This window comes from Elephas maximus, chromosome 7, assembly GCF_024166365.1.
Source record: "Elephas maximus indicus isolate mEleMax1 chromosome 7, mEleMax1 primary haplotype, whole genome shotgun sequence".
NCBI classification, from domain to species: Eukaryota; Metazoa; Chordata; class Mammalia; order Proboscidea; family Elephantidae; genus Elephas; species Elephas maximus.
In genome coordinates, this window is record NC_064825.1 from 89,379,987 (window position 1) to 89,639,599 (window position 259,613).

Here is a 259,613-nt window from a genome sequence, read left to right on the forward strand (position 1 = left end):
GGAATGAAGGTCAGACCTCGGTGGGACTCTGGCACCCTCCACACCTGGAGAGGACTCCTGGAGACGAAGGCCCAGGCACCGGCTGTGGAAACGCTGGCTTGTCATTGCCTGTGGAGCAGCTGGAGGAGGATGGAATCCCTCATATATAACTGATGTTTTCAGCCCCTATTACCCAAGGGCTCCTCTGTGATCCGCCCCCCTCAAAAAAAAAAAAAAATTCTGGAGGCCAGACTGTAACTCTATCTTGCATTTTTGTTTGGGTACTTAACTGGGGGAGGGGCTTGTGGGGAGGTTGGAACTGAACCCCAAAAGGCAGCTGGTCCAGAACGTGAGTGCTGGGTGAGGGACAACTCCCTCGGCCTCCTCAACAGGGATCCTGCACTGGAAGATGGGGGCCGAGGCACGTGGCATCCTCCCTGCGGCCCCAAGAGGGCGCTGCTGGCCCACGCAGCTCCACATCCTGCCTGTGCACGGCCCCAGGCCGGGTCTTCAGGCAGCCTTGGTTGGGTCCGACCCCAGCAAAGCCTGGAAATGAGGCTTTTCCTGGGACTAACTCCATGAGGTCTTCACGTCGCCCCCAACTCCTGAGTCCTGGCCTGCTGCTGAACCACAGCCATTCAGGGTCAGTGATCCCAGTGACCTCAGGGATTTCTCTTCCTGCCTTAGGCAGGAACATTTCTAAGACCTCCACATCTACCTGGATTTTGCGCCTAAAACAGACTACAACCAGGTCTCAGAAAACCCTTGGGCCTTGCACCACCTTCATTCCTCAATGTCCTCTGCCAGTGTCCCCATGGTGGTGCCCTGGGCTGAGCAAGGCCTGGGGCAGCAGGCCCATAGGGACAGGTGCCCCTCCTCAGCCAGGCCCTGCCCCCATCTCAGTGAGGTGCAAACCCTGGGTCAAGGGTTTGCAAACATCTCCCAAGACAACACCAACAGCAACACAGCTCCCTGGTCAGTGGCTGTGGTGGGCTTGGGGCTTGGGAAAGCCAGCTTGACTCGTCTCCTCCCTGTCATCTGCCCGTCTGCCACACAAACACCCTTCTGTCTAGCTCAGTTAAGCACATAAGTGCTTACAAAATGTGAGTGACTTTAAGTCATTATCATGTACTTCATTTCACCGAAGAGGGAAACTAAGGCCCAGCGAGGGAAACACTGCTCCCTGCCACCTAGTTGGTGAGGGCTAGCCCAGGGTGGAAGGCTGGTGTGGGAGGCCACTGTACACCTGAGGCAGGGGGTCCTTTGATGGTAACCTTGGAACAGGGCTTCGAACCAGTTCTTCAGGTTCAGTCATGCCCAAGGAAGCGAGACTGGAACAGACCTAAACTATTAAAAATTGGATGAACCAGAATAGTAACCCAAATGGGAAAAATTGTGGTGAAAGTCCCGCTAGAAACCTAACGTCCCTCTTAGAAAACAAGGGCAATGTGTGCGTTGCATAGCAACCAAATCTCTGGCCCATTGGATTTTGAACAGGGTCGGAAACAATGGTGCCCCTCAAAGATGGTGGCCGACCGCCCCCTTTGAATGCATGTCAGTAATCCAATCTCGAGCAGCAGGCTCCTGAAAAGGCTCACTACACCTCTTCCAAGTCTCCCATTCCAGGGCTTCAGAGCATAATTTTTCTCCTGGTTACTGTTCTGGAGTACCCAAATTGTAAAAGTTCTGTCTGTTCCAGTTTTGCTTCATCGGCCACGACTGAACCGGTTCAAACCAGTTTAAAGCCCTGCCCTGGAATCGCCTCTGGGTTCTCGACCCTAAATGTACTCCTCTCCCCAGCTCTGAAGTCTGGGCAACTTTCTCCCAGGAGCACTGAGGCTGAGGTCATTGTTAATGAGTGTTTATTGTTAATAAAACCATGGTACATTTTACAATAAGTGGCAACAGTAATGTACAGTTACAGTATCATACAATATTACAGCAATAAAATAATGCCTGTTCCTTTGTACACCCAGCTCAAGCAGCTAGTTGAAAATATTTTCCAGGACTTCAAGCCTCCAGGGGCTTTTCAAGGTGATGGAAGTGACACCTCCTGAAATGCCCAGGGCTTTAAGTGAATAAATAATTTCTAAGGTGTGGCCAGACAGCAGCAGAAGGCTACACCAGGACAAGCTGTCCGTAACTCTCCCCGGTGTCTGGCCCATAAATAGGACAAGTGTCCACCCAGGCTGGACAATGCATCTCCATCCTGGAAGGGCCCAGAGCCTACAGAAAGGGAGGGGCAACGAAGGGGGACAAGCAGAAGGCCCTTTCCTCCCAGCCCTTCTCTTACGCCAACTCCCTGTTCTTAGACCCCCCAAGACCCATAGCTCCCAGCGAGAAGTGTTTACCCCACTTAGCTCTGTTTCGCTTGAGAGACTCAACCAGGGAAGATGTTTAGGGCTCAGTCTAGGCCTGAGGTTTCAGAACCCACCTCTTTATTTTGGCCACTAAAAACAGCAGCGACAACAAAAGCTGAGGCTGAGTCCCCTGTGCCGCGCCTTCTGTTGCCCACTCCTTGGTTCAGGCAGAAAGCTGTGGAGCTACCGCTGGGCAAGGTGAGGGTCCCTGTGGGATGGTCACCACAGGCCCAGACCCCAGAGAAAGTGGGGTACTCAAAGTAACCCTCGGCGTGGGGACCCCCGGACCCTTAGAGGTTCATCTCCAGCCTTCGGAGGCAGCCCTTAGAAATGAGACCAAGGATTTGGGCAGCCTTTCCTATATGACGTTTAGAAAAATATCAGCTTTTGAATTAAATGGCCTGGAGCCTACACAGAACGTACGTTCTTAAGGATGCCCATACCCCCAAGAGCCAGTTGGGACCAGTCTGAGCTTGTGGGGGGCCTGGTGTGGGTAGAGCTTGCAGAGCAGGCTCAGAAGCAATTTAGAGCAGAGTCAGATCAGGATTGCTGCCTGCCTCCCGGAGGGGAGGAGGGCACCCAGGGTGAGAGCATGGCAGCCCTCCAGGGGCACCCAGGGTGAGACAGCACGGCAGCCCTCCAGGTGCACCCAGGGTCAGACAGCGTGGCAGCCCTCCAGGTGCACACGGGAGGTGGGAGGAGAGGGGGGAGGGAGGGAACGACCACCTTTGGCCATATCCCCTCTGTACCCATCCCTGGGGGAGCAAACAATTAGCTCTGGGGCAGAGGGGTTGAGGGTGGGCTGCCTGGTGACGGGCGGGTTCAGGGCACATCTGCCTACTCAAGGTCAAACCAACCATCAGAGGAGCGAGTATCTGGGGAAGGAGGGTGAGCTGAGCCCTGTAAGTCTGGCTCCCAGAAGGCCTCACAACCATCCTGGGTATGTCCACTGGCCCTATCTGTACTGCTCCTGCCTGGTACCCTTTCCCAACTCCTGGCCGCCCAGAGACAGAGCCACAGCCGGGGGCCGAGGGGTGTGCGCCTGCCGCACCCTCACACGCGGGAGGTGATGTAGACAGAGTGCACGCGCTCGGCCAGGGTGTTCTGCAGGTCGTGCAGTGGGTCCAGGCCCTGTACTTTGCTGCTGCGCCCATAGATGAGCTGCCGGAAGGAGTCCTGCTCCAGCAGGGCCTTCATGTGCTTGAGGAAGAAGCCCTCGCAGAAGAGGGCCAGTTCTGGGGCGTTGTGGATCTGCGGGGCAGGGAGAGGTGCCGTGAGGCCAGCGGCCTTAGCGCAGACCCACCTGAAACTGCCCGGCCCACCCTCTCCCCCAGATATTACCCATGGGCCAAGGCCTGGCTTAAGCCTCACCCTGCAGGAGGCGTTCCCTCGTCTTTGCATCTTGAGCCAACTTCCCCTTATCTGAATCCCTCTACCAAGATTGCCTTGCAGTTAAATGGAATCCGGGGTCAAATCCCAGCTGTGCCACCAGAAACGTTACTGAAGTCTTGTCCTTGGCCCACACCATTTTGCTTACATCATACTGGTGAGGGCTTTATCGAGTTACTGTCCTCCTCCCTGGATTGGGAGCTCCGTCACTAAGGGGCTGACCACTGCTGGGTGGCCAGGGTCCACACAAGGCCCAGCACCCATGTGCTCTTGTGGCAGTCACTTTTAACTCGACTAACACTGAGTGCCCCTCTGTGCCAGGTTCTGAGGTCAAGGTCTCCGCAGTGCTCGCCTGGAGCTGATGTTCCAGGACAGGGAGGCAGACGGAACCCAAGGAGCCACATAACCAAGGTGACAGCAGCCTGGGATCAACGCTGGGAAGGAAAAAGTGTGGGATGTGGTAGAGTGACAGGGTGACATCCAGTGGGCAGGGGGCCCGGTGAAACTGCACTGAGACTGGGCCAACACAAGGAGCTAGTCTTGTGAAGAGGTCAGGACAGAGCTTTGCAGGAAGAGGGAGTGGTTTTCATCAGAGTCCTGGGGTGGAAACCAGCTGGGCGTGCAGAGCACCTAGGACACAGGCCGGCGTGGTGAGGGAAGGGAAAGGTAGGCAGGGAAGAGGGGGTGCAGCAGGACCCCGGGCCTGGAAGCATGACAAGGGGCTGGGTTTTCCTTAGTTTGCATGCAGAGACAACCTTTGGAGGGTTTATGGAGGGGAGGGACATGGTCTTTTGCACTTTTAAAAGAACATTCTGGATTGCAGGGCCAAAGCTGGGAAGTGGGAGGCCAGGCTAACACAGTCATCTAAGGGATGAGGGCAGCCTGGAGAAGGATGGGGTGGTGGAGATGGCAGGCAGGGGACGGACTGATGAAACACTGCATGGGTGGAGGGCCTAGATGTGGAAGATTAAAAATAAAGTCAAATACGACGCCTAAGTTTTGAGTTTGAGCAACTGGGCAGATGACAAAGCCAGTGCGTGAGATGGAGAAGACTGGGCAGGGCAGCGTGGGGAGAAAATCAAGCGTTTGTGGTTGTGGAAGTGATTTGACTCAGGGAGGCTCGAGTGGCCACCCAAGGTCCCAAGGCTGAGGTGGCAGAGCTGAAATATGACCCGGGATCTACCCAGTTCGAGAGCTCTATTCTCGAACTGCTACGGGAGCTCCTAGCCTCTGGAAGCTCCCAGCCCTGCCTCAGCGCCTCACACTTCTCTTTAAAGCCAGTCAGCCTTCAGTTTCCCAGCTCCCCAGAGCACCCCCGAGGGGGCCCAGGCCCAGTGGGAAATGCCCGTGGCCTCACCTTGGCGTACTTGTAGGTGCTCACGGCGCTCTCCACACTGATGGTCTGGGAGCAGAGAATCTCACAGTGCCGCTGCAGCGCATCGAGCTGGAACAGGTTGGCTGCGGACAGCAGCTGCGGGAGGGAGGCAAAGGACCTTGGGTGCTGGGCATCGTGGAAGAGAACACCTCAGGGGGCCTCTGGCCCTGCTTCCTCCCAGCCACCAGGAGCCAGCCCACTTGGTGGTCAAACCCAGGAGGGTGAAACACTGGCTCATTTCCTTTTGCTCTAGGTATGTGGGGCATTTGAGTGGACACAGGATAGTGACAGATGCTGGCTGGGATTTCCTGCCATCAGTCAACTCTAAGATGTAAGCTTCATCTATATGGCCAGGTGAGAGAGTCACCTGGATGGATGTGGGTCCATGCTTTATACGGGGGAGAGGGGAGCCCAGCCACCTTCTGATCCTCTTGGGCCTGGCCATCCCCATTGGGGCATCTCTCTCTGAAACCCTGGACACGGTCCAGGAGGCTGCAGCTCACTGGTGCACATCATGCCCCTGTCTCTCAGCACTGCCCTTCCTGCCAGACACAGAGAAAGGCCCTGATTGGGAGCCAGGAGCCCCTGCAGAGGCCACGCTTCTGCCGGCCCTTGTCCCTCCAAACACTGCATTTCTGAGGGGGCCAGGCCTGGGAGGTGTCTAGGGCTGGAGAGGCGTGGGTGCAGAGTGAAGGGGGATGTGGGCATCTGAGGGGGGTGTTTTCTGCTCCTCTCCCTTTGCAGTGCCGAGCGAGCCCTGAGCCAGACCTCACCTCCAGGACGTCAGCCGTGGGGATGTCCATGGACTCCGTGCCCCCGTAGTACAGGTACTGCATCATCATCTGCAGCAGGGAGAGGCCCGTGAGTGCCAGGTAGACCCCAGCACAGAGCCCTCACCTTGTCCTCCCACCCCTCAGCATGCTGACATCTACAGGCCCCCCACCTCGACACTGGCCAGCACCCTCACTCTCCCCTGCTCAGGCTGAGACTTTCCTCTGAACACCACCTCTGGAAGTCAGCTCCAGGATCGCCTTTCCCAACTCCCTGCGTCTACAGCACATGTCGAACTTCCTCCCAGAGGGCTTTCATTTTTATCCTCCTAACAATCCCAGAGACCTCTCGGTGGTGCAGATGGTTTGTTCTTGTCTGCTAATCTAAAGGTTGGCAGTTTGAACCCACCCAGCAGTGCTGTGGAAGAAAGGCCTGGTAATGTGCTTCAGTAAAGATTACAGCCAAGAAAACCCTCTGGAGCAGTTCTAATCTGTCACACATGGGGTCACCATGAGTCAGAATCAATAACAGCGATGGGTTTGGTTTTGTTTTTAACAATCCCCATGAGCCCAGGAGAAAAGACTATTCACAGATGGGGAAACTGAGGCTGGGGAGGGAAGACCACTTGGCACAAGTCACATGAGTTCCTGACTGCTCACGCTGGTGCTCCTGTATCACACCAGGCACCACACTGCTCATGGCCCTTTTTTACCTAAATCCTCAATGTGGAGCTGGGAGGGGCAGGTCTGTGAGGATGCTTGCCTCAATGGTTCTCCCTGGAAGCCTGGCCCTGACTTCTCCTATCTGCTCCAGGCTTTGATGTGGAGGAGAGAACCACGATCCTGACACCAGGCTGGGCTCTGCTCCCTTGGAAAGCAAGCGCGTAGCCCAGGCCCCAAGCTGCCCCAGGTGGGCTCGAAACCACCTCGCTGACTGGCTCAGATGTACCTGGGGTTCTCAGGAGCTGGGGGCCCAGATTTCAAGCAAGGTGCATTGGGAGGGGGAACTAAATTGAGCATGGCTGAGGCCTAAGTTATACATGCTGCCATACGCTGGAGCCTAGGAAGGTTCCCAGTTGGGAAAAGAAAAGCAGTTCTCTCTGGCTGGCTAAAGACACAGCCCCAGCAAGGAGCTGGCAACTGTGCACAAAAACATGGCTCCAGCCGGCATAGCCCGGCTATGTTGGAGCCAGACCCCTCCTCCAGGTGGAGGAGGCACCAGAGGGCCTAGAGTAGGAGCAGGATGGGGGCAGCTGCAGCTTCCGCTGGGCTCAAGCCGCTCCCTGGGAGACAAGGGAATGGCCTCTCTGCTAACAAACGGGGTTCCTACTCTAGGGAGCCCTCGGGTGTCCTGGCCAAATCAGCTACTCCCGCACAAGAAACTGGAGGCTCTCAGGGTCCTTCTGCAGCACCTGCTGGAGCTTGTATAAAATAAAACAAACCAGTTGCTGTCGAGTCAATTCTGACTCATGGCAACCCCACGTGTGCAGGGTAGAACTGCTCCATAGGGGTTTCAAAGCTGTGACTGTTTGAAAACACATTGCCAGGCCTTTCTTCCAAGGAACCCTCTGGATGGATTTGAACCAGCTTTTTGGTTAGTAGTCCAAGTGCTTAACTGTTTGTGCCACCTAGGGACTCGGAGCTCATACAGGCCTCCTATAATTACACATTTTGTGTCTGTCTGTTCCTGCAGGTGGGAAGTGCCTCGGGTGGGGCCCACGCCTTGGCCCTTCCTACCCTGTACCAGGCCGTCAAGTGGGTGTTCTGGACAACAGCAGCAGGAGCCCCAGGGTCAGTCAGGGCAGAGGCACAGATGTGAGCCTGGAATGCTCCTCACCAGGGCTGGGAGTGGGCTGGTCAGATCTCCTAGGAGTCTGCTGAGGGATGGTCTCAGGGCAGCCCCTGGGCAGGAGGGAACCCAGGGGTCTGGGCCAGGGACACGGTGGTGGTGGCCTGCAGCTCTCCTTCTTGGCCTGGGATGTGGCCTCCCACTGTATCTTGGGAGCAGGTTTGGCAAGCCCCAGCCATCCGCAGTGCCTCCCTGAGGAGCCTTGGTGGTGCAATGGTTAAGTGCTCAGCTGCTAACTGAAAAGTTGGTGGTTGGAATCCGCCAACAGCTCCATGGGAGAAAAGACCTGGTAATCTGCTCACATAAAGATTACAGGCTTGGAAACCCTATGGGGCAGTTCTACTCTGTCCTATAGGGTCACAATGAGTCAGAATCTACTCAATAGCAAACAACAATGACCACAGAAGTCAGACCAGAATCACTGGCTTGGAGCCTCGTTTAGGCAGGTAGGCAGGCAGGGGTGAATTAACTTCGTAAGACCTGGCTGCCTCAGGTAAGATGTGGTCATCAGCCTCCCAGAGCAGGCAGCCTTTGGGGTGGCAGCTTGAGGAAAGGGAACGCCTCAGACAGGACCAGCTGGAGTGGGCATGGGGTTTTCTTTTCTGCCTTTCGTGGGACACCAGGAACTGAGGCTGCAGAGAAGGCACAATGAACTGCAGGGACAGGCCTGGGGTCTGAGCAATCCAGTGTGGTGTGGCAGGGCCCCTGGTGCCCCTCTCCCCATAATGGACCAGGTTTCACTGAAGGCAACCATGGCACTCTAGACCTGCGCTGCCCAATATGACAGCGGCTCGCCTCATGTGGCCTTTGTGAACTGTGGCTGGTATGAACTGAGCTGTGCTGTGTCACTATGCACGCTGGATTTCGGGCACTCAGTATGAAAAAAAGAACATGAAATATCTCGTTTTTATATTGATTACATGAAGAAGTGATAATATTTTGGCATCTGGGGTTAAATAAATTATTAAAATTAATTTCAGTGTTTTCCTTTTATTTTTTTAACGTGGTCACTAAAAAAAAAGAAAAATCAAACCCATTGCTGTCGAATTGATTTTGACTCATAGCGAACCTGTAGGACAGAACAGAACTGTCCCATAGGGTTTCCAAGGAATGGCTGGTAGATTCACACTGCCGACCTTTTGGTTAACATATGTAGCTCTTAACCACTGAACCACCAGGGTTTCCATGTGGCCACTAGAAAATTTAAAGTGACATGTGTGCCTTGCATCGTCTTTCTTTGGGACAGTGCTGCTCTAGATCTCTGGGTGTTTCCTCAGAAAACAAGGACAATAATGACCCCCTCCCTTCCTTCGAGACATTGAACCTCCTTGTGGTAACCAATTTGGACTTTTAGTCCTGGTTCCTGAGCGCAGGGCCACACCTGAAGCCAGTGAGTGGGATCAGCTCAGGGCCTGATGCCGACTAAGGCTCAAGAGGCCTGTGGTGAGGCTAATACAGCCCTTGGAAGACAGAGGCTCACCGGAGCTTCGGGCGGAGAGCTCTCTGGAGGGTAAGCACGTCCCCTGGGGACATGGAAGCTCTAAGCTGAAGCCCCTCCTGCACCTTGTCCTTCCCGTTTGTATCTTTTTTCCTTCTAGATTAAAGATAGCCCTTTCCCTGCAGCAGTTTGTGGTTCTGACAGATTATTGGACCTAAGAAACAGAAGGGACTGGTGCTCATTGACCTGTCCCTGGGAAAACTGGGATGAGAGAGAGAAGAGCCCCATGTCCACTGACCCAGCGGGACCTGAACTGACCAGGGCAGGAAGCTGACATCATCCTGGGCTGGTTTGATACTACACTCCCTCTCAGTGCTGTATGGGCCAACTAGGTGCTTGGAGGCTGCTCTGAAGCCTTCCTGCCCTCTTAGGAAGCCCTAGCCCTGGAGGGTGGCCCCAGGCTAACCCCTCCAAGGGGAGCTGATATAGGGAGGTTCCATGTGAAGTGATGCTCCCAGATAATAGCAGAGTTCTGTACCCAGAGGACACAGGACAAGGCCGGTGTCCTGGGCCAGGTCTGCACAGTCGGCCTGACCCAGTGGGTGGGGAGGCTCTAACATGCTATGGATGTCATCGAGGGGCTGTAACCCTGTTTTGGGCTGGGATATCCACCCCCTGGCCCAGCTAACGAGCTGCCCTCGATGGGCAGCTGGGCCCCTCCTCTGTCCTGCATCAGTGGTCAGCCCACATCCACACAGGTGCACTCTCTCCCCACTCTGTGCCAACCTACCTCTGCTGGCCCTCTTGGACCTGCCTCCCACATCTGAGTCTGACCCCACTTCATGTACCATCTCATCTGGACTTTGCCCTTCTTAGCCAAACAAGATTCGCCAGCTTTCCTGTTCCCTCGGGAATTCTGATCAAGGGGTGGGGGAAGAAGGAAGGGTAGCACCACCAGCCTCCCTGTTGTCTGCACCAGAACCTGGGTCACCCCCAACCCACCCCGTCAGTCACCAAGTCCCATCCACTCTACCTGGCTGGCATCCTCCCATCCCACTGCCACAACCCTAGTCCATCTCACCATCGTCACTCTGCTGCATTCCCCAGCTGTCTCCTAACTGGCCTCCTGGCTCCAGTCATGCCCCCTTCCAATCCCCTCCTCACTCTCCAGATTGAGGTTCCTAAATAAGTGCAAACTCAACTATTCCATACATTTTGGATTTGAATCCTGGATCAGTTCCTAGCTGTCTGACTTTGGGCAAGTTACTCAACTTCTCTGTGTCTCCGTTTCCTTGTCTACATATGTTGTTGTTGTGTGCCACCGGGTCAATACTCATAGTGACCATACAGGACAGGGTAGAACTGCCCCACAGGGTTTCCTAGGTTGTAATATTTACGGGAGGGAGCAGATCACTAGGTCTTTTCTCCTACAGAGCTGTTAGTGGGGTTGAACAAAGCTCAGAGACTGGAAGATGTGACCCTGGTCTCCTACAGCCAGGACGGGCTCATAAACTGCCTTTCTTGCTTAGCCAGCACTGCTGGGGTTTGGTGCCTGGGAGGAGCAGCTGCCAGCAGCGGCAGGTATCAGGCACTCAGTATGAAAAAAAGAACATGAAATATCTCGTTTTTATATTGATTACATGAAGAAGTGATAATATTTTGGCATCTGGGGTTAAATAAAATATATTATTAAAATCGATTTCAGTGTTTTCCTTTTATTTTTTTTAATGTGGTCACTAAAAAAAAAAAATCAAACCCATTGCTGTCAAATTGATTTTGACTCATAGCGACCCTGTAGTACAGAACAGAACTGCCCCATAGGGTTTCCAAGGAGTGGCTGGTGGATTCAAACTGCCGACCTTTTGGTTAACAGCTGTAGCTCTTAGCCACTGCACCACCAGGGTTTCTATGTGGCCACTAGAAAATTTAAAGTGACATGTGTGCCTTGCATCGTCTTTCTTTGGGACAGCGCTGCTCTAGATCTCTGGGTGTTTCCTCAGAAAACAAGGACAATAATGACACCCTCCCTTCCTTCCTTGCACTGTGGGGATGACTTGCCTGGGGGTCTTGATAAAATGCAGCAGATTCTGACGTGCTAGGGCCAGCATGGCAGAGGTTCTGCATTCCAGCCATCTCCCAGGTGATGCCAAGGCTGCTGGGACTCACTCTGAGCAACAATGGCCCACACACTGTAAGGTGTGTTCCTTACACGCCTGTCTGAACCACTGTGTCCAATGGCTAGAGCTCAGGAACAATGAGACACATCTGAAGCTACCATCCCCATCAGGGAGGCTGACTTTGCACAGGGAAAACCCTGGACGCTCTAACTTGATCACAATTCAGCAAAAACACAGAGCACTGGGGAGACTATGACCAACTCAAAGCTGTCTCTCCACTGCTCCCAGACCCAGACAGACACAGGCAAGTATGGGGCTTCCAGTGGGGGCCCCCTTCAGAAGGCTGCTACACAGCCAAGAGTCACACACCTGGAAAATGTGGTATTTCATGTCGCCAATCTCAATGGTCTTGCTGCTGTCACCATCTTGCTCCGATTTATTGGTCATCAGGGTCTTAAACCTGGAGCAGAGGAGATGGGAAAAAGCGGGTGCTGAGTGTGACTTCTGTTCCATCGCTGTGGCTGTAAAGCCTATCTGTCCGCCAGCTGTGACCAGGAGATGGCTCATTTTAAAAATTACTGCCACGCTCCCAAAATAATTCTCGGAGAGTGACATTTTATATCGTCCTGGGCTGACAGCTGGGCCAAGCCTCCTCTGTTCCTGGCTGCCCTCCACATGAGTGACCATGATGCCTGTGGCCAGCAAACTGACTCCTACTTCCAGAATATTTATGTTGTCTAACAGTCAAAGCAATAACTAGACCAGAATGAACAAAACCTCAGTTCTTGTCTTTGAGAATGCGGGTCCCATTCCTACGTCTCCCCTTTGTCAAGTTTGCTTAATGTCCTCCTATGGGGATAATGGGAGCTCGGTTGATATGATCACAGGCCGAGGAGTAGGGGCTGTAGGGGTGGCTCTCAGCCCCAGCCTGTCACTCTTTTCCAGCAAGTCTGTTACCTGGTATCCAAATTTGTCCATCGCCCTTAACAGAAACTCAGTGGCCCTATGCAATGACTCTCCCTCACCCTCCTGGTAACCGCTAATTGGCTGTGGTCTCTATACATTTGCCTATTCTAGATACTTCATATAAGTGGGATCATATATTTTTCCTCTTGTGATTGACTTTTTTCACTCAGCATGGTGTTTTCCAGGTTCATCCATGTTGTAGCATGTATCAGGCCTTCATTTCTCCTTATGGCTGAGTAATAGTCCGCTGCATGGCTATACCACATTTGTTTATCCATGCATCTGTTAACAGACACTTGGTTCGTTTCCACCTTTTTGCTATTGTGATCAATGCTGCAACGAACACTAGTGTACACGTGTCTGAGTCCCTGCTTTCCCTTCTTTGGTGTGTATACCTAGGAGTGGAATTGGTGGGTCATATGGTAATTCTATGTTTAACTTTCTGAGGAAGCGCCAAGCTGTTTTCCATGGCGCTGCACCATTTTACAATCTCACCAGCGACCGATGAGGGCTCCAATCTCCCGAGGTTAGGGTTTTGTTATCCAAGGCTGCCTACCTGTTAGACGCCGTCACCAGCAGGACTTTATGTGCATAAAACAGCTTTCCTTCCACTAGGAAGGTCACATCTGACATCTCCTTGTTGTTCAGAAAGTGAGGATCTGTACAAAAAGGGAAGAAAAGGATGTGAAGCAGCGAGGGTTCAGCCACGAATCCTTTATAAGCTGGCTGAGAGGGGTGTGTGTGGTCGTGGGGTGTGGGGTTCTGACTCATAGCAATCCCGTAAGACAGGAAAACTCCCCACAGGGTTTCTGGTAATCTTTACGGGAGCAGATCACTGGGTCTCTTCTCCACAGAGCTGCTAGTGGGTTCCAACTGCCAACTTTTCAGTTAGCAATTGAGTGCCTAACCATTGCGCCACCAGAGGGTGTGTGGTACCATGGGGAAAAAGAGGGAAACTGAGGCAAGGGCCTTGCATTTGGAAATGGGAAAGGAGAACAAAAATGGGAGAGAGAGTAAAAGGAAGCGAGAGGAGGGAGCAAAACCAGGAGAGTCTATGTCGGGAGGGGGCTGAGGAGAGGAGGGGTGGACTTGATGGTGCCCTCACCTAGTCTGGCGGGAAGGGTCTTCCGGATCTCAGGGATGCTGGGGATGGGGCTGCCGCCATAGCAGTGCGTGAAGATGGTGGCCAGCTGCTGGATGACAGAGTCGTTCTGTGGGAGGACAGGTAGAGAAGGCCGTTAGCTCGTTCCCCATGGCTGCTGGTCACAGATGCAGCTATGTCATCTCACAAGTCAGGCCAGGACTACAGCAGCCACTGTCCTCTGCTCCTCCAGGATCTGGCTTGGCATGAAATGCCAGCTCCTTCTTAACAGAGTCCCCAAAATGGCTTTTTGGGCTGGGCTCCAGCCCCACAAACCCAGGGTCTCTGCCCTCTGAAGCCGGGCAGTCAAGTCTGATACTGAGAGTCTGTCTGTATATGGGTGATGTCCATGGATCTGTGTGTGTTTGTGTGCAGGTCCACATGTCTATCTACCTGTGTCATCTATGTGTCCATCTAGGCCTGAGTCGGGGCTGTGGCTCTGGGGCCGGCCGGGAGCTGCTGGGCGGCACTCACCTTGCTGGTCTTGAGGATGTCGAACATGAGCTGCAGGCCCTCGGTCACCAGCTCCTCGTTGTATTCCTCCTCCTTGATAGAGCTGAAGTCTCTCAGCAGGCTCTGCACCACTGAGTACCTCGACTGGGAGAAGGAGGTCCTCAGGGACTCGATCCAGACGTGCAGCTTCCAGGGGACACCTGGGCCGGGATGGACGGGTAGTTAGTCACCCTGTGGAGCGCTCCCTGCACCCACTCACCCCCAAGCCGCCTTCCTGCACGCCGGGCGGCCCTCTCAGTGTGGCATGTGGTGAGAACTGCAATTCACTCACAGGCCTCCATTCTAATCAGACGATGGGGACAGATAGCTTCAGCCCAAGCTCAGGGAACCCCAGCTCTGAACACATACAGCTCAGCCTGGGGGCTTTCAAGGGGTCAGTGTTCACAACAGCCCCACTGCCTGCTGGGCCCTGAAATTATTCACTGGGGACAACCCATTAATTCTGAAGGGATGGCCAGGTGGACACAGACATCCAGAAAATATGCAGGACACAAGACCCGTACCCTGGTCTGGAAGCCTGGAACAAGCCCCATCCCATCCTGGGAGGGCTTTTCCAGCACCTGGCTTACTGGCAGGCTAGTCTACACCAGAGGATATAATTACTGCTTACTGCTTCCCCAAGTGTGTCAGTGGGGACTTCGGATAATTTAAACTGCTTTTCAAAGTCCATGACTAAAAACTAGTAGTACTCTTGGCAGTTACATCTTAGCCCCCAGACTTACTGTGAATTAAAGAACCAATGAATGGCATTCATCAGAGGAATAGAGCAGAGGTGGTTATTAGCATCCTCAGCTCACTGGCTGTAGGTGGTAGTAATGTCCTCATTTCACAGCAGAGAACACTGAGGCTGACTGACCTCCTGCTCTCTGGGCCCAGCCCTAGGGGTTTGTGTGTTGCCGCCCCATGATAGTAAAAATGTGGCTATCATACATTGAGGACCCACAGTGAGCCAGGCCTGTGCTCTGCGCTTTACGTGACGCCGTCACATTCTTCCTCAGTATCATCGCCACCAAACCCATCTGTGAGATGAGGGAATTAAGACTCGGAGCAATTATGTGACTTACAGCTGGAATCTGACCCAAGTCTGTCTGTCTGTCTGGCTAGACTCCCAGGAGGACAAGAAAAGCACACAGGCTTCCAGATCCAAGGAGAGAGAGGCTGGTTAAACAACAGGAGAGCGTCTGGTTGACCAGAAAAGATGGGATGACTCATGGTGCTACGAATCCCTGGGCTGTGACACTGACCAGAGAGGTGGACAGACTGAGGGCTGGGGGATGATCTCACTGCTGAGACTGCCTAAGGCTCAGGGCATCTCCTGCAAGTGAACCCAGCCAGGGCATCAGCCTTGGGGCCTGGATGCGCTGAGACACTGCCCTGTGCTCAGCCGCCCTTTGGCCTGTGTGGCCCTGGGGCCCTGGCCCTCTTTGGACCTGCTGGAGAGTAGCAGTGTGTGGGGGGAGTTGGGTTGTGAGGCCTCACCTAGCGCCCTCAGCTCCATGGTGATGTCCACGTAGCCATGCTCAGCGCTGTAGTACATGGCCTCCTGCAGGGCCTTTGTGCGGGTCCGGCTCAGCTGCACGGGCCCCTCACTGCTGCTGCCCTGGCTGGACCCATCGCTCTCCTCCACACCCTCGGCCAGGATCTCCTCCAGGGATAGCACGTCCGCTTTGGCCTGCTGCGGCTGCGTCAAGAGCTTCCTCAGGACGTTCCTGCAGGCCAGGGTACACAAAGGATGAGGCCAGAGGTCCCCACAACAGGTGGGGCCCACTGAGCTGCCGTGGAGTGCCCCCACAGCAGGGTATCACTCCAAGGGCTGGTGGTCTTCCTACCCAAGCAGACCAGGTCCAGGCCTCCTAGAAGCCCCATCCCAGACCCCTGATGCAGGAGACCTTTCCCTTCAGCATCCTGGTCTTGCTGAGAAATCCTAGGCTTTGGGGCCAAGCAGGCTGTGCCGTCCTACCTGTATAACCTTGGATGGGTGTTTGACCTCTCTGAACCCTGACTGCTGCCTCATCGCAGCTACAAAGCTTCAGCATCACCTCCCTGGTGAATGTGAGGCTAATGCAAAGACATTAACTGCTGAGCTGCACCCATAGCAGCTCCTCCTAACGCAGCCCTTTTACGCATATCAAGTGTCTGAGAGTCCTTGGGTGGTGTGATGGTTAAGCGCTCAACTACTAGCTGAGAGGTGGGCAGTTCAAACCCACCCGGAGGTGCCTCAGAAGACAGCCCTGGTGATCTGCTTCTGAAAACCCTACAGAGCAGTTCTGTACATATGGGGTCACCATGAGTTGGAACTGACTTGACAGCAACTATCAACAATAATGACCAAGTGTCTGAATCAGGATTTGCTTAGTAAATGCTAATTTGTTCCTCTTCCATTAGTGAGGATGAGGACTACATAGAACTTCACACTTGACGGAACATGTCCCCACACTGTTCCATTAGCCCTGGGAGAGACCCCCTCAACATTGCATTCACAGGTGATGGGTACATCTCCCAAGGTCCCACTGGCCAGACTGCAGACCGAAACCCAGGACTCTGGCTCCAAACCCCAGGCTGACTCTGTCATATCCTGAGGCCTGGGGCTCTGAGATGGGTGTGGTCACAGGCAGGCCCAAGGTCACCCTGGGTGCTGAGCCACCTCCGTAGCAGCCCTGCCCCCTGCTCCATCTTCCCACCCCGCCACTGCCTGTGAGGGAGGCCTGGCTATGCTGTGCAGCCAAGCTCGTGGCCATTGTCACCACAAGAGGCTGGCTGTTGCCGGCTCCTCCCCATCTGTTGATGTGCTCGTTCGGTGTGTTTACAGAGCACTTAGTTTGTACCAGATACCAGGCTGTGATGGGAACTGGACACAGTCCTTGCCCCAAGTGTCTCAGCTCCAGGGACAGTAAGGGAGGGAGGTGGATGGACAGACAATTCCAAGCAGGGCGATGAAGCCCCATGGGGATAAACCCAGGGTACTGATGGAGTAAGGAGGCCTGGAGGCCGTGGCATGTAAGATGGCCCTGAAGGCTGCGGCTCTCTTTGGCAGGTAGACATGGGGGCAGGGCCGCTGGGTGGCAGAAGGTGCAAAGAAGGAGCTTCTGGGGAGGAGCCATGGGAGCCACAAAAGGCACACTGCTAGGTGTGCAGGGACTGCCTGAGGGCTCCCGCCCACTCTTCTCCAGCCCTTCTTCTGCCTCCTAGTAACCCCTTCCCTCACTTCCCTCTGCCCCCAGCGCTGTTCAATGGCTCTGGCTTCACCCTCTGCTGCATGTCACACCCACTGGGCAGGCCTGATCCCCTCAGAGCGAGGCCCACCATCTGCTCTGGGAGTGGGTCCTGGTTTCCAGCAGAGCTGCCGGGAGCCTCTTGACGGCAGGGCCATATGCTGTGTGGAAGTACCAGGAGTGTTCTGAGGCCATTGGAGGACCACCGCCAAGCATGGGGAGAAGTGTGGTCCTGAGACAGGCCCTGGGCAGCTGTAGAGCAGAGAGTCTCACAAGAAAAACAGGAGGTCCTGCCCTGGGCATCAGAGACCCAGGCAACAGTCCTAGGTTGGCCTGGAACAAGTGTGGGGCCTCGCTAAGCCCCATTGTCCAGATCTATAAAATGGAAGGATGGCCAGATCAGGGAAGACATCAATTTCATCTTGCAGGCAGCACCAGTGTGCTTTTAAGGACTCTGACATCGCAACACAGTTAATGGGAAAGAGTGCAGAGACTGATGCATGACATTTGCCAAGGGTGTGGGATGGGGCAATGGTGGCGTTTGCTGTCTCTGGATTAGATCCCCGAGATGATTTTTCTAGAGCTATGTTCTGGATTTTGCTCTGCCAGAGTCTCGAGGACGTGCCACTATGTTGGAACGACGCAGACACAGCTAGGGGCAGCCCAAGCCAGATACAGAGGGAACGCCAAGTTAGAGCAGGGCCTGGGAGGACAAGCTCTGGCCCTGGCTTCTCTGCAGGTCTCTGAGGAACCAGCCTATTTTTAGAAACCACCTCTGCATTCAGCTGGAACAGGAGTGTGGGAAACAAGAGGCTTTTCCACTGTGGCCTTTCCCTCTGCCCCTCCTCAGGGCACCTACTCGTAACAACTAGCCACTGAGGAACCCAAAGAGAACCCATGTCCCTCAACCGCACTTGTGTCTCTGGGGAAACCAAAGCCTGGTCAGTGTGGCTCCAGGCTTGGAGCACAGTGAGGAGGAATCAGGCCTGTTCTGCTCACGGCCAGCAGCTGGGCTAGCTCTGCATGGATCCCAGTGGAGACCAGGGGAACCTGGTTGTTCTCCTTCAAGCCTGGAGAACCTCTCTGTGTGTCTCCACTTTGGCTCCTCCCAAGCCCTGCCCCAACAGGTGAGAAATAGCCTCAGACCTGTCCCTGGTCTTCTCACTTTGCTGCTTAGAGGCTGTTTCCCCCATGGCCACCTGGGTCTGCTTCAGCAGCCTGGAGGAATGGGGCACGGGGTCTTTCATGGACCAGGACTTGGTTCCCTAATTCTCTGCCGTGCTGCCTCTCCTCTACTCCCTCATCACCCTGAAGGGAAGGGGCAGAAAAATTCCAGACAGGAATATGGAGAATTCCCAAGATTGCTATCAAGGGAACCACAGGCCTGAGAACTGAGGACTCGGCCACTTCTGTCAGGGAGGGAAGAGAAATGGGCCTGGTTTGAGAGTAACTGTAGCGAGCCACCCTGTGCCCCCAGGCACAGTTGCTGTCCATCTCTGCACCCTTGCACAGCCTCTCCTCTCTCCCTGAAACACCTGCCCCACTCTATTACCTGGCCAAACCTGATTCCCTTCAAGGCCCTGACCAAGAATCACCTCCTCTGGGGAGCCCTCCTTCATCATGGATTGAAGTTGTCAGTGGACTCATGTCTCCCCTTCTAGGCTGTGGGCTCCCTCAAGGAAGGGGCTGTGCCTCTTCAGGACCTCTAGTGTGATGTGTCTGTCATAACAGGTGTTTATTAACTACAGACTAACTGACCAAATGAATGATGGTGCCATATTAGGACCAGGTAAAATCAATAATCACAGATTTAATCACTGAACCAACCAGCCAACCAGCCAGCCAAACAACCAACCAACCACTCACCCACTCATCCACCCATCCAGCCAACCACCCACCCAGGGTCTCCAGGCCTCCACAATCTTAGGTCCCATGCTGGCTGCGGACCTGCATCTTTCTGGTTGATTTGCACACAGGCCCCTATCTCTGGAAAGATCTCCAGGTCTAGCTCTTCTGCTCCGGCTAGGAAATGGAGCCTGAGAGCCTGGTTGGTGCCCCTCCCCGGCAACACCATACAGGGCAGGAACACTGTGGTGGGTACCTGTGGCCGTGGGCAGCCGAGTGGCTGAAGCAGTTCATATCCTCGTGGAGGGAGGAGGCCATGCCGTTGGCTTCAAGCATGCTGAGAAGGGGGTCAGCACCTCGGCTCAGCAACAAGCTGACCAGCTCATAGTTCCCTAGAAGACAAAGTGGGTGGGGCCCAGGGGAATGAGAAGGCAGCTGACAGAGGTGCTTAAAGGGAAAGGAAAGTCAGAGGGAGTTTCCAAACTCTGACGGTTGGGACTAAATAAACCCATGCTCATTTGCATTTTGGGGGGTGAGGTAGGGGTAACCCCAAGAGAGAACGAGGAGAAGAAGGCTGGCTGTGTCCAGCCACTGTGGCTCCCTCCCCTGGGCCTCCAGAGAGGAGGCCTTTTCTGCCCTAGTCTTTCCCCTCTCTCTGCTTGGTCCTGTCTATGCACTAAGCTTGGCAGAAATATGGACAGATGGAGTGAGGGGAAGCCCCCTGGTGGCCTAGGAGGAGGAGTTTCAAAGCTGCCCACAAGGGTCTCTGTGTGTGGCCAATGTCCAGCTACAGGTCCAACCAATCCTGTAGTGGCCAACAGTGACAACACTGTGGGGAGGGGCCAGACAGAGCCTTATAGCAACTGGAAACCATTGGCAGGCAGGGCAGTGGTATACCTACCAGCTGCGGAGGCTAGCTGCAGGGGTGTCTCTGCGTAGCTGTCCTCCCCGCTGTTCACTGCTGAGCCCTCCACATGGGCACCGGCATCCAGCAGCAACTGCCAGGGGCACAGAGGAGGAGGAGACACTGCTCAGCATGGCAGGGGGTACCTGGGGGGGCGTGCTGGCAGGTGGCCTCAGGGGAGGGGGCCTTTTGGTCTCTCCAAGCATGCGACCAAGACAGGGATCATCCAGGCAGCTGGGGAGCTGGGACCCTAGAACTCTAGTTACCCCCAGGGCTCAAAGTTTCTAAAATCTTCAACTCCACTCCTGTGGCCCTATACCAATTCCCTAAGCTGTGAGGACCACTTTGCTATTTCTCTCTCTGAAATGCTTTCCCATGAATTAGCTGCAGTGACCTTCCCAGGAACTCATGAAGACTAGAAAATGTCACTCCCAATCTACAGGAGGGAACTGAGGCTCTGGGAAGTGGCCAAAGTAATGGGGAAGGCCCAAGTGTCAGAATCAGTGAGATCTCGGTGTAAATGTTGGTCACCAACCACTGAGTCACCAGGAGCAGACACTTCAACTCTCCAAGCCTCAGTCTTCCTCATCTGTAAAATGGGAAGAGAGATCTGTCTTGCAATATTATTGGGTATTAAATGAAGCAGTGCCCAACATACTATAAAAAAAACATACTATAGAGGCTCAATAATAGTGGCTTTTACGGTTCACATGGGAGAGGTTCAGCGAGCTTCTTAAGGCTTGGAGGTGCTAGGGCCAGAGCCAGAACCCTGCTGCCCATGATACCAGGTGGCCTTTCTCCATTCCTGTAAGTACAGGCCTCTCCAGGGGACAGATGGGGCAGGGCTAACAGACACCAAGCAGTTCCAGCTGAACCAGGCTTGGCTTTGGCTTGGGGCAGAGGTGATGTTTCCCATTAACTCAGCAGGTGACTTTCAGCTCTCATCTCGCCTTTCCTGCCTGGCTGCTCTGGGAGGGAGAGGCCTTCCACTCTTCTCAGGCTTCTGGAGATCAACTGTCCTCAGAGCCCGCAGCTGGCAGTCCAGGGGAACCACTGGCCTACCCCTTTGCTTAGAAACCAGGCGTGAGGAGTCCGGCTTGAGCAGGCTGGGCTTGGGCTCTCTCAGCCTCCACTGCTGTGAGTCGGGGAGCAGGGGAGGACAGCCGCCTGCCTGGAGACTGTTGTCGGCCAGAACCTAGTTCTGGCACTGTGGCCTGTGCCAGTGCCAAGGTGGGAGACTGCCCATCAGGTGAAACTGGGCACCGGTCCAGACAAGCCCAGGGCACAGTCTTCCAGGCCGTCTGGGCTGAGGCTGGAATTTTACTCAGGTCTAGAACACTCAACCCTGCGCTGGGCATTAACAGAAAAGCAGGCAGGATATGGCAGCAAGGCAGTTAACCACCATTCATTGAGTCCCTAGTATGTGCCAGAGCTGGGTTGACAACAATGAATAAGCTAGACATGGTCCCTTGCCCTCACAGAACTCATGACCCAGTGGACAGTGAGGGCGTTACATGAACTCCCAGGAAAGAGTGGCGTGCAATCCTGTTGACTCCAGCAACCCTGAGGAGCAAGGGAGCCTGGAGTCGAGTGGTGGCGTGGCTGGTGGCCCTGCTGGTACGAGAAACCATTCTGACCACAGCTCCCACTTCCTGAGCCTGAACCACCCTTACCCCCTAGCTTCATGTCAGCCTCAGCTACCTGGGCCAAGGTGGGTAACAATAACCCTGGGCCTGACAGGTGAGCTGGGCCAATCAGAGACCTCTCTTAAGAACTAGGAAATGGGGAGGGGGAAGGAACCAGAAGGATGCCATGATATAGGGTCGGCACTGCAGTAGAATTTATGAGGGAAAAGAAAAAGCTGAAGGGTCAGAAAAATGGTCATAGGTGAGAAAACTGAGCATGCTCACAGAGATTCCAGCATGCACGACACTAACTGAGATGCCAGGAGGGCGGTGCAAGGGGCCTTGTGTGACCTGAGCCCTGTTTCCTGAAATTCCACACATATCCTTACAGCAAATGCCTCTCTTTGAGGCAAACCAGATGGGTCTCTGTCCTGTCCACCAGGTAAGCCAGGCCTTAAGGGCAGCCTTTTGTACCTCTTTTTTTTAAAATAATTTTTATTGTGCTTTAAGTGAAAGTTTACAAATCAAGTCAGTCTCTCACACAAACACCATACACAACTTGCTACATACTCCCAATTACTTCCCCCCCTGCTTGAGGCAGCCCACTCCCTCCTTCCACTCTCTCTTTTCGTGACTATTTTGCCAGCTTCTAAGTCCCTCCACCCTTGCATCTCCCCTCCAGGCAGGAGATGCCAACATTGTCTCAAGTGTCCACCTGAACCAAGTAGCTCACGCCTCACCAGCATCCCTCTCCAACCCATTGTCCAGTCTAATCCATGTCTGACGAGCTGGGTTTGGGGATGGTTCCTGTAGTGGGCCAACTGTAGGTCTGGGGGCCATGATCACCGGGGTCCTTCCAGTCTCAGTCAGACCATTAAGTCTGGTCTTTTTATGAGAATTTGGGGTCTGCATCCCACTGTTCTTTTGCTCCCTCAGGGGTTCTCTGTTGTGTTCCCTGTCAGGCCAGTCATTGGTTTTGGCCAGGCACCATCTAGTTATTCTGGTCTCAGGATGATGTAGTCTCTGGTTCATGTAGCCCTTTCTGTCTCTTGGGCTTGTTATTATCCTATGTTCTTGGTGTTCTTCATTCTCCTTTGATCCAGGTGGGTTGAGACTCATTGATGCATCTTAGATGGCTGCTTGCTAGCATTTAAGACCCCAGTTGCCACTCTTCAAAGTGGGATGCAGAATGTTTTAATAGATTTTATTATGCCAATTGACTTAGATGTCCCCTGAAACCATGGTCCCCAAACCCCTGCCCCTGCTTCGCTGACCTTCGAAGCATTCAGTTTATTTGTACCTCTGTTTTTTGAGGCAGCTGCTCACTCAGGTGAAACAGAGGCTATGCTTGGAGCCCAGCCCACCTGGCAGCTGGGGACAAGCTGCAGACCTGGCAGGAGCTCACCTGGACCACAGAGATGTGTCCGTGCAGCACAGCAAACGTCAGCGAGGTCCAGTGGCGGCTGTCAGGGTGGATAGATGGGTGCCTGGGAGAGTTGCTCGGGACCTGTAAAATGCCACAAAGGATCAACGTATCCTGTGTGGGTGACATTCCTGGAGGGCTGACACAGGCAACTGAGATGAGAGAGTGCCTGCAGGGCTGGTGAATAGGATTCAACTCAAGTGGCTTTTACAATTGATTGGTAATGTCTGCCTGGATCACTGCTTGGAGGAAGGTCAAAAGACTAGATGTTCAATTGGTGATGTCTGCCCCCGGCAATAGACGGCAGAGAGGGAGCGCTTTATGTCTCAGAGGGAGGCAAAGCTAGACTAAGTATTGGGGATGGTAGGGATGTCTTGGTATCAGGTTGGTAAAAAGGGAACAGTGCTGAAGAAACAGGATCATGGCCATTTTCCTACTCAGCTGAAGTCCAGGTCTTGAGGAAAATCCTCTTTGGTAACTACGATCCCCATGCATCTTGTATTTCCAGCACTCTGAGGACACATCTACCTAGTTGTCCAAATCACCGCATGGGTGACAGAGGCCTTGGGGTGCTCTCGTACTGGGTGAGGAGCCCAGGGGCAGCTCTTTGGGGTTGACTTACTTGGATGTCCAGGTTTGCTCCAGCATCGATCAGCATCTGGACCATCGCTTCGTCCCCGGCGGCACAGGCGTACATCAGTGGTGTCATGCCCTGTGTGAACCAAAGGCATACGCTCAATTGTCTGGGAACAGAACACAACAACTCGTACTTCACAGGCCCCTGCCCCCAAACCACAGATCCGGGCCTCCTGTTTGCCGTGGCTACTCATCCTGAGCTCTCCTGGGCTTTGTGCTTGACCAGCCTGCCCTTCCTAGGTCCACTGTACATGGGACACCCCAAGGGTAACTCTGGGGACATTGCCACAAGTTCTGCAGGGCAGAGTGGTACAGAGCATAGGCTCTGCTGCCAGGCTCCAGGGCCAGCTCTCCCAGTTTGTACAAGTTCCTTTACTTCTCTGTGCCTCGGTTTCTTCATCTTTAGACTGGGAACAACAGTAGCTACCTCATAAAACCCCACTGCTACTGAGTTAATTCAAACTCATAGAGACCGTATAGGACAGAGTAGCACTGCCCCATAGGGTTTCCAAAGGTATAATCTTTACAGAAGGAGCCCTGGTGGCATAGTGGTGAAGCATTTGGCTGCTAACCAAAAGGTTGGCAGTCCGAACCCACCAGCTGCTCCGTGGGAGAAAAGATGTGGCAGTCTGCTTCTGTAAAGCCATATGGGGCAGTTCTATTCTGTCCTACAGGGTCACTATGAGACAGAATCAATTCAACAGCAGACCACAACAAAACGTTCTTTACAGAAGCAGTGTGCCACATCCTTCCCCCACACAGTGGCTGGTGGGCTCGAAGTGCCAACATTTCAGATAGCAGCTGAGCACTTAATCACTCCACCACCAGGACTTCTAACTACCTCACAGGGTGGCTGGAAAGATTATGAGTTAATAGGCATGAAGTACTTAGTACAGAGTAAGCTTATAACTAGTTGAAATAACAACAATAACAATATTAGTGCTACCACGTTATACTGACATGTCCCAGTGTTCAGTGATTACATATGTGTATTATCTCATTCATTTGTCACAACAACCCTATTAAAGAGGCTCTTTTATTATCCCCCCACCACCCGTCGGTCACTTTGTCATACTGCGGTGGTTAGCATGTTGCTGTGATGCTGAAGCTATGCCATCGGTATTTCAAATACCAGCAGGGTCACCCATGAAGCGCAGGTTTCAGTGAAGTTTCCAGACTAAGATGAGGATGAAAAGCCTAGTGATCTACTTCTGAAAATTAGCCAATGAAAACCTTATGAAAAAAGGGTTGAGAACGGTTGCACAATTTGAAGAATGTAATCAATGTCATTGAATTGTACACCCAGAAATTGTTGGTGTGTGTTCTGTTGTGTATATTATCTACAACAATAACACAAATAAAAGAAATTACGAAAAGGAAAGAAAAACCTTATGGATCACAACAGAACACTGACTTGCTTGCTTTGGACACACCATCAGGAGGGATCAATTGCTAGAGGAAGACATGTTTGGTGACGCAGAGGGCCAATGGGGGCAATGAAGACCCTCGGTGAGGCAGCAATGGACTTGAACATACTGGCGATCATGACCGGGCAGCGCTTTGTTCTCTTATACATAAGGTCTCTATGAGCCAGAGGTGGCTTGACAGCAGGTAACATTATCATCTCCATTTTACAGATGAGGATCAGAAAGGTGAATTAACTTGCCCAAGCTCAATCAACTAGCAAGGGGTAGAATGCAGACCTGACTCAGGGAGCCTAAGGTTTAAGATGTCTTTGTCTTTAACATTTTGTGCTACTGAGCAGGTCAGAGCTCTCTAAAGAGCTGAGTGCTCATCACTCTGAGTTAGGTGGGCAGTTAATGGGGCTGTCTCCCTGGCTGAGGATGGTTCTCTGTGGCCAGTAATAGCAAAGGCAGCAGTGGGAAGTGTTACCCACAGCTGGAGCCCGCACACAGCTGTCCGGAGCCTTGGGATGATATTTATTAGGTTATTTGTGTGTAGACAAGATCTTCTTACCTCATAAATCCTTGCCTAGTAACCAGAGATAAAGAAATGGCCTGAAATTAATCATGGGTCAAGAGGACTATTTACCACAGATCATTCTATAAATACCAAGGCTTAGGGAACCATCAGGATGGAGCATTGAGAGAAAAGCCAACTGTGAGAGAGTAAAAATTTAGCTTAGCTTTATCCCTCTCTGCACATATTTAACTTGTTGTTTCTCCATACATCTGTACACAATTGGAAGTTTAAAATAGGCTATAAATCTTGTCAGGAGAAACTACTTCGTGTTGTCCCATCCCTACCCAACACACACAAAAAGGGTAAATAAAAAGAGGCTGACTGACAGATTGCAGGGATAGCAACAATCATTGTGTTGTGGTTGTTAGGTGCTGTCGAGTAGGTTCTCTTAGCAAAACGATGTGACAAGGTAGGACTGCCCCATAGGGTTTTCTAGGCTGTCATCTTTACGGAAGCAGATTGTCAGGTCTTTTCTCCTGTGGAGCCGCTTTCAGTTTGCAGCTGAGTGCTTAACCACTGCGCCACCAGGGCTCCTCATAATCATTATATTGACTACAAAAATCAAAAGTAACATTTCTTGAACATTCGCTATATGCAAGATATAAAATTCTCACAATATCCTGAAGTGGCAGGTACTATCATCCCCCATTTTAGAGGTGAGGAGCCTGAGGCTCAGGGAGGTGGAATAACTTGCTCAAGTTGCCATGCTACTGAATGGTGGACAAAAACCTCAGTCTGTGTAAAAAAGCTAAACTCTATGGGCTTCCCCACTGCACTGCTGAAGAGGACGAAGACCCCACTGGGATGAGCACTACTGCAAGGTCCTAAAACCTACATCGACAGAGGCCTCTGGGGGCTATGACTGCCTGCCTGCCCCATCTCTGCTGCCCTGTGAGAGCCCTTCAGCCCACGGTCTCCCCCTCCTCTGTCCCAGCACATGCCAGACTGCCCACCCCCATGCTCTTGCCCCCATCATTCCTTTCCCTGGAATCCCTTCTCCATCCCCAATCCTGCCCCCCCCTCAGGCTTGGCTGAAACTCCCTCCTGCAGGGAGCCTTCCTTGCTGGTCAGAGTCTGCCCTGGCCACATAGTTTGCCTGATGCCTCATCGCGCCCTGTACTATGTTGTCATCTCATCTGAGGGTATTATTTAGCCCCTTGACTGTCATTTAACTTTCCCCGTGCTTCTACGTGGGAGGGCAGCGCTCCTAAGTACACAGTAAGTGCTCACCCAATAGTGTCAAACAAATTGGCATGCATTCTATATTTTGGAATATTCCATAGTGGTTAAAAGCCTGGAGTCAGACTGTCTGGATTCTTCTAATTCCAGCTCTGTCCCCTACTAGCTGTGTAGCTTTAGGCAAGTCACAACCTCTCTCAACCTCAGTTTCCTCATCTATAAAATGGGGAGGATAAAAGTACCTGTATCGTAGGGCTGTTGTTAAGATTAAGTGAATTAATTCATGTGAAGTACTTAGAACAATGCCTGGAACACTGAAGTACCTAACACAGTGCCTGGAACACTGAAGTGCTTAGCACAGTGCCTGGAACACTGAAGTACTTAGCACAGTGCCTGGAACACTGAAGTGCTTAGCACAATGCCTGGAACACTGAAGTACTTACCACAGTGCCCGGAACACTGAAGTACTTAGCACAGTGCCTGGAACACTGAAGTACTTAGCACAGTGCCTGGAATACTGAAGTACTTGGTACAGTGCCTGGAACACTGAAGTACTTATAGCACAGTGCCTGGAACACTGAAATACTTAGCACAATGCCTGGAACACTGAAGTACTTAGCACAATGCCTGGAACACTGAAATACTTAGCACAGTGCCTGGAACACTGAAGTACTTAGAACAACGCCTGGAACACAGTAAGTACTATATAAATGTTAGCTATTCACAGCAAAAATAACACAACCAAAACAAACGAACAAAAAACCCAAGTTAAGTTACAGCTAAATTTGCAAACTACTTCCAACACCTCCTGTACTCCTTTTCCTGCTTTATTTTATGCCTTATTGCTTTTCACTATCTAACGTGCTCTATGTTACGTGCTTATGCGTCATATTTGCCCTCCCCCAACTAAAATGTTAGCTCCATGAAGGCAGGGGTTTCTATGGGCACTGTTTACTGCTGGCTCCTAGAGCCTTGCACAGTGCCTGGCACATAGTAGGCACAGAGTCTTTTCTAATACAAGTGTCAACAATTATTATCCATAACATTTTTCAAGCTGACTCTTGGTCTTCTTCCCAGCCCTGCACCACCCTGGGTGCACCCTGCACCTCCAGCTTCCCAGCACGGGAAGCCAAATCCATTTGTCAAAGGTTTTCCATAAGAGTTTAGGAAAGTCTCCAAAGACATTCCACCTGAAACAGGCAGGGCGTGATCAGGAGGTAGCCTACCTCTTAAGAGCTGAACAAATCTTAAGTTTAGGACAGAAAGGGCTCTGCCACCAACTCTGGCAACTGTAAATTCCCATCTCTGGTCTCTAAGCCTGGCCTTGAGGGGCTCTCAGCACCTACCTGGTCGTCCATGGTGTTCACCCCGTCCGGTCCCAGGGCCTCAATGGCCTGGTTGATGAGGTCCGTCCTCCCACAGTTGAGCATGCGGAAACCCAGATCCTGGTTGAACTTTTCAGTAGCTGCTCTGGCGTCCAGCCTCCGGAAGGAACTGAAACAGCACTCAGGCCTGCCCAGAAGAGACACGGAGGTGTGTGAGCATGACCGAGGGTACATGGACCCTATCTGCTAGGACACTGGCCCTCAGTGAAACAGGATGCGGTGTGCTGGGCTGGGTGTGTGCAGTGAGGATGGCATGGGTGGGGAGGACTGTGAACTACTATCAGGTCAGCAGTTATTGGCCTCATCATGTTCTGTGCCTCAGCTGGGAACATCTGGGAGCAAGGAACACAAGCTCTTCTTTTCCATACACATGATAACAGAGAAAGTGTTCTGAGCTCTTTGGAGCTGTCCACTGTCAGGAGACAAGGTCCCATTCTAAAATAATCGACCAGGGACTACTCCAAGGAAGAGGAAAGGTCAGCCCGGCCTTTTGCCATTAATGCTTGGTTGTATACTTTTTGCACAGGGAAGGCTGCACCTCAATCTATAAAATGGTCCTGTGGTCAAGTTCTAGCATTTGGCTCTATGTTCTCCTCTCCTCAGGGCTTCCTGGTAAGGCTCAGAAGTACTAAGGAGACAGTGGAGACTGGCCCTGAATCCCATTTGTGATAAGCTCAACCTCTCAGATAAAACCTGCATCTATAGACGGTGTACTACAAATTTCTAATAGGCAGCTTCAACCTTCCAATACGTGGTTGGGCAAAAGTATAGAAAGTTCACATCCTAAAATAAGGTTCTGGCTATGTGCCATGGAGACAGAGGAGGCCATAATGGAGGTTTGGGGAAAGGGTCAAAAGGAAGATGCAAGGCTCTCACAGACCAAGGGTGGCCAGAGGGAACCTTCTCTGGGAGAACTCCTTCAGCATACTGCTCCAGTACAAGAGAGGAATGAAGAACACAGGCTTAGAGGCTATGTTCAGAACTGAGTTCAAATTTTGGCTTGGCCACTTTGCTAGCTGAGTATTTTTGGGCAAGTTACTGTTCCTCTCTGACCATCGGTTTCTTCATCTGTACTATGGGGATTATAGCCCTTCTTTTCAAAAGTTGTCATGATGACTAAGATAATGCTTGTAAAGAGGTAGGTTCAGCACAGTGCCTGCACCTAGTAACCAAAAACCAAACCAAACCCGCTGCTGTCGAGTTGATTCCGACTTATAGCAACCCTACAGGGCAGAGTAGAACTGCCCCATAGAGTTTCCAAGAAGCGCCTGGAGGATTCGAACCGCCAACCTTTTGGTTAGCAGCCGTAGCAGTTAACCACTACGCCACCAGGGTTTCCACATCTAGTAAGTGTTCAAGAAAATGGTGGCAATTACAGGAAGAGAGAAAGGGAAGGCCCAGGCCCTCCCCTCACTCCCCAAATATCCCAAAGAGTCAGACTACGTGAACTCTTCTGGCCAAATCCAAACATGTGTCTGGTTTGCATGCTGAACCAGGAGCTGCAGAAGCATCTGGAAAGCAATCAAGGTCCAGAATAGACCAGCTCCAATACTTAGGCTTGGCATTTAGAGACGGCATCCTTAGAGCAACTCAAATGGGCTGTGGTCTTGCTCTCTGGCCCCCTCCCAATCTCCAAGAGAAGGGAACAGAGAGGTTGCAGGGCAGACATGGAAGCCAGCCCTCCCTCCTGCTCTCCCCAGGGCCGTACTTGAGTTGCCGGGGCTCACAGTCCAGGCCAGGCAGCAGTAGCCGGGCTGCCTGCCGAATGTCGCCACTGTCCACGGTGAGGCTGCGGCGGTGCTCTGCATACGTGATGGCCACGCGCATCCACTCCATCAGTGGGGGCAGCAGCATGAAGGGTCTGCGAGGGGCGGAGAGAAGGTTAGGCTCCCCCAGGAGGGTGGCAGGAGACTTCCTTTAGGACAAGAGCTCTCAGAGAATGGCCGCGTGGGCTGATCACCCATAAGAGTGTCTCCCACCCTCAGTCTGTGAGGCATGGAGGAAATCTGATTCTTTTCCTCATAGGTACCTCAATTTGTCCCCCCATTCCAGTGAAACCCTGTCATGGGCCAGGTCAAGATCACAACCTGAGGGCTCTTAGTTGGTCAATGAAAGAAGAGGTTTGCTAACTCATGGAACTGGGGACTCCTGCCCCTTCTCGGCAGAGGGGAGAGACTGCCCTGTAGGGTACAGAGAAGAGTCTAATGGACCCAGGCTCCAAATCTGACTTTGCCACCAGCAGCTGTGGTACCTCATCACCACACACAAACATACCCCAAGTCTCTATTTTCTGCATCTGTAACATGGGGTAACGCCTATCTCTCAGGATTGTTGTGAGGCTAAGTAAGATAATGAGTATCATGCTAACCAGTAGTCATTCCTTCTTCAACCGGAATCTGGGCTGAGGTGAGCTCTATGTCGTGCCTGTGCAAGGCCACAGGTGCCCACAGCTTGGTGCAAGTTTCAAGTCCTCCTGGGAAGAATGGTCCCAGGGGGTCTGTGTAGCAGCTAAGAACCCACAGCCACAGCGTGGGGCAGCTAGGCGCAGGGCAGCTACACAGAAGCAGGAAGAGGCAGTTCAGCAAGGCCTCTGAGTTGCAAACTCTAGGGGGTGCCTTTCACAATGTATTCTACATGACACCAGGGGGCGCCACACACACAGAATGTGACTAGTGCCCCCTGGCGTTGTGCAACGGGCAGGGTACTACCATCCAGGCCCCTACTCAGCCCACTCCCCAGGCTCTTCCTCCCTCCACCCAGCTCTTTCTTTCATCCAGGGAGGTGGGGTCTGCCCACTATTGAGGTCAGGTTGCCTCTTGTCCTATGCCAGTTCTGCAAGTCTTCTGTGGTGAAGCCCTCAGGAGGCCGTTTCACAGTCCAACAGATCTTGACGCCGTGGTAGGGCACCCAACAGCCAGTCTTTGGCTTTATAACTCAATGGAAACCGGGCCTGCTTGGCCCCGAAGAGATGGAGCTTTCTTCCCACGCTGCTGCAGGATGAGGCAGCCCCAGCACCTGCCCCTCATGGCTGCTTTCTGACGACCGCAGCCCAGCTCCCGCCTGTACTCTCCAGTCCCTCCTGATGCCTGCCACCTCCATCCTTCCTTTTAATCTGAACCAGGGGTGGGCACCAGGCCAGGCTGCCAGGCCTCTGCCTCACCCTCTACTCCCTTTGATGCCCTGGGCTCCTTGAGCTTCGGGCCCCTACTGCCACCGCCATCTTTTTCCTAGAGACACAGAACAAGATCTCTGTTTTCTCCTCAGCTACTAAGAGAATCAACTACAGGGACCTGCCCCTCAGATCACTTATCCTGGGTCTCCAAAAGCTTATGTATGTCATCTTCAAAGATTTAGACATTTCTCCTCTGAGGGCAAAGGAAGCTTTAAAACAACAGCAACAAAATAATGTGATCTTGAGGGTGGTTCATTTGGGAAGTTATTTTCATGTTTTGGTTCTATCATTTCGGAAAATATACCCAGGTTTGAGTTACTTAACTGGTTCGCTGAGTGTACTAATTGGTGTGGGGAGGGCCCCAAGTGAGTAAGCCTCGCCAGCTCTGGTCATCAAGGATGTATGCCTGCACCTGCTCTCCAGCCCTGTCTCGTCCCTTTCACAGGCACACACCAGCCCAGCAGGCACTCCTGGTTCTCAAGCCTTCCCTGCTCATTCCCACCTCTTCATGAGAATGAACCAACCCTTACCTCTCCCTGTTTACATCCTGTTCATCTTTAAGGCTCAGTTCCATAAATCCTTCCAGACCCCTGAATCTCCCTCCCCCCACAAAATCTCTTTCTGCCCTGAGATCCCTGAGAGCTCTCTCTTCCAGCAATGCATCTCATCTTCTTGATTAGACTATCCCTCCTTAGGACGATGACAAAGTCTTTCTCATCTCTGCAGTCTCCAAAACATGCCCAGCACGGGGCCTAGACACAATAGGTTCTCAGTAAACATTTGCTGAATACCTGAAAGTATGTATGACCATCAGTAACTTCACGGAAAACATCCAAGTTTTCAGCTATGGACCAAGTCATGCTGCTGCCCAGAAAAGAATGCTGTGTAATTTTCAAGGGCGTGACGTTGACTCAAGGAGCCCTGGTGGCACAGTGGTTAAAGTGCTCAGCCGCTAACTGAAAAGTCAATGGTTCAAACCCACTCAGTGGTTTCGCAAGAGAGAAGACCTGGCAATCTACTCCCGTAAGGATTTTCAGCCCAGGAAACCCTATGGAGCAGTTCTACTCTGTCATATAGGGTCATCATGAGTTGGAATCGGCTTGACGGCAAACAATAACAAAAAATGTTGACTCATTAGAGTGGGAAGTTGGGACTGTATGGGGACAACTTGCGTAGTCTAGGAAGAAACAGCAATTCCTTCATGAATTATCTCTTTGTTTACAAGATCTCCCTTGATTATAAATGCCCATTTGGATCCCCTCCCACCCCCCCGAATACATTAGATTTTTACAACTCTTAAACATTACAGGAAACGCTGGTTGCATAGTGGTTAAGTACTATGGCTGCTAACCAAGAGGTCAGCAGTTCGTATCCGCCAGGTGCTCCTTGGAAACTCTATGGGGCAGTTCTACTCTGTCCTATAGGGTTGCTATGAGTTGGAATCGACTCGACGGCGGTGGGTTTGGGTTTGGTAAAAATTACAAGTCTGGAAGGCAAACTCAGAGACACACTTCTATATATCAATCCTTCTGATCTAAGAAGGAATGCTTTAAACTGTCAGAGTTGGAGACTGAAGTGTAAGCAAAAAGATGATTCATGAGTTTGTCAGCCATTCTTCTCTCATGTGGCCAACAGCCAAGACAAACCGCCAAGTGTGGCTACCAAAACTCTAAGCGGGCATCTCCCAGCTGTACTAGGGAAACCCAAGAGGGAACTCTGGAAATCATGAAGTCTAATCAGGTGGTGTCTTGATTCACTCTCCTGCTTTGTGCCTCTCAGAACTTAGCACATGAAAACATGCAGTACTGATAACCTCAATAGATGGATACTAAGATTGGCTTGTTCAGCCTCCACTTTACTGCCTCAGTTGGAGATGTGGGAAATTGAAAACTACATTTCCCAGACACCTCTGCAGCTAGGGTTCTGGATGCAAATTAGTTTCTACATTAAGATGCAGGTGCAGGAGAGATCCTAGATCTGGTAGGTGGATGTGAGGCAGAGGCCACCTTTGTGCCTTTTGTCTGTTTCTGCTGGCAATCCAGATCATGAAAGCATGAGCTTTGGGGTTTTTTTTTCTTTCCTATAGAGCATTCCAGTGTCCATTTTCCACTTTCCTGGGTGCTTTATAGCCAGCTATAGAGTGGTGGAAGCAAGAGCAAAGATTACTTGAATCCAGCATCAAACCTGAACTGTAGCTCCAGGGGTGTGTGCTCAAACCCTCAGCTCTGGGAGTTGCCTCAGAGGTAGCAGGTCCCCTGATGGACCAGTTCTATATTGTTCTTGGAGTCATTCCTGGAGGCTAAATCTAGAGCCTACTCCTTGAGTCCTTCCAATGATTTTGTTAGCACCTAATTCCCTGTATCAAATCTCTTCCTGCTTAAAATACCTAGAGTGGTTTCTGTTTATTGAACACTGATTAAAATTCTCAACACACAGAAATCCCGAGTTTAAGATTATTCCTCTGCCTCTGGGGATGGCAGCTGGTGCCCACCAGTCTACAAATAAGGCTGTGCCAGCCCAAAACTGAGCTCTTCAGGCCTTTCTCCTTGGCCTACCCACCTCTCTGGCCTGTGGCCCTTGGGAAAGTAGGATGGGCAGAGAGCACAAGGTAGTTAGGGAGGCTGCTAAGCAATTCATGGACTTTCTCATTTACTTCCTTCCCAAGGGCTGTGGGTCCCAGACTACTGTTTCCTTTCTGATAATATCATCTAGCCCATTGGGCATGCTGAAAAGAGCTGGCCCACATTACTGGACTTTCTGGAAAATCCCTATAAAAACTCCCATTTCCAATGGCCATGGCTGCATCACAGCTCCAGACTGAAAGGGCCCCAGAGGGAAATGCTGGGAATGACTGATGTTTGCTTGGGCCCCAAGGTCTCTTGCTTTCTCCTCTCCTGAAGAAAAATGTGCTTCCTTCTTTTTGCCTTTCCCTGAGTCTGAGCTTGGCTGCAAGTCTTTCGATGTCAGAATGGAGATGTCTGTAGTGCCAGAACCAGGGAGAGTGGGTCAGGGCTGAAGAAACCTCTTTTGTTCAGCCCTTCTGCCCTGAGTTTTCCCTTTGCTAGCCTAGATTGATACCTTAGAATAAAAACCACCACAACAAAACTCGTTGCCAACAAGTCAATTCCGTCTGATAGTGACCCTACAGGACAGAATAGAACCGTTCCATAGAGTTTCCAAGGTGCACCTGGTGGATTCAAACTGCCAGTCTTTTGGTTAGCAGCCGTAGCACTTAATCACTACACCACTAGGGTTTCTAAGACCCACCTTAGAATAAAAAAAAAAAAAAAATATTTTTTTTTTAGTGGGTCTCAAATGTTTTGGTCTCAGGACACCCTTTACACTCTGAACAATTATCGAGGACCTCAAAAAGCTTTATTTAACTGTGGTATATCTATTGATATCTACTGTATCAGAAATTAAAACTGAGGAAATGTTAAAGCACATGAATACACAAGTTCACACTCCATTCACCACCAGAGTGATAACATCATCACATGTCATGCAGTCTCTGGAAAATGCCATTGAATCTTTGTGAGTAAATGAAAGTGAAAAGGCAAATAACCTCTCAACATTATAAAAACTGTTTTGACCCTGTGGACTCCTTGAAAGAACCTTTGGGACCCCAGGGGTCCCCTGACCACACTTAAGGATACCTATGGAGTTTCTGGTGTGGTGTAAATAGCTGAAGTGCTCCGCTGCTAATTGAAAGGTTGAAGGTTCGAGTCCACCCAGAAGTGTCTTGGAAGAAAGGCCTGGTGATCTACTTCTGAAAAACCAGCCATTGGAAAAACCCTATGGAGCACAGCTCTACTCTGACACAGATGAGGTCACCACGAGTCGGAACCGACTCAATGGCAACCGGAACTGGAAGCAGATCCCTAAGAGAGTGGGTGCTGGGCTGAGATTCTGCCCCCAGGTACACTAGGTCTGGTGAATCCTAGAGTGTTGTATGGCTGGCATTCACTCACCCTGCTCAGGGATCTGAAGATCCTAGACCCCTTTCTGGGAGAAAGTTCCAGTTCCTTCAAAGCAACTGAACTGGCTCTGTAACCTCGGGTGGATCACTTACATTCATGGTTTCCAGGCTTTTTCTAGTATGAGAACCCTTTCTGGTGTTACCTCTGACTCCACATGATAGCAGCTGTACTTATGGCACAGAAATCAAGTGGCTGGACTCTGGAGGGAGGCTGTCTGGGGTGGAATTCAGTGCACTGCCAGTTAAGTTCAACTGTACAATCTTCTACAAGTTACCTTCACCTTTCTCAGCCTTGGTTCCCCTATCAGCAAAATGGGTATAAATAATAGGACTGCCTCATAAGATGAATGGAAGGATGTAAGTAAAGTGTTTAGCACAGCCTTTGGCACAGACTAAGTTCTCAACAAATGTTAAGCATTATTAATGACTATTTTAGTATCTGTTAAGAGAAAATACATAATAGCAAAAAAAAAAGGCTATAGAAATCTGGTCCTATTAAATGCCTCAGCTGCAGGCTTCGAGTCCAGCCAATTCCCTCACCCCCACTTCAGACAAGTATAAACATGTAAAGATTGCAAAAGCCTGCCAGCAAGCTGCCCACCACCCACTCCATCCCAGCTCATAAAACAGAGGGAAGAAAGAAAAAAAAAAACAAAAACAAATGCAACCACTATGTCAAGTGTGATCTGGAAACTGTTTTTTGCAGTGCAGGCTCTCAGCCTTGGCAGTCAAGAAAAGCAGCCAGGAAAGGGGTAACAACAAGGAACCCAGACCCAGTGGGTCATGGCCTGGGTGGTGGTGAGGATGGGCGGGCATGGAATTACATCAAAAAGCCTGCAACCCCTACACACCCCAAGTGCTCTGTGGGGCTGAACCTAATCAACATTACATAACTGGGACAAACGAAGCCACTTGGGATGGTTATTGATTTCCTCATAGCATTTGTCTAGAAGAATGACTACTGTCATGTGGCGGGGGGGGAGGACCCATTAAAATGGGTCTTTTTTTTTCCCCCCACTGGAAAATAACTTTCATTGAGACCCCACCAGCTGCACCATCTATTCCTGACATTAAGCTCCTTCTTCCTTGGCAATTCTGTCTTTCTTAAGTGGTCCCACGAACGCCTTCTTCTCCTCCATAGTCTGGAAGCGGCCATGGAAAATGGGTCTTTTTACATGAAGAACGCAGGAACCAGTCTGGATAATTCCCCTCAGATGCTAGAGGAGGAAACGGAGACCCAGAAAGGCTAAGTGACTCACTCCTGGTCACAGAGCAGGTCAGCAGCGACAGCACGGCCAGGCCCAAGTGTCGTAGTTCAGTTTCTCTGCCTCTCTAAATTAATCATATGGATGAGCCTGATTATTTCAACCCAATGGTCCCAGGAGGCCCCCGAACAGGCCCAGGCCTGCAAAAGCCATTTTTTCCCTCTTAAAAAAACGAAAGAGAATAAACTGCTTAAGGCCTTGGTTTTAAGAGGTCCCTGCAGCCTGGAAAAAAAAAAAAAATAAACCCTGACCCACTCAGCAAGCTTATGATTTATTGGGACTACAGTCCTATAAGCAGTATCTAAACAACATGAACAGGAAACGCCTCCAATTTCCAGCTCAAAGCAGGCTCTGTTCATCCTTGGTGTGGGCAGGAACCTGGAGAAAGTCAAGCTGGCAGACAGGGTACAAGCCAGTAACCGGAGGCCCCATGACCAGTGACCCACGTACAAGAAGGTCTCATGCCTCTGTCCCCAACTGGACGGAACTAGTACCTAGGGCAGCAGGTATGTGCCCCTTTGTGCCCGCCACGAGGAACTGGGTGCAAGTACTCAGAGAGTCCCTGGATGTGCCACAGGTTGGGCAGGATCTTGGGTACCTGCCCCCCTCCACCTCCAAGCTTAGCTCCAGGACAACTGGGCCTTGGTTTAATCTCCACTGTTGCTGTTGCTGTGAGCTCTGTGGGCTCACGGAGGGCTTCAGGAGGTACAGTATGTCTCTGGCTTGCATCCTAATGAGATTTCCCCAACACCCCTCACTCCCAGGCTCTGCCCACCCCACCTGTGAGTGCTCTGGAATCCTGGGAAGGAATTTCCAAGGGATGGGCCAGAGAACCAAAGATGGTGATCAAGAGAAGGGGCAGCCTGAATGTTTGCCACCCTCAGCCCTGAATTCTTCCATGGACTTTGCCGCACCTTCAGAGGGAGTCAGAACCAAGCAAGGGTTTATTGGGGTAATTTTCTCCTTGAATTCACCTCTTCTTGTGGATCTTGCCCCAAAACACATCGCCCCACACCCTTCTCTGCCTCGCTGTCTGGGCCGGGGTGGGGGTCGCACTGTCAGGTATCTGCAAGGATGCCGACGCTTTTCCCCATCGAGTGGTGGCCCCACAGCAGAGACGTCTCTGGGGGGATCATGGTAGGCTCTGCAGTGCCAGCTCCAAGGCCCTCACCATGGCTCCCTACGATTTCCGGAGAGCCACCATGGCCTACGACCAAGCCAAAACTTCCATGTAGAATAAAACCAACATTGTCCCACTGAAGTCAGATCTACTCCCAGCACAAAGAAAGCAATTCTAGTCCGGTTCACATCTTGGACTAATTATTTCTCTAGAATTGCTTGGTAAACCAGAATAGTTGGCCCAGCTTGGACTCAGAGTAGGGCAAGCTATTTCCTTCTGACCCCAGGCCTGTCTCCTCATGCTGCTCAGACACGGGGCTGGCCCAGGGCAGAATCTCTGTTTGGGGTCAGGTGACTTCTACTGCAGGCACAGCTTAGGGCTGTAGGTGGGGAAAAGACACTTTTTCCTTTCCTTATTAAAACTCATCTGGTACACATTAGAGGCACCAGATAAAGCTCCACTCAGTCAGATACACATATGGATATGAATTTAGAATACAACCAAGTCTTTATTAGCTATGAGTCATTTCCCTGCCTCTGCCCAGGTATTATCCTTCGGGCCTCGGGTGGGAGTCTAAAAGTTAGCAATGGCATTGGGAGTCCATTGTGTGACAATGGGGTCATACCGCCATAGCTCTGAGCCATTCAGTAATAATAGGAAAACAATAACAGTTGGCATTTACCAAGAATTAACTAAGCACCTGACACTGTTTTAAGTCCTTTATGTGTATCTAGTAACTTAATTCTCAAACCTACTCTGTGAGGAGTCCCTGGTGGCATGCTCAGCTGCTAACCAAAAGGCTGGAGGTTCAAGTCCATGCAGAGGTACCTTGGAAGAAACGCCTGGCAAAATACTTAAAAAAAAAAAATCAGCCACTGAAAACCCTATGGGGCACAACTCTACTCTGACACGCATGGAGTCGCCATGAGTTGGAGTTGATTCAACAGCACCTGGCTGGCACTCTATGAGTAAGTACTATTATTATCCCATTTTACAAATGAGGAAGCTGAGGGCTGGGGAGCTGAAGTAAGTTCCCATTTCATATATCTGGCAAGTGGCAGAGTTGGGGTTTCAACCTAGGCAGTCCAAGCTTCTCAAAAGTACACCCTACTGCAGCTTAGCTTTTTAAATTGGCCCTGACCTTCCATTTTCGGGACCCTGCCTCATCTCCCTTGTCTTAGGGATGACAGGTGCTAGGCACAGTAACCATATAATTCGTCACCCAAACTGGACCACTTTTGAGAGGGGAAGGAAGTGCTATTACCAACAACACCAGGACAGCAGGTGGAAGCTAGAACTGTCTGCGGTAAACCAGAACATATGGTCACCCTGGTGTTAGTGTACTTGGCTAAAGAGCCTTTGCATGTAGCGTCCCTCTGCCAGGCTCATCTTCTCCCTTCAGGCAGCATGAGGCCCTCCCTGCCCACCCACTCTGAAGGGGCTCTCCATCCAACCATGGAGTACCCTTAGTGCCCTCACGTACTTACACTACTTAGCATTATTTTAGTTGTTTGGCTTTTTGTCTACTTCTTCTGACTATAATTTCTCTGAAAACAAAGACTTCTTTGTTCACTGAAGTTTCTCCACCCATCAGCACAGAGCTCACCTCAGAAACTCAGGTTTTGAATGTACAGATGTGTGGCCTGTTTCTCACTCCTACAGGCAAAGCCCTCTTGCTGCCGACATGGCTCCAGGCGTCTGCTCTTACTACAGAACTATCTCGAAGGGCTCCACAGCTCAGCCAGTCACGTGATACAGCAAAATGGGGAACTGCTTAGTGTTTTCATTCTTGGGGGCTCGGGTGGCTTGGGTATTGGCAAACAGTTCTCTTCAGAAAAAAAGAAAGTAACTTAGAGATAAAAATGATAACCATTTCACATGAGAATTCTCCAGCCAGGAACAGCTTCCGGTGGCGGAGGGGGGAGGTAGAATTCAACAGAATGGGGCTGAGGCAGATTCTGGGAAGTCAGCGAGGATGTTGGGATGAAGCTGATGTCAAAGAAGGGAAAAGGCAGATGTGGTTCTGCAGATGTCAATGCGGCCTTGAGCTCTCAGTGGAGGGTACACAGCCATCTGTCTTTGATAACTGGGCCAGACTCCAGGGTGGCATCTTATTATGTGGTTGAGATGGTATAGATTCCATTTGAGCCCGCAGGCTGGCCACCACCCCTGCCTCACGTAGCAGGGAGAACATGTGCCCCATCTCTCAGGCCAGGGATCCCAGCACGGCCACCTGTAGGGCAGGCAGCTGGTCCAGCAGGCCAGAGCACTGCCCCTTCCCACACACCTGGATGGAGCAGTGCAAAAGCAGACCTTCCTCCAGTTTACTGGGGTATGGCTCCTTTGGTCTACCAGCCACACCTCACCTACGGAGCTCCTTGCTGCTATGTGCAAGAGCCCCACTTTCTTCACCCCTGTTCAGCATCTGTGATGCTGACAGAAACCACAAGTTCTTTCACCATAGGGAAGCCAGACAGGCGAGGGCCTCCAACCTGCTCTAACACAAGTCCTGCCAAGGGTGCCTGCCACCACCTGTCAGCCTCTGATGACAAGATGGGCTTGGGAGGACCCTGTGGCTTTGTCCTGACTCATTTACCTCACAGACGCCTGCTGGACAGCAGGGTAGAGGTGGGGTTGTTTGTTTAGGCTCTCAGGGTAGGTATTCCCAAATGCATTCAACTGAGGATAACCACACAGCAACCCCCTTTCCCACCCCTCATAGTCTGGGCAGAAAGATGACCCAATTAAGCTGTTTCTGTTTCCAGAAACTTCTAGGAGGCGGCAGAGGATGGGATTCTTGAGGCTTGACTGACAGAGACACACACATCTGTGGGGAAACTTTCCGACTGGCAACTACAGACTCTGACTGGAACTTAGATGGGGTTATGGGGGGATGGGGACACTCCAACCCAGCCAGAGAAAGAAGAAAACACACTACAGGCTCTCAAGATGGGGCCAACCTTGCTTTCTGCACCCACATCCAATAGTAGCCTCAGGGAAGACTCTGGCACTGGTTTCTGACAGCAAAGCCACATGGCCATGATTTGCTGAGGGCCTACTGTGTGCCAAGTAGGTATAAGGCCATTTTACATACCTTCACTCTAACCCTTACAGCCACCCTACAAAGGAGGTGTAATTATTAGTCCACATTTGACAAATGTGGAAACCAAGGCTTTCAGAGGTTTGACATATGTCCAAGATTACTTAGCAAATGGCAAAGTGCCTGGCTCTAAAAAAAGAAAAGGAAAAAAAAAAAAAAAAAAAACTCCGGAGTATTTCATGACACCAAACTGCCCACATGAAATGCTCTAGCCCCGCTGGCTGGCAGAGAACTGGAACGCCGGCATGATGGAGAAAATACTCGCCTCAGTGGGCCCACTTTGCTGCTCTGTCCGGACTCTAGCCTCTGCACCCACAGCCTCATCAGGCCCTGAACTCAGCTGGCTTGGGGGACTGGAGGCTGGGCTGGCCCTGAAGCCTCGGGGGGTGCACCCCAGACCTCTTAGGAGCCTTCTTCCTGAAAATCTGCAAATATTAAAGCAGGAAAGGAGGCTAAGAAGCAGACAACTGTCAGAGGTGGTATCGGAGGAGAGATATCCGAAGAGCTGCCTGGCAGGCAAGTAAGAGCAGATCAGAATCCAACCCAACTTGGCTCCAACATCGCCAAGAGCTCTTCTCCTGAGCGTCTGACAAGTCTACAGCTCAGCTCACGGAAGGCGCCTTCTTTAAGAAAACAAAATGAATTCCCTTCAGAGTTGGGATTTCCCAGCACCGAGAGCCTGGCAATAGTGCGTACAAAAGGGATTGTTGCTGTCCAAGTTACAAAAACACTTCAAACACATGAAGCCCCAGGGTCCAGCAGTTCCCAGTCTTCTCCTTTTCTGTAAGGACTGGCAGGTCCGACAATGGAACAGGAAGTCGTATGCAACTGGCAGCCCCCAGGGGCTCTTGAAAGCTTTGGGCCAGGATCCTGTTCTACCTCTATCCCTTGTTATCTGGTACTGCTACTTTCTTTGTCTGCCCCCAATCCCTGGCTTGCTCCTTTATAGATGCTGGACAGATGCCTACCCCCAGGCTGGCCACCCCAGAGCCAGTGAGCTCAAGTCTGTTGGGGAAGAGGTCCCGAGTGGTTGAGAGAGAGCTGCTCAAGTCACGCTGGACAGAGGAGGTGCTGACCGATAGGCCAGGCTCCCAGGGTTCTTGCCCTCTCTCTCCTGGGAGGCGGGAGGGATTTACAGCCCCAGTTAATGTGAATTCAGGGCATTCTTATAATCCTACGTGCTTGCCTGAGCTTGGATCTGCTTTTTCCCAGCTGTGACCTTGGGCGAGCCTCTTACCCTCTCATGACCTCTCAGTATTCTCATCTGTAAATAAGAGTGGTAACAGCTTCCCCCTAGAGCTGCTGTGAGGATCTGTTAGAGAGCTGCGTGTTTAAAGTGCCTTATAAGCTATACAGCTTTGTCTAGATGCTTCTACTCTTGCCCATGTGAAAGCCTACAGCTCAGCCCTTGGAAGCCACCTGTTCTTTAAGAAAACACCCCCATCACAGCTGAGCCTTAGGGAAGGCTCTGGCGTTGACTCTCAAGCTTAAAACTCAGCAATGACTACCCTTCATGCAAAGGTATCATGGCCGAACCAGCAAGTAAGGGGCCAGGGACACACCACCAAAGAGTGCTTGACGCTCAGTCCACTTGGCCTTGGAGCCTGTGGGTGGATGGAATCTAGGTTTTAGAGTTCTCTGAAATCCTTGGGTGGTGAGTTGTGATAAATCTAGAATTTGTAGATATCTCTATTCAAAATAGACCTCATGTACTAAGGCATTTGTGACACCTGCCCTACCTCATCTTCTCTGTCACTCACCTGAGTCCCTGCCTACTGTTAGGGCTAAGTGAAGAGGGCATGAGAGGCAGGGACTGAAAGAGGAGGTATGTGCATACGTATGAGAGAGAGAGAGAGAAACATGCATTTTGAGTGTACATGATTTTTAAAATTTGCCATTATTTTGGATTATTTATGTATTAAACACGATTCAGCTAGTCTTTCCATAGGTTTATGATAACATCAATAATACTGATGATAACAACTACCACGTATTTAGAAATTACTCTTCGCCAAGTCCTTTACCTCATTTGATCCCCACAAATACTTTCTAAAGCAGGCTAAGTCATTTTCCATTTAAAGTCGGGGACACTAAAGCAAGAGAAATTAACTAGCTTGTCTGTAGTTACACAATGAGTACATGGCAGAGCAGAGACCCAAATTTCAGGCTTTCTGACTCCAAAGAGTGCAACCATTAGGTTCCAATGGTTCAGTTCATTAACTGGACAAAATATTTAAATGTCTACTATGTGCCAGGGCCTTCTCCAGGTGCTGGAGACTTGGCAGACCCGTGGTGCTTACATTCCTGTGGGGTGGGCAAGAGACAGACAAGTAAATAAACAGATAATGAGCCAGGTAACTGCATGTAGAGGAAAAGTTCTCTGAAGGAAACAAGAAGGTAAGGTGAGGGAGGACGCCTGGGGATGAGAGGGACAGTGTTCCTGTGTATGCTGCAGACTATAAACAAGTCACTTCAGAGATTACTAGATGCACCAGTCCAGGGATACATGGACACATGTACTTAATTCACCCAATAGCTATTCTCATCTCTTCTGCTTCCATTTTGGGTAAACAGATGGAAATTTAATGCACAAAAACGGGGAGAGGAAAGGCAGAAAAGAGCTTAACATTGCAAATCTTCTTGAAATGGTATTTAAGGGAACCACAAGTCAGTAGCATAAAGCCACCACTGCCATCATCTCCATTATTTGATAAGAAAACAATTTCGCAAGCTGAGCAAAAGATTAACGAGCTTGTGTCTTTAGAGTGAACACACAGCCTATCTGTGGGTGCTTCTTATTTATGTAGTGCTCGTCTGAGGGGAGACATTCCCCCTTCTGCATCTGGAATGGAACAAAGAGGCATCTCTTCTCTCTGTGGTACCTCACTTATGTTGGGGACGTTTCCCCAGAATTTGGGGAGTCACCCTCGGGTATAGGCATTGCTTGGATCTCCACATCACACACAAGGAAACTGAGGCTCGAAAAGGTAAAATGACTCGCTCAGATCACAAAGCCAGAGATGGAGGGGCTAGGATTTGACCATCACACCTCGGCACCTCTGAGGATGTGTTTATTCTGCTGGAGAATCACTTGAGCCTGACATAGAAGCTTTGCCTGGATAAACAGCAATCAGTGGTGACTTAAAAACAACAACCACAAAAAACCCCTAATTTTTGCATTTTTAAAATATAGATCCACTTCTGCATGAAATACGTGCTCTGAAGCAGAAGTCCTTCTGTGACTTCTGCTGGTCACACCACTCTACCTGTACCAATCTTCTGTAGCTGTCCTATAAGGTCCCCTCTGAGGCCATTCCCAAGTACTCCAGTCTTCTCTCTGAGCGTGCCTTGAATATGATTATGAAGGTGATGATGGGGAAGAAGGTGAAAACCAACACTAACACACTGTGTGCCAGGCCCTATAGTCTAAGTGCTTTATGTGTATTAGCTCATTGAATCCTCACGACACCTCCATGAGGTCGGCACTATTATCCTCATACTAAGAAGAAAAGACTCAGGCATGGAGGCTAAAGGACACGCCAAGGCCCCCCAGCTGGTAAGTGGCAGAGCTGGGATCTGAATCCAGGCTGGCTCTACTGCCTTAAGGTTGACCTAATGCGTTAACATGCAACTGAGCTTCCTCTTACACTGGTGGATATACTATTTTTTTCTTGTCTCGATTTTGCCTCTCTCAGTAGGCTGGAGACTCAGTTACATGAGTCACTCTTTATAATTCTCCTATAGCCCTTCCTCACTGATCAACAGAAGTACAGGGAGAAATATGGCTTAACCCAGTAAAGTACTTAAGATGGTGCCTGTCACTTAATATGTGCTTCATCAGTGTGTTGTACTAATGGTAGTATCTGTGGTAGCAGTTAGATTAGTAGCGGTAGTAGTAGTGCTACTAACCCTGAGATGATTTTAAGAAATGTTATACTATGTCAATAAGAGATCCTATTCTGGATGCTAAACATACCATCTGAATTTGCTTACGATTGTTGTAATAACAAGGACGGTGAAGATGAGGGCGATGGCAGGCATCCTTTAATAAGCACTTTTTATTTTATGAGTGTGTTACTCATCTAGTGCTGCTATAATGGAAATACCACAAGTGGATGGTTTTAACAACGAGAAATTTATTTCTCACAGTCTAGTAGGCTACAAGGCCAAATTCAGGGCATCAAGCTCCAGGGGAAGACTTTCTCTCTGGAGGAAAGTCCTTCTCGTCAATCTTCCCCTGGACTAGGAGCTTCTCCGCACAGGAACCTCAGGTGAAAGGACACTCTCTGCTCCTGGTGCTTCTTTCTTGGTGGTATGAGGTCCCCCGGTCTCTCTGCTTGCTTCTCTCTTTTATATCTCAAAAAAGATTGACTTAAGACACTATCTAATTTTGTAGATCTCATCAATATAACTGCCACTAATCCATCTCATTATATCATAGTGATAGGATTTACAACACACAGGGAAATCACATCAGATGACAAAATGATAGACAATTATACAATACTGGGAATCACAACCTAGCCAAGTTGACAGATATTTTGGGGGACACAATTCAATCTATGACAACGAGCCTGCACCATCTTCATAATCGTTGGTATGCTCAAGTCCTTGTTGTGGCCACCACGTATCTTGAGTGCCTTCTAACCTAGAGGGCTCATCTTTCAGCACTATAACAGCTAATATTCCGTTGTGATCCCCAAGGTTTTCACCGCCTAGTTTTCAGAAGTAGATCACTAGGCCTTTCTTCCTAGTCTTAGTCTGGAAGCTCTGCTAAAACCTGCCCGCCATGGGTAACACTGCTGGTATTGAGAAATCATAACACCAGATATTTCTAAGCTCCGATCCAAGTCAGACTCTGGCTAGGCTTCCCACTCTTCTCCTGGTTTAGCATCCTGAACATGAGCAAGTCCCAAGCCTTCTGAGGTCTGCCTCCCTCCAAGAAGGGGCACCATGCAGGACTGGGGGGAGAGGCAAGGGGCCAAATGGACTTGCTGAGAGACAAATAGCCCACCATCATTCCCAGTTTTTCCTGCCCGACCTCTCCTCAAGGGTACAGCTTCTCTGCTGAAGATGGTGGCTGATGTACTTTGGAACAACACCTGGTGAGCCTGAAGCCCTCCATCACCTGAGCTCTGATGCAGGGAATCAGTTCACCTCTCTCTGCCTCAGGCCCTCTGTATCTCTAACCATATCTGACTCCCTCCATCTTCTCTGTTTGATGACAGGTGCTCCCAGCAATTTGGCTGGTGAGGTGGCAGGCCTCCTGGGCGTGTACATAGCCTCTGTCTCCGCTTCCCCAGAAAGCACCTCCAGGATGATGACCGATGAGGATGAGGACGGATGAGGATGATGACCGAGGATGCTGCTTCAGCTAGTCCACTCCTCTGCTCCCAGGCACAACCAGCAAGGCCCACATTTAGCTGGATGATTGGCCATTATCCTCCAGGCCTCTGGGGAAGGAGGCTTCTGCCCTCCCTTGGTAACCCTGGATCTGTGACAGGAAGTTCCTTCACTTTCCAAGCTGGGTCTTGGTTGATGACAGAGGCTGCAGGACAACAGCTGTGACTAGTTGTCTTGTGGACTCTGCTTTGTGCTGAGCTGCTGCCTGCGATGCAGAGCTGCTGGTGAGAAAGTCACCCCGTGAAGGAGTGGGGAGGCCCCAGCTGCATCAAGGGAAGTGCCCTGGGAGAGGGGAGGAAGGTGAGGCTGGGATGGCCTCAGAGGAGGCAGCCCTACAGGCCAGGGCCTGCCTTCCTTGCCGCAGAGCTTCAGGACCAGGTCCCAGTAGCCAGTTGGGAGAGACATAGTCTGGCCTGGTGAAAGGCAAGGGCTTTGAGGTCAGAGAGGCCTGGTTTAAATCCTTGCCAAACCACTCACAGCAAGGTGATCTATGGCCCTGTGTCCTCATTCGTAAAATAGAGATCATGATAGAACCTATCTTGCTGATTTGTTGTGGGGCATGAAAGAAACAAAAGTATGGTAGTCCCCCCCACCGCCTTATCTGCGGGGGGTACATCCAAGACCCCCTGTACCCTGAAACCACAGATAGTACTGAACCCTATATATACTATATCTTGTCCAATACATATATACCTATAATAAAGTTTAATTTATAAACGAGATACAATAAGAGATTAACAACAACTAGTAATAGAACAATTATAACAATATACTAATAAAAGTTATGCGAATATGGTCCCCGGATGGGACAGGGCGGGACAAGGCAGGATGGTGCCAGATCACACCATGCTAACTTATTTAACGTTTTCGGACTGAGGCTGACCTCGGGCAACTGAAACTTTGGAAAATGAAACCGTGGATGGGGGGAAGGAGTTACTGTAGGAAGAAATGCCTTTTTAAAGGAAGAGCTGGCTACTTTTACATATGTTATCACATTTCAACCTCAAGAGGAACCCTGCCAGGTAAAGATTAGTAAGACCATTTTGCCACTGAGTAGTCTGAGGCGTGCTAGACCATTGCACGGGGTCCTTCCTATGTGGGGGTGGGATCTGATCCAGGCCTCTGTCCCTCAAAGCCTGTGCTCTTTTCTTGATGCTGCCTGGCTTGCTGTAGGCAGTGGACGGAGAGATGTTAGAGCTTCTGCTTGGTTCTTGCAAAGTTGCACCACTTGCTACCCTGACCCTCTGCTGTCTCTGCGCCTCCCTCCCTCACCATCTTCTCCTCCCACCTTCTCCCAGGAAACTCTGGGGAAGTGGCTCCACTGAACGGTGCAGAAGTGGCACATGGCTTAGCTGGGAACGTCACAATGAGCTTCATACGAAAGGGGTGAATGCATGTCCCCTCCCTTTATGAGCATGGATGTGGTCACGCACAACCCTGATTAGAATGGATTTGGGAACGTTTCTTCAAAAGAAAAAACAGGTGAACAAAGACTTGAGTGGCACCCATGTCCCCAAACTGAGCTCTTAGCCCACATGTGCTAGGTAGTTAAAGAGTCTACTCAGACAGCCCAGTAGATCCAGAAGGCCTCAAATCCCCAAACAGAAGGTCTCCAGGGCCAGACACCCACTGTCACACCTGGGGTCAGAGACTCTGTCCAGTTCTGACTGGGCAGACTCAGTCCCCCCATGCTCCTGAGGTAAGTCAGAAGAAGGAGCTTCCAGGGAATGAAAGAGGATTGGGGGAGAGAGAGAGAGACTGAGAGAAAGAGACAGAAATGGAGAGACAGAGATAGTGATGCCCAAATTCACAAAAGCAAAGCTCTGTCACACTGGGACCCTAACAAGCTCCAGCTACTTTTTGCACAAGGAGAGAGGGTTTCCCCAGAGCTCTGGTGAGGACAGCGGGGTGGTGGCAACTCGAGGAGACACGGGGCTGGTCTACAGTGGTAGTGGGAGCTCAGTGCCCCCAGGACTCAGTGCCAGCAGAGGACATCTGAGGGAGCGAAAGACTGGTCTTGGCAGCCAGGTGCCAGGCCATAGAGCTGTCGGGCTGTCTGCTTGCCTGGGGAATTTTTAGGGTGACCTCCTTTTAGAGCCAAAATGTGAAGATTTTAAATTCTTTTTTCCTACCTTACTACTCACTTGGTATGATTCATGGAAAATACCTTTGCTCCAAATTTATTTGTGCCACAGTGTGGTTTTTAAACATTAGATATTTAAACACATCCATGCAGGTATGTGACCATTCAAACTCAGTTGTTACAACCACGTACAGACAAGCAAATCGGATCATAAAGAAATCCTGATGCTGTGTTTTGGAGTATCAGGGATTGTGAGTTGTCCCAGGAGAAAGCCCAGAGGGATGTTACAAAGGCGTCCAACAGGACCTGGCACAGTGTCAGCAGGGGAGCAGCTCCCTGGCAGCCTGCCTGCCCCCTGCATAGCCAACAGTCCTGGTCACAGCCGAGGGCTAAGCTGCCCTCTGGGGCAGGAGGTCCGAAGAAGGCTCCTTGTTCTCTTCCAGTCGCCTTTGCTTGGGTGACCAGGCCACAGCCTAGCATCCTTAGGATCCTTCCAGAACAATAAGCAAGCCTCCTCCTCCTCCCCAGATGCTTCCCTTGCCCTTTCTCCTTCCCAGTCATCTCCTGCCACCACCACAATTTCTCCACAAAGCAGAAACAGCTGGGGCTTAGGGTCTGCACTCTGGCTCTAGCTCCCTGGTGTCTGTCTCCTTCAGGATGCTGGGGCCTCCACCTGCTGCCTTCTCTGCCCTTGGTTAGGCTCAGGGCCACCTCCCTGTGCCCTGTACACACCCGCAGTCTCCCAGAGAAATAAAACAATGATGCTATAAGAATGACAGCAAGAATAATATCAGTGGCAGCATTTACTGGAAACTCACTTTGTGTGTGTACTAGGCTATTGTTGCTTTTAGCCTCTGTTAATGGCAGACAGTATGGTGTAGTGGTTACAAGCACAGCCTGTGTGATTTGGCAAGTTACTAAACCTCTCTGTGCCTCCACTTACTCATCTGTAAGATGGGGCTTCAAAGAGCCTGGTAGTGTGTGCATTAAATGAGAGTATGCATGTAGGCTGTCCTAAGGAGATCAGTTAGAAAAGGCATCCTGTCCTCAGGCTGACATGCAGACAGTGCAGTGAGCAGTCCTAACTTGTGTCCCTCACTGGGTCATCTTGTGCAGTGCATATCCTGTACATCTGTTCTTGGTGGCCCTGGCCCCGGCTGGGAAAGGGCTGGGACCCTCTCGAAAGAGTACTAGGAGAGTAGCCAGACGGCCTGCATTCTGGGGCTGCTCAATTACTCAGAAAACTTGCCAAGGCCATGACACCCCCATTTGTAAAATGAGTGGACAGGGCAAAACATGCCTAAGACTTCTAAAATGACAATGACAACAGGGATATCATCGTCATCTAAAAAGCAGACTGCTGCCACTGACAGAGGACCAGCCACTTTCCTAAGTGCTTTTTCTCAGAGCATTAGCTCACTCAGTTCTCAATCCTACCTTCTCAGGCAGTGTGAACACTTCATTGTATAAAACGGGCAGCTGTATTCCAGAGACCCAGCTAGGGAGTGCTAGAGCTGGCAAACCCATGATGGAGTCTGAAGCCTACTTCTGCCTCAGTGACACTGGGCTGCACCCTCCTACACACAAGACTAGGCCTTCCTCCACCCAATCCCCAGCACAAGCCCAAGTCAGGCCATCTCTTCATAGGTCTGCAATGCAGCCCTGCTCCGGGATCAGGCCCCAAGGCTCTTTTCTGACCTTGCTGGTCACTCAGTCAATCAACACACACTTGGCAGCATGCCCCACGAGGTGCTCAGCCCTTGGAGGATGCCTACCGTTCATTGTTCAGGGTCATTCTCGGGGGGTCCAGGTTGGGGTTCTCCATGGACTCCATCTGTGGACACCGTAGGAAGTAGTACAGCGTGTGGAGGGCGTCGGGGGACCAGGTGATAGGCTGAGGTGGTTGGCGGGCCTGACGGGCAGGGCTGGTGCCTGGACACAGGGAGTGGCGTCCCTGCATGTGGTGCATGGCACGAGAGACCAGGTCACCTGGGGAGGGGGCAGAAAGGGAGGGAGAGAAAAGAGAAAACAAAGTCTGAGTACACAGCCTACACTCCTCCAAGGATGTCTGTGGCTGAGGAGAATCAGCTCCCTTCACACGCTTAATGACTGTTTACCCTGGAGCCAATAGGCAGAGGTTGAAACTGTCACCTAGAGGCACAATAGCAGCTTAGTTTCCCTTTCATTTCCAGTCTTGACTTAACAGCTGAATTAAATACTTGTCAGGGCTGGTCTCTGCCAGAACTTATGCTAATATGGTTTCTTTTTCAACATCCCCACTTTCTCCACCACCCCACAGCTTTCCCTGGCGATCTGACCAAGGGAAACTCGGTCAGCCTCTTCTCCCAGCCTCTAACAACCAGCTCTAGGCTCTGAGGAGTCTCCGCTGCGCTGTGGGGCAAAGCACCCAGTTAGTTTAGCAGAGAAGGTACCTCCATCTCCACCACCTTAATTACAACCACCATCACCACCAGCTTATACTGAGCGCTCCCTATCTGCCAATTACTCAATTCCTCAGAGAGATGATTTAATTTGATCCTTACAACCCTGTTGTTGTTGTTAGCTGCCATCAACCTGGCCCTGACTCATGGTGATCCCATGCCCAACGGGATGAGACACTGCCCGGTGCTGTGCCATCCCCATGATCGGCTGTTGCCCAACGGGATGAGACACTGCCCGGTCCTGTGCCATCCCCACGATCGGCTGTGGATTGGACCGTTGTGATACACAGGGCTTTCAGCGACTGATTTCTGGAAGTAGATCACCAGTCCTTTCTTCCTAGTCTGCCTTCGTCTGAAAGCTCTGCTGAAGCCTGTTCAGCATCACAGTAACAAGCAAGTCTCCTCTGACAGATGGGTGGTGGCGCTGCATGAGGCACACTGGCCGGGAATGGAACCTGGGGCTGCTACATAGAAGACGAGAATTCTACCACTGCCCCTTACAGCTTTAGGGGTCAAGCGTTATCCATGCTGCACAGATGAAGAAATTGAAGCTTATTCAGTAAAGAAACATTCACTGAGCCCAGGGTGCTGCACTGAACACAGGTGGAGTTAACTAGCCAGGGTCACATGGCTAGTAATGGGGTGGGGGGTGGTGGCTACATTTAAATCCAGGCCTGTTTGACCCCAAAGTTCATAACTGTGCCTGGGCTGCTGCCCTGCCCTTTTGAAGTCCATGGGGTCTTCAGGGTCCCATATCCTGTGTTATATTTATGCTCAAGTCATGTCTTTTCAATATCCTTCCAGCCAGCCAGGGCAGGAAATGTCCCATCATTGTGTGAGGCCACAATGCTGAGAAAGGATGGGCTGAAATAGCCTCAGGCACCTGTGCACCTCCATTCTGGGAAAGGTGGTGCCTGTTCCTTCTCCTGAGGCCTGAGAACTGGGGGTGGGGGAGAGGTCAGCTTCGCCCCTATCTGGGTGACTCCTCACCGATAGCCCTGTCCACAGAAAGCCTCGGGGCTCAGCTTACCTGAAGGCGATAAGCTGTAATTTGGCCAGTGAAGTATCACTAAATGTACGACCGAACAAATTCATTAATTTATTCAATTAACCTTTGTCACACGGCTTCTGTGAGTCTGACACTGGCCTGTAGGCTCCGTTCTGTTGTGTCTCCAGCACCCCACACAGGTCTACTGCGTAAGGGGTGCTCAGCAAACATTTGGTGAATGAGTGTAGGAATAGCCTCACACATTCATTTCACTTTTAAATACAAGCTCTGCTGGGGCTTTATTTTAGCCCACCAGCTGCCAAACTCTCCCACGATAACCACAGCAACTACATTTGGTCTCCAAGCAGGGATGAATGAAACTCCTGGAATTGGAGAGCTCCACTGGAAAGTCTTCCTGATCCCCCACCCCCAAGCCTTCACTCCCTCCCTCGTCTTTGCCACTGTAGCTCAGCTGCCTGGGCTGCCCTCCTGGCAAACCAGCTGAGTTACTGACACCTGGGTCCCATTCCCCAAGCCTCCGATTCAATCCGTCTAGGCTGTGCCTGGGCATCTGTACTTTGTAAAAGTTCCCTCAGTGATTCTAAGAGCCAGTCAAGTTTACTATGAGTCGGAATCAACTTGACAGCAATGGGTTTTTTTTTTTTTTCAGGTAAAGTGGTAAGAGCACAGATCTCAGAGTCAGACACACCTGGTTTCAAACCATGGCTCTGCTACTTTCTAACTGGGTGGCCTTACGTGAGTTACCTATCTTAGCCGTGGTTTCCTCATCTATAAAGTGGAAACAAGAGCATCTACTCTACACGCTTTGAGGATTCAAAGAAATAATAAATGTAAAGCATTTAACACAGTACTTGGCATGGAGTATGTACTTTGTAAAGGTTAAAAGTAACATTATTATTAGTGTTACTATTATTATTCTATCCTATAGGCCACTTGCTGTGTGCTCTTTCTTCTAGGACCTCTGCCTGCAGGCAAGCACTGTCCCACATTTCCCAGGACAGGAGGAGTCTCAGCCCTGCAATACCAGATCCCAGTCCTGCCCTCTGGGCTCCTGGGTGGTAGAAACTGGCATCAGCAACCACCAGGCTGATCCGTCTCACACAGCTAGGGTGAGAATGCAGCAATAAGTTGACACCTGGCTCCTGTTTCTCCAGGTCTCAATGTTATAACTTTTGGCAGGACTACAGGACCACAAGAAAGAGAAATGAAACAGTCTGTGATAGCATCAAAGAGAACGCTTGCTGAAACGTCGTCATTTCAAAGGCTTGGCGAGGTAGAAGTCATTATCATTAATTATTTTTATAGTCGTTTTATTGTTATTGGTGTAGAACCCATTGGCAGCACATTTCTAGCCAGAATGCAGGCAAGAAAATCAGGAAAGAAACAGAAGCTCCTCCTAAGCCTTTCCTAAAAGGGAGGCCAGGAACGAGACTCTGGGGGAGGTTAAGGGAAACAAGAACAGCAGCAGAATGACAGCTAGAGACAGAAAGCTCTTTGCTCCAAGCCCCCCTATGGTCAAAACTAAAAAAACCAAACCCATTGCCAGCAAGTGGATTCTGATTCATAGCAACCCTATATGACAGAGTAGAACTACCCCATAGGGTTTCCAAGCAGCGCCTGGTAGATTCGAACTGCCAACCTTTTCGTTAGCAGTCAAACACTTAACCGTTGTACCACCAGGGCCTTCTCCTATCTGTGGTCAGTGCCTCTCAACGACCAAAATGACAGAAGCCTGTGGGACAACCCTGACTGGGTGTCTAGAAACTTGCACAGCTCTGCAATCCACGTTCATCTCCAGAGAAAGCAGCTCACTGTGGATACTCGGGGCTGACTTTTTTCCTCCCTGCCACCTTACATTTTCTAGGCCTCATGATAGACATGAAAAGATAGATAAAATTGCATTTAATCTTTACAACCACCGTGTAAGAGAGGTACTTCCTTTTTAGACACGAGGAAACAGGCGCACAGAACTGATCTGTCCCAGTTGCACAACGAGTAAGTGGATTAGCCAGCACTTGATCTAAGGGTCTCTGTTTCCTAAACCCATGTTCTTGATGCCACACATTGTTACTTAAAAAGCATGGTCTGCATTGATGTATGGTCTGCAGACTGGGGTGGGTCCACAAACTGTCTGTTGCTGGTTCCCAACAGGTTCAGAAATGGAAACCAGTACCAGTTGCCGTTAACTCTGACTCATGGCAACCCTGCGTGCTCCACAGGGTTTTCAATGGCTGATTTTCCAGAAGTAGATCTCCAGGCCTTTCTTCTGAAGCACCTCTGGGTGGGCTTGAACCTCTAACCTTTCAGTTAGTAGCCAAGTGTGTTAACCATTTGTACTACCCAGAGACCCTCTGGAAATGGAGAGTGAGCCTTAAAAAAACATTTGTAGCAATTTGACATGGTAATTTTACACCTAATAATAATTTAAAAATTGGGCTCTCATTTTGCACATCTTTTTACTTCATTCTTCTAAACATTCTTTTTTAACTTTCATTCAAATAATTTTTTTATTATGGTTTAGATGAAGGTTTACAGAGCAAATTAGTTTCTCATTAAACAATACACATACTGTTTTGTGACATTGGTTGCCAACCCCACAAGATGTTAACACTCTCCCCTTCACAACCTTGGGTTCCCTATTAGCAACTTTCCTGTCCCCTCCTGCCTTCTCATCCTTCCCCTGGGCTGGTGTGCCCCTTTAGTCTCGTTTTGTTTTATGAGCCTGTGTAATCTTTGGCTGAGGGGTAAACCTCAGGAGTGACTTCAGTATTGAGTTAAAAGGGTATTTGGGGGCCATACTCTTGGGGTTTCCCCAGTCTGTCAGACTAGTAAGTCTGGTCTAGACATTCATTTTTTTATTGCATTTTATAAAATTTCCAGTCTGCAACAGAGTGGGGGTTAAAAATCCCCACTGTCCCACGCTGTGCTAGTCTCTTGGTTTAGCACGAGTTTAGCACAGAGGTTCTTCTGAAACTTCCTTGTACTTGAGACTCAATTGTTCCTAAGCTTGGATGACACCTCAGCCTGAAGCCCAGAAACACCCAGCAGGCATGGAAAACCAACGCTCTCCCCTTGTTATCCACGGGAGACTTGATTAGAGGTAGTGCAGGTTTCACTCTGTTCTTTCCAAAGCTCATTATGAGCCATCAAATAAAAACAGCAGGCCAGAGTCTGGAATTCAGTGCTGTCTTCCAAATAAGGCCTACAACATCTGGTCACCTTTAGGAAGACGTGATTAGTCTATTTCTTATTTCCTTCCTTTTAAATGTTCATGGGTGGAGAGGGACAGCGAAAAACACAAGTGCCCAGGCTCCCTGTGCAGCTGAACCCGATGCAAGAATGAAACTTCTGAACTGACCTGGCAGGCTGGTCTTGGTGAGGCACAGAGCTAATGCAAGTTAACGCCAGGGTAAACCTTCAGGAACCAAGAAGCCAGTGCCGAGTATCACCAGCCTCTTTCAGTTCTTTAGTCTCGGAGAAAATCTACAGTATCTGCCTCCACCTCTGCCTCCTCCCTCCTTTATCACAGGTTAGTGGAAACCCTGGTTTCAGAGGGTAGGAGTTGGGGCATCTTGGCACACGGCATAGCCTGTTTTGTTGTCTGTGAAAAGATGCTATAGGGATACTTCTCTCGGCCCCAAAGAGTGTCTGGGCCAGGATGTGGGCCAATCCTAGGTGAGATTTAGGAGACAAACATTAGGTGGGATAGAACTCATTCCTTCACACAAACACACAAACATACACAAATCATCAGGTATTCTATGTGCAACACACTATCCTAAGCTCTGGGATATAGCCGTGGACAAAATAAAGTCTCTACTCTCATGAAGCTGACATTCTAGTCAGAGGAGAGATGATAAACTATTTACAAACAAATATAAAATAAATGTCAAGTGGTGATAAGTGCTGTCTTAGTTATCTGTTGTTGTTAGGTGCTGTCGAGTTGATTCCGACTCATAGCAACCCTGTGCACAACAGAATGGAACACTGCCTGGTCCTACACCATCCTCAGAATCATTGTTATGTTTGAGCCCAATGTTGCAGCCACTGTGTCAATCCATCTTGTTGAGGGTCTTCCTCTTTTTTGCTGGCCCTCTACTTTACCAAGCATGGTGTCCTTCTCCAGGGACTGATCCCTCCTGATAACATGTCCAAAGTATGTGAGATGTAGTCTCGCCATTCTTGCTTCTAAGGGGCATTCAGGTTGTACTTCTTCCAAGATGGATTTGTTTGTTCTTTTGGCAGTCCATGGTATATTAGTTACCTAGTGCTGCTATAACTGAAATACCACAAATGGATGGCTTTAACAAATAAAAACTTATTCTCTCACAGTCTAGGAGGCTAGAAGTCTGAATTCAGGGTGCCAGTTCCTGGGAAAGGTTTTCTGTCTCTGTTGGCTCCAGGGGAAGGTCCTTGTCATCAATCTTCCCCTGGCCTAGGAGTTTCTCAGTGCAGGGACCCCAGGTCCAAAGGATGTACTCCACTCCCACCTCTTCTTTGTTGATGGTGTGAGGTCCCTCTCTTCTCTGCTCAATTATCTCTTTTACATCTCAGAAGAGACTGACTCAAGATACAACCCAATCCTGTAGGTTGAGTCTTGTCTCATTAACACAACTGTCTCTATTCTGCCTCATTAATATCATAGAGGTTAGGATTTACAACACACAAGATACATATCAGATCACAAAATGGTGGACAACTACACAATACTAGAAATCATGGCCTAGAGAAGTTGACACACATTTTTGGGAGACACAATTCAATCCATAACAAGCATTTTTGCATAAAACCAAAGCCAAAAGAGGGAGACAGAGTAATGAGGGTGGGGTGCTCATTCTGACAGGGAAGGTCTGTCTGATAAGTTACCATTTGGGCAAAGACTTGAAGGAAGTGAAGGAGCAATTTATTTGGGTATCTGGGCAGGGGGATGTCACAGGCAGAGGGAACAGCTAATGCAAGGGCCCTGCATGAAGTGGGAGCAGACTTGGCCAGGAGGCTGGGATGGCTGGAGCGCGGTCAACAAGAGTGGTAGATGAAAAACCAGATCTTACACTGGACCTCAGGCTGTGGTGGGGATTTTGGAATTTACTGAATCAGCTGATTGGGGAAGGGGGTGGGGTGTTGAGCAGAAGAGTGACATGATCCGCTATGTTTTAAACAGCCCTGGCTTGGGTGAAGTTGGGAGCAATGGAGGTGGTAAAGGGGGCATGCTAAAACTCTGGGGAGTTTTAGAAGGTATAGAACCAATAGGACCTGGTTCCTGGGCTAAGCGGTAAGGACAGAATCCCCCTGAAGGAATATTTTCAATGCTGAGGTGCTGCTCCCCTTGTGCTAGGCTGTGAACTGTCATGGGCACGGAGGTCACCAAGAGAAGAAGCAAAGTTCAGACTCCCATCTTGACCTCTCCTGCCCTGAGATGCTGGTGGCCAGGCTGCTAACCATATCTAGGAAGCCCATGGCACTAAGCAATTGAAAGTGTGGTAGCTGAAGCCAGACACATGATCTGACTTTGGGAAAATCATTTTTCTTCCTAAGCCTCGGTTTCCTCTTAGGACACACCTCACCGAGCTGTTGTGAGGAATGAATGAGGTAATGTGAATATCCCTCGAATGGTGCTATGCACATAGTTAGTGCTCAATTAATGCTCAAAAAGCAAAACAAAACCAAGGCATTCTCCAGTGGATTGAGAGGGCTAAGTGCATCCCTTACAGTCCTAAGGGCAGGAGAGTCCAAGGAAACCTTGACTTTTTGTGGCCCCAAAGACAATCTGAGGGTCCATGTGGTAGGAGCTGAAACTTACCCACACCCTGGAGCCACTTCTGCAGTGCCCCTCAAAGGGGACTGGTGACCCAGGTGCCATGCCAGCCCTGACTGCTGTAATACAGCCAAGAGACAGAGAACCGGATCTCACTTTCTCTCCTTGTCCCAGTATGGAACGGCTCTGTGACCTTGAACTAGGCACCCTCACTTCCTGTTCTGGGAAGGCAAAAGAAGAATGGAGGGAGAGAGGAAGCCGTGTCCTGAAGAAACAGAAAGGTTTATCACTGTTTGGGGCCCAGAAATTGCGAAGAAGTCACAAATGGAGAAGGCTGGAGAGGAGTGACCCTCTGTCTCTTCCCATACTGTGTGCCACAACCCTTGGTGTATGTCACTGCCCACCGGCTGGTCTCACGACAGAATGAGAGAGAACTAAGGAGGCAGAGTGTGTGGGGCGATTTCTCATATAATTGGGGTAACAAGAGGGAGAGACCAGAAGAAAGGTGGAATTTCTTATCTTCTAATGTGTTCGTGAAGCAGCTGTCAAATAGTAATGACCTAAGATCAATAGGTTTCCACTGTATTCCACGGAGCACTGAGGTCCTGGGAGATGGCCAGGCCCCTGCAGGTCTAGGACTGAGCAGTGAAGAGGGACAGGACCCACCCAACCACGCCCTCTTCCAGCCAGAGTAGCTCTGCTTTTTTTTTTACTTTAGTGCAGGTTCACAGAGCAAATTGGTTTCTCATTAAACAATTAGTACGCATATTGTTTTGTGACACTGGTTGCCAATCCCACGACATGTCACCATTCTCCCCTTCTCGACCTTGGATTCCCCATTACCCGCTTGCCTGCCCCCTCTTGCCTTCTAGTCCTTGCCCCTGGGCTGGTGTGCCCATTTAGTCTCGTTTTGTTTTATGGGCCTGTCTAATCTTTGGCTGAAGGATGAACCTTAGGGGTGACTTCATTACTGAGCTAAAAGGGTGTCTGGGAACCATATTCTCGGGGTTTCTCCAGTCTCTGTCAGACCAGTAAGTCTGATCTTTTTTTGTGAGTTACAATTTTATTCTACATTTTTTTCCAGCTCTGTCTGTGATCTCTGTTAGAGCAGTTGGTGGTGGTAGCTGGGCACCATCTAGTTATGTTGGGACTCCGTCTGGCTTGGCTGTGGTAGTTGTGGTCCATTAGTCCTTTGGACTAATCTTTCCCTTGTGTCTTTGATTTTCTTCATTCTCCCTTGCTCCAGACAGGGTGGGACCAGTGGAGTATCTTAGACGGCTGCTCACAAGCTTTTAGGACCCCAGACATTCAGAGTAGCTCTGTTTTTATCTCCTTTTTTATATTGAAGTTTCAGGGGTAATTTCTTTAAAAAAAAAAAAAAAAGTATTGGCTGTAAATGCAGAGCCTTTTGGAGTCCCTGGGTGGTGTAAACAGTTAACACAGTTGCTAACTGAAAGGTTAGAGGTTTGAGTCTACTCAGATGTGCCGTGTAAGAAAGGTCTGGTTATCTACTTCCAAAATATCAGTCATTGAAAACCCTGTGGAGCATAGTTCTACTCTGACACACATAAGGTCGCCATGAGTCGGGAATCCACTTGATGGCAACTGGCTAACTGGTTTTGGCTAGGCAGATGAAATGAACGAAGTAGGCCAGCTGTCAGATAACAAGGTCTGGAGCAAGGTGAGGAATAGGCACAATGCTGCTAGATCAACTGATTTTTCAAGAGAAACCAGAAATCCAGATCTGTGTGGGATGAAATCAACATGCTGGCCAAACCATACATGTCTGTGGGCCCCCAGTTTGCCACCTCTGGCCTAGAAGGATCTAGATTTCAGGGAAGGCAAGGGGTGGATTAAGAGGAAGAGAACAGAATCCAGAAGGCAACCCCTTCCCTGCCTTCCCCCTGGCTTGACATGGTTGCCACACTTACTCAGCTCTGAGATGCTCCCCACACAGGTGGCCAGGAGAGACTGCTCCAGGGTCCGGAGTTCCAGCTGGGCGTAGGCATCGGCCCGCTCATCGTGGCCCAGGGACCCACCGTTGTAGGGACTGAAGTAGGCGGGGAGGGAGAGTACACCTGGGGAAACAAGGTGGATAGGTCACACTTGGGAAGGAGGAAAAGCTCCCGAGACCTCACCGGTGATGGCCAGGTCTCGGCCCTGCTCCCCTTCTCTTGGGAAAGCAGGTCAGCGGGCAAATCTCTTTTAGCCTTGAAGACATGGGACCTTTCACTGAGGATGGTGCTATGGGGTCCAAAGTAGTAAGGTGTGGCTCACTTGTAGCCGTGGTTTTAAGCAAGCAGAGACGGACTTACCTCCCTACCTTCCTTCTTTCTTCCTCCCTTTCTGCCTCTCTCTTCCTCTTTCTTTTTCATCCAATAATATTTATTAAGCAGTAACCATGTACCAGGCACAAAAAAAAAAAAACAGTGGGGGGTGGGGGGCAGCCTAAATGCCCTTCATGAGACAAATAAACGAACGATGAATGAATGTTGATGTCTTCACACAGTAATTCCTACACTACTGTAAATGAAAGAGTATGAGTTACCTGCATCAACATGGATAATTCTCAGGAATAGAATACTGAGCAATGACAGCAAATTGCCTGATGACACCACTGAGAGTGCTCTTTCTTGGAGCTGCACAAGGGACTGGCCTACTTAGGCTCGTGGGCTAAGAAAGCCTTCATTTGTTCATTCATTCACTCACTCACTGCTTCATTCAGTGACTGTTTAAAGTGCCTGACTTGGCCCAGGTTCCAGGATCACCAGGAGACCTAGCTTTATCTTCACAGGGCTCAAGAGACGGCTGAGTCAGAAGGGCCACATCACCCTCGGAGTCCTCTCACTTCCCCGTACCGCCCCCTCTCTCCTCCTTTAGGTCAAGAAAGAGGCTGGGGGGAAACCACAGAAAAGGGGCGCTGCCTTCTGACACCAAGAAGGGGTGCGTCCCACCTCCTGGCCAAGTCCAATTAGTGCTTTTCATTAACACTTCAACAAGAGAGAAGCAGAACTGTCAGAAACAATCCCAGAGGGTGACAGCTTGCACATTTCTCCCACTCGCTGTGTGGCTTCTTAGAAAGCACCAGAAAAGCGAAATCAGACAGGTTTAGAATTTCATGCTGGTTCTCAAACTTATGTGGCCAACAAGATTTTAAGTAACAATCAGAGCCTAGAACAGGGATTCCCAAATTTTGGTAACTGCTCTTTCTTTTATCGTTGCATCTACTTTGTCCAACCCCCTAACACTTTTTTTTTTTTTATTAAAGAAAAATACCCACAGGAATTTAATCTATCATGTTTGGGAAAATCTCTTAAAATTCCTTGAGATAACTGGAGAGCCCCTGGGATGTGGCCAAATCTAAGTTAGGGTTTCCTATCTGGCCCAGGAGAGATTCAGCAACTACAATAATAGCAACGGGGCATGCAGCACAGTGGTTAAGGCAGGGGCTTGGGGCTTGAACTTTTCAGTTTGTAATTCTCGCTCTGCCACTTAACCAATGGTGCAATCTTGGGCAAGTTACGTAACCTCTCTATGCCTCGCTTAGGAGCCCTGGTGGTGCAATGGTTAGCGTTCGGCTGCTACCTGAAAGTTCAGCGGTTCAAACCCACCTGCTGCTCCAAGGGAAAAAAGACCTGGTGATCTTCTCCAGTAAAGATTTCAGCCTAGGAAATGGGGCAGTTCTTTTCTGTCCTACAGGGTCACTATGAGTCAGAACTGACTCCACAGGAGTGGGTTCTGGGGATATTCAGAGAGTCTGAATAACTTGCTCAAGTAAGTGGTAGAGCTAGGATTCAAATTAGGTCTGACCGGCTCTAGAATGTGTATACTTAACCAGCTGCCATTGATTTGACTCCAACTCATGGTGACCCTATGTGTGTCAGAGTAGAACTGTGCTCCATAGGGTTTTCAGTGGCTGATTTTCCAGAAATAGACCACCAGGTCTTTCTTCCGAGGCACCTCTGGGTGGGCTCCAACTGCCAACCTTTCAGTTAGTAGCCAGGCATGTTAACTGTTTGCACTACCCAGGGACTCTCTCTAAGTCCAGAGTATGCTGAAAACACCACCAAGGCCTACCCATAGCTGTCCCTATTTGGTGGCGTATACATGTACCAATACTGCCTGTTTCACTCACGGATACCCTCTTGCTGAACCCTGCATGTTACTCTTCCTTGGGGTAAACACACGTGGCAGTCCAACTCCTGCCCAGGTGCTGGCAGTATTCTTTGACCACTCCATAGGTCAAAGGTCAGTATGTAGGAAGATAAATATTGCCCTCCTAGCCTGCCCTTCCCCTGAGCCTCCCCTTCATGCAGCCTCACAGTGCTCTGCCCCAGAGCTGCTGCCTGGGCATGGTAGAGGCCTACCCCTCTGAGCTTCAGCTACCCCTCCCATCACATCTGGAGCTGACTCGGGAAAGCACCGCATCAAAGCACTTCCTCAAAGTTTGTTTCTGTGGGAGGAGGAGGGGGCATGGTGGGGTCTCCCCCATCCCCCTGCTGGGGGCCCCAGTTCCCTAAAGCAGAAACCCTCCTGACAGCAGAGAAACCAAACACATTAGGAGGAACTGGCTCCAGGCACTAAAAAAGGGAAACTGAAGAAAAAACTACTCCATGACAAGAGAAAACCCACAGACAGACCAAACAGCTCGGAGAGTTTCTACACACACCCAGAGGCCTAGTGCAGGCCCCTCTCCTCCTCTTTTCTCCATTATTAACCTACAGAAACAACACTGGGGACATGTGGATCAAATTTACAGTGCTTAGGGCAAGGGAATAGGAAATTCAGCTGATTTGTCAAAGGATTCCCAAGGAGAAATATTATGTCAATGGATCCAGTAACAGGAGCTGGCAGCTCCATTAATAATTGTTCCCATTTTCCCAGTCATCACCACCCAAAGGGGCTCTCACTTAATACTGTAGCAAAAGTAATTATGAGCCTATTATTAATAATACTCACTGATAGCATCACAGCTTTTGCGTAGTACCTTTTACTTTTTAAAGACTTCACACTAATTTGTTCTTCCAACAAGGTAGCTGGAACGGCCGGTATAACAATGGCCACAGCTGACTTTCATTGACTGCTTCCTCTGTGTCAGGCCCTGTGATAACCACTTTATATATATTACCACGTTTAATCCCTCAAAACCCCATGAGGTACAATTAACTCTCAACCAACTTGCAGATGAGGAAACTGAAGCCTAAAAAAGTTAAGTGACTTGCTCAAGGTTACTAAGGGTCAGAAATTGAACTGGGGCTAGAACTTCAATCTCATGATTCTCAAACTGCCGAAATGTGATGATATTCTAATTTTGGCCACCTTGTCCTTTAGCGAGTTAAGTGGCACCTACAATATTTGAGAGAAGAGGGGTTCAGTTTGGGCCTGGGGTTTGATAGGAGGAAATTCAAGGTAAGATTCAGAAATATGACTTTCCTTCAAATGGGTCTCCAGGTACCTCCTGCCAAGGATCCCTAGAGGCCTCCCAGGAAACCCTACAGACCGAAATGGCTTTTTCTCTTATTCTGTCCGATCTTCCCAGAATTCAATCCCATAGCTTGCCTTCCAAATAGGCTCCTTAAGAAAGCTTTCTTTATGTCACTCCTAAATTCTTCCCTCTCCCACATAAGCTTGTTCCTTAGCAATTCTCACTGGAGATGGAAAACATTTGCTTTAAATGCTCTCGGCATTCTGAGGCCTTCTTTTCCCCACACAAATTCCCACACTTAAGATATGGGCCCAAGGCAAGGTCATCCTGGAAGAGGGGATTAAAAAAAGGAAAAAAAGGGCGTTTATTCCGCCCCCCTCCATTTAGTAAAAAAAAAATCCTTAGGGGAAATGATCTATTTCAGTCATGATGGAAGAAAGTGTGCTGGAATGTCTCCTATTATCCCTGTCTTAGTTAATACAGATGCCCAAAATCATCCCTGCTGAACTCTGTAAAAAGTTACAGAGAAAACCGGCAAGCATCACTCAGATTAGTGTTCCTGTGAAGTGAATCACAGTGTGGGCAGCAGTAAGCACGACCAAGTTATCCTTTGCCCACCTCTTCTACAAAACCAGCATTGCTCTTGAAACAATGTTCCACTCGAATATACTTTGTACATGGAGTCTCTGCATTTCTCAGTCTCTATGTAGAACCATAAACCATAATCTTCCATCGCTTAACTTTTCTCATTCTGGTTGTCCAACTCTTGAATCTCGGAACTCGTTATATCTTTCCCCAAAGCCACCTGCTCCACTGTCCTGAGTGCAGCACCAGGTCCACCCAGTTGTCCAGTGAGAGACCCTATGAGTCATTCTTATCAACTCCACCCTCCCCCACCAATCAACCACCAAGCCTTGTGGCTTTTACAGCCTAAATATCAACAAAAAATCTATACTGTCTTGACCTCAGTTCAGGCCACCATTTCTTACTCTGGTTGTGTCACTCTGACTTAATGCTCTGAAGAAATTCAAACTCCTTTCCACAGTTAAGATAGATGATACCCAAGGTCGAGAAGTGGAGTGTTGACATGCCACAGGGTTGGCAACCAATGCCACAAAACAATGTGTATTAATTGTTTAATGAGAAACTAATTTGTTCTGTAAACCTTCATCTAAAGCACAATAAAAAAAAAAAAAAAGGTAATATTCTTCTTTCCTTCTCTGAAATTTAGGGAGGAAAATAATCCTGCCAGAAAACTGGAAAAGTTCCCAGAGCCCCAGAGGAAATCAGTGGCGTTAAGAAAGCTAAGCACACCTGGTCCTTTTTCTAAACTACTTTGTGAATGCTGCTCACTTGGCTTTAGTCCTGGGGGAAGGACAACACTCTCCTTCCCAGGTTCCTTCCCAGGTGATTCTCCAGCCGTGCCCAGAGATGGCGCCATTTAGTTAGATGGGGAACACAAGACAAGGGCAGCCCACCTTCTCACTGGTGGCTGCCAACCAGGAATTCAACCCAGGTTTCAGCTTGCAGAGGCACCTGTCTTCTCCAGGCCAGCACCCAGCCAGAAGCAGACAGACTGCACACTGGTTGGTGAACCAGACTTTCAGAGTACAGGTTTTTCAGCAGCAGGGCTGAGCCAAAAGTCCGAATTGATGGGGATTTCATTCACTTCTCTGTAAAATATAGGTGTGGATTTGGTGGCTTCCCCTGAGGTCTCCAGCACTGGGATTCTAGTCTCCCACTGACCCCTGGGTGTGCTCTAGCACTGAAGTGTACCCCTGAAAGCCATTTTTTTTTTTTCCCTTTCCTTCCACCATTTAACTTCTGGATTGTCGACAGCAGAACAAATAAATCCTATTATTACCATTTCCTCTGGTTTCTCTTAGAGCTATAACAACACCCCCCGCCACCACCACATACAGTTTTAAATGTAAAGAAGATATCATTTCTGCATAAAACTGGATAGTTTTACAGTTCAGCTTTTCTGATCATTCATCAAAAAGCCATCAAGACTATAACATAACTGTCCTCCAAACTCAACAACCCACTAACAGAGCTCTCCCCAGACTAGTAAATGTTCTCTCTGGGGCAGAAGGACTCCAGTGGTTGCACATTTGTGTGTGAGAGGCAGTGCGCAGCACCCTCTCCTGCCCCTGCCCCCGCCCCCTGTCCCGAACCAGACCCGCCAGCCACCCAGCTCAGCGGTGCTGATGTGAATACAGCAAAGGCTACTGCTGGTCCTGCTTCTCTGAAATTAAAGCCGGGATGCAGAGGATTACTGTTTTACTGTCCTTGTGAGGAAACTTGGCATGGTATTTTCTGCAGAGCTGAAAGCTTGGGTGGGGTTCCATCCATAAGCTTCTGAAAATAAAAATTATATTGCTCCACTGAACGGTTTCCAAATAGCCCATATAATCCAGCCTCCCTCCTCCCTTTTTTTAAGAGTGTTTCCATTCTCTGATCTGGAAATTTTATATACCGTATACTGAATGCCCATTTGTTGTATATTAGTCATACTAAAACAAAGTGCTGAAAAGTTGAAGCAGGAAATTTTTTTTTTTTTTTCAGAGAGACCCCAACTGAGGTTCAAGGACAGATGATTCTAAAAAATATAAAACTTCACTGAACCGTATTTCTCCAGACATTCTAAGTCCAAGAGGTTGGGGAATGGGGTGTAGAGGCAAGAGGCAGAAGAAGCAAATGAGAGGAAAAATCTGGAAGTGGAATGAAATACGCCTGATTGATTGGTTGCCAATTATCCAAGTAAAAATGATTCACCAAGGATAATTGAAAGCTCATCTTAACTCTTGGACAGAATCCATCTCAAGATGGAACATGATATACTGTGAAGCCCAAGAGTTTAAGTGAGAAGAAGATGTTGGGGGACAGGGAGAAAGAAAAGTGAGGTTCTAAATTGGGTTTGGGAAGCAAGTTTTAATCTTGGGTTCATAATAACAGGAGTGGGAGAACATACACTGAGTTAACTATTCTATGCCAGGGATTGGACCAAACATGCATTTGAACGCATACAAAGACCCTAGCTGAGGGGCACTGTGAGTAACCCCATTTACCAATGGGGGACAGATGTTTAGATGGGCTGGGTCACTTGCCTACATTCATGAAGCTAGAAAATGGCAGAAGTGGGACTCAAGCCAGCCTGTTGGACTCTGGTGCTGCATTCATTACCCCCATAGTGCACTGCCTCTCACAGGGGCTGTGGTTGAGACTGAAGGATGCCAGGCTCCCCACTCGAACCCAGGGACAGGACCCTTCCTTCACCACTCACCACTCCGATTAGCACTACACTTCCCCTTCTTCTTTTAAGGTCAGGAAATTAAAAGCAAATAATAATCAGCTCTGGTTAACACCTCCCTCTGGCTGAGTTCTCAGACCGCCACCAGTTATAGGAGGTCTTCTGGTTAAGTCAGGCCCAGGGAGCCAGGAGCTCAGTAAAATAATAACGCACATTTATGACTGCCCAGTGAGACAGGGTCAGAGAACCCAGGGGAGATCAAAGGCTGCTGGAGTCCAACACGCTCCATGCCAGCATCCCCAATTCTCCCAAAAAGGGTGGTAAAAAGCAAACCTCACCCTGAATTTTGGACCAGATTAATCTCCCTTTGGAATCTTTTGACAGTCTTGGGCCTTCGGGAGCTGGTGTTGGGGCTGCCTCTTTCCCCTCCAGCTGACAGCAGCACCTTTGACCTCTGGCCTCAGGGCTGGCTCCTCAATTCTCAAAGGGTCTCCAAGCAGGGTAAGCATTCAAAGGGCGAGAAAGGGGCCACTAGGGGACAGATTAGCCAGTAAACAAGGTAAGCACGGGCTTACTTGTGCTTACTTACTAATCTCTGATATGGTGAAACCCATGTAAAATTGGTCACTACAGATTAGTAAGTAAGTACTAGTAAGCCCATGCTTATTTTGATTATTGAGTAAGACATCCCTGTCAGGGATTGTAAACTTGATGCGAGGCTTTGATTCTGTAAGAAGGTGCTGCGGGATTGGGGGAGAAGCAGAATCTCTGATGTGGTGAAAAAATGTGCAATTGTTTACTACAGATGACCTGGAAAGCAAGGTAAGCACTGTGCATACCTTGCCTATTAAGATAATTCGCCCCTGGTGGCCACCATAAAACTCAGACAGCCAGACAAGGCAGTGGGAGCTTCCCTGGAATCCTCGCTAGGAATGTTGTCTCATTGGTATTTTGGCGATTCGTTGGATTAAGGTAAATGTCATTTCTGTCAAAAACCCAGTAGGTAACTATTGGGTGTCTATTTAAAAAAAAAAAAAAAAAAAAGCAAGCTAGTAGATCACGGATTGCTATTTAATGTTTTTGAAGCAAAAATCTAATAAAATGCAGTCTGCTCGCTGCCATTTCCTCTCTTAGCGAGAGAGTAAAATAGAGTAACCAACCAGCTCAATTTCAGGAAATTAAACCTAAATGTGAACCCTGGAAAAACCAGCAACGGTCACAACACTGGGCAGTGAGGGCAGAGCATGAACATTAGAACTACTTTGTTCCTGCAGAAAAAGTTCTCTCTTTTATTTAGAATACTTTTTAAGAGATTCTGGGTGGCCTGTCTAAAGTATTGATGTAACAAATCAAGAAATTGACTGGCCCAGGAAGCAAGAGCCTAGGAACTACCACCTCTTAAGAAAAACCCACCCATGTCTATGTCCTTTGTCATATCTATGTCCTTTGTCATATGCCATCCTTGACCCCCAAGTGGGTGAGCAGACTAACTGCTGTGAGTCAAGGGCAACACTGTATCACTTTTGTATAAAGGCACACATCCAATGTGTCCTGCGTGCGCACACACACACGCTAAACAGAGAACTTAAGGATGGAGACAGAATAGAGTCAGCCCCATAAAATACCTGCCTTTTCTCTAACTGACGCAGCACACAGCCACCAAGGTAAGGGGGATTCTCTCTATTGCAGGGTTATAAAAATGCTTTTTGAGTTACTATGCTTTCTAAACTTTTTACAGTGAGTATGATTTATTGGCATTGTAAAAAGTGATTGTTACAAGGGAAACGGGTGCGGGGTGGTGATATTCTCAGAGAAAGGAAGGGTGACAGAATGTTTCTTCTGAACAAAGAAAATATCCATAACTTCAAAAATGCCAGAAAATTATTTATCTAAAATTAAATTTTTGAATAAGAAAAGAAAAAAGTACATGTTATAAAAAGAACAAAAAGTAGTCACCTATAAAGAGCCTAGAATGGAGGTCATCTGATATAAAAAATGGTTATTTCTGGGTAGTAGGATTTTAGGTGACTTTCCTCCTGTTATTCTTCAGCCTTTTTTAAACTGAGTAAATTTTTAAATAATGAGCATATATATTTTAACAGGAAGTCCCTGCGTGGCACGAACGGTTAAGCGCTTGGCTGCTAAATGAATGGTTGGTAGTTTTATTCCGTCTAGGGGCAACTCAGAAGAAAGACCTAGCAATCTACTTCTGAAAAAAATCAGCCATTGAAACCCCTACGGAGCACAAGTCCACTTTGAAACACATAAGGCACCATGAGTCGAAGTTGATTTGAGAGCAATTGGCTTTATCTCTCTCTTTTTTTTTTTTTTTTTTTGGATTTTAATAAAAACAGAATCATTATTTCAAAAAATCCCTTGTGAACTCATGGAGGTTAAAAATAAAAAGGTACACAAAAGGAAAAACTAGTTGTTTTTATAGAAACAGTACTTTAAAAGAAAGATAAGGCGTGAGGACTGACTGCTCAACGGGCATGATGTTTCCTTTGGGACGGTGAAAATACTTTGGAACTAGAGAGAAGTGGCAGCTTCACATACTGTGAATGTACGAAGTGTCACTGACTTGTACACTTTAAAATGGTTAATTTTATGTTGTGTGAATTTCACACAAAAGAAAAGAAAAGAAAGAAAAAAAAAAGACAAGGGGAAAGGATACTAGTGGAAGAAACTCAGGTAGAAACCATTCTCTGTCATTTACCAGGAGGTGAGATCTTGTCTGCATGCCTCATTCCAAGAACCAGCCCCTCTGTAGCCCAGCCTCCTTACCTGGCCACAGGTGGTAGTGACTCAGGGTGAGTCAGGGGCCCAGTCACCAGGGGGACTTCCTATAGCATCTTGCTGACACTCGGCCCAGCAATGCTCCTACCATGTTGAGCCTGTGGGACTGTCACGCAGCCAAGCAGGGGTCTCAACTTCCTGCACCTGCCACTACTTGTGTGGGCTGCAAGGTACTGGGATCTGAGATCAGGAAGAGTTGGGAAAAGTTCTCACTCCACACAGCCGGAATCACCACTCGTGGAAAAAGGCGCCTTGCTGCTGGGGAGTGGGGTGCAGGCGGGGCTGGGGGTGGGAAAGGAGGCAAAGCTTGTGTCCCAGGAGATTCCTGAGCTGCATGCCCCAAGGGCCTGTACTTCCAGCAGGAGAAGGAGGGAAGTGGGTGAGACTTCCAAGTGTTAGCACAGAGATGAAGAAAGGGATAAAATGAGACAGGGCACCCATAACAAGCCCAGGTCACACCTTTTAGGGGTTTTACAAAAAAAAAGGTACAAACATCCCAAGGTCCAGGGCTGTTGGCCAAGGTATTTATTAATAGAACATGAGTGCATTAGTCAGAAATTTACTGCACTGGAGTCCCTCTAACAAACAACCTACTGCAGTCAGCTTAGGTTCCCATTCCAAAGGGCTCTGACCACTAGTCTCTCCAGATGATTTAACAGCACTGAGTCAGAGAGCGGAAGTTCAAGATCCAGCTCTGTCACTTACTAGCTGTGTGACCTTGAGCTAGTTACTTAACCTCTCTGAGCCTCAATTTGCTTACCTGTGTAATAGGCCTTACAATAGCTCCTCACAGGATTGCTTGATGATTAAAAAAATTCACTCGGCAAAATGTTTAACACACAGTAAGCATGTAGTAATGAGGGGTATTCTTATGAATGGCCTCACTGAGCTCCAGGGCTGGTGGCTTTGGGAAAGGTATCAGCTGCCATATAAAAGCTCTCATCATCATTAAGTGCAAGGGATGACCTGACGGCAACTCTATCACTGTGATTTTTCTAAAGGCCACTGTGGTCCACACTCATAAAGAATCATGCTGTACTTACCGAAAACTGACCATTTATTCATCACTCATCTACTCGCTCATTTATTCAACAACTTATTTATTGATAACCTAATAATGTGCCAGAGTCCCTGGGTGGTGCAAATGGTTAATATGCTCAGCTGCTAACCGAAAGATCAGAGTTTCGAGTCCACCCACCAGTGCCTCAGAAGAAAAGCCCTGGCAATCTACTTCTGAAAAATCCTATGGAGCATAGTTCTACTCTGACACACCTGGACTCGCTATAAGTCAGAGTGACTCAATGCCAACTAGTAATAATGTGCCAGAAGCAGCTATGCTCTGGGGATATAGAACCAAACCAGATAGGGTACCTACCCTTAGTAAATTTATAGTCTCGTGAAGAAGGCAGAAAGTATACTACTGTGCACAAAAGAATTAACACAACAGGCCTGAGAGACTGCTATCCTTAGAAAGTCCTGCTTGTAAGGATGGGGCTTGGCTGGAATCCGGGAACTCGGATTTTGGGAGGGTTTCCACCATTCCCTAGTAAGAGTGGCTGATTGTCCCTAAACTGTTTGTACAAAATGGTGGTTTATGCTGAACATCTTCCTTCCCTCTGGAAGTCTGGAATTTGGGGTGCCTACCAATAAAAACCCTGGACTCCTACCAGTACCCCGATAGACATTTCACACATGGTGTCACAACTCGCTGCTGAGGGAATTAAGCGCATTCTGCGTGACTCTGCTGGGAGAGGACACTCAGAAGCTTGTGCCTGGTTTCCTCTGGACTTCGGCCTATGCACCTGTGCCTTTTGCTGATTTGAATCCTTTTGCTGTAACGAATCATAGCTGTGAGTAGGACTGTATGCTGAGTCCCCTGAGTTCTCCTAGAGATCATGGGACCTGGTGTGGTCTCGGGGACCCCTGAGACAACCTGTCAAGTCAATATTGTGTGAAAAGGGCTATACTAGAGTCAGCACAAAGAGCCCACAGGAAGGGTCTCCAATCTGGATTTGATTGGTCAGGGATGGCTTCCTGGAGAAAGTGCCATTTCAGCTGAGGCAAAAGGATGTGTAAATATCAATCTGGCGACAGGGTTGGATAGGCTTTCCAAACAAAGGACACAGCCTGTGCCAACGCCTGTATAGGGAAAGGTCTGGCGCAGGATAGTCTGGGGAGGGTTAGGGTCAGGAGGGATTCTACAGGACTTGCCTTGAAATTGTGTTTGCATAGCAAGCACATTATTGGTACTTAGGCTATATGTTCACCTGGGGTAGCTTGGGGAGGGGCTGACTAACGGAGATCATTGCTCTCTGCCCCCACTCGCTTTTGGTGCTAATAGAAACACAGGGGTCAGCAAACTTTCTATAAAGGGCCAGATAATAAACATTTTTGACTTTGCTCTGCTGCTAACCAAAAGGTCAGCACTTCAAATCCACCAGCTACTCCCTGGAAGCCCTATGGGGTAGTTCTACTCTGTCTTACAGAGTCACTATGAGTTGGAATCAACTCTACAGCAATGGGTTTTTATAACACCAGCTTCTGTGGAGCCACGATGGTGCAGTGGCTAAGCACTTGGCTGCGAATCGGAAGTTCGGCAGTTCAAACTCATCAGGTGCTCTGTGGGAGAAGGATGTGGCAGTCCGCTTCCGTAAAGATTACAGCCTTGGAAACCCTATGGGGCAGTTCTACTCTGTCCTATAGGGTCTCTATGAGTTAGAATCAGCTCAGCAGTGGGTTTTATGACAACTACTGAACTCTGCTGGTGTAGCATGAAGGCTCACAACATAAGTGAATGGACATGGCTGCATTTCAGCGAACCTTTATTTATGGATGCTGAAATTTGAATTTCGCATAATTTTCGTGTATCATGAAATAGTCCTTGTTTAATATTTTTTCAACCACTTAAAAATGTAAAAACCATTCCTAACTTGTGGGCCATACACAAACAGGCAGGGGTTCAATTTGGCCTGTGGGCAGTGTTTGCCATTGAAATCTACCAGCCCCTCCTTGGAAACCCTATGAGGCAGCTCTACTCTGTCCCATAGGTCACTATGAGTCGGAATTAGCTCGGCGGCAATGGGTTTAGTTTGTTTTTGTTTTTAAATAATCCAGAGTTCCTTAGAGAGATGAAGAATGTGATGGGTAGCATGTGACAGGCCTCCTGGGGAGGGACAGGGTGGAGGCACCAATCACCAAGAGTCTAGGAGGCTTGGACTCTGTCCTGAGGGCAAAGAGGACCCAGTGAAGTGTTTTAAGCAGATGAGTGACAGGGTCATACACATTTTTGACAGATAAATCAGGCAGCACTGTGGGAACGACATGGGAGGGTCCCTCCAGCTCAGAAAGGCCCATGCTGGCTGATGACATGCTGTTTGCCAGGAAATCCACAACCCAGATTCCACTCAGGCCACTGCTTAGGGATCTCATTTCCATAAAGCTGATCCTTTCTTTTAGCTTTGAGCTAAGCGCTTAAACATTAAAAGTAGAGGTAGCAGAGTTATACTTTTTGGAACTCAGAATTCATTAAGGGACCACTTTTAAGCTCAGATAAGTGAAAAACATGTTTGACTTCCTATAAGACTTGTCGAGTTCCTGGATCGACATTAAGCAGCAGCAATTGTCAATCCATCAGTCTCTATCGGTCAAAAAGGCAGCCTGCCAAGAACTGGAGAAATTCTGTTGGCTCACTTACAGTGTGTCTCACAATCTGGACCAGAGCAAAGACACCCCAATTCTGAGTGTGCTGGGGATGCCAAAGTCCAAAGGTAATACCCTTCCCTTTGTAACTCACACAAAGTGCGCACACACACACACAGAGAAACATATACACACAGAGAAAAGGTTGCTTGCAGACAGTAAAAATACCTATAGACAGAGAACACATTCTCCAAGGCCCTGGGAGTCTCTGTCCCAAAGTTAATTGATGGCTTCAAATTTGGAATAAGTATCTGAGAAGGCTAGGGAGATTTTAGCACTGTGCTGTTCTCATCATTCACTCACTTATTCAAATATTCATCACATGCCTATTAATTACACTGAGCTTGGTGCTAAGAATACAGAGGTGAAGATGACCCAGGTTCCTGCTCTAGAGGAGGAGGAAAAACATACAAATAATTAAAATGCACCGTGATAATGCCAGCAGCAGTCAAGAAATCAAACGACGTATTGCATTGGGTAATTCTGCTGCAAAGGACCTTTTTAAAGTGTTAAAAAGCAAAGATGTCACTGAGGGCAAGGTGTGCCTGACCCAAGCCATGCTATTTTCAATCGCCTTATATGCATGTATAAACTGGACAATGAATAAGGAAGACAGAAGAAGAACTGATGCCTTTGAATTGTGGTGTTGGAGAAAAATATTGAATATGCCATGGACTGCCAGAAGAAAGAACAAATCTGTCTTGGAAGAAGTACAGCCAGAATGCTCCTTAGAAGCGAGGATGGTGAGACTTCGTCTCAAGTACTTTGGACATGTTATCAGGAGGGACTAGTCTTCGGAGAAGGACATCATGCTTGAAAAAGTAGAGGGTCAGCAAAAAAGAAGACCTTCAATTAGATGGATTGACACAGTGGCTGCAACGACAAGCTCAAACACAGCAATGATTATGAGGACGGTGCAGGACCGGGGAGTGTTTTGTTCTGTTGTACATGGGGTTGCTGTGAGTCGGAACCAACAATGCTCGCAGAGGAGTCTGTAGCAGGTACTGGAGCTGCGAGGGCAAGTCTGAAGAGAAGGGTTTTTGCTATGTGTTGTCATATAACAGGATGTCAATAACAGGCTGCAGTAGAAAGCCCGCTTTTACTCAGAGACCCCCAAAGGGATTTCACAGAGTTTATGAGAAGCAAACACTCCCTGGTCATCTCAGTGGTGAATGCATTACACATACCAGAGTGGGGGAGGGGAGTAGAGGAGGTGCAAGGGAGAAAGCACTTTTACAGAAAGAAAAGTTCCTGCAGAATGGTCATTCCAAGATGGGTACATCTCTCTAAAACCTTACTATGTCATCATGTCACTCCCAGGATCTTGAAGGATACCCTGACCGCTTCCTACAAAAACGTGAGAAAACAGTCAGCGGAAGCCTGCAACCGGGCTGACCCTCTCAGTGACCCAACCAACACCGCTCCTTCTCCTGCCTGGCTAACAGAATGCCAGCTCTGTTTGGAATGGCTGTGTAATAGGAGTCCCTGGGGACACCTTCCCAGGCGTCTTCATAGCTATGAGATGTGGTTCTGGCCACTGAGGCTCAAAGTCAAGACTTCAGGAATTCTGGAAAAGGTGGCTTTTCCAGATCAACAAGGATAAGACTGGCTGGCAGGCCTTTGCCCTTCTTGCTACCTCAAATGTGACACACATTTGAAGATGGCCCAGCAGCAGCCATTGTACAACCAGGAGGCGGTCACCTGCCACACAGGTCAGAGCGCTGTTCCCATGGTGCTATGGTGCTGCAGCACGGGGGTCTGCAGGAAGGGATGAGACCATGATGAGCCAGCACGCTAAGGAGGGCAGAACAGGAAAAAGAAAGGGCCTAGGTCTTACTCAGCGGCTAAACCATACTGGGAACTACCTGTCCATGAGCTTCTTATTAAAGGAGAAAATAGGCCCTGTTCGTCAAGTTTTCTATGACGTGCAGATGAAGTGACTCTTTGATATAAGAGTTTCTATAAATCAGTGGTTTTCCAAAGGAAAAAAAATTTTTTTTTTAAACCATGGAACTCTTTGTTTAAACGAAATCGTATGAATAAGTTCAATTTAAAGTTCTTCCCCCGCTCCCAGTTTCCCCTAGGTCTCCATGCAGCAGGTTGAAAATAACTGCTTGAAGCACACTATCCATTTGGGTTGGCTTCTGGAAATGCCCCTCAGACTCTGTGGAGAAGAACACAGTGGTTCTGGCCAATAACAACAAGTTTCCTGCGGACTTGGGATGGCAACAGCAACTCCAGCCCTCGTTTAGCTCAGACATAGGCTGGAAGCTCCCCTTCGTGGGAATCTTCTGGGCAGACCACTCAGCTGCTGCTAGGTGAGTGCCTCCTGAACTTCAAACACTCAGTTTATTTTGATTTTAAAAAATCTGGATAGGCAAAAGAAGAAAATAAAAAGGACCATAGTTTTAATTTTACCATCTTGAGATAATCACTGTTAACATGATGGTATAATATCCCTCTAGACTTTTAAATATGCATTTATACTTCTGAGTGTGCATCTATGCCTTATTTAAAAAGGAACCACTCCATATACTTTAATGATCTCCTTTTTCACTTAACAGAATTTCACTGATGTCTTTCTATGGCCCCAAATATTGTTTCTCATCGTCATTTTCAATGTCTGCAGTACACCTCATTCTAAAGGCTCACCATATTTATTGCTGTTACTTTGGGTGAGTCAGGAGGGACCTTTCTAGCAGGATGTCACAGGGGGAAGAGGCCTCTGAGTCACATCAAACCCCAGTGCTCTAGCATGGAACTGGTTGTCAGAAATCCCTGATTGTAAAAATTCTATAGAAGAATCCCAATCAGAAGAGGGAAATGTGGAACAGAATTTTAAAATCTCAAGGAATCCAGACTTTCTACAGCCATTGAGGCTGGATGAACTCCTGAAACTACTGCCCTGAGATAATCTTTAAACCAAAAATATTCCCAGAAGTCTTTAAACCAAATGGTAATTTAGCTTAATGAGTAAAGACTGTCTGCCTTGACCACTGTACTCTTTTAAAGATCTATATGGGATCAAACTGACAACAGCAACTCGAAAGGTTAGATAGGAAGCTTAGAGGGTGGTGAGTTTATATTAATGGTGGAGGAATAACATGGAATTATTGGAGAATGGTTGCACAACTTGAAGAATGTAATTAATGTCACTGAATTGTACATACAGAAATTGTTGAATTGGTGTATGTTTTACTGTGTATATTTTCAACAACAAAAAGAAAGACAAGTAAGCCCTGATCGTTATCCCTCCCCTCAAACTGAGCCCTAAGCATACATGTGGGAGGTGGGGAGCCTCCCTCCTCTCCACCTGGGATCTTTCAGAGAGATGACTGTTTACAGAGCTGTGTGCAGCAGCCTTCAGCACTCTGCACCTCAATCTTAATTTGAAAACCAGATCTCACAGAAATTGAATAAAGCTACTTGGCGATGTTGAGTTTTCTATACAGGTGCCTTTGGACAACAGACCCTCACTTCCAGAGGCTCCCTGTGGCGTTGAAACTCAGAGCAGAGGGCTGCTGCCTTGGAGGAGGAGCGTTTGGAGCCTCCTGGCCCACCGACATCTAACCCTGGACTCACACACAGATCCATTCTCCAAGAGTCCATTTCCTCCCACTGGGAAAGCTAGAACTCTCTCTGCCTTCCACAGGGAAGTCTCCTGCTAAGTCTCCACAGGCTTCTGGGGGAGAGACAGAGCCTGCAGCCCACTTTCCTGGACCTTTCCTTGGACAGCACCTTTGTGTGGCTCCCCGGGCATGGAGGAATCTCAGCCTGTCTGCGGAGCTGTATGTGACCCTGGGTACTTGAGTTGCAACTTTGGGCTTTGGCCCGAAGCCCCTTACTGTTTGTTTTACAAACTCCTACTTACAGTCTCAAATTAGGCTCATTAAAAAGCCAGCTCCCCACGGGGCTATAAACGTCACATGGACAGGCGGAGAGTGAGTTTACGAGGCTGGCGTGTGATCTGCCCACCAACAAAGCGCACTGAGTGGAAAGAGTGAATCAGCCTGTTTCGGCAAGGCCCTTCCCCCATCCTCTCCCCAGCTGAAGCTGCCTTGACAACAAGCCAGAGAAGAGACTGAACATGTAAGTCCTTCCAGACAGCTGCGGAAAGCCGGGACTTTCTTGGATGTTAGCAACACAGCAGAGAGAGAGAGTTGCTGCCACTCTGAAACCCTCTCCTTTCCTATTGCTGCCTATGCTCGCCCTACTGCACCTCCCATTCCATTCACTTAGGAACCTCCACCACCATCATCATCATCACCATCTACAGCATATGCGGCTGCTACAACCTTCATCCACCCTCTCCCTCACACGTTGAGCAGATTATTTTTCCAAGGATAATTCCTCTGTCTGGGTGGCCCACATTCTCGCTGACCAGCTCTATCATCTCTGCTTTGCAGCTGAAGCCCAGGGAGGGATTCTTCCTTGGAGACAAGAGGCCTGGGTGAGTGGTGTGCAGAGAAAAGCGATTTCCCGCTCGCCGGCATCCAACTCATTACTCGAATCACTGACTGGTCGGCATGCCCCAAATTATACCCGGGCTGAAACAATATGTTGCCTCAGAGATCTGCTGTCCACCCCCGAGCCAAATGCCAGATGGTGAAAATGAGACTCAATATCTTTCAACTTCCTTGACTAAGTTGCAGGATCATTTCTCTGTCCCAGGCTTTGCCAAAGCACATGCAAACAACACACGCCCCACAGCCCAAGAAGGAAAAACCAGAAGAAAACACTACACAGTTATATTGTCAAGGCTGGAGGGGACTGCAGGAACCACATGGCCTCTAACCACGTTTACCTGAAATGGATCTTAACTATGCTGCCCCTGGGTGCTACCTATATTCACTCCCACCCTAATACATATATTTGCACCATCTGATGGTGGCTCTGATATCTGACACTCCCCTTACAATTCCCTAAATGGCTGCCTGAGGACAGTAACCAAGAAGTCATTTCCTCTAAAGAGAACTCATTTGCAGCTCCAACTGCTAGGAAGTTCTCCGTATTTAATTCAGCTTTGTCTTCTTGCAGCCTTCACCCACTGGTCCTGGGTCCATACCTGGTAAACCCAATCCCCTTCCCATGGTGGGGCCCCTACCTCCTTCACAGGTTTCTCATGTGTCATGGCTCCCAGCTGTTCACAGCCGGCTCACTGTCCTCAGAGCACACTCGTTTATCTGTGTCCCTCTTAAATCTGGAGCCCAGGACCTCATGTGCAACTCCAGGGTGTGTGTTATGTGTGTGTACATCCTGACTGGTTTGGAAGAGAAAAGGATGGTCACGCCCCTCTTTCTGGATACTGATATGCTCATGATTGTAGCCTTCACATTGGTGGCCTCTCCCATTTTTGCCTGTCTTGTCTTTATACCCGATGGCTGGGTGTCTTCTTCACAGAGCATTCCCTGATCACAGCAGAGTGATTAAGACAGCAGACTCATGAGTTAGGCAGATCCAGCCTCAAAACCTGGCTCCACCACTTATAGAATGGCCTCAGACAAGTGACATTTTTGAGCCTCAGTCTCCTCTAATACCTACTCTGAGCATGACGGTGAGGATGATCTGAGACAACACATATCTCTGCTCAGCACTGTGCCTGGCACAGCATGTTCACGCAGAGATGAAGGCTCTAACCATCATCATCATTGTCCCCATTGGGTCACTGTGATTTCTAATCACCACAGCACTCTGCCCCCTCCCATGGTTCTCAGGCTTGGGGTAAGAGTTGTCTGTGATACGGGCAATGCTTTTTACTAGATTGCTGGTGTACGAAGGGCAGAAACTGTATCATTCATCTTACTCCTTCCTTCTCTCTGCCATCTCTGCAGTTCATATATCTCCAAGAACACGGTAGGTGCTTAATAAGTATGAAAAACACATGCTCGGAGAAAATGAATTTATTTAGCCTTAAGCTCCAGTAAAAATTGAGATACTCTCTCAATATTAAAGCAAACCAATGGCTTCAAATGGCATTACAAGTTAAAGAAAAAAAAAAACCATATCCATAACACCAGTCTCCTTCAGCTGCATGGCTAGTACGGAGATAGCCATGGGTGGGAGGGGCAGACAACAGAGGCACCTCCAGGCCTGACTGCTCTGGCACAGACATAGATCAGAATGGAAAGAGAGGGCGTGAGTCAGGCTGACCTCCAAACCGCACCCCTCAAGCCTTGGTTTTGAGCCAAAAGATGGGCTGGAGAATGAGGAATCCATCTGTAAGGCCCCACCACAGTTATGGCTGAAGTCCCCTGCTGTAAACAACAGCTCTGATTCCAGGCAGGGTTTGCTGACTGGTCCCTAACTCTTCTCCTTCTTTCCCTTAGAAAGAAAAGAAACAGAGGGAAGGGAGAAATGGATAGAGAGAAAAAACAAAGTGTTTGAAAAAATAAGCACGTGCACTTTGAGACTAGAAGCCCTGTGATGCTTGTATTAACTACAGTTTTGAGAAGTTACCGTCCATTTCATTTTCATCTCAAGGAAACACTGAAAGTGGCTTAGCAGGAATGACCCCCACCCTCATGTCCATCCAGCAGATTGGTCTCTTGAACAGAGCGGATTTAATGGGGCCGGCGGGGGGGCTCTCCTATGGGCATAGAAAGCAAGACCCAGATCTCCTTACACAAATGACAGACCCACCTCCTCCTCAGAGGAGCACTCAACAATGCAGGCTAGAAGAAAACAAACTGTCCGAAGGACCCTCTAACATAATGGCATCCCCATTTTACCCATAAGGGAACTGAGGCTCCAGGAGGTTATGCGACTTTTTCAAGATCACACAGCTAGTAGGTGGCAGAGCCCAAACTCCTATCAAACTGAATCCCTGGCATTTTAATAATCTAAAACCCACGGGGTGTTCCAGATTATTAAAGGAATTGCCTTGATGGCACACAACAACGACAACAAAAGCCCTGATTCCAAGAGGTCCATTTCTCCAGAGAAAGCTTACAGTATCCATACCTCTCCTTCACCGCTCCATTACAGCAATTCTGACCCAGCATTCGTAAGTAAAAATTGATAGTGTTTTTTTAAAGATATAATTCACATACCATAAAATTCACCCTTTAAATATATACAAGAGGTTTTTAGTATACTCAGAGAATTGTGAAGCTATCACCGCTATCTAATTCCAAAACATTTTCATCACCCCAAAAAGAAACTTCATACCCCTCAGCAGTCACTCCTCATTTGCTATCTCCCTAAGCCCTTGATAACCACTAATCTACTTTCTGCCTCTATGGATTTGCCTACTCTAGACACCTCAGTATAAATAAAATGTACAATATGTGGCATTTGGTGTCTGGCTTCTTTCACTTAGCATTATGTTTTTAAGGTTTGACCATGTTGTAGTCATATATCAGTACTTCATTCCTTTTTATGACTGAGTAATATTCCATTGTATGGATATACCGTATTTTGTTTATCCATTCATCTGATAACACTGATGGACACTTGGGTTGCTTCCACTTTTTGGCCATTACGAGTAATGCTGCTGTGAACATTTGTGTACATGTTTTTGTGTGAACATGTTTTCAATTCTCTTGGGTGTATACCTAGGAGAATTGCTGGGTCATATGGTAAACCTATGTTTAACTTTTTCAGGAAATGCCACTGTTTTCCAAAATGGCTACTCCTTTTACATTCCCACCAGCAGTATATGAGGGTTCCAGTTTCCCTATATCCTCGCCAACACTTGTTACTGTCTGTTTTATTATAGCCATTTGAGTGGGTGTGAACGGGCGTTTCACTGTGTGTGTGTGTGTGTGTGTGTTTAACCACTTCAATTATTTATTCATTGCTACCAAATTAGCAATGGCATCTGTGCTAGCATGGACTTCCTTAAAAGGAGTGCTACCACAAAGGACACAGAAAAAAACACATAGAAATATAAGACGAAAGACCATTTAACAAGAAACCAGTCCTACAAGATTACAGAATCTCTGCCCGTTATCATGGTTTATAAATGTGTTAACTTCTAAATCTGAGGGGGCCCATCTGACGAACCATGGGTGTGGCTGTAGGAATGGGCTGGGGTGTCCCCAGGTTCACTGGTCCACCCTCTCTGCAGAGAGAGAATGGTCACCACAGGGCAATATAAAGTGTGTGTGTGTGTGTGTGTGTGTGTAGTTGTTCTTCCAACATGCTCTCCAAAATTATAGGGTATGTTAAAGGGTGAACTCCTTGGGTAGTGCAAATGGTTGCTAACTGAAAGGCTGGAGGTTTGAGTCTACCCAGGGGCACCTTGGAAGAAAGGCCTAATGATCTATGTGCAAAGGGTCATAGCCATTGAAAACTCTCTGGAGAGCAGTTCTGTTCTGACACACACGAGGTCTCCATGAGTTGGCGTTGTCAAAGGAAAACAGGAGCCAACTGAAAGAGCTCCCAATGCCAAAGCTTGAATGATATGAGCAACAAAATAAGTAACGTAGTACTGGAGTATGACTCAAAGTATAAAACAAATACTCCTGTGTCTATACTTAATAATTGAATAATTAAATGGGGGAAGAATAGACAAGCCTCCTGTACATAAAGAATTCCAACTAATTGATGTCGATGCTCCCCTTTCAAGGAGGTGGGGCATTAACTTTCCACCCCTTAAGGGTGGGATGAGCACAGTGACTTCATTCTAAAGAGTACAGTATGGAAAGGGCAGTAGAGAAGCCTGACAAGCACTACTTTAGCCGGGCGATCAAGGTTCACATCATCAGTGATAAGTCATGTTGATAGCATGTACCCTTGATATGCTCTGACAAGAATGGCACTTTACCTCTGTGGTCTTCCTCCCCAAAACACACAACCCCAGACTAATCATGGGAAAAACTGTACACAAACCCAAACTGAAGGATATTCTATAAAATATCTGACCAGTACTCCTCAAAACTGTCAAGGTCACCAAGAATAAAGAAAGTCTGAGAAACTGTCACAGCCAAGACCTAGCGTGACATGACAACTAAATGTAATGTGGGATCCTAGATGGGATCCCAATAGCACAGGAAAAAGGCATTAGGCAAAAACTAAGGAACTCTGAATAAAGTGTGAACTTGAATCATGATTTGTCAATATTGGTCCATTAGCTGTTACAAATGTACCGTGGTAATGTAAGATGTTGACAATGGGTGTAACAGGGTGTACAGTATTTGGGAACTTGCTGTAATATTCTTGAACTTTTTTTGTAAAACTAAAATTACCCTAAGTTTATTGAATGTTAATACATACATAAATCCTTAATTAAAAAAAAAAGGAACGTCCCAGAAACGACATCACTCAGATCTTCCTAATTCCTAGTGAGGCGACCTCTCCCTGAACCCCAAGAAAATTGGCAGAGGCTTCTCTCATACCCCACTTGTAATACAATTCTCTCTCTTCATTTACATATCCATTCATTCAGAAAATACTTACTGAGCTCTTCCTGGGACCAGGCATTGTGCTGAGCTCAAAAGATGTAACAGCAAACAAAACAGATGTTTTTCTCTTTCAGTGTGCTGGGAGCCCCTTTCGTATTGGCTCGGCCCTCCTGTGCTACAGGGCCAGTTGATGTTTGCTGGGTGACTATTCAGTCCACTCCAGCTGCTCCATGCATTCAACAGGCAGGCTTGGTTACCAGCTGCCATCAAGTTGGTTCCGATTCATGGCAACCCCATGTGTGTTAGAGCAGAACTGTGCTCAGTAGGGTTTTTAGTGGCTGATTTTTCGGAAGTAGATCACCAGGCCTTTCTTCCTGAAGCCTCTGGGTAGATTCCAATCGCCAACCTTTAGGTTAGCAGCTCCCATCTGCACCATCCAGGGACTCCCATCCCTGGATAGTTGTTAGGCATTTAATAAGGCTGACACTCTTGATGACACTTGGGCTTAGTTTATGAGGATTTTTTTTTTTCCAAAATCTTTTTTTCTGATTATAATGTAATCTGATTATCAGTATTGTTTAAAATATAAAAAAGACATAATGAATAAAGAAAAAGTCTTCTACAATCCCACTTCCAGAGATAACTATTGGAAATATAGGACAGATAGTCCCCAACTTCAGATGAATTTGAGTTATGATGAACCGTATTTACAACTGTTTTTGTTTTTTTGTACATCTTATCATTAATAATATGTACTGCATACAATGTTGCGGAAACCCTGGTGGCGTAGTGGTTAAGTGCTACGGCTGCTTAACCAAAGGGCTGGCAGTTTGAATCCGCCAGGCACTCCTTGGAAACTCTATGGGGCAGTTCTACTCTGTCCTATAGGGTTGCTATGAGTCGGAATTGACTCGACAGCACCGGATTTGGTTTTGGTATACAATGTTGCAGCACATTTAATTTGCTGTTATCATTTTCAGATGTTCACTTGAAGATGTTCAAAGACTAGATTTATAAAGATACTGATAATAAAAGGCAGTAACAATAAAAGCAAACAAAGATATATGACTTAGGTCAGAACCGACTTACTACACAGTCATGGGAACTGAACCCAGTGGTAAGCTGGCGTCTATAGGTATATAGTTTTTCTTCCATGGTGACTATAGGTATACAGTTTTTCTTCCAAAAGCCTTTTTTTGTGCATGTATTAATGTATCAGTTTTTTTTTTTTTTCCATAAATAGGATCATAATGGAATTATTTTTCACCTAACACCAAGTCTTATATTTCTGGACATTTCTTTCAGGGCAATACACTTGGCTCTTTTTTTTTTTAACACCTGCAAAGTTTTCTGCTGTAACTGTGTGCATAGCTCCACCGCCTCGCTCAGGAGTCTAAAGAAGGAGCCCGTCCCAGGTGTCCTGAGGCAGAGCCAAGCTGGTTGTGCCTACAAGTATTTTCCATAGCCGGTACCTGGGCTTCCTTGCAAGGCCTCCTTCTGTGTGGCTCAGTAAGGGAATTTCCCTTTCTCTGCCTCTTCCCCTGCGGGGGTGGGGGCAGAGGTAGGAGCCCATCCCTGGAGGAGGTGCCCAAAGCAGGTGAGACACTCAGATGAGCTTCCGGACTGAAATCTCACTGAGGAGTTCACCCGGGCTGGGTGAGTGCCGACTCACTGAGGCAGCAGGGAAGAATGGGGACTCTCTACCAGGAACTGGTGACAGCTGATAACAAGAACTGGTAGGTGCCCCATCCCTGGCCTTCCTCGAGCAGAGCCTGAAACCAGAACGTCAGAATCACTGTCAATTACCCAGGGCTTCCCACCTGGGAAATTCCTGGGGTATTTTCACTGATAACAAGGCTAAGTACTCACCCTCAGGGGGAGGCTGGGTAACGGAGGCACAGGGCTGGTTCCACCCAGTGGGAAGGTGCAATTCCCTCCTGCCCTTCAATGTCCCAGCATCACGGGAACACCAGGAATTCCAGCCCTGGCTCTGCCTCTCACAAAACATGGGCCAGGTGCTTGGCACAGGATCAGTTTCCTAATGTAAAGCATGGCTACACCAGGTAGTGCTAAGCACTGGGGTTGTCCAGATGACCAACTCTGCCTGCCGAGGCCCCAGATTTTGGATGAGGCTCTGCCAGAGAAGCCATTTTAGTTCCCTTGAAGCCCTTGTATTCAGAGATTGTTGTGCTCATTAAGTTGCTTACCTCTTCAATGTCTGACTCCACTTTAGGTGCAAACTCCTACGGTAGGGACTGCCTGAACAATGTCAGGCACGTAAGAGATGCTCAATAACTATCTTCTGAAAAAAACAAATGCCATCAACTAGCTATGTGACTCTGGGTAAGTTACTTATCCTCTTAGGCCTCAGCTTCTTCGTCTGTAAAATGGGTATGATTTCTTCTTTCTAGTAGTGATAGTAGTGATAGGAATGAGTAAGGAGAATTAAAGCTCCGATACACACAAAGCACCAAGTCCAACACCTGCCACATAGCAAAAGTAATAAATGGTAGCTCTCTTTGTTATCATCATCAGAGGTGAGAACAATCCTGAACCATCCAGTAAACCTGACACAACAAGTATTTAATGAATTAACTTTTCTTTAATGAGCCCCACAGGAAGGGGGCTGGTAGAGGGGACAATCAGGAGGAACTGGTACCCCTGCCCCCATGTTTTTAGGTGTGTTTGCCTATCAGAGTCTTCCTAGATCCTCTCTGAGCAGGAATCCCTGTCTGTCTCGTAAGCCACAAGCCATGGGACCTGCTGACACCATTCCTAGGAAGCAACAATAATCAACCCATCACTAGTCGCCAATTTGCAAAGCTTTTCCTGATTCATGCTGCTCAGTCCAGCTAAAGGCACTCATGAGCTTACAGGAGGTCAGCTATTGGCTAGTGGAGTCTTTACACGGGTAGCAAGACAAAGTCAGGAAGGGAGACTGGAGGGAGCCCCCATGATATGAGCCTTCCAGGTAGCAAAGCCCTAAGGGGAGAGAACTGGGTCATCTGGGCAAAAATAGCAGCTGTCTCCTCTGCTGCCCACGCTCCCGTAAAAAAAAAAAAAAACCCGTTGCCATCGAGTCAATTCTGACTCATAGCGACCCTAGAGGACAGAGTAGAACTGCCCCATATGGTTTCCAAGGAGCAGCTGGTGAATTCAAACTGCTGACCTTTTGGTTGGCAGCCAAGCTCTTAACCACTGTACCACCAGAGCTCCTGCCCAGGCTCAGGGGCGGCTAATTTCCCAAAGGGGTGAGAGGAATGAAGAAGGTAGAAAGTCCCTGGAGATTCTGGTTGGGAGAGGGGGATCAAGAATGGCAAAACAGGCTGGAGGCAAGAAAACAAAAAAAAACCAAACCCATTGCCATCGAGTTGATTCCGACTCATAGTCGATTCTGACTCATAACGACCCTATAGGTCAGAGTAGAACTGCCCCCTAGAGTTTCCAAGGAGCGCCTGGTGGATTTGAACTGCTGACCATTTGGTTAGCAGGTGTAGTGCTTAACCACTACACCACCAGGGTTTCCTGGAAAGAGGGGGAATTAAAAATAATCGAAACGGCACAAATTACTTCTCTTGAAAGAAGAGGTCATTTGGAATGGCTTCTTGCTCTGAAATCTAAATGATGCCTCTTGAAATTGCTGAGAAAATATGGAAATTTTCTCCTTCTGCTCTTGTAGTAAAGGTTTAGAGAATTCACATTGTCTTCCATCTCCAGCCCTGTGTGAAGGTCGGAAAACACAGGACTCAGTTGAATGTACTTGGTGAACAAAAAATTCTTCCTGCTTTGGGCTGGTTCATCTAATGGGTTTCTGACAGCTAAGGGGGAAGATCTTGGAGGCTCAGGTTTCCCGGATGGCAGCATCTTACTAGGTTATAGGAAGACGGTTCCTTGCTTGTCTTCAGGATGGGATGTGCAGTAGAACAGAGGTAGCATAGAGGTAGCCAGAGGCAGAAAGGATCCCGTTCTCTTTTGACCCTTTCCTGTACCCCAACCCTCCCCTCAATTGGCTGATTTACTCTGGGAGGCCTCAGGGCCCAAGGCCAGGCCTTGATCCCGAAGCAGAAGTGATTGAGATGCCAATACATCAGGCCTGTCGGCAGGGCTGGGAGGGAAGAGGGAGGATAGAGACAAAGAACAAGGAGAGGGAGATAAACGAATTCAGCTGCAAAGCGCCTCTCACTGAGGGATTAACACCCTTGCTCTGCCCTAATCATTTCAGACAGCCTCTGCACCAGTGCCATCTGAAAACCCTCAGGGATTCGGACTCCGGTTCCGTGAAAAAAACTCTGGCAGCTGTTATCTGTAGGAGAAACAGGATACTCTCTTCCCTGTTTCTCCTTATTTTTGCTTCCTTGGTGAACTTCAAGTTGAATGTAAACATAAAGGCTTTCAAATAAAATCATTTAAATTGTATGAGGGAAATAAGCCGTTTAGAAGTATCTAGCTACCAAAGTAGGGGTCTTAGGGGCAGATCACCCACTGCTGAATCACCCTGAGCAAGTGACTGAAGCCCCTGTCTGCCTGTTGTCTCTGTTGAGGTTTACCATCTGTAAAGTGGAGCCCATGGTGCCTACACCTCCATTGCCTTGTTATGAAGATGAAATGTGCTAATGGATACAGAGAAGCCCTAGTGGTGCAATGGTTAAGTGCTGGGCTGCTAACCAAAAGGTGGGAGGTTGGAACCCACCCAGTGGCTCCACGGGAGAAAGACCTGGCAATCTGCTTCCATAAAGATTACAGCCTAGAAACCCTATGGGGCAATTCTACTCTGTTACAATGGGTCACTATGAGTTGAAATCGACTCAACAGCACCCAAACAACAAAGGATACAGAAAAAGCAATATTGATTGGCTGCTTTTATAAAGATTATCATGACTGTACCTTCACGATATTTCTGGATGCTCAGATCTCAAATAGATTTCCTGTTGTCTCCATAAATTCCTTTGCAGGTTACTTAGCAAAGCCTTCAATCAGAAGATGCTCTTTGTAAAGTATATTACCAAAAATCACTTTCTGAATTATCATTTGGATGACTTTCCCAGAACAGATTGGCTTAAATGGGACCCACTAAAGAAGAGCCGGAGGCTACTCTGTAAAGAAGCCAACAAAGTCCTCTTGGAGGTAATTCAGGATTCTCCACCTCCTTCCCTAAGTTACAACCACCTGTGGCGAAAAGATCTAACCACAGGTACAAGTAGCTGACAAGGCTCAAAGTGCTGCCTTAATGTGCCAAGGGAAGCTAAGGAGTCACTATGAAAACAAAGCCTCAATGAAGGGAATGCAATCCTGGAAGCTCCTCCCAAGTCCAAGCCAGGCCTGCTGCAGGTGGCCTGGCCCACCTGTATTTTACAGCTCTCATCTTCTTTGGAAGGAAAAGTCTGGTCTTGATTAAAACAAAGCCCCAGTGAAAGGAATAGACTCCTGGAAGCTTCTCCCAAGGCCAAGCCAGGCCTGCTGCATGTGGCCTGGCCCACCTGTATTTTATACCTCTCGACTTCTTTGGAAGAAAAGTCTGGTCTTGACTTGGGTATCCTTGTTGAGTCCCTCTGGCTTCCTCAAGGCTTTTCCTGAGGGCCAGGACGTTGTAGTCACCACCAACTTCCTCTGGCATCTGAGAAGGAAGGTCAGGATGGGGCAGAGTAGACCACTCCTACCCAGAAATGTCCTGTCCTCCTTAAGACATCAATTTCCACCCTGATATAAGGTGCCTTGGTGGCGCAAACAGTTAAGTGTTTGGCTGCTAACAGAAAGGTTGGCAATTCAAACTGACCCAGTGGCTCCAGGGGAGAAAGACCTGGAAATCAAGATTACAGCCAAGAAAACCCTATGGGGCAGTTCTACTCTGTCACATGGGGTCGCTATGAGTCGAAATCGACTCAATGAAACCCAACAGCAACAACACCCTCCCTGATACCACCTGGCCACAGCCACCACCATTGCTCACCTGGCCTCCTGCAATAGCCTAGCTGGTCTCCTTGCTTCTATCTGTGCTCCTTTCTCAATAGAACAAAGTGAGAGATCCTGTTAAAACCAAGAAACCCAGTCAGATCATGCCATTCCTCTACGTGAAACCCTTCTGTGGCCCCCTTTTCTCTCCCTCCACTATTCTCAACAAATCTTTAAATCAAAGTGTTTTATCATCCCCGTACTCTCCCTCTCTGGTCACACCATGCTGGCCTCCTTGCTGTTTATTTCAAATATGCCAGGTATGCTGAGGTCACAGGGCCTTTGAACTTGCTATTCCTTCCCTGGAATGCTCTTTCCCCTAGGGACCTGTATGGACCTGTATGGTTAGTCCCCTTATCTCCTAAAGGGCTTCTTTCAAATGCCACTTTTTCAGGGAAGCATTCCCTGACCTCTGGCACTCCGTACCCATATTCCCTGTGTTTTTTTCTCCATGGCACCGACCATCACCTAATATACTGTGCATTTTACTTTATTGTCTGTCTCCCTCAAATATTATGCCATGTTCAAGAGGGCAGAGCTTTTGTCTGCTTTGCCCATTGCTATATTCTTAGCATCTAGAACAGTGCCTGGGATATAGCAGGTGCTCAAAAAATACTTGTTGAATGGCTGTCCATCTCCTCGGAGATTTGTCATGTGATCACATTTACATTTGTCCATGCACTTGCATTTGCACAAATATGAATTCAGTACCATATGCCAAGTACTTTACATATAAAGTCCCATGTAGCCTTGCAGGGAGGTTGTTGTTTTGTGCCATTGAGTCTATTCTGACTCATAGTGACCCTATATGACAGAGTAGAACTGCCCCGTAGGGTTTCTTAGGCTGTAATCTTTATGGGAGCTGATTGCCAAGTTTTTCTCCCATGGAGTGGCTGATGGGTTTGAACCACTGACCTTTCAGTTAGCAGTCCAGAGCTTAATCATTGCGACACCAGGGCTCCTTATGTGTGGGGTGGTAGTGCCCCCATTTTACAAATGAAGAAACTGAGGATTAGAAGCTAAATGGCTTGTCTGAGCTGACAGCTGTCCCAGCCCTGCTCTCCTCCAGGCCATTCTCTTCCACTGTGTTGGGCCCCATTACTCTTCACACTCTGTTGGAACCATTGGTGTCTGTCTGCCTGTCTTGCTCAACTGGAAGCTCCATGATGGCCAGGACTGTGTCTGACTTGCCTATCACTATGTCCCAGGAGCTCAGGCCAGTGCCTGGTACCCAGGAGTGGTCAATAAGTTATCTGTGGAATGAATACATCTGACAAGGACAAGAGGTGTCAGGTGAGGGTGTTCTGAAGGAAACGGGGCTGGGAGGGGTTGCTGCCTTACCCTTCACCTAGCTCCTGGGTTTGTGTTTTCACCTACACAGCTCTTCAGAAAAGTATAATGCAGCTTAGCCTGCAGCTGAGCTCACCAAGACTTCACACTCACGCCTCTGCCTTTCTCGTACCCCCACCCGCCCCCACCCTGGGCTTTCTGCCAGCAAGGAGCAACTACCCAAACAGACTCCAAGACAGGCCTTTTTTGTAACTCTGACTTGCACCCAGTAGTACAAGTTAAGTCCTATTTGACAAGAGTTCATGGGAAGAACTGACATTTGGGATATTAACTACAACTGCCATGTTCCTCCTCCTCTGGTCCCCCTACCCACCACCTCCCCACCTCTTGGCAAGGATCTGCTGAAGGCCCGCTGCTGGCCAAAGGGCAAGAAGACCTTCTGGTCAAAACTGACCATTTTCCCAGAGAAGCCAGCTCTAAGTCTCCACAGAGGCTTTAAAAAAATGGATAAAGTGCGAAAGGCCCAGGAACTGAATTATCATTTAACAGTCAGGTGGAGTTAAATCTTATTTCAGCTACACAATTTCCTCACCACAAAAGAGAGTTAATGGACACAGAAGATTTGACAACGCATATGAAAATCACCCTAACCCCAATTGCTACTCATTACAGCTCCTTTTTTTTTCACCCCCAGGCTTCTGGGAAAGGATGAGAAGGAAAAGGTTGTGTGTGCGCCTATTCTCCTCCCTCTCTTTAAAGTTTAAAGCCAAGAGAGCTCACACAGAATGCCCGCCCTCCTTCCCACAGTTTCCAAAACTTTTCTGTTTAATGAAGCAAGTTTCACTCGCCAGCAGAGAAGCTAAGCTGCTGATAGCAGTGGCTCAAAGCCTAGAAGCCATGATTGCAGAGACTCTGATGATCCACCTGGCCGAAGCCCGTGGCATGACCTCACCACTGAGAGGGGGCTCTCACCAGGGCTTCGCTCCTTCATGGCCAACTGGCTGCCCCAAGAGGAGCCCACCTGTCAGCACCAGGGGAGCCAGGGACAGCATGGATTTCCTCATAATTAACTAATAACGCCTTGGTAGATGCTTAGGCCACCATCTCCTGTGTCTGGGCATTTCAAGACAGTTAAACCCATCAAAACCAAACCCACTGCCGTTGAGTCGATTCCAACTCAAAGCAACCCTATAGGACAGAGTAGAGCTGACCCCATATGGTTTACAAGGCTGTAAATAATTATGAAAGCAGACTGCTACATCTTTCTCCTGCAGAGCAGCTCGTGAGTTTGAACAGCTGATCTTTCGGTTAGCAGCTGAGCAGTTAACCAGTGTGTTACCAGGGCTCCTTCAGGAACATATCTTACAGTTCCATCAAAGGATCCTGTTCCTAAGTAACCAGAATAGTTGCTGTGGATTTGACTCCAACTCACGGCAACTCTGTGTCAGAACAGAACTGTGCTCTACAGGGTTTTCAGTAGCTGATTTTTGGGTATAGATCACCAAGCCCTTCTTCAGAGGTGCCTCTGGCTTGGCCCAAAATCTGCAGGGAGGCCAAGTTCACAGGTCATTTAGGAAACAAGGGAGAGGGAGTGGGAGACTCTTTAGTCAGGGCTGTCCTTTTTCTAGGAGAGTTGTGTGATGGCATGGGGATTCAAGAGCCAGATGGTATAGGGTCCAGTCCTAGCTCAGCCAGGTACTGACTTTGTGAAAATTACTTAACCTCTTTGTCTCAGTTTCCACATCTGCATAGTGGGAATAGCAGTAGTAACCTCCTTCCTGGGGTATTCTGTGGACTAGGTGAGTTAAGACTTGACAGGGGGACACCGCAACATAACTGAACACGTCTGTGTGCATCTGAGGGGCAGCATGAGGAAAGAGGGAGAAACGGTGTCATTCACCAGGACAGTCCAAGAGTGCCTCCTTCATTCTCTGACTTTCCAGCCAGATGACATCCCTGCTGCCCAAGTACTGTGAAAGGGGTGAAGGATTTGGAAATGGAACGTATTCAAGGACATGATTATCGACAGTCATGGCCCTCCTGGGAGTCCAGGTTCGAGAGGGAAAAATAACCCACCAGCTTTGTTCTGCATTTCTCCCCAATCCAGAGATCCAATATTGATCATTTATTGTTGTCTTAAAAAGATAACGTCACTCTTGCATTTGTTTTTAGAGAGAATGTAAGGTTTATTATCTTTTATTCTATAAACATTTTTTCCCCTTCACTGAACGATGCCAAGCTTTTAGGATTCAAGGCTGAGTTTAAGTCAGATGCACGCCCCCAAAAGCAGCTATGCAAAGCTAACCCTCCTGAGGTGTCCTGTGAAGGTCCTGCACATTGATCTTGTCTCCCCGCCCATCATTTGCTTCAACAATGAGGGAAACGAAAAGCAGAGGCTCCGAGGATACTGCCCTGACTCCACATCTGAAACCTCTTCAGTAGAGTCACTGCTTTACCTTAATGGGGCTCTGAGGCAGCGTTACAATTCTTCAGGGAAAGGGTGGGTTTTTGCCTTTTATAAATAAACTCAGGATGAATTCACACATATGATGGCTTCTGCCTCTCTTGTTAGCACTGTGAAGTACCTCTGCCTCACCAATGAGTCACATCTTGCCACACCCTCCTGATCTAAGGCATAATTACTGAGCCAAGAAGACAGGGATGGGAGCAGGTCGGGGCAGGGGACCAAGAGGCCAGCCGTTTCCTACCACCTCGCACTCCCAGGCTGTGCTAAGATTCTTGGACTTGCATAGCCTGATCTTTAAACGAGATGGTGAATGCCAGGTGCTTAGTACATGGTATCTGACATGTTAGCAGCTGGAGTAACAATGATGATGAGGATGCCAAACACTTACATGAAGCTTATCATGTATCCATCTACATGTATCACTCCACTCAGCACTCAGTGAGTGGCCGCTATTGCTGGACCATGGGGCTGGGACAGGGGGAGACAGGAGGGATTGGAATACTGTGAAAGGCTTCTGTAGGAGCAGTTGTAACTGCATTGCCTCCATGGACAGGAGAGGTATTGGGGTCCTGGGGGAAGAGTGCACTGTGGACTTACAGAGAGAAAAATAACCAGCTGGGTTCTTCCGCACCATAAGGCCGTATGATAGAGCTAGCTAATCACCACAGGTTGATGTCCACTGGGCACTTCTTTTGCACCAAGCTGAGCAGCTCACGTGTGCATTGCCTCAGTTAATCTTCACCACCGTCTCCACATGTGAGGCACAATCATCATCTTCATTTCCAGAAAAGGGAACTGAAGCTTCTAGAGGTCAACTAACTCATCCAAGTCAGGGCTGGGTGGAGGACTTCACCTCATGGTTGACTGGAAGTGACCTGAGGTGAACCGAGGTTGGGGAGGAAGTTGAGCTTCTTTTCAGGCTAGGATGTCTCTCCCTTCTCCACAGTTCTACCCTCTCAGCTCTCCTCATTTCCCCCTGGTCCTCTCAGCCCCCCACAATCTACATCAGGGAGCCTGATAAGGGAGATGAGGATTGAAGGAGCTCATCTTTCAAGGAGCTAATTCCACTTGTTTCTCAAGAACACTCTGGGGCAGCAGGTGGGGAGGCTGCCATCTCCAAGCCAAGGGGAAATAGAGGTATGAGAACTATATAACCCGTTTCAAATCCTGCTTCTGCCAAGGACTGTAAGGGTTAGCCCACTGACCTCGGGCAAATCACTTAACCCTTCTAAATCCCAGTTTCCTCATCGGCAATCATCCTTTCCCTCCTGCTCCAATAACAGAAATCACTAACATCTAATGAGCATGTACCACCTCCCAGCACCATGCTAAATACTTCCTGCATTCAATGTCTCATTTAATTCTCAAGAGAGTTGTTGTTGTGTGATGTCTGAGTCAATTCTGACTCATAGCAACCCCATATGACAGAGTAGAACTGCCCCATAGGGTTTCCCAGGCTGTAATCTTCATGGGAGCAGATCGCCAGGTTTTACAGATTGTTACGCTCTATCCGAAACGGGAACAATAACGTGGATTTTCTTATAAGGTTTCTATGAAGGTTTAAATAAGACAATTTGTGGAATGTGCTTGGCAAAGATAACATGTTTAAAAGATGAAAACTTGAAGCCCGTGGACAGACCTAAGGACAAGCATCAAGTCAGACCAGAACCAATCCTTGAGACTTCCAGAACAGGGTTCTCTTCTGCCAGGACACACCCCAGCCTCAGGTATCAGGGCAGTGACTCAGCAGAGGGCATTCCACTGGTTTATAAAGTTGTCCCGGAAAGCCCCACTGACTGTGACCAAGATCCATTTATTACCTAGTGGAAGAGTAGAAAAGATGGAACTGGAAGCTTTGGCTTCTAAGTCCAGTACTGCAAAATAGCCCCACTGATTAATCCACAAACCACCATGGCTTCTTTCAGTACCTGTCCTGTGCTGGGCACTGTGCTCGCCCTGGAGATACAAAGATAAATGAGACCGGCATCTTTCTCAGCACCCAACCTGGGTACCGCAGGCCAGACTTGTCCTGGGAACCGGGATGCAGACCTCTGGAGATGGTCACTGATGACCACAAGAGGTTTGTTTTTAATCACTCCAGGTTGTTAAATAAATAAACAGCTCCAAAACACTTAGGAGATAAGAGGGCAATCTATCAGGACTTCCCTGACCTCTGAAAAGCTCAAAGTGAAAATGGAAGGCAGGCCTAGGCTGGCTGGCGGTGGAAAAAGCAGATAAACAGCAGCTTCACCAGCAACACAAAGAGACTGAAAACCCTGCACATTTTGAGTATGTGACTAGAATAATCCACAGCTGGGCCTCTAGTACAAAATGCAGGATAATAAAGTACACAGGAAACAGGGAGGTCCGGCTGCTTTCATTACAACTGAGTGAGCACTTACTTTGTGCCTATATTAAGCCTGTAATGTCGATCATCTCATTTAATTTCATTTACTCATCACGATAGCGGATAAGAGATGGGTTTACAGTCAGTCGGCCTGGGTTATTCTAAATATTCACTCCCACCTCCCTGCCCCCACTGTACTTGCTGTGTGTGACCTTGGGCACGTTGCTGAAGGTCTCTATGCCTCAATTTCCTCATGTGTAAAATTGGGATACAAGGCTCTACCTGTTAAGATTGTGGAAAATACTAAAAAACTAAATCCGCAGAAAAAACTTGGCTTAGGACCGGGAACATAAGCCCTTAATACATTTTTTTTTTTTTCTGTTGAGTGTATTTCAACTCATGGTGACCCCATGTGTTACAGAGTAGAACTGTTCCACAGGGTTTTCAAGGCTGTGACCTTCCCGAAGCAAATGGCCAGGCCTTTCTTCTGAGGTGCCCCTGGGTGGGTAGGAACCACCAGGCTTTCGGTTAGTAGCTGAGTGCTTAACTGTTTACACCACCCAGGGACTCCTGATAAATCTTATTGTTGTTATTATGACTGTTAACAGCTCTGTGACTGAGGTAAGTATCATCTCTATTTTATACAAGATAAAACTGAAGCTTTCCGAAGTCAGAGCTCCAACTCAGTCCTGGTTCCGCTTCCTCTCCAAAAAGGTGCCCACGCTCCCCTTCCACACTGCCACTGTGGCGAGACCTGGGAGACCAGTGAAACCACCTCCTCACTAACCTTCCTTGAAGGCAGAGTGCTGCCTATTCTAATGGTTTGCCACAAAAAGTAATCACCCTCTGCAGCAAACCATCCAGGAACAACAGGCATCCATTTCTGTGGAACCAGATTGCACACCAACTACGGAAATGCTTGGCTGGGCAGACCTGAGGCCTAACTGTCCAATTTACTCACGGTTCCAGAAGGGCTGCTATGAGCAGCAGGTGCTGAGGCACCCGAGGGTCCATGGTGCTGGTACAAACTGGGTCTGAGGGGACAGAATGTCCCTAGGAGTATTGGTTCTTGTTTGTTTTTCTCTCCAATCCAAATGAAACTGAGGAATGAGGCTGGGGTAACAGAGGCTGGGGAGGGGCAGGATGAGCAGGCGCTGAAGTTCTTCCACCTTCCTCTCAGGGATGCTGCCTTTTCTGTATCCCTCCCTCCCTGTGGCGCCTCACACACATCCATGTAACCTGGGCCTTTTCCAAAGTGCAGTGTCTCATGATGAAGAGAAATGGGAGGTTTTTTGATGAGCTGCTTGCTCCACCCTGGGCATGGGGCCACATCTTGGCCACCTACTGTCACAACCCAAAGCCTTGCAGTGGTCAGTAAGAAAAAGGTCATCCTTAGGGTGTTGTTTCCAGCTTAGGTCTGTACCCTGACCTTTAAAAATCTCCATCAGCCAAATCCTCCCTGAAGTTCCTCAAGCCAAAGAATAAGCTAAGCCTAACTCTAGCCTTAAGGAGCCCTGGTGGTGCGATGGTTAAAGTACCCAGCTGCTAACCCAAAGGTCGGTGGTTCAAACCTAGCAGCCACTCAAGGGGAGAAAAGAACAGGCAATCTACTTCCGTAAAGACTACAGCCTAGGAAACCCTAAGGGGCAGTTGTACTCTGCTCTACAGGCTCATGAGTCAGCATCGACTTGACAGCACACAACAACAACAACCCTGGCCATGAGGTTGAAGGGAAAAGTGGAAGCAGTCAACAGAAAAGCAAGAATAAATAACAATTATTGAGAGCTCATTAGGAACCAGACCCTACAGCAAATTGTTAACATGTTTTATTCCTGATGAACTGTGTACCTCCAATATAGTGATACAGGTAATAACACGACCCCCTCATGGTGTGGCTGTGAGGAACAAAGGAATTGAAGTATGAAGTAATCAGAGCCCACAGAAAATGTTCTTTAAGAGCTGGCCACTACGTCATCAGTCCCATTTACAACTTGCCTCAACTCCTAGAGCTGATTAGTGGTGAAGCCGGGATTCCATAGAAGCCGTCTGGTTTCAGAGCCGATTTTCATTACCACTGTACTATACCATTCCCAGAAATCAGGCTCCTCACAGAACACTTCTTCCTAAGGCATAGGAAGGCTCCTCCAGAGAGGATTCCTTCTTTCTGAAAACTCAATTGTGCTTGGCCTTATCTGTAGGAAGTTAGTTAAAAGATCCAGAAGCCACGTATGGGTGAAAACTCCAGACCCCGTCAGCTATGCCCTAAGGCTGTCCCCAACTGTCTTGAGCAGCCATGCTATTCTGGATTGTTTTGCAAACTGGAGATTATATCATAAACAGGTCCTTGATTCTGCAGCCACAGAAACCCATGGGCCCCAGGAGAGGAGAGAGGCCTTCCTCATTTTGGGCCACAAATGGCTGTCACTTAGGGACTAGCCTTTGGCTGCCAGCTCCTGGCCACTCATGTCTGCCACCAGCCCTCATGCACACATTGAAATGGAAGGACTGAGGGGTTGGCTAAGACCTCAGACTTCTCCCTGCCTCAGAAGAAGCCTTTCCCTCCCCTATACCCTAAGTTTGATGTCCTCATTACTTGCTCCCCAGAGCACCTCTGCTCCTGCTGGCCTCCACACTGGCACCATGATGCTGTCTTCCTCCTTGAGGACAAGGATGTCTTTGTCATAGCCACACCCCCAGGAGGTAGCTTGGGCCTGCCACACAGCAAGGCTCAGCAAGGCCGTCAATGGCTTACTCCCCACTAGGCAGACTGTGAGCCAGGATCATGTAAATTATATTCTCAGCCCAACCCCCAGAGCAGGCTCAATGGCTGGCCTGAACCTCATTAGGGCTTAAGGGATGTGGTGGGGTGGGTCAGGCAGGAGCTTGAGGGCTTTAGCAGCAGTCCTTGCCAAGAAGGGACCAAGAAGACGCCATCTTGTTCTCTAGCTTTATCTCCTTTCCTAAAATGAGGGAAATTAGATTCAAATGGAGACTTTTCAGTCAAACAAAAAAAGCAAGAAATCAGGCAGGCAATTACTTGCATTTCTTGAACAAGTTCAACCAGAGTGGCCAAGGTTGGGCAGGCTCTTATCCAAGCTGCGAGAAAAGGGCTTTTTGTTTGGTTTTTAAAAGACGAATCTTACCTCACTAAACCTTTTCCCCAATATTTGGATACCTGGCCATTCCAACTTGCTTTGAACCTTCTTACAACAGAAAGCCTCGTTCATTTCTTTAAGTATCTTTTTTTTTTTTTTTTTAAGTTTATATCTCTATTACATCTATGAGTTTCTTTGGATGAAGCTTTGGAATACACAACAAATCACTTTTTGCCAGAAGTCCGATTTTTTAAAAAGCCGGGCCGACACCTCCTGTCTGAAACAGTCCTGACCCATCAGCTGGTGGAGCTGTAGTCGCCATTGTTATGGGCTACCCAGCATGTTTCTCATGCTGCCGCCACCCACTTCTGCTCTGCTCAGTGACTCTGCTGATGACAACAGATGCTATAGGTGAGTCTACTGAGGAGTTCAGGCTCAAGAAGGGCCAAAGAGCAGGCCAAGAAATCTTAGCAAACCTAACAGTCCTGCCAATGACTCATACCACAGATCATGCAATACTGACGTTGTGCGTTTACCACAGGCCGGGTACCCTGCTAAGCACTTTGTATGAAATAATTTCATTTAAATCTCCTAAAAACTATATGCTGACACCATTCTATACATGAAGGACATAGGGTCAGAGGCATAAGGGGAGGAAGAGAAGCATTTATTGAGCATCTATCTTGGCGCTTTACACCAGGCAGTGGGTATATATACGCTGAGTGCTTTACACAAGGGCAGGGAGAAAGGCAGCTCATCCAGTGGGCTGAGGTCATGAATCACTGTGGGGAAACCCACATTTACACAAAGGGGACAATGAGAAGCAATTTTTCATTTTTTAAAGGGTTAACTGAAAGTTTCCTCTAAAAAAAGAAATGTCTTCAGTACCTTTAATCATGACTCCATTTCCATTCCCATTACTAGAAACAAGGGCAGCTGGAACCTAAACGAGGCATTCCTAAAAAGTAGAATGTGGAGCCAAAGTGAGGGGCCAGACACATGGGTCCCCTCCTGAAATCTTGCATCTCCCCACTTTCTTTTGGTCTGTTCCTTGAACTGGCCACTTCTCTACTCTGCTTGGGGCTGATTTCCCTTTAGGAGTATCTATGCAGCCTAATGACCACTTCTTAACTAGCCTTCCTTGGTCATAGGTGAAGATGCCATTTGGATAGCATGACCCCAGCCACCACTGGACCACAGGTAAGCCACTGACTACCTTCCCAGAGAATGTGGAATTTGGAGCTAGAGAGGGTGACAGGTTCCTCACCTGTGTGTTTTAGGGCAGTGCCAGTCTATAAAAATGAAAGCAAGTAGGTGGTATCCTTCCTCTTCCCAATTTGAAAAGAAAATGATCTCAAACAAGAGAAGAAAGTAGAGAAGGTGAGAGTGAGAGAGAGAGGGGGTATGGGGTTGTTCTACTCCTTGGTTCCAGCCCCTTCCTGAAGCTCAGAAGCTCTCCTGCCCTCAGGCCCCACCTACTTCTAATAATCCTCCTCCTTTCTTATTTTTACCTTATACTCAAATATGTTTTCATAAATTACAATCACAAGAATCTTCCCTAACCTAGTGCTGGGGCCAAGGAGACTTTCAGCTGGGTCAGGAGAGGTGGGGCGACCACCACGGAGCCATAAGGCGACCGTGCCTGGACACCTGGTCTTCTTCTACCTCACCCCAGGTGGCTGTCACCTGTCCCATGCATGGCTCAGGGCCCAACTCCATCATCCCTCCATCCACTGGAAGAAGAGCAGTTTTGGCAGCTGTAATCAGTGGAAAAACTTCCTATTTGTGCTGGCCCTGAGCTCCCTCCTCCACTTTCCTGCTAATCCCTATGTCCTCCCAGGGAAGGGCCAGCCCAAGTTATCTCCCCAGCATTCCTCCCAGATGACAGCAAGGCTTGCCTGCTGCAAAATCAAAAGCCCTGATCCCTTCCAGGCTGCGAGCTTTAGAGTATCACCAACCCTCCTCTCCCACCTCCATCATCTGTACCTGGTCACTCACCTTCCCCATCACATGTTCCCAGAGGCCTGGGGTTCCCCTTCCCCCACTCTCCTTCCTTCAGAGTAACTGGGAGCCCTGCTCCTGTCCTATGCCACAGACCTGGCCCAGCTCAGAAGCTAGGCCTGCTTATTGAAGCCGCCACAACTGCTTTCAGCCCCTTCAGGGAAGCCGCGGAGGAAGCAAAAAGCCCCGTGGTTAGCTCAGCTCTTCCTGCCTGGGAACAGCACCCCCTTTGCTCCCCACCATCCACTGGAAGGGAGTTAACACTTTTTCTTTACCCTTCCAAAGAAGGGTTCTTTCTTTCTTTGGTATTTGTGGCACTTAAAACAAACTGCGCCTGACCCAAGCCATGATATTTTCAATCACCTCATATGCATGTGAAAGCTGGACATTGAATAAGGAAGACTAAAGAAGAATTGACACCTTTGAATTATGATGTTGGGAAAGAATATTGAATATACTAAGTGTTGCTGGAAGAATGAACAAGTCTGTCTTGGAAGAAGTACAGTCAGAGCGCTCCCTGCAAGTAAGGATGGTAAGACTTTGTCTCACGTACTTTGGACATGTTATCAGGAAGAACCAGTCCCTGGAGAAGGACATCATGCTTGGTAAGGTAGAGGGTCTGTGAAAAAGAGGAAGACCCTTGACTGCAACAATGGGCTCAAACATAGCAACAATTGTGAAGATGGCGCAGGACCGGGCAGTGTTTCATTCAGTTGTACACGGGGATTGCTATGAGTCAGGCCTGACTCTACGGGACTCAACAAGAAGACAAACTGCCTTTCTGAGCCATCACCACCTGGGGGCTTAAACCTACCATTATCTCAGCACAAAAGTGTTCCTCTCTCCTCCAACATCCCCTCTGTAAAGGTCACCAGTACTTCTTTATGTGGACTGGAAGGACACTGGCCATGGAGATGTATATTGTCCTATATGGCAGTGGTAGTAGCAGCAGTAACAACAGCCCCTGTAGCTTAAAAAGCCATGTCTTAAATGATTTCACAAGTTATTGGAGCACTTATTAAGTGCCAGATATTGAGCTGAGTGCTTTGCAGACAAGATTTCATTAAACCATTTACAACAACCCCGTAAGGAAGATGCTAATATATTTTCCACGTTACAGATGAGGAAGCTGAACCTCAGAAAAGCAAGGTAACCAACCTAGCTTTCGTGGCTGGTAACTCTCAGAGCCTGGAATAGAACCTCTCTCTCTCATGCTGAATTGCCCTCATAACTCCTGGGTGGATGGATGGTGCTCGACACTTCTGCCATCCTTCCAGATTGGTTGCAGCTCCAACCAACATGCCCCAAACAGCAAGCACTGAGGTGTTTGCCAAGAGGCAACTTGGTTCTCCCTTAAGTCTCAGAATGAGATTCTAAGCCACTGATTCTGTCCACTTTGCAGGTCAGCACTAAACATCTCTTAGAGGCAGATTCCTAGGTTGGCACTTTCCGATCGATTCATGAATGAAGCCAAGCTTCTATTACCACCTACTTACTTACATTTGCATAGAATGGTACTGTCCAATATGGTAGCCACTAGCTTCCTGTGGCTATCGCACCCTTAAAATAAGGCCAGTGAATCTGAGCAACTAAACCTTTACCTTTTTTTCCCCCCACAGGTACAGAACAATATTTGTACAAAATACTGCCATATTATTCAATTTTCACAACAGGGCAGGTAAAATTAACCTCAACTGCAGATGTGAAAACTGAGGCTCAGAGATTTACTTGAATTGGATTAAAGACTTCCCCCTCTGAGCTCCAAAGCTACTTCCATTACATGACCTTCACCCAAACTTGACCTGTGACCTTAGTGCCGGAAGAGACTGACAGAGGCCCATTCTGACTCCACCATGAACTTGATTCATCACTTTCTCACCTCTCCCCTCCTCTATTCTGGGAAGAAAAGGGAAGAATGCACCCAGCAGAAGGTTCCAGAAAGTCCGGGGCATGGATCTCCTCAGACCAAAGAGGCAAGGTGCTCAGGATTCTAAATCCTCTCAACTGCTGTGTGGTTCCAAGTTACTTTTATAAAAATGAAGGAAAAAAAAACCCATTGCCATCAAGTCAATTCTGACTCATAGTGACCCTATACAACAGAGTAGAACTGCCCCATAGAGTTTCCAAAGAGCGGCTGGTAGATTCAAAATGCTGACCTTTTGATTAGCAGCTGTAGGTCTTAACCACTGTGTTACCAGGGCTCCAAAAAATGAGGAAAGTGAAGCAGAAATTAGATAAATTCTTCCCCTTCTCCACCAGTCTTGTTCCAGGGGCCGTGACTCGGGTGCGGGGGGGGGCGGGGAGTGTGATCCCACATTGGCCTCAAGAACATTCCAATGCCTCCTTAAATGAAACCCAACCCCTGATCATTTCCTTTGCAACATCACTTAACCCAATTCTCAGGACATCGTTGTTCAGCAAAATAGGGTATAGAATCCACTGGGTGGGTATTATTAAGTCCTTGCAAAATACTCTGGCACTAACCCAACACCCATTCCCATTCTTGTTCCTTCGTGAAATCCAGCTGATGGGTCTCAGCTAAGTGTGATGCCCATTCTATAGTCAATCCACAATCTATTGGGGGAGGGGCGAGGTGGGGGGAGGCAGGGCTACCTAGAGACAAATAAACCATGCAAGGGACAGTCAACTGGAAAAAGGTGAATTCAATAGAACACAGACAGAAAATAAACCACTAGTCCGGCCACTAGTGACCAGTGCAATGTTACTTTCCCCCCGCCCTCTGGTCCCTAGTGAATCCCCAGAATTACTGGGAAAAGCCCCTTTTCGTCTTCTGAGTCAGGCGTGAAGGAATACCGCAGTATTTTAGCCTTGGGTTTCTAGTAGAGAAACAAAACCAGTTTTGTCATATAATTTTCTGCACCTCCACTGTAATAACACATCATTTGTGGATCTATGCTAAAGCAAACACCATATGGTGGCTGTGTAAAAAGCTGTCCGGGGTTCTGACCTTCGAGTTGTAGGGGGTTTGTTTGGGAAAACGAGGCAGGGTGGGGGGGGGGGTTGGGAATCGAATCGGTCATGAGACACAGTGTCGGTAACTTGTACAGTGTGACATTTGGAAACTCAGTGGAGGAAAACTAGGCTGGTGTCAGGTTCCAAACACTCAAGGCAAAACTGCCATGACTCTTATTTTTCTTTCACAAGTGAAAATGTTTCACAGAGGCCTATTTTCCCAGTTTCTTGCCCCGTTCTCAGCACACACACACACACCCACACCCTCACTCACTCCAGAGGGGATAGTACAAAGAAGGCAAAGGCTACCCCAAAGGAAAATAAATTATATCCCGTACAATGTGGCCGTGAGTGCCCCATTTTGTGGACTGTCAGAGCTGTGCAGCTGCAAAAACAGCACAGAGATTGCCCTGTCTCCTGCCCAGGATTTCTGGGATTGTTCTGAGCCACAATATGGCTCACCTACATACAGAGCCACACAGAGGGGTCAAATCCCTTCTCAGTAGCTTAGCTGCTTCAACACAAGCTTACATAAGAAATCTTAATATACAATAAAATTTCATTATTCCTCATGTACAAATCCATACCCAAGACTTAGTATGAACAATAACAAGTCCTGGTCTCATAAGTTGGTTTGTTATCAAGACAAGTCTTAAGGCTGATCTCTGAATTCTGACCTCTCCATTCTTACTTGAGTAAGCCAAGTCCCTTCCAAACACATATGGAAGACAACTGCTCCAGAGGAATCTAAAGTCCTTTGGTATTAGACGGAAACATTAAAACAAAATGAATTCAAGAAGCATGTTAGCTTAGGAAGACCTGGTTCTATGGCAACGGGGGAGAAAAAAAAGTGACTGAAGCGTGTAGAACTGGTACTTGTCAGAACCAACTCAAGAGTAACTAAGTCCCCAGGAGGCCTCTGGGACTTCAGGATGCAAAGTTGAGTTTTTAGACCAGAAGCAGTCACAGGACCCAGTCTAGGAAAGAGCTGGCTTGCCATCATGTACCCAGAAGAATCAGATAACCTCCAGAACGTTCTGTAAGGATGAACATGTTCTATATCTGTGCTGTCCAGACATGATTGTTACTAGTCATATGTGGCTACTGAGCACTTGAAATGTGACTAATGTGACTGAAGAACTAATATTTTAATTTTATTTAATATTAATTAATTAAAATTTAAATAGTCACATGGGACCAATGGCTACCTACTGGACAGTGCAGAAGATGATCAAACCTCAAGTCACCATTGATGAAAAAGGCCAAGAACTGTCTCCAGAAAAGCTACCTGACAGTTATCTTTCCTTTCACAGCCACGGGGCTGCAGGCCTTCAGCCTCACCCAGTCAAGCTCACATGTTCTAACACCAGGACCACCAGCCACAAAACTCACAGGGCTAGCACAAGGGCAATTGTCTTGTAGCCAAGATGGACCTGATGCATGTTCTCAGAGCAGACTTTCTCTACCCAGGCCGACCTCTGCTTGCTTGCCTGCTCCTCCCTAGGGACGTCACATGCCTGTGGGTCTGGCCCTGGCTCCTGCTAGCAAGAACACTCATGAGTCATAGTTGAGCCCGAATGAGGACAGAAGGGTCAGATTCTACAACTGTGGTTTGAATTAGGTGTGGTGATGTCACAGCAGGAACAAGGGGGTGGGCGGGAGGTAAGATTAGGGATGAGAACCTCACCAACAATTGCTCAGCTTTTAGATAGTTTGGGGGTTGGGTAAAAACAACCACAGACATCTCCAAAAGATGAGCAGGTTTCTTCTGTTTGGGGGCGGGGAGGGGACAGGGAGAGGTATAACTGGAGGAAATCCTCCCCTACCCAGTTCCCTTCCTTCCCAGAAACCAACCAATCAACCAACCTACCCAGTTCATTCCTCTGGGTGATGCACAAGGTCAGCTTTTTGTTTTGACAGACAAGAATCTGTGTGGTATCTGTCTGTTTCCCCTCCTTTCAGCAGACGGGATCTGGCCTGAGCCTTACAAAGTGGTAGTTACCAAAAGAAAAAAAAGGTTAGTGAGACTCAAATGCTCGGTTACATAGCCAATCAATGGCTTTTCAGAGCTGGCTGGGTCACAGGGTGATGTTTACTGCTCTCCTCAAATACCCAGCTCCCCCTAGAAAACTCAGACAAGTCTATGACTCCCCAGAGACCCTGCCAAAAAATCAACTAAAAATGGAAAATATTTTGTTAATTGGCAGACTGCTTTCCTTGTGCCCCTACCTGAGCACAGAGGGGACAAAATTATACCCAACATCAGGAAACCCCAGAAGCCTTGAGAGCCATGCAGAAAGTGGTCAAGTGGAGCAGGGACAAGAAAGCCAAATACAAAATGAGGATTTTCTGAATTCAATAACCCACCTAATTCTAGCCAATTAAGTACCTGCATTCTGCAGGACAGTGTACTGCCTCTTGAATAATAAATACTCAAGGTCCCAACTGCTGATCACCATGTAATTCAATGAAGGGGCTCTGAAAAGGTAGCAGAATTCCCAGATAAGGTTACTTCCCAGAACGTTGTCTACAAACTTACTCCTACTTCCTTCTTGGGATGAATCTGTACGGATAACCAGGGGTTAACAGTTTTTCTGAAATAGGCACTGGGCCCAGGACTGTCTTACTGGAAGAATTCCATAATAGTTATTGATTTTAAGGATTTTTTTAGAAAGCATTTAATCTGTACTGTATTTTTTCGCAAATAATACGCCCATGTAAATAACGATGTACCCATACATATAACATGCATAGTGTGCCTAGGAAAATAATGTGAGAGAGAGGCAAGCAGTCGGCAAAAAATGTATAACGCATGTGTTATTTGCATAAAAACTACCGTACTCCCTCCATTACAGTTGCAGTCCGTGGAGACCCAAAGTCTTGACCAAGGTCATACAAAAGGTGAGGGGCAGAGCAGAGGGAGATTAAGACTTTCAACTTCTACTCTAGGTTTCTTTCCACACTATTCTGTAGCCATAGTTTTTCCAAATGCTTTTTCCTGTCCTGTTTGGGTTTATAATATGTTATCCTTACCTTTATGTGATATTTCTAAACCACTTTCACATCTCATGTCACCATCACCCTCATCTAGTTTTAATAACCTGGAAAATTTTAGCATTTTGACTTACGATATGTAGAGAAAGGATATAAGTTAATGTAAAAACAGAAATACTGTGAGAATGGTATCAGCTTGCATAGATAGTGTAATAATCATGGATATGAAAAATCCAGGTTCACCCAAAAGATAAATAGGGAGATAGTTTTTTGCTTCTCAAAACCATTTACCATAGGATTTCAGTAAGTAGCCTGTTTTTCTCATGCAAGAGGATTTAACTTAAAAATCATTCTCTCCACCAATACTTTTGGGTTTATACCAACTGCATTGTGTGAAAAATGTCTTTTTTTCTTTTTGGCCTGATTTTTATTTTTTATGAACCAAGGTGGTGATAACAAGGACCATGAAGAAGGATAATGGTTACTGACAAACGATGATTGGATTTCCATCTTATAGATTAATAAGTGGTCAAAATGGAATTATAAACCCTGCAAGGGGGCAGACCTTAAGAAAATCAGACTCTTACTTAGCTGTAATGAGTTAATCCATTTAGACCTCCTGCATAATGGACACTATAATCAATTTACAATGATCAGAATTTTCACTTTTAAAATGCTATCACACATTCTCCTCTGGCTTCCCCTACCCAAGGCATAGCCATGTTCACACTTTGGTGAATAAGCTGCATTCTTCTGGCTTTTAAAAAACACCACACAGTGCTGCCTGTACCACCCTCCAAATTAAATTAGACTTGTTGCAACACAGCTGCAGCTACCAGCTGCCAGCATTTCAGGAGGACAGTATGACTTCCGACTAGGCAGGGTGGGCTGTGGGCTTTTATGCTCCCTTCCAGCCCAAAATGCCACCACATCCCTGGTATGGCGAGAGTTGAGCACCACAGCAAGGAAACAACACAGATTCACACCCCCACCTGAAAAGGGGCAGAGGCAATAATTCTGTGACCATTTTTTGATTGAGAAGCAAAGCACATCCAGAAATGCAACAGGTCTATGCTTGGTGCACAGTGAAAAAAAGAAAACAAAAGCCCACACCCATTGCCCTTGAGTTAATTCTGACTCACGGCAACCCCATGTGTGGAGAGTAGAACTGCACCCCATAGGGTTTTCAAGGCTGTGATCTTTCAGGAGCAAATTACCAGGCCTTTCTTCTGAGGCACTTCTGCGTGGGTTCAAACCACCAACCTTTCAGTTAGTAGCCAACCACTTAATCTTTTATGTCACCCAAGCACTCTTCTGGTGCACAGTAGGCCCTCAGTAAATGGTGGCATTAGTTAGAACCAAGCATTGCATTTGGAGCCTCTCTCTAAGGAGTACAAAGGCACTTCTTGGAAGTCCTCTTCATATCAATGCCCTTGTCAACTATCTTTTATAGTTATTATTCTTTTAGCAATGCAATGTGCACATACCCTCCTGATCACCAATCTGGGCAGCTCCCTTGCAGATAAGAGCCTGAGGCTCAGAAATAAAGGAACCAGCCCAAGGTCACCCTGCTATGTTGGATGCAAGATTTAAACTGAGGTCCATGAGACTCTCTCTTTGCAGAGCCTTTGAGGGGCTCAGATCCAGGGGGAGACAGGCCAAAGGAGAGACAGGGACCCAGTCACAAATCAGACTGAGGAATACACAGTGAGGCTGTGGGTATCTTCCAATTATACTTCCAGCAACTATAAAATCTATCCCCAGCCCACCTCCACAACTTTTCCCTAGTAGATTATTCTTCCTCCATTAGCCTTGATAAATTACAAAGCCCCATGGCAGGGACTGTTTCTTCCTCTCAGCTTTGCTTGGGGCATTGTCCTAGCAAGGCTCAAATAAAGGGCTATTATTAACGGTGACAATAATGCAATACTGTTTTCTCAAGGGCCTCTGCCATGTTACTTCCTGCCGCCTCTCACTCGTGGTTGTCACCTATGAGCCCCCAGCTGCCAGGGGGTTGGTATCTAGCACTGCCCTCCACATCTAGCTGCCTAGACTCCATCTCATTACATGATCGACACCCTGAAAATCTGGACAGAGGAGAGGGACCCAAAACAGCACATCAGACTGCCAAAAAAAGGCCTAAGAGGCTGCTGCAGGAGACAAAACTAGGCCAAGGAGATAATGGAACCCAGGTTTGTTTTGAGTTGAGTTTAGTGCTAAGTGACTCTGGGGATTAGTTTCACATCAGGAACGCTTTGGTGGTAGCTCTGGCTTTCATTAGGCACTTGGGGCCTCTGGATGCTCTGACAGGTTGAGGGGTCATCTCTTTAGAAACGCTGCTTTTGGTAAGGGGAACATATGGGGGAGCCATTTTGTACACGGGCTTATACGTGGAGTCCGTGTTTGCATGGGAGCCAGGCTCAACCCTTCGTATTCCTGAGTTTTGGGCTCTGGTTTGAAATTCTATGGGGGAAATAAAAGAGGCTTTTATTGCAAAACAGAAGCCATCAGTAGGATGAGACAGAGTGGATGTGGAAGAGAGGTGGGGTTTAAACATAAGTTTTTGCAGGTTCTCAGCTTTTAATCAGCACACCTTTGGGGTCAGAGTACTCACCTCTACTCCCATGCTTATAAACGTCAGGTCTGGTCATGCTTGACTATTACCGTCACCTGTTACAGGCCCAGGGAACCAAAGCTTATTTGGGTCAGAAGGGCTGGGCCCTTCCCTGAGCTCTCACGCGTGGGGGCTGACCCTTTCTTGGGGAGCCTGGACAGCCAGACCTGCACAGTGTTAATGGTTTCCAGCACCCACATGGGACTAAATGCCCAATCATTCACTTAGGACAGAGGTCAATTCCAAGCACAATGGGAGATACCAAGATGACTGAGGACTTTGCTCTCAAGAGCCCCTTTCTCCTCCACCAGCCCAAGAAGCTAGACCACGCTGAGAAATTAAGGACATGTCTGACATGCATGGCACTGTCATCACATACCACTCCTGCCCTCCGGCTGACATCTTCTGGGGAGCCTGGGATTTGGGAGCCTGGGAGAGAGAACATTAACCGCCTGCCTAACAAGGCTGGGGGGTCGGGGTGTGCGGGCTCCAGCAGCTCTGTTTTGCATGCTGACATCTTTATGGGATTGGAGTTTGGTTGGCTCTGCTCTGTAAGATCAACGGTCTGCCAGAGAAATTTTCCAATGTCTGCTCTGAGGGAGGAGACACAGACCTCACAAGACTTCTCCAGCAGGAAAATAGGAGGGAGTCCCAGCTCCACCAGCTATTTCTCCAAACCCACCTGATCTTTTAGAAGCAGGTTGGGAAGGCAAGCACTGAGCAGGGAGTACTGTGGGAAGGGCTTGAGGCTGAGAGCCAGAGGCCAGGATTCTAACCTAGGCTCTACCTTGGAACAATTCTCTTTCATGCTCTCAGTCTCCATTTCTTTGATTTATGCCACCCCTACAATTAAGTGGCAGCACATCACGGCTATGTGTCCTTTTGGGTCTAAATTCCGTGACTAAATAGAAGGAGGGATGATCAGAGGACTGGATACAACCAGCATTTCTACAATAACATAGGGGAAACAAGAGCAACTGTACCCTTAGAAATTACACTTCATGGCCTGAATCCATGGGAATTTGCCCTGCTACTCTAGGGAGGTCTTTTAAACTGCTCAGAAACTATGATTCTGTTTGGTTTTTGCCAACAACAGTTAGCTGAGTTGGTTGACTACTCTTTTTTACCTTTTTCTTTCAGAATGCCCCCACCCCAAACTGATCAAAGAAACCCAAAGCCAATAGTGCCCTACAGTGCTCTCACTGACACTGGGATGGTGTCATGACTGATCATTCCAGCCCTTCCTAGCACACTGCATCGTCCCAAGAGTGTCCCAGAGCTATTGCCCTGGCTGGACGAGACACCTCTACTGGTCTAAGTCAGAGCCCTCCCCTCCCTGGCCCTGCTTCCTCATCCTCAGAACAAGAAGCTTGGCTTCGATCTTCTCTAACTCCTCATCTAGCTCAAGAATTTAAAAAATCACTCCCCCATTCAATCCCTGATCTCCAAAAAGGGGGATTTTAATCCAGTCTGAAGGGTTTGGGACCAGGAGACGTGCTGTACAGAGCCAGTTCTTCCACCCATCAACTCAGGACTTCAAGCAAGTCATCTCACTTCCTTATGACTCAACTGCTTCATCTAAAAACAAAGGAAAGGGCTATCTTGCCTATTCTTCCAAAGGAGGATGTAGGGATTAAAGAAGTCATGGAAACAGAAGCAACAAGCTTCAGAGGCAGCTCCTGCATAGTCCTTAGGACCTGAGCAGTGCAGAACAACTCTTAACACATTGGGGTTCCATTCTCTATTCTAGCAGGCAGAGATGGGTGGGAAGGGCCTAGCTGGCATTTCTACAACATCAGTGGGTAGAGAGGAAGGAAGGGGGTAAGGATGCTGAAGCAGGTACCCTTAGCAGGTGAGACCTCTGATATCTCAGGGACACCATAGCAATTCTCAGCCTAAGAGAAGATGCTCTTAAAACCCAGAGGTAACCTAATGGAGCCCCTTCCACCCAGAACTCCAAGCAGATCTACCAGGAAAAGGAAAATGCTCTCTCTGAGCTGGAAGGAAATAACGCTGTGTGGTGCTGAGATCTCGGATCTAGCCCCACCTCTATCACTAAGTCAATACATGACTCTGGATAAGTCATACCTGTGCATGGGCCTCAGTTTCCTCATCTGTGAGCTGAGCTTGTTGAGCAGACTCAGCCCTTCTGCCCTGACAATGTGCATTTCTCTAGGAAGCAGGAAAACAGTAGTGCATCTTGTTATTTCTCAGCAAAGGCCCTAATTGTTCTCCACAGCATGAACTCTTCTATCTAAAAACCACAACCTCTCCCCTCTCTCCCTCCCCCTGCCACCCCCTTCCCCTGAGATCTACAAGGCCAGTTACAGAGCATTCATTTATTTTTCTTCGGTGCTTGGGCTGAAAACTCTGATGACTAAGCCATTGAATTTTAATATGCTACTGTGCTCCTTGGAGTATTCCTTCACTTCCCAGCTCCCACCTCCCCCCACCCCGCGCCCTCCGAAGACATGTGGTAGTCGTTAGGAACAGTTTGATGAAGTTTAAGTTTTCAGGGGAGAGGAGAGGAGAGGTGGGGGGAGGGCTGGTAGGGAGGCATGATAAATGGACATAACCGTCCAGAAAGCCACTCGAAAATAAACATAAAGCTCCTTTTGAGTGAGCCCACTGAAAACAAATTCCAAAAAGCTTTTTCCTTTTTTGGGGAGAAGTGAGGATATATGGACTGGCTATGGAGGGAGGGGAGTGAAGTACTCTTGACTTAAATGAACACTGTTCAGAGAAAGAAACAATTCTCTTTATGCAGAGCAACCAGAAGCGCGCACAGGGTGCTGCCGGCCATATGTCTTGAATGCTGAATCCTCTAATGCTAGGGCTGGGCACCCAGCTCACAGTGCCGAGAGGCAGGAGCCCTTGGAAGAGTCAGTCAATGCTGGCAGAATTCCATGGAGGGACCTGGGTTACCACGAGGCAAGGGGAGAAACACCCAACTGGCCAGGAACTCTCCATTTGGGCTTAGCCTCACTGACCTTCTGAAAGCCTCTTGCAGGCCACCTCTCATCCAGCCTCAGATTCTCTCATTTCATCAGCATTACTCTCTGTTCACACCCCACAATTCTATCCATGCAGTTTGAAGCCCTAGACTTGAGATCTAAATATGATCCCAGACTCACTCTTACTGTTTTTAGGTGTGATAATGACATTTAGGTTATATTAAAAAAAAAAAAAAAAAAGGAACTTTTTTTAAAAGAAATACTGTCGTATGAAGAGGTGACATGACATGAAATATGGATACAGTTTCAAATATTTTAGCAACAACAACAAAAAGCGATAGGTGAAGTGTGGTGAACTCATGATAACTGTCAAGTCTGGGCAACGCGTATGTTGAAGTTCTTCATAGGACTCTTTATGTTCTTTGTTATGTCTGAAAATATTGACAGTAAAGAAAAAGACAATCTTTAAAACAAAAAAAACAACAGCAGAAATTTAGGCTTTCAAAAGTAATATTTCACTTGCAACCTGAAGTTGTTCCCAGTGGGTGAACTGAAAGTTTTAAGAAATCGCCCTAGTAGGGAGAAGTACAGCATCTCTATGGTTTTCGGTGCTGATTTCATTTGTGTTTGTTACACAAGAGCTTGGCACATAAGGTGCTACCTAAGAAGGAAGTATCAGTGTCCTCATGCTTTCCAGGAGGTCACTGGAGACCTCCTTTATGAAATCATCTGCCATGTTGGCGTTTTATTTGGAGTATCTCCCCAGGATCTCTTAGACTCATCCTTCAGACGCACTGTCAACGGTGAAGAAAATGATAGTTCACTGCTCTCCCAATTTCTCTTGTAAATAACACAGAGATGTATGCAAGACATATCCCACCCCCCCTTTTTTTTTTGTTGTTAACAACTGATTTTTCCTCAGAGCTCAAGTAAACAAATTCAGTATAGAAATACTCTCTACAAGAGCCTTCACACGAACAGATATATGCACTCCCATGTTTACTGCAGCTCTGTTTACAATAGCAAAAAGCTGGAAGCAACCAAGGTGTCCATCAACGGATGAATGGTTAAATAAATTGTGGTATATTCACACAATGGAATACTACGCATCGATAAAGAACAGTGACGAATCTGTGAAACATTTCATAACATGGAGGAACCTGGAACGCATTATGCTGAGCGAAATTAGTCAGAGGCAAAAGGACAAATATTGTATAAGACCACTATTATAAGATCTTGAGAAACAGTACAAACTGAGAAGAACACATACTTTTGTGGTTACGAGGCGGGGGAGGGAGAGAGGGTGGGAGAGGGTTATTTAGTTAGTAGATAAGAATGACTTTAGGTGAAGGGAAGGTCAATACTCAATACATGGAAGGTCAGCTCAACTGGACTGGACCAAAAGCAAAGAAGTTTCCAGGCTAAACTGAATGCTTCAAAGGTCAGCGGAGCAAGGGCAGGGGTTTGGGAACTATGGCTTAAGGGGACTTCTAAGTCAATTGGCAAAATAATACTATTATGAAAACATTCTGCATCCCACTTTGAAATGTGGCTTCTGGGGTCTTAAATGCTAACAAGCGGCCATTTAAGATGCATCAATTGGTCTCAACCCACCTGGATCAAAGGAGAATGAAGAACACCAAGGTCACACAATAACTATGAGCCCAAGAGACAGAAAGGGCCACATGAACCTGAGACTTACATCATCCTGAGACCAGAAGAACTAGATGGTACCCGGCCACAACCGATGACTGCCCTGACAGGGAGGACAACAGAGAACCCCTGAGGGAGCAGGAGAATAGTGGGATGCAGACCCCAAATTCTCATAAAAAGACCAGACTTAATGGTCTGACTGAGACTAGAGGAATCCCGGTGGTCACGGTCTCCAAACCTTCTGTTGGCCCAGGACAGGAACCATTCCCGAGGACAACTCATCAGACATGGAAGGGACTGGACAATGGGGTTGGAGAGAGATGCTGATGAAGAGTGAGCTACTTGTATCAGGTGGACACTTGAGACTGTGTTGGCATCTCTGTCTGGAGGGGAGATGGGAGGGTAGAGAGGGTTAGAAACTGGCAAAATTGTCACAAAAGGAGAAACTGGAAAGAGGGAGCAGACTGACTCATTAGGGGGAGAGTGAGTGGGAGTATGGAGTAAGGTGTACATAAGCTTATATGTGACAGACTAACTTGATTTGTAAATGTTCACTTAAAGCTCAATAAAAATTATTAAAAAAAAAAATACTCTATATGAGCTCTTGGAATGAGAAGCACGAGGCAGAAGGCACCACGACTCTGAGAACCCACCCTTCCTCCTGTGAGGATGCTATGGACCAGCCCGGAGGCAGCCAGAGGAAAAGCACCCTTCACTGGACAATCCACTGTAGCAGCCTGGACATACAAGGCCTGGTTTGAGTCCTGCTGTCCCTGTTTTGAAACTCTGGTAGAGGTGTGGTTAAGGGTTTGGCTGCTAACCAAAGGGCTGGTGGTTGGAATCCACCAGGCGCTCCTTGGAAACCCTATGGGGCAGTTCTACTCTGTCCTATAGGGTCGCTGTGAGTCAGAATTGACTAGACGGCAATGGGTTTGGTTTGGTTTTTGGTTATCCCTATTTTACAGATAAGAAAACTGAGGCTCCAAAAGTCAAATGCTCAGTCAACAAGTGATAGAACCAGACTAAACTTCTGGCTCCTTGGCCAAGACCTCAGATCGCTGAAACCTGCTGTGCCTTGATCACCTCATTTGTAAAATGGGATAATACCAAGTGTTTGAAAAGGCACTAGAACACCGCACCACCAGGCTGGGCAAGCTGCCCCAAACGGCTTATCAGAGCAATAGCTGCATTCTGAGTTTCCTGTTAGACTGTGGCTGAAGGGGAGGAAGCTCTGCCGACCGGCCCGTTCCGTGGTTAATCCGTTGGAGAAATGCCCACTGTGACAGGAACAACCTCTTCTCTTTTTGTGGTTGTTGCTAAAAAGGGGACTGGTTTTACAAAAACGCTGTGGTTTTTATCGGAAGTGCCCCTAGCTGGAGCTCAGAGGATGGGAGCATTACTTAATGGGAATTAAAGTGAGAGAAATTCCCGGTTTTGTTGTGAAGGGCAGGTTTGCTGCCGGCTGTAAAGGATTTGCCCGCAGTTTTATATCTGAAAATATCCCTTGTGCCACCTATTTGGAGCAGCACCTGAGTCGGGGTGGCAGAAGAAATGAGGAAAAGGGGTGGGGAGACTGATACACTGTGCCTCCATGATCTGCACCAGACGCTGGCAAACGTTTTCTGTCAAGGGTCTGACAGTAAATATTTTATGCTTTGTGGGCCGGGCCATACAGTCTGTTGTAACTACCCAACTCGGCCGTTGTAACATGAAAACAGCCATAGACAACACATAAAAAAGTGAGCGTGGCTGGGTTCCAATGAAAATTTATTTACGGACCCTGAAATTTGAACTTCATATAAATTTCATGTACCATGAAATGTTCTTCTTTTTATTTATTTTTTCCACCATTAAAATAACAACAACAACAAAAAGTAAAAACCTTTCTTGTGGGCAGATTTGGCCCGTAGGCCCTCGTTTGCCGACCCCTGACCTACACACTATAGAGAATGACAGAGGATGTGTGTTCTTCCACAGCACGCCCTTGGCTGGCATACCACTTAGTTTTTCAATAAAGCTTTACAGTTCATGACATATTTTCACATAACTATGCAACCTGATCCTCTCATCTACCCTGTGTGGTAGGCACAGTAGACATTAACCCCATTTTACAGATGAGAAAACAAACAGGGGCTCCAAGAAGTCAAACGGCCTCTTAGCAAGTGGCAGAGCCAGACTGAAACTTAAGTCTTCTGACACCTTCTTTGGTGCCCCAGCTGATACACCATGTCACCCAAACATACCCCAAACCAGCTCTTGCCCACAGATGTACATATGCACCAATGACTCTCCATATCAACATTCGCTATCCCTAGATCACTTTTCCAGGAATTCCGCTACCAATGGGGTATTGCTTCAAAGCTGAGAATTCTCCTCCAGAATCCCAGCTTCCTGATCAAGGAGTAGCTGTAACATTGGTCTGAGAGAAGGATGGGCAGTTTCCTATCCTAGCCTAAGGAACAGGGTTTCAGGATCAGCTCTGACCCAATATAGCTCCTGGACTATCTAACCTGTTGCACCTTCACAGGCAGTTTTTCTTCCTCATGTGGGCCAGGGGTTGACAACCAGGTGCCTGTAGCGGTCAGGCATGCAGGGCGAATGAGAGAAGTTTGGGGCATGGGGGGACCTACAGATTGGACAGAGTTTATCCCATCTAAACGGGGTAGCTGCTACTCAGCTTCAGCTAATGGTTGCCCCATTCGAAAATCTCCCAATTTTTAAATGATAGCAAAAAAAATTGCTAATTTTTTTAAGAAGGTTAGGTCAAAAGACATCTATGGGCCACTGTGCAGCCTCTGTCCTCAGGCCTGTCTCTAGGCTTTAGGCAGCTGACACCACCCCATAGTATACAAAACTGATTTTTATTCTTTCAAAAATGCTCCTTACTTGCAACCAGAGTGGGGATGGGTGGGCCTTTGATGGAGAGGAGATAAGGACAAACAACTAACCCGCATGACCCTGAACAAAACAGTTCAGAAAAAGATAAAGCTCGGTGTTTGGAAGTAGATGAACACTGAATTATTCAAGACAGGTTCAGCCTAGGGCTGAAATAGAAAAATAAGTCCTTGTCGTGCCCTGATTCAGACTAAATTGAACTTGATGGTGCCCTGTCATGAGACACCTTTAACGGAAATGAAGATGATAATCACAGATGCCATCCAACATAGTGATTGATAGTGCTCCCTCTTCTGCGTCCTTGAATCCCAGGAAAGCGCCTGGCTTAGGTCTCACCTCGGGATCCAGGGAGGTAGCTCCAGGCTAGGTGGCTCCTCTCCTCCATTGCTGTCCAGTGGATTCCGACTCACAGTGACCCTATAGGACAGAACAGAACTGCCCCATGGGGTTTTCAAGGCTGTAATCTTTACGGGAGCAGACTGAAACGTCTTTGTCCCATGGAGCGGTTGGTGGGTTCGAACTGCCGACCTTTCGGTTAGCAGCCAAGTGTTTAACCACTGCGCCACCAGGGTTCCTTCTAGGTTGACACACTGATCTGCAAAAATACATGATGAGCCTTTTCCACTCCTTAAGTCACTCTCACTCCATTACACGCTTCCTGATGCTGGAACCACTTTGTGCTCATCCTTGTATCCCTGGCATCCTCTGAGCCAAACCTCAGCAAAGGCTTTCATTGGCTAATGCAAGACTGTGTGGAGCTCCTACTAGGGGCTCAAAGTTTGCTGAATGAACAAATGGGAATCAACATTTATACAGTACCCATGTGTTTTATCTCTTCTGATGTTCGTAATGAAACAAGCAGGTAGGTAACTTTTAGTATTCCTGTTGTGTGGATGAGAGAAACAGCTGAGTTTAAGTAACTTGCTCAAAGTAAAAAAAGAAAAAAAAAAGTCAAGCTAAGATTCAAACCCAAGTCTGGCCCTAAAGTCTCTGCTCTTTCATTGGAATGGGGTCGGGGATGGGAGGGGGGGATCCTGGCAAGCTCAGCTACCTGTGATTCGGCCCCAGAGAAATACCTACAAGGGTAGTTGAGCTTTTGTGGCATGCAGGTGCTTCACGGAGAGGAAGGGGACTTCTAGGAGGAAGAGAGGGCAAAGAGAAAAGATGGGCCAATCAACTCTGGTTTAATTCCTTAGCAGGTCTCCCACAGGCTGCACAAGATCCCAAGGCTGTCTTAAGAAGGTTCCTGTCACCCAGAAGCTTGACCTGCTCCCTGGTGGAGTCTGACACAGAGCTGGGCCCCCTACTTCACGCACCTTCTAAATATCCTTACTTATCAAGAAGCATTATGAGTTCTTGCTCTGGAGTCAGATCCAAGTTCAAATTCCGCCCTCACCATTTCCTATGTGACTTTATGCAACCTATTTAATCTTGCCAAGTCTCAGTTTCCTCATCTGTAACTGAAGATAATACCCACACCTCACTGGGTTGCTGGGACGATTAAATAAAATAAAGAATAAAGTACTTCGCATAGTGCTTGACAAGCAGTAAGTACCCAATACAACGTTGGCTGAGGTTTATTTGATTGTTGTTTTTTAAAGACATTTTCATCATGAAATAATTATAGATTCATAGGAACCTGCAAAAATAGTTCAGAGAGGTCCTGTGGATACCTTCACCCAGTCTCCCCTGAGGGTTCTTACACAGCTGAAGTACAACATCAAAACTAGGGAACTGATGTTGGTATAACGTCTGTGTATAGTTCTATGGCATTTTATCACATGTGTAGATTTAGAACTCTTACAGCTATCATGAGAGGCAGTACAGTGCTGTGGTTAAGTATATAGCCACTAACTGTAGACTACCTGGGTCCTAAAACTGGCTTGGACATTTCCTAGCTGTGTGACCTTCAGCAAGTTACTTAACTGCTCTGTGTCCTAGTCCCCTTATCTGTAAAAAAGAAACAATAATGACAGCACTTCTCTCACAGGGTTGTCGTGAGGATTGAATGAGTTGATCCACGTTAAGTGTGTAAACAGTGCGGGGCATTTAGTCGGGACTCCGTAATTTTTAGCTATTATTATGTTCACTATTTTCACTATTCCCGGGACCCAAGGCGGAGAAAGAATAATTTCGGCCATATTTCTGTCACAGGACTCAGGCTCTTCTTTTCCTTGGCTTATGGACACAGTGGTTTACGGAAGTGAGCCAAGGAAATGTCAGGGGTCTGATTTTTTTTGTTTGTTTTTGGAATAAACTCATGTTGCAAATTGAGAGGAAAATCAGGCTGTCTAGGGCTGAGACTGCTCTTGAAAGGTCTGGGGTCTCTGTTGGGGAACCTTAGCTGGCTGCAGGTTCATCGCTTTGGAGAGTAAGAAGGCAAGAGCTATGAGAGGGGCACAGTGGCTGGCTCTGGTAACCTCTAATCACAAAATCAAACCTGTTACTGTGAAGTTGCTTCCGACTCAGCAACCTCATACGGTAGAGTAGAACTGCCCCATAGGGTTTCCAAGGAGCGGCTGGTGGATTTGCACTACCGACCTTTTGGTTAGCAGCTGAGCTCTTAACCACTGTACCACCAGGACTCCTACTGGCCTCTGTACCCCACCAAAGTCAGAGCTTGACCCCAACCACGGAGATAACAGCATCCCAGAATGTTCCTGTTTCCTGGCCGACCTCAGAGGATACAGATGAAACAGGACCCGATCCTGACAATGGGCCCACTAGAGAACTGACAGTGGCTACGCGGTGTGGCTTCAAGGTCAAAATTCCTTAGAACTTGCATCCACTTACACACTAGCATTGCAGCAGTGATCTAGAAGAAGAAGGAAATCGGATGCCTTCAGCTGCCCTGAGAGCATCACCCCAAAACAGGCTATTGCCATGGGAGAAGGGGTAACAGTAATTTAGCTACTATTTATTGGGCACTTACTATGTGCTAAACATGGTCAATTCTCACATCGATTTATGACATGGTACTATCACCCCAAAGAGTCCAGGTGGCGCAACGGTCAAGTGCTTGGCTGCTAACCCACCCAGTAGCTCCATGGGAGAAAGACCTGGCCATCTGCTTCCGTAAAGATTACATCCTAGAAAACCCTATGGGTCAGTTCTACTCTGTCATATGGGGTTGCTATGAGTTGAAAATCAACTCAACAGCACACAACAATGGCAACAACTATCACCCCACTTTACAGTAATGGAAGAGAAGGTCAGAGAAGCCAGGGTCATAGGTAGTAGGTTCCAGAGTTAGAATTCAAACCCAGGCTGACCTGACAGACTCCCATGTTGGAGCTCTTAACTACCATGTGATGCTCTCCCTACCCCACGTCCTAGCTACACTCTTGTTTTAATGCTATGACCCATTTGGTTGGCTCTGTTCTGGTTACAGCCCTTCTAGTATGATCTTATGCATAAGATCATTAAGTAGAGGATTAGAATGGATTACATAAGAAAATTCTCCAGCTCTGCTGGATTAATTTAAAAAAAGAAAACGGCAGGTCACTTTTCTTGGCCAAGCAGGTCTCAGTGGTTGTCGTTGGGAGGCAGAAATTCTGATTGAGCAGAATCCCATTTCTGTCCTGGGATCTGAGAATAATGCGGGTCAGCCCACACTGGCTTGGCCTGGCACAAGGCTGGGCCAACTTGTTTTGAAAATCTACCTAGAGTTCCCAACCTGGAAACACTCCTTACTTCCCCACTTTCAGCCTCGTTCTCATCCTCAGGTAGAGGCCGCGGGTGTGATGACATCAGCAGAAAGAGCTGGGCCAGCAGCCACAATGGCTCTTGTCTGGTGCTCCAATCCCAGTGCTAAGCCTTCCAGAGGGGACAACCCTTCCTAGGGTGGCCCTGACTCACGTGGGCTCCATGATGGCAAAGCTCCTTAAAGACCCCTCCTTCACCTCCCTGCACTGGAAGTATCCATGAGGTAAACAGCTGGGGACTGATCACACCACACACTGACTCCCTAAACTCAGAACCCAACAGGAAAAATCAGATTCCATCACTTGGAATCTATTCGGCTTGGATTCATGACAGCATTCCTTACTCAAGACCTGACTCGGAACAAGACTGTAGCCCACAGGCTGAGGCTCTGCTAGAAAGAGTCTGAATTACAGGCAACATCCTCATCTTCTTGGAATTCGGGCTATAAATTATGACAAAAGGAAAGCTGGCAAGCACCCCTCCTACCCCAGTGAAAAACGTACCATCCGTACTCCAGCAGGCTTTCTCCAGAGCTGTTTGTTATTGTTGTTAGACGCTGTCGAGTCAATTTTGACTCATAGTGACCCCATGTAACTGAGAAGAACTGACCCATAGGGTTTTCTAGGCTGTAGTCCTTACAGGAGCAGACCACCAGGTCTCTCTCCTGCAGAGCCACTGGATAAGTAGGAACCACCAACCTTTTGGTGAGCAGCCAAGGGCTTAATCATTATGCCACCAGGGCTCATTCCATGGCCATTTAACTAATGGGAAATTGTGGGGACCATCCATACCACAAGCTTCCCCTGAACACTGAGCATCATTTTCCTTTTATTCTGCTGTAACAGGAGGATAAAATACCAACCCGATCCTTGATTTCTTGACTAGGAACATCTATAGATGTTATTGATACCAACCACAGCCAGGTTTTTATGGATACCTCAGTCCATTATAAGTCACTCCCACTTATTTGGATCTTGACTCCATGCATTCTGGATAATTTTGCACCTGCTTTTACTAGCTTGAAGCCTTGTTGGCACAGGGGTTAAGAGCTCAGGCTGCTAACCAAAAGGTTAGCAGTTCAAGTCTACCAGCTGCTTCTTGGAAACCCAATGGGGCAGCTCTACTCTGCCCTGTGGGGTCGCTATGAGTCAGAATCAACTCGACAGCAACGGGTTTGGGTTTTTGATTAGAGGCCAACAGAGCCAGCCACTGCGCCCCTCCCATGCCCCTTGCCTTCTTACTCTCCAAAGTGATGAACCTACAGCCAGCTAAGGTTCCCCAACTGAGACCCCAGATCTTTCAAGAGCAGACTCAGCCCTACACAGTCTGATTTTTTCTAATTTGTAACATGAGTTTATTTCAAAAACAAAAAATCAGACCCTATGGGGCAGTTCTACTCTGTCCTATAGGGTAGCTATGAGTTGGAATCCACTCAACCCCAATGGGTTTTTACTAGCTGGTATGACTGCAATGGGTTTGGTCAGTTTTGGTTTATGACCAGTTTCCCCGTGCCACTGAGCCTAGTTAAGGGTAGTTGCTAATTATGCATAGCATCCTAATGAATAATATGTTCTGCTGTTCTTTCATGTCAAGAACACAGAAGCTTTTGACCAAGAACTCCCGGTTAGATGAGCTACATGCACAGTTCCTACAGGGTAAGCTGGACATAGTACTGTGGTAATCTTCACTGGTGGGAGGGACTGTGGCAGAGAAGGTGAGTCGGGCCACTGCTGGGTGGTGAGAGGCATAGACCCTTATCCTCCAAGTAAGGCCGCTCAAATACTGAATAGAGATGTTTTCACGTTTAATCCATCTACCCATTGAGCTTCCACAAAATAGAAACAGCACTTGGGCATTACCAACTTGGGAAAACTTTGAACTGACAACTCGGGGGTCAACGCCTTCATTTCTTAGGGGGCTTCTGGGTGATACCAGAGACCCTCAAACTAAAAAAATAAAATGTTCAAATAAAAAAGCACTTCAACACTAGAGAGAGTCATAAAAAAAAAAAAAAATCCTGACTCAATGGGACTAACAGTTCCCAAGAACACACTGTTAAAGGGTCCTGACCAATTTAAAAGGTTTAAAGAGCATTTAAAATAGATCGCCCTCCTCCTCCCCCAAACCTATTCAATTATTCTTGGCTGCAAATAAAACCGATGCAGGTTCTTACTTGAAGCTATACTTCATAATCCAGTGACTATTCTTAAGGGAACATATTAATACATAAAATCCTACTTGGCTATATATGCCATGTGCAAAAAATATAGGGCAACGGGATTTCTCCGCCTACCCCGCCCCAAGCTGCCATTTCATCTCGCTGCTTTATTGGCAAACACATCTGGATTACATAAATTTCAAGTATGGTTTTCAATATTAGTACCGCTTAGGGTTACAATGCTTGACAAATCTCAAATGCCGGGATGTCAAATCAAATTAGCTTGACCAGCCACAGGAGAGAAGGGGTGAGAGGGATATGTGGTTGTGGATACAATCATAAAGAAGAACTAGCAGCGGATCCGTTGTCTCTTGCTTAGCACAGAGGTTTCAGCAGTGACCTAATGAACTCTTGGAGGCAGGGTAATGTTGACCTGCAGATTCACCTTCCCACCCACCACCAGAGCAGTCTGGGGTAGTGTGCAGTGAGGCTGTGGGGGTCTGATCGTTGGCCCCGATTTCCACAGTACAGCGTCATGAGGGTGCTCACATTCTTAAATGATTGTTGTCCAAGCCATTCCACTTGCAAGGCTGTTTTGTGGATGAGTACTATTCCCAAGAAACAAAACGCATGAAAAATATTTTTCAGGATAAATCTATTACCCTGGACCTTTCATACTGTGACAACTGGGTCAGGTTGGCTCAGGAGATGCCCTCTTGCCTGAAACATGTGTGTTTAAAGGCTCAAATGCAATGACTTGGATTACAATCCTCATTAATCCAGGGTACTCATACACATTGCCTTTAAAATTTCATAGTTTACTTTCATCACTCAAGTTCGGGTCTTTCCCCTGGGAAGACATCTTCTGAATGTCATGACATTGGTATTTCAAGAGAACAGTGGGTTGCTGAGACAATGAGTAGTATTTTATTATCAAATCTAAAAGAGAGTACAAAAGAAATTACCGAATACTTTTAATTCCACCATTTTCTAAATGTCTTGCTAAAAAATAACAGGATCTTCATTTTTTTTTTTATAATTTTTATTGTGGTTTAAGTGAAAGTTTACAAATCAAGTCAGTTTCTCACACAAAAACTTATATACACCTTGCTCCCAATTACTCTCCCCCTAATGAAACAGCCCACTCCCTTCCTCCACTCTCTCTTTTTGTATCCATTTCATCAGCTTCTAACCCCCTCTACCCCTCTCGTCTCCCCTCCAAGCAGGGGATGCCAACATAATCTCAAGTGTCCACCTGATCCAAGAAGCTCACTCCTCACCAGCATCCCTCTCCAACCCATTGTCCAGTCCAATCCATGTCTGACAAGTTGGCTTCAGGAATGGTTCCTGTCCTGGGCCGACAGAAGGTCTGGGGGCCAAGACCACTGGGGTCCTTCTAGTCTCAGTCAGACCATTAAGTCTGGTCTTTTTATGAGAATTTGGGGTCTGCATCCCACTGCTCTCCTGCTCCCTCAGGGGTTCTCTGTTGTGTTCCCTGTCAGGGCAGTCATCGGCTGTAGCCGGGCACCACAGGTTCTTCATTCTTAATATTCATATATCATTTATTATAAATTCTTTTGGGATAATGAGGCAGCCCAGAACTTCTCCAGTGTCTTTCCTAGCTCCTAAGGATGCTAACAGATGTTAGGTTAAAAAAAAAAAAAAAAAAAAGTGTTTGTAGTGAATTTGATTTTGGTACTACTCAGTTAAACTTTTTTTTTTTTAACTGCAGGACTTCTCAGAGCCTTGAATATGCAAATGTATATTATAAAATGCCCAGAGGGGAATACAGCATAATGCATTTTCCAAACATATTTGGCCACGGAGAGCATTTTTCTGTGGTACATTTTCATATGACTAGTGTTTTGAGAAGCACTCTGAGGGCAGCAGAATTAGTACTTAAGTCCTCTAGTTAATAATCACTACCCCCTGCCCAAAGATAAGAAAACTAATCCTAAATAATTTTCTAGCTTCTGTCTGGATGCAATGAGGGAATGGCTGAGTGTTACCAGCCCCTGTGAGCCCATGAGGGACAAAACCATATCTTCTTTCTGACTTCCCCCAGCACTGTGTAGGGGTTGAGCTTACGGCAACACTACTCATTGCCTTCCAGGTCTTCCAAATGTCCAACACCCTAGTGGGAATGGACATTTCATGAGAACAAAGTCACTGCACGCACAAAGCTGTGCACTAGCATTTCCAAGTAGGAGACTCAAAGTGAACTTGGAAACACTTAGAAGATGTGAGCTGAGCCAGGCTACCACCACCAACAGGCTGGGAAAATACAGCAAATTCTGGCCACTCTGAAAGTACAGTGTGCTCCAAAGACCACAATTAACCTCCAGGGTGGTCTAATGTCTGATAATTGCTTGTGAAAAGTACATGCAGAAATGCAGCCCTATGGGTACAGCTGTGGGCGGTGGGAGAGAATGGGTGTGTGCGCGCACAGGTGTCCTGTTTTCTTCCTGTGTTGTGGTGGTCACTGGGGAAAGCTAAACAGAAACCAGAAACCATCTTCTTAGCTAAAAATGAAACCTGAACAAATATACGAGCCATCTACGTAATGCAGGAGATGGAGCGTTACTGAGGCACTATTTCATTTACCGGCATCAGCACTGCCATTTCCTGAGAGGGCACCTGGTGTCAAGTTCTTTACATGGGTTCTGTAATTCAATCCTCACTGCAAACTAAGAGGAGTATACTATTTTATTCCACTTTACAGATGAGGAAAAGAGGCCAGAGAGGGCAAACTTACTTGTCTAAAGGCCAGAGACAGGGGCAAAGACAGGATTGAACCCAGATCCACCTCATATCACAGACTGGGCTCCTCCCATCTATCCATACAGCAAATACTCATGAATCCTTAATTTGTACTGTCATGGGTTGTTGCTAGGTGCCACAAAGTTAGTTCCAGCTCATAGCAACACTATGTACAACAGAATGGAACACTGCCCAGTCCTGCCCCATCTTCACAATTGTTGTTATGCTTGAGCCCATTGTTGCAGCCCCTGTGTCAATCCATCTTGTTGAGGCTTTTCCCCTTTTCTGTTAACCATCTACTTTACCAAGCATGATGTCCTTCTCCAGGGACTGGTCCCCCCGATAACATGTCCAAAGTACGTAAGATGAAGTCTCGCTATCCTTGCTTCTAAGGAGCATTCTGGCTGTACTTCTTCCAGACAGGCTTGTTCGTTCTTCTGGCAGACAATGGTATATTCAATACTCTTCACCAACACCATAATTTAAAGGCATCAACTCCTCATGGTTCTTCCTTATTCATTGTCCAGCTTTCCCAGGCAGATGAGAAGATTGAAAATACAATGCCTTGAGTCAGGTACACCTTAGTTCTCAAAGTGACATCTTTGATTTTTAACACTTCAAAGAGGTCTTTTGCAGCAGATTTGTTAAAACAATACATCGTTTGTTGACTGCTGCTTGCATGGGCATTAATTGTGAATCCAAGTAAAATGAAATCCTTGACAACTTGAATCTTTTCTCCTTTTATCATGATGTGGCTTACTGGTCCAGTTTTTTTTTTTTTTTTCTTTATGTCGAGGTGTAATCCATACTGACGGCTGTAGTTTTTGATCTTCATCAGTGTCTCAAGTCTTCTTTACTTTCAGGAAGCACGGTTGTGTCATCTGCATATCAAAGGTTGTTAATAAGTGTTCCTCCAATCCTGATGCCCTGTTCTTCATATAGTTCAGGTTCTCAGATTATTTGCTCAGCATAAAGACTGAATAAGTATGGTGAAAGCATACAACCCTGACACATACCTTTCCTGATTTTAAATCATACAGTATCACCTTGTTCTGTTTGAACAACTGCCTCTTGGTCTATGTACAGGTTCAGCATGAACACAATTAAGTGTTCTGGAATTTCCATTCTTTGAAATGCTACCCACAATTTGTTATGATCCACATAGTCCAATGCCCTTGCAGAGTCAATAAAACACACGTAAACATCTTTCTGGTATTCTCTGCTTTCAACCAAGGTCCATCTGGCATCAGCAATGATATCCCTCATTCCACGTCCTCTTCTGAATTTGGTTTGAATTTCTGGCAGCTCCTTGTCAATGTGCTGCTGCCATTGCTTTTGAATTATGTTCAGCAAAATTTTACAATTTATGCATTCTGTCGGATTACCTTTCTTTGGAATGGGCACAAATATGGATCCCTTCCAGTTGGTTGGCTAGGTAGCTGTCTTCCAAATTTATTGGCATAGACAAGTGAGTGCTTCCAGCACTGCATTCATTTGTTAAAGCATCTCAATTGGTATCCCGTCAATTCCTGGAGGCTTGTTTTTTGGCCAATGTCTTCAGTGTAGCTTGGACTTCTTCCTTCAGTACCATCAATTCTTGATCATATGCTACCTTCTGAAATGGCTGAATGTCGATCAATTCTTTTGGTACAGTGACTCTGTGTATTCCTTCTACCTTCCTTTGATGCTTCTTGTGTCATTCATTCTTCTGCCCATAGAATCCTTCAATACTGCAACTTGAGGCTTGAATTTTTTCTTCAGTTCTTTCAGCTTGAGAAATGCCGAGTATGTTCTTCCCTTTTGGTTTTCTAACTTCACCTCTTTGCACATTCATTATAATACTTTGTCTTCTTGAGCTGCCCTTTGAAATCTTCTGTTCAGCTCTTTTACTACATCATTTCTTCCATCTGCTTTAGCTACTCTATGTTCAAGAGCAAGTTTCAGAGTCTTTTATGACATCTATTTTCATTTTTTCCTGTCTTTTTAATGACCTTTTGATTTATTCATGTATGATGGCTTTGATGTTATCCCATAACTTGTCTGGTCTTCAGTCATTAGTGTTCAATGTGTCAAATCTATTTCTTGAGATTGTTTTTAAATTCAGGTGGGATTTTTTTTTTTTATATATATATACTCAAGGTCGTATTTTGGTTCTTGTGGACTTGTTTTAATTTTCTTCAGCTTTAACTTGCATACGAGCAATTGATGGTCTTTTCCACAGTCATTCCCTGGCCTTGTTCTGACTGATTGATGATATTCAGCTTCTCCGTGGTCTCTTTCCACAGATGTAGCAGATTTGCTTCCTGTATATTCCATCTGGCAAGGTCCAAGTGTATAGTCGCTGTTTACATTGTTGAAAAAAGGTATTTGCAATGAATAATTCATTGGTCTTGCAAAATTCTATCATACAATCTCTAGCATCGTTTCAATCACCAAGGCCATATTTTCCAATTACCGATCCTTTTTGTTTCCAACTTCCACATTTCAATCAAAAGTAATTATCAATGCATCCTGATTGCATGTTTGATCAATTTCAGAGTGTAGAAGTTAGTAAAAATCTTCAATTTCTTCACCTTTGGCACTAGTGGTTGGTGCATAAATTTGAATAATATTTGTACTTACTTACCTTTTGGCCCTCAATAATAATGTGCATTTTAAGCACCTACTATCCAGCCAGACACTAAGGGGGGAATTTTATATGTCATTACTTCTTACAATCACCCATGAAGTAGGTATCATTATCTCTTTTATAAATAAGGATGCTCAGGCTCAGAAAAGTTAACTAACTTACCCAAGGTTCACATAGTAATTGGAGGAGCCAGAATGCTAAGTGAAGAGCTGTTGGACTCAAAACCCCGGAGTGATTTCCCACACTATATTACTTTTCCTAAGACATGAACAGTTGTCCCTCAGTGTCCACAAGAAATTGGTTCTAAGACCCCCCGTGGATACCAAAATTCACAGATGCTCAAGTCCCTTGCATTGGGCAAATCTGCTGCAAAAGACCTCTTTAAAGTGTAAACGAGCAAAGGTGTCACTTTGGGGACTAAGATGTGCCTGACACAAGCCATGGTATTTTCAATCGCCTCATATGCATGAGAAAGCCGGACAATGAATAAGGGATGACCTAAGAAGAATTGGCACCTTTGAATTATGATGCTGGTGAAGGATACTGAATATAATATGCACTGCCAGAAGAATGAACAAATCTGTCTCGGAAGAATTACAGCCAGGATACTTCTCGGAAGTGAGGATGGCAAAACTTCTTCTCACATGCTTTAGACGTGTTATCAGAAGGGACGAGTCCCTGGAGAAGGACATCATACTTGGTAAAGAAGAGGGTCAGCAAAAAGATGGAAGCCCCCCAAGGAGATAGACTGACACAGTGGCTGCAACAATGGACTCAAGCATAACAACGATTATGAGGATGGCACAGGACCGGGCGGTGTTTCATCCTGTCGTACACAGGGTTGCTATGAGTTGGAACTGACTTGACCATACCTAACAAGTCCCTTATATAAAATGGCGTAGTATCTGCTTGCAAGCTACACACATTCTTTCATATACTTTAAATCATCTCTGTATTACTTATAATACCTAATACAATGTAAATGCTATGTAAACAGTTGTTATACTGTATACTGTTATACTGTATTCAGGAAATAATGACAAATAAGAAAAAGGGTACATGTTCAGTACAGATGCTACCATCGTAGGCCTAACTACATAGCACATGGCAGACACAAGGCAAGCAATACTTAAACAATGAGTGCTGGAGAGAGACTAAGAAATGGTGGGAGGCTACAACAGGTGTGCCTACACATCACCTTTCCCCTATCCCCGCCAAATTTTTGATCTGCGGTTGGTTGAATCCCACCCACAGATACAGAGGGCTGACTCTATATAACTACAGTATAATAAAGAAAATGGGAAATTCCTTGTGACACAGTAGAAGTAAAACAGGACAGGTTGCTCTAAGCCAGAATGAGGTGAACGCAGTTGCCTTAAATGAGGAAGCCCGGACACACTGAACAAGCGGCAAAGTGCTAGGCACTTCGGGAACAAGAATCTCTGTCCAAACCACAGAGGGTCTCAGCAGTGCTATGACATCTGCAAAGTCATTTCTAGACCAGGAGTACGCAAATTCCTTTCTGTGTGCAGGTTCAGACACTTCCTTGGTGTATACCTACCAAGCGTTCTCCAAGACCTTCTTACTGAGACCTCTGATCCTGGGTCCACCCAGGCTGGCTCTCGAATCTGCATTCGCCCATCAGTGTTGTGGCTGTTTTACTCTTGGTTCCTGGCTCCCAGTTCAACCCATCTTAAAGCTCCTAGCTTAAAACCATATCAATGTCAGCTGCCCACACCCAAGTCTTAGATTTGTTCTAGGGCCTACTTAAACCTATTCTACACCAATCCTCATCCAAGGTGTGGACCCAATACACTCTTGCAGCAGGATGCTTCCCACCCACTTACAAAAGAGCCCTTGTGCCCTCCCTGGGCTCCGTTGTCCAGACAATCCTATAGCTACCACCAATGCTTTGCCAACCATGTCTTGAAATTCTAGCACATCCTTCTAGGGAGACCAATGAGGCCAAGAACCTAAATCCTTTCTTCTTTAGAAAACCCAGCTGTACCTCATAGTCCAAGTATATTGACAGCTTATTCACCTAAACTTGCTATTAATGGACATAAAGCTGCATCCCACAATGGGACGGAGTCTCACCATCTTCTAGCTTTAGAATTTTGTGCTTCTTCTCTTGTTCAAATAATACATTTTTAATATGTAGTCAATAAATTATTTTGACTATGTGCAAGTATTTCACTACAGATGAAGCTCATGGCAATGTTGATACAATAGAAAAAAAAAAAAACAGGTACACCAAAATGCCCAGTAATATGTTACTGATTAAATAAATTCATTATATAGAATATCCTATATATACAATGAAATAATTTATAAGACATTAAAGATGAATATATAGAAAAGCTACACTTATTGACTTGGAAAGATATTCATAATACATTGAATAGAAAAAAATTTTTTTTTTTTTTGAAAGCAAGTGATAAAACAGTAAGGAACAAAAGGTCACATTTTTTAAAAGAAAATCTCTCTATGTGCATCAATATCTTGAAGACATAGTCTCTGAGTGGTAAGAAAGAATTTCAGTGTGCTTCTTTTTGATGAATCATATTTTAAAGTTTGTCTACACTGAGCATATTAGTTGTATAACAAAAGTTGTAAAAAAAATAAAGTTTTCTTTTGACTAAAGAAATACTGTATGTCCATTTAGCAAGTGAAAAAAATATGTATTGAGAAAAAGTACCATCCCATAAATCCAAGCTTCAAAGCTTCACATTTAGCCAAAGGTAAGCTGTGGTTATTCAGAACATGGGTCAAGACAGAAAATCTTAATACCAGCCAGCCCAGAGGATGTCACCACAAGGTGACCCTTGAGAACATAATTTATTTTTTGAAGGTTGTCTTTCAACACCAGACATTTCCCCGAGAATATGGAGAAGCTGTTCCCAGAATCTACCCCTGGAAACTTAGTCTCGAAGGCCCAAGACCCACATTTGGTTCTTTTCTCTCAGCAACAATGCTTCAAACTTCTTTATTTATTTATTTTTGGTCTAACAAGGTCCTCGCCAAAGCCAGGAGGGGGAACTCTTCACAAGCCACTTTTATGGAAATGAGTTGCTGAGTTCTTTACCACTTGGTATAGCTAAAGGACTTCCCTACTCTGATATAGGGAATCACTTTTTTTTTTTTTTTCACGTTTTTTATAGCTGAAGGAGGACTTCCCTACTGATTTAGGGAATCACTTCTCAAACTGGAATGTGCATATGAATTGCCTGGGAATCATGTTAAAATGCAGATTCTGATTTAGTATTTTAAGGTAGGGCTCGAGATTCTGAATTCCTAACCAGCTCCCAGGCAATGCCAATGCTGTTGGTCCAGGGACCACACTTTGAGTAGCACGATCCTATCTACCATCTTTGATAGAAAAACTGGGTTCAGTCCAGGGATACTGAGCTTAAATGACACAAGGGGCCAAATCCCACCATCCAGGAGGGCAGAAATGGGCTTACTTTTGGAAAACCTTAACCTTCCCAGGCCACTAGTGATCAATTAACTATGACCCAAATGGAACTCTAAAGGACCTCAATGATTTAATGCCAAGATTATCAGAGAGACTGTACCCCCAACACCTTGGCTGCCTTAGAGGAACTCTTTGTAGAACCAGAATTACTGCTGGGTGCCTGAAAAAAGTATGCAGCACCAATGATTCCGTTCAGAAACAGGACACTAATAACACTAATAAATCAACCAGCAAACAGTAATTATCAATTGTCTTCCATGAAAACTGACACTAGAAGAAAGATGTGAGGGTCAAAGGCAAAGGTGGGGAGGCCACACCGAAGGTGAATCAGAGAAGGACGGGTAGGAGCAGGGAATGGATAACTGCAACAAGAAAGATGGAGAAAGCGGAGGACAAAAAAAAATGGTAAGAGATGAGCCCAAGGCACACTGCTGCAGCTGGAAACCCGCCCTGGAGGACCCTGAACAATGGCAGCAGGCGTTGTGCTTATACCCGCTCCCCCCTCCACATCCCCCACTCCCTGGACCTGAGGGGGTGTTAATGAGGCGGGGTTGCGAGGCCAACTCCATTTTTCATCTCTGACACTCAGATGGGCAGTCCTCAGCCCAGGACCCCAGCCAGTCAATCAGACACCAGCTCCGATGCATATCAACACCTTTCCATCCTCAATCAGCAAGGGAGGCAGGTGCTGGGGATCTGGTCATGGTCAGTTGGACAATCTGATAAAGCCTTCCTGGGGTCGCTGTGGCTCGAGAACAGACGCAGTATAATTAGACCAGGCTGAGGGACTGTCAGGCAACCCAGGCGGAAATAACAGGGCCTTTTTTTCCCTATCAAAGGGAAACCCAACAACGATGGCCAGCAGGGAGGGGGCGCTGGTTGTACAAGTGGATGGTGGGGGAGGGGAGGCTTCCTGGAGGCTGGCTGGTGACTCTGGCAGGACTGCACAGCTCATTATGTGAGCCCCCGAGCTTGGCTGGTGCTATCGATCACTATCAGGGGTCCCTGGAGATTTATAATTATGCAGCAGGGCTGGGTGCATGCTTTGCTCAGGCGGTAACCAGAGGAACATGGCAACACATACTTGCCATTGCAAAAACAGGATGGTCTTTTTTTCCCCTTTAATTATCTTGCAGGGCTCTTACCCATGACGGCGCAGAAATGGACAGTAACAATAAAAAGACCACCAAAGGTTTATAATTGACAAGCCATTTCACACATTATTCCAAGGAAAGTAGATGAGGGTTGATGGTTGAGTAGCATCACAGGTAATTCAGGGGCTCACCACCCTGCTCTTTGGTCCTGCCACACCCACCCTGTCACAGGTACAAACTGCTAGATTCACCCAGGGATTCCACCCTTTTCAAAAGCTGGGCAGATCTTCACCACACCCTCTCCCAGTACAGGGGCTCTATTCATATCTCAATTGGCTGTTGGCCTCTCTGCCATTCAGGAACATGGACCCTCTCTGCCATTTAGGAACAGGGACCCACTTCCTTGGTCCTTCTACTGCAACTGTTTTTTCTTCTACTAAGCTAAAAGTTTAAAAGTTGCCCCCACGCAGCTTGTATTTGTAACTGGGACGGACTGGATCCCGATGGGCAGCTTCTGTCCAAGGCCCATGCCCACTTTGGGGGAGGAGCCGGCCTTTTGGCACATCCCCCAAATAAATTAAACTCCACAGTACTAAAGGGAAAAAAACAATGAAGATTTAGATGCACAAATATAGAAGAAAACTTTATATGATCCCCCTTTAAATACCTATGTTCCTTCCCTGCATCCCCTTCCAGGACCCACATCTACATCTTCTATCTGCTCTTATTTCTGGCTCTCACCATCCACCAACAACCATTTCCATGCTTCTTCTTCCCTTCTGCTCACCCCCAGCAAAACAAAAGCCTTTCAACTATTATTCTCAGCAAGTCCTCTTGGAGCCTTAAAAACATATTCGAAGGGCATCATACTGAGTGAAAGAAGCCAGTCTCAAAAGGTTCCATATGGTATAATTCCACTTATATGACATTCTCAGCAGACAGTTCTATCGTGATGAAGAACAGATCAGCGGTTGCCAGGGATTAGGGGAGGACAAGGGTAGAAAGGATAGTAGTGGGGGGCATTTTGGGGTGATGGAACTTTTCCATATCCTGATTATGGCTGTAGTTATAAAAATGTATATACACGTGTCGAAATTCATAGAACTGTGCACCTCCCAACAGTCAATTTTATCATATAATAACAAAAAATATATACATATGCACCAACAGATCTCCACTTGAGTTGGGGGTAGGGAAATTATGCAACTATGAATGATCAATTGATCCTAGTCATTGAATGGAGTCACTTCTTCAGAAAAATTGGGACAGAATCCCAAGTCTATGAAAATTCTTACAATTCTTCAAAATTTTTTTCTGTACAACAAATACAGTGTCTCTGCCCAAGCTAGGGCCACCACACACATTACTCAGCTTTGGAGACCCCTTTCTATCATATGCAATGGGAATAGTGCCTACAATGCGCACAGCAGGACAGTCCTGCACCCCCCACCCCCCCACTCCAACTTAGTAATGGCTGCCTCCTGCAATTAAGAGGAACACTCTCGGGTCTACCATGAAAGCCTCTGGTAACCTCCCTGACCAGTCTCAGCCACTCCCTTCCTCTTTTCGCACGATGGCCTTCTTTCCTTTCCTCAAATACACTAAGTTTGCTCCAATCTCCACACCCTGCACCAGCTGTTCCCTCACCTGTAATGCTCCTTCCCATATCCTTAACAACTCCTCTGTTCACTCAGATCTCGGGCCACCTCCTCGGACAGGTCTTTCCTGAGTCCTCTGTGCATGGGAGCTCAACCCCCTCCCTCAGTCCCTGTTTCCTTTTTTTTTCTCCTTCCCCCTCTTATGGACCATTTCACCATTGCTTATCTGTCCTCTCTCCCAAAAGAATGAAAGCATGTGTGCTCCACAGTCCCAGGGCCCTCGGCCATCTCACTCACCATGGTATCTATATCACTCAGAGGTGCTCAGAAAGCAAGAAGAAACCACAAAGAAGTCAAAGCTTGAATTAAATGGGGAGATGGGGGTAGCACGTGGGAGGGACAGAATCCCAAATCTATGAAAACTCTTGCCATTTTCTAAAAGTTTTATACCCAAATATTTCCACTCATTTCTCCTACATTTTACACCCACTCCTCATTTATCGGAGCCCTGGTGGAACAGTGGTTAAGAGCTCTGCTGCTAACCAAAAGGTCACCAGTTCGAATCCACCAGCCGCTCCTTGGAAACCCTATGAGGCAGTTCTACTCTGTCCAACTGTGTCACTATGAGTCAGAATCAACTCAACGGCAAAGGCCTCACTTAGCAACACAGTTAGGTTCCAAGGACCAGATTATTATGTGAAAATCAGAGTTATGCAAAGGTGGAGGATTTTGTTTTCTGTTTTCAGACCATCCATATGTCTGATTATTTTTTACTTAGAAAATATGATCATAGAAATAATAACAGCTAAGATTTACTGATGTACTCATCACTGTGACGAATTCAGTTATGGATTATTCCTCTGCGGAGAAGGAGGCTTGGAGGAGACAAAGGTGGATAAAACCAGGCTGTGTGACTGGGGGCCCATTGGTTTAACCATATCCCCTTCCTCCTATAATTGGTCAGAGCTTCCCTCCTGGAGCCACCATCAGGACTTTACTCCCACTCCTGCAAACCTAGCGTTCATGGAGCCTGCTCTGCCATCCCGGCGTGGTCAGTCAACGAGGCTTGAGGCTTCCTGCGAGGGTGCTGGGAGCCTGGCCGTACACTGGCCCCACTGAGGTGGAGGCCTCAGCCCAGTTCAGCTCACTTTGAAATGTCATTAATTTGCTCGCATTTCTTCCAAACACCTTCTTCCATGCCTCTTTCTTTTTTTTCCTTCCAACAGCATTTTTGAGCTGCAGGCCCCCCCAGGCTGCATAAGAGCTGGGAATCCAGGACAGGTGCCTGCTGGCTTGGCGTTGCCTTTGTGTCTGCCCGGAGGCCATGGCCACGAATGCAGCGCCCCCACTGGCAGGAGGGATCAGAAGGTGTGAGGCAGCAAGGCCCAGCTTCTCGGAGGCCGCCTGGAGACCCTCCTCAAGGGAGAGGATGCTCCGTAGCCCAGAGACTCTACTCAAGGGAGAGGATGCTCTGTAGCCATTGCCACCATGCCCAATGCCTCGTCAATGCAAAAATAGTCAGATTGTGGATTTTTTACTATTGTTGTAAATATGAAATGTCAGATATTGAGACAGTCAATAAATTAGTAGGTGTATTAAAAAAAATTTTTTTTTTAATTATTAAAATTTTCAAACATGCAGCAAAGTTGAAAGCATTTAACGATAAACACCTGCATACCTACCATCTAGACCAGAATCTATCATTTACTTTACGTGGAGCCATGGTGGCACAGTGGTTAAGAGCTATGGCTGCTAACCAAAAGGTCGGCAGTTCAAATCCACCAGCTGCTCCTTGGAAACCCTATGGGGCAGTTCTACCCTGTCCTACAGGGTTGCTATGAGTCAGAATCAACTCGACAGCAATGGATTTGGGTTTTTTTTGGGGGGGGGGGTACATGTATTATCGCACATCAGACTTTGTCTCATCTCATTTTTATTCAAGCATCTAAAAATACCCCATTACGTAAACCAAGAAAAGGAACCAAGATGAAGACACTTTTCAGAGCTGTCCTAACTGCAGGCATAATACAAGATTTCCAGTAGCTGGGTCTCCCAGAAGCTATGCAAACCTTCAGGTTTTCTGTGCACTTTGAATCAGGCCTGAAAGAATTGTAACACAGGCGAGATCCCATTAGATGCATTGCTTTTCCACTGCCTCATTAGTCTTCTCAGTCATGTTTTCATTCCAGAGTGAGGGTGAGGGTGGGAGGGGGTGGAGCTCACAGGGGGATGACAATAAAGGACGACCCTCAGCCATGTTTCCAAGGTCACTTCCCTACAAGCCAGGTTTCTGTGTTGCTGCAAAAATCACTCCCCAATGCACAAGGAAGGTGGAGGGGTTGTAACAAAATACACATGAAATGCTCTGCTTTATCGCCCTGATACAAAGCACAGCTTTCCTCTGGACACCCCTGCATCTGGTCATAACATCGGCAGTGACCTTCACAGTCCCTCTGGAGTTATTAATCACAGTCTCCCACCCCTACCTTTGCCTTCAAGTGGAGACCAGCAACGTGGTCATTCTGACCGAGGTCACGTTCACTGAATGGAAACCTGCTTTTCCGATTCCGGCATTAGCGCCGTCTAGAAAACAGGCTCTGCCCTTAAGAAAAGTGGGTCAATAATATAAATCTCTGATCAGTCAAGTGGTGATGAAGATGACAAGAGCTAACCTAACTCTTGTACTTCAGGGTCTAGGAGGACCTGCTTGTCAATTTTCAAAGATCTGAGTCCTACGACAACTTATTCAGTTTCCCCCAACATCGGTTTCTTACTCCATCTTGGTCCATGTTTATAGAAACTGATGAAAGGTAACGGATCCTTCTCCCCAGGAAAAAGAAAACGTACGTCAACACCAACTTCTGCAATTAATTTCAGAGGTTCACCATGGCACATCCACAAAGCTGACCATCAGCACCCCTATAGGACAGAGAAGAACTGCCTGCCCCACAGGGTTTCCAAGAAGCAGCTGGCTCCACAAAACGCCTAAGTACCAACAATTATGGCTGACGCTAAGGTAGTGCTCACTATGTGCTGGGTACTGTGTAAGGGCTTTACTTTCATTGTTTTATTTAATCTCACAACAACCCGTGAGCCCCTTGCTGTCGAGTCGATTTCGACTCATAGGACAGAGAAGAACTGCCCCATAGAGTTTCCAAGGAGTGCCCGGTGGATTCGAACTGCTGACCTTTTGGTGAGCAGCTGTAGCTCTTAACCACTACACCACCAGGGTTTCCTACAACAACCCAATGACCTATTATTCCCAATCTCAGGTCAGAAAACGAGGCTTAGAGAGGCAAGGCAATATGCCTGCTAAAGCCACACAATTTGTAAGCAGCAAAGTTGGAATCTACTCAGGCCTGACTCCAGCATCATTAGGACACACAATGTATTCTTGAGAAGATCCTGCAAAACAACTCTGCTCAGGTCACACCTTGAAGTTACCCTGACTCCCATTCAAAGGACTTCTTTAGGAGCTTAAAATCAATTGATAAGATAGCCCTTCCAGGCAGGCAGCCAGAGTGGGCCTTGGGCATGGTCAGGGAACACATGGCAAAAGACCTGAGCAAGCGAGGCCTTGGGGCAGATAACTAAAAACCTGAAAGATGGGGAGCCCGCTCCCAAAGCAAAGAATATCCCATAAAGCAGCAGCTCCATAGTAGATGTCATATCGTACCCATGCGCCCATCAGGCCAGATGTGTGTTGTTTGGCTTGCATTGCCTTTTTTTAATTTGAATAGCTTTAAGACAGGGCATACAGCTGCCTGCAGTCCCCACCATTCCAAATCGTCTTACCTCTAACAGCTTCCTTGAAACAAACGAACACAGACACATGGCCTAGTCCTGGAAGGCACTTGAGTGGGATTCCTAAATCTCAGCAAATCAAATGTATTAACCTGACAATCGAATTTTTATATTGGCCCTTAAATTGTTCCCTTACTACTTTGAGCTTTACAAACTCCACTTCTCCACCCCAACTGTCTCAGAATGTAGATTTCCATGTTTACACACCAACTGAACTAAGACTTCCCTAAGCATACCGGTAAGAGTCAGCAAATAAGCAGGCGAATGTTAACTCACTCCATTTTGTTCTCCTAAGGGCAGGGGAAAAAATGTGAATAAAAATATCGGGGTATTAAATTTTTTACTATAAAATTTTTCAAACATCCACAAAGATAGAATTAAAAAATGATCCCAAATGGATTCATTATGCAAGTGGGTAAAAAATGCGTGGTCCTCTGCTTTAGCTTGTATTATTCCCTTGGTACGAAGAGTTCCAATATTTATGCAAGCTAACAGGTTTTTTAGAAAAACAGCAATAGGAAGAATCCATTTTGTTACAAAGAAAGCAGCACGTATAATATTGTCACACTTATGTTTTAAAGGTGCATGCTACACAGACTTACAAAGATGTTGTTGTTTTTGTTGTTGTTAGGTGCCATCGAGTCGGTTCTGACTCACAGCGACCCCACGCACAATGGAACGAAACACTGCCCGGTCCTGCGCCATCCTTACAATCGTTGTTATGCTTGAGCTCCTTGTTGCAGCCACTGTGTCAATCCACCTCGTTGAGGGTCTTCCTCTTTTCCACTGACCCTGTACTCTCTCAAGCATGGTGTCCTTCTCCAGGGACTGATCCCTCCTGACAACATGTCCAAAGTCTCGGCATCCTCGCCTCTAAGGAACATTCTGGCCACACTTCTTCCAAGACAGATTTGCTCTTTCTTTTGGCAGTCCATGGTATATTCAATATTCTTCACCAACACCACAATTCAAAGGCATCAACTCTTCCTCGGTCTTCCTTATTCATTGTCCAGCTTTCACATGCATATGATGTGATTGAAAATCCCACAGCTTGCATCAGGTGCACCTTAGTCTTCAGGGTGACATCTTTGCTCTTCAACACTTTGAAGAGGTCCTTTACAGCAGATTTTCCCAATGCAATGTGCGTCTTTTGATTTCTTGACTGCTGCTTCCATGGCTGTTGATTGTGGATCCAAGTAAAATGAAATCCTTGACAACATCAATCTTTTCTCCGTTTATCATGATGTTGCTCATTGGTCCACTTATGAGGATTTTTGTTTTCTTTATGTTGAGGTGCAAGCGATACTGAAGGCTGTGGTCTTTGATCTTCATTAGTAAGTGCTTCAAGTCCTCTTCACTTTCAGCAAGCAAGGTTGTGTCATCTGCACAACACAGGTTGTTAATGAGTCTTCCTCCAACCCTGATGACCCGTTCTTCATATAGTCCAGCTTCTCGGATTATTTGCTCAGCATACAGATTAAACAGGTATGGTGAAAGAATACAACCCTGACACACACCTTTCCTGACTTTAAACCAATCAGTATCCCCTTGTTCTGTCCAAACAACTGCCTCTTGATCTATGTAAAGGTTCCTCATGAGCACAATTAAGTGTTCTGGAATTCCCATTCTTCGCAATGTTATCCATAGTTTGTTATGATCCACACAGTCGAATGCCTTTGCATAGTCAATAAAACACAGGTAAACATCCTTCTGGTATTCTCTGCTTTCGGCCAGGATCCATCTGAAATCAGCAATGATATCTCTAGTTCCACGTCCTCTTCTGAAACCAGCCTGAATTTCTGGCAGTTCCCTGTCGATATACTGCTGCAGCCATTTTTGAATGATCTTCAGCAAAATTTTGGTTGCGTGTGATATTAATGATATTGTTCTATAATTTCCACATTTGGTTGGATCACCTTTCTTGGGAATAGGCATAAATATGGAGATCTTCCAGTCAGTTGGCCAGGAAGCTGTCTTCCATATTTCTTGGCATAGACGAATGAGCACCTCCAGCGCTGCATCTGTTTGTTGAAACATCTCAATTGATATTCTGTCAATTGCTGGAGCCTTGTTTTTCGCCAATGCCTTCAGAGCAGCTTGGACTTCTTCCTTCAGTATCATCGGTTCCTGAAGGATGAATACTGCTAAAGTTTGGGTCTATCTCTGGGGGTAGGATCATGGGATATATTTGCTCTCTCTGCATTGCTTAATTTTTTACAGTGACTATTAGACAAAAATCAGGACAGACATTTCCCCTTAAAAAAAAAAAGTCAAGTTTAACAAGGTTCTAAGACTATGACATGGGGTTATAAATTAACAGGAATTGCCTGGGTGAGGTGCTACTCTTTGCTTAGGGTAGCAGGCAAGAGAGGTTCCATCTGAGATTCCTGGGCTCCAGTGCTGGCCATTAATGCTATGCTTGTTTAAAAGAGAGAGACAGCAAAAGTCAGAGACCCCCAATCACACCTACACACCAGAACGCGGATCATTCTTAGTCACCTACAGTAACCAGGGTGCATAGCACATTGTTGAAATGAATGAAGCATTTTCTTAGCCTCCCCTGCCCCCCGCCCTTTTTTTTTTGTAAATTCAACATCTTAAATGGTGCGGAGATCCCAATATCCTATTCTAATCTTAGTTTTGGTACTATCTTGAACAATATTTCTAAATGTCCTATTTTCTATATTCAGAGGGGGCCTTGTAAATTCCTCACTTTTGTAAAAGTACTTAAAAAGTGTTCATACATATTTCCTTGTCTTGACTTTTTGCGTTTCTGAAATTGGAATAGAGTTTACAACCTATGTGTACATTACTCCAAAGTTAATTCTAAATCATTAACAAATACAGCACTTATCTAAATTTCGGAAGAAATGTTATCCTAGGTGCACAGTACCTGGAAATCTAGCGGCACTTGGGTTAATATTTTAAAATATTTTAATAGTAATTATAGGGTCACTATGAGTTGGAATTGACTCGATGGCACCGAGTTTTTTTTTTTTTTGGTTATGTTAATGTACGTATGGATTGAATTATGTCCCCCCAAAATACACGCTGTAAATCCTAACCTCTAATGCCTGTGGTTATAATCCCATTTGGGAATGGGTTGTCTTTGTTATGTTAATGAGGCAGGATTAGTGTAGAATGTGTTTTAAATCAGTTTCTTTTGAGATATAAAAGAGATTAAACAAGCAAGCAAGAAAAGCAGAGATGGGGGAAGAGAGACACCAAACCACAGGAAGATCTCCCAGGAGCAGAAGCTCAAAGAGACAAGGACCTACCTCCAGAGCCCACAGAAAGAAAAAGCCTTTCCCTAGAGCCAACACCCTGATTTCTAGCTTCTAGTCTCCTAAACTGTGAGAAAAAAGAAAGTTCTGTTTGTTAGAGCCATCCACTTGTGGTACGTCTGTTATAGCAGCACTAGGTAACTAAGACAACGTGTTAGGGAAAAAATAAAACAAACCCATCAAACCCATAATCTTATGGATACTATTACCCAGAACAAGGCTGAATCTTAAAAATTGGTTGATTTAAACACAAATATTAAGTAAAAGGTAGTCAAGTGGTATTTACATATGGACAAAATTATGAAAGTGACATACAGATCTTCAAAATTTAGAAAAACCTAAACCACAGCCTGTGTCTTTTCAGAAGTGGGATTGGATTTGGGTTCACTTTGTCTCAGTTGAGATCAATAATTTGCACTTTCAAGGTGGGAGTTACGGGTTACGGTGTGGCCAGGGAGCACAGAAGGCCAAACTTTCTCTTGCCAAGATTATAGCTAACTCTTCCCTGATCTCAGCCGTCAAGGCCAATCCAATAACCCCAGGAATATACTTGCTAAGCTTTAAAAGTGTGACTCTTCTCCGTAATAGGTGGTACTAGTAAAAAAAAAAAAAAAAATGTGGGTGTGTTAAGAAGCTCGTTAGCCACACAGGGCTATATATGAAAATCATCTATGCCTCATTAAAGACAGGTGAAAATTTAGTGGTTCAAAGGACAAGTGACCTTCAAGAGAAACTTCAGAGGAAGAAACATCATGGAAGAAAGAAAAGTATGTGCCAGAGAGAGCAAAATAATTGTGACTTGAACACAGATGGGTGTCTCCAGAATTCCACGGCCAGGACTAACAGCTAAAATTACCAGCTTAAACTATTTCCCAAGTTCATTCTCTGAAGTGCTATAAACGGACACAGTTATAAAATTTTTTCCCAATAAAGTGTTTGCATTCTTCTTTCTAAGGCACAGGAGACTAACTCATTTAAGACCAACTGAGGAAAAATCGTGTTTTACAGCCACTGTGCAATCCCTGAAAATTTTCGTCTGCTGAGTGGAAATGGAGCGAGTGGCTCCCAGGCTTCTGCACATAGGAGAGAATGGGGTCTGTCATTAGTGTGCATACCAATGAGCTTCAGATCTAAGTCAATGCCACAGGGATCCCCCAAGGAAACTGGCTAAGTGTTCATAACAGCCTGATAACTTTGGGGATTTAGAGAACAATAGTATCTTTTTTCTAATTGGATCAGAATCAGCTTTGATGTCTTCATCCCAAGCTGACCAGCTTCTGCTTCAGCCTGTCTCTCACACTGGGGCAAAGGGTCTCTAAACACATTCCCAGCCTGGAAGGAGGAGAGTTTGAGGCCCCTTTGTCTGCAGAACACTTGAATTGTAAGATCACAGAATAGGAAAGAGATGGCACCATACTCTCGGCGGTTGGGGATACAGGACAGAAAATGGTTCATCCAACTGATTTTGATGGTTTATTTTTAAAAATTATTTGTGTTATTATTTAACATAAATGAGTGGCTTTTGGTTGGAAAAGTCATCTGAAAAGAAACTTACCTTGACTTGTAGGTAATTACAGGTTTTTTCTGTGCGCGTATATGTGTGTTTTAAGGTTTTTAAGAGTTGCTTACAAAAATAATACAAAGGGACCATTTAAATGCATTTAAATAAATGCACCAGGAATCTGAACTCAACTGATATACACACATCTGTGGAGTCGCTGTGGGTCGGAATCAACTTGATGGCAATGAGTTTGGTTTTTTGGTTTTAAAGCATAGACCATTTAACGTATTTCCCACAAATAACACACCCGCATAAATAACACGTCCACACACATAACACATGGAAATGATGAAATTAAGCAAAGCATTTCTGGCATAGCATAGTTGGCAAAAACATATAACATGCATGTTATTTGTCGAGTCTCAAACCTAGCCTATGTAATTTCTAGATCTATTGAACTGGGGAGTTCCCAGGTGGTGCAAGCAGTTAATGCACTCGGCTGCTAACCAGAGGTACTTTGGAAGAAAGACCTGGGGATCTAATTCTGGAAAATCAGCCATTGAAAATCCTGCGGAGTACAGCGCTACTCCGACACACAGGGGACTGCCAAGAGTCAGAATCAACTCGAACGCAACTTTTTGTTTTTCATTGAATAGGGAGGAGGAAGAAACAAATCCAAATAGATCTTTAACCCAATAAATATTTCATTCTACTTGAGACCTGGATCCAAAGTCCACTAGATCAGCACCAAGGCTGCATTCCTTCTGTTCATCCTATAGCCCCACTCCCTCCACAGTAATGAAGGGAGGAAAAGCCACAGGGCTCTATGAGAGGGCTGGGAATGATTTAGCAAAGACTCGCTTGGAAATTTCTAAAACAGCTGGAGAAAGCTAAATGTCTTGTGGCACAAAGATGATCTTTTTTACTTTGGAAATTAGTAAAATCCTGGCCTTACCCTGAAACCAGCCAGTGTATCAGGAGATTCTTTCAGTCATGGTCTGTTAAGGTGGTAGCCTGGCCTCTATTCTTGTCAGAAACCAGTCAATCACATTGTCTTTGCCCACTGGTTTGTTCATTCAATGAATATTTAAGGAATACTTTCTGCGTGCCAGGGCATTTGATGTAAACGAGACAGACAAATGCCCTGCCTTAAGAATCTTACATTCTAGTTGGGGGAAGATGGGGAGTAAATAAATACATGTCAGATCATAGCTGTCGGCATGAAGAAAAACTAAGCAAGAGAAGGGGGTGGAGAGTGATGGGGGAGTGGAGCTCCCTCATGAGGAGGTGGCAGTGAAGCAGAGACTTGCATCAGGGGAAGGAGCCTGCCATGGGGCACCTGGGCCAAGAGTGATCCAGGTGAAGGTAACAGAGGATACAAAGCCCAGAGGGGTGGTGTCTTAGTTACCTAGTGCTGCTATAGCAAAAAACATAAGTGGGTGGTTTTAAAGAGAATTTTTTTTTTTTTTTAACTTGAAAGGCCCCCCTCCCCTTTTTTAAAATTTTATTGTGTATAGGTAAAAGTTTACAGTAAAGAACAGAATTTTATGGTCTTACAGTTTTGAAGTTTAGAAATACAAATCAGGGTCTCAGCTGTGTTGATTCTTTCTGTGGGCCTTTCTCTTAGTTTTTGGTGATGGCCGGTGATCCTTGGCATTTGTTTGCTTCTTACAGATGTATCCTTCACTTGGCATCTGTCTTCCCCCATTTGTGTTGTCTCTATGCCTATTTGGCTCTTTTTATAAAACACCACTTGGAACTGATTAGGTTTAGGACCCAACCCACACTGGCATGACCTCATTAATGTAACAAAAGAAGATCTCTATTTCCAAACAGGGTCATATTTATAGGTACAGGCATTAGGGCTTCCATGTTTCTTTTTTTTGGGGGGCGGGGGAACACAATTCAATGGGTAACAGGTGGTAACAAACGAGTCTGTGAGGAAGAAAGGGGCCAGATCACAAAGGGCTAGTAGGTCACTGAAGGATCTTGGATTTTACTCTAAGTATGATGAGAGACTTTTGGCCCAGGGAGTGACATGGTGAGATTTACATTTTTAAAAACTTGCTCTGGTTGTAGGGGAGCAAGTGCAGGGGTGGGGAGACAGGTGAGGAGGATGCTGGTACTATCTAGGAGAGATGATCATAGCTTAGACTAGAGTAACAGCAGCAGAAACAAAGGACCCTTTGAAGGCAGAGCCGACAGGTGGCTGATGGACTGAACGTGAAATGACAGAAGAATCAATGAAAACTACCAGGTTTTTGGCAGAGTGACTAAAATGTGCCATTTACTGATATGGGAGCAATAGAACAGAAGCAGGGTCTGGGAGGGTGAAATCAGGTCCTCAATTTGAGGCATGTTCCATCTGACGGAGACATGAGGAGGCAAGAGGCAAGCCCGGAGTTCAGGAGAGCGGTCCAGGCTAGAGGTATAATGTGAGAGAGTCTCAGGACCAGGCGGGATCACCCAGGATTTAGCCTAGATGAAGAAGAGGCCTCAGGGCTGAGCACTGGAGAGGGCTACCTCTTAGCCCTCAGGAGGAAGAACTCCAAGAGGAGAAGCTTACCATAGGGGCTGAGAAGGAGAGGTCACTGAGGAAGGGCGAGAAGCAAGAGTATGGTGCCTCAGATGCCAAGTGAATGAAATTTTTCAAGAAGAAGCAAGTGTCCAGCAATGCCAAATGTTGCCAAGAAACTCTTAAAACATGCAGAAGGAAATTTGTATGTGGGTGAGATTTACATTTTTAAAAAAGGGAGAGAAATAGAGGGGGTAAGGTTAACGCAAGTATGGTAAAATGTTAACATTTGGGTATCTGGATGAAGGGTATGTGGGAACACTTTGTTTTACTCTTGTAACTTTCTCTACATCTGAAATTATGTCAAAATAAAAGCTAAAAGAAAAAAAGAATGTTTCTGAGAGATCCAATAAGATGAGACCACTGAATCTGATGATACTGACACCTGATAACTTGACCTCGGGGATGAAGGCTTGATTGTTGGTGGGCCCAAGAGAGAAGGAGAGGTGAGAAAGAGAAAGTACTAACTATTGACAATGCTTTCCAAGAGCTTCACTATAAACTTGAACAAGCAGTGGGAAGGGTCAGTGAGCATGGGATCAAGTGCGAATTGCTTTTTTAAGATGGTACTTGTATAAGTTGGCATTATCTGTTTGCCGATGAGAATAATCCTGCAGAGAAAAGAAAACAGCAGGAGCGAAGATCTTAGATAGGTGACAAGTGGTGGCATCCTAACTTACTAGTGGAGGGTTGGCCACAAGTAGGAGGAAGAACAGATCATCCACTGCAGGGATGGCAGAATATACGGACATAGATGCAGGGAGGTCATTTGATTTGGGAAATATGAGGAAATTCCCTTTTGATTGCTTCTATTTTCTCAGTGATACAAAAAACAAGGTCATCAGTTAAATGTGAATGGGAAGAGTGGGGGTTTCAGGTTTCAGAGGGAAGAGGATATTGAAAGTGGGACAATAAGAGAGGGAACTAACTATGGAACCCAGTAGGATTTCCAGAAAATGCAGAAGGCTCACTTGAGGTTGGGGTCATAAATCTAAAGGCAGCCCAATCAGCATGGTTGTGTGCATGTTCTGTCCAGCCATGTTGAACTGTTTAGAAAGCACAGAGTATGATGGAGCTAGTACAGAGAGAGCAGAGTTGGGTTTAACTAAGGTTGGGGTTTTGTAGAAAGAGTAAGATGGAGGGAAAGGCAAGGCAGTGATTATAGCGATAGGCCATTAAATCTAAGGTGGGTAGGGAGAGAAGAGAAGAATGAGAGGAGTTCCATGGACAGTGGGGGTTAAGGGGTTGAAGGTCCCAATGGAGTGGGAGAACCAACCACCAGAGTGTTGGGACCAGGGGGAGTAAGCTGGAAAAACTGGTGGTGGTGGTCAGGAGAGATGGAGGCTTAAAAAGATGATTTCAGAAGCAATGCAACAATTGGTAAAGGACAAGGTCCAAGGTATGACCCTGAGAGCAGGTAGCTGAAGTCAGGTAAAGGGGAAGACCACGGGAAGTGAGGAGGCCAAGGAATAAGAGGCCAGTGTTCTCTGTAGATGTTGATGCTGCCAGAAACGAGGACGAGAATTACGGCGGAAAGAAAGGCAGTGAGGCAGCGGCCAGCGTCTTCAAGGGGGTTCAAAAATCTGCCAATCATTGCAATAAGGAGGGACAGCAGGTGGCTTAAGGAGCCCTGGTGGTTCAATGGTTAAACACTCAGGTGCTACCCAAAAGGTTGCCAGTTTGAACCCACCCAGTGGCTCTGCGGGAGAAAGGCCTGGCGACTTGCTCCCATAAAGATTACAGCCTAGAAAACCCTATGGGGGCAGTTCTACTCTATCACATGGGGTCTCTATGAGTCAGAAATTGACTCAATGGTACCTGACAGCAGCAGGTGGCTTAATCTGAAAGTAGCATGCTTCAAAGGAATTGCCTTTATTCTTCTTAAGATGAGGAGAGAGGAAATGACCTGGAAGTGGCAACAAGGAGGAAACAAGAGTCCTGACCCACATGTAGGACCTGTGGCACACAAGGTGTCAGTTCCAGCAATTTGGGGAAAGGAATGTTTATTTAAAAGAGACCCAAACCAAGTGCCGTCGATTCAATTCCGACTCATAAGAGAGAGAGAGAAAAAAAAAAGGTTGGACTTTTGAACAACTCTGAATTACTCAAAGACCTACAAAAATTTACCACCATATCCTCTTTATGGGTTTTAAGAATACTTTCAATAAGCTAGCCTTTTTATTCATATATACAATTTAGCCAGAAAAGGCCTTACCATGCAATGGAGATACCTTTTAAATGTACTTTGCTAAGGAAAACAGATTTAGACTTGGCACTTTATATATTCATTTCATACCCCTACTTCTTAGCTTCGTACCTGGCACATAGTAGGTGCTCCATGAATTTAGGAATGATTTTGTTTTTCCTGAAAGCTCCCTTGCCTCTCTTTAGCCCTTTTACCTTAGACTTGCTCTCTCTCCAGCCTTTTCTACTACATATTATTAAAGCGGTTAATTTAAAGAATGCCAACCAAATTCTGGTTAACTGTTTTCTAATGTACTCTGGAGTAGAATTTCTTAAAATGAAAACATACCAGACTGGAACATTTTTCAAGCTGCGTGTAAACAATTTACCCAATTTTTGCCTTTTCGCTCAGGCTCAGAGAGGCTAAATGGCTTGCCCAAGATCACACATGGTAAGTAAGAAAGGGAACCAGAACCCAGGACACCTGGCTACCAACTACTCCCATGTAACCCCCAAAATATATGTCCATATTTCATTGCAACATTACTGACCAGAATCAACCACTGATGACACACCCTTAGCGTAAAACTCAGGCCTTTATTTCTCCCTTTAAAGTGCAGATTATAGGAAGAAACTTGAAAAAAAAAAAAACCTCATTTCTTCTTTTAAACCAATTGCTTATGGAAAGCCCAGAAAGTAAGATGGCTTACTTTCTGGGCTTCCCATAAAAAAAAACGAAGACAATCTTTGGCTTGGGTATACGAAAGCAAAACAGTTTACTATTTCCTTTGTACAACTGGGCTTGAATGGGTGTTTAATAAAAATTTCTCTTCTAATTTCATTCTTGGTACTTCCTCACTCTCTTTCAAATTCCGGCCTTTGAACAGTTTGAATGATTGAAGATGCAGCTTTAAGGTTTCATAGGAGCTTTTCAGGGACGTATGCATTAATTCTCTGCTCCATGCGATGTGGAAAACATTCAGTAAAATTGTCTGAAGTTAAAATATGTACTTAATTCCCACTACAGGGGATGAATCTTTTTAGCAGATGCTTTTCTGGAATGGCTGGTGACTGTAAAATAGGAAGAACTAAAATAATCAAATTAAAAGTAGGTAAAGAGGGTGGATTGGGCAGGGATCTGAACCGGGAGGCAGGAATGGCATTATCAATTAAATTTCCAGACTGCTGCATATGAAAAATAAGCTGTCTTCAGATCGTTTCTAGGACACGGCTATGCAAGCCGGTCGTGGACCAGAGAAAATGAACCCAAACTGATGTAAAAAAAATCATAATCATTTAAGCAAGATGTTCCTCTGATGTTTAAGCCAAGATCTCCAAGGGTATTGAGTTTCCTTATTTGGAAGGACTGTGTGTTTGGAAGTCACGGCAGTATACTCCTCATAAAAAACAATGGAGGTGGTTGTTCGCAAAGCCAAAGGAGGCTGGAGGCTGCAGGAGATGGCAGGGCCTGCCCCTCTTGATGGGACATTTTAGGCCAGCAAATGAACCCTGAAGTCTTCAGGTAACTGGGTCTTTTCATTTGTAACTGGCTTTTCTTTTCCCAGGCTCAAACTGTCAGCAATATACCTTGGGCCCTTGTGCCCGGGGCATTTGGAGTTTGCTCATCTGGGGCTCCAATTCTGTATTGCTTTTGCATTGGAAAATAAGAGGACCACAAAACCAAGAGAAGTGGGTGACCTGGGAGACAGTAGAATATAGAAGTTCCGAAGTCAGGTTGGCATCATGGCCCCACCAATAACTAGCTCTAAGAACTGGGGTAAACTATATCACCTCTCTGTGCTTCAGTTTTGTCTCTGTAAAACGGGAACAATATTACTACCTACTGCTGGGAAGATTAAATGAGACAAGAATAAAGTGGCTAGCACAGTGCCTGGCACATAGAGCTCTGTTTCCTATTCATGAAGAGATGAAGGAGACGGGTGGGAATACCTTCAAAGTAAGGAAGGAGTTCATTTTACGGCTCTTAGAAACGTGTGTTTTTTGTTGCTGCTGTTGGTTTTTTTTGGGGGGGGATCAAAGATTCTGTAGAAGAATCCTGATCAAAAGGGGGAAAATGCAGGGAAAAAAATCATAAATTCTCATGGAATCCAGATTTTCTAGAGACATGGAGGCTGGTGAACCCCCAAAACTACTGCCCTGAGATAATCTTTAAACCTTAAACCAAAAATAGCCCAAGTATTCAGAAAACCAAGCAATAGTTTAGCTTAACTAGTAAAGAATGCCTGCCTTGAGCATTAAGGACTTTTAAGATCTATCTATATGGGATTAAATTGACAAAAGCATCTTGAAAGATTAGACAGGAACCTTAGGGGCACTGAGTTTATGCTAATGGGGAGGAGCAGCTCAGAGAAAGAAGGTGAGAAATGTTGCACAACTTGAAGAATGTAATCAATATCACTGAATTGTACACGTAGGAACTGTTGAGTTGGTGCTATGTTTTTCTCTGTATATTCTCAACAACAAAATAAAATATATTGTTTTCTTATAGAGAAGCTATTTTACAGCCTGCTGCATCTAACCTCCATGCTGGCTCAGCAGGAATACTGCTACATTAAGAATCATGTCACACCCTGGTTTCACAAGTTGTAGAAACCCAAATCAGGCTGCATTCAGCTTTAGGTAGTAGAAGACGTACTGAAGGCCTTTCACTTTCCAAAGCCATGATCAGAATGAAATGTTCTCTCATCAGGCATTGCACATTTTAGAATTCAATTATAAAACCCTACCATTTAACTTGCTAGGCTGGCTGCTCGACCCCAGAAAGAGTGACAAAAGACAATCTTTATGGCCAGGCTGCAAGTTCCAGTGCTATAAATCACTGGTTATCGGATGGAGTAAGAACTCATTAATATAAACAAGGAGTCTGAAAGGAACCTATTTGCATGCTATTAATTTGTTTGACGATCTACAGCATGGCAAGAGCTAAAATAGTCAGGCTGGACAACATTACATCTTGCACAGAAGACTAATCTGGTCCCATTAATTTTTGTCTTGGGCTTGCCAAGTATAATTGGGCATACTCAGAGCTCATACATCTCTTCATAGCTTTTTCATCCTCTCTTGATTTAAAATAAGAAAATTGGGGGTAGGGGATGAGCGCAAAGTCTTGGCACTCAATAAAGATAACCAACGAGAAGGGGTTTAAGTTGGAGCAATTTGTTAAGGACAGTAAAAGCTCTACCCTTCTGTTTTCTTCCTTTGTTCTGCCCTTTTTGTTTGTTTGTTTCTCATGAGATGAATGTGAATCATAAATTCTTTTCCACTTGGGTTAACTTTATTTATACATCCATCCATCCAATTTCTTGGGGAGGAGAGGAACCATTTTATCCCAGTCAGTAAATATGATTGTCTTCCATCTTTGCCATTAATGAGGCAGCATATGGGAAAGAGAGGATGAAGAAGCTTTATCGACATCTTTCTGCCAATTTCTTTCTGCCAATTGCAAGGCATTTCTGTTGCTGGCTAGCCTTCCAGCTCCCAAAGTTGTTACAGAAAATGGACTCACAGCCTTCAAGACCTCTGACAGCATCTTGGCTCAGCTGGGTCACTTGTGGTTAAGAAGGACATCAGAGAAGAGGGAGCTTTCCTGAACATACTTCCTCCTCCTTTCCTTTGGCTATCACTGTTCAAAGGGCACCCACCCCAGTCTTGCCATCGAATGAATTGGAGAAAAAAAATTTTTGAGTTTTCAGATATTGGGATTGCAGGTAAGGGACCGTGGACCTGACCTGGATTTTCTAAATGGTCACTGACTACATAAAAAAAAAAAAATTTTTTTTTTAAATATCAGTGAATATGTACTTTTCCTGCCCATCCAAAAGCTAGCATAAGCAATGAGCTTAGGTGCGGTAGAGCAATCATAGCCATCAGCAAAACGTGAAGTCCTAGCTTCAAAGGTAAAAGGAAGAGAAGAGGGAAAAGCTGTTCAGTTTTGCTAGACAGTTGAACACATCATTTCAGCATCAGCCTTGCCTGCGGTCTAGAGAGGGATCCATCTCTGAGTATTCAAGCTCTTCAGTTTCACCCCACTGCAGGGCATTCCACATTATAAAATGTTTAACCACAATAAAGGCTCCGGGCACAAAATTGGGCAAATAATAGAAACCATAAAGAAGAAAACAAAAATCACTTGTTTCCACCCTGAGACAATCACTATTAACATTTTGGTCTATTTCCACACAACTACATATGTATATTTTTACACAATTGAACCACACCATATACACAGTTTCGTGTCTTCACTCTCTTCCCCACCTCCACTCAGTATTTGGTAAGAATTTTCCTGTATTATTCAATTTTCTCCAAATACTTAACCTTTAACGGGCTGCATAAATTTCACCACATCCAAGTACTATGATTTATTTAACCATTCCCAAGTGATGCATAGATAGTTGCAATTTTAATCTTCCCTTGCCTTATTTGGAGCCCTGGTTGCACAGTGGTTAAGAGCTCAGCTGCTAACCAAAAGGTTGGCAGTTCAAACCCACCAACCACTCCTTGGAAACCCTATAGGGCAGTTCTAATATGAATCAGAATCAACTCGTTAGCATGGATTTTTTGTTTGTTTGTTTTCACCTTATTTACTGTAATTAAACTCTTCCTTTCTTTATCTAAAACCTATGAATGGATAGATTCGAATCCATCAAGGAATACTCTACTCAGGAAACTTGAAAACAGGTATTCTTGCTATGAAAATCTCTGGCATGAGAAGGCTCACTGGTCCTCAAGCCATGGAACAGCTCAAGCCACAAGATGGGCAGGGAAATACACATTCAGTGATTGCCAAAAGGTTGCAAAGGCCTGAAATCACAGGTTGGTCTAGACCTACCTCCCTTGTAAACAGCTTCTGTGTGGTCAGTGGGGCTGTGGCCCTTCAATGATTCAGTGTGTGTGGCCTTGAAAACAAGGTATTCCCTGGGATCAGCTGATGCTGAGGAGCCTCAAGCCCTCAGAAACACCACCTCTTTACCCTTGTGAGGGGTATTTAAACTTAGGTGACATATCCGGTCAAAAGGGGAGCTAGGGAATTCCTGGCAGAGACCCCCTGGGTTTTCTCAGTTTGGTTTATCACCCAGAAGGTGTCACGGATTTCCTAGTGGGGTCTGGGCTGCTCAGGGCTGTAGAGCTCTAAGGCTCCAGACTGTAAGGAGGATGGGACTCTTGCTTGGGTGGGATAGCATGGTTAAGATCAGCACCTGATAAGACACCTCCAACTCAATTTCCTGGCTCTGGCAGATTTATTCCTGATGGGTTTCATTCTCAACACTCCTATCCTTGGAGCCTTTAAAGTAAGGCAGAGATCACAGGATACTTCCTCAGGTGGAAACCAAATAGAGATGGTTATCATCTCCCACTCCCCACAGTCTGATTGGATTTACTGAATTTACGAAGATTGCAGTGGTCCCCTCACTTCGTTGGTCAAGAGGGATAGCCACAGGAAGGCACAGAAAGAGGTGTGAAGGTCACTTCTTGTGGTGAGCTCTTCCTTGGGAGCAGCACCCAGCCACAGTTCAGCCAATCATTAACCACCTGAGGCTGCCATTCTGAGCAGTCCCATTGTGGCTGCCATTTTGAATAGCCCCATCTTGTAGCTCACAGTGTTTTCTTTTTTAGCTGCCAATTCTTGTTTTTTTAAATATTTTATTGTATTTTCAATGAATATTTTCAGAGCAAATTAGGTTGCCATTTGACAATCTCTACACAAATTGTTCAGCAACATTAGTTACATTTTTCACAATGTGTCAACATTCTCTTTAATTGCCTTCTGGCTGTTCCATTTCCAGTGCTCTAGTTTCCCTGTGCCTTTATCTTCTCATCTTTGCTTCAGAGTAACTTTTGACCTGTGGTCTCATATAGATGGTTTTTTAATGGTAGCTGCCAATTCTAATGTGTACGTTCTACCTATCCCTTTATATTTGAGTTGCATTATAAATGCATTTAACGTACATAAATGCAAATATAAGCACTTGGGAGAGAAAAAATAGTGGTAAATACTCATATTAAACTACGTGCTGGGCACCGTTCTAGGCACTTCACATAAATTAATCTTTAATCTTCCTAACGTGTGAGGTGAGTTTGATTCCGATTTTACAGATGAGAAAACAGACCTAGACAGGTTAAGTAACTTGTCCACAGACACTTAGGTAGGAAGTGGTGGGGCCAGGATTTGAACCCAGGCAGTCCAACTCAACAGGGTTCTTAATTAACACAAGGCCATAGTGCCTTTGGTGCTTGAAATGATGCACGCGTGTTGGGAGCCACCCACTCAAAAAGCACAGGCCCCAGAGGGAACATAGGACAAGAGCATGCATCTCTGCTCCGTCAGCTTCAGTTCCCAGGTGTCTCTGGCGCAGTGTACTTTACGGGCCATTTAAAGGATTTTCCGTTGTAATTTTTGGCCGTATGCAATTTCCGCCTAGGTGCTGACATCACAGCCTAACGCCTAAGTAAGGTAAGACTCCATGGAGCGGCATCTGGAACAGCACCTAAGTGTGGACAATCAGCTTCTAAACTCAGAGCACACATCTCAGGCTAACAAAAGTCGGGACTCTAAATGAAGACCTCTGCCCCCACATAGATGCACTTGATCTTGAAGAGGCCTCTTGTATCCCCTGGCTGAAAATCAAAACATTAAGCTGGGTCTCCATGCTGAACTCAACAACACCTGCCCAAGAGACTTTGCATCAGCCATACATTAGCTCTTGGCAGCGTTTCCCTGAAGGGTGTGAACAGTGAGGCCTGTGCTGGACAGGCTTGTTCCCTTGTGCACAGTGTCTCTCCTCAAAGAGAAAAAGCTTGCAGTTTGAACATCTGATACTCACAAAGGCATCACCGGGGGTGGGGGTGGGGGGTAGTAACACTGCATGAACCTCGTTTCCAGCACACTGAAAAATCTAGTCATCAGAGCAGTCATTGCCTTCCTGCCTTTTCTGCCTTCCTGGCAGAAAACAATCTCGCACCTCATATAAATAATCAAACCAGTGGCTGTGGGGCTTGACTGGAAATGTGTGGAGTCAGGAATAAAGACCTGATGTACCAAAATATTTCAGTCATGATGATTTCTGCCTTCAGAGAGAGAGTTAAATCAGAGGACAAAAGAGAGAGTATTTATTTTTTCCCCTTTAACTTTTCATTGGAAACCCTGGTGGCATAGTGGTTAAGTGCTGTGGCTGCTATCCAAGAGGTCAGCAGTTCAAATCTGCCAGGCGCTCCTTGGAAACTCTATTAGGCAGTTCTACTCTGTCCTAATCGACTCGATGGCAGTGGGTTTGGGTTTTTTTTTTTTTTTTGGTTTTAACTTTTCATTTTGGAAATGTTCAAATACAGAAGAACGGAAAGGCTAGTACAGTGAATACTCATATACCCTTCATTTAGATTCATCGATTTCTAACATTTTGCCCCATTTGCTTTAGTTTTTTCTCTCTTTTCATTTTTGGCTAGAACATTTGAAAGTTGAACACACAAGGCTTACTCTCCCAGGATTTCAGCAAGTATCTCTCCTAAGACCAAAGACATTCTTCTACATAACATTGCCACTCCCAAGAAAGTTAATATTGGCACAATGATGTTATCCAATATCAATCCATATAATTTTTTTTAGTTTTAATAATATTAAGGATTACACTTATATAAAATAAGCAAATATATAGAAACCAAAGATTATTGGTGGTTACCAGGGGTGGGAGGGTGGGAGAAAGGGGAAGTTTTTGCTTAAGGGGCCTTGAGTTGATGTTAACGGTAGTGGAATGATTCAGAAAAGGATAGCAAAAATGGTCGCACAACTTGAAGAACGTAATCAATGTTATGGAATTGTACATGTAGAAGTTGTTGAGATGTTCTGTTATGTATATTTTCACCACCATAAAACTTTTTAAAAGATAATAATATTAAGAGTTAGCAAAACCTCAATTAAAACGGTACTGTTTGGATTCAATTAAGTTGTTAGTTAACAGGACCTGGCCAGAAACTCTTTTGTTTACATCTTTGCTCTGGAAAAAAATATTTCTAAAATGTTCCAGGATCCACTCTCTAAGTACAATGCATAACTTCCATATGACCATTAAATATTTGCAAGGTCTTGGCACCATGACTCTAAACTTAATTTTCTCATTATACAGGACTGTAGACACAGCAGGAGAGATGAAGCTCAAAGCATGTGGATCCCACCACACACCCAGGTCATTGTCTTTTTAGAAGACATTCCACTATTAGCTGGCTTTCTTGACTTTTGCCATACTGCAAAAATATTCCTGCTTTAGGAAGGTGGGCCATTTTATGTAGTCTTCTTCATCTTTTACTTTTTATAAACAATTATTATTTTGTAATCCTTCAAAGAAAATTCTGCTATGTAAGAGTCCTGATGAGTTTGAGACATAGCAGGTACTCAAAAGTGCTTATTGGCATCAACCACTCTGACAGGGATCACAATAGAGTCCTGGACAAAGCACGAGGAAAATGTAGAACAAAATTCAAATTCACAAAAAAAAAAAAGACCAGACTTACTGGTCTGACAGAGATTTGAGGAACCCCTGAGACTATGGCCCTCAGGCATCCTAACTCAGAACTGAAGCCAATTCCAAAGTCCACTTTTCAGACAAAGACCAGACAGACCTATAAAACAAACAATAACACACTCAAGGAACCTGCTTCTTAGTTCAATCAAATATACGAGATGAAATGGGCAACACCTACCCAAAAGCAAGAGGGACAGAAAAAAGGACAAATGGACAGTGGAGGGAATCTGGGATGTAAACAGGAGAGTGCTGTCACATTGTGGGGATTGCAACCAGCATCACAGACCAATTTGTGTATAAATTTTTGAATGAAAAAATAACTTGCACTGTAAACTTTCACCTAAAGTACAACAAATTAAAAAAAAAAAAGTGTTTATTGACTGAGTGGAAACTTGCTTACTTGGTTTTCCAGCCACAGCAAGAAATGACAGCTAGCTGCACAACAACAACAAAAAGTCGACTCTAACTCATGATGACCCCAGTGTGTCAGAGTAGAACAGTGCTCTGTAGGGTTTACAATTGCTGATATTTCATAAGTCGATTGCCAGGCCTTTCTTTTCAGGCACCATTGGGTGGACTTGAATGTCCAACCTTTCAGTTAGCAACAAAGCACATTAACTGTTTGCATCACCCAGGGACTCCAGTGCTATGATAAAAAAAACCAAAACCAAACCAGATGCTGTGGAGTTGATTCTGACACATTTTGATTCCATGTGTTGCAGGGTACAGCTGTGCACCATACGGCTGTGACCTTTCAGAAGCAGATCTCCTGGGCTTTCTTCCAAGGCAGTCTCTGGGTGGGTTTGAACCAGCAACCTTCAGTTAGTATTCAAGTGCCTAACTGCGCCACCCAGGGAATCTAGCAGCATGAAAGAAGACTTAAAAAAAAAAAAAGCAGATCTGAACTTGAGGTAAGACTCGGTGTGGAGTCACCTTCCCTGCACCTCTCTTTGACTGACTCTCAATCAGACCTGGGAATTCCAAGATCATCCAGATTCCACGCAGGCATAGCCAGTGCCACTCCCGAGAGAGCATTCCCTCCTCGTGCTGTGAGAACTGCTCAGCAATGCTCTCAGTGCTCAGGGCAGGTAGCTGTCACTGGATCACCAACGGGGGAAGTCAAGGGCAATTAGGTCACTTCTCTAAAATATCCATGAGATCAGAACCGAGAAAGGATCAACCATGTTGTCTCTAGTGGATCACACGTTGACCCCTAGGTCATCCCTGACCTCTTTTTATGCATAACCTGCGTTACCACTTTGTCGTTAAATCTTGGATACCTCAGCACCTCAAGTGACCAGAGCCCAGCTCGTCGGCAATCTCCACCATCCAGAACTCGGCCAACGATTGGGAAATGAATGAAAAGGGTTTGAGCAATTAAAATGCCCTGAACCCCGTCGCTGGCTCATGGGAGGGCTCTTCAGAGTCTTACATACATTTTCTCATATGCATTGAAGAGCATAATTCCCTTGAGGTCACAGATGGTGCTCTCTTAGTGGGAATCTTGTATTGGTCATGGTTGAGTCTGGCCCCATAGGAGATGAATTTCTAAGAGATACAACACAGTAGAATAAAAAAAAGGGTGGGTGTTTTAGAATTAGGGTCCTCAGATAAGTTACTTAAATTCTCTGAGCCTCAATTTCCTTATCCTTAAAGTATATTCTAATATATTGCCTTGGAGGGTGCTGTGATGGTAGAGATTACGCATTTAGAAGCCATGGGACACAGTGGTTTTAGAGTGTGGCTCTGGAGCCAGACTGGCTGGGATGGAATCCCAGCCCTACCACCTCTTTCTCTGTGACCTTGGACACGTCACTTCACTTCTCTGTACCTCGGCTTCCTCACTTGCAACATGAGTATAAGGTAGCAGAGCCTACCTCAGAGATTTCTGTCAGGATTGCATGACCTGACACATGCAATGGGCTGAGAACACCTGGTACAGGGCAAGCACTCAGTGAATGCTCATTATTATTAATCAGTTGTATTATATGTACATTTCCCAGCCCAGCACCCAACACATAACAGTCAAAAGAGCCTACTGACTGAATAGTTTCCCAGACCACGTCATGTTAAAAGCAGTAAGAAATGACAGCTAACAATATTAGCGGGGATGACGAAATTTATAAAAATAGAAATCAGACATAAAAACCTAATCAAGACTACAGTGTGGGGCCACTTAGCGTCAGGGTCAACATCTGTGTACATGTCAGAGTTCCTGAGTGAGTCACCCCTCAGAGCACAGTGCTGTAAGAATACCCACATGATGACCTTGAGTCATCAAGATTACATTCACATCTGCCCAGTTCACACTGTTTAACAGGAAATTGTGTGAAACACTTTTAAAATACTTTGGTCCTGAACAGTTAGAAAGTTTTATTGTAATGACAAAGTTTTGACACTTAGAAGACATGAACGAGCAGCCGTCCTGGGTAACTCCTGTTCCCAGCGGAGATTTCACCGTCTATTACTGGCAGCAGAGGTGGATTTCCGTCAAACTTAATAAGCTTAAACTTCAGGGGAGCTTCCCTTTCACAGGCCCCTTCCAAAGCCCTCAGAGGGGTCTAGCAATGTGTCCACATGGACATACGATTTTATATAATTTGCCAAAATAAGATTAACCACGATCTGTTAAGACCGCTGCCTCTTTCCACTCCAATCCTCCATATCACATGTTCCCACATATTAGGTGGCATTTCTGGGACCCGGTTGAAGGGTAGCTGAGTTGAGGATACACTCAGCTGGGTTTAGTGGTTAGCAGTCACTTCTGCATAGAGTTAATATGTCACTAATCATTCCAGCTTACCAATGACATCCAGAAATACTTCTTGCCAACTGTGTGTGACACAAGGGTGCATGGCCAAGGTCATACTGTGAAATGAATGGTCACGACACTGCTCAGCACTGGAAGTATATGGAGAGCAGAGGTGAAATGAAGCTCAAAATATATGGAGTCAGAAGCTAGTCAGTGGAAAATTTGTCCAAATCTCACCGCTCATAAAAGAAAGAAATGTGGCTGCAGTTCCTCCACTTGACAACAATCCTAAAAAAGACTGAACATTACCAATGAGTTATGAAGCTGAAAGTTTCCTAAGACGTCGGTTATAGAAAAAAAACACGAACTTGTGATGAACTATTCTAAAGGAAAGACTGAATTATTCCTATATAAATATTAGGGAATCACTGTCATATGAAGAGGCAATCAAAGCCAAAAAATGTAGGGAGAAGTATTACAAAGATGTATCAGGTAGTTAATGAAATCATCTTCAGGATTTTGTGATATGTATTTTATCAGTTCATAAAAATGTTTTATACCATTTTTCTTGTTCTAAGTATTTACTTTTATACCTGACTTTGCATTTGTCATTTTGTATTCGTTTCCTTAACTGTACATACTTTAGGCCTCTCAAAACCTGAATCATCCCTGACTGTGGCATAGCAATTACACATGTCAGTTTCAAACCATTTGGGCCTGACCCTGAGGCTAACTAACTAGAGATCTGGAAAGCACATTCTTCCACTCACTGGGCCTCTTGTTTCTTTAGTTTCTAAAAAGGTTGGAAGACCACCGTATGCACCTCTTATGCTTGTGGATTCAATGAGCTAATGCACGGGAACGGCTAAGGGCACAGCAAATACTCAAAAAGTGGCAGCTACAAATACTGTTCATCGATACGCAGATGAAAGGAGCCCTGATGGCACAGTGGTTAAGCGCTTGACTGCTAACCAGAAAGTTGGCGGTTCGAACCCAGCGGCCCCTCTGTGGGAGAAAGATGTGGCATCTGTTTTTGTAAAGATTATAGCCTTGGAAACCCTATGGGGCAGTTCTGCTCTGTCCTATAGGGTTGCTGTCAGTCGGAATCAACTTGACGGCAATGGGTTATATGCGGATGACTTTCAAATCCTTACCTTCGGCTCCATAACCCAATGTTTTATTCTATAGCTTTAGTCGTGTATCTCACAGCTACTCCAACCTCAACACATCCCAAACCAAACTGAGCCTTCCCTCCCAAACCTTACTCCCTTCCTGTGTCCCCTTCTCGGTTAAAGCCTCAACATCTACCCTGCTGTGAATGCCAGAGCATGAGTCCTGGTTAACCCTCCCAGTGCCCCCAGTATCCAATTAACTTCCAAATTCTCAGCGTGGTTCTATTCAAACCACCGTAGTCCAAGCCTCCATTGCCTCTTGCCTGCAGTACTCCAGGGCCTCCACTCCGGTCTCCTTCTCATGAACCAAAACAGAAACACAGACAGACAAAAACCAGTTGCTGTTGAGAAGATCTCCACCCATTGTGACCCCATGCGTTACAGAGTAGAACTTCCCTCCATAAGGTTTTCAAGGTTGTGACCTTTCAGAATTAGATCGCCTGGCCTTTCTTCTGAGGCACCTTTAGGTAGGTTTGAACCACCAACCTTTCAGTCAATAGTCAAGCGCTTAACCATTTGTATCCCCCAGAGACTTTCTCACACACTATCCTCCTCCAAAATACACATCTTCCCTCCAGCTAGAGCAATCTTTCCTTTCTAAACATCTAATCATATCCACCTTTTGCCTCAGGTAAATACCAAAACCTTTAGTGGAGCCTGCTGCCCTAGCCTTATCCTGCAGCTCAGCTTCAGACACTCTAGCCTTTAACCGCCTCCAAAGCAACCTGCTCATTTCTGTTTCAGAGACCTCACATGTGCTGTTCCCTTTCCCTGCACCCCTACCCCGAGCACCCACACTCTGCCTAGTTAATTGCTTCCCACTCAGAACATGGCTCCAGGAGCCTTTCCTGACCCCTTGGGCACCCTGTTTCAAGCGGCACATGGGTCTTCCCCATGGGTGGGCTGCAGTGTGGCTATACTGCTTAAGGTCTCCCGTCAGATCTTTACTTCAGCTGTCACCCAGTGGTCCATATCCCCAGTCCCTAGCACAGCTCCTTGCACGTAGGAACACTCTAGAACAGCCTGTAGAAGAAATGTGTGCACATGTGTAATATTTGGGGAAGGGAGGTAATTCCTCAGTACTCCCTCTCTTCGGCCAAGGTTCTGGTGGAAGACACCAGTCAGACTTACGAAGGCAGTCCCAAGGGAGACCAAGCTGCCGAGAGGTCATTTCTCTGTTCCCAAGGGCTCCACACACACCCTGACCCCTTCCACTGCAGGCTCTGTTTCTGACCTCCTTCACCTTGTGAGAAGATACTGTTTCTCAGCTCTCTACCTCCAGGACCCTCCGTCTTACTCAAGTGGATCCTGTCAGGCCTCACACACACCCTGGCTTGTCAGGCCCCGGAAGGCTGCCTGGCCCCTCCGAGTGAAATGCTATGGCCTGTGAAGTGAAGCTGGACAGGAATATAACACTTTGTGCCACAGATCCAGAAATGCTCACTGGAAGTGCTTCTAAGTTTATCTCCATCGAGAGGCCTAAATATACCGAAGGGAGAAGCTGATGTTTAACGGAGCAGGCGCCAGAGCTTGGACAAGGCTTCAGAACCAACTCTAAACCTGCTCTAAATCTTTTGCCTGCAATGCAAATGATGCTTCCAGCCAATCCCCCTAGCCACTCCCTGAAACCAGATTAAGGCAGAGAGCCTCACCTAAGTGGAAATTCTGGAGCTGCCACTGATATTTAGTTACTGAGAGTAAGAAAACATTTCTTTCAGGGATAATAAATAACTGAGGTTGCACTCTAGGACAAAGTATAAAAAAATTTTTTTTTTTTTTTTAAGAAAATGTCCATTTTCAGCAGGAGGTAGTTATTTAAACACAGCCCTGGTTACTAGCTTTCTGCCTTAGGGTAGTTCCACCATTTCTCTTGAGAGAGAGCAATTACTGTGCATGAGCAATCAACTACTTGCTCAGCTGGGGTGGGACTTCTAATTACCAATTCATTCGGAGAAAGTGACTCAAAAGGATCCTGTGAAACAGCAGGTGGTTCTGCCTGGGAAGGCATCTTAGGGCTGACTGCGGCTGTCCAGATGCACCTAAAAAGGCTCTGTTTGGTTCAAGACTCATTCTCTCAGCTCAGTTTCGGACAGCCTAGGAGATGAGGGAGCTAAGAGCACCTCAGGTACTCAAAAAGTGGTAGCTATGAATACACGCTCATCTATGTACAGATGAGAGGAGCCCTCGTGGCACAGTGGTTAAGTGCTTGGCTGCTAACCAAAATGTGGGTGGTTCAAATTCACAAGAAGCTCTGTGGAAGAAGGATGTGGCTATCTGTTTCTGTAAAGATTACAGCCTAGAAACCCTATGGGGCAGTTCTGCTCTGTCCTATAGGGCCGCTAGGAGTCGGAATTGACTAGATGACAACAGGTTCTAAGAGTTGAGAAATGCTGGACTTGGGGTCAGAAGACTTAGGTTCAACTCCGCAAAACTGGGCAAGTTTTCTCACCTGCAAACTGGGAGTGGTAAGTACCTTTCAGGAGGCTGTCTCCAGGGTTATAAGGAATGACGTACATGACAGCACACTGCCGGGTACTCGATGGGACTTGACAAACATTTGCTACATTGGAATCAAGTCTCAGGCTTTTGTCCGCAGTAGAGCTTGCAGTGGAATACCTGGGTGGTGCAAATGGTTAACATGCTTGGCTGCTAACTGAAAGGCTGGAGGTTCGAGGCTACCCACAAGTGCCTCGGAAGAAAGGTCTGGCAATCTAATACCAAAAAATCAGCCAGTGAAACCCTTAGGGAGCACAAGTTCTACTGTGACATACATTGGGTCACCACGAGTCAGAGTTGACTTGACGGCAACCGGTTTGTTACTGGCAGAGCTTTCAGTGTTTTACCATTTCTAGATCAAAAGGACCAAACTCTACATTGTTCCCAATATCAAATTGGTTTGTAGTCCTGAGTTTCCATTCCTTCTTTCCTTTCTCAAGTGATCTAAGGAGAACACGCGCTCCTCAAGCATATCACTTTATCTTAGACTGACAACAGTAGCAACTAATGTTTATTGAGCACTTACTATATGTCATGAACTAAGTGTCTTTCATGCATTATACATTCCGTCTTCTCAACAACCTGTGTACTAGGTTCTATTCTCATTTTACAGGAGGAGAGACACCCTCAGTGAAGGTAAGTAACTCGTGATAGGTTACAGAAGTAGCAAGTGGCAGGGCTGGGCCTCAAACAGATCTAAGCAATCCTAAAACCCATGTTCTTAAACAACCACAACCACAGCAACAACAACAAAAAAACTCACTTCTCTTAGCAAGCGAAACTATATACACTAAAATCAAATCTATATTCTTGATGTGAAATGGGCCAGGGACGGAAAGGGTTAACAATAGCTCTTTGTCAGTGGGGCTATTTATACAGGAGCCCCACAAGGATTTTCTTGCTCAAGGGGTTCTGGAGCCTGCTGTGGAATGAGGTCAGCATCTGGAGAGTGGCTGGCAGCGGGAAGGGGAGTAAGAAGATGACCAGACACTCCAAACACGCTCCTTGGTGCTGGCTCCAGAGGGCTGGCTTGTAGACGGAGCACCCTATTGGTAGGCTCCCGAGCACCCCAGCTGTCTACTGGGTAGGATGTGGTCTGACCACATTCTTTCAAGTGTCTAGTAGCTCCTTGCAGGCCACTTGGCTCACAAAGAGAGCCAGCACCCAGGCAGAGTACGTCACTCTCAGACTCACCAAAGAAGCTCCACCTCCTGCCCCACTGGGGCCAGGACTTTCGTTGACGCGAGGCCCTTCCCTCCCTCATAAACAACCTAGTCATCTTAACCTAAGGCATCTGACAGGCGGATGTCTGGAGAATGTCATCTCAGACACCCTGGGGGATAGTTAGAGTTGGTACCACACACACATTCACTCATACTCTCTGTCTCACACACTAAAAAACACACACACACATTTCATGCAGATGATGACATCAGTCAATCTATGTAAGAGAAATATGTAAGTGGGAGAAATGCCACAATGAGGGCTCGCCTACCTCAGTTTCTTCATCTGTAAAACAGGGGTAACTAGGACTTCACAGCCCTTAGGCAAGATGAGTTACTGTGCGTAAAGCACTTAGAGCAGTGCTGACGTTCAGCAAAACCAAACCAAACCCAGTGCTGTTGAGTCGGTTCCGACTCATAGCGATCCTATAGAACAGAGCAGAGTTGCCCCACAGAGTTTCCAAGGAGCGCCTGGCGGATTCAAACTGCCAACCCTTTGGTTAGCAGCTGTAGCACTTAACCACTACACCACCAGGGTTTCTGACGTTCAGCAAGTGCTAGTTAAATGCTAACTATTATCACTACTCTTACTAACCCCTGCAGTGAGTAGCTAGAAACCATAGATTCGCTACGCAAAAACCTCAAACCCCCCAATGCCCTTTGAGAGAGACCCCAGCCCCACCCCCAGCACCAAGGACATAAGGCCGAGCTCTCCTCTGATGCATGTTCTTCTCCAAGGCAGAGCAGGCCACGAGGGTATGGCCTGGCTGACTCACAGTGCTAGGGTGGGGGCAGGGGGCTGCCTCTGGTGGGGTGAATGAAAAAAACACTTTGGATACCAAGAGGGCTCAACCCACCAAAACCAAACCTACTGCTGTTGAGTCAATTCTGGCTCATAACAACCCCATAGGTTTCCAAGGCTGTAAATCTCCATGGAAGCAGACTGCCACATTTTTCTCCCATGAAGCCACTGGTGGTTTTGAACTGCTGACCATTCGGTTAGCAGCCAATCACTTTAACCACTGTGCCACCAGGGCTCCTTCCAAAAGGGCCCAAGGCCCCAGAATTTATAACAGCAAAGGGGAGGGGCTGCTGCTGATGAGAGTGATGATGGAAAATACTATCTGGGTTATTCCCGTGCACATGGCTCTGCTTACTTCCTCTATACCCAGTAGCCCAGTCCAGGCACCCTTGAGGGCTGGATGGCTGGCTGGATGTATAGCCATTCCACAGGCCCCAGAAGCCCTCCCGAGCAGCTCCTCCCACCAGTTCTTGAAGCTGTTCTTCTTGGATAAACGGAGACAGAGCAAAGCTTCTGCAATCTGTTCAAGGAGAGATTAGTGGATGTATCTGGTGATACGAGCTTAGATTCTAACATAAATGAACGCAGGGACCATGTCTGTTTTGCTTAATGGCTATCTTTTCTCCACTTCTGATTCAATGCCTGGTGTGGACTATGTGTTCAACATGATTTGTTGCATGGCGAAAGGAATGACTAGGAAGGCAAGAAAGACGTGTGTATGTTAAGGGCCTACTATGTGCCACTCTCTGCCAGGTGCTGCATGGACATGATCTTTTCTCCTCTGCACAACAGCTGCAGGGGACAGACGCTAGACAGTTCTCATTTGAAGGGAGAACCCTGAAGTTAAGAGGTCAGTTTCCTCTTAGCTCTGGGTTCCATGTCCATGAGTGGCAGAGCCCAGACTTCAGCTCAGATGTCTGCCCCCAGTGCCTAGGCCCTCTTGGCAGGACTGGCTACATAATTTTGGGGGTTCAGTGCAAAATGAAAATGTGGGACCCCTTGTTCAAAAATTAAGAAATTTCAAGATAGCAGCCAAAAACCTGTTGCTGTCCAGTCAACTCTGACTCATGGCGACCCCATGTGTGTCAGAGTAGAACTGTGCTCCATAAGGTTTTCAATGTCTGATTTTTTGGAAGTAGATAGCCAAGTCTTTCTTTCGAGGTTCCTCTGGGTAGACTCAAACCTCTAACCTTTCGGTTAGCAGCCAGGTGAGTAAACAGCAGCTCATTAAACCAAGTGCAAGGCCGTTCTGGGTGCAGGGCCTGTGTGGCTGGCTGCTTGGGCTGCTCTCCCGTGAGTCCAGCCCTGCCTCTCAGGACCAGATCTGGAAGCTGAGGGAGACAACGAGTGTACGAGGCACAACCAGCCCCATAAATGGTCCTGATGGTTTTCATTTTCCAATCTCCAGCCCATCTCTCCAAATGACTTCTCCAGAGAGGCTGCCACGTATTATCTTACCCTCCTTTGAAAAAACAAGGACTGGAAAAATCCCCACCCGAAGAGTTCAAAATTCCACATTAAAAAAAGGCCTGCCCTTTAGTGAGCCTGTCTTCTGAACAGTCTACATTTACATAAGGCCCTGTTAGTGGCAGACACTCTATCTGTGGAAACAAGCTTGCCTGGCATTTGGAAACCTAAGTGGGACCAGATCCTCAATAGAGGAGCCCCAGTTACCACAAAGCAAGTCTTCTGATTAAAACCAGCGGACTGAGGTTCCTGGATTTCACTGAATAAACACACCCGGTTCAGGCTGACTGGGTTCTGCTGATGGGGAGAAATGAGTCTATCTGAAATTACCTGTGCCCAGGGCCCTGCTGACCTGGGGCACTGCGATGCCTGGGTTTGGCTCTCCAAGGCTAAAAAGCCCACCTCTGGCCCTAGAAATATCCCGAGGCAATGGAAAGCTGTATTTGGGCGGCCAAAAAGCTTTGGGGAACACAGGCCCCAAACATTCACAAGGAGGAATGGAAACAATTAGATTGATTCCAGGGATGTGTTCTGGGTTCCCATTCCCCACTCTCTCCCTGCTTCCAGTTCTTCTCCTCCATTCCTCCTCCCTTTGTGTTCACCCACAAGCCTCGAAGACACACAGGGAAGAAAGGGCACATTCCGGCTGACCGTGGCCCTGAGGCTTAACGCGATGAGCCCAGTTCTTACATGTACAGGTTTCCTCAAATGCAATTGCCCTCTTCATAGTAGAAATGACAGGAGCTGTCACCCCCATGTTTGAGGCTGCCCTTCACTGTAGGATCTCCATGCTCTGACACAGAGGCAGAATTCCACAATACCTGTGCCAGCCAGGCGGCAAGCCCCTTTTCTTTGTAGAAAAGGAAACAGAGGTGGCTTAGGGTCATTTGTCTGAGGCCAGCTTGCACAGCAATTTCTAATCAATCAGCATCAAGCTGCAATTTAAACGCTTGCAACTGAAGTGTTAAGGGAAGAAAAGAAGGTTTTACTTAGACCCAACAGATGACAAGAACCAACTTCGGGACCAAGTGGCCAGAAGTGTTAGAACAGGGCTAAAAAAGCTGATGGCCCTCTGCCTTAACCACATAGCAGAATGGAAACAACTGCTCCAGCCTCCAAAGCCTGCTCACGGGGTCTGAAGGAGAGGCAGCACCGCAGACAGCTCTCCACCAGGGCATTAGACACGAGGCTGTAGTTCCTGGTCAGTCCCAGACTCTGGCCATCACAGAAGCACTTGTCACAAAACGGGTATTTGAAAAGTTGCAAAATGTTCCCTTTGATCCTTTTTCAACCATCAGAACATTGGGGTGTAGGTCAGGGACCCACTGGATAGCGAAGAGCTCATCACAGCAGCTGAACACATGCTTTCTAGAAATGATTTCATTTTAACCTCCACTTCGGGTCCAGCCCAACTGATGGTCTGGGTCTCCTGCTCCTTTGGGAAGCAAAAAATACTCCTTGGATCATCTCCTTCACTTGGCTCATTTGCAGCCCTTAAGCCTACAAGCTTAACAGTCAGTGACCAAGTGCAAACATGTGTTTGTCACAAATATTTCATCATCGGCTACAAATGCACCAGGCCGAGCGGTGGAAATAGCAATGCCAAGTCACTGTTTCCACTGAAGCTGCTGAAACTCAATTTTACAGATAATCTACAGCCCCAGAATATATGTCTATATATAACAAGTTTAAAAATACAGTGCATACTGTATTAAAAAAGTACATACTGTATACAAAAAGTAATAAAATTGCAGCAATAAAAACTGCATACAAAGAGTTTCCAAGAATAAATAAGACACAGCTGGGCTGTTCTAACTGACTACATTAAGAGTATACTAAGGACCTATGTGTGCTAAGGCAGTCATGGGACCCAGGATGTGTGAGAAGTTGATGACACAATTCCTACCCTCCATATGCTAATGACCTCATTGGGGAAGCCCAGAAAGGCACATGGGAAAGGACCTAAAGATCTGGGCAGTACGCTCAGGCCCCATCAGTGTCACCTCCAGGTGTTCAGGATGGAAGGGGAGGGCCGCCTGATACCCCGCCACTATCAGGCAGAATTTCGGTGGTACAAACGATTAACATGCTTGGCTGCAAACCTGTGGTTAAAGGCTGGTGGTTCAAGCCTACCCAGCAGCACCTCCAGAGAAAGCCCAGTTCAAGCCTACCCAGCAGCACCTCCAGAGAAAGCCCAGTTCAAGCCTACTCAGCAGCACCTCCAGAGAAAGCCCAGTTCAAGCCTACCCAGCAGCACCTCCAGAGAAAGCCCAGTTCAAGCCTACCCAGCAGCACCTCCAGAGAAAGCCCAGTTCAAGCCTACCCAGCAGCACCTCCAGAGAAAGCCCAGTTCAAGCCTACCCAGCAGCACCTCCAGAGAAAGCCCAGTTCAAGCCTACCCAGCAGCACCTCCAGAGAAAGCCTTGGGAATCTACTTCCAAAAAATCACCCATTGAAAACCATATGGAACACAGTTCTACCCTGGCACACATGAGGTCCCCGTGAGTTGGAATCAACTTCATGGTAACTGGTTCCGGCTACAGAACCAACACGGCTAGAGTAAACCCAACTAGAAATGCATGTAAGAATGCTTGGTACTTCACAGCATGGATTTTCAAATGTTGAATAAAAACACCGCTTCTTTTGAGTAAGTTAAACATGCCACCCATGTGATTTGTTTATACTCTAGATTTGCTGGACAAGGCCTAGCTTAGGCAATCCTTGCCCTCTGATTTCACGGTCCTTTGTCTTATAGGGTCCTTTGTCTCATAGGGTTGCTTTGGTTTTGTTCATACTGTCATCCTGGTCATTACCGTATTGCTTACTGGCCTGTCTTCCCTGGAGACTATAATCTTCCTGTGGACAAGGGAGCTGGGCTTTATCCCCTCTCTCCCATCTTGAATTTTTACTTCCTTAAAGCAGCATTTTTTTTTTTTTTTTTAAAGCAGCACTGGACCCAGAGACTGCTCAATGAGTAGGTGTTGACCGAGAGAATGAAAAAATGCAATGAGGAATAGTAAAGGAAGATTTTTTTTTCATATGTTATTGTACTTTAGATGAAGGTTTATAGAACTAGCTTCTCATTAAAAAATTAGTACCCATATTGTTTTTTGACATTGGATACCAACCCCACAACAGGTCAACAGTCTCCCTTCTCAACCTTGGGTGCCCAATCACCAGCTTTCTTGGCCCCTCCTGCCTTCTAGTCCTTGCCCCTGGGCTGATGTGCCCCTTTAGACTCGTTTTGTTTTATGGGCCTGTCTAATCTTCAGATGGGAAACCCTGGTGGCATAGTGGTTAAGAGCTATGGCTGCTAACCAAAAGGTCAGCAGCTCGAATTCACCAGGTGCTCCTTGGAAACTCGGTGGGACAGTTCTACTCCGTCCTATAGACTTACTATGAGTCAGAAGTGACTTGACGGTAATGGGTTTGGTTTGGTTTTTAATCTTTAGATGAAGGGTGAACCTCAGGAGTGACTTCATTACTGAGCTAAAAAGGTGTTGAGGGGCCATACTCTCAGGGTTTCTCCAGTCTCTGTCAGACCACTAAGTCTGGTCTTTTTTTTATGAGTTGGAATTTTGCTCTTCATTTTTCTCCAGCTCTGTCTGAGACTCTCTATTGTGATCCTTGTCAGAGCAGTTGGTGGTGGTAGCTGGGCACCACCTAGTTGTGCTGGACTCAGTCTAGTGGAGGCTGTGGTAGTTGTGGTCCTTTGTACTAATCATTCCCTTGTGTCTTTGATTTTCTTCATTGTCCCTTGGTCCCAACGGGGTGAGACCAGTGGAGTATCTTAAATCATCGCTCCCATGCTTTTAAGACTCCAGACACTACTCACCAAAGGTAAAGGAAGGTTTTGATCAACAAAATGAAGACTCACTCGTTTTTAAAAGCAACCCAGAGACCACTTTAAAAAAAAAAAAAAACCCTGTTGCCATCGAGTCAATTCCGACTCATAGTGACCCTATAAGGACAGAATAGAACATCCCCGCAGGTTTATCAAAGCTGTAATTTTTATGGAACCAAGCTGCCACATCTTTCTCCCACAGAGCAGCTGGTGGTTTCGAACTGCCAACCTTTTGGTTGGGAATGGAGCGCTTAACCATTGTGCCACCAGGGCTTCTACAGATCACCTAGAAAAGTCAAACTCCAACAGTTCCCAGAAAAGGAAACATGGGATCTAAGAGGTCAAAGGACAGCCTAAGGTCACCTGACTATCTGGTGGCAGAGTCAGGATGTGACTCTGAGTCTCAACTACTAAATACACAATGGCACAGTCATCAAAATCCCAAGATATCTGGGCAGTCCGAAAGAAGGTGGTTTTTACTAATCGTGAATCACCAAGTAAGTACAGAGTCCAAAAGCCCAGAGGATTATTTTCCATTTAGTGACAGCTGAGGAGTCAGAATTTGATGTTCTGAGTTGGGAGGTGACCTGTAATGTGATAAGGATCCAACATGTTGCTTTCAAGTCTTCCTTGGGCAGCATAACCAGTCCAAAGAATCCATAAAACACTGTTTACAGAACCCAAGATTTTGGGGTGAAGAAGTATCATCCCAGGGCTAAGGAGAGAAACTTGCTTGTTTTTCAGAGGAAGTACCCCAGTTAATGAGTTTGAGTCAGCTGTACTGCCAAAAGCACCTCTTTCAAGCCTGACAACTTGGAGGCCAGAGACCAGCACTGCCTTAGCAAGAGTGACAGCAAAGGCTCCTGCAGCAACAGGGGTGCTACAATTTGTCAGTTCAACAAAGTAACAGGAACAGCCCTGGAGCAGGTATCACCCAAACCCAGTGACAGATCAACTGAGAGCAAGGCCATGAAATGAGATGTTCTGCTGCCTAGATCTGACAGACGGGAAGCCTTGGTTCAAGCCTTTTTTCCCACTATGCCACTGGCTTCAGGTGGTCACAATGTGGCCAGGTGGAGAAGGTCATAGATCCCTCAACAAGGCTCATTTGGGCTTTCTCCTGACCTTGTCATAGATGGGCAGGTCCAACTGGGACCAGCTGATGCCCAGGCTGGCTGGTGTCTAGGGGGCAAGTAAGGGGAAATCTAGGCTCCCTACAGCTCCAGGCCAAGGATGGGTTGTGGGCAAGAAAGAAACGGCCAGCACACACTGAGGCAGGCTCTAGATTAGCCAGGCCTGGGTGTGAATCCCCTAGCCATCACTTGGCTTATTTTAATCCTCACAACAATCCTATGAAAGCAGGTATTATTATTGTGCTACAATCAAAATTCAAGTCTTAATTTTTAACCCCTACACCAGATATGGCAAATACCTGAAGACATGCTTCCAGCCCCTATTCCTGGGCCCATGACAGGCATCACTGATGGATCCCTGAATTCCTTCTATTGAGCTCAGATTCAACACAGTGTTCCAGGCAGTTTATAATCATTTGATTATATTTGTTTCATGAAGTGATAGCTACTTGCCATTCCCACACTGTTAAAAAAGCAGGTGCCAATTTTACTGAGTCATTCCTCCAATAGTTCTTCCTGGGGTCCCACTCCTGCCTCCTTCAGGAAATGCAAAACCTAAGGGTACAAATAAACCTCAGGCGTGGCGAGTGATATTGCCAGGCCACTGGGTCAGCCTCCAAAGGTTATTAAATAGCACAGCCCAGATGCCAAAGCCTTCTGAGGCTTGGCATGCAAGGAAGGTCTTCCCTATGGGGACCACTAGCTGTCCCTATTCAGTTACAGATCAGAGTTTCCAGCTCTGCTACTCTTCAGCTTCTCATGCCCTTCTGCCAAGAATGCATGTGGAGGTACAAGGAGCACCAAAGCAGGAGTCAGGAGGCCTACATCCAGTCCTGGCTTGGCCTCTAATGATGCACCCATGGGTGAGCTGCTTTATCTCCCTCCGACCTCAGATTCCACATCTGAAAATTGTACTGATTAGGTAACATTTAAAGTCCCTACCAGTTCTAACCTCAGAACTGAGATCCATTTTCAGATATTTGGTAATCCTTGGCATAGAGAAGGTCTCCTATAAATGGCTACAGGGAGAGGGGAAAGAGAACTGGTCTGGAAACAAAGGAGTCTCGTAAGTGGACCATCCATGGACTTCTAGAACAGAAGGCCTGAATGCAGTGGAGAGTATAAATTCCCCAAAACAGAACTAGGAGTTTGCAATACCTCTCGGTGTGTGTTCTTTCCCCATCGAGACTCTGAGAACTCAGGGATAAAAATCAATGGGTTCAAAGTTCTGCTGTTTACTGGCTAGGAGGCCTTGGGCAAGTTAACCTCTCTGTGCCCTAGTTTACTTATTTATAAGGTACATATAATAACAGTACCTACATCATAGGATTGTTAGAATAACATGCCTGTTAAGAATTTAGAACAGTGCATGGCACATAATGGAGCTCTGGTGGTACAGTGGTTAAGAGCTACAGTGAGCTATGGCTGCTAACTAAAAAGGCTGGCAGTTGGAATCCACATAAGCACTCCATGGTGTTCAACTATTACTGCTAATATAACTCTGTGGATTATAAAGGAGAAAAGAGATTCTGCTGTCTGATCACATGAGATATGTTTACTGAATGAGTGAATGAGCAAATCAAAACCAAACTGTTCACTTCTTCCATATCTTCGTCTACATTTCCTGATCGATGGGTTAGAATAGTCTCCTTCAAAGTTATATTTTATATAGAGGGAAAGGGAACCTATATGGTGGGGAGGTTTCTAAATTCCACTTAAAGCAGTAAAATATTGATTTTAAGTTGACCGTGAAAAGTTAAACATTTTTTGTAATCAATCCTTAGAGCAAACACTAAAAAAAAAAAAAAAACTACCCAAAGAATACAGCCAAAACACAAAATACACTAAAATGGAATACTAAAAAAAAAGTTCAAATAATTTAGAGGAAGAAAATGAGAAAAAGGAACAAAAATAGAGGGGCAAACAGAAAACAACATTTTATTATTAAAGCCCAAGCATATCAATAACTACATTAAGCGTAAATGGTCTAAGACAGATTGTCAGAATAGATTAAAAAAGATGCAGCTATATGTTTACAAAAAACTTCAAACATTACAGAAACAAAAAAACCTGTTGCTGCCTAGTTGATTCTGACTCACAGTGACTCTACAGAACAGAGTAGAACTGCCCCATAAGGTTTCCAAGGACAGCCTGGTGGATTCAAACTGCCAACCTTTTGGTTAGCAGCCATAACTCTTAACCACTACACCACCACAGTTTCGAAATATGATATAGGAACGTTAAGATTAAAAGTAGGGGAAGAGATATATTATGCAAACACATATCAAAAGAAAAACGAAAGTGTATTTGTTTAATACCAGACAAAGTAGACTTCAGAGCAAACAAAGTCACTAGGGATAATTTTCCCCTAGTTGTAAAGAGGGGCCTTACAACACTAGTTTTTATATAAAGCATTGGAGAAGATAAGGTTTCTAGAGGGATGGGGTGGGGTGATAGGGGAAGATTCTCTACTCCCCCAACTGCCTGAAGGCCCAGGAGCAGGAAAGACATTGCCTGAATCTCACTTCAGGGCTGTTCAGAAACATTCGGCTATCAGCATTCACCCCCAATTCCGTCCCAATCTTAATTAGCTGGAGGAGAAGCAAGACTAAAGGTACCAGGAGTTGGTGACTATGAGGTGTGGTATCACCTTGCAGAAAGCAATTTGGCTTTTATTCTTGGTTCTTTCTACATGGATCAACACCTGAGGGTAATGAATGGGGGCTGAATGGACCAAGAGGGACCACCTGGGGATCCAGTGCTGACTGAGCCTCACAAGGCATGCTGTAATCTCTCATGGCCACATGGTGAGGCCAATAAGAGCCCTGAGCCCTAAGGTTCAGAAGAGCTTCCTGGTTGGTGACCATCCACAAGAGAAGGTAGTGTATTCCTCTTTGGGACATAAAAGCTTAGCACTGTGACCCCTCCCAGACCTCACCCTATGTGTCTCTTCATTTGTATTCTTTTTAGCTGTAATAAAGTTGTAACAGTAAGTATGATATATTCCTCATGAATTCTGTGTTATTCCCGCAAATTAATGAACCCATAGGAGTTGTGAGAGCTAGCAGGGGCTGGCATCTGCCTATTTGGCAGACTGAAAGAAAGTGCCCTTCTAACGTGTGAGCACTGGCCTAGCTCTGGGTGGCTAGGGTCTGAGAAATGCTGCATAGGTAGCTTGTTTGAAAGATGGTGTCCATCTAACTCGTGAGCTCTGACTCAGCTCTGGGTGGCTAGGGCTGGAGAGTGTGCTGTGTGAGTGGCCAGCAATGAGGATGGAGAGGTGGGAAGGTAAGGACTGGATCCATTTCCACACTTTGGAGATTGGACTCATGCTGATCCTTCCCAAGCAGTTAGCAATGAAGATGGGATTTGCCCACTTTGCCCAATGCTTACTGCAGTGATCTTGTTGAAAAAAAAAAAAAAAAAAAAATCTCCAGCCCACAATTATGCCCTCATTTCTTGGGGTAGATTCTCAACTGTATAGCATCATACTGGGACGCCGCCACGTCCATGTTAATAGGTTTTGGTACAAAAAATTCCTTCACTTCTACTCCTCCCCCATTTCAGAAATTTTTTCCAAAAGAAACTATTTAGGAAAAAAAAAAACAAAACAAATGATCCTAACCAGGAAAAAGGGTTCTGGACTATGTTTTCTGCTTCTATGACCTTGACAGGTTCTGGTTTAAACAAGCCCCCACCAGCCATGTGTGTATGGTAAGGATGCGTGTGTCTGCCGTCTGGCCTCCCAGACCCAACTCCTCACAGTCTGTTTAACACCTCCTGCCCTGTGTGGCGTGCACTCTCAAACGTGTCATCTAGCGCAGTGTGTGAAAATACTGGGATTAAAGTGGCCTCAGCAGCCCTGGGCAGTTTTGATTCCACCCAATCTCTGAATGGAGATTTGGTGCATGCTCAGACTGGTCCTGCTGTCCAGGCTGCAGACAGGCCGGACTGGCAGCTCCGAGTCAGAAGTCAGGCAGATGGAAGGATCACATGGGTCAGAGGGGCTGGCAGGAGTCCTGCCCAGTATCCTCCTTCTGGAAAGCCCTCGGCCTCAGCAGTCAAGCAATCTTCTTTCTTCCCAGGCCTGCAGTTTCATGAGTGATGAAATCTGTTATCAGGGGAGAACTCGCTTTTCTGACTGTGAGAAATCCTGCAATGACAGTCTCCATCCACAGCCCTGGTGGGAGGGACACAGGCTTGTAGCCTTGTAGCCAGAGAGGGTCCAGAGGGAGCCTGGCTTTGCCATGTACTTGCTGTGACTTGAGCAGGCTGCTTCACCTCTCCAAGCCTCTCTTGTTTTTCCTCTGAAAAATGATAACAGTACCCACCCTGCTGCTGGTACTGTGAGGCCTAAATGAGACAATGTATGGAAAGCCCTTGGCACTGTGCCCCACACAGTAACTGCTGAATAAACAGTTTCTATTTGAAGTCCCTGGGTGGAGCAAATGGTTAAGCACCCAACTACTATCCAAAAGGTTAGAGGTCCCAGTCCACCCAGAGGTGCCTCGGAAGGGAAGCCTGACAATCTACTACCAAAACAGCCATTGAAAACCCTATGGAGCGCAGCTCTACACTGACACACATGAGGTCTCCATGAGTTGGAAATGACTTGACGGCAACTGGTTTGGGTTTTTTTTTTTTTTTTTTTTTTTTGGTTATTATTGCAGCAGGATCACTCATTTCTCCAAAACCGCTCTTTTCATGTTCTCCATGACGCCTACAGTGGTGTTGGCCACAGAGCAGGCATTCAAAAAACCCTTGTTGGCTTAACACTTAAATTATCTGGATCTAGTTAGCTGAAGGTACTTCAAAAGGAACATTTAATAACACCCCTCCTTGTCTGGTTTAGGTCTGAAATGGAAAGCAAATTAGCCACTAAGCCACCCAGGATCCTGAAAACATGTGGTCGCTAATATTGTCACATTTGCATCTGCGGCTGATTAAAAACAAGGATCGTTTCTATTATATCTGACAACGCGCAGTTTAAACCAAACAGTCTCACTGAAACTTGGAACATGTCAAGGTGGCATTGAATTAGAGATAGATTGGAAGAAAAGAGAAGTGACATCTCAATTCATCTGGCATAATTTAAAACACCATTAAGACAGAAATAAACCCAGTCTGCCAGCTACTCAGGACCTAAATGGCTCTCTCCCTCAAACTTGTAATCTGAATATTTAAGAGACACTCCAAAGAAGTGCCTTTCTTCTAGAGAGGAAAGATTACATTAGAAAAATTATACACTGAAGCCAGAGAATATAACAAATAATAATTGCTCTAATAGCTGCAACAAAAAGATCCTTGGGAGCTTCCCATTATCACTAATGGCCTGTTAAAACTCTCTTGAAATAAAAAAGTTTCCCATGCCTAGGCTAATGTGGCAGATGTGCTTCTCTATAAAAAATTTTTTTTTCATTCTATTTTTCCCTCTAGGTCTCCTAGCATCTTGTCTCTCCAGCATCCATTCTTCTTCCCTTTTCTATCCACATTCTACCTGTGCTTCTCAGATCATGAGGGCTAGACAGAGATCCTCCCAGCAGAGAGTGGACCACGTGGCCCTGGATCACAGAGATTGGTTCAATGATGGGCACATGACCAAAGCCAGACCAATCAGCGCCCATGAGACTCAAGTCCAGAATTTGTGTTTGAGTTGTCAGGGATGCAGACTTGCCCCCTTTCCTATTAGGCGTCAGAGCTGAGGCTGCTACAGCCAGTTTACAAGCACAGGGGAAAGGTCTGCTGGGTAACACAGCTAACCTCTGGAGCAGAATCAAGCGGAAAGAACAAACAAGAGAAACAGAGTCCCAAAGACAGAAATAAACCCATTCAGCCCTTGAATCAAACTATACATGAAGGCAACCCTACCTTGGGACTTTTAAATAAGCCAGTAAGTTTCCTTTTGCTTAAATTGGTTTGAACTGTGTTTGCAACCTGCAAAGAATCTGGATACAGAAATTTTATACAGGTAGTACATTTATAAGTGGCAACTTTATAGCTTCTTGTCTTCTGTCAAATAAGTTGGAAGATGAGAATGATGCACTGGATTCCCAGAATCCCTTCCCATCTGCCTGCCCTGAAAATTGAGTACAAAACTGGCCATCCCTGACCAAGTAAATGGAAATGTCAGTGACCTCCCTCAGGTAGGGTAATACCACTCAGGATAACCAGTCTTGGGATTGGTCCCTCAGGGGGCCTGACTTCTGGTCCCAGCTGGGTCACTCATTGGCCCTGTGACCTCAAACAAACCCCCGCTTTCTGGGCCTCAGTTACTTATATATGAGAATGGAGCTGTGGCACAGTGGTTAAGTGCTCAGCTGCTAAAGGAAATGTCAGTAGTTCAAACCCACCAGCCACTCCATAGGAGAAAGATGTGCCAGTCTGACAGATTACAGCCTTGGAAACCCTAGTGGGCACTTCTACTCTGTCCTACAGGGTTGCTAGGAGACAAAATCAACTTGACGACAATGAGTTTGGGTTTCAGAGGCTGTTTACTATGCAGTACTTAGCATCATGGCTTTGATTTTAGTTCAGACTCCCCAGTCCACCCTCCATTAGCTACGTGATCTCACATAAGAGGCTTAATCTCTCTGAGCCATGGTTTCCTTATCTATAAAAATGGGAATAATCAGAGGTTTATTGTACAGGGTCGTTTTAAGAATTAAAAATGTTTAGCAATGTTCCAGGTATATGGTTAAGACTAAATAAATATTCACTGTAATAACTGGGGAAACCCTGGTGGCATAGTGGTTAAGTGCTACAGCTGCTAACCAAAAGGTCAGCAGTTCATATCCACCAGGCGCTCCTTGGAAACTCTATGGGGCAGTTCTACTCTGTCCTATAGGGTCGCTATGAGTCAGAATTGACTCGATGGCAATGGGTTTGGTTTTGGGTTTTTATAATAACTGGAAACCCTGGTGGTGTAGTGGTTAAGAGCTATGGCTGCTAACCAAAAAGCCAGCAGTTCAAATCCACGAGGTGCTCCTTGGAAACTCTGTGTGGCAGTTCTACTCTGTCCTATAGGGTCCCTGTGAGTCGGACTTGACTTGATGGCAGTGCTTTTTTTTTTTTTTTTAAATATAATTGTGAGGTCAAATGAGAAAGAACGTGAAAGCCCTTCATAAAAACCATAAAGCACTCTTCCAATATTAGGGATCATCACCACCACCTCTCACTTCTAAGCTAGCCACGGTTATAATGTCAGAGTGCAGGGTAAAGGCAATAAACTCAATGAAATGAATTCAACCAATAAATTATACCTAGCCTAGCAAAGAGAGAGAGAGAGAGAGAGTTGTCAATGGGGCACAGGGGTGCAAACCCCATGCTATAACTATCATTTCTTCAACAGCTTAGCACACGCCCCAAGAAATATGTCAGGGTGGTTCACAGAAAATGCCATCGATAGAGACCTGTTAAATATTCCTCGAGGCCTGGAACACGTCCCAAACTACGAACAGCCGCGCCCCTTCTGAACATTTCCAGAGCCACGTCTGCAAAAGTTAAGACCCCCGTCCTGATTTTTTAATTTTTTTTTAACAACTCCATAAGCAGGATGAAAACGAGCTTCTTTATGAATGAGAGTTTCAGTTGCTGGATTTGGTAGCAGAGATTTCCAAGAAACCCGTGAGGAGCACTGCCTTACAGGGGACCCCTCCTATTTTCCATTGACATATCCCATAAAATGAGGGAGTGCGGAATTTCAAACGGACTGCTCACAGGAAAGAGACACTCACGGCAAACTCAAAAAGATATTCCTTCCAGGGTGTTGGAGAAATGTGGTGTATTGTCTTGTTCCCCCCACCTCCCACCCCAACACCTGGACGGAAGGAGCTTTGATTCTTTTTAAAGTTTGGAGGTTTTTTAAAAAACACATACAACAAGCCTAAGAACAACTTACCACAAAACATACAAAAGGGTCACTTGAAATCACGAAGTATTGCTTAATGTAGAAAAAACTAAAGCTTGAGAATCAGGTCCATAAAACGTAAGGAGTCTTGGGAAAGCAACCACATTTGACTTAGTGCTGGTTCAGGAAAATAGATAGACTGTTCTCTTACTCCTTCCTCACTGCAGCCTGTATACTAGCCCTGTGTATTTTGGACCCCTTCCCACCCTACCATGATTTCCTGTCTACGTCTGAGTCCCATGGTAACTGGGGAAATTTGGTGTGCCGGCCCCATTTGCCATGACTGGCCACATGAGGGATGCCAAGTGGGTATCTTCTTCCATAACAAACATCTCTCTTCTGGCTCTGCGTCAGGGTGAGTCTTACTCATAAACTCTTACTAATAAAGTCCTCAGCTTAATCAGTTAATGCATCCCTTACCTAGCCTCTCTTGCCCACCTCTAAGAGAAATGAAAATTTTTGCAGAATCAGAAGATCTGTATATTCAATTGCACAGGGCAGTGGGGTTACAGGGTTGTCAGAAATAGCAGCGATCTTGCCACTAGCAAATATGTCAAAGCAGTTCAGTAAAAGCAAAACCTCACTTATGGGATGGACAGAAGTTATCAAGGACAACGTGTTTACTGGTGAGAGCCCAAGGATACACTGGTGTGGCTCACATGTTTTATGAGGGTGACTTCTATTTACTTTTCAGATTTCAACCCAAATGACACTACCTCCAGGACCATGATAAGTCCACACCCCGAATCTAGTTTAGAGGCCATGTTTTTCAAGTACATAACGGACTGTGTTACAATTACCTGTTTAATTCTTTCTTTCCACCTTGCAATTCCAGGAGTGCAGAAGCTGTAACTTTTCACCTGGATGCTGACACACACTTGACATAAAGTAGTTGTGTTATGAATGTGTGTAGGATGGCCCACCCATATGTGGGTGATGTGGTCTAGAACCAGATCATATCACAAGTTCAGGGAATTTGCCTTTATAATCTTTCTCTCTAGTGGAGTCCTGGTGGTATAGTGGTTGAGAGCTACGGGTGCTAATCAAAAGGTCGGCAGTTCAAATCCACCGGCTGCTTCTTGGAAACCCTCTGGAGCAGTTCTACTCTGTCCTATAGAGTTGCTGTAGGGTTACTATGAGTTGGAATTGATTCCAAAGCAATGGGTTTTGAGGTTTTTGTCTCTAGTATCTTCAATGCTACCTAAAGACTGCTCAGTTCTACCTGCTCTTCTCCTTTATGAAAACCTACCCTCAGGAAAGGATATGATAAAAAGCATTCAGACTAAGGACAAATGGAATCATCATAAAGTATCACCCTCCCATGGTGGCCTCCACCACCCAACTCAGGGTATTCATGCCTTTTTTGTTTTTCTCCTCAATCACTATAATTGTAGAATTTTAGGCAATCACGAGCCCAGATTTTTGATTTGCACTGTCTTCTTAAGAAGGAGCTGGAAAAGGTTACTCCTGCTGCTGCTTCTAAAACCACGCAATGGCCGACAAACCTGGTGTCTAGGGGACCCCCAGGCTGGGGAGCAGGTCCTGCCCAGCCTTCTACCCAGCAGTGCCTCTGTTGATTTTGCTAATAGGGCAAACAGACCCTCTTTGAAAGAGAGGCAAAGGCAGCAGAATTCTGCTTTCCTGCCCATTTCCTCTGCCTTATTAAACAAGAAGAACTGGTTTCAGTAAGAAGCCCTGAAAGTCATAGATGGAACAATCTCAGAAGTGTGTTCAGGAAGTCACAGGACATGGACGGGCTTGGAGGACACAGGAAAACAAATGAATTACAGCTAGCACTCAGCGAAAAAGTCTGGAAGTTAGCGATGGATTAATGCCTTTATATGTGTTCTTTCATTTCACTCTCCTAACTCAGTGCTATGATACAAGTACTACAGTTTGTCTTTTAAAAATAAAGAAACTGAGCTTAGACATTCAAGAACAGGAAAAACTAATTGATGGTAATGAGAGTCACAGTAGTAGTTACTTGGGGTGCGGGGCGGATACGGACTGAGAAAGACCATGAGGATACCCGCTGGGGTGTGAAAGTTTTAGATCTTGACCTTGACCTGGGTGGATTATGCATGTGTATGTATGTCCATGTCAAAATTCATCAAGCTGTACACCTAAGGTTTTGCACTTTATGCTCCTGAATTTAAAATAAAGGAAAAACAAATAATATTGCTACCCCAAATCACACAGTAAAGATCTCAAAATCAAATCCAAGGCTCCCTACTCCAAAACTTATACTCTTGTCCCATCTATTTTATCAAGTTCAGAGGAGAGGGGCAGGACATGAGGAATGTCTATACCCAGAAGCCATGGACCTAGAAGCACATGACCAGGTGTATCTCAAATGGCCTCCATGCTTCCCCTTTCCATTAAGGGATAGGAACCACAAGTAAAGAAAAACCAAAGGCCAAGGTCATGATTCTTGGTGGTGGCAATGAAAGCAGAGAGGTCTAAGATCATACCAAGCCAAACACCATCAGATCCAACTTAAATGTTTCCTTCCCTTGGGAAAAAAAAAATCTCCTGGCTAGCATGAATGCTCCTAACGTAACTAATGAAAGCCTTTATATCTGGCACAGCCAGGACAAAAACAACCCTGTCTTTGTTCAACTATTTTAGAAACACACAGGAGCTTATGTCCAAGACCTGTACCAAGTGTTTTGTGTTTCCCACACACAAACCACTGGGGTCGGAGGTGGAAGGACTGGGGTAGTTACTAAGCCTTGGTTCTCAAGGTATGTTCCACAGATGACAGGCAACTTCACGGAGTCATATGGTGGCCTGTGGAGTGGTCTAGGCAGCTCAAAAGCTAATAATAATAAATAAAAATCCGACCCATTGCTGACGAGTTGATTCCAACTCATAGCAATCCTACAGACCAGAGTAGAACTGCCCCATAGTGTTGCCAAGGAGTGGCTGCTAGATCTGAACTAGCAGTGTTTTGGTTAGCAGCCTGAGCTCTTAACTACTGTGCCACCAGGGCTCCCATAATAATAAATTAAAAAAAAAAAAAACAACATTGCCGTCGGGTTGATCCTGACTCATAGCAACCTTATAGGACAGAGGAGAACTGCCCCATAGAGTTTCCGAGGAGCACCTGGTGGATTCGAACTGCTGACCTTTTGGTTAGCAGCTGAAGCTCTTTACCAATAGCTACCACCTATTAAGAATATGCTTATTTTTTAACTAAAGGTACAAAGAATTGGATTTATCCTCATCCTTGGTCCACGAGCACTTTCATTTAGTTATAATAATGCAAACTCACCTCCAAAACAAAAGCTAGAGCCTGACAACAATCTACAACTAAACTGTATGATCCTCCCTTCCCCAATTTATCCCCGCCTCTCCCTACCCAACTTAACCAGTTGTGTTTACCATCCTCTCACTTTCCTTTTTTTATCATATTTATTGTACATGGGTGGTGCAAACCATTAGCGCCCAACTATTAACTGAAATGTTGGTGGTTTGAATCCACCAGTGGCATTGCAGAACAAAAGCATGGTGGTCTACTTCTGTAAGATGACAGCCATGGAAAACCCTACGGAGCACAGTTCTACTCTGAAACACATGGGCTCACCATAAGTTGGGACAGGCTCGACAGTAACAAGTTTGGTTTTAATGTAGCATATTTCTACGCAAATAATGCACAATTTCTACATTTTCTTGCCAAACAGTCCCTCCTCCTGCAAGGTATTTTTGTAAGTACACTATGCTAATTTTTTTTTTTTTTTAATAGCAACATATAACAAAAAAAAATTGGCATGGTGGTGCTTACAAAAATACCTGGGGGCAGAGGAGGCAGGGTTACAAACAAACACAGAAGGTGCATGTTATTTGCATAAAAATACAGTACTCTATATTTTGTTTTTAAACTGCATCAGGCTGAATGAAATCTTTTGAGACTTCTTTTTTCACTTATTATATTGATAAGGTTCATCCAAGTAATATTTTTCCTCTTATTCACTTATTGCCAGCTAAGTCCAGGTACTTTGTAAGATGCTTTGCTTACATTTTCTCATCACATCTTTATAATACTTTAAGGTAGATGCTACTATCACCCTTGTTTTACAGATTAAAAACAAAACAAAGCAATCAGGTTGAGAACCTAGCCAGCATCACACAAGAGTTTTTTGATATTAAACTCAAATTTGTCCCCAAAGCCCTTTATCTTTCCACTGTAATACTCAGGATGTGCTTGGATATGGGTGAGCTCCCTCACCATACAAAAAGGGTCATCACAGAACTTCCCCCTCAATTCATAAAACAGTAACCACGATCGTCATCATAATGGCTAACTGAACACTACTAAACACTCATACGCCAGGCACTGTTCCATGCATTTTAGAAGATATAACTCATTTAATCCATTAAGGTACTTAAACAACCATATGAGATAGATAATATCCTCATTTTGCAGACAAGTATACTGAGGCAAAGAGATGCAAAGTAATTTGTCAAGGAAGGAGTGGATCCAGGATTTGAATCTGGGCAGTTCAGCTGCACACTCGCACCGTCTCAGGACACAGATGAGGTCAACCACCTGAGCACAAAGAACCTTGCTAAGGGGAAGGTTTCTTCAGAGGCTTGCACTGAGTCTTTGTCCTGCGTGGTGACTGTAGCTCTCCTGGAACCTGATTTATTCAATGAGCACCTATGCTGAAGAAGACTCCGACTCCCAACCTCTGTCCCGGGAGAAGAGATGCATGTAGGAGTTGAGTAGAAAAAGGAAGAAGAGGGGTGAGGAAGAGGAGCAGCAGGCTAAAATATGGACAGTCTCAATGAAGAAGAACATGGCTGACTGGCTGCTGGCCCCTTGGGCCTCAGGCTGCTCTCTGGCCCATCTCAGCCAGGGGCCTGGTTCTATCAAGGGAAACAAAAACCAGGACTGGAAGGGAGAAAGGACAGTGTCTTGAGGAGAAATGGCACAAAAGATCCTTCTGGAAAAATTCTAACATTCTATTTACGATGCATCCCATATTTGAGAATTCTTATTTGACCCATTCCCAACAGCCTAGTGATTTTGATTAAAGCTCTAGCCAGCTTCCAACAATGGAAGACATGGGCTTTCAAGTCTAACAGTGCCAACCTCAAATCCCAGGTCTGCCACCTGTTGTGTGTGTGACAAGTCATTTTAACCATCTCTAGGCCTCAGTTTCCTCACCTGTAAAATGGGGAAAAATAATAGTAACTAATAGGCTATAATTAGGATTGCACAAGATGATCCACACGATTCATTAGAATCTTGCCCATCTCATAGCAGACACTCAACAAATATAAGCCTGTATTCTAGTCACCACTTCACATTTGGTTGACAGGGTTAAACAAGATGGCATCCAGTAAACACTGACTGTTACAAGTCTTCCCCATCTCCCACTGCTTAGTCACCCTACCACAGTCTTCATCCCACGGTTGGGGGAGGTGACACTCACAGACCAGCCTAGGACATCACCCATCATCAGCCTCTCTCCGCTTGACCTTTCCCAAGCTGTGCTCTTTCAAAGGGGCCTTTGTGTGATGCAGACTCTTAGAGGTGCCTATAAGTCAACTCAACTCCAAGTGAGCTTCCTGTTTATCCGAATCACCTGAGTAGCATTAAAAAAAAAAAACATATTCTAGCCTCTCTTTTTTAGAGATTTTTACTCTATATATCTATCATGGGCCCCAGAACACGCCTTTTAAAGTGCCTCAAGATGTTTTTAGCCAGGCCTGGCAATGAATGATTTAGGGATTTCCTGCATTTTAGGGGGAAACCCTGGTGGCTCAGTGGTTAAGAGTTCAGCTGCTAATGAAAAGGTCAGCAGTTCGGTTCCACCAGGCGCTCCTCTGAAACCCTATGGGGAAGTTCTACTCTGTCCCATAAGGTCACTATGAGTCAGAATAGACTCGATGGCAGTGAGTTTGGTTTTGGTTTTGCATTTTAGGAAGGAGGAGGAGATGCCTGTGCTCATGCTGCAGGCCAACACACACACACACACTCCCATCTAGGTTCTTTTGAGGTTTGAGGGGACACAGATAATGGAGGAGACCACAGCACAGAGAACTGACAAAGCAAGTATTTGTCAGGAAGAGTCAGAGTTACCCATTAACCAAAAGACATTGGTCACTGCCAAGGAAGTCGCACAAAGAACAACGGTTTGGTTAGCCTGGAGGGCCAACAGCGGGGCCAAAGTTACAAAAACAGCAACACAATAATGCCATATTTTCACCCCATGTCCTTTCTTTCTTCTCTTAGCAGCTTCTCTTTGAGAGCACCACCTCCCTCAGCAGAACCATCTGTAGAATGGAAATAGGGATACTGCCATTCCTCAGTGGCATTTGGATTGCCCCAATTTAGACCCATTTCTTGTAACAATTGTGATGAAAATTACAGGACTCCCTACAGATAGCTCCAAGCTGTTTGGTTTTCATTATGAGCAGCAGATTTAGCATATTCTGGATGCTGACAAATGAGTGGCAATTGTATAAATATATGGGCGCATCATACCACAAATTAATCTTATAGAAATAATCCAGCTCTGATTATACTGTTTGACTGGGTGGTGACTCTTACACAGCCCAAATCAGGAGGGAAGCAGGCTGTTGGCCACCATGTGAGATACTGAAATGACAACCACAATCTTGTGCATTTTACCCCATTATCCTCCAGAAGGAAGGAAGGAAAGAAGGAAGTTAAGACTGGCCACATTAAGGCCCATAATACACATTTAACTTAGACACTTTAAGAGCTAACACCATCTAGGTCACTTTTTTTCTGGCCAGTAATATATCCCCAAGTAGAAAACACAAGCAACACATGAGTGGAAAACCACCCAATGCCAATGCCCAGAAGCAACAACAATGAGGATGGCAGCAGAAGCTCCCATCTGGTGGTTAATTTGTACCAGGCACTGGCTACAACCACCTTGCCAGGTAAGTTCTGGTATTATTCCCATTTTACTGATGGGAAAATTGAGGCACAGAAAGGTTAAATAATTAGCCGTATACGGCAGTCTGCTTCTGTAAAGATTACAGCCTTGGAAACCCTATGGGGCAGTGTTACTCTGTCCTAAAGGGTCACTACGAGTTGGAATTGACTTGATAGCAAGGAGTTTGGTTTGGTTTTTCTGGGCAAGTGAGTGGTGGGGTCTGAGTTTGAACCCACCACACCCCAGGCTTGAGCAAACATCCTCTCAGACCCCTCTCCCACTCAGAGAGGTCTCTCTTGGTTCTATTTCTCTCAAGAACATTCCTTTCAAAACCACCCTCACCGGGGTCCTCTTCATGGTCCTTTTAGGCTCAGTGCTCACAGCAAACTGAACCTCTTAGGCTAACCTTCAGGTTTTAAGGAGTCACAGATTCTGGTGATGGCTCTCCTGGTAGTGGATCTCCAAGTGGGTACCAACTCAGGCAAAATGTCTCTGGAAAGAGCTCAACTCCAACGGTGGAGGGAGCAGGCAGTGTACTGAAGGGACATCAGAAGAGCTACTAGTTCAAATAACCAACCAACCAAACAAAACAAAAATCTTCCGACTTACAACAAGGAGTCAATCAACAAGCCCAGGGAGAAAGATGAGCCTTGGACAACAGCAGAAACGACAGAAGTAAAGGAGCAACCTACGTCTCAAGATAACAACAGTAGAAGCGTAGTGCTGATTGTAGCAATAACTCTACTCTAAGCCTGTTTCCTCTTCTTCAAAATGGCAACAGTATCCACCTCAGGGGGTTACTGTGTGGATAAAATGAGAAAATGCATGTAAACTTTAGAACACATTTAAGATCTTGCTATGTGTCAAGCATTATGCTAAGTGTTTTATGTACATTTTTTCATTTTGTTTGCTGTTGTTGGGTGCCAGGAGTCCATTCAGACTCATAACGAATGTGACATAGTAAAACTGCATCAGAGGGTTTTCTTGGTTGTAATCTTTATGGGAGCAAATCACCAGGTCTTTCTCTCTCAGAGCCACTGGGTGGGTTCGAACCGCCAACCTTTTGGTTGTTATTTTGTTATTGTGTGCCATCCAGTCAATTCTGACTCGTAGCAACCCTACAGGACAGAGTAGAGCTGCCCCATTGGGTTTCCTAGCCTGTAATCTTTATAGAAGCAGACTGCTGCATCTTTCTCCTGCAGAGTGGCTGGTTGGTTTGAACTGTTGACCTTTCCATTAGCAGCTAAGCACGTAACCACTGTACCACCAGCACCTAGCAAAATCCCAATGAGCTATTTTTAAACCACTATCTCACTGACAAGGAAACCACCTCAGAGACACTAAGTGACTTGCCCCAGGCCACACAGCTTGGAAATGGTAGACAGTGTACATTACTAAACACACAATCACACTGCCTCCTTACTTGGCTTCTAAAACCTGCTGTGAACAAAACACACATCCTACATGATAGCTCAGACATAGTTTTCTTCCTTTCCTAGGAGTCCAGCTGATGGTGGAGTGGGAAATGTCTGGATGGAAGATAACTCTGCAGCACCAGAGCGTTCACATAGAACGAGGTCGTTATCTTCACTTGCACTTTCTAACGGAACCAGGGCAGGCTGGAAGCACACAGCCCCTTGAAACCAGACTAAACATAAAATCTGACCTCATGTCAAGGGTCCAGAGGTTAGAGCCACAAGAAATCGATGGCCTTAATCTTCACTTCTACAAATCTTGCTGTTTCTGCAAATAAAGGGCTTCAGAGATGATGGGAAACGGTTAAAATGTGAAGACCTGTGAAAATCCAGAAAACTGGCTCCAAGTGACTGATCACTGAGCCATCCTGTAATGGCCACCCTGTCCCACAGAACTGTCTGTGATAATGGGAAGGTTCTACATTTGCACTCTCCAATATGGAAGCTACTATGCACGAGGTTCCTGGGTAGGGCAAATGGTTTGGTTTTATCTAACACAAAGGCTGGCAGTTCAAATCTACCCAGTGGCATCACAGAAGAAAGGCCTGGCAATCTGCTACCATAAAGATTACAGCCAAAAAAAAAACCCTATGGAGCAGTTCTACTCTGTACTCTCTAACGCATGGGGGTTGCCATGAGTCAGAATTAACTAAAGGGCAAAGGGTTGTTTGCTTGTTCATCTGATCCATATGTGGCAACTGAGCACTTAGAATGTGGCTAGTGTGACTGGGGGATTTATTTTTTAATCTTACTTAATTTAAGTTTAAGCAGCCACACAAGGCTAGTAGCTACCATATTGAACACAGCAGCTCTCTGTGGCTCCCCTCACTCACAGAGAGCATGTCAGATCTCCTGGACACCACAAGATTGAGAGCTTCCCGGGGCTGGCTTTAGTGTAAACAAATAAAATAAATTATTCTAGTTCCAGAGCAAACACCATAACTATGATCTTGGAGCCTTTGCAGCTGGGAGAGAGAAGCAGCCAATTCCAAAACAAATCTCCTTGCCTCATTTTTCCCCCCCCTTTTAAAAGAAAATACATACATATAAATGTGTGAAGGGCTCCCAATTAAAAAATTTAGGAAAAGTTGCCACTTTTTCAGGTGGCAGGCTCCTTTGGCTTATGATGATATAAGGACTAAAATATCGTAAAAAGGAGCAGCCAAAAGGGTAAATAAGAAGAGGCCCAGAACTCTCTGAGGTGTCGTAAATCAAGAGGAAATAGACTCAAGGAGCTAACAGCTTCCAAACATTCTTCCTCTTGGACTATTTTAAGCAACCAACACATACAATCTCTTGGAGGCTATTTCATTCACACTCACAGAAGAGAAGGATGTGCTTAGCTGGATATATCTTTGCACACGGAGAGAAACAAATACCTACACCACAGGTCTCAAGCCTGTCAGGTCAGCTGCCCCACTGAGCAACTTGACTATTTTAAGGCACTTAAATGGCTCAGTTGTTCAGAAGCAGTGAGGGATACTTTGGCCTTACTTCAGTTCCTCTCTCCCACTTGGACCAACCCATTCATTTCTCTGCTCAGGAGATCACTCTATGTGCTTCACCCCCATCCAGGCTGTTCCCAAGGAGAGACGGAGGGAGGCAGGGAAGGAGGCAGCAGGGGGAATGAGGGCTCTGGAGCCCAAGAGACCTTGGTTTGAATCCTGCTGTGTCATTTACTAGCTATGTCACTTGGACTTCTCTGAGCCTCAGTTTCCTCAGCTGTAAAATGGGAATAAAAAGAGTACATACCTCATTGAATGATGGTAAGGCTTACACGATAGAATATTGATAAGTACACTGTACAGATATGGTGCTTTGTAAAGTCTCCTCAGCTCATAGTAGGTATGCCCTGGGGGATCAGAGTTGAGAATTCAATGTCTTGGCTTTTCTGGCTGGGGAGGGCACATAGCGTGGTTGGGAAGAGAATCTGGAGTAAGGCTGCCTAGGTTTGATGACAGTCTACCATTTATCAGCTGTGTGACCTTAAGGAAGTTACTTAACCTCTCTGTGCCTCAACTGCCTCCTCTTTAAAATGGAATTAATAGTACCACCTCATTACAAGGATTAAGGAATATCTCTGAGGTAAAGAACATTACATGATGCCACTGCTATTCTAGATCTACCCTTTCTACGCAAACCTAACAGTTCAGACTTCTCTTGGGTGTTCTTTGGAGAACCCGCCAAATGAGGAATGAGCCAAAGATGCACAGCTACAAAATGAAGGAAAGTTACCATCCTGGGCAGGGCAGAAACGAGTGCTCCAGAACAAGAATTCATTTACCACTTACAATACCTAATGTCTGAGTGGTCCCTGTGGATCAGACTCCCCAGAACTCAAAGACCCACATCATCTGGGCCTCACTCCAGGCCATTTAAATCTGAATTTCTGGGGGTGGTGACTTAGGAGAGAGGGAACGAAAGAAAGAGAGAAGCAGAGAGAGAGAGACATACACACACGTGTACATACCCTTTGTTTTAAAGTTCTCCAGCTGAATCCAGGGTTGAGAACCACTGAAATGGCCACCCCATGAGTTAGGAGCTATGATTATCCCCATTTAACAGAAGAGGAAAATTGAGATTCAGTGACAGGAAGTGACTAGCTGACAAGCAGTGACAACTCTTTCAGATTCTATTAGGGAGAGCCATTCTGTGTTGCCAATTCTCCCCTGAGGACCAGAGGTCAAACCATCTAAAGGGCACTCAGACGCTCCCAAAGCTTTCCAAGAATACTCCAGGCCTTCTCAAACCACCCAAGCGGATTTTCTTTCTGACTAAAGTTCTGACCCAGACTCGGCCTCTAGGAATCCAAAGCTGCCTGAACATGGAGTCTTGCTTTCCCAGAATTGGAGGACACACATGCAAAGTCACAGGGATCCACAAAACAACTGGACCTAATTAAACAGACCCCATGCTAATGACAGGAAAAAACAGATTTGATGATCTTCATTAAAGGCTGCCAGAGAAGAAGCCAGAGCAAAATTCAGGGACTCTTAAGGCCATCAACCAAAGAATTATAAGACTGATAATTAAATATCCATTGCCTGAAGCCCTAATCAAGCTGCTGGATGGGCCCACCCTCTGGAAGGGCAAAGAGGGCAATGTTTCAATCCATCACATAATTAAGGAAGTTGAAGACAGCCTTTCCTCCCAGTCAAGGTGATCTGGAGGCCAACTGCCTATTTGACATCTCTATACATTAAGTCGGAGATGAGCAACCAATATCATACTCAGATCTTTGGTCCAACGCTGCTTCCTCCATAGCCTTCCCCATTTCAGTCAATGGCCATTCCACTCCATTGCTCAGACCATAAACTTAGTGTCACACTTGATGCCTTTCTCATATCTCATATCCAAGCTGTTGGCAAATTCTGTTGGCTCCAACTTCAAAATACATCCACAACCTCCTCCGCTGTTGCCCTAGCCCAAGCCACTACCTTCTGTCTCCTGGATGATTGCAAAAGCCTTCTAACTAGTCATCTGCTTCCATGCTTGACCTCTACAATCCATTTCCCACACAGTAGAGAAAATGATTCTATTAAAATGCAAATCAGATCCTGGCATTTCTGTGCTTAAATTCTAATCTAATGGCTACAGGTTCACTCAGAATAAAAAGCTAAGGTCCAGTGACACAAGGTTCTACCTGAAGAATGCCCTCTTCATTCCCTCCAACCCTCTCCCACTACACTCCCCCATGCTTTCCACACTCCAACCACAGTGGCCTCTTAGGCCAAGTTCCTTGAACTCACCAGGCACTTTCTGTTCCCTTGACGTGGATCACTCTTCTCCAGCTACAATGGTTTCATTTTGATTCCTCTAGCATGCCTTCTTCCTCATCTATCTACCCTCCCCTCCTTCAGGTCTGATTCATTCATTTGTTCTGTCTCCAAGACCTGGCATAGAGTCTAGCACACAGTAAGTCCTCACTAAATAGTTGTTGAATGAACAAATGGATGTACCCCAAATTCCACTCTCAGTCTCTCCCTTGCTCCTAATCCCCAGATACTCCCACTGTCACCACCATCTGTTTCCTCATAGACCAACATGGCAGGAAATATGCCAGCCTCTCCTAAGACACTTTACAAGCATCCACTGGACAGCGGGAGGCCATTCCAATACCTTTCAGAGGTAGCTCTCTACCCCTGAGGCCCTTTCACCTGCTACTAGATAAGGTCTCAGTATAGTTCTGGCCTGCCCAGCCCAGCCTGGAAGAATTACATCCAGAGGAACAGCTGCAAGCAACTTCCTTCCACACTGTGTGCCTGAGTAAAACATGATTTACTCGGCCACTGAGATGAGTTTAAAAAGCAGCTACCACCATCCCTGGTGTTCACAGAAAACCAGCAAACCAAACCCAGTGCCGTCGAGTCGATTCTAACTCATAGCGACCCTATAGGATAGAGCAGAACTGCCCCATAGCGTTTCCAAGCAGCGCCCGGTGGATCTGAACTGCCAACCCTTTGGTTAGCAGCCGTAGCACTTAACCACTACGCCACCAGGGTTTCCAGTGTTCAAAGAAGCAACTCTTTTTTTACCGTATGTTCTACCTTCTCCAGAACATTTCGTTGATGTTCAATGTGAGGATTTGTGGAGCGTATGAGCTGGTCGGGAAGAGGGATCCTCATTCTGACTTTCCCAAGCCTGGCTGAAACTCTGTGACTATGAAAGAAACTGGAGCTTAGACCCAGCCCAACTCAGAGTACCAGGCTCTGTGTTTCGGCCTTCAGAATTCCTGGCAGCCTGTCATCCTCAGTTACTCTCATTTTCCCTCCTCTTTGAAAAGCCAGCCCTGCCAACTGCAACAAACAACATTTAAAAATATCTTGCTGGATTATACAGCTCAGCCCTCTAAATTCCTCACAATGCCTGTCTCTGTCCTACATAGCATAAAGAAGGGTGTAGCTTATTTAAATTATTTTTTCCCTAGCTGCTCCCCTGCTATAAATACCTGAGTCTGGGTAGGCGGGATTTAAACACCCACTGAATGAAGTCACCTCGAAGCTGGATCTCACCACCACACTGGCCTGCCAGGACCTGGACACAGATGTCGAGCACTGAAGCGTTAGGTCGGCCAAAAGTATACAGAACTCTCCTTCTAAGGACAGCAGGGAAGAGAAGCTCCAAGTACAGTAATCACAGCTAATCCCAGTATAAGAAGAATGGTGCCAAGGCCTCCTACCCAGCCACCTCTTCAGAGAGTGTGTCTAGCTCCAGCCTGGGCTGTTTCTTTCCCAAGGACACTAATGGCAGGGCTTGACCTTAGGAAAATAATTTCACAGTGCCCACGTGGGGTCTAGAAACATTACCAGACAGGAAGGCCCTTGGAGAATCTAGGCCAACATCTTCACCCCACAGATAAAGAAACAGAGATCCAAGAAAATGGAGTGATTCACTCCAGGTCACAGAGGGGCCAAACTCCAACTCAGAGTTCCTGGATCCAAATCCTTAGCTCTCTGCACTGGGTTGTTCTAGAAGCTCATGCACAAACACTTGCTTGGTGGGTGAGCCTTTGCTCGTGTTAACAGCTCTCCTCACAGCAAATACTGATTTTCTTACTTTAAAGGGTAGAGGCTGAAAAACAGTTTTCAACAGAAGGCTTGGCCTCAACTTTAGGGATGACTTTCACGTGATGAGAAGCCTGTTTCACGCTCTTTGAGGTCTAGTTTAACCTCTCCCCTTCCCTAATCTTGCATGTCCAGTTACTTCCAAGTTCACTGTTCAATGTTTCCATCACGGGGCCTGACCTTCCTCAGCTCATCTTTTCAAAACAATGGGTCCCAAGAAAACAGTGGGTGGTAGGACTAAGCACAATCTTTTTACATTAGAATTAATGACAAATGGCTGTATATGTATTTTTGCAACATATTCAGGAGATACATATTTTTTCATGGGACAAGAAAATTCCTTCCTAAGACTGGGGTCAGGAAAAAGACTAACATACCTGAATTATTGGCTAAGCCATTGATGATCTATCGCATTATTACTATTGCCGGGTAAACGCAGCTGGGCCATAGAGTCCAATCCAGATAACAGTGAGCTATAAGATGGTGCTTTTATATTAAACATTTATCACAGTTGAAACTTTTATTATCAATGCCCTGGAGACAACTTAACCAAGAATTAGAAAGTGACTAAAATCTCTGAGAATTGAGTTGCTGTTCCTCACCCACCCCCCTCCACCAAAACAATAACAAAACAAACTCTAAACTGGAAATTGACTATATCAATCTTATTCAATGCATTCAATATATCAGACTTATCACCAAAGAAAGTTCTGGGGCCTTCTGATCTCAACCTGTTTCATGCTGCCTACCTCCATGTTTGAAAATCCTGCTTTGGCAAAAGTAAACCCAACGTCCTTATTTAAGGAGTTTGCCAGCCCGACCTTCACTCGGTGCTGGGATTGTTTTGTCCTGAAATGCTATGTGCAGAGCCGCAAAAAAAACACTAAGTCAGAAGCCACATTCAATGGGAGAAGCAAGACAGACCAAAGCCTTGTCCTTCATCCCTCTCAACTTTGGTTTGCTCGGTTAAGATCTTCTTGTATTACTTTTATTGCTAGGACAAGAGAACACAGGACATGGGGTGAGTACATTTTTGGGGTCAAGCTTTAAATAAAATGGGGTGGAGGGGAGTAATGGGAGGCCTGGGGCTGTGGTTAATGATGAGCTGAGGTGCAGGCACACTTGTTTTCTGGATTATGAAAATAAATTTTGGAAAACTCTTGCCTTTGGCAGGCTTCTTAACATCTGGATAAAAGATGTGGGAAAAGTTATCCTTTTTACTGTGTTATCTTCCCCTACTCCTCCTTGTTATCTATCTGAAGGCTTCAGCCAAACAGAATTACTTGCTCTTCTCCAACACACACTTTTGCTTCCAGGTTGTTGCATACACTGTTCCCCCTGGAAGCCTCCACACCACCTCCCCTTTTCCCAATTCCATCTCCATCTTCCCAAATCCCCCCTGGTTCACAGGCTCCCCTTCCACAATAAAGCCCTGACTCCTTGCACCCTTCGTAGCCAGAACTCATCTCTTCCTTCTGAGCTTTCAAACCATCAAAAGCTTCGAGGTCCTCATCTATGAAACAGAAATCATATCTACCTGAGAGAGGGGCTGAGAAGATTAAAGGAAATAGCTTGTAGAAAGCACCCACAATGGGCACAGCCACATAGTACGTGGCGGTTTTCAGCATCACCTCTGTTATTTGGTTGCAGCAACCACACACTTCTTTGCAAGTATCTAGGTACATCCTTTGCTTTCCCTCCTACAGTCTAAACTCCTTGACAGCTGAAATCAATTCTTGCCCGCCCAAATCTGTCTCTATTGCTTCGTACATAGCTGGCGCATGGGAATTCGTTGATTAATGAGGCCAGCGTGGCATGTCTCAGGCTTGCTCAGGCTGTTCCTGAAGCATCTCCTCCCAAACCGGCATGCAGCTCCAAATATACAGCCAAAATTCCAAAACTATTTGGGCCTTTTTTAAAACAAGCAAGAACGCCACAAAATGTGTTTACATGACAGGTCAGCAAAACACAAAACACCTGCCATCCCTGTGGCTCAGGACTCGTCGGTTGCAACAAGCCAGGTCAAATATCCACAGCACAATTGTTCTCTGGGGCCTGGAGCTTTAGAATCCATACTGTTGGTGTCATCCTGGCAGTGGTGGGTGTGAGCTTGGAAGGCAGAGGGGGTCTGATCTCCCAGCCCACATCATTTTGGGGGCCACCCAGACATCACTGAGCAGAGGGCACTTTCTTCAGACATCTTAACTTCCAGGGAAAGCCTTGTGACTAACACTCGTCACCCTGAGATTCAGGTCACAATCTTCCCCTGCACTAGACTCCCACTTTGGCAAAAGTGAACACAACTGGCACATCCAGCACAAGTTTGCAAAATTTTTAGTGATAATTGGAACTGGTATTTTATGTGCCAAATTGCACATTGCAAAACCAAACTAGTTGCCGTGCAGTCAATTCCAATGCACGGCAAGCCCATGCATATCAGAGTAGATCTGTGCTCCCGAGGGTTTTCAATGTCTGGTTCTTCAGGAGTAGAACGCCAGGCCTTTCTTCCAAGGCACCTCTGGGTAGACTTAAACCTCCAACCTTTCAGTTATCAGCAAAGTGCACTAATCATTTATATCGCCCAGAGACTCTACACATTACAAAGTCCCTTATTAACCCTTACAACTATCCTTTGAGTTGGGTACTATTTTCAGTCCTATTTTATAGAGCAGTGTTTGCCCCTCAGGGGACATCTGGCAGTGTCTGGAGACATTTTTGACTGTCACAACTGGGGAGTGGGGATGCTACTGGCAACTGGTAGGTAGATGCCAGGGATGCTGCTAAACAACCTACAATGCACAGGACAGCCCCCACAACAAAGAACTATGCGGTATAAAACATCAATAGCAACGAGGTTGGGGAATCTAATTTGCTGTGTACACTTTGACAACAACAAAAATGAAATTTTATTAAAAAAAAAAAAAAAAAAGGCCAGGGTTGAGAAATCCTGTTACCAAAGGAAGAAACTAAGGCACAGAAGTTAAACAAGTTGACCAGAATCACAAAGCTCTAGAGGAGGCTGCAAGGATTTACCCTCAGGCTGCCTCACCCCTTGCTGCCCTCTTGACACCACACATCCCCTAAGCACTGAGTATGCAGCACTACAAAAATACCAGTATACTGCTCCCTGTACGAGAGCCAAGCCCTGGTGGCACAGTGATTAAGTGCTCAGCTGCTAACAGAAAGGTCAGTGGTTCAAACTCAACAGCGGCTCTTCTGGAGAAAGATGTGGTGGTCTGCTGTCATAAAGATTTTTTTTTTTTTTAAAAACCCAATGACGTCAAGGCGATTCCGACTCAGAGCGACCGTACAGGACAGAGTAGAACTGCCCCATAGGGTTTCCAGGGAGCACCTGGTGGATTCAAACTGCCAACCTTTTGGTTAGCAGCCGTAGCTATTAACCACTATGCACCTTAGTTTCCCCCGTAAAGATTATATCCTCGGAAACCCTTTGGGGCAGTTCTACCCTATCCTATAGGGTCGCCATGAGACAGAATTGACTCCACAGAAACGCAGACCTAGAGACTTTAAATAATTTCCTTCAGGACATGGGTCAGTAAGAAACAAAGCAAATGGAATCCAATTAAGAAAAATTTTTGCTGCATTTAAGCATTTGATTTCATTCTCTTCCTGTGCTCCTCGAACGGAGCCAGACATTGTAGTGGACTCGAGGAAAAGCTCCCTTGGAAAAGGCTCTGGAGAGCAAGTAAGCTGAGCCCCAGGATCCCAGGGCCCTAAACCCAGGATTCTTTGCAATTCTTTACCTTCATTGTGCGTCCACCTTCCCTAAGCTACGGTAACTCACCCCTCGTGAGAAGAGCATTGCAATGGCGTCTGCAGCTCTTCCATTCTGCTGAGCTTATTGATCAGCCAGCAGCTGACACTTGTGATGGCCCTCCCTGGGCAGCTCCCCACCCCCTCACGAGCAGCAATAAAGGCTCCTTAAAAATCGATGGCACCTGCAGGCACGCTCCCTGAGCTGGGAGAGACAGCAAGTAGCATTTTTTTTTTTTTTTTTTTAGCATGGGATCTTAGAGGCAGATACACACCCAGGCTCGATGCCTGATCGATCCTTCACAGTGGTTATGAAGATCCACTGGCCTAATGTCCGTGGGTAGTGCAAATGGTTAAGCACTTGACTACTACCCAAAAGGTTGGCAGTTCGACCCCACCCACAGGTGCCTTTGAAGACGTGCCTGGCAATCTGCTTCCTAAAGGGCACAACCTTGAAAACCTTATGGAGCAGTTCTTCTCTGTACACATGGGCTGTCACAAGTCACAATTGACTTGACAGCAACAAACAACATCTACAACAATGTATGTAAAGTGCCCGGACACACAGGGCCCTTAACAAACACTCTAAAAGAAATATTGTTGTTGTGCTATGAGTTTGACCCTAAATGCCATTCTGAAGTGGGTCACATACTGACCTGTTCCTCACTACCCTCGATTCTGTGATCCAAGGCCTGTGGCTTGAGCAGCGTGGGGCATGGTCCCGGCCAGGCTGTTATCAAGCTGTGAATTCTGGGCTTTCAGAGACTCCTCAGTGAAAGCTCTTAGATGAGGAAAAGTTTAAGGCACTGTACAAAGATCAGGCCTATTATTATGGCTGCTGGAGTGTTAGTAGTAGTTTTGACTCATGGTTTCATGTCATTTACACATCCCAGAAAGGTCTTGGCAGCTGATTACCTGGGTTCAGTTCTCAGGATGGAGGTGGGTGGGGTGGGACACTGACGCAACCTCTTTCCAGCAACAGTCACCCACGGAGATTGTTCTCTGGCAACTAGGGGATATTGCTATTCCTAAAGGATCTGATTGCCAGTGTCAACCTCCCTATTGGTTTATCTGTTGCCTATTAGGCTTCTGCTGTGGAACCCTTCCACTCTGGGTGCCAAATCAAAGCTACTCCGCACACCGAAGGCATCCTCTTAACCTGAAAACCGTCCCAATTCATATCCTACTTATCACAGCCAGCCTGAGAACTCTGCTAGAAAAAAGGATATTAAAAGGTAGAATGATGTCGCTATGGTGTGGGCACCCCCAAAGTGCTGCCTCTTCATAAAGAACTTGAAATCCTCTGCCGTGGTTGAAGTGGAGGAAGGTTCCTTCGATGCGTCAAGACAGTTCAAATGCAAACTCTAGAACTAAACATTTTATGTGCTGGGCTCAATCCTTCTTTTCCTCCCCCCCCAACATTTATTGAGTACCTGTTATGTGCTGGAAACTCTGGTGGTTGTAGTGGTTAAGAGCTACAGCTGCTAACCAAAAGGACGGCAGTTCAAAGCTACCAGGTGCTCCTCGGAAACTGTATGGGGCGGTTCTTCTCTGTCCTATAGGGTCGCTATGAGTTGGAATCGACTTGGTGGCAATGGGTTTGGTTTTTGGGTTATTATCTGCTAGACAACTGGGAGGTGCAGGGGGTACAGTGATGCCTATGAGCTCAGTCTCATGGGAGAGACAGCTATGGGTGCTGGGAAACACGGAGGAGGGTTGGTTCTTCCAGGCAAGGGGAGAGGGAGTCGCGTAAGGCTTTCTGGAGGAAGTGGAACAACTGCCTTGTTCCTCTACTTCAGGCTGGAGTTATATTTCTCAGGCATGAAAGCAAAAACTAAGTTTTCATTTCCAAAGCTTCTGCTTTGTTTCAGTTTACCAGCTCCTTGGCTTCAGTAAAATGGTCAAAGAGAAGGGTAAGCAGCCCTCTCCCTCAGACTATCCCAGGTGTGGAAACCGCTTAAAGAGCAAATCCAACTCAATTAACTCTTGCTCGTTGGGTTCAGTACCTCAGTGGACATGCATTCCACAATCTCCTCACTAAATGAATCCCCCAACCAGGAGAGGCGTTCCCATTCCCACTCTAGACGCAGCCTTTCTATTGCTCAGCTGTAAATGAGGTGTTGAGACTTGCCCCAACTGGTAAATAACTGAATAATTCAGAAAAGTCTGCAGTCACTATTTTTTGATAATAGTAATGTTGATATTACTGGCTGTTTCTAAGAAAATTTCAGAGAGATCTTCCCTGTCATTTAAATTAGCCCCAGTCACACTATCTCTCTCTTTTTTTTTTTTTTTTTAAATAATACAGCTTAGAGTAAATTATTTTTTATGTTTTGTCTCCACTGGATTGTAAGCTTCATGAGAAGAGCCCCCCCCCCCGCATCGTTCACCACCTAATCCACAGGACTTTTACCAATGGTGGACACAAGGTCAGTGCTCAATAAGTATTTGTTGAGTGAATTGCTACTATTTACTGAGCACTTACTATGTGCTAAAATCTTTAAATCTATGACACCACTTAATCCTCACAACAGCCTTATGAGATAGGTGCTATTACTAGCCCCCATTTTACAGATGACAAAATTGAGGCTTAGCATGATCAAAAAATTTGCCCCAGGCCACTCACATAACTGGTAGAGGAGAGCTTCAAACCCTGCATGGTGACTCCCAAGCCTGTACTCTTTACCACTATGATAGAGCAATGCTCATGTACACCCTGGATACTGCTTTGGAGTAAGAACAGTCTCGCCAGTGTTCTGTCATTTAATCTAGAGTCCAGGAGTTAAGGATTTCCTTACGCACCATGCATACTCATGAAAGCTTAGTAAGAAAAATGGCCAAGGAGAAACTTGGAAGTGACACTCAAAGCATGGGACTCACATACCAGGAGGAGGAGGAGGAGGAAGTCTATCTTCTGCCAGCTCCCTGTTTATAAATACTCCTCTACCACTAAAGCGGTTTCTCTACCTCCCCATTAGGAAGCCACAGAGATATCAACGTTCAACGACATTGCCCTGGGAGCAGGGACATCCACACCAAATGAGCAAGCAACAGATAACTTCTGCTGCTCTAGGAAGCTGAGATCATGTTTTATAAACACTAAAGAACTTTTATCATCCATCTTGGGCTGAGCAAAACCATATTTATCCAGCATTGAGTAATACATAGGATGGATTAGACCCTTGAATTCCTCATTGCAAGACATTATAAGTTTTAAGGGCCCTATATAGCTGAGTCAAAGGCATGTGCCCATGCTGTATAATTAGCAGGCAAAACAACAACAATATATAATTTAAAGGCAAGACCAGCCAGACAAGAATACTAACCAGCACTCTCTCTCCCATGTGTACCCACTCTCCGCTTGGTCTTCCTTCAGCTGTGTAAACTGTAACCTTACTGGCCTTAGGGTAATTTTAATATAACAAAGGTTGGGATTTCTGCATTTTTTTCCTAAGCAGTTTCTGCTTCCCTCTAAAGCCAGCTTTCAGACCTAAGTAATTCATTGCTCCTCTCCTAAGCATTCATTTCACTTTGTCTAAACAGACTTAATAAATCAGCCTGGCTATTGTTCAGTGAGGCCACCCCCAGCTTTTCATGTATAAAAAATGAGCATGTTACTAAGTAGAAGTGAGAGGCCACCTCGCCTGCGAGTTCCCTGGATACCAGAATGTACAAAGGGAGACACTTCCTGAGCATCCCAGGAGCTTTGGTGTCTGTCACATAGGGACTCCTGCTGTCACAACTACCACAGTTTAGGAAGGATTGTTTTGGGTGGGGGTAGGGAAGATGTCAAATAATGGGGTCAAAAGCCCATCCTATAAAGAAAATCCCAGATAACAAATAGCCCTATGGGGTAAGCCGTTTAGTGGAAGACACCTGTTTTCTTGCAATTACTGGTCACTCTGTTTTCTGGGTGCCTGGAGAGGCAGCTGCTCTAACGAGTCTCAAGTTGTTGTTAGAAAAATTGGAGAGCAGTGCCTCAGCCTGCTGGGCACCAGCTCTGTGTGGGAGGCATTTTGTTTTTATCTTTCACCTTTATTCTAGTTTGCTTTATACAGTCAGGGCTTCCATCTTTTCTCTTAGAGCCTTTGCTTCTTACAAGTTCAGCCTGGGTCTTCCCTCTGCCAAAAGTAGAGAACCCTTCCCCAAGGCTATGTACAACTGAATGGAAAACCCCCTGCTCTCCACTGCCTCTCCTGGAGCTGGTGTTCCCGGTGTTGATGTCAAAAACCTGGAGGGTGAAGCATAACTATCAGCTGTGACATCACCAACTGAAGTTCTAGACTGATATCAACCCTGAGCCAAGAAGAAAATGGAAAAGGCGAACACTCTTTGGTTCCAGGCCATCACCTTTGGCAATGCCAGAATTAAAGACAAAACCAATGAAAATTAAGGCAAGCCATGGTTACTTACAAAGTGTCTTCAAAATGGGCCCTAACATATCAACTGCTCTACTTGGAAACGGAACTAATAAAAACCAAGTTGTTTCTTTTCTTCTAGTGGCTAAAAGCTTGGACTCTGGAGCCCACCTGAGTTCGAATCACAGATTTGCAATGTACTACCCGTCTAATCAGGAAACCCTGGTGGTGTAGTGGTTAAGTGCTACGGCTGCTAGCCGAAAGGTCGGCAGTTCAAATCCAGCAGGTGCTCCTTGGAAGCTCTATGGGGCAGTTCTACTCTGTCCTATACAGTTGATATGAGTCAGAATCAACTCGACAGCACCGGGTTTACCTGTCTAATCTTGGGCAAATTACTCAACCACTGGGTTCCTTGGTTTTCCCACCTATATCAAGGGGACAATACTATAGGTATCTACCAGTATGGTTATTAGGATCCCTGAGTTAACATATAAAGTGCTAAGAACAGTGACTTGCACTTTGCTAAGTGTTATTTAAATTTTAGCCATTATGCTTGTTAAACCACATTTGGATTCGGTTCCCTTTATCAGTCCCCAATATCTACCTGGCCTTTTTCCACTCCTTGCTTATTTGTCCCTGAAAGCTGCCCCTAAATGGCCATCTAATTGGATGGCAAGGATGTGTGACCAAAGTACCATTCTAAATTAGTCATGGTTTGCCAATTCCTGAAACTGGAGTCTGGTAGACAGTTCGCTGTTAAGCACATGTCACATCCTAACCTTACCAGGGAGATGGTCAAGTGCTTCATTTCCATCCTCTGCACTGAAGCCATGCCATCCTTCAGAAAAATGAAACTACCCAGTGGCTCCTTTCCCAGACTTGACACCATGCAGAGTTGCCCACCCCCTCCCACCTCTTCCTCATCATGTGGTTTACTAGGTCATCCTTTCCTTCAGGAAAGCCCATACGGTTGTGCATTTAATCCAACACAGGGTTTTAATCACAGGGTTTGGTTGGTTACAACTTGGAAAATCAGGCTCCGGAAGACAGCATGTGGTTCCCTTTCTGGAAGGAGAATTCAGGGGTCACCAGGTACCATCACCCTGGGCACACAGGGTTTAAGAACCCCCCATGACCCTTCCACTTCCCAGGAAAGGGCCTAATTCCAAGTATTCTATCCTTCAACCCAGCAAAGCCCAAAGCAGCAGCACCAGATCCTGGGCTTCCTGTTCCCCTCCTCCTTCCACTCTACTCATCCAAGGCTCAACTCCTGGAGTTTGGAAGCTTTGGCTACTGCTATTGGGCTGGAGAGGACCCAGGGGCAGAACCACATACAGTGTCAATCAGCACAGGCTTTGAGGAAAGATGCCAAGTAGAGACCCAATCAGACAGGCAAGAATAGTAGGGCAGTAAGCTTTGCTTCATGAGAGGTTCAGGAACGGCTTGATCAAGAGGCTCAATCTCAATCAGTGAACAGTCTCCAGACAATGTCAAGCAAAACAGGTTGGAGAAACTCAACCATGACTTTACCCTCCAAAAGTTAATCGCCATAAGAACAATTTCTGGAAAGATCTATTTTATGTACTTCTCCCCTCCAGACCAAACGCTTTCTCCTAGAGTTCGGCACACTCACCAGTTTCGGCCTAGGAACTACCGCCAGGTAGCCCACGCCGGGGTTTCCCTCCCGACCCGTCCGAGGCCCGCGCGCTTACCGTTGGCGTTCTTGCCGCAGATGAGATGCTCGTAGGGCTGCAGGACGCCCCAGAGTTCGGCGTCGTTGTTGATGACCATCTCCAGGGCTTCGGCAGACACCTCCCCGCCTCCGGCCCCTCCGCCGTCAGGGCTCTGGCTGGCCAGCACCCTGGCCCGGATCTCCTCCACCAGGTTCTCCATGCAGGCGGTGAGCGAGATGGCCGCGTACTCGTGGATGCGCACGGAGATGCGAGTGTCCACCATCCAGCGGAAGAAGCGACCCACGGAGAAGGTGAGGCCGCAGCGCGCCGACTTGCCTCGGCGGAGCCCGTCCCCCGCGCTCATGCTGTACAGGGACAGCGCCTTGACCGCGGCCAGTGCGCAGCTCTCCGCCAGCGCCCAGCTGTGCACAAGGCGCACGGCGCTCTGCACCTCGAAGCGGGTGCACTTGGCATGCAGCACGCTCAGGCGCTGCGCCTCGCGGGCCACACGGATCAGCGCCCTGCGGAGCAACCCCGCCAGGCGCCGCACTGCCTCGCCGGAGAACGCAGGCAGCCGCCGGCCTCCGGCGCCTTTGCGGAGCACGCGGGCCACGTCCCCCTCGGTCCAGGGGAACTCCTCCAGCTCGGGGAGTCGAGGGCAGCGCGAGAAGAGGTCTGCCACCTCGGGGTCCTCGGGCAGCACCGTGTTCACTGTGTCCCAGCTGTTGTGGCGGCTGTTCATGGAGCCAGAGTAACACCACCAGGCCGCCCCGCGGTGCTGCTGCGCCGAAGAGTTGAGCGCCTGCGAGTTGGACTTGGAGGACGAAAGGCTGAGCGAGCGGCACGAGTCCCCGGCCCCATAGCCGGAGTCCAAGGTCAAGTCCTCCAGCGTCTTTAAAGTGGAGCTGTACGTCCCGGCCATGGGGAGCCTGCCGGCGGCCTTACAGAACAAGGGGCGCTCACAACTCCATGCCCCTTCTCTAAGTGGGCAGAAATGAGCCCTAGGCGTTCCGGAGCGCCCTTCTCCCTCTCGGCGCCGCGGGGCTCGGGGGCCGCATCGCCCGCGGGCCCGCGGGAAGGTGGGCGAAATCGCGGCGAGCGGGAGCCCCAAGCGCCCGGCGTCCCAACGCGGAGCTGGTCACTGGAACTGCCCTTGCCGCTCCTCCTCGGCACTCCCTCTCGTTCACTTCAACTTTCCAAGAGCAGAGCGTCTGTCCTCCTTAGAGAAGGAATCCCGAGAGAACAGGGCGGCGGCGGCAAGAGGAAGAGAAAGAGGCGGCGGCGCCGCGCGCAGCGGTGAGCCCGGGACTCGCAGACAAGAAAGCGCTCGGCAAACTTCTGCGCGGGGCGAGCCGCCGGCACAGCTGGGTACCCAGCTGCCGCGGCATGCAAATTACCCCACACAGGTCACCAATCACCGACCGCGACGGGCAGAGGCTGCACCAATGATCCCCCAGGAGGGCGGAGACTATGCAGATTTCACTCGGATGGTGGTGAAACCCCGCGGCGGCGGAGGCGGGGCTGGAGGCCGAGGGTCGGGCAAAGCCTGGTCGAGGGTGGAGGAGGGGGAAGCCGGGAGGTGTGGAGCAGAAACCGCGCAAGGAGGGGTCGAAACGTTGGGCTAGGGCGCTGACGTTATAAAGAAAATTTCAAAGAAAAAGCCACTGTGCTCTGGCCCCTTACCGCCACCCAGGATTTGGTTTATCGCCGCCCCGTTTGAAGCCTTCTGCAAACGACCACTGACCAAGGCCAGCTTGTCGGATGCAAGGCGGGGGCAGGAGGATGGGGAGGGGGCCATGCCAGGCACTCCACCTCTCCCACCTCTTCCTGCGGAGCCCCTCCCGTTTTCCGAGCGGAAAATCCAGTTCTGTTTGGAGGGAGAAGGGACACCCTTGCTTAAACCCAATTCCGTCTGGTTTTCTTTCAGTTGCCATCAAGGTTCCTATCAGAACAGAATTTCTTAACCTGATACACCTACAGGCTCTAGGAGGCCTGCGACCTCGCCGTCCCTCTTTTGAAGTCAACACGCAGTTTTCTGAGTATTATTCTGAGGGGGGGCCCATAACTTTCATCGGATTCTCGAAAGGGCCTGTGAGTTCTCTGTTGTTGTTTTCAATTTCAGACTCAGCGACTCCATGTGGCAGAATAGAACTGCCCCATAGGATTTTCTAGGCGGTTTTTATCTTCATGGTTGCAGATCGCCAGGTCTTTCTCCCTCGGAGCCCGCTTGGTGGGTTCCAACTGCCAACCTTTCAGCCGTCCTCTTAACCTTTCCGCCACCAGGACTCATTGAGTTCTTTGTTACCTCTGTGTGATATCAACTGATGTCAGGTGGATCCTTTTAGAATTGTGTATGAGGTGTGTTTGGGGTAGGGGAGGGCTATTACAGGAAGATCTGGCTGCATGCACCACTCCCTAACAGTGTACCCACGGGCAAGTCATATGCCCCCTCAGGACGTTCTAAACTTGGGGCAGGGCGTGTGTCCGGAGCAGTCGGCCAGGGCGCTTATCCGTTCCACCCGATCCACGCCCAGTACACTGATGCCCCGGCTCCTGCCTTTTAACTCTTCACACGCGTGCATGAACGCACCGCAAAATCAAGGAGGGAATTGTGTGCGTGTTTCCCCAAGTTAGCCTCCCCAGCTCCTGAGTGGCTCCTTTGTACTGTATTTTACCGTGAGTTAGATACGAGCTAGAAATGTCTGGTTTGTCTCTTTCCTTCTTAAACTAATGGCCCTTTCCCCTGTGAAACTGCTCTTTATTAGGCAGTTTCGCCTTATTTTTCCTTTCCTTGGGTTTTTGTTTATGCAATATCGCCACCTCATGGTTAGAACTGGGAACCGAGTCAAAGATGAAGAAAGATAAAAGAGAACGAATTAGCAAGGGAGAACACAATCACGTCCTATAAAAGTGAAATAAGAAGTCAGAGTAAGGTAATGAGGTTCAACTTGTCAAAAGTATGAAACCAGATCTGAAACAATTTCAAACCTGTTAAGGGAAATATTAAGGCAGATGTCTGTTGCCCTCTAATGCGTATTTAGAGGAACCGGTTAACTGGTTGCCATCTAGTTGATTGGGACTCATGGCAACCCCGTGTGTTATGCTCCATAGGGTTTTCTTGGCTGTAATCTTTACAGAAGCAGATCGCCAGGCCTTACTTCCACGGCACCGCTGGGTGGATTTGAACACTAACCATTAGGTTAGTAGTCAAGTATGAACCGTTTGTCACCCAGAGACCTTATTTAGAGGGGAAAAAAAAACTCCAAAGAAGTGTTTTGGTTTTTTCATTGTTTTTTCCATTGTGTCTGTCCTTCAAAAGTAAGGAAAATCACTTAACTGAATATTTACAACAGGGAACTTACTGAATAGAAAGGCAATTTAAGAAACTACCTGGAGTATTTCCTTCCAGAGGCAAACAGGTGGGATTTATTTTAATATATCTAAATTACTTGATAAAGTGTAAAGATAGTCAAACATGCCTAGAGCCAAGTTTCAGAATCCTGTGGCTGCTAAACTCCACCAGAAGGTAAAAGCAGCAGAATTAAGCCTGTGGAAAATGCTACAGGACAAACAACCAAGTTTCTTAAATAAATTGCAAAGAAAGAATGAGAGGGAGAAGGAACTATACATTGAAAGAGACTTAAAAAACATACCAACCACTTTCAATCACAAGGTATGGAATTTGTTTGAATTCTGATTTTTTTTTTTTAAATAAACATTTGACTCTATGAAATAATTGGAAATCAGAATGCTGCCTGGATATTTGTTATTATGAAATCATTGATGCTTTTTTAATGTGGTAATGGTAGTATTATTATGTTTATTAAATGTTCCTATTCTTTTTAGAGACACATATTGAAATAAGTGTTTGGTAATTTTCTCCATTAAAAAAGGAAGAAAAATCCTCATGAAAAAATCTTGTAAAGGGGCTAGAAAGTTATGAAAGACAATTAGGACTGTAGATCTCTTTTCCTTCACATTTTTTCCAAAGCCTTGTAGTCAACTTGAGGACTGAAGACACAAAGTAAACCCAGAGTGTGTGTTTGTGTTTTCAATGATTGGGGAGAAAGAAAAGGAGGAGGAGAGACAGAGAAGGAGGTAAAAGCTAGGCTCAGCTACCTCCAGAAAGAACCAACTGATTGATTTCAGTTAATCTTGGGAAGTTGGCAAGTATGGTATAAAACACAAAACTTTTGTGTATGTGTGTGTATATTTTAATTAAGCCAATCTGGTGATAATGTGTTTAATCTTAGCAAAGCAAATTGTATTGTATTGGAAGAAGAGAAATCTCATCCCAACTCAGGCCCAAACATAATCATTGAAGAAAAACAACTGTCATGTCCCTGGACAAGTTGAAAAGAACATGATGAAACCATGGCAAACACTGGGAAAATTTCCAGTGGAGTGAGCAATTAAAAACAGATCTGGGATTGCCCATGCAAAAGTTATATAAAAGAGGTAGCTTGAAATAAAATCTGGAAAGTTTACCTTGGGCAAGGTCTCATATTTGGCTATAGAGTTTCTTACAAAAAAAAAAAAAAAAGTCTGGAGGTAAGGGAACAAAATACCCTAGAATTTACCTTGAAAGTGATGGGGTTACAATCTCAGCTATTTAAGTATAGGAAGAATTCTGCTATGAGAAAAGTAGATATTATGGCCTTGACTTTGGAGAGTGACCAAGTTTTAATTTCGTTTGTGATCACTTTTGTTACTCACTGCCATCGAGTCAATTCTGACTCATAGCGACCCCATAGGGTTTCCAAGGCTATAAAACTCTGTAGAAACAGGCTGCTATGTCTTTTTCCCACAGAGCTGCTGGTGGTTTTGAACTGCTGAACTTTTGATTAGCAGTCAGCTGCTTTAGCCACTGGGTCACCAGGGCTCCATACATTTGGCATAACAAAATATGTAGATATAATTTTTTTTAAATCACCCACCTCACCACCCAGGTGATTTTAATCACCTCTGCTAAAGAGGAAGGAAAGTCATTGAAGAGTTTGAAGCCAGGGAATAGCATACTCATGCTTAGGGAAAAGGATCTTGAATTTATTAAAACAAGCAAAAAAAAAAAAAAAGTAAGCTTGAAGAGCAGGGAGCATCACCTTCTTGTTTGTTTGTTGTCTTTCTCTCCTATAAGAACGTAAGCTCCATGAGGACAAGGACTTTCTCCGTGCTGTTTACTCCATGAGAGACAGAGGAGGAAAAGGTACCCTCTTGCCTAGGTCAGTGTGGGCTTATAGTAGGAGCTCAATAAATAATTGGTTAAGTGAATGGATGAAACTATTAGGATGAACGGGACAATCTAATGAAAGGCCAGGTTTCTTCTTAAACTCTTCATTTTCCTTCTTAAACCTTTGAGGAGTACTCATTGTGCTTAAGAATTTGTGATAAGGAAAATATATCACTGACATCTGAACTGAGATTTGCCTGACAGTCTCCTCCTTTGTAGACCTGGATCACCACATGCTTCCCATCTATATTAAAGAAGGATGTTATGGATTGAATTGTGTCTTCCAAAAATGTGTGTCAATTTGGCTAGGCCATGATTCCCAATATTGGGTGGTTGTCCACCATTTTGTGATCTGATATGATTATCCTATGCATTGTAAGTCTTTACCTCTATGATGTTAATGAGGCAGGATTAGAGGCAGTTATGTTAATGAGGCAGGACTCAATCTACAGGATTGGGTTGTATCTTCAGTCAATCTCTTTTGAAATACAAAAGAGAGAGGGGCAGAGCCAAGATGGTGGAGTAGTCAGATGCTTCCTGTGTGATCCGAAAAAACAAGTGAATCGATTATATATGACAACCTAGGAGCCCTGAACATCAAAGACAAAGTTGAGGAGTTGGACTGAGTGGCAGGGGGAGGGAGAAAGAGTTCAGAAGCAGCAAAGTTTGGCCGACTTGACCTGGCTGGCACTCTGCAGGCTGGATCAGCCAGCGCACGAGGGCTGAGGCAAGCACCAGTGCATAGGACATGTTTTCCACACCAGGAGAAACTGACCAGAGAAGAGTCTGTACAAGCCTCTAGAATGGGGGAGAAGTGATGGTGAATCTGTGAAAGTTAAGTGCAAGCATCTAACCTACCTCATGGGATCAAAAAACACCCTTCCCCCCTGGAAAGTACCTCTTTCCTATTTACCTGGCCCCTCCCCGCTCTGCTCTGGTCCCAGTTCAGCTTCAGGGATTGCCGTGCCCTCTGGCTGGAAGTGGGACTCATCGTGCAACCTGAGCCATTCTCCTGGCTTTGGAGAGGGAACAAATTAACAAACAGGAAAATATAATCTGCCAGCTCCACTAAACCAGGACCTCAGGGCAGGCACAGCCCCTTTGCCTAGGCACAGGCATAAGGGGTCCATGGACTTTGAATGCCTTTTCATCCTTGCCTAGACCTATGTGGGCACATTTCAACAGCGTAGGCCCTCATTAGCATAATACAACAGAGTACGTATCCGAAACCTATTTTCAACTGCAACAGTTAAGGGGGGTAGAAGATTCATGATATTTGACACTGCCCTACCCCATTAAGCTGGGTCCTCACCTACCCACGTGCGGGGCCTGAGGACTGATGGCTCTACCCTCTCCACCTAGCCACCTGCAACAGGGGTCCCAGAATGAGTGGTGCCTCCCAATCCTTACAGACAACAGCATTGGGTGCCCAAAGTCCAGCTGTAAAACCCACCTACCTACGTGCTCTAGGGGACAGGGACTCACCTTCCACCCAGGCACTCAGGGGCAGCCTTGCTCAGCACATAACCCCCTACTGCAGCCAGATACCTATACCTGCTCCAAACACCCCTACATAGCCCTGCCCATCTAGGACTGTAGGTGAGAGCTTGTACCACACACTCGGTGACCAACATCCTGGACAACTGTGCTGAATCCACACATGAAAAGTAAATGGACTCCTGGGCTTACATACCTAGTAGCAGCTCTATCCACCTGATGAGAGGACATGACAGCTTCAAAGATGCCTATAATCAAAGTAGCTCACATGACCAGCCTATTTCAGCATATCAAAACAAAACAGAAGAAAACAAGAAGGTAGAAGACAATAAGCAAACAAAATAAATAAATATAATTACTTATTGATGGCTCGGAGACAACAGTCAACATCAAATTACAAAAAGAGGCAGACCATGATGGCTTCAGCAAGCAACCAAAACAAAGAACCAAAAAACCTTCCAGAGGAAGATAAGGTCTTGGAATTACTGGAGGCAGAATTCAAAAGATTAATATAGAGCTCTTCAAGAGATCAGGAAGGATATCAGGCAAAATGCAGACTAAACCAAGGAACACACAGACAAAGCAACAGAGGAACTGGACAAGGTTATACAAGAGCATAAGGACAAATTTAATAGGCTACAAGAATCCATAGAGACACAGCAAATAGATTAACAATAAAATTTCAGAATTATAAAATTCAATAGGAAGTCATAGGAGCAGAATTGAGGCAATGGAAGTCAGAATTAGTAAGACTGAAGATAAAGCACTTGACACCAATTTATTAAATTCAGATAAAAGAATTTTTCAAAAAAATGAAGAAATCCTAAGAATTATGTGGGACTCTATCAACAGAAATAACCTACAAGTGATTGGTGTACTAGAACATGAGGGGATAATAGAAAATACAGAGAGAATTATTCAAAGTTTGTTGACAGAAAACTTCCCTGATATCGTGAAAGACAAGAAGGTATCTATCCAAGAAGCTCATTGAACCCCACACAGGGTAGATCCCAAAAGAAAGTCACCAAGACATATTATAATCAAACTTATCAAAACCAAAGACAGAGAATCTTAAGAACAGCTAGGATTAAATGAAAAGTCATCTACAAAGAGAGTCAATAAGACTAAGCTCTGACTACTCAGCAGAAACCATGCAGGCAAAAAGGCATTTGCATAGCATATATAAAGTCTTGAATGAAAAAAACTGCCAGCCAAGAATTATATATCTAACAAAACCATCTCTGAAATATAAAAGAGAGAATCGAACAAACAGTAGAGGGACCTCCTACCACCATGAATGAAGAACAAGGAGGGGAGCCCGTCCTTTGAACTCAGGGTCCCTGGTCTGAGAAACAACTAGACCCACCCGAAGAGAGATTGATAATGACAAGGACCTTCCCCCAGAGCTGACAGAGAGAGGAAGCCTTTCCCTGGAGCTGGCACCCTGAATTTGGACCTAGCCTCCTAAACTGTGAGAGAATAAATTTCTCCTTATTAAAGCCACCCACTTACGGCATTTCTGTTATAGCAGCACTAGGTAACTAAGACAGAATTTGGTACCAAGGGTGTGGGACGCTGCTCTAACAGATACTTACAATATGCAAGTGGTTTGGGAATTGAGTAATGGGTAGAGGCTGGAAGATTTTTAAAGCACCTAATAGTGGAGTAGCCATCTAAGATACTCCACTGGTCTTACCCTGTTTGGAGCAAGGGAGAATGAAGAAAACCAAAGACACAAAGGGAAGATTAGTCCAAAGGACTAATGGACCACAAGTACCACAGCCTCTACCAGACTGAGTTCAACACAGCTAGATGGTGCCCAGCTACAACCATTGACTGCTCTGACAGGTATCACAGTAGAGGGTCCTGGACATGGCTGGAGAAAAATACAGAACAAAATTCTAACTCACACACACGCACAAAAAAGACCAGACTTACTTGTCTGACAGAGACTGGAGAAATGCCAACAGTATGGCTCCTGGCCACCCTTTTAACCCAGTAATGAAGTCACTCCTGAGGTTCACCCTTCAGCCAGAGATTAGACAGGTCCATAAAATAAAACGAGACTAAATGGGCACACCAGGCCAGGGACAAGGATGAGAAGGCAGGAGGGGACAGGAAAGCTGGTAATAGGAAACCTAAGGTCAAGAAGGGGGGAGTGTCGACATGTCATGGGGTTGGCAACCAGTGTCACAAAACAGTATTTATATTGTTTACTGAGAAGCTAGTTTGCTCTGTAAACCTTCATCTAAAGTAGAATAAAAAAATTATAATAATAAAGTGCCTAATAATAAAACCTAGATTGCCTTGAAGAGACTGTTAATGGAATTATGGATATCAAAGACAATACTGGTAAGGACTCAGAAGGAAGTGAGGAGAGATATAACACTGTGGAGACAGTGCAGACGGCAAGAAGCAGTAGCAGAGAAACTGTGGCAGCAGAACCAGAAGACCAGCGTTTGACAGTGTGGGAGCAGGCCCATGGAGCAAGACAGCTGAGTGCCTTTGCACAGAAGGCTTCCTGGTGGAGTGGGATGCCTCCAGGCACTTATCAGTGGACCTGGGCTTGCTGACCCATGAAAAAAGACAGCTGAAGGCCTTCCAGCCGAGGTTTACTGGCAGAGTGGGTGCCTCCAGACACTCATCAGTAGAGCTGAAGAGCTTTGGAACACTTGCCCGAGCAGGGCAGACTACCGCTGGCCCTAGGGGCTGAAGGGTTGAGAGGCCAAGGAACCAGGAAGTAGAAGTGAAAGAGACAAGGAACACAGGAAGCAGAGCTGCATCAGGCTCAAAAGGTAGAGCCTTGACTTCTGTGGTCTCAAAGGGTGGGGCTAAGGTCTCCTGTGTTTCAAAGAGTCAAATTCTTCACCAATTCAGTTCCGGAGTGTACAGCTGTCTTTCAGGAGTGCCAGAGGGGTGGGGCCAGATCCACTGCCCAAAGCTGAGGAGCCAGGGCTGCCATGAACAAACGGCAGAAGAATGGGGCCTGCCGGGGCTGAGGGGGTAAACTTACCACTCAGATGGACTAGATGAATGTGGCTGCCCAAAACTGAGAGAGCAGAGTTGCTGTTTCAGTGGGTCTGGAAGGCAGAGCTGAAGCCCAGGGCAGAGGGACCTCCACCCAGGATCTGGGGAGTGTGGCCAACACTCAGAGTCTGGAGAGCAGGACCATTGCCTAAACAGTCTCAGAGAACAGAGGATTATTTTCAAGCCTTGAGAGCTAATATAATGTGTTCTGCTGATTTGCTTGTCGCTTGTTATCCCTCTTTTCCCACCAATTTCTCACACTTGTAATGGAAACATCTACCTTGTGTCTGTTCCACCATTGTACTTTGGAAGCAGATAACTTGTATTCTAGATTTCACAGATGAAGAGGCATTTTGCCCCAGGAGATTTTGGAGCTGTAGATGATTTAGACTTTAGCTATAATACGGTGGGATAAATGTATTTTACATGTGGCGAGGACATGAATTTTGGGGGGCCAAACGGTGGAACGTTATGGATTGAATTGTGTCCCCCCAAAATGTGTGTCAACTTGGCTATGCCATGATTCTCAATATTGTATGGCTATCTACCATTTTGTGATCTGATGTGATTAACCTATACATTGTAAATCTTAACCTCTGTGATGTTAATAAGGCAAGGCTGGAGGCAGTTATGTTAATGAGGCAGGACTCAATCTACAAATCTACAGGATTAGGTTATATCAATCTCTTTTGAGATATAAAAGAGAGAATGGAGCAGAAAGGACAGGCACCTCCTACCACCAAGAATGAGGAACCAGGAATGGAATGTGTCCTTTGAAATCAGAGTCCCTGGGCTGAGAAACTCCTAGGCCTGCCCAAGGGCAAATTGATGACAAGGACATTCTCCCAGAGCCAACAGAAAAAGAAAGCTTTCCCCTGAAGCTGGCGCCCTGAATTTGGACTTCTAGCCTCCTAAACCGTGAGAAAATAAACTTCTGTTTGTTAAAACCATCCACTTGCGGTATTTCTCTTACAGCAGCAACAGATAACTAAGACAAAGGGGTTCCCAGAGCCTTGGGTAGTAGAATGGGCTTAAGGCCTGGAGGAGGGGAAGAGCATCTGCAAATCACCTAAAGTTGCCTGCAACATTTTTAATCTGAGTAAAAATTTACATTACTCTGGGGAGAAAGTGTCTATATAACACTGTCCAATAGAACTTTCTGTGATGATGAAAATGTTCTATATCTGTGCTGTCCAGTACAGTGGCCATTAACCACATATGGCTACTGAGCATTTGAAATGTAGCTAGTGTCACCGAGGAACTGAATTTTTAATTTTATTTAATTTCCATTAATTTAATTTTCACCCTAAGTAGTCCCAAGTAGCTAGTACTACCAGATTGGACAGCATAGGTCTGTAACCTTCATAAAAACTTCAGAGAGGTCAGTGATCCTAACAGGTGAAGAACTTCCTGACTAGGGAGGACCTTTGTTAGAGAGGCCTTCCAAATGTTGGCAGAACCCAGTGGCAGCTTTGTCAGGATAGGAGACAAATTTCAGGGCCTTGGGACAAATGAAAATAATTTGGGAAAAGCATATACAAGGTCTTAAATGGAATGTGAGCTGAGTTCCAAGTGTAAGGACTAAGACGGGTTTTCATTGCCAAGACATCATAGTCTACATTGAATTGGTGAAAGAGTATGTGGGAAGGAAGTAGATTTGTCCTCAGAGGAATTAAAGGCACAGAAAAACTCCTGGGGACATAGAGTCAGCTTCTTTTATAAACAAGGTACAGGGTCCGCTGTTCGGGAAGTATTTTGAAAGATGTTCAGGGCTCAGTGAGTAAAAGCCCCTCTCTCTATACATCAAAACCAAACCTATTGCCATTGAGTTGCCTTCGACCCATGGGGAACCTATGTGTGTCTGAGTAGAACTGTGTTCCACAGGGTTTTTAACAGCTGATTTTTTAGAAGTAGATTGCCAGGCTTTTCTACGAAGGCATCGCTGTGTGGACTTGAACCTCTAACCTTTCAGTTAGCAGCCAAACGCATTAACCGCTTGCACCATGCAGGGACTCCTCTATGTATATAGGTATAAACTTGTATTTTAAGAGCAATCCAAGCCCGGTTTTCACAGAGACAATAAGCTGTGTGTCGGCTTAGACAGAAGTGGGCCAGGTCAAGCTGGAATGGCTTGGATCCAGAGATCAAATAGGACTTTAGGAGCTTGGCAGAGCTAGGACCAGGCAGGTGGCAAAAGCGCAGACAGTAGCATTAGTGAGAGGGCCCTCACCAGGATGATTGGTATAAGACTCCAGTTCCCAAAGCTCTGGGGTAGGGAATGAGGAAGGAACCAGGCCCACGTGTGGAGGATGATGCCATGTAGAGAGTCAAGATAGTGACCTGTTATTGGGACAGTGGGGGCAAGTGGAGCAGCCAGTGTAATCCAACCCTGAGCCCCTGAGGCTGGGCTTCCTGGCCTGGGGTTCCTTAAATATTCCCCGACAAGTACCAGGTTTGGTCTCAGAATCTGGGACGAGGTGGGGGTTAGACAGCCCTAGCTGCGAAGGTTAGAGAGTCACTGAGCAGGGGACTTGAATGATTACAAGAGATTTGCTTGCTACATCCGGATATTATGCAACAGTTTCGGTTGTTTCTAGGACACTTAACACTATATATCTAAGAATGGATACGAATGTAAATTAGTGGTTTTCAAATTGCTTAGTTGAGGAGTTCCTTTTTCAGTTTTATTGTTAACTGCCATCAAGTTGACCCCTACTCATGGTGACCCAATGTACAACAGGATGAAGTTACCCAGTCCTGCACTACTTTCAGGATTGCTGGTGTGCTTGAGTCCAGTGTCACAGTCACCGTGAACTTTGAGTGCCTTCCACCCTAGAGGGCCATCATCTAGCACTGAATCAGATAGTATTCTGCTGTGACCCATAGGGTTTTCACTGGCTAATTTTGGGGAGTAGATCACCAGGCCTTTATTCCTAGTCTGTCTTGGTCGGGGAGCTCTGCTAAACGTGCCCACTATGGGTGACCCTGCTGTGTAGCATGCCGGTGGCATAGCTTCCAGTATCACAGCAGTATGCAAGTCACCACAGTATGACAAAATGACAGACGGGGGGTGGTTTCCAGTATTACCAGGCCATATATGAAATACAAAAAAGCAGAGAGCTCGACTTGGGGTAGAAGTGGAAGAGTCCTGAGCCATGCTTACTCTCTTAATCAAGTTTCAGGCAACCTCTGAGAGCTCTGTGGAAGCTGGGGCTGCAGAGCTGCACTCAAACCACTGACCCGGGGTCGCTGTCAATTCTTCAACTCCTACACAGGTTGGTGCATCTAGGGAAGAAATGGTACAAACATAAGAAAGAAAATACCCTGCAGAATGCAAGGAGAGCTGAAAAAGGTGCTGGTAGGTAAACAAGTGTGCAATGGTTAGCGGAGCAGCTTTGCAGTTGAAAAATCAAGCAGAGCACTCAGTTGTTGCAAAAGGAACTGATGGTATGGAAACTGTGAGGTCTTTCTGTTCTGTGCAACCCTGGTGTCTTAGTTATCTAATGCTGCTATAACAGAAATAGCACAAGCGGATGGCTTTAATAAACAGAAGTTTATTCTGTCACAGTCCAGGAGGCTGAAGGTTCAAATTCAAGGTGCCAGCTCCAGGGGAAGGCTTTCTCAGGAGGAACAGCAATTGCAAAGGAATGGAGATAAGGAAAAGCATGGAACACTTGAAGATTGATAGTATTATATTTCCTTAACTATAAGACTCTATAAGTGTATTGGAAACCCTGGTGGCGTAGTGGTTAAGTGCTACGGCTGCTAACCAAGAGGCTGGCAGTTTGAATCCGCCAGGCGCTCCTTGGAAACTCTACGGAGCAGTTCTAATCTGTCCTATAGGGTCACTATGAGTTGGAATCGACTCGACAGCAGTGGGTGGTTTTGGATAAGTGTATTGGAGCTCTGGTGGCACAATGGTTAAGAGCTGGGTTGCTAACCAAAAGGTCAGCAGTTTGAATCCACCAGCTGCTCCTTGGAAACCCTATGGGGCAGTTCCATTTCTGTCCTAGTGTCGCTATGAGTCAGAATGGACTCAACGGCACATAACAACAACAACAGCAACGTAAGTGTCTTAAATTTTAAGAGACTATTAGTATGTCATTTAAAAACAGCTTTTTGGGAAAAATACCATACAGTAAATGGTAAACAAGGATGCCTGGTGGCACAGTAGTTAAGAGCTCGGCTGATAACCGAAAGGTCAGCAATTAGAACTTGCCAACCCTTCCATAGAAGAAAGACCTGGCAATCTACTCCTGAAAAGATTACAGCCTAGAAACCCTATAGGACAGTTCTACTCTGTCTTACAGGGTCGCTGTGATCCCGACTCTATGACTCAATGGCACACAACAACAACAACCCTGGTACAGAATATCTCCAGAGTTAAGTATGACTTTCGACTCCGCAAAATTTACCAACTGCTAATGCCCTTAAGATTCATCTGACTGGCACTCTTATTACAAATGCACAGTTCTCAGGCCACTTTCTTGGAGATTCAATTCAGTAAACATGGAGTGTGACCCAGGCAAAAGTATGTTAAACAAGAATTCCCCAGGTGATTGTTATCAAACAAGTTTGGGGACTAAGGCATTTGTCTCTTAAACCTCAAAGTGCATGAGAATGTGTTAAAAAATGCTAATGCTAGAGCCTCATCAACAGAGATTCTGGTTCAATAGATCTGAAGTCGGTGAATCTTCATTTTTAACTAGCATGTTCCAGGTGATTCAAATGCTAGGGGTACCGGAAACTCGCATTTCGACAAATGAGCCGGGAAGTTCAGATGTTCCCAGCAGGTGGCGCTCTAGTTCATTTTGCTAAAAAAAAAAAGTGCCCTCCAAAGTCAAATTCTGTTTCTATGGAGTGCTTCACACCTACTTCAACTAGCCCTTTATTTAGGAATTTGTTTTCCTCCTTCTCTCCCTCTCTTCCTTCTGTCCTTCCCTCCTTCTGGCTTTCCTTCTCTCCTTCCTCCCTCTCTCCCTTTCTTCCTTCCTACCTCCTGCCTTCCTTCCTTCCCCATACAAACGATGCTGTGATAAACTTCCTTGTATGTGAAATCTTTTTCTACCTGTCCACTTATTTTTATAGAATGGATTCCTAGTGTGGGATTAGGGGTCACAGGGTATGCGCTTTTCTTTTTTTTTTTTTTTTCAGATATATCACCACATTTTCCCAGAAAATATTATACCAATTTACACACTGCCTTCTCAAATCTTCGGCATCTTCCAAGGTTCAACAGACTTCCTACTCTCCTGGCTTCTCCGTGAAACTACCTCCAGTAGCCTAGCTTATTTTGATTTGTAACTTCCTTAAACCATTTAGTGCTCTTGTGCCCATGGCCTTTCTTAAAAAAATGTGCTTTCTTAGAGATATCTAATGAACAACGTTCATGCCCTTATCCCCAGGCTCACCTCGTACTTTCCCTGCCTCAGACCTGGAATCAGCCATTTTTCCCAGTGCTCTGGCTCATTTTAATGGGGTCTCTCAGGGTTCATCTAATCTATGAAGCTTTCTATAACCCTTTCACTGCTACCTCCCACTCTGTCCTTTGCTATGTCATCCCTCATCACAATGCGAGCTTGTTGTGGTTAGGTGCCATCGAGTTGATTCCGGATCATAGTGACCCCAGGTACAGCAGAACGAAACACTGCCCAGTCCTGCACCATCCTCACAATTGTTACACTTAAGCCCACTGTTGCAGCCACTGTGTTAATCCATCTCATTGAGGGTCTTCCTCTTTTTCCCTGACCCTCTACTTTACCAAGTATGTGTTCTTTTCCAGGGATTGATCCCTCCTGATGACAAGTCCAAAGTATGTGAGACATAGTCTCGCCATTCTTGCTTCCAAGGAGCATTCTGGCCACACTCCCTCCAAGACAGATTTGTTTGTTCTTTCTGCAGTCAGCGGTATATTCAATATTCTCCAATACCACAATTCAAAAGAATCAATTCTTCAGTCTTCCTTACTCATCATTCAGCTTTCACATGCGTATGAGGCAATAGAAAACAGCATGGCTTGGGTCACGTGATGTCTTTAATTTTCAACACTTTAAAAAGGTCTTTTACAGCAGTTTTGCCCAATGCAATGCCTCTTTTGATTTCCTGACTGCTGCTTCCATGAGTGTTGATTGTGGATCCAAGTAAAATGAAATCCTTGACAACTTCAATCTTTTCTCCGTTTATCATGATGCTGCTCATTGATCCAGTTGTGAGGATTTTCGTTTTCTTTATGTTGAAGCGTAATGCATACTGAAGGCTGTGGTCTTTGATCTTCATCAGGAAGTGCTTCAAGTCCTCTTCACTTTCAGCAAAGTTGTGTCATCTGCATAATGCAGGTTGTTACCGAGTCTTCCTCGAATCCTGATACCCTGTTCTTCTTCATATAGTCTGGTTTCTTGGCTTCTTTGCTCAGCATACAGACTGAATAGGTATGGTGAAAGGGTACAATCCTGATGCACGCCTTTCCTGACTTTAAACCACACAGTATTCCCCTTGTTCTATTCGAATGACTGCCTCTTGGTCTATGTAAAGTTTCCCCACGAGCACAATTAAATGTTCTGGAATTCCCATTCTTTGCAATGTTATCAGTAATTTGTTATGATCCACACAGTCGAATGCCTTTGCATAGTCAATAAAACACAGGTAAACATCTTTCTGGTGTTCTCTGTTTTCAACCAGGATCCATCTGACATCAGCAATGATATCCCTCGTTCCACATCCTGTTCTGAATCCAGCTTGAATTTCTGGTAGTTCCCTGTCAATATACTGATGTAGCTGTTTTTTAATGATCTTCAGCAAAATTTTACTTGTATGTGATATTGATGATATTGTTCAATAATTTCCACATTTGGTTGGATCACCTTTCTTGGGAATAGGCATAAATATGGATCTCTTCTAGTCGGTTAGCCAGGCAGCTGTCTTCCAAATTTCTTCGCATAGACGAGTGAGCACTTCTAGTGCTGCATCTATTTGCCGAAACATCTTAATTGGTATTGTGTCGATTTTTTGTTTTTTGCCAATGCCTTCAATGCAGCTTGGACTCCTTCCATCAGTACCATCAGTTCCTGATCATACGCTACCTCCTGAAATGGTTGAACATTGACCAATTCTTTTTGGTATAGTGACTCTGTATTCCTTGCATCTTCTTCTGATGCTTCCTGTGTTGTTTAATATTTTCTCCATAGAATCCTTCAATATTACAGCTCCAGGCTTGAATTATTCCTTCAGTTCTTTCAGCTTGAGAAATGCTGAGCACGTTCTTCCCTTTTGGTTTTCTAGCTCTAGGTCTTTGCACATGTCATTATAATACTTTACTTTGTCTTCTCGAGCTGCCCTTTAAAATCTTCTGTTCAGCTTTTTGACTTCATCATTCCTTCCATTCGCTTTAGCTACTCAATGTTCAAGAGAAAGTTTCAGAGTCTCTTCTGACATCCATTTAGGTCTTTGCTTTCTTTCCTGTCTTTTTAATGACCTCTTGCTTTCTTCATGTATGATGTCCTTGATGTCATTCCACAACTCATCTGGTCTTTGGTCACTAGTGTTCAAATCTATTCTTCAGATGGTCTCTAAATTCAGGTGGGATATACTCAAGGTTGTACTTTGGCTCTCGAGGACTTGTTCTAATTTTCTTCAGTTTCAGCTTGAACTTGCGTATGAGTAATTGATAGTCTGTTCTGCAGTTGGCCCCTGGCCTTGTTCTGATGATGATATTGAGCTTTTCCACCATCTCTTTCCACAGATGTAGTAGATTTGATTCCTGTGTATTTCCTCTGGCGAGGTCCACATGTATAAAAAAAAACATGTATAGCCACCATTTATGTTGATGAAAAAAGGTATTTGCAATGAAGAAGCTGTTGGTGTTGCAAAATTCTATCTTGTGATCTCTGGCATCATTTCTATCGCCAAGGCTGTATTTTCCAACTACCAATCCTTCTTTGTTTCTAACTTTCGCATTCTAATCACCATTATCATGCATTATCAATGCATCCTGATTGTATGTTCGATCAATTTCAGACTGCAGAAGTTGGTAAAAATCTTCAATTTCTTCATCTTTGGCCTTGGTGGTTGGTGCATAAATTTGATAGTAGTCATATTAACTGGTCTTCCTTGTAGGCGTGTGAATATTATCCTATCACTGACAGCATTGTACTTAAGGACAGATCTTGAAAAGTTCTTTTTGAGGATGAATGCAACACCATTCGTCTTCAAGTTGTCATTCCTGGCATAGGAGACCATATGATTGTCTGATTCAAAATGGCCAATACCAGTCCATTTCAGCTCACCGACGCCTAGGATATGTTTATGCGTTCCATTTCATTTTTGACAACTTCCGATTTTCCTAGTTTCATACTTTGTACAGTCCACGTTCCAATTATTAATGGGTGTTTGCAGCTGTTTCTTCTTATTTTGAGTTGTGCCACATCAACAAATGAAGGTCCTGAAAGCTTGACTCCATGCACGTCATTAAGGTCAACTCTACTTTGAGGAGGCAGCTCTTCCCCAGTTGTATTTTGAATGTCAGTTTTTTGTACTGTGGGGCGTTGCGTGTTGCTGTGGTACTGGAAGCTATGCCACCAGTATTCAAATACCAATGGGTCACCCATGGTGGACAGGTTTCAGCTGAGCCTCCAGATTAAGACAGACTAGGAAGGAGGACCTGGTGGTCTACTTTTGAAAAGAATTAGCCAGTGAAAACCTTATAAATAGCAGTGGAACATTGTCAAGGCAAGGTAACTATTGTTTACTTGTCTGATTTTTTCTCCGTCTTACTGTGAGCACATTGAAGACAGTTATTTTATTTCATTTAACTTGGTATCCCCAGTTCCTACCTAGCAAGGCACTGGCCCATGGAAAGCATTCAATATTTTTGTTGAATGAATGGAGAGATGGATGAAATTTATTCTATGTGCCCAGTAATGTGACTGAACTGCTTCATGGGTGCATGTCTTTTCGTTCCAATAACACTGCATGTTTCTTGAAGATAGGAACCGTTTTTATATCCCTTGGGACACATCTTCTTTCCTCCAGAGTATAAACAAAAAAAAAAAACCAAACCCGTTGCTGACTCATAGCCAGTCTATAGAACAGAGTTGAACTGCCTCATAGGGTTTACAAGGAGCAGCTGCTGGATTTGAACTGCCGACCTTTTGGTTAGCAGCCAAGCTCTTAAACACTATGCCACCAGGGCTCCAGAGTCTAGCACAGTTTAAGCCCAGGATGTTGGATTGTGTTGTGTCAAATCAATTTTGACTCATAGCAACCGCATGTGACTAAGTAGAAGTGTTCCATAGGGTTTTCTAGGCTGTAATCTTTATAGGAGCAGATTGCCAGGTCTTTTCTCCCACAGAGTGACTGGTAGGTTCAAACTACCAGCCTTTTGGTTAGCAGCCCAGCACTTAACCATTTCCACACCAGGGCTCAATAAATATTTTCTGAGTTAAACTCAGTTGAGTTTAATTGAATTATACAGCAATCATTGATCAAAAACAGAATGCTCTATTCTCTTTGTAAGTCCACATACACTTTGCTTGTTAAAACTGTGTGATAAAGGTTTTGTAAATACTCAGGAAACATTGCAATTTAGAATATTAGAGAATTTTTTCTTTCTTAAAAACAAAGAAGATTCAACTTCAGATAGATTAGCTAGAAAGGTACCAGGATTGTAATAATATGTATCATCTAAGCTAGCAATGTGGAAAAGTAACCTAGAACGCTTAAATCACAGTTGAAAACAAACTTAATGAAGTAGCTCTTCCATGCATCTCACAAACCACTATGAAGGTTCTGTTTTTCAGGGAGGAGAAGAAATAGAGTCCATGTTTTTTCACTCCTGCTTGTTGTTAATGTGACATTGTGTAAAGGGAAGATTCAAGTTGTGGCTAACTTAGCGGCCATTCTGGCATCATAATGACAAGAGTAAATTACACTTGACTCTCCCATGGGTCTGAAGTTGGAACCAGCTTTCTGAAATTCTTGAGAAGCAACTGATGTAATGATGTTGATTAGGTAACTCTTTTTGTTGTTGTCTGCTTTTTCAAAGTGTTGAAAAGAGGTAGAAAATTGGCCCTTGCTTAGTCTTAGGCAGGGTGAGAGCTGGTGACTAAGTGTGCCTACTGGAATTCTTGGAGTATATCTTGGGCACCACATCTTTGTTTGCTCTAATCTGACTCATGTGTTGTTTCTAAAATTTGATAACTGAGATCTGCCCAGTAACACCCCAAAAAAACACCCAAGGCGCACTAGGTAAGCTGTGTTGGAATTATTGTACCAATGCACAGAGCCCAGGGCCTGGCACAGAGGCCCTGGCTCATTAAGTGTCATTGATGGAGTCTTCCATCTCCTTATCCTTTTTCTCATTTTCTTGGAATAAGAACAAAGCCCCAGAGAGCAGGCTGCTCTTTGTTTGAGCAGGGTTAACATGCTGACAATCCACACGGAGTTGACCAAGATCACGTATAAGTTTGCAGCAGGAAATATACCTGTGGTTTTGGCAAACCACAGCTCAATGTGGCCAAGGAATTCAATCTCGAGTAGAACCTTGTCAAGAGTGCACTTAGAAAGATAACTTGAAATAGAAATATCAATATCAGAAAGAATATCTGGGGGAAAAAAACTGGTGAGGTAGTCTGCAAGTTATTCCAAGTAACCTAAAAATATCTGCAACCAAACCTGTATCTGCAGGTGGGTGTGCTCCCTTACACCCTCCCACATCTCTTTAGCATACCTATCTACCTATGTATCCATTCGAGATTATTGTTTGTTAATACTATTGGTGCAGGATTGCCTATGTTATAGTAATTACCATAATTGCCCTTCATTCTTGCATTTCTGTCTATGTCTTCCTTTGACTTGGTCCTGTTGAGCTGACTTCCCTATATTGTGTCTTCTATCTAGCTAGTAATTTTCCCTCCCTCCCCCTTCCATCCCTGGTAAGCATCAAGGAATTTTTTTTCTGTGTGTAAACTTTTTCTTTTCTTTTTTAATAATAGTGGTCTCATACAGTATTTGTCCTTTTGTCATTGACATATTTCATCATAAGGTCCTCCAAATTCATCCATATTGTGAGATGTTTCATGGATTTATTGCTATTCTTTACCGTTGCATAGGATTCCATTGTATGTATGTACTATATTTTTTTTTTCCATTCATCGGTTGATGGGCCCTTAAGTTGTTTCCATCTTTTTGCTATTGTGAATAATGCTGCAATGAACATGGGTGTGGATATGTCTATTCATGTCACAGCTCTTATTTCTTAGGGTATATACCTAGGAGTGGGATTGCTGGGTTATGTGGTATTTTTATTTCTCGTTTTTTAAGGAAACACCATATCATTTTCCATAGTTGTACTATTTTACATTCCCACCAGCAGTGTATAAGAGTTCCACTCTCCCCATAACCTTGCCAACCTTTGTTATTTTCTGTTTTTTTTTTTTTTTTTTTTACTAGTGCCATTATTGTTGCGATGAGATGGTGTAATGGATTGAATTGTTATTGAATTGTATCACCCAAAAATATGTGTCAACTTTGTTAGGCCATATATGGTTGTCCACCATTTTGTGATTTTCCTGTGTTTTATAAATCATAATCTCCACCTGTTGTTAAAGAGTATTGGGGTGGGATGTAACACCCTTGCTCAGGCCACATTCCTGATCCAATGTAAAGGGATTTTCCCTGAGATGTGGCCTTTTTATCAAGAGATAAAAGGAAAGGGAAGCAAGCAGAGAGTTGGGGACCTCACACCACCAGGAAAGCAGTACCAGGAGCGGAGCACATCCTTTGGACCCAGGGTCCCTGCGCCTGAGAAGCTCCTTGACCAGGGGACGATTGAGGACAAGTACCTTCCTCCAGAGCTGACAGAGAGAGAAAGGCTTCCCTTAGAGCTGATTTACTAAATTTGGACTTTTAGCCTACTTTACTGTAATAAAATAAATTTCTCTTTGTTAAAGCCATCCATTTGTGGTATTGCTGCTATAGCAGTGCTAGATGACTAAGACAGATGGTTTATCGTTGTAGTTTTTATTTGCATCTCTTGGTACCCTGATGGCATTCGGCTGCTAACCAAAAGGTCAGCAGTTTGAATCCACCAACCGGTCCTAGGAAACCCTATGGGGTAATTCTACTCTGTCCTATAGGATCGCTATGAGTTGGAATCTACTCCATGGCAACAGGTTTGGTTTTTGGTTTTGGCAACAGCTAGTGAGATGTGAATCAAAACTACAGTGAGATACCATCTTATCCCAACCACAATGGCACTAATTAAAAAAAAAGAAATGGAAAATAACAAATGTTGGTGAGGTTGTGGAGAGACTGGAACTCTTACACACTGCTGGTGGGAATGTAAAATAGTACAAAAGCTATGGAAAAATACTAAATGTATAGTGATTGACAGAATACCGATTGAGATGTTTCAACAAATGGATGCAGTGCTGGAAACACTCATCTATGCCAAGATATTTGGAAGGCAGCTACCTGGCCAACCAACTGTGCCCATTCCAAAGAAGGGTGATCCAACAGAATGTGGAAATTATCAAGCAATGTCATTAATATCACATGCAAGTAAAATTTTGCTGAAGACATTAAAAAATGGTTACAGTAGTACATTGACAGGGAACTGCCAGAAATTCAAGCCAGATTCAGAAAAGGACGTGGAACCAGAGATATCATTGCTTATGTCAGACGGATCCTGGCTCAAAGCAGAGAATACCAGAAAAGATGTTTACCTGTGTTTTATTGACTATGCAAAGGCATTCGACCGTGTGGATCATAACAAGTTATGGACAGCATTGCGAAGAATGGGAATTCCAGAACACTTAATTGTGCTCATGAGGGACCTGTACATAGACCAAAAGGCAGTCATTCAACCAGAACAAGGGGATGTTGTGTGGTTTAAAATTAGGAAAGGCGTACGTCAGGGTTGTAGCATTTCACTATACTTATTCAATCTGTATGCTGAGCAAATAAGCCAAGAAGCTGGACTATATGGAAAAGAATGGGGCATCAGGATTGGAGGAAGACCTGAAAAATTCAAATGACACAACCTTGCTTACTGAAAATGAAAAGGACTTGAAGCAGTTACTGATGACAATCAAAGACCGCAGCCTTCAGTATGGGTTACCCCCAACAAAAAGAAAACAAAAATCCTCACAAATGAACCAATAAGCGACATCATGATAAATGGAGAAAAGATTGAAGTTGTCAAGGATTTCATTTTGCCTGGATCCACAATCAACACTTATGGAAGCAGCAGTCAAGAAATCAAAAGACACGTTGCACTGGAAAAACTGCTGCAAAAGACCTCTTGAAAGCGTTAAGAAGCAAAGATGTCATTTTGAGGACTAAGGTGTGCCTGACCCAAGCCATGGTGTTTTCAGTTGCCTCAGAGCCATGTGAAAACTGAACAATGAATAAAGAAGACCAAAGAAGACTTGATGCCTCTGAATTATTGTGCTGGTGAAGAATATTGAATATAGCATGAACTGTCAGAAGAATGGACAAATCTGTCTTGGAAGAAGTACAGCCAGAATGCTCCTTAAAAGTAAGGATGGCAAGACTTCATCTCACATACTTTGGACATGTTGTCAGGAGGTACCAGTCTCTGGAGAAAGACATCATGCTTGGTAAATCAGAGTCAGTGAAAAAGAGGAAGACCTTCAAGGAGATGGATTGACACAGTGACTGCAACAATGGGCTCAAAGGTAACAAAAATTGTGAGGATGGCGCAGGGCCAGGCAGTGTTTCATTCTGTTGCACGCAGGGTTGCTGTGAGTCAGAAATGACTCACGACATCTAACAACAAACAACAGCAATGGCTAATGATTGGAAGTATTACTTCATGTGTGTGTTAGCCACCTGCCTGTCTTCTTTGGTGAAGTATCTGTTCATATCATTTGCCCATTTTTTAATTGGATTATTGTTCTTTTTGTTGTTGAGGTGTTGAAGTTTTCTATGAATTTTAGAGATTAGACCCTTTTCAGATATCATAGCCAAAAAATTTTCCCCAGTCTGGTTCTCTTTCTACTCTTTGGAGAAATCCTTTGTTGAGCGTAAGTGTTTAATTTTTAGGAAGTCCTATTTATCTAGTTTACCTTCTGCTGTCTGTGCATTTTCAGTTATGTTTGGTATTCCACTTACGCTATATATTCAAATCTGCCAGGCGCTCCTCAGAAACTCTATGGGGCAGATCTACTCTGTCCTATAGGGTCGCTATGAGTCGGAATCGACTCGACGGCACTGGGTTCTGGGTAATGTTATCCCCATTTTTTCTGCCATGATCTTTACAGTTTAAGGTTTTATGTTTAGGTCATTGATTCATTTTGAGTTAGTTTTTGTGTATGGTGTGATTTATGGGTCCTGTTTAATTTTTCTACTGGTAGACATCCAGTTTTGCCAACATCATTTGTTAAAGAAACTGTCTCTTCCCCATTTACTGTACTTTGGCCCTTGGTGAAAGATCAGATGTCCATAGGTGGATAGATTTACGTCTGGGTTCTCAATTCTGTTCCATTGGTCTATGTGTCTGTCATACCAGTGTTCGTTGTTGTACCAGTGTCATTATACTTACTACTGTTGCACATAGGGTTGCTATGGGTTGGAACCAACTCAATGGTACCTAACAACAACACTGTATAGTAGGTTCTGAGATCAGGTAGTGTGAGGCCTCCTACCTTGTTCTTCAATAATGCTTTACTTATCCAGGGACTCTTTCCTTTCCCCTTCCCATATAAAGTTGGTGATTAGTTTTTCCGTCTTGTTAAAGAAAGCTGTTGGAATTTAGATTGAGATGCCATTATATCTATAGATCACTTTGTGTAGTATTGATATTTTCACACTGTTAAGTCTTCCTATCCATGAGCATGGTATGTTTTTCCATTTATGTAGGTCTTTTTTGGTTTCTTGAAGTAATGTTTTGTAGTTTTCTTTGTATAGGACTTTTATGTTCCTGGTTAGATTTATTCCTAAGTATATTATCTTTTGGGGGGCTATTGTGAATGGTATTGTTCCCCTGATTTCCTTTTCAAAGTTCTCTTTGTGTAGAGGGATCCAACTGACTTTTGTATGTTGATCTTTTATCCCACTAGTTTACTGAATCCTTCTATTAATTTCAGGAGCTTTCTTGTAGAATCCTTGGGATCTTCTATGTATACCAGAATACAGGATCATATTATCTGAAAATAGGGATAGTTTTACTTCTTCCTTACCAGTTTGAATGCCCTTTATTTCCTTTTCTTGCCTTATTGCTCTGCCTAGGGCTTCCAGTACCTTGTTGAGTAAGAATGGTGATAAAGTGTTCCCTTGTCTAGTTCCCATTCTCAAGGGGACTGTTTTCAGGCTCTCTCTGTTGAGAATAATGTTGGCTGTTGGTTTTCTATGTTATTAGGTGCTGTCAAGTTGGTTGCAACTCATAGTGACCCTATGTACAACAGAATGAAACACTGCCCAGTACTGTGCCATCCTCACAATTGTTGCTATGTTTGAGCCCATTGTTGCAGCCACTCTGAGGGTCTTCCTCTACCTTGCCAAGCATGAAGTCCTTCTCTAGGGTCTGGTCCCTCCTGATAACATGTTCAAAGTACATGAGAGGAAGTTTCACCATCCTTGCTTCCAAGGAGCACTGTGGCTGTACTTCACTGAACAAGACAGTTTTATTCATTCTTCTGGTAGTCAATGGACTATTCAATATTCTTTGCCAACACCATAACTCAAAGACATCAATTCTTCTTTGGTCTTCCTTATTCATTGTCCAGCTTTTGCACGCATATGAGTTGATTGAAAATACCATGGCTTAGGTCAGGCGTGCTTTAGTCCTCAAAATGACATCTTTGCTTTTTGCACTTTAAAGAGGACTTTTTGCAGCAGATTTGCAAAATGTAATACTTCCTTTGATTCCTTGACTGCTGCTTCCATGGGTGTCGGTTGTGGATCCAAGTAAAACGAAATCTTTGACGTCTTCAATCTTTTCTTCATTTATCATGATGTTGCTTATTGGCCCAGTTTTGAGATTTTTTATAAATACCTTTTATTGTGTCGAGGAATTTCCCTTCTATTCCTATTTCAATAAGAGTTTTAATCAGGATTGAGTTTTGGACTTTATCAAATGCCTTTTCTGTGTCAATTGAAAGGATCACGCGATTCTTTTGTTTTATTTTATATGGTGGATTACGTTGATTGGTTTTCTAGTGTTGAACCATCCCTGCATACCTGGTATGAATTCTACTTGTCATTATGTGTTATTTTTTGATTTACTGTTGAATTCTATTGCCTAGAATTTTGTTGAGAATTTTTGCATCTTCATTCATGAAGGATATTGATCTGTAATTTTCTTTCTTTCTTTTTTTTTTGTGGTGTCTTTCTTTGCCTGGGTTTGATATCAGGGTTATGCTGGCTTCATAGAATGAATTCAGAAGTATGCCTTCCTTTTCTATGCTTTGAAATAGTTTGCATAGTATTGGTGTGAGCTCTTCTCTGAATGTTTGGTAGAATTCTCCAGTGAATTAAAGGATTCATTCTTATGGTAGATAAATTGGATATTGCAGGGGAAATATTTTAGGTATTCTAGTTCAGCTGGTTGAGCTAACATCCATTTCAATCTCCTTATCCCTTGCCAACTTCCCTATAAACGCTAGAAAGACTAAGTACATTCTCATCCTCCTTGCAGCTAGGGGTGGCCATGAGGCACAGTTTTAGTCAATGACATGTAGGCAGTGGTCTACTAGGGACTTTCGGGGGAAGCTTTTGCTCTTCTGATAAAAGCAAAACACTGTTGCCTCTGCCCTGTAGTGCCCACCCCTATCAGATGCCTTGAGCTTGATACTTGGAGCTGTAATTGTCATTTGTCCCTGGAAGGAAAAGGCTAGAAGAATTAGAGATGTCAGCCCTGGAAATTATTGAACCACTGGACCAAGACCAACAGTGGCCCACTTCCAGACTTTTTTTTTAATGTGAAAAATAATACCCTATTTGTCAAGCCACTGTTAGCCACATTGTCTTTTACTTCCAGCCAACACATTCTTAACTGGTACATACATCTTTAAAGACAAAGTGCACTTCAATTTCACAGCTCTGGTTCTACCCAGAAAGTTGAAGCACAGTTCTGACACCATAGGAAGGCAAATAGACTACAAGGCCAAAACAATTGTTTCTTCACAGCATTTCTGATCCTGTTATGCATTGTTATTTAATTTTGGGTTACTTTTAAAATAAAGATATTAAGCTTAAAAAATAAAGACTACCATCTAAGGTTCATCGTGGAGGTAAGAAATACATAGCATTAAAAATTCTGTTGTTTTACTATTTTGACAAAAACCTTTGTTAGCATCCATTTATTCAGACTTTGGCTTGCTATTTTTCAGTTTTGATAAATCCATCAGACTCATAAAACCAATTGCTGTCAAGTTGACCCTGATTCATGGCAACCCCATGTGTGTCAGTGTAAAACTGTGTTCCATGGGGTTTCCATGGTCTGTTTTTTTGGAAATGGATCACTAGCCTTTTCTTCTGAGGTGCTTCTGGGTTGACTTGAACCTCTAATCTTTCAATTAGCAGCTGAGCTCTTTAACTGTTTGTACCACCAGTGAGTCCTATCAGACTCATACTAGTGCATAATGCAGGAGCTAGCTGGTTGAGTTAATTTTTTTTTCTTTCCTACTCACCTTATATCTTTTCACTTTCCTCTCTCCCTCCCTCTCTGCTCCCTCTCTTCCTCTCTCTCTTTCCTTCCTTTTCTGTCTTCTTTCCTTCTTTTCCTGTCTTCTTTCCTTCCTTTCTTCTCCCCTCCCTTCCTTCCTTTTTTCTTTCCTTCCTCCTTTTTTGTTATAAAATATAGTGCCATGTCGAAAAAAAGAATAACACAAAGGTACAGTGTTATGACTAATATAATGAAGCAAACACCCTCTCCCCCAACCCACTCCCTACCTGCTTGGGGCCCAAGAGGGGATCTGTGTGCTCCGATCCAGGTCAACCTTGCCGTGTGGCTCCCACTTGGATCTGGCTGATGGGGAGCCCAGCAGGAGATGGGAGTGAGGAGGATATGTGTAGGGGATTTAGTCCCTTGGTCCTAACGTGAGGTCTCCTTAGTCTGGCTGTGCCTCCCCACTAAAGGCCATGATTCTTTTTAACACTGCAGAATCTACTCAATTTTCTCTCCTTCTGGTTCCAGGAACCACATCCTACTGCTGTCGCTTCAGACACAGGAGAGGTAAGAGTTCGGCTTTCACTAGCCCTGGACCCCAAAACCATCCCTTGTGGTTCCCCTCCACTCGCGCCTTTGTGATTAGTGGTCTTGTAAATGAACCCTCCTCAAATTACCCTTTTTTCAGGGAGTCCTGGTTGATACAAATTAGATATTGCAGTGTCCAAATACAGTTGCCACTGCCTGTATGTTGTTGTTGCTGTTGTCATTAGCTCCTGTGCAGTTGGCCCCCGCTTGTGGTGACTCGAGACACAATGGGATGAAACATTGCCCAGACCTGCAGCATCCTCCACGACCAATTGTGGATTGGACTGTTGTGATTTATAGGGTTTTCACTGACTGATTTTCAGAAGTAGATCACCAGGTCTTTCCTCCTAGTCTGTCTTAGTCTGGAAGCTTTGCTGAAACCTGTTTAGCCATCAAAGTAACACGTAAGCCTTCACCTTTAGACAGGTGGTGGCTGCACATGAGGCGCCTTGGCCAGGAGTGGAATCCAGGTCTTCTGCATGGAAAAGAAGAATTCCACTACTGAGCCACCACTGCCCCCACACTGGCCATATGTGGCTTTTTAAATTTAAATTAATTAAAATGAAATAAAAGTAAAATTCAGCTCCTCAGGCTTGCCACATTTCAAGTGCTCAAAAGCCACATGTGACTAGTGGCTACAGTACGGGACAGCTCAGATACAGAAGATTTCTATCATCACAGAAAATTCTGCTGGACAACACTAATAGAATATTGACAATTCCCCGAACCTCCCTTTATGTCACCCTTTCTCCATCATGCTGCTTCTTGCTGCCTTCCTTACTTTTTACAGTAATCACATCCAGACTTTCTTTACAGTTTTACCACTTTTTGTAAGCATTCTGAACAGTAAGCTTTAAATTCTGCCTATTTTCAACTTTAAAATGTAATTGTACAGTATGTATCCTTGTTGTCTTGCTTCTTTTACTCAACTTTGTGTTTAACATCCATCCATGCTGTTGTAGGTAGCTATAGTTTCTTCATTTTCATTGCTATATATCACATTTTTAAAAACCCATTCTACTGTTGCTGGATGTTTGGGTTTTTTCCAGTTTGGGGGTTACTTCCAAGTGCTGCTACATGTATGCTGGTGCACATAAGCATACACTTCTGTAGCTGTGTACCTGGAGTGGGACTGAATTGCATTTCTTCCCCTTTAGTAGATCATGCCAGTCTGTTTGCCAAAGTGATTGTACCAATTTACCCTCCTGTCTTAGTCATCTAGTTCTGCTATAACAGAAATACCACAAGTGGATGGCTTTAACAAGAAGTTTATTCTCTCAATCCAGTAGGCTAGAAGTCTGAATTCAGGGTGCTAGCTCCAGGGGAAGGATTTCTCTCTCTGTCAGCTCTGGAGGTCCTTGTCATCAGTCTTCCCTTGGTCTGGGAGCATCTCAGTGCAGGAAACTTAGGCCCAAAGGACGTGCTTTGCTCCTGGCAGTGCTTTCTTGGTGGTACGAGGTCCCCCTATGTCTCTCTGCCTGCTTCTCTCCTTTATATCTCAAAGGAGATTGACTTTAGACACTAATCTTATAGATCTCGTTAATATAACTGCCGCTAATCCATTTTATTACATCATAGTGATACGATTTACAACACAAAGGGAAATCACATCAGATGATAAAAAGGTAGACCATCATACAATACTGAGAATCATGACCTAGCCAAGTTGACAGATATTTTGGGGGAACACAATTCAATCCATGACGCCTTCCATCAACAGTACTTGAGAATGCTTGTTGCTTCACATCCTCACCAACATTTGGTATTTCACGTGTTTACATTTCAGCCATTCTGATGAGTGTGTATTAGTATCTCATTGCAATTTTTACTTGCTTTAAAGTCTGTTTTGTCAGAGATTAATATGGCCACTCCAGCTCTTTTTTCATTTTTGTTTGCTTGGTATATATTTTTTTCCATCCTTTGAGTTTGTTTGTGTCTTTGAGTCTAAGATGTGTCTCTTGTAGGCAGCACATAGACATATCATGTTTTTTAAATCCATTCTGCCACTCTCTGTCTCTGTTGGTGCATTTAGTCCATTTACTTTCAGTGTAATTATTGATAGGTATGAGTTTAGTGCTGCCATTTTGATCTTTTTTGTGTGTGTTGTTGACAGTTTCTTTGTTCCACTTAATTTTCTGTGCTGAGTCATTTTTCTTTATGTATTTTCTTTTCATCTTTTTCACTGTTGTTGGTGTAGTATTTGCTAAGTCTTTATGTTTTTCTTCTTTTTTATTTTGAGGTGTAGGATTGTTAGTTTCCTTCGTGGTTGCCTTAAAATTTCCCTCTATTTTTCTAAGTTTAAACCAATCTTTTATTTTTTTATATAGCCTTAACTTCTTCTCCATATGAAAGTTCTATGACTCCACCATTTAGTCCCTCTTTTTTGTTTTAATGTGGTCATCTTTTACATAATGATGCCTCTGTTTCCCTATTTTCAGTGTTTTAGCTTCAACTTTTTTTTTTTTACTTCTTTATCTGTGTTGATATCTGGTTGTTCTGCCCTGTATTCTAGTCTTGGATTGTTATCTGGTATTACTGATTCTCTAACTGGAGGACTCCTTTTAGTATTTCTTGTAATTTTGGTTTGATTTTTTACAAATTCCCTTAACTTCTGTTTATCTCGAAATGCCTTAATTTTACCATTGTACCTGAGAGACAATTTTGCTGGATAAATACTTCTTGACTGGCAATTTTTTTCCTTCAAGGCTTTATATACATCATCTCATTGCCTTCTTGCCTGCATGGTTTCTGCTGAGTAGTCAGAATTTAGTCTTATTGATTCTCCTTCGTAGATGACTTTTTGTATATCCCTAGCCTCTCTTAAAATTCTCTCTTTATCTTTGGTTTTGGCAAGTTTGATTATAATATGTCTTGGTGACTCTCTTTTGGGATCTACCCTGTGTGGGGTTCGGTGAATTTCTTGGATAGATATCTTTTCATCTTTCATGATATCAGGGAAGTTTTCTGCCAACGAATCTTCAACAATTCTCTCTGTATTTTCTGTTATCCCCCCATGTTCTGGTACTCCAGTCACTTGCAAGTTATTCCTCTTGATAGAGTCACACATAATTCTTAAGGTTTCTTCATTTTTTAGAGTTCTTTTATCTGATTTTTCCTCAAATAAATTGATGTCAATTGCTTTAACTTCAATCTCACTAATTCTGACTTCCATTGCCTCAATTCTGCTCCTATGACTTTCTATTGAATTATCTAATCTGATATTTTATTGTTAATCTTTTGGATTTCTATTTGCTGTCTCTCAGTGGGATCTTGCAACCTGTTAAATTTGTCATTTTGCTCTTGTACAACCTTCATAATTTCCTCTATTGCTTTGTCTGTGTGTTCCTTGGCTTGGTCTGTGTTTTGCCTGATCTCCTTCCTGATCTCTTGAAGAGCTCTCTATATTAATCTTTTGAATTCTACCTCCAGTAATTCTAAGATCTTATCTTCCTCTGGGAGGTTTACTGGCTTTGTTTTGGTCACTTGCTGAAGCCATCATGGTCTGCCTTTTTATGTGATTTGATATTGACTGCTGTTTCTGAGCCACCAATATGCTGTTATATTTATTTATTTATTTTATGTTTGTTTACTGTGTCCTAGTTTCTTGTCTTGTTTTGTTTTAATATGCCCAAATAGGCTGGTGATGTGAGCTACTTTGATTATTGGTGTCTTTGAAGCTCTCACATCCTGTCACTAGGTGATTAGAGCTGCTACTAGATATGTGAACCCAGAAGTTTGTCTACTTTTCTTGTGTGGATTCAACTTAGATGTCTAGGTCATCAGTCACCAAGTGTGTGGTGCAGTCTGTCACTTACAGTGCTAGATGGGCAGGGCTATGTAAGGGTGATTAGAGCAGGCACAGGTTATCTGGCTGTAGTAGGGGGTTATGTGCTGAGCAAGGTAGGGGGCTGATGGCTGCCCCTGAGTGCCTGGACGGAAAGCAAGTCCCTGCTCCCTAGAGCACATAGGTGGGTGAGTTTTGCAGCTGGACTTCAGGCATCCAGTGCTGTTGGCTGTAAGGACTGTGAGGCACCACTTCTTATTCTTTGACTTGTGTCATGGGTGGCTAGATGGAGTGGGTGGAGCGACCCATCCTTAGGTCCCTGATGTGGGTAGGTGAGGACCCCGTTTAATGAGCAGGACTTTGTCAAATGTCATGAATCCACCACTCTCCCTTAGCTGTTGCAGTTGAAAATAGGCTTCAGGTACATAGCCTGTTGTGCTATGCTAATGAGGACCTACACTGTTGAAATGTGCCCACACAGGTCTAGGCAGGGATGAAAGGCATTCAAAGTCTATGGACCCCTTATGTCTCTGCCTAGGCAAAGGGTCTATGCCTCCCCTGAGGTCCTAGCTTAGTGGAGCTGGCATATTATTTTTTCCTGTTTGTTATTTGTTAATTTGTTCCCTCTCCAAAGTCGAGAGAATGTCTCAGGACACGGGACAGGTCCCACAGCGGGTGCATCAATCACTGAAGCCAGACTGGGACCAGAGCAAAGTGGGGAGGGGTGGGCAAAGGGGAGAGAGGTACCTCCCAGAGGAGGAAGGATTATTTTGATCCCGTGAAGTAGTTGAGAAGCTTGGACTTAACTTTCACAGATCCGGTGCCAGTTCCCCCTGGCTCCATAGGCTTGTGCAGACTCTCTGCCCCTCTGTTTTTCCCAATGTGGAAAATGCCTCCCAAGTGCTGCTGCTTGCCTTAGCCCACACATGTCAGTCGATCCAGCCTGCAGGGTGCTGGCCAGGTCAAGTCTGCCAAACCTCGCTGCTTCTGAGCTGTTTCTCCCTCCCCCTGCCACTCAGTCCAACTCCTCAACTTTGTCTTTGATGTTCAGGGCTTCTAGATTGTCATATATAATTGATTCACTAGTTTTTTTAGAGTCTTTGTTGTAAGAGGGACACAAGAAGCATTTGACTACTCAGCCATCTTGGCCCTGCTTCTTCATTGTGATTTTTAAATTGAATCTTCCAGCTTACCAATGAGCTCAGCACCTTTTCAGGTCCAATTTCATTTTTTCCCACATAGATAACCAAATGTCTCAGCCTAGATTATTAAAAATACTGTCCTTTCCCCATGCTCCATTGTGCCACTCCTGTCAACATCCAGGTCCATATATGTATGGGTCTGTTTCTCTGTTCTCTACTGTGTTACTTATTTCTTTGTCTATTACTGTACTGATTCCACACTGTTTTAATTACTGTATCTTGATATATGTTACAGCAAGTTCTTTGACATTTTTCTTCTTACTCAAAATTGTCTTGGATATTTTTTACCCCTTGTATTACCATATGTGTTTCAAGATCAACTTGTCAAGTTCTAAGTAAAACAAAACAAACAAACAGAAAACTCTCAAAACCTTTCAAGTTTTTCAGTCAACGAACATTGTATATCTTTCCATTTAATCTGATCTTCTTCAATATCTCTCAATATAGTTTTATAATTTTCCCTGGAGAGATTTTGCACCTTTTAGAAATGATTTATATCTAGATATTTAATATTATTGATGCTTTTATTTACAGTATAATTTGTAAAATTTTGTTTTTTAATTGTTCATTGTTGGTATAGAAATTTTGTTGGTTTTAGTATATTGACTTTGTATCCAGTAGCCTTGCTAAAATCTCTTATCACCCTAATAAGGTATAGATAGATTTTTTTTGGATTTTCTGTGTACATGATTATACAATCTGCTTGCTTTCCTGTATCATCTAGGATATCAAGGATATTCAACAGTGTGAAGTACAGGTTGTGATAGGGGTCATTTTTGTCTTGTTTCCAATCCCAAAGGAAAGCTTTCAATGATTCACTACTAAGCCTATTTTTTTCTGTGTTTTTCTTTTTTTTTTCCAGATGCTCTTTTTCCAGTTGAGATTCTTTCTATTCCTAGTTTGTGAAGAGTTTTTTTTTTTTCCTTAAATCATGAATGGGTATTGAATAGGTGTTGAATTTTATCAGACCCCTTATTTGTACTTATTGAGATGACCATATGCTCTTTTACCCTTTGTTTATATACTAGCCTCAGAAAATGAGTTGAGGAAGTGCCATATCTATTTTCTAACACAAATATTTTAAACCATGCATCTAAGCATATTGGTTCACACTCTTTTAACTGCAAATGAAAGAAAATTAAAAAATGGTATAAGCCAATAATGGAACTTATTGCCTCACTCAACCATCACTTCAGCACAGGTGAATTAAAACAGCAAATTATGTCATCGGGGCTCTTTCTTTTCACCACTGTGCACTGTGCTTTGCTTTTCTCTGTGTTGGCTTTCTGTCCCCCTTATGTGGCGCCAGATGAGTGCCAAAAGTCACAGGGCACCTTCTTCTAGCTTCAGTTCAATAGAATAAAGTTAGGCTTCTTCTCAGCTGTCCCAGAAAACTGTCATGACATCCTATTGGTTCTAATTGGGTCATGCTCCCATTCCTAATGCCATCGCTGTGCCATCAGAATACAATCATCTGATTAATCAGGCTTTAGTGTCATGTGTCCACACCTGTAGCTGTGAGTTGCTTCAACTTGTTCCAAAGCCCATGGTTTGAGAGTGGGGGAGAGTGTAGGTGGTTCCTCAGAGAAAAGTTGGAGTGTAGTTTCAGAAGCAGAATAAAAGAATGCCTTCTACACCAATCTAGATCTTTATTACTATCAACACCCCTGTTACGTCCATTATAGGTCAGTTTTAATTTGCTGAGGGTTTATGATGTGCTAGTCTAAGTGCTTTAGCTGAATTGCTCCTATAATTCTCGCAACAACCCTAAGAAGTAGGTAGAAATATTACCCACGTTTATAAAATAAAGCCCAAGTGACACAGTCGAAGGGTAGAAATGGGATAGAAAACCAAACTTATTTGTTTCATGGCCTATGTTCTTTAAACTACCCAACGCTGCTTCTCTAATTGTCTAACTCTACTAAAATTGGTAAATCTATACGTGAGCCCCATTATCTCATTCCAATAGATATTCGAAACACTATTATTAATGTTTTGCAATTTAGCACACCACAGAGGTACATATAATTAGAAGCATAAATTGTCTAACTCTACTAAAATTGGTAAATCTATACGTGAGCCCCATTATCTCATTCCAATAGATATTTGAAACACTATTATTAATGTTTTGCAATTTAGCACACCACAGAGGTACATATAATTAGAAGCATATATAATTTGTCATATAGAATGTGGGCTAACATGAAAGCTAAATAAAACAAGGATCAGTTCCAGCTTGCCCTGTTGCCTAGTTGTTATCAGTGGCATGGGGCCATTTCTGAATTTGGCTTTCCTGTGAATAAGCTGCCTAATCCAAGTGCTTTATGTTAAGGAAAGATGATGCATTATTTGGTTGGCAATAGTGGCATATTGTGTTGTTAGGTGCCTTTGAGTTGATTCTGACTCATAGCAACCCTATGTACAACAGAATGAAACACTGCCTGGTCCTGTGCCATCCTCATAATCTTTGTTATGCTTGAGCCCATTGCTGCAGCCACTGTGTCAATCCATCTTATTGAGGGTCATCCTCTTTTTCGCTGACCCTCTACTTTACCAAGCATAATGTCCTCCTCCAAGGGCTGGTCCCTCCTCATAACATGTCCAAAGTATGTAAAACAAAGTCTTACCATCCTCACTTCTAAGGAGCATTGGGGCTGTACTTTTTTCCAACACAGATTTGTTCGTTCTTCTGTCAGTCGATGGGATATTCAATATTCTTCTCTAATACCATAATTGAAAGGCATCAGTTCTTCTTCAGTCTTCCTTATTCATTGTCCAGCTTTCCCATGCATATGAGCTGATTGAAAATACCATGGTGTGGGTCAGGTGCACCTTAGTTCTCAAGGTGATATCTTTCCTTTTTAGCACTTTAGAGAGGTCTTTTGCAGTAGATTTGTCCAATGCAATATGTCACTTGATTTCTTCTTGACTGCTGCTTCCATAGGTGTTGATTGTGGATCCAAGTAAAATGGAATCCTTGACAACTTCAATCTTTTCTCCGTTTATCATGATGTTGTTTATTGTTCCAGGATGTAGATTCAATAAGTATGGTAAAAGGATACAACCCTGATGCACACCTTTTCTGATTTTAAACCATATAGTATCCCCTTGTTCTGCTTCAATGACTGCCTCTTGGACACCTAAATATATTTCACAATTTTGTCTCAACTTAGCACATTTTTTAAATTACTAATATAAAGGTTATTCTAAATTCTTTTAGTCATCTGATGAGCCAACTTAAAGAAACATTATGTGTCTTTTGAAAGGTAAGACTTTGGTGAGGCTTTCCTGATATATATAACAGTTTAATGCCATTAATTAATATTTAAATCTACCCATCAGACAAATTATATGTGAACTCTTTCTGTGTTCAGCTTTCTGTTGAACTTTGGTTTTAAAAAGAGAGAAAGTTTCATGAAAAACAAATGTATGTCACAATAGTACTCTAGCACTTGGCAAAAAACAATTTTGCTTTTGCCAGAGGCAATGACCATTGACTCCTTCTATGTGTCAGCCGATATTTATTGGTATAAGAACTCTAAAATGTAAAACTAGGCTTTTTCAGGGGAGCGAAACAGGGTAGGGAATAGACTGTCACCAAAGAGGGAAGGTCTGGTAATCAGTAGAGCTGGGTTCTAGTCCTGGCTTTCTAGCTAGCTTTCAGTCCCAGCCACACAGACATAATCTCTTAGGCTCTTAATTATTATGAAGTAGATAATACAAGGGAGTTGTATGTTTCCTCCTGCTCGGTCAATTGTCCTTTGTGAACAGTTGATTGGCTAATTTCTGAAACTGAGATTGCTCCCTGAATGAAGACCGGATCATAGGTCCCTGAGGGCCAGGATCATGACTGTCTTATTAACTGTAGAACGCCCAGTGCCTGCACGTAGTAGATACTCAAGAAAAATCTGTTGAATGTTGAACAAAAGGGGGCTGGCTGGCCAACTGAATTTAATTACTTTCAACTCAGATCTACGTCTATTTACAGCTCTTAAGCTATGAATCTAAAAGCTAATAATCAGTGCACATTTTGGAAAACTATGGAGGGAACTAAATTCTGCAATGACAGCTTCCATGGATGGTGATGGTTTTCGTTAACTGCTATAAAGTAGACTCTGACTCCTGGCAACCTTAGGTACAGCAAGATAAAATGTTGCCTGGTCCTGCCTCATCCTCACAATTGCCAGCATGTTGAGTACATTTTTGCAGGTCTTGTGTCAATCCATCGCACCAAAGATCTCCCATGCCCTCATTAGCCCTCTACTTCATCAAGTATGATATCCTCCTCTAGTGACTAATCCCTCCTGATAATGTGTCCAAAGCAAGCGAGTTGGACAATGTTCTGTTGTGATCCATAAGATTTTTATTGGTTACTTTTTGGATGTAGATCACCAGGCCTTTCTTCCTAGTCTTAGTCTGGAAGTTTTGCTGGAACCTGTCCACCATGGGTGACCCTGCTGGTATTTAAAATACCGGTGGCACAGCTTCTGGCACCACAGCAACACACACACCACCACAGTACAACAAACCAACAGACAGATGGTGGCCGTGTTTGAGGCGGATGAGGATTCCAATACTCCAGCCTATTATCTACATGTTAGATCATTTTATGACATACTCGAAGAACACGACTTTTACTGAAAGCTCCGTAAGTTAAACAAAGGTCTTGTCTCAATTGAATAGCATGTCTTCTATTGAGGTTACCCTGTCTGACAATAACTACTTCTTCAGTGGGTTCTGATACTCTTCCTTTCCAAGGGTAATCTGGCAGCCAGCACCTCACCACCACCTCCATGTGTGGTAGGAGTTTTCTGTGGGTCCAGATGTAAGATCCAGCTCCAGGATGAAAACAAGGAAAGGCAGGGATTGGGTCATTGGTACACATTGCCCTCAGATTGCAAAATGCAGTCGTAGCGCTGCCCCTGAAGATCCAGTTGAGCTGGATGTTCCAGAACAAGGCTACCCAATGGGCTGGACACAACCCAGGTAGAGTAGGAAGAGTTACAAAAGCCATCGCTGCTCTTAGTCCAACTCAGTCAGTAAGCAGCAGAGGGGACTGTTTTTTCTACAACCTGTTCTTAAAAACTGAGGGTTTCTACTCTTGGCGTTTAATGGTGTTGTTTTGTCCACACTTACTTTTCTTTCTTAGAGCTCAAAAAGTTCATGCCAAGTATCTTTGAGGCTGTCCACATGATTGCAACTTTTAAAGTTCCTAGCTAAGGGAAAGTTGGAAATCATTGTTGTAATTTTCCTGGGAAGCTTTAAGATGCCTCATCGTGATCACATCCTATCTTTGAATGATGTTTGGTAATGATTTCATATACTTCCCACATAAACAAAAGCTCTTTGGCGTCCTTCATAATTTTTAAGAGTGTAGATGGTTTCCAAGACCGAAGATTTGAGAGTTGCTGCTCCAGTCTATGCTAGTTGTAATATCTCCAGCCCTTTAAATGTATCTTTTAAAATGGAGCATGTTATTTTGCTTTTCATAAGTTGTATCAGTGAGAATCCAAGCAGGAAACAACACATCTGTACTGAGGAGATTGGCATGAAGGAATATTGTATCCCCATATAGTACTGCCTTGTTCTGTTTGAATGACCACCTCTTGGACTCCTAAACGTATTTCACAATTTTGTCTGAACTTAGCACATTTTTTAAATTACTAATATAAAGGTTATGCTAAATTCTTTTAGTAATCTGAATATGAAAAGTGTGAGCAGAGTAGTGTGCCATCAAGTCGATTCTGACTCATAGTGACCCTATATGACAGAGTAGAACTGCCCCCATAGAGTTTTCTAGACTGTAATCTTTACAGGGGCAGATCACCAGGTCTTTCCTCCCACAGAACTGCTGATGGGTTTGAACAGCTGACCTGTCAGTTAGCAGCTGAGTTCTTAACCATTATACCACCAGGGCTCCTTGTGAGCAGAAGTAAGGGAAACAAACATGATGGTGAAGCACCTGTGACTATCAGGCAGGCTTCCCCATCCCTGGGCCTCAAGGGGCAAAGGGAAGGAGAGGCTTCTGGAACTAATTATACCTGTAGCTGTAGGGAAGGGGTCCCCTGAGGAGCTGTGGCCTGGCAGACAGAGTGTGAGCCTAACAAAGGTGAATCCAGATTTTCTGGGGTCTGGACTTACACAATTGTAGTGCCTCTTTGAGGAAAAGAGCACAAAGTTAGGCACAAAAGTGAATCTTTATTTACAACGAGACAAAAAAAAAAAATCACAGCATGCAAATTTCAATAACCTGATAAGCGCCAGATATGGACAATGGAAGCTTCTCTCTGAGTGACATCCTGTTCTAGGACCTGAGCTCTCTCTCAGTGAATGGGAAGTGCAGGAGCTTGAAGTCTTCTTGGCTGGCCTCTCTGGGTGAGGAACCACCACCTCATGAGCTGGGAGAAGGGCTATTGGGTCCCCAGCCTTCTCAGGGTGCCATGCCCAAGGTAGAGCCTCTATTCCATAAGTGGGGCTTGGGTGGAAGAATGGCCCCCCCCCCGCCCCGCCCCAGACTGTACTCACCTGAGACTTCACCTCAGGAACAGGCAGCTGGGGCAGGATGCGAGGAAGCTCCCTGTTCTTGGCTGCAGCAGTCTGTGGTGGAGTCTCCCTAAGATAAGAGGGGGAGGGAGTGATCTTGGTTCAAATACCACAGATTCTTGCCCTTCTTACTGGATTGTCAGAAATTTTCTTGAATAGATATGTCTTCTTTTGCTGTTTGTCCTTAAGGCAATTTCCAGGTGCCTTAACAACAACAACAACAAAAATTCACCAGTTTCACTGAGGAATGGATCAGCAAAGACCCTAACGCTGTCATGCCAGAGTCAATCTCCCCTTTCACTTTAATTTGAACTTGGAATGCTTATTCTCATGGAAATAATGTTATACACAGTGGTCAGATTTCCAGACCTATCCGCAAAACCCCCCTTTTCACTCAAATCTGACTAAGTGGAGTCCTAATAGTATGCTAACCTTTCAAAGACAACTTTAAGCATAAAAAATTTTATGAACCCAGAAGAAAAAGGAGAAAAGAGTGACAGCCTGTCTGGAATAAAACAATCCTTGACCATACAACAAAGATGGAACTAATTGAGGAGAAGGGAAGATCCGAAGTATAGATGTGATACCCTGTGAGCGGAAGGCTCACAGAGTGGGTGAGAGATCCATCATGTGGCTCTAGTAAAAGAAGCTGTAGAAACACAGATCTCTGTTAAGGTGTAGGAAGGCCATTTTCCCCAGCTTTATCACTGCCAAGACAACTGTCCTAAATTTTGTAGGCCGCCTCTCTATCAGCTCCTTTCGTATCTCATCCAATTAAACATCTTGACAAGAGTCAAACACTAGCTGAAACAAGATATTTTGCCACCAGAACTGTTTAGAACCTGTTTGACTTGGTGAACTCTTAATATTTGGCAATTTTCTTCTTGATGATCTCAAAGCATACTCTATTTTACTTATTAAAATATACTGCTCGAATCCCTTAAAACTTAGCTCCATTGATTTTTCAAAGTTTTTTTTTTCAAACTCTATGCCAGCTTTGTTATTAATAAAAAATGGTGTTGGGTATCTCAGTTAACAACTCTACATGAGACACAAGCCAACCTTGGGCATAGCTACACAGCTCTTGATGCTTGTTTATATTCCATTATGTTGAGGAGCCTTTATTGATCTTTACTGAACTTTTGTGGGCCAGGCTGTCAAAGAAAGACTTTGTCATGACAACTGTTTATGTTGCTGTTTTGACCAAAAGCTGACGAGCATGGGAGGAACCCAGGAGAAATGCGACATAATAAGAGAGAAAAGGAAGACAGAGAAATGAGAAGAGAGTGGCAGACAGAAGTCAGGAGCAGTCAGTCATTGCTGGGATGAGAGATATCAGTTTGTTGTTATGAACATCAGACATTCTTCCAGAAAAGAAAATACAGCAACACTGCAAGCTTTTCAGAGAAAACAGACTTTGAAGAGTCAACGGCTTCCAAGAACAGGAGTGACCATAGGTCCATTCTTGTCTTGAGTGTGAGCCTCAGTGTGCAGGTAAATCACGTCTTCTTACTGGATTCCGGTGGCAAGAAGTGATGGTATACCACCCAGCCAGACCAACAATGTAAAGAACTATTTTATAACATGGCAACCACCTAAGTCATGTTGTTGTTGTTGTTAGGTGCTGTCGAGTCAGTTCTGACCCATAGTGACACTATGCACAACAGAACGAAACACCGCCTGGTCCTGCGCCATCCTCATAATTGTTGTTATCCTTGAGCGCATTGTTGCAGCCACTGTGTCAATCCACCTCGTTGAGGGTCTTCCTCTTTTCCGGTGACCCTGTACTCTGCCAAACATGATGTCCTTTTCCAGGGACTGATCCCTCCTGACAACATATCCAAAGTATGTAAGATGCAGTCTCGCCATCCTTGCTTCTAAGGAGCATTCTGTGTTATGCTTCTTCTAAGACAGATTTGTTCGTTCTTTTGGCAGTCCATGGTATATTCAATATTCTTCCCCAACACCACAATTCAAAGGGGTCAATTCTTCTTCGGTCTTCCTTATTCATTGCCCAGCTTTCACATGCCTATGATGCGATTGAAAATACCATGGCTTGGGTCAGGTGCACCTTAGTCTTCAAGGTGACATCTTAGCTCTTCAACACTTTGAAGAGGTCCTTTGCAGCAGATTTACCCAATGCAATGCGTCTTTTGATTTCTTGACTGCTGCTTCCATGGCTGTTGATTGTGGGTCCAAGTAAAATGAAATCCTTGACAACTTCAACCTTTTCTCCATTTATCATGATGTTGATCATTGGTCCAGTTGTGAGGATTTTTGTTTTATGTTGAGGTGTAATCCATACTGAAGGCTGTGGTCTTTGATCTTCATTAGTAAGTGCTTCAAGTCCTCTTCACTTTCAGCAAGCAAGGTTGTGTCATCTGCATAATGCAGGTTGTTAATGAGTCTTCCTCCAATCCTGATGCCCCATTCTTCATATAGTCCAGCTTCTCGTATTATTTGCTCAGCATACAGATTGAATAGGTATGGTGAAAGAATACAGCCCTGACGCACACCTTTCCTGACTTTAAACCAATCAGTATCCCCTTGTTCTGTCCGAACAACTGCCTCTTGATCTATGTAAAGGTTCCTCATGAGCACAATTAAGTGTTCTGGAATTCCCATTCTTTGCAACGTTATCCGTAATTTGTTTTGATCCACACAGTCGAATGCCTTTGCACAGTCAATAAAACACAGGTAAACATCCTTCTGGTATTCTCTGCTTTCAGCCAGGATCCATCTGACATCAGCAATGATATCTCTAGTTTCACGTCCTCTTCTGAAACCGGCCTGAATTTTTGGCAGTTCCTTGTTGATATACTGCTGCAGCTGATTTTGAATGATCTTCAGCAAAATTTTGCTTGCATGTGATATTAATGATATTGTTCTATAATTTCCACATTCAGTTGGATCACCTTTCTTGGGAATAGGCATAAATACGGATCTCTCCCAGTCAGTTGGCCCGGAAGCTGTCTTCCATATTTCTTAGCATAGATGAGTGAGTACCTCCAGAGCTGCATGTGTTTGTTGAAACATCTCAATTGATATTCCATCCATTCCTGGAGCCTTGTTTTTCGCCAATGCTTTCAGAGAAGCTTGGACTTCTTCCTTTAGTACCATCGGTTCCTGATCATATGCTACCTCTTGAAATGGTTGAATATCAACTAATTCTTTTTGGTATGATGACTCTGTGTATTCCTTCCATCTTCTTTTGATGCTTCCTGTGTCGTTTAATATTTTCCCCATAGAATCCTTCACTACTGCAACTCGAGGCTTAAATTTTTTCTTCAGTTCTTTCAGCTTGAGAAATGCTGAGCGTGTTTTTCCCTTTTGGTTTTCCATCTCCAGCTCTTTACGCATGTCATTATAATACTTTACTTTGTCTTCTCGAGCCGCCCTTTGAAATCTTCTGTTCAGTTCTTTTACTTCATCAACTCTTTGTTTTGCTTTAGCTGCTCAAATTTCAAGAGCAAGTTTCAGAGTCTCCTCTGACATCCATCTTGATCTTTTCTTTCTTTCCTGTCTTTTCAATGACCTCTTGCTTTCTTCATGGATGATGTCCTTGATGTCATTCCACCACACGTCTGGTCTTCGGTCACTAGTGTTCAATGTGTCAAATCTATTCTTCAGATGGTCTCTAAATTCAGGTGGGATGTACTCAAGGTCATATTTTGGCTCTCATGGACTTGCTCTGATTTTCGTCAGTTTCAGCTTGAACTTGCATATAAGCAATTGATGGTCTGTTCCACCGTCGGCCCCTGGCCTTGTTCTGACTGATGATATTGAGCTTTTCCATTGTCTCTTTCCACAGATGTAGTCAATTTGATTTCTGTGTATCCCATCTGGTGAGGTCCATGTGTATAGTCGCCATTTATGTTGGTGAAAGAAGGTATTTGCAATGAAGAAGTTGTTGGTCTTGCAAAAATCTATCATTCGATTTCCAGCATTGTTTCTATCACCAAGGCCATATTTTCCAACTACTGATCCTTCTTCTTTGTTTCCAACTTTTGCATTCCAATCACTAGTAATTATCACTGCATCTGATAAAAATTTTCTATTTCTTCATCTTTGACCCTAGTGGTTGGAGCGTAAATTTGAATAATAGTCGTATTAATTAGTCTTCCTTGTAGGACTATGGATATTATCCTATCACTGACAGTGCTGTACTTCAGGATAGATCTTGAAATGTTCTTTTTGATGATGAATGAAACACCATTCCTCTTCAAGTTGTCATTCCCAGCATAGTAGACTACATGATTGTCCAATTCAAAATGGCCAATACCAGTCCATTTCAGCTCACTAATGCCTAGGATATTGATGTTTATACATTCCATTTCATTTTTGACAATTTCCAATTTTCCTAGATTCATACTTCATACATTCCAGGTTCCGATTATTAATGGATGTTTGCAGCTGTTTCTTCTCATTTTGAGTCATGCCACATCAGGAAATGAAGGTCCCGAAAGCTTGACTCCATCCACGTCATTAAGGTTGACACTACTTTGAGGAGGCAGCTCATCCCCAGTCATCTTTTGAGTGCCTTCCAACCTGGGGGGCTCATCTTCTAGGACTATATCAGACAATGTTGCGCTGCTCTTCATAAGGTTTTCACTGGCTAATGCTTTTCAGAAGTAGACTGCTGGGTTCTTCTTCCTAGCCTGTCTTAGTCTGGAAGCTCAGCTGAAACCTGTCCTTCATGGATGACCCTGCTGGTTTCTGAATGCCGGTGGCATAGCTTCCAGCATCACAGCAACACACAAGCCCCCACAGTATGGCAAACTGACAGACACATGGGGGACCTGAGTCATACATTACACTATAGCACTGCATTGTGTATAGTAGCTTATACTCAATGGGTACAACAAAGTTAGCTGCTTTCAAGAAACCAATTATTCTGGGAGATGGACTGAAAATTTTCTCTCCTGAAAACCAACTCAGAAATATTAAAAGAGAAGAAAATTGTGCCAAACCTTAAAAGAGAAAATGAACTTGGAAAGGAAAATGCATATGGTTCTGTCCATTTACATTGATGGCACTCTGCCCGTGGAAGGCAGTGAAGAAATCAAACAATGTATTATGCTGGGCAAATCTGTTGCAAAAGACCTCTTCAAAGTGTTGAAAAGCAGAGATTTCACTTTGAGGACTAAGGTGTGCCTGATCCAAGCCAGGGTATTTTCAATTGGCAAAGAATATTAAATATACCATGGACTGCCAGAAGTATGAACAAATATCTGTCTTGGAAGAAGTACAGCCATAATGCTCCTTAAAAGTTAGGATGGTGAGACTTTGTCTCATATACTTGACATGTTATTAGGTGGAACCAGTCCCTGGAGAAGGACATCATGCTTGGTAAAGTACTGGGTCAGTGAAAAAGAGGAAAATCCTCAATAAGATAGATTGACACAGGGGCTGCAACAATAGGCTCAAACATAGCAAGGATTGTGAGGATGGTGCAGGACTGGACTGTGTTTCATATGTAGGGTTGCTGTGAGCTGGAACAACAGTAAACTTGGATTGGAAGATATGTGTTGAATTTGAGGGCAAAATGGGGGTCGGTCTCCAAATCCCTCACTAAACCCAGGCCTGAGGACTTGTGTGCTTGAGACTTAAAACTTCAGAGTAGGCATTGGCTTACCCATCCATCTGCACAATGCCCAGTTTACCTCACAAACCCAGTCATACACCAGGGATTGGGACAGTCAGGGAGAATCAACACACCTATTGCCCTTTAATGTAGTGACTCTGCCTCCTTATAGAAACCTGGCACGACAGCTTCTGATTTACTAGATTCTTCCTCCTTCTTGCCTAAGGAGTAGAGTAAAACGATTTTGTCAGCCAGGGTTCTGTTGCAGAAAACAGAACGCATTCTAGCTGGTAGAGTTGGGGGGATTGAAGAAAAACATTCCAGGCTGGGCTTCCAGGGACAACTCCATAAGCCATGTCATAGAACAGGGCAGCCAAGGATGTGACCACCTCTACCATGTGTGATTCAATGTTATTTAATTCTGGGTCCATGTGCCACCAAATATGTATTATCCTATTTACTACACTGGGAAACACTTCTTAACCATTAGGCTTAAGAGCTAAGCCTTTGGTCAACCAGGTGTTGGGTATCCTTGGATGGTGCTACCCATACGGCTATCATGCTAAGCTGAGATTCTTCTTTTAGGATGAGTTATTCTGTAAGAGGTTTCTCAGGGCTTCTACAAATAAATTTCTGTTAGACCTTGCTACCAGCTTATTAGACATGTCAAGATACATCAGATTCTCAACAGGGACTCAGCTTATGTTCTTAATAGGAGATGGATGTCTGAGAATTCATGCAAAGAGACCCCCTTTTGTCTGCCCCCAATTTTATCAGACATACCCATACATCCTGTGTCCGAAAGATGAACTCTGCTTAGGCAAGTTTCATGTTTAAAAAAGAATAGATACAGTATGATAGCATTTATATAAAGTTAAAAAACATGTGCTCTCCCCAAATGTGTTATTCATAGAACACACATGTTTGGCTAAACTACAGAGGAAAGCAAAGGGGAGGGGGAGGGAGGACAAGGAGGGATATACAAAAGGCTTTACCCCTATTTTTTAAGCTGAGTGGCAAGTACATGGATGTTTGGTTTTATTATTCTTAATATTCTATATTATTTTGTGTGCATAAATTATATCATACTAAGAATTTTGAAGTATGAATTATTTCACAATTCATAGTTTGTGGGAGTCCCTAGGTGGTGCAAACAATTAATGCACTCAGCTGCTAACTGAAATGTTAGTGGTACCTAGAGGCACCTTGGAAGAAGGGCTTAATGATCTACTTCTGAAAAATCAGCTATTAGGGGAAAAAGTTTGTGATGACTTAAGAAGACATTTAGATATTGATTTGCGATCCTGCATTATTTCTTATTCCTTTGCTTCTCCTTTTTCATGCTTTACTTTTGGTGTTATCAATTATGGAAACCCTGGTGGCATAGTGGTTAAGTGCTACAGCTGCTAACCAAGAGGTGGCAGTTTGAGTCCACCAGGCGCTCCTTGGAAACTCTATGGGGCAGTTCTACTCTGTCCTATACAGTCGTTATGAGTCGGAATCGACTCGACGGCAGTGGGTTTTGGGTTTTTTTAGGTTTATTATCCATTATATTCTCTGAGTTCTGGAGAGCCCTTTTTTGTATTTGCTTTCCTTTTCTTGTCTTGAGGGCTGCCTTTCTGTTTTCCTCTGATTTCACCTCTGCTTCCTTCCTGATCGCTAGCTTCTTTATTCAGCTCGTGTGAACTTGGTTCTCACCTGTTTGGACCACACCTCCAGTATTTGGCAGCTAAGTTACTTGCTCCTTTTTTTTTTTTTTTTTTTGGACTTTGTTTTGTTTTCTGGAATGGTTTCCTACTTGCTTTATATGAATCACTGCCTACTAGATCTGAGTGCCTTTGCAGGAAGAAATATCATGTTTTTAGAGTTTTCTGTTTCTTCTTTTTGGTGACATTTGATAAAAATGAACTTATAGATATTTTGTTTTATGGAATGCTCTATAAATATTGTGGGAATTGGAGTTATAGCTGGTTTTTAAGAAATGCCAACACAAAGATGAAATGGAGCTAGCCTTTAAGGAAAATGGTTTTTCAACAGCTTCTCCTTTGAAAATTTTGGCTGCCACTCACCTAAGCTAAAGAACAACTAGCGATGCAGCCGTCAAAACCATGGAGCCATTAAAACTGATGACATAGATTTATTTGACATGGAAAGATGTTCGCGACATATTGATAAGTAAAAAGAACAAGTTATTTCACAGTAGGTATATGTGTATATTTATATAATATTTGTTTATATAAGTTCTCATTTTTATTTAAAGCCTTCTATATCGACGGCACTGGGTTTTGGGTTTTTTTGATATCTAAGTGTGAGGAGCCCTGGTGGTGCAGTGGTTAAAAACTCGCTGCTAATCAAGAGGTAGGCAGTTCAAAACCAGCAACCACTCCTTGGAAACCCTGTGGGGCAGTTCTACTCTGTCCTATAGGGTCTGTAGGAATCAGAATCAACTTGATGGCAAAGAGTTTGGTTTGGTATATCTAAGTACATATATATGCATAGATAAAACTATAAGAACAGAAATCAAACTGATAAAAATATTAATAGTGATTATCTTGGAATGTTGGGGTTTTTTTTGTCAGTTAAATTTTTATATAACTGTTCTCTATTTCCTGAATCATTTGAAATGAGTGTTTATGAAAAACTGCAAATTAATTTCTGCTTTCAGTTTTTTAAAAAAAGCTTTTGGTGAGATTAAGAAATTTCTCCTCTAAAGATTTCATTTCCTTCTTTAAAAAGAAAAAAAGCAAGTATCTGGAAATATACTTTTCCCTACCCTGTTCACTTTAACCTATTGCGGTTGAGTTGATTCCAACTCATAGAGACCCTATAGGACAGAACAGAACTGCCCCACAGGTCTTCCAAGGCTGTAAATCTTTACAGAGGCAGTGTCACATCTTTCTTGTGTGGAGCGGTTGGTGGGGTTAAACCGCTGATCTTTCGGTTAGCAGTTGCGTGTTTAACCACTGTACCACCAGGGCTCTTCTCTTTAGTATAACAAACTAACTAGCAGATTTTAAAGTAAAAAACAAGTGACTTCTACAGGTCTTCTTGGTACACAAGCTTAGACAACTGCAGTAAGTTATTGGTGGAGTTCATGTCACTCAGCTGGTGTGGTAAAGCCCTCCCCCAAATTAAGGAGATTGGTAAAATGGGCAGATCAGCCTGGTGCCAATATATAGCTTCAACGAGAGCAGGTTGGATACAGAACTGTTATAGACAAGTGGATCAGAGAAGGGACGTGTGGCTTCATAGAGGTTGCATAGTTCTATCCAGAGAAGTGGAGGTATGTAAGATTCCCTAAGGCCCCTCCCTGCAGGGCACTCAAGACTATGAGAAAAGCTGCCTGGCACAAGTCCCACTGACTCTGTCCTAACTCAGGACAGAAGCATGCTCCTGACGCCACTGTTCCCACCTAGAATTCTACGACACAAGTCAGTGGTGGTGGCAGTTGTGGCAACTATGGTGGTAGGATGATCAACTATTCTAGTTTGCTTGGGACTTTCCCTGTTTTAGGAGCTCTGGTGGCACAGGGGTTAAGTGCTTGGCTGCTAACTGAAAGGTTGGGTGTTTGAATCCACCAGTCGCTCCACAGGAGAAAGATGCGGGAGTCTGCTTCCGCAAAAATTACATCCTTGAAAACCCTATGGTATGGGCTCTATTCTGCCTATAGGGTCACTATGAGTTGGAATCAATTCAGTGGCAACAGGTTTATTTGTTTGTTTGTTTATTTATTCTGTTTTAGCACTGAAAGTCCCACATCCCAGAAACACCCTCAGTCCATGGCAAACCTAGATGGTTGATCTCCCTATATGGTGGGCATATAAGCAGTGACCAGGAGAGGTACCTGGGTGGGGCACCAGGAGATTGTAGCGGTAATGACAACCAAATAAGAGGAGATGGAAGTAGTTAAGGTGACACTAGTGTCATGTACCAGAAGACAGGTCAGGGTGGTGGTGCCATTGGCAGCATGGACCTTGGTTCCAAGTGAAGAGCCGTGCTGACGGCCTTAGCAGAAGGGGGTTTCCAGTTTTTTCTTCTGCTGTCATAACCAGCAAGTCAAAGGTGTTGGAATGGGGGTGGAGGGCCAGTAGTGGTAGCCGAGATTCCAGGGATTGCATTCCACACATCTATCACTATTGCTTTGTTACCTATAATCCTCAATTGTCCTTCCCCATACTTGGACCTTGGAAGCATTAGCTGGTCCTTTCCAGAGTTTTTCTGATTTCACCAGGCTTTTAGGGGCTGGAGTCACCTTTAGCTCATATACACATGATCGCTACTCTTCCTTGTTCCTGTTCCTCTGGGGGAAAAAATAAAAAAGCTAAGCTAATTTTTTTAACTTGCCAGGCAAGGACACAAGTTTGAAAGGAAATTCATCGAGTAGTTTTGCCAAGGGGGAAAAGTCAGGGGCTGTTAACTGCTAGAAAGTGATTTTCAAGCTGGTTATCCAAATTAAGGATTGAAAACTAGCACTGTGGAAAGGATGGAATGAGTCCTTAGGTCTGTACACTAGCTAAAACAAGTTCTGAGGTTCACGAGTCAGGAATCCAGTTTCACTGGGTTCCTCGAGGGTCACTCAAAGTTACGATGAAACGTAATGTTCGAGTTTGATGTCTCCTAACCAAGTGCTTCTCTAAGTGGCAATTTTTTCTATTATACTTCTTTAAAGTCAAAGCTGACTTTGCCAGCCAGGCAGAAAGGTTTCTTGCAGCCACGCCTCTGGACAGAAGTGCTCCTATTGAAGCCACTTCAATCCCTGCTTCAGCGACAATTCCTTGGACCTTACCCACGCAAATGACCTGCTTTCATCCTGTACAAACAATACTTTCCTGAGATCTAGTCTTGATCAACATTTCTGTTTTGTCTAATGTCTTTTTATTTTTAAAATTATTTTCTAGAATACCAGTGAACACAGACTCTCTAACTACAATCAACTCACCCTTAAAAAAAAAGAACAAAAGAAAAACCTGTTGCTGTCGAGTCAATTCTGTCTCATAGGGACCCCATAGGACAGAGTAGAGCTGCCCCATAGAGTTTCTGAGGAGCACCTGGTAGATTCGAACTGCCAACCTTTTAGCAGCCATAGCACTTAACCACTACACCACCAGGATTTCCAACTCACCCTTATCTCATTAAATTTCCTTCAAAGTCTTCCTTCACAGCCCTATCTCTACCCTAAATCTGTCCTCAGCTCCACCGTGTAGCTTGGGGCTCTCTCAGGGGAGCTCTGGCTACTGCTCCCATCTCCAGGTTTCTTTTAGAGCATATCTGCATTTAATTACGATTCAGTCTTCTTGGCGCCATGTTCACACACTCCTAATACTTTGGAAGGAAGAGATGGTTGCTACAAACATTGACCATAGTGACAGTGTTAGGACTTGCTTTTCATTTCCTAGATATAGCCATACACAGGTGCAAAGGGTGGCTAAAATGGCTGGGAGTTAAATGTCTGGACCATCTGACATGGTCGGTATAGGTAGAACACTCCACATGTCTGCACTCAAATTTTTTTTCTGATCTTTAGTTTCTATCTTTAAAAAAATGTTCCTGTCCCCCCCGCACCCCCCTCCCTTTTTTAAACACTGGTGCAGAACAAATGGAACTTTGACTTTTGTTTTGCAATTTATGTGGCTGAGTTCATAGAATATCATGTTTCATGTTATATAATATTACTGACAGTTACAAATAATTTTTTTTTTATCTTTAGGGCATAGGGCTTTTGTGTTGATATGTTTACCCCAATACCCACTGCCATCGAGATGATTCCAACTCAAAGCAACCCTGTAGGACAGAGTAGAACTGCCCCAGTTTCCAAGGAGTGCTTGGTAGATTGAAACTGCCGACCCCTTGGTTAGCAGCTGTAGCGCTTAACCAATACGCCACCAGGTTTTCTGTTGACATGTTTAGGGAAGGGCAAATAGTAATAACATGAAGGAATATGATGTAACGAGGCTGCATGCCTTTTCTGGTATGAACCACATCTCTCAGCCCCAAGCTCAATGCAGTGCTTTTGACCATAAATTTATGTTGAATCCCCTGTTCGTGTGGCCTGTGGTTAATTACTTAATCAAATGTATTACCCATTTGCTACTGGAATAAGGTTCTTGCCTCTCACTGGTCAAGGATGAGCAGGTAAGGCACGTAATTTTCCACACGAGCAAAGCTTTATTGAAGAGGCTTGCAAGCGGAGATGAGGAGGGCCTAGAGCAAGGCTTACCCCCATCTCAGAAAGCAAAAGATGGGCCTGAGTTTTTAAAAGTTCTTGGGCAGGAAAAGATTCATGTTTACTCATAGACACAGGCAGGGATATGTTAACTAAGGTGGGCAGGCAACAGCTTTCCACGATGGCTCCTGTCCCGGAGGCCTCTGGGATTCTTAGCAGGACTTATTATGGGGTGTCACGCCTGTGGAGTCAGTCTCTCAATCCTTGAGTTCAATTCCCCGGCTGGAGCTGCAGCCCCTCACTGCCCCTGGTAGAAGGTCACACAGGGGTCACAGGTGGATGTTCTGTGCATGTCCGTGGGCCTGGTTATTCCAGCTGCTTCTGAAAGGCAACTTTAAAGAAGTTTGTGGGCTATTTTTAGATACCCTTCCCCATTGTTCTGGGGAATGGCTTTGTTTCTGTGCCCTGGCCCATTTCTTGTTACTTTGTTTGCAGATTTTGGGGGCCCCTCTGTTCTCTGTCTTACTAAGCCTCTAGGTTCCACACTCAACCCCCTATTACCTCCCTGATAGTATAGCCTATTTCTCTTTTACTTGCTTCTCCTCTAACCACACCAGTCTCCTTGGTATTTCTCAAACAGGCAGCCTCCGATCTCAGGGCCTTTGCTCTTTGTCTTACATTCATTGCTCACTTAGTACTACTCAGATCAAATATCTTTGTGGGTTTCATGATGGTGTGTGAGGAGTCTTGGTGGCTGGTATTTTTGGCACTTTTTGGTGCAGTGGTTAAGCGTTGGGCTGCTAACTGAAAGGTGGGGGGCTGGACCCCACCAGCTGCTCCGTGAAGAAAGATATGGTAGTGTGATTCTGTAAAGATTATAGCCCTAAAAAGCCCCTTTAGTTCTACTCTGTCACACGGGGTTGCTGTGAGTCGGCATGGATTCTGTGGCAACGGGTTTGGTTTTGGTTGGTTTTGTTTGTTGGGGGCTTCAGCTGTCCCTGCCCTTTTTCAGCATCATGATACTTCCCTTTGTTCAGAGTTTACTTCATGTTTGAATTTTACTATAGACACTTGGATAACAGACTGAGGAATGCATGTTGTTTTAAGGCAGAGTGAGTTTCCTGCACTTAATTAACTTCAGATATTGAGACTTGTCCTGGCTGTCCCGGCTCCTGCCAACAGAACAGCATAGATAACAATCTCTGAACCTAATGGTGCACTCCTACAGCAAGATAGTCATGTTCCAAACACCACCAAAGGCAGCCAGAAAATCAGGGACCATTTTGAAGATAATAGCTGATAATTACTAAACCAATATCAACTAATTATACAGTAAAAAGTCAGAAACAAATGTTCACTGCCAAGGAATTCCTTACTCTTAGGATAATAATCTGAAGTAAGAGTAGAGGACTTTTTGTCAGATGATCTCAGGGTTTTATAAGTATTAACACATTAAAACTCATGTTATACATAAGAATTAAGAAAATCATAGAGCCATATTTCTCTATGTAGCCTGACTGGCTAACTGCATATTTATATCTCCCTACGTTTGAACTTTTAGCTTTGTGTCCTAACTTGTTCCTACCAAGAATACCACTGGATCCAAAGTAAAACTGTGATGTAGGTGAAGTTTGATTTAGATGGCCATATAAGGCCTACCCTTTGCCCCATTCTGCTCTCAGTGAGCTAAAGAACAATTGATAATTAAGGTATAAGCTGAGAAATTCTTACACATGACCCCTTCTAGGAATATATTTAAGGATCCCTGGTGGCACAGTGCATAAAGTGCTCGACCGTGCACTGAAGGGTTGACGGTTTGAACCCACAAACCGCTCCATGGGAGAGAGATGTGGTAGTCTGCTACCATAAAGATTATAGCCTTGGAAACCCAATGGAGCAGTTCTGCTTTGTCCTGGAGGGTTGCTAATTGAATTGATGGCAATGATTTTTTTTGGCATATACTTAGGGAGTCCCTGGGTTGTACAAACAGTCAATGTACTTGGCTGCTAACTAAAAGGCGAGATGTTTGAGTCCACCTCGAAAGAAAGGCCTGGTGATCTACTTCCAAAAAATAGCCATTGAAAACCCTATGGAGCACAGTCTTACTCGGACGCATATGGGGCCTCCGTGAGTTAGAGTTGACTCAACAGCAACTCGTAGGAATATTTACACTTTTTGGGTAAACTTTTACTTTGATATAATGTTAAAATTATAGAAAGTTACAAGAACAGTACAAAGAATTCTAGTTTACCCTTTACCTGGATTCAGTAGTTGTTTAGATTTTTCCCCGTTTACTCTATCACTCGCTTGCTTTCTCTTTACGTGTGTGTGTGTGTGTGTATTTCCTGAACCATCTCAGGATCAGTTGTAGATATTTTGCCTCCTCTGACAACTAAATACTTCAAGGTGTATTTTCTAAGAACGAAAATATCCTTTTATATAACCATAGTACAATTATCAAAACCAGAAAATTTAACATTGATACAATATCATTGTCCATGTTTTAATGTTTTATAGTTCATATTAAATTTCATAAACTGCTCCAATAACATTCTTTAAACCGTTTCCCCCTGTTCCACGATCCAGTCCAGGATCACATTTTGTACTTAGTCGTCATGTCTCTTTAAGTCGCCTTTAAACTGAAGACTTCGACAGGTTTTCTTTGTCATTCATGACCTTGATATTTTGAAATGTAGAATTTGTAGAATGTCCTTCAATTTGGGTTTGTCTGATGTTTCCTCAGGGTTAGATTCAGATTATGCATCTTTGGGAAGAAATGCCACATAAGTGACGTTTTGTGTCCTTCTCGGTGTTCATATCAGGGGTCTCATGATGATGGTCACAAATTTATTTTTTAAAAAAGGACTCAAATATGGGAAAGCTTTAAGGTTTTAAAGAAATGTATATTTTAAAGTGAACAGAAGGGTATAAAGTATATGAGCACGGGGTCTTATCAGATTCTCTCTCTAATTCCTTGAAGCGAGTTGTTACCTACTCTGCTTATTTGTAATATGGTTTATCCTCACCCATTAGTTAATTTGTTCATTCAGTCAACAAATGTTTACTGAAATACCTAAGTGCCATGAAACTGTTCTAGATGCTGAGGATAAGCAGAAATCAAACAAACGAAAAACCCTATCCTCCTGGAGCTTCTGTTCTAGTCAAAGGGGATAAATAATAAACAAATTAAGTTGGTCACATACTATGTTAGAAGATGAGAAGTGCTGTGGAGAAAATATAAAGCAGGGAAGGCATGAAGGGAATGCCAGAGCAGGCTGTAAAAGAATATAAGGTGGTTGGGAAAGGTTTACCTGAGAAGGTAACATGGTAAACTACAGGCCCATAGGCAGAGCCATGTGGCTTCTGCACTTTGAGATGGCAGAGTAAAAGGGCATTAAGTTAAAGAAATGTCCTCTTTACAAGTTCTATTAGTAAATCATCCAACAAGTAAGTTGTTTCACATGTCAGGGGCCAGGGAGAAGAAAGGTAACAGTGGTATTACTCACTAGTATTTAGGGTACTGGGAGGGATGGGTTTGGGACAGATGAAGTCCCAGTACAAGATTCAAGAGAATTAAGCTAGTGGTTGTTAAGTAGAAAAATGAAAGAGGAATATGGCAAAGCACAAAAAAATGGAGGGCCAGGAGGGATAACTTGGGCAAATTTTGAACAATTGTTGGCCGAAAGGAAGCCAGTCAGTAAATACATAATGCATATATTACATGTTGTGTTTTTACGATTTTGTATTTTAAGGAAGTTAATAGACCTTTGTTTTCTGCTTGCCTGAGGCAATCATTTTTTGCACTTGCCACAATACAGAGTATTTTGCTTCATGCCACAACGTCTCAGCATCGAAGCCATCTATGTCCACATATCTGGAGCAGAGGTTTCATGTAATTGATGATACAGGTCCATGGACCCTCTTGCCTGGTAGGGATTATGAATCTTTTTAAAGAGTTGGTATCCCAGGGGATATTTCCCAGATTATATTAGAAGTTTGAGCTCTGCCTGTCCTAGCTGTCAGGAAGGAGAGGAGGCTGAGGATCTTACACCTCCCCTTCATCCCTGCCGTCACTGCAAACTGCCTCTTCTCCAGCCCTCCTGTCATCTCCTTTGACTTTCCCCAATCCCATGTGGTTCTCTAGGCCTGCAACACTGTTGTATCCCAAATCCGTAAGCACTTGCCAGTCTTTCTGTCAAAGACGATCTGGAATGTTATTTTCCTGTGGTCTTTCTCAGTTATGTGGATGCAAGGCACAGATTTCACTATTAGTTTACACGAATGTGCTTCCCATAAAACCAGTTCTTCAGGTGAGTAGGAGGTGGTACAATGCTTGAGTTGTAGTCTAAGAATGTGGAACACTCACCCTAGATCTTGGCATATACCTGTCCACTATGTTGCAGGCAGTACAATGTAGAAGTTGTTATGTGACCTCTGGAGCCAGACTGCCTGGTTTGAAATGTTGCCCCATCATAAATAGCTACGTGACTTTGAGGGAGGTTGTTTAACTTTTCCATGCATCAGTGTCCTCATTTGTATAGCGAAGGTAGTGATAACAAGGGTTTATACCTTATCGGGTTGTTATAAGGGTTGAAAGGGCTAATATTGGAAAAATCCCTTTGAGTGGAGCCTGGAACATAGTGGAGCAATATAAGTGTTTGTTAAATAAATGAAATATGTTTTGAGAGGAAGCTTGTGTGGAAAAGAAAGTTTGGTTTAGGGTAGAGGTTGGTGCTTGTTCATCACAATGTGACCTTGGATCCACGTGTACAGTGGCCAGAGGCCAAAACAGTCTCTTAACTACAACATACCTTATTGGGTGGGAGTAGTATATCTCAACACAAAGTTTTCTGGGTTTGTTCCACAGCTGTAGCTGCACGTGAAAGAGCCACATGTGGCTCAAGAGCAACAGCCTGAAAAATACTGGTAATTTAACACTGACCATGCATGTCATTTCCCTAAATCCTCCCAAGAACGCTAGGAGGCTGTTATGGCAGATGCTGCTACTTGACCACGGATATCCATTCTTCCTTTCTTCTTTTATAATAGACGGAGTTTGCCCACCACATAGTCACCCAGCCAGAGACTACATTTCCCAGCTTCCTTTACATATATAGGCATGATCATGTGACTGAATTTTGGCCAATGGAATATAAGCAGGAATGAAGTCTGCCACTTCCAGGTTGTGGCCTTTAAAGGAATAGGCATGTTCTTCATTTGTTCCTTTGTCTCCCTCCCACTGACAGGCATGAGCATGTGAGCTGCAGCAGCCACCTTGAACCCAGAGATGAAAGCCTTGTATTGAGGATGGCAGAGCTGTTTAACAGTCCTGTACTGCCTAGGTCTGAGATGTTTTTTGAGAGTGAAATACACTTTCCTCTTGTTTAAGCCTTTATAGTTTTGGTTCCTTTTGTTACAGCTGCTTAGACAATACCTAATACAGAAGATGTTATATCCCCATTTTACAAAAGACAAATGGAAACTTAGAAAGACTGAGTGACATGAGGTTACACAGTTTATAAGTGGCCATGGTGGGATTCAAACTCAGCGCTAGAGTTGGGACTTGTAACTGTGCACCATGCTATTTTGCCTCCTGAAGCACTGTTCGTCTATGACCTGGGTTTATGAAAAAGAAAGGGAGTAGAGAAACACGTGTTCTGGTCCTCCTAGCCTACTATCCTCAGCTATCACTGCGTAGTGAATGCATAACTGTGCAGTCTCTGTGCATATTGAATGTGCTGATTTATCTTTTGTGGTTTTTGACATGTTTTTGGATTGTCAGAGTGAAGAACTCATGCCTGGCTTCTGCATACAGATTTAAGCCTGGTGTCAAGCAAAGTTGCAACACTTGACCGCATACACAACGAATGCAATCAAAATACCTCAAATACACTAGCACTGAAAAACAAATTGGAGCCAGGCATAGCAATCCCAGTATTTAAACATGACTGGCTTGCATAGACCATGCAGGATTCCAGCTAAGGGGAGGGAAAGTTAGTAAATAGCAGGAATCAAAAGCCAGTCAAAGTCAGATACAGAAAATGTTTAAATCGAGTTGTAAATTTTTGCTTGCAATCCCAGTACTACCCAAAAGCATCACAATATCATCATTAATGAAGCAGACGTTTAAGGAAAAATGGAAGTTTCTTCAGATTCCTTTGGTAACAGGGTAGTTTGTATAATGCTCATTCCTGGCACTGTACCTGACTAACATCTATTCATCCTTCAAGACTCCCTCAGCTGTTATTTTCTTGAAGAAGCCTCCCATGGGCCCTCACGTTCAGGTGAAGGGCCTATCTTAGTTATCTAGTGCTGCAATAACAGAAATACCCCAAGTGGATGGCTTTAACAAACAGAAATTTATTCTCTCAGTTTAGCAGACTAGAAGTCTGAATTTGGGGAAAGGCTTTCTCTCTCTGTTGGCTCCGGGGGAAGGTCCTTGTCATCAATCTTCCCCTGGGTCTAGGAGTTTCTCAGTGCAGAGGCCCTGGGTCCAAAGGACCCACCCCACTCCTGGTTCTTCTTCTTGGTGGTAATGAGGTCCCTCTCTGCTTTTTTCTCTTCTTTTATCGCCAAACCTCAGGGAAACTCTCCTTATATCAGATCAGGGCTATGACCTAAGTAAGGGGGTTGTATCCCACCCTAATCCTCATTAACATGGCCTTATCATGCCTTATTAACATAACGGACAGCTCATTCCCAAATGGGACCATAACCACAGGCCTAGAGGCTAGGATTTATAACATCACAAATGGAGGATAATCAGATCACAGAATGGAGACAATCACAGGATACTGGGAATCATGGTTTAGCCAAGTTGATGCATATTTTTGAGGAACACAATTCATTCCAGGACAATGCCCTTCTTAGGTATTCCTACAGCAGCTACACTCTCCTCTCACAACACTCTTCACATGGCATTGTTGCTTCTTTGCCTGACTACACTGCTGTACATTGCTGGACTCTCAGCCTAGACACAGAGTGCCTAGGACATAGTAGATGTTTAATAGGTTGAATGAATCCCATGGGGTGGTGGTGATGGTTGAACACAAGAGGTGTTCTCCATTCTGAAGAAGCAAATAAAAATGCAACTTATAAACATCTAGAATCCAACTACTCGCCTGTCTTTAAAATTTTATTTCCAATCCATACCCTCAGTGCCTGTGAGAGTGTAAACTGGCTCAAGTTTTGCAGAAAACAATTGAAAATATGTCACAAGAGCCTCCAAATGTTAATATGAGCTGAGCTAAATAATAATTCTAGAAATAGATTCTAAATAAATAAACAGAAAAAAGATGTTCACTATATTGTTTAGTGAAAAAAAAAATGTAATGTTCCCAGTAAGGGAAT

The 259,613-nt window shown here is 45.4% G+C and overlaps 1 protein-coding gene across 1 annotated transcript; it reads right to left on the minus strand.

The window, feature by feature from the left end:
- Window positions 1–3,295: 3,295 nt before the first annotated feature.
- Window positions 3,296–201,952, minus strand: ABTB2 (ankyrin repeat and BTB domain containing 2). The gene is made up of 17 exons (XM_049889385.1): window positions 201,059–201,952; window positions 59,348–59,494; window positions 49,987–50,200; window positions 29,798–29,950; window positions 28,051–28,216; window positions 23,529–23,618; window positions 22,889–22,990; window positions 19,856–19,952; window positions 19,211–19,346; window positions 15,377–15,606; window positions 13,859–14,037; window positions 13,349–13,454; window positions 12,800–12,902; window positions 11,647–11,737; window positions 5,877–5,945; window positions 5,086–5,199; window positions 3,296–3,590 (listed from the first exon to the last, which is right to left on the minus strand). Exons 1-17 carry the CDS (start codon window positions 201,939–201,941, stop codon window positions 3,393–3,395), a joined length of 3,078 nt encoding a protein of 1,025 aa, XP_049745342.1. The 5' UTR covers window positions 201,942–201,952; the 3' UTR covers window positions 3,296–3,392.
- Between the last annotated feature and the right edge of the window lie 57,661 nt (window positions 201,953–259,613).

Excerpts from the sequence above, each read along its gene's own strand:
- ABTB2 (XM_049889385.1), bottom strand. The coding sequence starts at position 201,941 with ATGGCCGGGACGTACAGCTCCACTTTAAAGACGCTGGAGGACTTGACC. Across the intron at positions 23,619-28,050 it reads TGAACACCATGGACGACCAG|GGCATGACACCACTGATGTA; the intron begins GTAGGTGCTGAG and ends TGGTTCACACAG. Across the intron at positions 12,903-13,348 it reads GACCCTTCCCGCCAGACTAG|ATCCTCACTTTCTGAACAAC; the intron begins GTGAGGGCACCA and ends CTTTTTGTACAG.